This window comes from Falco cherrug, chromosome 18 (genome assembly GCF_023634085.1).
Source record: "Falco cherrug isolate bFalChe1 chromosome 18, bFalChe1.pri, whole genome shotgun sequence".
In the NCBI taxonomy this organism is placed as follows: Eukaryota; Metazoa; Chordata; class Aves; order Falconiformes; family Falconidae; genus Falco; species Falco cherrug.
This window is the reverse complement of record NC_073714.1, coordinates 3,483,008-3,731,656: the sequence shown is the minus strand read 5'-3', so window position 1 is coordinate 3,731,656 and position 248,649 is coordinate 3,483,008. Positions and strand designations below refer to the sequence as shown.

At 56.5% G+C, this 248,649-nt stretch overlaps 11 protein-coding genes across 45 annotated transcripts in view; 4 read left to right on the top strand and 7 right to left on the bottom strand.

Annotated features, from left to right (window-relative positions):
• Positions 1 to 6,819: 6,819 nt before the first annotated feature.
• LOC102053169 (tumor necrosis factor receptor superfamily member 10A) lies at positions 6,820 to 15,553 on the top strand. 2 transcript variants are annotated; one of them, XM_055696191.1, is made up of 10 exons: positions 6,820 to 7,151; positions 10,939 to 11,083; positions 11,367 to 11,495; positions 11,966 to 12,080; positions 12,166 to 12,257; positions 12,371 to 12,448; positions 12,597 to 12,637; positions 13,104 to 13,244; positions 13,692 to 13,773; positions 13,919 to 15,553. In XM_055696191.1, exons 1-10 carry the CDS (start codon positions 7,047 to 7,049, stop codon positions 14,197 to 14,199), a joined length of 1,209 nt encoding a protein of 402 aa, XP_055552166.1. In that variant the 5' UTR covers positions 6,820 to 7,046; the 3' UTR covers positions 14,200 to 15,553. The 2 variants fall into 2 exon arrangements, with proteins under 2 accessions (XP_055552166.1, XP_055552165.1); XM_055696190.1 differs by having other exon boundaries at positions 6,821 to 7,151; positions 10,936 to 11,083.
• Positions 15,554 to 16,977: 1,424 nt separating this feature from the next.
• On the bottom strand, positions 16,978 to 32,547 carry RHOBTB2 (Rho related BTB domain containing 2). 4 transcript variants are annotated; one of them, XM_055696186.1, is made up of 11 exons: positions 32,452 to 32,547; positions 29,036 to 29,113; positions 21,661 to 21,862; positions 21,356 to 21,459; positions 21,062 to 21,247; positions 19,939 to 20,963; positions 18,825 to 18,943; positions 18,597 to 18,747; positions 18,424 to 18,512; positions 18,103 to 18,208; positions 16,978 to 18,027 (listed from the first exon to the last, which is right to left on the bottom strand). In XM_055696186.1, exons 2-11 carry the CDS (start codon positions 29,092 to 29,094, stop codon positions 17,792 to 17,794), a joined length of 2,277 nt encoding a protein of 758 aa, XP_055552161.1. In that variant the 5' UTR covers positions 29,095 to 29,113; positions 32,452 to 32,547; the 3' UTR covers positions 16,978 to 17,791. The 4 variants fall into 4 exon arrangements, with proteins under 4 accessions (XP_055552161.1, XP_055552162.1, XP_055552160.1 ...); XM_055696187.1 differs by lacking the exons at positions 29,036 to 29,113; positions 32,452 to 32,547 and adding an exon at positions 26,529 to 26,811; XM_055696185.1 differs by lacking the exons at positions 29,036 to 29,113; positions 32,452 to 32,547 and adding an exon at positions 24,897 to 25,185.
• A 247-nt stretch (positions 32,548 to 32,794) lies between these two features.
• Positions 32,795 to 112,774, top strand: PEBP4 (phosphatidylethanolamine binding protein 4). Of its 13 annotated transcripts, none has more exons than XM_027803725.2 (8): positions 32,801 to 32,936; positions 41,406 to 41,481; positions 42,306 to 42,451; positions 43,919 to 44,051; positions 72,151 to 72,249; positions 103,993 to 104,038; positions 105,480 to 105,596; positions 112,332 to 112,774. In XM_027803725.2, exons 1-8 carry the CDS (start codon positions 32,842 to 32,844, stop codon positions 112,421 to 112,423), a joined length of 804 nt encoding a protein of 267 aa, XP_027659526.1. In that variant the 5' UTR covers positions 32,801 to 32,841; the 3' UTR covers positions 112,424 to 112,774. The 13 variants fall into 13 exon arrangements, with proteins under 13 accessions (XP_027659528.1, XP_027659526.1, XP_055552378.1 ...); XM_055696403.1 differs by lacking the exon at positions 32,801 to 32,936 and adding an exon at positions 33,003 to 33,113; XM_055696399.1 differs by lacking the exon at positions 32,801 to 32,936 and adding an exon at positions 33,026 to 33,097.
• A 12,582-nt stretch (positions 112,775 to 125,356) lies between these two features.
• Positions 125,357 to 129,127, top strand: EGR3 (early growth response 3). Of its 3 annotated transcripts, XM_055696114.1 has the most exons (3): positions 125,494 to 125,623; positions 125,821 to 125,857; positions 126,688 to 129,127. In XM_055696114.1, the coding sequence occupies exon 3, from the start codon at positions 126,696 to 126,698 to the stop codon at positions 127,731 to 127,733; it is 1,038 nt and encodes a 345-aa protein (XP_055552089.1). In that variant the 5' UTR covers positions 125,494 to 125,623; positions 125,821 to 125,857; positions 126,688 to 126,695; the 3' UTR covers positions 127,734 to 129,127. The 3 variants fall into 3 exon arrangements, with proteins under 3 accessions (XP_005438162.2, XP_055552089.1, XP_055552090.1); XM_005438105.3 differs by lacking the exon at positions 125,821 to 125,857 and having other exon boundaries at positions 125,357 to 125,623; XM_055696115.1 differs by lacking the exons at positions 125,494 to 125,623; positions 125,821 to 125,857 and adding an exon at positions 126,263 to 126,396.
• A 1,024-nt stretch (positions 129,128 to 130,151) lies between these two features.
• Positions 130,152 to 133,779, bottom strand: LOC129734164 (uncharacterized). The gene has a single exon (XM_055696117.1). It carries the CDS (start codon positions 131,378 to 131,380, stop codon positions 130,451 to 130,453), a length of 930 nt encoding a protein of 309 aa, XP_055552092.1. The 5' UTR covers positions 131,381 to 133,779; the 3' UTR covers positions 130,152 to 130,450.
• Positions 133,780 to 134,043: 264 nt separating this feature from the next.
• On the top strand, positions 134,044 to 177,726 carry BIN3 (bridging integrator 3). Of its 3 annotated transcripts, none has more exons than XM_055696119.1 (9): positions 134,044 to 134,137; positions 144,744 to 144,792; positions 151,782 to 151,822; positions 152,439 to 152,500; positions 156,336 to 156,472; positions 156,768 to 156,808; positions 166,429 to 166,570; positions 168,617 to 168,751; positions 174,226 to 177,726. In XM_055696119.1, the coding sequence occupies exons 1-9, from the start codon at positions 134,130 to 134,132 to the stop codon at positions 174,370 to 174,372; spliced, it is 762 nt and encodes a 253-aa protein (XP_055552094.1). In that variant the 5' UTR covers positions 134,044 to 134,129; the 3' UTR covers positions 174,373 to 177,726. The 3 variants fall into 3 exon arrangements, with proteins under 3 accessions (XP_055552094.1, XP_055552093.1, XP_055552095.1); XM_055696120.1 differs by lacking the exon at positions 134,044 to 134,137 and adding an exon at positions 142,815 to 142,908; XM_055696118.1 differs by lacking the exons at positions 151,782 to 151,822; positions 152,439 to 152,500 and adding an exon at positions 142,791 to 142,908 and having other exon boundaries at positions 134,068 to 134,137.
• Positions 177,727 to 180,280: 2,554 nt separating this feature from the next.
• C18H8orf58 (chromosome 18 C8orf58 homolog) lies at positions 180,281 to 184,564 on the bottom strand. Of its 2 annotated transcripts, XM_055696376.1 has the most exons (6): positions 184,481 to 184,564; positions 181,166 to 181,656; positions 180,960 to 181,094; positions 180,776 to 180,863; positions 180,591 to 180,694; positions 180,281 to 180,512 (listed from the first exon to the last, which is right to left on the bottom strand). In XM_055696376.1, the coding sequence occupies exons 1-6, from the start codon at positions 184,527 to 184,529 to the stop codon at positions 180,429 to 180,431; spliced, it is 951 nt and encodes a 316-aa protein (XP_055552351.1). In that variant the 5' UTR covers positions 184,530 to 184,564; the 3' UTR covers positions 180,281 to 180,428. The 2 variants fall into 2 exon arrangements, with proteins under 2 accessions (XP_055552351.1, XP_055552350.1); XM_055696375.1 differs by having other exon boundaries at positions 180,591 to 180,863.
• A 1,185-nt stretch (positions 184,565 to 185,749) lies between these two features.
• Positions 185,750 to 192,153, bottom strand: PDLIM2 (PDZ and LIM domain 2). Of its 2 annotated transcripts, XM_055696373.1 has the most exons (10): positions 192,025 to 192,153; positions 190,495 to 190,601; positions 189,776 to 189,927; positions 189,369 to 189,438; positions 189,196 to 189,287; positions 189,053 to 189,098; positions 187,334 to 187,488; positions 186,895 to 187,040; positions 186,710 to 186,815; positions 185,750 to 186,393 (listed from the first exon to the last, which is right to left on the bottom strand). In XM_055696373.1, exons 2-10 carry the CDS (start codon positions 190,585 to 190,587, stop codon positions 186,198 to 186,200), a joined length of 1,056 nt encoding a protein of 351 aa, XP_055552348.1. In that variant the 5' UTR covers positions 190,588 to 190,601; positions 192,025 to 192,153; the 3' UTR covers positions 185,750 to 186,197. The 2 variants fall into 2 exon arrangements, with proteins under 2 accessions (XP_055552348.1, XP_055552349.1); XM_055696374.1 differs by lacking the exon at positions 192,025 to 192,153 and having other exon boundaries at positions 190,449 to 190,565.
• Positions 192,154 to 193,498: 1,345 nt separating this feature from the next.
• SORBS3 (sorbin and SH3 domain containing 3) lies at positions 193,499 to 202,269 on the bottom strand. 3 transcript variants are annotated; one of them, XM_055696361.1, is made up of 19 exons: positions 202,194 to 202,269; positions 199,370 to 199,519; positions 199,149 to 199,254; positions 198,815 to 199,038; positions 198,671 to 198,734; positions 198,462 to 198,600; positions 198,283 to 198,376; positions 198,155 to 198,196; positions 197,943 to 198,029; positions 197,119 to 197,174; positions 196,035 to 196,159; positions 195,875 to 195,954; positions 195,742 to 195,788; positions 195,475 to 195,589; positions 195,272 to 195,397; positions 194,411 to 194,851; positions 194,226 to 194,305; positions 194,031 to 194,137; positions 193,499 to 193,944 (listed from the first exon to the last, which is right to left on the bottom strand). In XM_055696361.1, the coding sequence occupies exons 2-19, from the start codon at positions 199,475 to 199,477 to the stop codon at positions 193,883 to 193,885; spliced, it is 2,103 nt and encodes a 700-aa protein (XP_055552336.1). In that variant the 5' UTR covers positions 199,478 to 199,519; positions 202,194 to 202,269; the 3' UTR covers positions 193,499 to 193,882. The 3 variants fall into 3 exon arrangements, with proteins under 3 accessions (XP_055552336.1, XP_055552335.1, XP_055552337.1); XM_055696360.1 differs by lacking the exon at positions 202,194 to 202,269 and adding an exon at positions 201,473 to 201,571; XM_055696362.1 differs by lacking the exons at positions 198,155 to 198,196; positions 202,194 to 202,269 and adding an exon at positions 201,473 to 201,571.
• Positions 202,270 to 206,721: 4,452 nt separating this feature from the next.
• Positions 206,722 to 242,891, bottom strand: PPP3CC (protein phosphatase 3 catalytic subunit gamma). 6 transcript variants are annotated; one of them, XM_055696060.1, is made up of 15 exons: positions 242,668 to 242,890; positions 225,896 to 226,093; positions 225,475 to 225,599; positions 219,360 to 219,471; positions 217,049 to 217,194; positions 216,729 to 216,868; positions 216,074 to 216,151; positions 215,885 to 215,979; positions 215,044 to 215,169; positions 214,011 to 214,088; positions 213,016 to 213,042; positions 212,005 to 212,086; positions 211,383 to 211,480; positions 208,626 to 208,655; positions 206,722 to 207,222 (listed from the first exon to the last, which is right to left on the bottom strand). In XM_055696060.1, the coding sequence occupies exons 1-15, from the start codon at positions 242,717 to 242,719 to the stop codon at positions 207,044 to 207,046; spliced, it is 1,566 nt and encodes a 521-aa protein (XP_055552035.1). In that variant the 5' UTR covers positions 242,720 to 242,890; the 3' UTR covers positions 206,722 to 207,043. The 6 variants fall into 6 exon arrangements, with proteins under 6 accessions (XP_055552035.1, XP_055552038.1, XP_055552041.1 ...); XM_055696063.1 differs by lacking the exon at positions 242,668 to 242,890 and adding an exon at positions 226,694 to 226,812; XM_055696066.1 differs by lacking the exon at positions 242,668 to 242,890 and adding an exon at positions 226,180 to 226,310.
• Positions 242,892 to 244,745: 1,854 nt separating this feature from the next.
• The window catches only part of SLC39A14 (solute carrier family 39 member 14), a 12,669-nt gene continuing 8,765 nt past the window's right edge, over positions 244,746 to 248,649 (bottom strand). For all 6 annotated transcript variants that reach the window (XM_055696056.1, XM_055696054.1, XM_055696055.1 and 3 more), the window contains 2 exons: positions 248,425 to 248,609; positions 244,746 to 248,036 (listed from right to left, as the gene is read on the bottom strand). In XM_055696056.1, the coding sequence (XP_055552031.1) occupies positions 247,890 to 248,036; positions 248,425 to 248,609 (332 nt within the window). In that variant the 3' untranslated portion in view covers positions 244,746 to 247,889. The remainder of the gene's footprint in view (positions 248,037 to 248,424; positions 248,610 to 248,649) is intronic.

The window sequence follows — 248,649 nt, the reverse complement described above, 5'->3', positions numbered from 1 at the left end:
CACTAATGTCCACAGGCGATGGCTTTCCTGTCCTTTGCAGCTCTTTTCTTCTTTTCCTTCATGTGGCAGGATGTTTGCCATTTCCCCCCATTGCCCGAGAGGCATCACGTGAATCTTGGGATACAGGAGAAGAGCAAGAGAGAGGAGTTTCTTCATGTGGAGTCTGATGTTTTCAGAGTAAAACTCAATGCTACTAAAAAAAAGGGGGAGGCAAACGCTGTCGCTTAACAGAGCTACCAACTTCTACGTATTTCTGTATCACTGCATTTGCCATACGTGATGTTTCTTGCAGAGCAGGGGGGAATTGAACTGTGTCTGGAACCTGTGTGCCCTGCCCCTCGTGGGCACACTCACGGGTTAATCAGCCCTTGTGCTTGGACTTTCCAGGTTTCTCAGATATGTTTGGCTTCCCTGAGAGGCAGGGAGGGAAGGATTGCTTAGATCCATCTGCTGTGATTCCTCTGGCTGGCTCTGATGGTGTGCAGTCATCAGTTTAACCCTGTAACCACTGGGATGCAAAAGCCACCCTGTACCCGCAGGTGTCTCTGGAAATTGGGGAGAAGTCAGCAGGCCCTCAGGATCACAGGACCCCAAGCTTGTTCTACCCCGTGTTTTTATGAGGAAGGTTTTTGAAGGCTGCTGAGCCGTGCCAGAGCCTGTTTGGACCACAGTGCACTCATGCAAGGCTACTCACAACCACGTGTGGCTGCTGGTTTTGTTTTCATTGAGGTTATTTCACATTCATAGTGAGAGAGTCAGTCCTCCACACAGCCCCGCTGACTCGCAGTGTCTTGGTGAGCAAAGGGCACTGACATCGATAAAGCCAAGCCAGCGATGGTCCATTCAGAGGGTTTGGTAACACCGCCTTGGCTCTCTTCCCCTGGCCAGACCTAGATGGTGTGGGGAAGGCAGCAGGTCTCAGAGCAGCCTTTACACACACCCCGAGATCCATGTTTTAAGTCAGGAGATGACTCAGCAGAGGCAAGAGCCTATTTTTATCTTCTCCCAAGCTTTCTGTGTCAAGCTGAAATTTTATATTAATCCTTTCAGTGCTAGCCCCAAAATAACTTCGCCTTCTAACTGCAAAGCCATTCATACCCGAGGGCCTGCGATCTCCAGGAACCCTTCTGCCAAAAACCAGCCAGTTCTTTCCTGCTAAGCAGGGCACGTTTTGGCTGCAGTCAGCAAAGCGCTGTGTCCAGGAAGCTGAATGACGGCATCTAACCGTGAGTTTTGTTCAAAGGAACCGCACAGGGCTGTGTTTATACACCTGAGAAAACTGGCCTTGAACCTGCAGTGCCGGAGGCTGTTGGACCAGGGCGTCACGTGTTCGGTGATAAAAAGAGCCAAGTGAAGGTCTGATCCTGTTCCTGCTCCAGACCAGAAACTCCCTCCTGGAAATTCAGCTGTGGTAAAAACTGTGATACAAGATATAAATTAAAAGATATATTGGCTGAAGAATGAATGTATCCATGTATTTTGAGAAATTCGGGGAAAAGATTCAAGGCATCCTCAGTGTACAAACCCGAAAGCCAGTTTTAAATTTGCTGGCTGTTGTAGCTGTGCGAGGAGATAGAACAACAGCAGCTTGGTCCCTTCGTGATGTCTGCAGGCTCACGTGTGTGACGGGGACATTGGTGCCGCCGGGCAGCGGTTCAGCAGGAGGCGCCTCTGCTCTGCTGAGCCAGCAGGCCTTGCTGCCACCGGTGCGGCTGGACTGCAAGAGCAGGCAGCTGCCGGGCTCCTGCGGGCTTTTCTAGGAGTTTGTAACATTCTAGCTTCGCCCCCACGGAGATTTAAGCTCTCCAAGCTTGAGCAGAAAGCTGGATGTTATGCGATATCGACTATTTCAAACCTCCGACCTGCCGAACCAGGGCTTTCTGCTCCAGTTCTGCTCCAGTTTTGAAGCTGGCAGATGCCTTCATTCGGATATGGAGCCTGGGCTGCAGCTCCTGGGCTGCAACACCCTCACCCCTCTCCTTCATCCCAGAGCTCCTTGTAAGTCCTGGTTCAAGGTGAGGAAAGAGAAGAGGGAAGGGAAAGGGGTAGATCTTAGTTCAGACCCTACACTGGCAGTTTAAAGTTTCCACTTGCTTTTAGGAGCTCTCTGGGTTAGCAGGGGAAGGAGAGGCATGTAACTGTTTTCCCTTCCCAGTAGCTTCGTACTCAGAGGCAGGGAAGCTCATCAGGAAAGGTGAAGGGAGAAAGGATGAGGAAGTCTGCCCACTTGCCCTCAGCGTCTCCTGAATCCCAAAGATAAGGCAGGCAAAGGGAGTGAAGACAGAAGGCTGAGCATCCCTGTGCCACAGAGGGGAAACTGAAGCACCGAGGGACTGGGTGGCTTCCCCAGACTTGCCCAAGGAAGGGGCTGCAGTGCAATGGGGAATTGAGCTCCGTTCTTACAAAGTTCACAGCCTGGCCTGCCCGCAAGACCTTTGGCTCCCTCTTTAAAAGAGGAACCGGGCATTTATGAGACAAATAATTTGTTTATCCAGAGGGGGGAAGGTCAAAATTATCAGGTCAGCTTCAGATCCCTCCCAGGCACAAAAACGGACGAGAGGCAACAAAAAGCTGAAAGTAAAGCTGAATGCTGATGTTCAAAAATAATATATATAGGCACGTAGCCCTTCACCTCCCCAGGGTGTGCTGAAGATCACAGTTTAAAGCAAGATGCTCTGGAAGGGGAGATTAGAGCCTCCTTCACTCCCCAATCTCTTTTAAAGATGGACAATGAGCAAACGGCTGCCACGTTAGACAGGACACGAATATTTCAAGGGTCTGAACCGTTGAGTGCCGCAGGGGCAGGCAGCTCATATGAGGTTAACCACTAACCGTGGCATATAAAACTCAGCTTCCCCAGCCAGCCGTTTATTACAGCTGTCCTCCATGAGCAGTTTGGGCTCCAATCTCCCTTCTCTCCATGACGAGGGAGCGGGAGGTGAGCCACAGTCCTGCTGAAACCCTTACACTCGTTTTATTTTCCACTTGCAACAGAGCTGAGGAAGCAGAGAGGGAATTTGGTATCCCAAAACCATGGTGGGTCCCCTCTTCTTCTCAACGTGCTTAATTTCTGTTTCTGTTGTGGTGCAGCCTCCCCGGCTCCTGGGGAGCTCCTGGTTCACAAGGAGCTGCGGGGATGAGCAGGCTGCTGGTGACAAGGACTGCAGCCTTCCGGAAGGCCTGTCCCTGGGCAATAAACACCCTCCTCCCTCACCCATGACCAGAGCCTGCCCTGAAAATGAGCCTTAAATGGAAACAGCATGCCAGCACAGACGGGGTGGAAATTCTTGCTTGGTGGGTGAACGACATATCTTGCCGGCGTGTCCCACCCCTTGGGATGACTGGGGAGTGGGAGATGGCAAGCATCGCCGGCTTCCCTCAGTAGCTCAAATACCCACAGGCTGGACACAAAGTCATCTTTGTTTGGAGCTGTGTGAAAATATTATCTCTGTGGTTTGTCAGCACAGATAACTCTGTTAGTTCAGTTTTATAAATGGGGAGATTGAGACAGATGGAGAAGGCCCTGCGGCTTCGTAACAAGTGTTTGGCAGGAGGAAGATGAAGTCTCGGGGTTTGGATGCTGAGGGTTGGCCTCCTGCTGCTGAGATGTGTCTGAGGGCCCAGTGCAAACTATGGGGCAAACTGGGAAGCTCCACTTCTGTGTCCCTCCTTCCCCACATCCAGTTCCTCCCAACTGAGTTTATGCACAGCAGTTCTCTAAAAAGCATCAGGTTGATTTTTCAGAGAGAGGAGAGACTGGCGCTTCCCCATCCCACTGAAGAAGCACAGAATATGCAAATTAGCATTTACTCTGACCTAACTGAAAATTTAATTGCTCTCTAAGGACCCAAATGACTTCAGCTGAAGTCAGTGCTATCTACAGCACAGAACACATGGTTTTGGTTAAACAAAAGGCCCTGCATACTTTTGGGGCTTGTAATAGAAGTACCCACCCAGGAAACAAGCAGGAATTCTTCTCTCCTAAATCCCACTTCAGCTTAATTATTTTCAGCATAGACAGCCCTAACTCCTGCAAGGAGAAAACCAGGTTTCCATTGCGCAGCATGGCTGGGCACACAAGCGCTTGCTTTGCCTTGAGTGTGGTCACCAAAGAGAAGATGCTTCCCAAATACCCACATCTTGAGCGGGTTAGCGTTGGCTCTGCTGATCTGGTTGGACCTGAGGAGCCTCGCTGCTTTCCTCCAAGTCCTGGGGCTGCTGCTGGTGCTGGCGAGGTGGTCAGCAGCCCCACTAGCACCCACATTTTCAATGCATTGAGCCCTTTCCCTGTGAGTAGCTTTTTTTCCTGCTGAGCAGCTTTTTTTCCCTGCAGTCCCACCTGAGCGCTGCCACCTATTTTCAGGCTCACACCTGCTGTTGCTTCTGCCTTGGGCAGCGCTTAGAAAAGCATCAGTCACTCACGAGTTATTCATCCGCAGCCTCCGGTGAGTCACGGCATTTTCAAGGAAGGGAGGGAGCCTGCCTGAAGACTTGGCCCACTGAATCCCGCTAACACACACCACAATTAGTTAGCTCAGAGTTCAGGGCTAGGAAAAGATTAACAAGTCACCACGTTTCTGCCTCGGCTTTGTTTCACAGAATCATGGAACGGTTTGGGTTGGAAGGGACTTTAAAGATCATCCGGTTCCAACCCCGCTGCTGTGGGCAGGGACGTCTTCCACTGGACTGAGTTGCTCCCAGCCCTGTCCAGCCTGGCCTTGGACATTGCTAGGGATGGGGCATACACAGCTGCGCTGGGCAGCCTGGGCCAGCACCTCGCCCGCCACCCTCACAGCACAGAATTTCTTCCTAATATCTCATCTGAATCAGCCCTCTGTCAGTTTAAAGCCACCCCGCCTTGTCCTGTCGCTACACGGCCTTGTACAAAGTTCCCTCAGGACCTGCGGATGCGTCTCATCAGGCCCCATGGACTTGTGCACCTTCAGGTTCCTTAGATAGTCTCAAACCTGATGTCCTACAGTGGGCGGTTCTTCATCCTCCCAGTCCCTGCCTTCGCCTTCTGTGCCTGGGGCGGTGTGGCTGGGGCACTCACTGGTGAAAACTGAAGCAAAAAAAGCTGTTGAGCTCCTCAGCCTTCTCGATATTCCGGGTAACCAGGTCTCCCGTTCCCTTCTGGAGAGGGCCCACATTTTCCCTAGTCTTCCTTTTACCACCCACGTACCTACAGAAACTTTCCTTGCTGCCCTTGATGTCCCTGGCCAGATTTAATTCTGTCAGGGCTTTAGCTTTCCTCGCCTGATCCCTGGCTGCTTGGCCAATTTCTCTGTATTCCTCCCAGGTTACTCATCCTTGCTTCCACCCTCTGTAGGCTTCTTTTTTGTGTTTGAGTTTGTCCAGGAGTTCCTTGTTTATCCACGCAGGCCTCCTGGTGTTTTTGCCTGGAGGTTGCAAGAAGTGATCGTTGAATATTAACCAACTTTCCTGGGCTCCTCTTCCCTCCAGGGCTTTATCCCATGGTACTCTACCAAGCAGATCCCTAAGAAGCCAAAGTCTGCTCTCCTGGAGTCCGGGGTAGTGAGCTTGCTGTGCGCCCTCCTCACTGCCCTAAAGATCTTGAACTCCAGCATTTCATCATGGTCACTGCAGCCAAGGCTGCCCTTGAGCTTCACATTCCCCACCAGTCCCTCCTCGGTGAGCACAAGGCCCAGCATGGCACCTCTCCTTCCTGGCTCCTCCACCACATGGAGTAGGAAGTTATCAACGCATCCCAGGATTGTCCTGGATTGCCTATGCCCTGCTGTGTTGTCCCTCCAACAGATATTGGGGTGGTTGAAGTCCCCCATGACGACCAGGGCTTGTGAAGGTGACACTGCTGCTGTCTATAGAAGGCCTCATCCACTCCATCTCCCTGGTGAGCAACCTGTAACAGACCCTGCTATAATGTCACCTGTCCCTGCCGTCCTTTTGCTCCTGACTCAAGCTCTCCATCGGCTCCTCATCCACCCCCGGGCAGAGCTCCCTGCACTCGGGCTCTCACTGCCATAGGGGTGACCCCCCCCCCCCTCGCCCCCGCTGCCTGTCCTTCCTTTAAAGCCTGCATCCTTCCAGCCCAACACTCCCGCCGCAGGAGCCATCCCACATCTCCGTGATGCCAACACGGGCACAGTTTTGCCGGAGTACTGTTTTTACACACCATCCAGACAACCTGACTGCAGAAGAGCTGGTTGTGTAACGGCAGAAAGTTCAAAGGTTTAACTTTTTAATTTTTCCCCCCTTTCCGCTCAAGTTCCCCCTTCCCATAAAACAAACCAAGCCGAGGTGGAATTTCCCCGCTTTCCAACTCAGAGGCAAAAAGGTGACTGTTTTGTGAGGCAGGCGAGCGTTTCGGCAAGCCGTGCTGTGCCTCTGTGCCCCGTTCCGCTGCGCCCCCCCCGGGAATCCCACCAGGGCATGTTTGTGTAACCCCCTTTTCCATGGAAAACAAAAACCTGTGGCTTTGCTTGCTTGAGGCGGTTGCCGCATGATGGGCAAAAAATGCAAGCTGGAGAAGAACACCCTGGAAGAAACATCCCTGGTGGCTCCCATCGAGCTTTGAAACCCATTTGGGCATGGGAAAAGTAAAAAAAAAAAGAAAGAAAAAAAAAAAAAGAAAGGAAAGGAATAGAAGATGCGCTAAAAAATAAAAGTGCTGTGAAAGGTGATCGCATCTTCCCCGGCAAAGCAGGCTGTGACCAACCCCACGCTGAACCCTTCAGGTGTGGTTTCTGGGTGATGGCAGGAGCACGAGGAGGTGTGGCAGAGAAGTGCCCTGAGCCAGGCCAGCCCTCCTCGCCCTCCTCCTCCTCCTCCTCTTCCTCCTCCGCCCCTGCCGGCTGCATTACGAGCGCCCGCGCCTCCCGCTGCGCACATTGTCCAATTCACCGCGCCCGGAGCGGCTCGTCCCACCGTGGCAAAGCGGTGCCCGAGCCTGTAGCCAGCCGTGCCCGGTGCCGCGGTCACCCCCGAGCCGTGCCCGGTGCCGCGGTCACCCCCGAACCGTGCCCGGTGCCGTGCCCGGTGCCGCGCTCCGCTCCCCGCCGCTCAAGATGCGCTGGGCGCTGGACCCCGCGGCCCGACAGCTCTGCCTCCCGCTGCTGCTGCTGCTGCTGGCCACGGTGCGTGGGGTCGCGGCCCGATCGTGGAGAGCCCAGGTGAGTGCCGGGGGGTGGGAGGGGGGCCGGGGACCCCCGGCGGCGCTGCCCCGTGCTGCCGCGGCATGCCCGGGCTTGCGCGCCGTCCAGGGGCACGGTGCGCCGGGCTGGGGAAGGGTCCTGCAGGTGTGTGGGGGGGGGTAAGGTGGGGAGGGGGCAGCCAGGGTGTTTGGGGGCTGGCCTGGGCTGGGGGTGCGGGTTCAGCCAAGGGAGGGGGGCTGTGTGAATGGGGAGTGCCCCTGGGTGTAGGGAGCAGGGGGCTGGAGGCGCACGGGGGGGAGAGCAGGGGACTGGGGGGGCGTCCCCTTTACCAGGGGTTATAGGGGACGGGTTGGGGGTAGGGCCTTCTATGGGTTAGAGGCCATGTGGGGGAAGCTGGGGCTATAGTGGGACTCACCTGCTCCAGGGGCCATGGGGGGAGCAGGGATTATGGGGGGCTCACCTGACCTGGAGGCTATGGGGAGAGCAGGGGCTATGGGGGCTTACCTGGTGCAGGAGAGGGGGGGGGGGCGCTGAGGTTATAGGGTGCCTCACAATGCACAGGGGCTATAGGGAGAGCTGAGGCTATAGGGGGGGCTCACCTGGGCAGGTTTGCAGGGCATGGGGAGGGGGGGCGCGTCTGTGGGGCTGCGGCTTTGGGGCAGGTTGGAAGCAGCAGCGTGGAGGTGGACGGGAAGGGTGATCTCAGCCTGCCTGGGTGTGGGGCAGCGGGTAAGGCCCTGTGGCTGTGAGAGCCGTGGGGCTCAGAGGTGACGTGGGGCTCAGTGGGGCTCAGAGGTGACGTGGGGCTGGGGGATCCCCCTGTGGCACTGCCTGTGCTGGAGGGGATTCCCGCTCCCTTCACTTCCAAGCCTGGTTTGCCGTTCGGTGCCAGGATCTTGTGGCTACGCCATGTGCGGGATGTTTGAAAGCATCAGGGTCGGATGCGGGCAGCTCTGGGCTGCCTGGTGCAGGAATGCTGCCTTTCCAGCTTGCCCAAATGATGTTCAAACCCTTAGCGCCACTGGCTTTTAGGACAAAAAATTCCACCTATGCGTATCATATTTCCCCGTGGATTGGGTGTTGGTATATTCTTGGAAATACCTAAAGTTTCGCCTGAAGTCAGGAGGATCCTGCCCTGAGTTTTATCCCAGGGCTGGCCTGTAATCCCTCCGCTGCTGCCGAGCGGGAGTCCAGCGGAGCGGCAGCCCCGGAACACGTGGGTGCTGTACCCGCGTTGGAATTACTCTTGCTGAAATCAGCACTGCCCCTAACAGGTTTTAAAAGAGAGTCAGCTTCTCGTCCAGCTATTGTTTAGCAGAGTTTATTTAGAGTTGCCTGATAAACTCAAGCCTTACTAAACCCATCACCTAAGGGCACACTCTTAAGAGCCTCTGTCTTTTATTTTTTCCCCCCTCTTTTTAATAAAATAAAAGGGGAGGGGGAGCTGATCAGGGCTGGTGGTGCCCCACGTGATAATCATACGATATTGTGGCTGCGGTTCCTTCCTCTGCTCACCAATGCCTGTTGCATCATGCCTGGACCTGGGCCATAGGCTTCCAAGGAGGAATGCTGCTGAATCTCCGTGTTTGCGGGAGCTCAGGTTCTGTGTGTGGGAAGCTGGGGTGGAAAAACCCCCTGTGTTTGTCAGACCTGTGCCCTCGGAGCGGAGGCATGTCAGGTGTCTGCCCGGAATCTCTTTTTATCCCTGGTCCTTCAGCGCTGTTGGCTGAGGGTGTCTCTTGCTGCAATCGAGGGCTGCGTATTAGTGCTGCGTAGGTGTCCACTGATGGTCAGGGGCTCAGCGAGGGGTCTGTCCTCTGCCGTAGGGTCCAACTGCTTCCTCGGGGTTGCTTCAGGAGCAAAACAAATGGGGGATGGAAGAAGGGAAAGTTCGAAGCCTGATGCTTCCCAGAGCTTTTTCTCCAGACCCGATCATCCAGAAGGAAGAGGCGTTTAGCTGATGAGAGTATTGGGGATTCCTCTGCCTGGTAATTCCTCTGCCTTGAGGCAATGTTGCTTTCTTGGGATGTTTACTGTGGGTGAAAACTACTCTTGAATACCGTCGCCCACAGCTCCCAGCCTGGTTTCTCCCTGTGTTTTGCAAGACTGATAGGTTAGTCAGGGATGGCAGCCCTCGCCTGCCGAGGGCTCTGTGGTGGGCTGATAGACTTGAACTGCTCTTGCTGTGGAAGGTGGTGTGGGCTGTTAACCTCATCACGCACTTGTGCAAGCTCTGCTGAGTCACCCTTTCATGAAAAGCAATGAAATCCTGCACCTAAGGCGCCTTTGCAGACAGCAGGTAACACTGTGGTGTTGCTGTAATCACCTTTCACAGCCTGGTAGGCTTTGAATGGTGAAGAAAGACTTTTTTTTTTCCCTGCATGGGGACAAGTGAGGCAGTGGGACACGTTGCCCAAGTCTCAGTCCCTGAAGACATTCAAGACCAGAGTGGGTAAAGCCCTGAGAGCTACTTGTAGCTGGGAGGTAAAAGAAAGACTTCTAAGCTGGATAGAAAAGTACTTTACGAACTTGGAAACCCTCCCGGCTGGAGAAAGCAGCAGCGGGAGATGCGGAGCCAGAAGCCGTTGGAGGGATGTGGGTTTGATCCCCGGCGCTGGCCCCGTTCCCGGGCTGGCTGGGGCTCGGGGGTCTGCGCCGTGGCTGTGGTGGGGATTGCTCTCGCTGTGGCCTGGCCCATCTCAGCCGTGTTGTTTGTGGGTTTGCGTCACCCTCTGCAGCCCCATGACCATCGGACCTGCCGCGGCCAATTCCGGCGCTCACACCCTTCCTTGTACAAGTGTGGGAAGTGTCTGGGAAGAGGGGGGGCATCGGTGCTGTAGATGACCAGGCTGGCCCAGGACATCTCTGGTCTCTATTGTTTCAGCCTTTCAAGGCAGGTTCTGACTCACAGGAGAAATATTTGCCTTAAGGGGCAGGTTTTGTGCTCGGAAAGTGCCTCTGCCAGACTCGCTGCCTTGCAGCATGCAGCATGGCCGGGCATTGTCGCTCCCGACAGCCCAGAGTAGAGGGGCAGAGGCTGGATGTACGGGAAGGTTTATATCCATGGAGCAAGCTGTGCCCTGTGCTGGTTGATAGGCCAAGGGCGTTGTCCCCTCTGGGGATACTGGGGTACCCAAAAGCCCCCAAAACACTGATGGGGCAAGTGGCCATTACTGTCAAGTGTGGCCCCCCTGCAGCTGGAGTGACTCAGTCGGTACAGAAATTGCTGAGCCAGCACAAAGTGTGCAGGAGCTGGCAAACGGCAGTTGGCTTCCTGATCCGCAGCAAGATAACCAGGATAATGCAGAAGCGCCGGAGGCTGTGCTGTCCCCTGGGAGCCCGGAGCAGCTCAGATGTTGCTTGTGGGCGCAGGAGCCATATACCAAAGGGGCTGGTTTCCTCCCCACAAATGCCCTCCCTGTTCCTCTTTCCTACCCTTCCATTTTCTTCGGAGCTGTTGGTTCACGTGCTCGGAAACTGGGGAAGGAAAGGGGTCCTGATGTTATCCTAACGAAGCATTAGCGAACCTTTGCCTTGCTGGTAACCTGGCACAGGGAAATCCCTCTGCAAACCTCCTCCTTATGCTTTGCCAAGGAAATAACCACCTTGGTACGAGGGAAGTGCCCCTCACCTGCGTTCAGGGGAGGTTTGGCTGTTGGGTCCAGTGACTCCAGGTTGTCCCAGAGCTCCTCTCCTGCTTCGCCTGAGTGCACTGGGCAGAGCAGCTCTTGCCTTTCTCTTTCTCCCCTTTCCTCATGGACTTGGGGTGGTTTTTAACACAGGGGTTTCTGTATTTTTTCAGCAGGGGGCTGCTTTGGGACCTGCTGCAGCAGCACTGGATAAAAGGGAGACGTTTGAACCCTTGGACCCAAGCAGGGGAGGGGGAGAGTTTTACCAAGTCCAGGACAGCGATCTCTATTTTAAGCACTATTGTAGGAAGTGCCCCACAGGTAAGATGGTCTTCAACATCGATCACACCAGCCTCGCCGTGTTTCTGCCTGCAAAGCTGGCATGTCCTTGCTCCTTGCGAGGAGGCAGCAGGTGCTCCAGCTTTCCCCTGCCCCACTGTTGTGAGATCTAAGGACTCCTTATGGGAATATTTTCCTTTTGTTTGTTCCTAATTTGCCTCTTAACTTCAGTGGCAGTGGAATCAACTCCCTCCCTGCAAAGACATCTCCGTCCCGTGCTGTATTTTCACAGATACGCCCTTTCTTTCTCCATCCTTTCTTGCAGGCACCTACGTTGCACAGCACTGTAAAGAGCAAAATGGCTCCAGCAAGTGTTTGCCGTGTAAGGAAGGGGAATACACCGAATACCCAAACGACTTTCTCAGTTGCCTTGGCTGCCAGAGGTGCAGGGAAGGTATGAGCTGCTCTGTAAGAGGGTGATGCTGGCTGACAGCACAGGCTGGGTTCAGCTGACCAGAGACCTCTCTGCTTAAGAGCACGGTCACCTGCAGCGTCCCCAAAGAACAGCTCAGGCTGTGGGGAGCAGGCTGGGTCTGGAATTGGTGTAGCAGCTTGTGCCAGACCCACGTCTCTGTTCAATGCAGCATCCCTTTCGCAAAGCTCGGACACGAGGCCTCCAGCAAGGACCAGGAGGACTGGGCTCACGGCAGCGTTGCAGGCTGCTGGTGGAGCTTTGATGCGAGCATTGCTTTTCTCTTGGGTACGGTGAGGTGTGGGGCAGAAAGGGTAAGGCTGAAACTCAACAGCAGAGAGTGACATGGCTCGTGGGTCAGCTCAGGTCGTTAGCGGCGTTAACGAAGGGAGCGGGCGGAGGAGCATGGTGCGGAGGGGTTGGGGTGGAGCTGTTTCTCCTCTCGCCCGCAGATCAGGTGGAGCTGAGTCCCTGCCACGCAGTCAGGAACACGCAGTGCGCCTGCAAGAGCGGCACCTTCTGCTCCCCGTTCCAACCCTGTGAGCTGTGCCAGAAGTGCCGGTCCCGGTGAGCTGGGTGACATGGTGGGTGCTGCTGCGATCCGTGCGGGGAGCCACAGCAGCTGAGCCTGCCTTGTCTCCCCCTTTCCCAGGTGTCCCAAGGACGAAGTGGAGCAGGCTCCCTGCACACCGCACAGTGACCGCCAGTGCGGTCCTCCCACCGACACCTTGTCCAGCTCCTCTGGTAAGTGGGGGCCTGCTGGAGGAGGAGAGATGGGCTGAGGGGTGGAGGCTGTGAGCTGCTGCTGAGGACACCAGGAGCAGCTCCCCCCACATGCCCTGTTTTATCCGCTTCAGTCAACTTGATCGTGATATTCGTGGTGATAACTGTGGTCACGCTGGTCCTCTGTATGTGCTGCTGCTGCTGTCCCCAAGGTGAGCACTGGGGGCGAGGGACCCCTGGGGCGCTCGCCTTGGCTGGGGGCTCTGTGCCCTGGCTGGGGGCTCTGGGTGGGTGTGGGCTGGGTAGGAGGAGGGACCTGCCTAGGGAAAGAGGGATCACAGCACTGTTTGCATCTTCCAGGGCACGGGAGACAGCTGAGCAGGAAGTCCTGCAACATAGTGGTGAGTTGCTGGGATGGGGGGGGGGCGGGGGGGCAGCCCCATTTGTGGGGCTGGGGGGAGATCCCCCATGCTCTCTGCTCCCCACTTTGCCTGCAGCTCCTAGGAAGGCTGGAGGAGCAGGGAGATGAGTCTCTTCCCTGGAGGGACGTGGTAGAGCTGGGCCAAGCAGAGGAGGGTCTCTGGTAGTGCCCTGCTGTACGTGGGGTGCTTGCAGCCTCCTCTGCAGTGCTGTTAACCCTTCCCTGGCAGAGGTGCTGGCACCTCCAGGGTCCCCAGTGGGGACCCCGGGCTAAAGGGAGGCCTTTGCTGTACCGAGCCCCCTTCAAGCTCAACACGAGCAAGCGAGCTGTGCCCTTGAAACCATGGCAGGGTGGATGCCGCTGCCATAGATGGCATCCCTGCAGTGTGAGCTCTGCCCTCCCAGGACCACCCAACCCAGCTGGTTTGTGCTTCTCTCCTGCCGCAGGATTACCTGATGCGACAGCTAACAAGTTACCGGCGCAGGGGCCCAGGGACACACGACAACCACCACAACGAACAGGTCTTCCAGGATCAGCTGCTCTCCACGGTGTCGGTTTCGGCAGCTCCCAGTGCTGTGAGGCCAGAGGTACATGAGTGTGCCCCTCTGCTCCCTCATGCTCGGCCGAGGTCTGATGCTTTCCTCTGCCTTCACTGAGCTGATCGGCTCGGGGAGCTTCTAAGGCTGGGCCACGTTTCTGCACGGAGACAGCGAGGGGTCTTTTGTCCTTGTTCTGGGTACAGGACTGCAAAATCTGCTCGCAGTCGGCTGCCAGAGTCCTCTGCAGATTTAATGCTGAGCAGACACCCAGCTCTCCTCTCCCTGGCTGGGACTTATGAGGCAGCTCTCCCCTGCTCGTGGCCTGCCGTCACCCCGAAGCTAGGAAATGATGGGTGTCCCGGGCGGGTGTGGTGGTCTCTTGCCCCAACAGCTCCTGGCGAGAGGGAGAAGGTCTCCAGCCCCCTCCATTAAAGGTGCTTGGGGGTAGCGTTTGTGCCAAGGCTTGGTGGGTGCTATAGGACATTGTCCTTCCAGGTGATGGTGCCGAGGACCTCATGTCCCATTGTGAAATCCAGGAGAAATCTGGTTCCAGTGCAAGGAGAAGACCCTGTTAATCGTAAGTGTTGGGGCCCAAGGGACGTCTTGGGGGGGCAGGGAGGCAGCCTGTGGGATGAGCTTTCTGGGCAAACCCCTTTCTGTCTCGGCTATTCGTGCTCTACCCTGTTCTCTGAGCTTTGCTCTTACCCTCGCCCCACCTCTAGTTTTGCAAGGCGCTCTTGAAGTCTTTGCCGAAGACGTGCCCCCCAAACAGTGGAAGAAATTTTGCCGAGCCCTTGATCTGCCAGAGAACACCATTACCCTCATGGAGATGAACAAGGAGGAGTTCTTCCAGATGCTCAGAACCTGGCAGAACAGACAAGGGGTGAACGCCTCCGTGAACACGCTGCTGGAGGCCCTGCACAGGATCAGTCTCGGAGGGGTTGCAGAGGACATCTCTTCCAAGCTGGTCCAGCAGGGATCTTACCAATATGAAGTGAGCTGAGGAGCAGGGCAGGCCCTGCATTTCCCTACTTCAAACTGAGTCCATGCATACCTCTAAAAACACTTGAGTTTTATCTTTTTATAGCTCTCCTGTGCCTTTTCTCCTTTTGAAGCCATTGTACAGTTCAGCTGAGCCCAGAGGAGCTGATCCTCTTGTGAAGTACAAACCTCACGGTCCTCTCTGCTGAAGCTACGGACTTGTTGGTGCTTCCTTCTGAAATCCAAGCTGGTGCCTTGATTTCACTGGGTCAATTGCAAGCTGCCTCTGGGATCGTCTCACTTGGAAGGCTGGTACTATACAGACATCTTCAGGATCTGTGCAGAGAAGGGTGTCTGTAGGTTTTCAAGTGGTTGTAGGCATCCCTGTGTTTTTTAACTGGATCATCCCTTTCTTTGAGGGAGGGGGGGGCTCCTGGCATGCAATGGCTTCTACTTGTAAAACATCTCTAAGCTGGCCAGCAAGCTTAACGCTGTACGCTTGGTGGGCAAGTATCAACTGGATTCTTAGGTTAGTTTCTCAAAGCTGCCCACTGACTTGCATTTTAGCTAATAGTGGTTCTGCTTGTTGTTAGGAGCCAGTTTGAAACTGGACTTTGAGGGGAGGGTGGGAATGATTTACCTGCTCCGTGATCGCTGAGGTTGCCTAAGAAAATAGTCAGCGCAGGGAGCAAGCGAGCTCCTCCTCAGAGCCGGATGGGGAACGTGGGCAGCAAACTATGAGTGTGCCAGAAACTTCCTTCTCCGTGTGACCCTGCACAAGTTGGCTAGCTCACGTTCCCTCGGCCGTGGGGTGGCTTTGCTGTCCCTGTCTGTCTCCAGCCAGCATGGAAAGGCGAACGCATTGAGGTCCGTGTGTGACTGTCGGTACTCACCATCCGTCCTCCAGCTGGATGCGTTGCTCCTCAAACACTTTGCGCCTTGCTCTGGCTCTCACACAGCTCAGGGACAACTTGGCTGGCAGAACTGCGTTACTTGAACTAGCTCCATGTGCCGCAACCCCAGTACAGCCCAGCACACCAGGACCTTCCCCACCATGGTGGGAGAGCGCGAGGGGCATCACCAGCCCCTCTCTGCAGCCAGGGCTGCAGCACCCATCCTCCTACTGCTTCTCCCATGCTCCTCACCAACACTTAAAAAGAAAAATCCTCTCTACAAAACACAAGCAGAACATTTGTATTTATATATTTATTTAGTAATTGGAAACGTACATATATTAACTTAAAAGCTAGTATAAAAATAGTAGTTTTTTACTATGCATGATTGTGTGTTTTTATACAGAGCTCTGGCCCAGCCAGTTTACTATTTCCAGTTTTTACATGTCTCTGTATGAAGGAAGAATAAACTTTAAAAAAATCCTCCTGATTTCTCATCTTTTGGTTTTTCCGTGCCCCCCCCCCCCCCTTGCTCTGCCGTAACGCTGGCGGTGGGCTGTTCTAGGTTTCAGTGGGCACCAAAAGAGCTGGACCAGATGCTCAGCAGCTGCCTCGCATGGCACTGAGGACCCAGCCCGTGGCATCAGCGCTCTGCCACTCCGGCATCCTGCTGGGAACGGTCCCCACCAGCGATGCTTCTGCCAGGGAAAGTCCCCAGCAGCAAACCTGGGCTCTGCCTTTGCTCCTGCGCCATGAGTCCCGTGCTCTTCAGTTGCCTGCAAAAGTCGGAGGCTGAAATCTCAGTTTCTCGAGCGTGCAGGGGCTGGAACCCTGGGGCCAAATGATGCCGCTGGACCCCCCCCTGTGACGGAGCTGTCGCTGCCGGGGGGCTGCGGTGCTCCCTGCTCCGGCTACACCCAGCCAGGGCTCTGTGTGTTGCAATAGCTGTGTTGCAAATCCATGCAGTGCTTAGTGAGCAAAAGGGCTCTGCTCGCCCCAGAAATCCCCCCTGAGCTGCCCGCCAGCCTTCGCACTGCAGTTGGGTTTTATCGATAATGCAGGTCTGGCGCAAGTGCTAAAAGCAGGAGCTCTCGGTGACCTGCCAGGAGGCTTTGTGCCGAGCTCCCGTCCCGGGCAGGCTCAGCGTGCCTCCCAAGCATGCAAACCTGGGCAGGGAGCTCCTGCAGAGCCAGGCACATGCAGGATTTAGTGCCGGGACACAGGGGCTCGGGTCCTGGCCTGGGAAAGGCAAACAGGACTCAGAAGCAACGGCGAGCGCCCGGATTTGAAAGAGAAAGAAACTTGTCGTCCTACCTGCTCGCTGGTGCTGCAAAGTGTGAAAACACCGAGTGTAAGCTCGCTGGAGCTGCAACCTCGCTCCTGCATCTGTGGCTGAGGATGAGCATGCGAGAGGAGTGACTCCAAGGTGCTGTACTGAGGCCAGCCGGGAAGAGGAGCAATGCGGAGCGGGAGGGGATGCCAGCGGGAGCATCCCTGCTGGGAGCACCTCTGCGTGCTCGCTCCAGCGGCAGCCTCTGCCAGGGGTGGGCTCAAAGGAGCGTCCCCCTTCCCGGCTGGGGAGGGTGAGCAGAGGTTTGGGTCCCTCCTGCTCTCCTGCCCTGCCTGGCAGTCCTGCAAAGCCCTGGGGCCATGCTGCCTCCTCCTGCTGGGACCCGCTGGGTTTGTGCACCTACAAGGACACAGGTGGGACATGCAAAGTTAGTCTGACGGTAAAGCCACCCCGCCTCGTACAAGGTGTTTTGATGGCTGGATCCTGCAACGCTTCACTGTCCCTGTACGCCCCAGGAGCGCTGGAGGCGGGGGGGGGGTGCTGGCGTCACCCCAAGCAGGGCACAAGGATGCCCCATGTCCAGCCACTTCCTCCCAAACACACAGGGACCACGCCGGGCTTTTAAAATACCATTTATTACAATGGAGCCTTCCAGGCTAAAATCCCAAGCCAAGAGCCTGGGGTTGGTTTCTGGTGTGGCAAGTTGGGGTGGGCGGGTGGGTTTGGGATGATTGGGTGTTGGAGTTTTTTTTGCTTTAAGTTTTCTTCTTAAATAAAAGAGAAATTAAGAGGCAGGGAGGAGAGGGCTCCTGCCCCCTCCTGCTCCCCAAATTAGGACAGACCCCACTTGTGAGTAGAAGGAAGGATGCTGCAGTGCCTGGAGGCATCTGGGGACCGGGGTCCCCTGCACCATGCCTAACCCTGCTGCAAGTCGAAGGGGGTGGCAGGACCCCCACAGCGGCTCCGGCTGCCCAGGGTGACAACGTGCCATCAGACAAACCAACCACATCCCGCAGCTTCTGCTTACAAATTCAAGTGGAAGCTGGATGGGTTTCTTCTTCTTCCTCATGCTGCTGATGTCCAAACGAAAACAAAACCAAAAAACCAAAACGAAACCAAAATAAAACCACAACACAGCCCTCGTGCTCCTGTAAACATGAGTTTCTCCTGCTGCTCGGTCTCTGCCAGTCCTGCAGCGTGCTGGCAGCTGCGGCGCGGGGAGAGCAGGGCTCCAGGAGCGCCGGGGGCTGGCGCCCGGCCCCGAGCCCCTCCGCAGGGACAAGCCCCCGCTACCCCCGTCTCCTCTGGGGCTTTGGCCGGTGGCGTCCGCTCCACACTTGGCGCTGGGGCAGGTCACCCCACTCTTCCTCCTCCTCCTCCTCCTCCCCGTCTCCTCCCAGGGATGCTGGAGCCAGGGCAAGGACGGGCTTTCAAACCACAGCCGAGGAGGAGGAGGAGGAGGAAGAGGAGGCTGTGGCTGCCGACGATGAAGGAGAGGAGGAAGGGGAGGTGGAGGCGTTCCAGAAGAGCCACCGCCTCTTGGGCTGCCGTTTGAGGTGGAGGTAGTCTTCCTTCTCCCGCTCCTTCTTCGCCCGCTGGTAGTGATCCTCCTCCTTCAGGTACCACACCGGCGGCCAGCGGTGCTTCTCGAAGTACTCCTGGTTCTCTGCAGGGACACCAGGGGTGAGGGCAGTGCCAGGACCGCCAGGACACCCGTCATCCCGCCCCGGCCCCGGCTCACCTCCCGACATGGCCTTCATGTCCCGGGGGAACTTGCGGCAGACGTTGTTGTAGTTGGTGCAGATGTGATGGAGGCACCAGTCGGCGAGCTGGTAGGCGCAGTGGAACTGGAAGAGATGGAGCCCACGTCAGAGCCTCCACGGCACGGACCACTGGGGAAGCCAGAGGGATTCACCCCACGCCTCCACGGACATCCAAGAGCAGACCTGGTTGTCCTCTCTGCCAGGACAGCATCACCCCCCCGAGCTGCCAGACCCCCCTGCGTGGCACCACCCAGCACCTCGCGCACCGCCAGCCCCGCCGGCACGGCGTGCTGTCCCACCTGAGCCAGCTCCAGGAACACGAGCACATCCCCATCGATGTCCACCATCATCTGGGCCGCCTCCATCAGGCCGGTGACGGTGTACTGCTCTGTGGGGGACACAGGGGGTTACCGGGCAGCTGGGACAGGGTGACAGCGAGGGACACTGTCCTGCTGCAGCCACCTCGACTCACCGGTGAGGGCCACCAAGTGCGGCAGGCAGAGGCGGTTGGCGAGGATGATGAGCTTCATGTCGTCGAGGTCGGGGCTGGAGCTGAACTGCCCGGTGTAGAGGTACTCCAGCACCGCCCGCATGCAGCTCTTGCTGGTGTAAGGAAGTGCCACCTGCAAGACACACACTGGCTGTCACCCTGCGCCCGTGTCCCCAGCTGTCCCACCCTCCCGGGACAAACCCTCCTTACCTCGTTGGTGGAGCTCTCCACGAAGGGGCCGCCGAACATTGCGGCCATCCAGTCGCAGCTGGAGATGAGCAAGGGCTTGTGGGCACTGATAGCACCATCATCCAGCACGAAGGTGACATCTGGGGACAAGCAGAGGGATGCTACTGGGACCATCCCCAAGCACCCAGGGCTCAGCCACAAAGTGCCTGGCACTGGGGACAGCAGCGAAAAGGGGACAGAGCCTAGCACATCCTATATTTTTTCCTAAAGATTCCTTCTTTTTTTTTTTTTTTTCCTGCATCCCCCACCAGCTCAGAGGAGCTCAGGGAAGAGCCCTGGTGGGGCTCCGCTTCTTCCGGGGGATTTTCCCTGAGGCACATCACGACACACTTGAAAGCAAAGGGGAAAACTCAGGAACCAAACATCTCGCCCAAGTTTGAGTCATTGGGAGAGCTGAGAAGGATGCTGGGGGTCTCCTGCTGCCCCGCTCTGCTCTCCACCCTGGACCACAGCTTCTCCTGGTGGCGTGCCATGGGCCAGCACACATCTGTCCCCCGGCAGTGACAGCTTGACCACATCAAGGTCCGTCCTCATGAACCAAATCCAGCTGGAGGGAGTCTGGGACGTGCACACACACCCCCCCGGGATGTCACCCCGCAGCGCTGCAGCACAAGCTGGTGGCACGTGGTGCTGGGTGGAAAGCTGGGGAAGTCCTACCAAGGGCACATTGCTCCTCGTAAATCAGATGACCCAGGGGAAATCTGGGCCTGGGAGGGAAGGAAGTCGCCTTTGCTGCTCTCCCGTAAATAAACAGAGCTGTCAGGCGAGCTGGGGAGCAGGGAACCCAGGGGAAGGGCCATTACACTCACACTTTCTAGGGGGAAGAAAAAAAAAAAAAAAAAAAAGGCAGCTATAAAAATCCCAGAAACTCACAAAGTGTGACCAAAAAGCCCAAGGAAAGCGAGCGAGTGCCTGCTGATCCACAGCACAGCCGCCCTGCACATGCCTGGGGCAAAGCCAGGAGCTGCGAGCCCCGCATCCATCCATCGGAGCCCCCATCCATCCATCCATCCGAGCCCCCCAGAAAGGAGAGGGGGTGCTGCAGATGGTCCTCCCCCTCGGCCCGGAGTCGTACCCGAAAAAGTCCCCTTGGCCAGGCATTCCTTCACCCGGTTGGTCCTCCGGACGTGGAAGGCTTTGGTGATCTCCTGGTTCATGAACGCCTCGTTGTTGAGGATGTTGGCCACCATCATCCGGAGGTCGAACACCTCCAGCAGCTCAGCGATGTGAGCAATGTGCATGAGGTCCCGCTCGTTCTCATCCAGCTCCCCTGTGTACAGGTACTTCAGCACGGCCCGGAAAGGACCTGGCTGGATGGAAGCATCCATCTTCACCACCACCATGAGCTTGGACTTGTAGGTCAGCGGGTCTTCTGCCATCTCCTCCTGGATGCTGGTGAAAGCCCGGCTCCAAGAGGAGAGGTTCCTTCCCCGCCGCAGCCCGTGCTCCCCGTTCTCGTAGCGGTTGCCCCGCAGGATCCCATCACTGGTGGAGGCTCTAAGGCACGGTTTTCGCTGGCCAGACCCAGCCTCCTCGGTGCTCTCGCAGATATCGAAACTAGCAGCTCGCAGGAGGAAATCCCGCCCGTGGTGCCTCTCCTCTTGGTGCAGCATCCGCTCGGCGGCCGCGGTGACGGCCACCCCAAAGCCGTGCCCCGCGGTGCTCTGCTGGTCCTCCTCGCTCAGGTCCATGAGGAACAGGTCGTAAAATTTGGAGGAGGAGGTGGAGAGGTAGATCTTGTGTGCGTAGATTTTGATCTTCTCTTGCAGCACCAGGATGACGTCCGCGCACAGGGGGTCCTCCAAGAGGTGGGCTGGACGCTCCTCGTTGTTGGAAGGGGGGTCTGGGACGATGATGATGGGTGGAGGGGGCTTGGGGGGAAGGAAGGGGGCTTGGAGAAGAGGCCGCTGTACGTTGCGGAGGTGGGACTTCCAGAACTGTAGGTGACGGCGGGAGATGAGGGCGGCACGGATGGCATTGTCAAAGACGTCCTTGATGCCAAACTGGGCCACCACACTCGTCTCGTAGTAGGGGATGCCCAGCTCCTTGGCTACCTCCCTCCCCTTCTCCGGGGGAAGGATCTCGTTGGGTTTGATTGGCCTGAAAAAGAGGGGAGATAATGAAGAGACCTCTTCAGATGCACGATAAGGAGAAAGCGTTGGGCAGGCACGGACACCTCTAGGGCACAAGAGTCCCACCTGGCCAAGGGTCGCCGTGCCCGATTGACGGCCTCCAGGTCGGCATAGCGCAGGTCGAGCTGGCAGCCCACCAGGATGACAGGCGCGCGGGGACAGAAGTGCTTGATCTCTGGGTACCACATGGTCTTCACATGGTGCAGGGAGTTGGGGTTGGCGATGGAGAAGCACAAAACCACAACGTCGGACCTGCGAGGAAAGGAGGGTCAAGGTCCAGCGATGGAGCCAACCCCGCCGTGCTTTGGCACTGCCCTCCCTCCCTGCCCCGGGTAGCCTGAGGCTCTGCCCCTCCCCTACCTGCCATAGGCAAAGCGCCTGTCTTTGTGGTGGTCACCAAAGGTGTCCCAAAGCCGCAAGGACACACTAACGTCATCTACCACATCCCGGGAGCGCTCCAGCACCTGCGGGAAGAGAAACGCCATCCAGCTCACGAGTCCTTGGGACCTGCAAACGCAGGGCTGCCCCCACCCCACGCAGGGTACGGAGGGGCAATTCACAATCCCGCTGCGGGGAGGGCGCAGCTCCATCTCCCTGGGGTTCGCAGGGGGCATCCATGAGCCCAGCCCCCCCAGCATCCCTCTCTGCACCCCCCCAGCCCTCACCTCCTGGCAGACACGGTACTGGTCAATGGCCCACACCGTGGGCACGTGCGTGGCGAGGAGCTGGTACTGGGTCAGCGTGGCGTTGCAGGCGCGGGCACAGATGAGTCGGGTCTTGCCCACCGCGTTGTCCCCGACCACGACGCACTTGATAGTTTCTACGTTTGGCCTCTCATAATCCATGTCAGAATCCATTAATTGGGACCTGCAGGGGGAAGCGGGGTGGGGGGTGGGGGTCAGCAAAGAGAGAAAGAGAGCCAGGACAAGCCGGGGGGCTGTCTCCAGGTGGGACGGGACGCCAAGGGGGATGAAGCGACAAGATGATGCCGATACTCACGCTCGGAGCTGGCAGCCCCTCGCAGCACGGGGGAAGCTCTGCAGCCAGCGGCAGCCGGGAGCCCCAGCGAAGGCAGCGAGTGAAGGCAGCTGCCCACCCCGCGCTGGCTCCCGTTCCCCGCCAGTCCCCTTTAAAATTTAATATTCCCGTGGCAGCGTGCATTGCTCTGCCGCGCGTCAGACACATGCCCTGCGTTTGATTCGACCCTCCTCCCTCCCCGGCTCTCAGGCTCTGGCTCATGCTTGTTCATGTGAGATGAGGCTTGGCTTTTTTTTTTTTTTTTTTTTTTTTTTTCCCCTCCCCTCCTCCTTTCCCCTTTCTCCCTTTCCAGCGTTCGCAAGCGAAGCTTCCAGATCCGCCTGACCCAGTGCACACCCGGGCACTGCCAGCCTCTCTGGCTGCCTGGCTCCGGGGAGCGCCAGCTCTGTCCCTCGACCACTGACCTGCCCCCCTTTTCCCACCCTGTTCCCAGAGGGGATATTAGAGAAGCGAAGGAGAAGCTGGTTGCATTTCCAGGAGGCTCATCAGCCCTCGGGTTTGGAGGGCTCCCAGCATCACCAGTCTCCCAGGGCCAGGCGTGACCCCAGTGTTCCCAAGAGGAAGGTGGGTGCTGTGGGTGCTGCGAAGCCGATACGAAGCGCGTGCATCCTGCGAGCGGGCATGCCCGGGTGTACCACCCTCTGCCCCTTCAAAGCCCCAGACTCTAAATCAGCCAGAATTAACTCATCACAGCGTTAACGCAGGGATTTATGTGCTTTCCAGGGAGAAGAGCGAGGAGAAGATTGAAGGAAGGGGAAAAGGACAAAAAAAAAACCCCCACAAACCCACCACATCCCAATTGCTCTGAACTTCCCAAAGCTGCAGCTTTTTTCTCCCTTGTCACCCCCTCCTGGCACCCGAGCTGCTATAATAAACCACCAGCGCAAAGGCTCAGTGAGCTAAAATACCCGGTAACGATGGCAACCGAGCCCTGCACGCCATCCCTGCACGCGGGGACCACGGACACACTTCCCTAAACTAGCAGCCTGGCAAGGACTTTCCAATGTTAGCACCTCCCTCCCGTGCGCAAGCTCTCTGAGCACACCTGGCTCCTCCAGCCTGGAGAAGACGGCACGTGAGAGGGCTCAGCACCGTGCAGGATTGAGCCGTGAGCCTTGCGGGCAAGCAGAGGCAAAGGCAGGTGGCACAAATCCAGGGCACTTTTAGGTGCCAGTGCTTAGCCATCGGCGGGTCCCAAGGCAAAACTTCGCCTGAGTAGCTGTCACCAGATGCCACGTCCCCTCCATCCTTTGGGATACGGGGAGTGCTGTCTGCTGGGGGCATTGAAAACCAGGAATAGCAACCTCCTTGGGCTCTGCACAGCGAAAAGGAGTCGGGGCAGGTTGCCTCCTTCCCCACTAGACCCTGGAAATTTGTTTCCACCTTGGACATGCCCCTCCACCGCCATCCCTGGTCCCCTGCTCCTCCCGGGGATCCGCTTTGCTCTGTAGGACCAGGAGATCTCTGGGTGGGGGGGTTCTCAGTGCTCAGGGAGCTTCGCTGCGGTTATTTTTTGGGCCAGCCGCGCTCCCACGTTGGCCGAGCTCATTCAGGTGGTGGGGGGAAGGCACACGGAGATGACAACTGCGGTCGGCAGTTTGGATGCTTGCCCCGGGCGGGATGCTGGGCCTGCACCCAGCCGGCCGCGGGGGAGCTGGGAGCCTGCTTAGGAAGTCCAGTGCCTCCAGGGAATTAAGGGCTAAATCCTAATGGGATCAGTGCCTGCGGTGAGGAGAGGAAGAGGGGGATAGCAGCAAGCACAGAATGCAGGCGCCGAATACAGCAGAAGCGTGCTGGGGAGCTCTGGCAGCCCCGCAAGGGTGGCTCGTAGCCCCCCCACGCACAAGACATCACCCCAGGAGGGGGCCGAGAGCCTCTTTGCAGGGCCAATTTCAGCAGGACCATGCCACCACCCCCACAGCCCCCCTCCCCACCTTCCCCATCACTGCCTCCCTCCCAGGAGCACTCTGAAACCCACCAGAGAGCAAGAAATAACCCAAGACATCGGAGTTCCCCCCAGGAAAAGCCCTTTCCTGGGAAGCAGGGCTGCTCTGGCCAGCAGCCCCCCCAGCACGTCGCAGCCCCCCCACTCAAATCACACGTGCCCCCCCGCACCCCAAAATTGCTCCTTCCAGGCTGCCCAGCCTCTGGTTGCCAAGGCAACCGCACCATCACCCCGGGAGCCGTCGCTTAGCAACTCCCAGGCTAAAAATCCTCCATCCCGCACCTCGAGAGGGGAGGAGAACCCCCAAAGCGGGGGGGGGGGGGGGGGGGGGGGGGGCGGGAAGCGCCCCAAAAGGGCGGCAATGCCCCCAGATAAGGTGGCATCTGTCGTGATCCTGGCGGCAGCTGCGGGGTGGGGGCTGCGGCGGGAGAGGGGCTGCACCGCGGCCCCGGGGCACTGCAAGGGGGGGGGGGGGGGGCGGGGGTCCCCGCAGCGGGGTGCGGGGGCATTGCAATGGAGGCCGGGGAGCACCAGCACCGGGTGCGGGGCATCGCGAGGGGGGCCGGGGAGCACCCAGAGCCGGTGTGCAGCATTGCAAGGGGGGCGAGGGTGCTCGGAGCACGCAGGCCGGGGGTGCAGGACATGGCAAGGGGGCTGGGAAGGACCTAGGCCGGGTGCGGAGCATTGCAAGGCGGGGCCGGGGGTGCGGTCTGCACCGGGGCCGGGTGCGGGGCATTGCAAGGGGGGCCGGGGGTGCCGGGAGCACCCAGGCCGGGGGTGCGGGCCAGCGCAAGGCGGCAGCGGGTGCATCGCGGAGGGGCCGGGCCCCTGCTGGTCGCTGGGCCGCGGGGCAGGATGCGCGGAGGCGGAGCGGAGCTGGGAGGCGGAGGGGGGGGTGTCCCCCCCCCCGGTACTTACACCAACACAGACGAAGCGGCGGCTCCCAGGGGCCGGGGCCGGGCTCGCCCCTCCGGACATGGCCACGGCGCAGGTTGCGCGGCTCGGCACTGCGCGGCTCGGCGCCGCGCTGCGCGGCTCAGGGCCTGGGGCGCGGGGGCCCATGCCGGCACCTCGGCCGCTCCGCTCTCCGCATCCGCGGCCCGCTGCGCTGCGCTGCGCGGAGCCCTGCGCGGAGCCCTGCGCGGAGCGGCGCGCTGCAGTCGGGGCCGCCCCGCCTTCCATTCACAAAAAACAAGCGGCCCCGCCGAAGCCCCGCCCCCGCCCCCCCCGCCGCCGCCCATTGGCTGAGAGCGACGGGGGGGGGGGAGGGGGGGAACACACGCGGGGGGGCTGCGGGCGGGCAGCGGGGCCGGGGCGCCTGGTGGGGGACCCCATCCTGCCGCGCATGGGACCCCCCACGCTGCCCCCATCCCTCCCTTGCTGGGGTCCCCATCCTGCTCCACCCCCCCCGCCCCTCATGGGGGACCCCCATCCTGCTCTCTCAGTCCTGACCCCACGGGGGACCCCCCATCCTGCCCCCCCAGTCCTGCTCCCAGTCCTGCCCTGCATGGAGGACCCCCATCCCGCCCCCCCCAGTCCTGCTGCCATGAGGGGACCCCCATCCTGCCCCCCCAGTCCTGCTCCCAGTCCTGCCCTGCATGGAGGACCCCCCATCCCGCCCCCCCAGTCCTGCTGCCATGAGGGGACCCCCATCCTGCGCCCCCAGTCCTGCCCTGGCTGGATCTCTGTTCTGCCCCTAACCCCCCCCCCTGCCCTCCATCATGTGCTGCATCCAGCCCTCATCTTCCCCATGCATCTCCCCTCCATCTCCCCACTGCAGCCCACCCTCCCTGCTCCCCCCACACCGGGAAGGGGTGCACCCTCTGCCCCCCCTCCTCTGAGCACTTTTCCCCTCCCCTGCATGGGGGCTGCATAGGGCCGCCAGCCCCCAGGGTCCCAGCCAGGCCCTGTGCGGTGCTGGTGGTGCTGCCAGGCCAACAGCCCGGCTGAGGATGGGGCTGTGCCGGATGAGACCCCTCCTGCGGCCGCACACAAGGCGCAGCACCCCCCCAAGAACACCCCCAGCCCCTTGCAAAGCTGCTTCTCCGGGGGTGAGGGGGGGGGGCGCAGAGCTGACCCATCCATCCGTGCTCTCCAAACCTAGGCCACTCACTACAGCACTGCCTTTGAACCCTGCCACGCTTCTCGCAGCCCCCTCCTCACACCACAGCCCCCCCCCCCCCCCCCCAGCCCCCCCAAGCTCTGCCACCCCAGGGCATAAAAAACTCAGAGTCATCTTTGCAGCGGGGCTGCCGGGAAGGCATCCGGCACGCTGGCCCTGCTGCTCTGACCCCGTATATCCGTATATCCGCATCATGTGATGCTTCGCCATCCTTCCCCAAGGCTTTCGGCCGCTTGCCCCCCCCCCCCCCGCCGCATCGCCTCCACCGAGCCACGCTGAGCTCGGCCCCCCCCCCTCCCGCTCATCTCGCCTGGGCTCAGGCCCATGGCCGCCACTGATGCAACGCCGCGTCAAACGGCGCCAACCTCGCGCCTTCGCATCGCCGCCCAGCGCGGCCCCCAGCCCCCTGCCGTTGCCCCCCGCCTCACCTAACTCGCAGGACGGGGATCTCTCTCTCCATAGCAGAAGGAGATGGAGGCGCTTATTTGGGGAGGGGGGAGCCTTTTGGCTTTTGAGCCGGGCATAAGCAGCTCCCGCTGCTGCCTCCGTGCCCACGGCGGTGGCGAAGCTATCGGCTTCACGGCGAAGTTATTTATCCCCCTGCAACGGGAGCTGCGAGCAGCCGAGCTGCAGCTCTGAGCTTTCTTCTCCTCGGAGTAGATCACGGGGAAGGAACACGTAAAGCTTGTTTGCCAGCCGCATGATTTGGCTTATTTGCTCTCTTCTAGCAGGTGCTTAATTGTGGCAGAAAAAGTTCCTGGCAGCTCTTTGGGCATCCAAATTCCCGCCTGCCCCCCTCCCTGCCAGGCAAAACAAAAGCGCAATTGTCACTGGCAGCCCAAACACCCACCGCCTTTCCCGGCGGGAGAGAGCCGGTGGCGGGAGGCACCGGGAAGGGCACCGGGCAGGGAAAGGGGCTGGGGAGCATCTGCGGAGTATGTGGCCGTGACCCGCAGCCCCTCTCCTGTGGGAGGAGAAACACAAGTCTCAGCGGCTCTCGCTGCATCCCACAGCTCCCCAGCCAGCCCACACTGCGGCATGGCATGGCACGGCATGGCATGGCATGGAATGGCATGGCACAGCATGGCACGGCATGGCACAGCATGGTGTGGCATGGCACGGCATGGCATGGCACGGCATGGCATGGCATGGAATGGCATGGCACAGCACGGCACGGCATGGCACAGCACGGCATGGCATGGCACGGCATGGCACAGCACGGCACGGCATGGCATGGCACAGCATGGCACGGCATGGCACAGCATAGTGTGGCATGGCACGGCATGGCATGGCACGGCATGGCATGGCATGGAATGGCATGGCACAGCATGGCATGGAATGGCATGGCACAGCACGGCACGGCATGGCACAGCATGGCATGGCATGGCACGGCATGGCATGGCATGGCATGGCACAGCATGGCACAGCATGACATGGCACAGCATGGCACAGCATGGCACAGCATGACATGGCGCGGCATGGCACGGCATGGCATGGCACGGCATGGCATGGCACAGCACGGCATGGCACGGCACGGCACGGCACAGCACGGCACGGCATGGCACGGCACGGCATGGCATGGCACAGCACGGCACGGCATGGCACAGCACGGCATGGCATGGCATGGCACAGCATGACATGGCACGGCATGGCATGGCACAGCACGGCATGGCATGGCACGGCATAGCACGGCACGGCATGGCACGGCATGGCATGGCATGGCACGGCATGGCACAGCATGACACGGCACGGCATGGCACGGCATAGCACGGCACGGCATGGCATGGCACGGCACGGCACGGCATGGCACAGCACGGCACGGCATGGCATGGCACGGCATGGCATGGCACGGCATAGCACGGCACGGCATGGCACGGCATGGCATGGCATGGCACGGCATGGCACAGCATGACACGGCACGGCATGGCACGGCACGGCACGGCATGGCACGGCATGGCATAGCACGGCACGGACTGGCACGGCACGGCACAGCACGGCACAGCATGACATGGCACGGCATGGCACGGCATGGCATGGCACAGCATGGCATGGCATGGCATGACACGGCACGGCATGGCTGCAAGGCGACAGCTCCCCTCCCTCAGCACCGCTGCCCCGGCAGGGCTGTGGTTAATAGGCCGGCTGCTGCCCCCTCCCACAGCTCTCTCTGATTTAAGCCTCTTGAACCTGTCCCAGAGGGCTCCCATCTGCCCGGCTCCGTAATCACCCTCGCTCCCGGGCAAAGAGCTCCAAACCCGACGGCTTAACGCTGGGGGTCACACCGGGGAGCTCGCACCGCTGGCACCAAGCAGCCACTACCACCCCACAGCATCCTCCTCCCTCCATCTCCCCCTCCCCAGCAAGAAATGAAGAAACTCTCCGGGTATCGGAGACATGAATGGACATTGCTCCAGCCGTGCCCTCCTCGATAAAGTTTTTTGACTCTCCGAGATTTAATGCCAGGAGCATTTCCATCCTTTCCCTGCCCAGGGATTTGCCCCGATTTGCGGGGGGGGGGATGGATGTAGGGATGCAAACCCCTTTGCCTTTTGCTCCTTGGAGCAGCCAGCAAATAAAGCTGAGCTCAGCGTTATCCACCTTGCAGAAGGCTCAGGCGCTGCGACACACCAAGGCGATGCATCCCTCGCCGGCAGCACCCTTCCAAAAGTGGATTTGCAGTGGGGAGACACCCCGACACCCTCCGGTAGCCCCAACGCGCGTTCCCACAGCCCCCGCCATGGGGCACCTGCCTTTGCCTTGCTCTGCCCTAAGCCCTGCTGCGAGTTTTCCACCTGATGCGTGGGGGAACCGGAGGCGTCGCCGTGGCGCGTGTCGAAGGGGAGCAAAGAGCAAAGTCCCTGGAGAAAGTGGCTGGAGGAAAAGTGGCAGAGCTGGGAGGCTGGAGGAGCCGGTGCCACGGCCAGAGGGTACTTACAGGCTGTGAGCCATAGCGGTCATCTTCCCGGCGGGGCTGCCTTTCCCCTGGGTTTCCATCTCTTTCTCTTGGCAGACGCTGTAAGGAGAGGGCAGAAGGGCTCTGTGAAAACACCCCAAACAGGGACTCATGTCTTAGAAGCCCCCCCCGGGCTCCTGCACGATGTCACCCCGCTACCCTGGGGACAGAAAGCCTTTGGGATGGCAGGTCCTGCACGGCCACCTGGGCTGGCCCAGGAGTGTCCTGGCACAGGGAGATGGCTGTCCCTAGTCTACTGAGCAGCTCTGCCCGCCGTCCTACACCTCACTGCCAGGTCTGCTCACCCCACGCTACCACCTTCACTGGACGAAGCAGCCGAGGGGGAGATGCACAGCCCCGTCCCCTGCACTAAGTTTCACAGGGACAGCCCCCCCTCGGCCCCAAGGGCTGGCCAGCGGGGTCAAGGGGTCCCCCAGTACATAGCCCCTGCTCCACGCACCTTACCCTTGGGCTAAAAGCCTTTCCTGGGGGCATGTGCACCCTGGGCAGTGCCTGGTTCCTGAGGTGGCCAGCAGCCCACCGGTGTGTTTGCTTTGGCCAGCACTCCCCTCCTACGAGCTCTGGAGCAAGGCAGGGCAGCAGGGCTCTCCCCTCCTTCTCCCATCACTGGATCAATGGTGCACGCACACGTCAGGCTGGAGCAAAGTCCAACCTGAGCTCCTGCTGGGCAGTGGGAGTGGGTTTCAGAGACCCACCATGGTGCTGGGTCCTTCCCTGGATCCACCCAGGAAAAGCAGTTAGGGCCATCCATCCATTTTGCCGCTCTGAAAACCCCCAAAACCTGCAGCTTTTCTTCCTGGGTGATGTTACAAGGGGTCTCCTTGCTGAGGACAGCTGTCCCAGGTATCCAGGTGGGCTCCCCGGCCCCATCAGCGGGATCGGGAGAGCTGAGCCTTCCCTCGCCGGGCAGCCAGGGAGGGACGTGGCACCTCAGATAAATGGTTTTTAGGGCTCAGTATCCATTTGGACCCAGCAGGCAAGGAGAAGTCTCCAACCAGCACTTTGCAAAAATGGCAAAACCCAACCCGACCGCGACGGGGGAACAGGGGACAAAGGGACCTTGTGCCGCTGGAGACGGCACGATGGGATGTGCCACCGCACTGGTGGGGAGCAGACTGGGAAGGAGAGTCCAGGAAAGAGCTGATACTAGAGGGGAAGTTCTAAAACAAGGAGAAAGAGCATTTCTCCATCTTTCATCCCCTGTCCTGCCAGAGCAACAGGGTCTGTCTCCGAGCCGGGAGATCGGGGTGCTCTGGAAATTCACTCTATACACATACTATGACCCAGCTACACGCCTGGAGCCCACCTCCCAGCCCTGAAACACAGCCACCTGATATGCCACGGGTGATAACTCATCCTGCCATCGATACGGCTGCAGAATTTCAGGCATTCATCACTCAGTTTATAAATATTTAAACCCAGAAGGAGCCATGTGCTCCTGTAAAATGCAACGTATTATACAAGCAAAGCCTCCCTCCCTTTACCCCAGCGTGGAGTTAATGAACATCTGGGGCTCTCCAGACAGATCTTTTGCAGCTAGAAACCAGGTCAGGGCAAAATTCAAGGTCTTAGTCCGTGCATGCAGGATTTCTGCACCCTCCAGCTGGGATGCATTGGATTTACCACCCTGGTTGGTGCAGAAAACGCTGCCGATAGGAAATTGCAGCTAAGGCTGCTCCTCCAGCTGCTTTCTCCCACCACCCCAGCCAGGTTCTGGGCATGCATGGCCGGCCCCACGCTCCCGGCAGGGCTGCAGCTGCAGCCTGAAACATTTACAGGCTCCCCGCCGGCCGGCTGCTTCATGCAGTATTCACAGTTTCATACAGTATTAAGAGCTGCTGACGCCTCGTGAAAAAACTGTGAAAAGCTTCTATTTGGGGAAAGTTCCTCTTATAACTGTGCATCCTGTGGCTTCTCTGTTTCCCTTTTCTCCTGGCTCTCTTGCTGTGGAGAGCAGCATGAAAAATAGGCTGATAACATTGCCAACGAGCCTGGGCTTTTCATCAGAAGAGAAAAATAACCCCCCAAGCAACCCCCCCCCCCCCCCAAGGAATTAATTCTCACATTGCACCCAGGGAGCTGCTATGGGTGCGGGGTGGGTGTCTGCCTGGCTTGCTGCAGCTTGGGGACCGATGCTCAGCAAGAAGGGGGAAAGTGCGATCTTCCTGGCTCTTGGCCCTGGGTCTTGCTGCAGCCAGCACCCAGCGCAGGGAATGGGGCAGGGGCTGGGGGGGTTTGGTGGGGGCCTGCATAGCTCCATGTTAAAAAATTATTAAAAAAATAAAAAACTCAAAGAGCAAGGAGACTGTTTCTAAGCAACTGTCTCCAGTAGGGATGGAGAGCAGGGGAAGGGGGAGAAGGAACACTGGGCAGGGAGAAAACTTCTGGGGTCCCAGAGCCCCTGGCAGGGTGAGGGAGGGAGCAGAGGAGCTGCCTGGGTCTCTCGGCAGCGATGGCTGTTTGAAAGGCAGGAAAAGAGGGGACGGGGGGTGTCAGACCACCAGCAGCCAGCACTGATGGCAGACCAGGACCCCCTGGGGCTGAGGCTCGTGGGTGGCTGAACGGGAGCATCAGCTCCTTCCCCCACCGCAGAGCCCGGCCGTGCCTCGTGTCTTTGCTTGCCAAGCAGCACCCAAGCCCCCCAGCCCACCCCTCACCCTAACGGCTCCTGGCCCAAGGAAGGGGCACAGTGCTGCCTGTCGCTCCACCAGGTGGTCCGCAGGGCGAGCAGGGTGGGCAGGTGGGCAAGGAGACATGGCAGCGTGTGGTGGCTGCATGGACATCCCAGCTACTTGCCAGGTGACATCAACACCCCTTATTGAAGCAGCAGACAGCAGCCGTGGAGAGCCACCGGTTTTGTCAGCTCTGTTCTCGTGGGACAGCAGGGTGGCATCCATCCCATGCTGGAAGGTTCTTCGCCCCCATAACCTGGTGCCCTCTCGCACGTGGCTTTGCCCAGCGCCCTCCTCTTTGCCCACACCAGCCACTGGCCACTTGCTAAACCCCGCTTGCCACCACCAGAGCCCCGTCGGGGTCTGACAGCCCAATTCTCAACAGCTCAGAGGGGAGTGAAGGGGCGACGAGGGAACGGGGAGCTGAGACCACCTCCGGAGGGCCTGCATCAGCCCACAGGGCTGGAAACCGCCTGCAGCCGCATTTAAAGCCACCCCTGTGGCACGAGCATCCTCCAGTGCAGCCCACCAACCCATTTCCAAACCCTCAACCCTCACAGCCCTTTCCAGCCCCCCGCAGCTCACCAGCATGGGGAAAAAGCCTTCAGCCTTGCCATATCCCATTGCTGCTAGCAGGGCCAACCTTGGCAAAGGCCTGGGGAAAAAATAGGGGATAATTTTGCTCGGGGCAGCTGGCACAGTTACCTGTGTACGCGGGCTCTGCACCGTCCCGCCGCTCTCCCCTCTGGTCCAGCAAATCTCTTGGCTTTCCTGAAGTGCTAACTGGCCTGGGACAGGTAGGACCCATTTTTATATGCTCGCCCATGTGATCCAAACAAATGCCCTAGGGATGAGTTTTTGCACTGACACAAATAAAGGGGCTGGGACTAAAACCTGTTGAACCACAATCCGTACTCAACGGACAGGAATTTTCCACTCGCTGTGGGTGTGCCAGCGGCACGGCACGCGTCGAGCCCACATCTCCTTGCTCCCGACAATCCCACAACTCCAAAGCCTTTCAGACTCATTCCTAAATGTATTGCAGCTGGAGAAAATGAACTTGGGTGGAGGGATGGATGGGAAGTGTGAAGGAATATGTTTGAGCCAGTGATTACATCTAAATTCTGCAAATCACTCGCTATTTCTCCCACGGTCTGTGGAAGAAAAGAAAGCAGAAGATGCCAGCCAGGGTGAGGAGGGGGGTGGGGGGAACCCTTTGCGCCTGGAAAAGCAAACTGCCCCTGCAGCCTTGGGGCTTGGCAATGCCACTTCTTTGGAAGGTGCTTTTGGGAGCCACGAGCTGCCCAACCTGCAGGATGCTCCTCGCGGCCCATCACGGATGCTGCCGCTGGTGAGAAGGCAGGCAGGTACCAGGGCAGGGTGAATTAAAGGGATCAGAAGTGATCAGGATGGGAATGGAAAGGGGAGGGTGAGCTTTGGGTGAGCAGCGGTGAGTCAATGGGAACCGAAGGACCAGGGAAATGGCCACGGGCCACGGAAAGGAGAGGTGGTTCAAAGGCCTGATTCAGTGGGACCAGCTGGTGAGTCAATGGGAAAGGAGGGAGCTAATGAGCTGATGGGCAGCAGGTGTCCATCAGGCTTAAAAAGAGGCAGGGGGAGGCCCTGGGCTTCAACCAGCTTTGCTCAGGCTGCTTTTCTTGGAGGGACTGGAGCATGCTGTCTGCAGGTACCGATCTAGCTGATAACAGGCAGGAACGTGCCGCTCGGCACATGCACGGCGGTTTTGGCTGCTGCAGGTCTTGCCTCACCTTCTGATGGAGATGCTGTCGTGCCCCGGGTGCTGCTGCGTGTGGCTGGCACCCAGGGCTTACTCCCACGTGTGCTATGTGCTCACCAGAGCCATTTGCTCTAGCCCGAACTGAGCTAGAAAGGGGGAGCGAGGGGCATTTTCATGCCTAATTTTGTAGCAGGTACTGAAAGGGTTCCTGTTTTGCTGGGTCACGGAGCAGGGAAAACGTTCCCTGCCTGGAGCAATGCCTGATTTGCAGCTCAGAGCATCCTGCAAACGGCCCTGATCTCTGCAAACTGCAGCGTTTGCTGGCGTCCCAGCTGCCAGGGTCAGCCCTTACCTTTGCAAACTCCCCCCTGCTCAGCCCCTGAGCCAGCGCTGGGCTCAGCCCTGCCGAGGAGCCGGCTCTGGGGCTCTGCCAGACTTGGCTGGGCGCAGGCTGCCCTCAGCTGCTGGCTCCTCTGCTGCTGTGGGACTGGGGATACTGGTGGTGCAAAGAGGGGTAGGTGGAAAAGCAGTGGGGGGAGGGGAGGGTTCTGTTTTCCTGTGTGTTGATGGGGGGGCATCATGCATTTTCCTCGTTTTGCAGCTGTTTGGTTGTTGGGGTGTAAGGGCAAGGGCTCTGGTAGCTGCAGGAACAGTAAATAGGGGGTCACCTTGGGGTTCCCTGCAGAACCAGGGTGCTAAGGGTCTGGGAGTGAATGCTTGGGGAGGGGGAAGCTGGAAAAACCTTCTGGAAAAGGTAGCCATGCTCCAGGCGGGTACTTGTGGGAAGTACCCTCGCCTCCTTCCAGCATGGGGGAGGGGCTGGGGGCCACCCCCTGCATGGAGCTGTGACGGGGCTCAGGGCTTCCTGGGAAAGCACCATTACTGGGACTCAGCTGAGCTCATTAAACCTGGACGAGCCCCCTGCAGCAGACCAGTTAAACCCATTTAAGGAAGGGTTAAGCCAGTTTAGTGTGATTTGGTACTCTTGATGCGAAGGTTAATCTGGTATAAGTGCTTCAACATTGTGGATTTGGACCAATCTAACGAGTCTGTCTCCCTGTTTTTATCCACCTGACTTAACGAAGGGCCCAGCCTGGCTCCTCTTCATCTCGGGCTGCAGAGAGCCACTGACAGAGAGAAAATAAACTGGGGGCTGAAGGGAAGAGCCACATGCAGGCTGAATCTGAAACGATGCTATTTATAGGCATCCCTGCTCAGCCAGCCTAAATTCCATGTAGGTCCCTGTGCCTGGGGAGCAGCAGGGTGGGCAGCAGGCAAAGCCAGCCCATCACACCTTGATGGGGCAACTGGTGGGGCCAGGCTCAGCCTGACCTGAGTCAGAGCTGAGGACGCTTCTTCTTCATCCCCAGCTGCTCATTAACCTGCTGGCCCCAGGGCTTTCCCACGAGCATCACCCAGCCCAGCTGGTGAGATGGCAAGGACCAGGAATGGGTGTTTGTTTTCGCTTTGGGTTTTTTTGTTGTTGTTGTCGTCGTCTCTAACCCTAAAGGGCTGTAATCACTATTAGGCACCCACAAGGCATGGGGCAGAGATGGGCCTTCTTGCCAGGGTGCAGCCCTTGGGAGAAGGGGGGGGGGGGTGAAGAGGGAAGGAAGGTGAAAGTGCTTGGGTGACCCCTCTGTAACCCAGCCCCAGTGCTGTACCCGGCCCACGCAGCATCCCTGGGGAGCATGGGGGGGGTGTGTGTGTGTCTGTTTGAGCAAAAGCCACAGCTGAGGGTTTCTCAATGCTTTTCCTTCACGCTGCTGTTGTGTGTTGGTCTTTGCAGCAATGCTGCATGGTCTCCCCTGTCCCCAGGAGTGGGTGGGGGGGTGTATGTGTGTGTGTCCTTAATGCCGGAGCTCAAACTAGGAATTTAAAGTGATGCTGAGCAGCTCTGCAGTGGGTTGCAGCAACCTCTCAGCAAGTGTGTGAACGGAGGGATGCATGCGGGAGGTAATTGCATTAGGCAGTGCTCCGGTGAGCAACCGGCTGGGCGGTGTGTGCCAGCACCGCTGGGATCTGGGATCTGCCAGGCTGCGGAGCTGCTGGTGCTGGAGGAAAGGAGGCTCCCGCTCAGCTCTGTGCCTGCCTTGTGACTGCGAAATGTATGCGCTTAATATAGGCCAAATGAAAACATTCTTCCCGAAATAGAAGACCTTCCCCAGAAAGAGCTGCAGCTCCGGCAGGAGCAGTCACAAGGTGCCTGCTGTGGCAGGGTGGGCGCTGGCAGGTGTAGCTGTGCAAGGCAGCACATCCAGCGTGCTCCCAGCGGTGCCTGCCACCAAGGTCACCTCACCCAGGAATCTGCTCCTGGAGCTGCTGTATGTACTGCAGACCCCCAGGGACCCTCCCCACTATGTGCCAGCTGGCTCCGGGGGCCAGATCCTGCTTCAGGGGAGGGGTGTGTGGATGGGGCAAGCATCCATGGGGTGCAGAGGTGGGTGGCCCCATCCCTGAGCCATGCGACACCGCGGGTGAGGATTTTGCTTGGTCTCTGCACTGTGCAAGCGTGCTGGGGCGAGTGCTCAGGGTGGTGTCGGGTGCTGCAGCGGCTGAAGCATGTTCCTGCTCGCACGCTGATGGGGCTGGGCTGGCAGGAGAAGGGGCGATCACTGTGTGCTGCAGCGCACGGCAGCTCTGGGCTGCTGCCAGGCTTGGGGGGGGGCTGCACCTAGCTATGGGCAATAAGCCCAGCAAGGATTGAACATTCCTCCTCCAAGTGCTCCTGTGACGCCCAGCTGAGGGAGAGGGGCTGGTGCTTGGGGGGCTGTGGTGCCAAGGAAGGCTCTGGGGGCTCATGGCAGCCCGGGGCCTGCTCTGGTGCTTGGTTTGTGCTGCACTGCATCTTCTGTTGGGATGTGATGCGGGAGCCTGAGCAAAGGGCAAAAAAGCACCGTGCATCCCCTCCCTGACCCCATAAACTGCTGGGCAGGGGGTGCTGCAGTCCTGGACCTGACCCTCTTTGAGGGCTCTGACCCTTCCCCCTTGGTCGCTCAGGACCTTCTCCACTGCTGGTGGTGACAGCAGTGTTTAATCCATCTTAACTAGACACAGCTGCCTGCTAGGAAAATGGGGTGGATGGGGGTGAGAGTTCAGACCTGGGGCTTTGGCAGGTCAAAAGAGAAAAGCCAAAATATTTGGTGGTTAATCTCAGGCTGCACTGTGGATCTGCACCTGGCATTTTCCAAAAGGCAAATCTCTGACGTTTCAGTTTGTAGGCTCACAGGGGTCTGCTTGGGGGTGTGTGTGAATGCAACCACATCACCCTATATTTTGCCCCGGCACCTTATTAATGCTGTAGATGCAGAAACCCAGGCTCAGCTGTTGAACTCTTGCATGGCGAGCTGGTGCTGTCCTGTCTCCTCTGATGCTCAGATCCATCTTATCCCAGTAAGGATAAGGGCTGGTGCTGCTGCTGCCCAGTGAGCTGGGGGCAGCTTTTTCTGCACTGCCCGCCTGGGTCTCTAACTCCTGACCCTTCTGTGGCACGAGACAGATCCAGGAAAACTGGAGGCCACTTGAGCCAAGTAAAGCTGTTGCATCACCGAAAGCCACTTAAGTCTTCCCAGAACCTTAAAATTCTCCGAGACGGAAGGCTGGCCCTGCAAATCGGTGCAGATGCAAGTTTATGCTGTGCTCTCGGACAAATGCTTTTTTAAAAAAAATTCACAAAGCTCTTGCCCTGTGGGCTGGCTGGGCAAGGTGAAGATGACCTTGTGGTGATTCAGTTGAAGCCGGGAATGAAACTGTTAGCCGTGCAAAGAGGGAAGTGTGAGGACAGCCTGTGGAGAGGTGAGATAAGAGGCACAGCACGGCCAGGGCATGGCTGGAGGTGCAGCAGGTTATGAATGGCGATAGGATGTGGTTTTCTGTTTCCTTTGCTGATTGCTATGGAAAAAATAGCTGAAAAATAGGCTGCCTGCAAGACTGATTAGGGAATTCCCCTGGCCACTGAGGCTCTTGCCAAGTCCTTTCCTTCCTACAGTCTTGCTGGTGGGTATCAACAGGTAAAATCCTTTCTTTTGAGCTGTTTTTCAGACTGTAGGAATTGGTTTCTATTGGTTTCTTGGGTGCTTTGCTCACAGGACTTTTTCCCGATGGGGAAACTGGGGCAGAGAGGAGCCCAAATCAGAGGGAAAAGCTGGGCTGGACTAATGCTGGGAGGTGGGAGTACGTTTACTGCCCAGAACTGCCTCTGCTCATGCAAAGCAAAACAAACCCTTGTTCTCATGAGCACCGGAGCAAAGCAGCAGCCTTGGCTCGGTGGCAAGAAAAGGGGATGAAGTTTCTAATGGGCTGTAGTGGTGAGCTGCAACTTTAGTGCAGCCTAAAACAAATTGGGGGGGGGGGGGGAGGGGAGAAACCCTGGGTGCCAAGTTTCCTTTGTCATGGGACTGGGGAAACTCAAGCCCAGCGCTGCCTCCCTGCTCTGCCTCTGCAGGCAATTAACGTCTGGGGCGAGCAGAGGTCACTTAATGAAATGGGATGGATGTAAGCTTAGATTCCATGAAATAAAATCGCTTTTTATGGCGTGGGGACTTAGTGCTGGGTGAAGTCAGAAGAAACACTGGAGCGGATTATAAATGGCACTGGTTAATCTTAAACTAACATCAACAGGAAGCCAGTGGCTGGGGTGGGAAATTCCAAAGCTTGCAAACAATATGTTTTTGGCTTGCGTCAAAATAAAAAGCTGGTCTCTTCTGAACATTTATGGGGATATTCTGATCTGGAAACACTTGTTTTACATGAAAGCCCAGCTTTAAGTAAACAAACTGCAACAGGGCTGGAGGCTTTGCATGCACGTGGAAGCTTTGAGAGCTTGTCAGATCCAGCTGGTGTCCATGGGGTTCCTGGAAATAGTTTAATTTATTTTTTTTAGCTGTGTCCTAATGCTTTCAGTGTTCCCTGGCAAATATTTTGGGACCTTGGCAGTGGCTGATGGGGCTATGAGGGAGTGTCAAGAAGTGGGCTGCAAAGGGGTGATGTGCTGGGGAGCTGGGCAGCACTCGGATGGGCTGCTGCCTCCTCTGCAACAGGCCACCTTCTTCCCTCTGCAAGTACCAGTTTTGTGGCCCCAGGGACCAGCTGATGTGTGTAACTTTGCTCCCAATGCAGGTGCTTTGCATCTTGTATGTGCTTGGTTGCAGTAAGCCCCAGACTTCTCCCTTCTTCCCCTGCCTAATGGTAGTTTCCTCTCATTAAGAGCCTTTTAATCCCTAATATTAATAGGAACTTATTATTTCCTTGGCTTTGCCAACTGTGAAAGGATTTTTAGTAGCTTTTTGACCTGACCTGGTTTGCTGGATTTATAATTGTGTTTGTATCTTCTCCCAATGAACTGAAGTGATAGTGGGACTGCAGCATATGTAGGCAGCACTCGGCTTCCTTGGGCTTCACATCATTGCTTCTCATGTGATTAACCAAATAAGTCTGTGCAAAAGTGACTGGCTGGGCTTGGTACCTTTTAAAAGCTTTATTTTTTTTCTTCTTCCTGAATATCTATTCCTGCTGGATGTCAGAAACCTCCTGGCCCTGTGCCCCAGGGCTGTGCAAGGATGGGGAATGGCAGGGAGCAGAGCCTACGTGGCTCCATGCCAAGGTTGTTTCAAGCCATCCTCCAAACTAACAGCAAAAAAAAAAAAATTATTCCTTCCTCTCCTTCCTCTGGAGTTGGGAGGGAAGGGAGAGAGACCAGGGTGAGCAGCAAGGTGACATGTGGAGATGCAGTGCATAGCTGGAGAGTGGTTAAATCCCCAGGGCTGTGCTTGCTGCCCATGGTCTGTAGAGAAACGATAAAACTGAGGAGCAGGAGGGGGTTTACAGTAGTGTTTTCAATATCGGCTTTGCAAAAAAAGTGTGAAGTGTCTGTTTCGAAGCCGAGGGCAGTATCTCATTCTGGAGTGTGTGTGGGGAATCCTGGATGAACATATTTTCCCCAGCATAGCCGCAGCACCGTGCTGGAGGTTTCCCAGCAGCTGGAAAGATGAGATTCCTGCAGTCCTGGACTGCTTAGTCAGGAGAGGTGACACGCAAACACGCTGGAGCTGCTGGGAGAGGCAGCTGGCTCGTGCTCTGTACCTGGCTTGACACCACTTGATGTGTTTTCCCATGGGATGATCCCTCTCCGGAGGGGAGGCTGCTCCATGTGGGCTCTTGGGCTTGTGGTATATTGGTTCTTCCCAGCTCCAGGCACAGGCAGGCCGGAGGAGCTGGATGCCAGTGGAAATCAGCTGTCCCTTGCACAGATTTGCCAGGCTCGGAGTATTTGTGCAGGCAGCATTGTGCTGGCTGCAGCCTGGCAGCAAAGCCAGCAGCACCGCTGGCTCCTGAGTCACCCTGTTGTGTGCATGTGTCTAAAGCAAACAGTCTGGTGGCTTCGTGCCCCTTGGGAGCCAGTCTGACCTTGTGGGAGCGGTGCACAGGAGCTCTTGTCTGGCACTGGCAGCACTGCTCGCCCCTGCATTTTCTACCCTCGTGATGTGGGTTTGCTGCATGGGCTTCCTGCTGTCTTTCCAACTCTGCTTCCTGCTCCGGGGAAATGGCATTGTTGTAATTACTTTGCAAATAGCTTTTAGAGAGAAAGCCATAGTTCCTCTTACAGGATGCTGCAAGAGAAATTGTTGCTCCCATGGGTCTTTCTTCCAGAGCATCCCTGGGGGATCCCTCTGCACCTTGTCTGTCGGCAAACCCTTTTGCGCTGATCCCATTTCATGATGATCCTCTTGGGAGGTCTCCAGATAGAAGCAGCTGATGTTGCCTCTGTGTGACAGGCTTCTCACTGCCTCTAGGTTTAAAATAAAATAGCCCTGTTCAGAGTTCATCCTGTCTCTGGCTTTTGCTGTTATTTGGGTAACCTCTGCCAAGTGGTCACCCCAAGCCACTGCTGCAAAGTTACAGCAGGAACCAACTGGAGTGGGTTAATGCAAAGTAACGATGCTCCTCTGCTGCTGTGTGACAGACCTGGGGGGCTGAGCTGCTGGGGCCACAGCAATGCAAGCCCTGTCCCAGCTTCACTGCTCTTCAGGCTTAAACAGTGAAAATGGATGGTTTTATCGCAGGCAGGGTCCCTTGTCCATGTCTACAGCTCTCCTGGTGTCCACATCCCTGTGTCTGTCCTGGTCAAAGCCACTCTCCTGCCAAACTGTCAGCTTTCCAAGGGAAGTCTTGCTGTTCTCAGAAATCCTGAGGAGACTCCCTGGGCAGCTGTAACAATGACCAGCGGTCAGGCATCCCTTGCCTGGGGCTGTGACCCCTCTTCAGGCTCCCCCAGGACCCCAGGTTATCAGTCTCCTAGTGTGTGGGAGCGTGTGCGGATGCAAACCCCATCTTGGTGATCCTGACTCATGCAAACCAGTGCTCCTGACTCCGATGGGAAAAGCGTTACTCACGTGAGCCTGTTTGCAGGATCAGGGCTCTAATTACGGGCTTTGCCCATCTTGTAGCGTGGGAACCGGAGCCATTAGCCCCTAAACCTCCAGATCATTCCCAATACATTAATGTTTCTAATTAGTTAAGCCTGATGCCTTTTTCTCTAATGACAGTGGCGCTAGCACTTACTCGTGTTCGCTCTGCGTGCTGGTACTTCATTATATAATGATACAGTATGTGTTGTAATACCTATTCCCAACTGACAGTGGTTTTTTTTGCATATGCCTCATCCAGAACTGATTAGGCAACGGAGAAGATGGGCTAGTGCAAATAAATGTTTGGGTCACATCCTTTCTAATTAGCTGGGAAGATGCTAGTGTAAGGGGGAGGGGGGGGAATTAGAGTTACCTGGAGCTGGTGGGTTGGGTTGGTTGGATGCTGTTGTTGTGGGATGAAAACCCGTTGCCTGTTTTTAAGCTCCTGTAGGGGATGAGCTGCCCCTTCCCCAGGCTGTGTTTTCACTCCCAGTCCCTTCTTCCCTTCCTTCCAGGGAAACCATCTCCACGGCAACCTCAAGCCTCCAGGCTCTGCCTCCTGGCTGCTCACCCATCCCCAGGACCCAGCGGGTAAGTCTCTGGGTACCAGGTCCATCAGGTGGCCCGGTGAGGGCTGGCGGGGGGCTTGGCAGGGCTGTGGCTATATAGACCCCCTACCTTGGCTCACCTCCTCCTTGCGGCTTGGCTCCTGCTTTGTGCAGGCTCATGGGTGGCCATGGCTGTTCCCCTGAGAGAAAAGCTCTTCCCTGCTCCAGGGGGGGTGGCTGGGTTCAAGGTGAACCCTTGTGCTGTTCCCCTACAGATGCTCTGCCTGGGGTCAGGGATGCGCTGGTCACGCATCCGTCAGTGATGGTCCTGGTTAGACCATGACCAAGCCCCAAACCAATTTTTCCATCTTTTCCATCACACGAGAATCCCATGGAGAGCAGCAGGGCCAGCACCTGGAGGCAGAGACTCTGTCCCCTCTTGGTGTTCCATCTTGGAGTGTGGTGGCACAGGGGTCACTGCTGGTGACAGTAGCTGGGCTGCCCAGGCTATGATGTCATATGTGCACATCCCTGGTGCCGTGCAGGAGGGTGGCAATGCACCTTGCTTGTAGGTGGGCAGAAACGGGTGCTCAAAGATGCGGGATCTTGCTGCAAGCCCACTGGTGGCTCGGTGCAGCAGCAGGAAATGTGGTTCCTTTCTGGTATAATCGGGATTAATGATGTAAAAATGGTGGAAATGGGGGGTGGGGATGATGTCTAAGGGTGGGTGTGAGCTGGTGTCTGGGAGGAGCTGAACTGGAGCATGGTGGTGATGATGCTGTGGCTGCCAGGAGGTGCTGAGGGGGGCAGCGCGGGGTCACAGCTCTACCCATGGGACTGACCCTCTCTGTCCCTTGGTCCCCACAGGGCAGGATGAAGCTGCTGGCTGCTGTGTTGCTGGCTGCTGGCCTGCTCAGCACCGCTGCTGGGAAGGAACAGCCCCCCCGGCCAGATGAGCCCTCGAAGACCTGCTTCTTCCAGACGCTCAGCAGCGTGGACAGTGAGTTCTGCAGGTGAGGGGGTGACCCCCTGGCTCTTCCCTGAGCTGCCTCAGCTCTGGGATCCAGTCCCATGCGTGCCCAGGGTGTCACCTCCTGGGACACTTAATTCCTGGATCCCTTTTGCCAGAGCTATAAATACGGGCTGCTTTCTCCCTTTTGCCAGGAATCTGAGCCAGAGCGGTGCCCACCGCGCTGTGCTGCTCCGACCACAACCTGGGGTCTTCGTGTCCTGGGTCAGCCAGAGCTGTTCCCTGATCTGTCGTGCAGAGGCTCTTACAGAGACATAACAGCATCAGAGATGACGAGTGGTTTCTACAGAAAGTTTTAGAGGAAGGAGGCTGTTTTTTGGGGAAGAAGCGTGCTGGAATAGTTCACCCTGCAGACCTCAGAGCCCATGCTGCAGGAATGCTGATGCTTACGGCATGGGAAGAGGAAGAAATGGGGGGGGGGGGGGGGGAGGTCCCCTGGAGCTGCAAGCAGGCAGCTGGTTGCTGTATGGGCTGAGCAGCCACCAAATGCACCCCCTGATCAAATATCTGGATGCTGAAGGTCCTTGGCTAAAACTCTTGTGGCCTGTGGGCCGCTGGAGATGGGAGGCAGCAGCACACACGTGCCCCTTGCCGTGGGGGGGGGTGAGTGTCTTAATATCCCACATCGCTGGGAGCTTCTGCCTCAAACCCATCCTTTCTGCTGCTTCTCAGTTAACCAGAACGTTCTCTAAATAAGAACAACTTGATCTTCTAGATCCAGGCAAGCAGAGACTTCTCTTGTCCCCGGTTTCCTCCCACCAACTATGAGGAAAAGCCCCTTGCTCTGAGCCCGCAGCCCCCCCAGTGCCAGCCCGGTGCTGTGCGGGTGCTGGCTGCAGGATTTAAGGGCTCCTCCTGGGAGGGTCATGGCAGTGGCAGCTTATCAGTGGCCTTGAGATTCGCTAGCTACGTGCTGTGGTGACCTGGCAGCTTGCTCCAGTGGCCCCTTTCGCTGTTGGATAATGCAGAAGCTGGAGATAGAGGATTATTGCACTATCGGTACCCAAAACACGGAGGAGACTTGTCCCTGCTTTCAAATTGCAAGTGGGAGAAGGGGGCTCAGGGCTCAAACAGCCTCTCTGAGGCCAAGGGGGGTGGGGAGTGAGGGTGGCTTTGTTCTCCATCTTCAGCCCTTAGTTTAACCCACATGGGCCATGATTTTTAAAGACTATATTCCCAGTATTTTCCAGGCTAAGGTGTGCTGAGCCATAATGAATGTTTAAAGCTTTGTTGCTGCCTGGGAGAGGGAGCAGACCCCATGGTTATGTTAGTGTGGGAGGGTGCTTATCCTGGTGCGCAAGGTGCCCAGCATCTTTGATGGCTGCAAGTTGGATCCCACATCCCAGCACTGCAACCACAGCTCAAGCCTGGCTGGGAAGCAGCACCAATTCCCATCCCTGGTGTGGGAATCACACTCTTCTCTCTTTTTTCTTTTTTTTTTTTCCCCCAGAGGGGATTTAGAAATTATCTACCCGGAGCTGGGTGATGTTGGCTGCACATACATCCCCAAGTGCCACCAGTACCGCCGGCGGATCAGCAAGGAGTGGGGCAGCCCCCGTGTCCGGTACCCCCAGGCTGAGGAGGTGAGTCCTGAGTTGCATCACTTGCGAGCAGCTGCTCCATGCTTCTCCAGGTTAATTAAAGGTGTCGCTGGATCACAGGGGAGGAATCCACTGGGAAGGGATGGCGCGCGTGTGTGTACTTTGAGCCTGCCCGTGACACCCTGGCACTGGCAGCTGGGCTGGGACACCCAGTGCCTGTGCTTTGGGTGCTGGGGACACCCTGGAGCCATTCACCCTGTACTATGTGTGGCTCAGCACCACTGTCCTGTGGCCAAAGTGCAGTTACTTGGGTTGTGCTCGTAACACTTGCCTGATACCAGGGTGACTTTCTCAGCTTCCCCCCCCGCCGTCCTTCCCTGTTGCTTCAGAGTTTTGGTTCATGGCTGATTTGTGGGTAAACTGAAATGCTGAATTTTCGGGCTGTGGTAGCAAAAAAGTGCATACATGGATATCTTTTTTTTTTTTTGCAATTGCTTGCAAACTTTCAAAGCAAAGAGATGCTCTGGCTGGGTGTTTGCATCCCTGGGGCTTGCCTGGAGAAACCAGAGGAATTCACCTGCCGAAGTCCTGGGCGGCAAAGGGTTTGTAACGCGGCGTTGATGTGACCGTGATGGGTCACCGGATGGTGGATGGTCCTTGCCCGGAGCCCCCCGGGCTGCAGTGCCCCTCTGCTGCCGCCAGGTGGCAGCATTGAACTTCCCGAGCCCCAGCGCAGCCCGGCACCGGGAGCCGCGGGGTCCCCCCCGGGCGCTGCCCCCCTGCTGGGGGATGCCCTGGGGGGGCGGGGGGTGATGTGTGTGTGTGTGTGTAGGAGCGCGGCGCTGTGCAGGTGTTGGGTGTTGCGATGGCATCCCGCATCCCCGCTGCCAGCTGCCCAGCTTGGGGACCACTGTCTGTGGGAGGATGAGGTGGCATCTGCTTGCAGGGGGGTCCTTGTCCCCAAATCCCCAGCGTGATCCTTGTCCCAGCAACCGCCGTGTGCTGTTTCCCCATCATTAGCTCCAACCCTGGCAGCTGCAGATGCTTCAGCTGTAGTTAATAAGGGAGAAACTCGGCTCTTGGCTTTACCTTGAAGTGTTAAGAATCAGTTTTTCTGGCTGCTTCCTTGCCGTCTGGAAAGTCTCTTCCCCCTGTTGATCACATGGTTTGAAGTATAACTTTCCCTTAAAGATGTCTGATTCTTCCAAAAAAATAATTCTCCCTGGCAGAGGATGCTGGATGTAAAATCATCCATCACTTGTGCATTGCTTTCCAGTAGTCTGAAATTTCCCAGGGATGTAGGCAGTTGCTTTTCTTTTTATTTTTGTCCTGGAAAGCAAACCACGGCAGGGAGAAGGGAAGGGACTGGGTGGTGATGCTGGTGGGTGCAGCTCTGTCCTGTCAGCTATGCCGGGGTGGGGGTCTGGGGGAGAAGCAGAGGCAGAGCCTTGCCCAGCTGTGCTGGGGGGATGCAGGTTTGGCATCTGCAAACAGGAGCGGGCGAGTGAACCTGCCCAGTCTGGGCTTGGGAGCTGGCTCTGTGTGGCACTCCTGCAGGCTGATTTTTGGGATGGGATGCTGGCTGCGGGGGGTGGAGGGGCAGGGTCCCTGGGGAGCCCGTGGCAGGGGGCTGGCGGCTCCCACTGGCATCGGGGCTGGCTGATGCCTTGTCTCCGCTGGCAGATCTGTCACCGTCTCTTTCCAAGACAACTCGGCACATCTTGTGCTGAGGTGGCATCTGAGGACACGGGCCCTGCTGCTTCCTGTGGCTTGCATTTCTCCTCTCCTCTGGCCTTCACCAAGAACATCCCAGCTCCTGCAGCGTGCCGGCAGGGGTCTTCGGGCAAGGGGCTCCACGGCCTTGAATCAGTTGCAGAGAACTGGCTCTGAATACCCTCAGGCTTTTCCTATAGGGACATAATATTTCTTACTCCTAAACCTGTAAGGATGCTTTGGGATAATTTCTTCCCCCCAAAAAAAGATAATCCTTAAGTGGGAACAAAGTTGCCTCATCTTGTGCTGGGGCTGAGGCTTGCACAGGCAGCAGGGTTGCTTTTCATGGTTTATGATGGAATTCCTAAGGTCAGAAAGTTGGGGGTTTGTTTTTTGTGGTTATTTTTTTAATTCTCAAGTGAGAATGGGGAACCTCACTCTGCTGAAGTTATCTCCGTCTCTATGTGATGCTTCTCGGCACAGAGGGATGCTCCAGTCCTGCCAGGGCTTGGCCATCTCCTGGATGGAGTGGTGAGACACGGGCTGGCTACACGACTTCCAAATCGGTGACAGAAAAACTCGGGGTTTGAGTATGAAAACTTGTGTAGGAAGTGTCTGCTTTCTGTGGAACACTTTGTCTCTTCGAGAAAAACAACCACCAAAAAAGCCAAATGTGGAATGTTTGTTTCTATCTTTGGAAATATTTATCAGTTTGAGGGAGGGGGAATGGGGTATTTCCCATCCTTGTTCCAGATACTGGTACTGGGTCCGGTGGGGGCTCTGTTTTGCCTTGCCTGGGTCAAAGGTCTCTGCTCACAGCCTTGGAGGAGGCGACATCCATGTGTTTGTGGGTGAAGGATCTTCAAGTGGGGTGGCATCTTGCAAAGCTGAGCTCTGACAGGCATCTCCCACTGTTTGGTCCGGGGGACTTGAATACATCTTCTTGTGTGTTTGTAGGGATTTCAGTGTTTCTCCAGTTTAGACACTGGGCTGTTGCAGGCAGGCAGCCTTATCAAGCACCGCTTTTACTTCCCAAAAGACCCATCTTTGATTTCTTAGCAAGGAAGGCAGCTGTTACGTCTGGCTGCTGTCTCTGCGAGCAGCGTGCTCAGGCGAAGGAGTGAGATGCGTTGCCAGACGCAGGAGGCCAGTGGCTGGTTTGGGCACCCTGGAAACCCTGTAACTGCTGGGGACAGACACATCAACCTGCTCTATGTGGTGGGAAGCGTCTGTCCCCCAGCCCCGAGCTGGAGCTGGGCAGCCAGTTGGGCTGTCTGGGTGCCGGGGATGCTCGGTCCTTGCTTGCAGACCACTCTGAACGCTGGGGGACCCCTCTGTGGGCATCCCATTTGGGTAGCGCTGCAAGGATGTGACACGGAGCAAACGCCAAATGCAGCTGGGAAAATTTCTGTTGGCACCTTCCTGAAAACCCTGGCAGAGGAGCTGCTGCCAAGCCCTTTCCCAGGTGCAAGGAGGGAGCAGTGGAGAACATCTGGATAGATGGGAAATGCACCCTCCTTGTCCTGCCTCAATATTGCTTTGCTCAACCAAAAATAAATTGGAAAAGAAAATTGGACATTGCATCAATTTGGGGCAAGTTTATAAATTCTGCAGCTAAGCAATCCCAATAGAAAATGATAGATCGCCAGCGCGCACGCAGCCCCTGCCGTGATGTATAGTCACATTAGCCGAAACGCCGTGTTACATGATTCTGTTTTATTACCACTGTTGGTGGCAGACAGAAAAACAGATTACGCTTGAGATCAAATCGATAGGAACTTTATTTACTGGCCTTTTAAAAACATATTTCTGCACTTTATAAAAACATACAATAGGTGCTATTGATGCTATATAGAACTTGTCTGCTTGTTAAAAAGCAATTTACCCGCCACGAAGGTCTTGAGCTGTGCTTTGCGGCTCTACCTTTTTACCTGCTCCTCCAGATTTGTTTTCATCTGTGGGGTTTGACGACTTCCTTAAAGGTTTCCTTGGGCTGTGCCATTGCTTGTTTAGGACATGGGGAAGGGGTAGGACTTGTTGTCTGGACGAGGGGCCAGGCATCTCTGAAATAAAGTGATTTTTTTTTTTTTTTTTCCCAGGGCTCCTACCCCAAATTGAACTTAGTTCAACTTTGAATTGTTTCTGCAAGAATCCTCTCCTGTCCAAATCAGTATGAGGAAGCAACTTGTGCATCCATGAACTAGAACTTTTCTGCAGCTGTACAGATTTTTCTCTGCTCTTCCAAGAACTGTCCCTTTCATAGCATCTTACTTAAAACCGTTTCTGTGGCAGAATGAGCTGGAGCTGAAACGGCAGCTGGAAAAGCCCCCCTCAGCTGCACAAAGCATGGGGTGATGCCTTCATGGGTTGCATCAGACTTAATCCAGCAGCACCTCTGTGTGTTTGTTGTGCCTAAGCCTGTAACCTGCCCCCTGGGGTGATGCCCCTGCCCTGCCCAGGGTGAAGGGCAGGAGAACAAGCCTCTCCCAGGAGCTTGGATTGTTCTGGAGTCCATGGCAGGGTCGTTGCTGGTGATGTCCCAGCCTCAGCCCCAACTCTTCCCCCCTTTTGTGAACACTTAGTGGCTGGGTTGTGGACAGTCCTGATTTATAAAGGTTTCTGTGCTCTAGGGTCTGGTGCCCATTATTTGGAAAATTATTTGTATGGGGAAATTCATTAGCTTTTAACAAAAGGAGGAGAAGGTCTGCTTAATCCCCTAATTGGGATGTGCTCTAGTTGTGTCAGGCAGTGATTTGCAGCTGGCTGGAAGAGGGGGCTTTTGAGTGGCACTCAGGTTAAATTCAAGTCTCATTAAAGCTGGGTTTAAGCAGAAGATTCCTGACAGTTTGTGTATCCTCCTTGGCTCGTGGAACTGTCTGGGGTTAAGGAGCCACCAGCATGTTTTTCTCTCAATCCTGTCTGGGCTACTTTTAAAAAAAACAATGGCCCAACATTCCTTCCTGATGCTGTCAGCCAGATATTATGGGGATTAGCCCAAGCCCCTGGTGATGAACCCCTCCCTTTCGCCCTGTTGGAGCTGATGCTGGTTTGGGTTCCCATGCCCTGGGACCATGCCATGGCATACCAGCATCCCCAACTTCAGAGGGCTGCCAGCCCCACGGCTCCCTGGCGCCTGGGACCGTCCCGGCTTTGCAGCAACTTCTGAACGGTGGTGTTGGTGTGAGGCCTGCGAGCTACCAAAGTGCCTGTTTGAGGGCTTGTGTGGGGTGTTAAAGCAAAAAAAAAAAAAAAAAAAAAAAATCTGTGTGCCACAGGCTTTTCTGTGCTGCATCAGCCCTGTCCTCTGCTGACCCGCTCCCAGGCAGGACCATGCAGGACCTGGCGCGCTGCAGCCACCTCTGCTTTGGTGGAGGTTTGCACAGTGGAGCTGGGTCGGGATGCAATCCCCGTCCTGCAAAGCACTGCATGACTTTCTGTGCCTCTTGGAGCAGAGCATCCCTGATGGAAAGCTCTGGAGAAGCGTGGGGTGTTAGTCCCTGCTGGGTCCTTACCCCACCGGAGGGGACCAGTGGGACAGCTGGTGCCACATGCCATGAGAACCTCTTTCCGTGAGCAATCTTGGCAGAAATGTCACTTTGCATCAGTTTTATTACCTACACGTTTGCTGGACGTTTAACCATCCTGGACAAATAACCTTCTCCTTCAGGCAGAAGGGATGGGCTCTGGGGGTGACAAGAACCATGGTCATCAAGTCTGCTCTCCTCGTTGCTGATGTATTGGCATCCGCGCCGGTGCGGGACAGACACTTGTCCCTATTTCAACAGCAAAATGTTTGAAGCAGCTGATGCTTTTACTTTGATCCCTGTAAACACTATACAGTAATCAAAGTTTAAGCTGCTTTGGGTGAAATAATTGCTTAACAATCATATAAGACAAAGTGATTCAACAAATGACAATTAGGACTTGTGATATACAGAACAGATGCATTCAGTGTACCATATTATAATGTGCTAATACAAGATTGACAGCACAATAATAGGAGAGAACAGCCACTCAGCCTATAATTCGAAACCAAATGTGAGGCTGTCCACAGAGCTCAAATCCTAACAGGCTGTAAAATTAGAGGTAAGAAGGCACAAGTTTCACAAAGACTCATTAGCAGGTTGGCTGTGAATTTCCAAGGGAAGGGGGGAAATTTCCTGCTGGAGGATTACTTGTAGGTTGCAGTGCAAGGGATGGAAGGGGGGGGGACACACCTCAACCTCCGCCCATCTATATGTTGGGAAGCGAGTAACTTATATCTCCCTGGTCTCAAATGGGTGGTAGATGCTGCTTTCCCCTGTTAGCACCCAGGGTTTGGAGCAGAGGCTGCTCTGGTGCCGAGGCAGCATCAGCATCCCGATGCCGGGGCATCAGCTGCATCAGTGAGCGTTACTGTACGGCACGGATACATGAACCAGACAACGGTGTGAAGGACCAACTGAAATTCAGACTGATCTGAACACGGAGGTCTAACGGGCGTTCCCTGTGGGAGCTGGGTGCTTTCCAAGCCCTAAATGATACTGATGGGTGACGGGGGCACCCTTTAGCCCTGTCCGTGGCGATTAAGGCGGCTGGCTGGTGCTTGCTCTTCTCTTTGGGTAAATCAAGAGACGGGGACATGTGCAGGAGCGGAGGCTGTCAATCTCTAATGCCCTGCGTGAGCGGGGAGCACGCTGGCACGTGGAGAGGCAGGAGCGGGGGTCCATCCCCCCCAGCCCCCCTCCCCGGCCTGGATTCGCTCCACGATGTGCGGTGTGTGCTGCTCTCTCCTCCTAGAGCTGCTTTGGAGCCAAAGAGATCAAAGGAGCTAATATTTTCAGCGCTGGTGACAAAACAGACTTCAGCTCATCTTGTACTTTACACACACCATGCACTTATTTCACTAACGTATAATTTTATCATATTTTATTATTAAATAAACATGCCAGAAAAAATACTTTTTGCGCGTGGGGGAGGATGAAAAGGTTTGGTAATTAAAACTTCTATCCATCAATGCTTAACTCCAAGAGATAATTGTGTTGCTTCTGCAGACGTATATTTTGTATTGAATCACCCAGTTTTGTGTTAAAATCGGAGCCGGCGCTCGTGTGTGTGTGTGGAGCTGGGATGTGCTGTGGGCTGTGCGGGATCCCAGCAGGCACATCCCAGGATTGGGAATTTGGCTTTTTGTCTCCGTGATGCTGGTTTATTGCACGGGCAAGTCCCTGACACCACAGGGCACCTTTGTAACCGCTTCGAGTTTGTTAATACAAAAGCCGCAGCGATGCGCCCATCTGGCGGGCCTGTTGTAAAGATATAAAGAATTTTTCAATTTTTTTTTTTTTAACTGTAAAGCTGAAGCACATTGTAGAAGCAGATTAATCTATTCAAAATAACCTAATCTTTTGGGTTTGGTTTTTGGTTGGTTGTTTTTTGGGGGTTTTGGGTTTTTTTTTTTCTTCCTTCTTCTCCATTCTGTTTGGGATTTTCCCGGGATGCTCTGGGTGCCAGTGTGGGTGTCCAGCACTCTGGGTTTAAGAGCCTCAGCTGGGGTGACACTAGAGGAATGGCTGCGAAGCTCAGCCCTCCTTTTATTTATTCCTACCCATTTTATTTTGGAGAAGACCCTTAGGAAGCGCTGCCCCCACAAAATGCGTCAGGGGCTTCAAAGTCAGCCTCATCACCACAGTTGCTGGCGGACCAGGGAGCCCCGAGGTGAAGTGTCACTTGCTGGTCTCCTGCCCTCTCCAGGAGCTGCCTTGACTGTTTCAAAAGGAATTTGCGGCATTTTGGGTGGGCAGGAGGGTTCATAGCGGGAGGCAGGCTCCTCTAGCCACTCCTGGCACTTGTGCCTTGAAAATTGAATTTGTGGGGTCTGAAATCAGGTTTAATCGACTACCCGCACCCTCCTCATCTCCCCTGCGAGTTGCTGGCACTGACTCCATGCCGGATTGGTACCCAGAGGGAAAAGCATCCCTGCTGCTGCTGTAACAAGGAGTGAACACAGCTGGACAGGGACACTGTGCAAAGCCGGGCATGCTCCTGCCCCTGCTCTGCAGCTCTGGCCTCACACCTTGTTGGGGCTGGGAAAAGCTCTGGGACCAGACCTGGCACGGGGTCGGGTGTACTGGGGGGGTGTCTTTGCTCCGTCACCCTTCCCACTGCAGGCAGGTATTGCCCTCCCTGCCCTTTGCAGAGGGGCCTGGGTGCAGCCGGGCTCTCGTGGGTCTCACTGGGATGCGGTGAGAGGCTGAGCACGTGGGTGAAAAACCCACGAAGTGGTGGTGGTGGCTTTGGTCCAGGAGGAGGGGGAAGTGCTATACTATGGGGATGTTTGCCCATAAAACACACCCTGACCTTACTGTGCTCAGGAACCCTCCCATGGGACTATCCGAGCATCTCCCATCCTCTCTCCGGTGTCTGGGGAGGCTCCAGCCTGCTCCTGCCTCAGTTTTGGCAGCGGAGGTTATTGATGCCCTTCAGCAGATCGAGGCGCAGCCCTCGCCATGTCCCTTTTCCACAGGGAAACCCGCTGTGTCCTGCTTTCCTGGGCAGCCTCCCGGGGGGCTCAGCCTCGCCGCTGGGCTCTGAGCTGGAGAAACCATCCCTGGGAGCCTTCCTTCCCTGCAGCATCTTCCCCGGTGCCTCCCCGCCAGCACAGGAGCCTTTTCCATGGATGAGTAATTCTTCCCAATTTGGGGGCTCCTTCCTGCGCCGTAACAACCCTGAGCTCGCCTGCTTCGTTCCAGCTGCCAATCTGCGGCAGAAATTTCCCCCTTTTCCCGGCGGAGGGGAGGGGACGGGGGATCTCGGTTATACAAGCTGGGGTTGGGGCGACTATTTTGGATCCCTCCTTCCTGCCTCCAAATTGCAGCTTTGAATGTGACAAGTTACAAAACACTTGAGTCATTTCTCTCTTGCGCGCTGCCTTTTCCCCCACAAGGAGAAGATGGTTTGGGTTGTTTTATAGGGGGAAAAAAAATAATAAAAAAAAATAAATGGGGGGGGGGGGGGGGAGGAAGGCGGCTCCCCCCAGCCCGGGCGGCTGCGTGCAGCCCACACGCAGGGTAACTCTGAGTGCTGTTTATGTAAGCTGCTCATGTTCTGCTGAGCTGCAGCGAGAGCTGTTGTCAATTCAGAGGAAAGCCCACGTCTGCCCACGTAGGATCTCCCAAGCAGGGTTGTGTAACGGGGAACCAGGCAGCCGCGCTGTGCTGGGGGGCTGCCGTGCGATGCCAAGGCTGCTGGGGGGCTCGGGACATCCTGCTTAGGGGGGATGTCTTAGATATCTGGGGGTAAAGAAGTGGGAAGTGTCTGTAGTGCTGGGAAAAATTCTGCCTGCTTTGATGTGGTGAGAGGAGCTTGGTGCCTGCTGGTGGTCCCAGGGGGTTTGAGGATGCTCGGGGAGGTCCTGGCCCCACACTCGGCACGCGTGCCTCCATCCGAGCGTGCACGGTGCGTTTTAAACTCATCGAGTCATCAGGTGACTTCCAGCATCAATGTTTCTTGGGGTCCTGGAAGCAATGGGACTTTTCTGGCAGACAAAATTCAGCGTTGGACTCGAGGAAAATCTTTGCGTTATCCCCAGAGCCCCTTGACGGAGCTGGTGGCTGGTCCTGAGCGTACCCAGATCTCCCGAGACTCCGGCAAGCGAGCAAAGCCCCTGCTGGCCACTGTCGCCAGTGGGTCTGCACCCACGGCTTTAATATCTGGGGGGGTTACATCCACCGCTACAAACCCTTCGCATCCTCCTCCATATGGGGAGGGGGCCATGCATTATCATTTCAATAGCTCTTTACATAAATACGGAAGAATAAGAAAAGCTGGTGGCTTCTGTTGCTCCCAGCCTGTGAGAAACGCTATCTCGGTTATCGGATTTGAGTTCTTTTGCACTGTTACATTTTTATACATATTTATTCATGCAAAACTGAGGTGCCGAGCGAGTCGCCCTGCCACGGGGCTGCTGGGTGCGCTGCTATACATAAGAATGCACCTTCATTTACATCCTCACTACTTGCCCACAATTGAACTATGTGGGTTATTTTCATTCCTCATGTGTATTTTTTTTTTTTTTAAAGGTGGGGGAAGGGGAGGAGGAGGAAGAAAAAAAACCCCAACCCTCTAAATTCACTTTTTGGACTTCTGTTAAAATTTTCCCTCCAGTATTTTTGTAACCCATAGAAATGTGGCACATGAGTGAGCTCCACCAGAGGGGAGAGATGAGGCCTGGGGATGAGGGGGCGGAATGCGTTTTGGGGCAAAGAGTAAGTTTATAACTATTTTTCTCGTAAGCGGAGCAGTTAGCTGCACTGCAAGCCATTCATCTTCTGATTTAATAACTCATTCTCCTTGTGCAGACATGAGGTATTATATTCCTGGATATTGCTTTTCTTGGTATCGAGTATGAAAGACGAATCCACATTTTTCTATTAAAATATGTTTTCGTGTAATTGAAATAATAATTTTTTGCTCCTTTTCCCCTTTATTTTGGGTACTAGAGCTCTCCTGCCACCTGGTCCCTCCTCCTGGCCTGACATTTATTTATTTCCCTTCCCAAGTGACAGGTTCAGCACCGGCAATGCAAACTCCTTCCTTTTCCCCTGTCCTGGGGGGGCTCGTGTGATGGGAGAAGTGCCACCGTTTCCTTTGAGCTGCCTCTAATCAAATAATAAATCGATATTATATGATATATAGGCTATTTTGTATCCAGCGTGTCTCCCATACTATGGGAGCTGATGCGCAGTCAGGGTGCCAGGGGGTACCAGCTAGCTCAGGGGCTTTGTGTGACCACCTCACCCTTGGCTGACACTTTTTTAGCAGCAACTCATCCCCTGGAGTGGCTAATTCCTTCTCCCTCTGGGGTGCAATGAGTTTGCAGGACCTCGAGGAAGGGCCAGGGTGGGCAGATCCCGGCGCGGTGGGTGCGTTGGTGGCCGTGGTGGGTTTTCTGGGAGCAGAGGGAGCTCTCGGCTCATGGCTCCGTCGCTTCCCGCGCCGCCTCGCCGGGGTTAACATCCTTAAACAAAACTTCTCCCTTTCATGTTCTCCTCGCCTGACTGTCTCTTAACTAATCATTTGATCTCCTCGTTTCTGCGAGAAGGTTCAGAGCCTGATCAGAAATTAATGGGAAAGGAGGAATTAAGCAGTGGATCAAAGTGGCCGCGTCGCGTGCTGCAGTTCGGGGCTGGAAGCAGGGGTGGCTGGTGGGGCGACGCGTGTCGTGGTGTCTGTGGGGGGGGACACACTGGGACCACAGCAGCTCCTGGTGCTCTCAGTCCAGTCCAGCCCCAGTGCCGCAGCAGGGAAGCAGCGAGCTGCAACCCTCGTGCAAAGGGTCTTGGTATTGCTGCAAGTGCCCATCACCCTCACGCCAGGCCTGGTACCGAGGGGCTCATAGCTGTCTCCGGAGGTTTTCCCACGTCTGGGGATGCTGCAGGGCAGCTGCGCTCCCCACAGCGCCAGAGCCCACGTACACGCAACAGGAATTCCCTCATTAAACAAATATTTCGCAAGTGGGAGGAGGAAGGGAGGTGGCAGTGCTGCAGAGCCCCCCGCGATGCTGCAGCCCCTCGTGATGCTGCACCCCCTCGTGATGCTGCAGCCCCCCACGATGCTGCACCCAGGCACACCAAGGATGATGGCACAGCAAAACAAACCTGGGGCTGGGGACACAGCATTGCACCCACCAGGTGCAAAAAACCCTTGCAAAAGCAGAGGTGTTTTTTTTACTGAAAACTCTTGCAATTCCTGCTGCGCTGCATGCGCCCGGCTGCTTTTGGGGGGGGGGGGGCGATGTGCCAGGGTGGGAGCGGGGGCACGTGCCAGCCCCATGGTTCAGGGTTCGGTTGCTGCTCAGGGCTTTGCCCCTGTTTTTTTCTGCAGCTGCTGGGCTTTGTCCTGTCCATCCAGGAGCTGCTGCTCCCAGGAGATCTCCCTCTTCACAGAGGGGCAGGTCGCACGCAGTCAACGGATTTGCCAGATTTCTTCCAGCTGGAGGGAAAAGCCTGGGAATTTGGGTGGAAATCTGGCTGCAAGGGAAGAGCAGGGCTTTTGGCATTTGAGGACCAGATCCATTTGGCTGGTGGCGCTGGCTGGTCCTGGTCACCTCTGGGCTTGCTGGGCTGATGCTCTGAGCTCAGCCCCTCCTGGACCATCCGTGAGATGAGCCAGCCTGGGCTCAGCTGCTGGCAGTGGAGCACTGGGAGCTGCAGCTCTGCCAGCCTGGCACCTTTCCCCATTGAAAAGGGAAGGAAGGCTTGGAAAAGAGGAGTACTGCTTTTGCCACCTTTTGGTCTTCTTTTGCTGGAATGTCACCGCAGGTGCCACTGGCTGCTGTTTGGTGGCAGGGACCTGGCGGGTGGAAGGGGAGATGCTCCTGGAGCGCATCATGTGCAAAGCTGCTCCATCCCTTGCAATGACCGCAGCCTTCACATGGTTTTCCCAGCAAAGATCCTGTAATCGGGACAGGGATACCTGCAGGTGGATGAGCGTGGGGGATTCCTGTGGGACCCCTGCCCGAGCGATACAACCCACGTCCCCCCGGGCAGTGGCTGCACTCAATTTGAGCCCCAGTGGATGCTGCCTTTCCAGGAAAACACTTTATCAAACCTCAGTCTTGAGTCCTTTAATTATCTGCGTCCAGGGTATAAATTGCATGAGCACTTAAGGGCTGTTCTCAGCAAGGGCCTGAGGCCACGGGGCAGGGCTGTGGCCGAGGTGCTGGGTGACGCTTGTTCGTGCCCCTCTCTTTTGCACACCCAGCTTCATTCCAGCACACTCTGGTATGTCAGAAAAAAAAAATAAAAATCTCCTTCAGGAGGGAAATGTGCAATTAAAATACCACCACCACACAAACACACACACACAAAAAAAAACCAAAAACCTGTGGCAGTCTCCAAACAGTGAATTAAATAAGGATGAAAGGCAAATGCTAGCTCTGGCAAAACCCTAGGAAAGGAGCCATCAGCTATCCGCATCGTCCTGGGATTTCAAACCATGCCAATGAAATTTGGCCGCTTCATTTCATTCGCTGTCAATCAGCGTCGCTGCTACTGATGCTTCCTCCTCTTTTTATATCCCCCGTTTCTTTTGGCGATGCCCAGAGCTCAGTTGTATCCCAGCCAGGCAGCCCTCATCACCAAGCGATTAAATCATCGTAAAAAAAAAAAAAGAAGAAAAAAAAGAGAGACGTCGCTTCTCAGACATAATAGTAAAAAGGGGGCGGTGGGGGGGGACGACGGCTCCGGGTCTATTTCTGCTCTGATATGTCCTGGCGCTGCCGGCGTGCGTTCCCCAGCCACCGCGCGATGCTGAGCCGTGCTGAGCTGCGCCGGCAGGTCACCTGCTGCAGCTGGTAAAACGCGATGTGCAGAGAGGGCTCTTGCACCATGCAGGGTTTCTGCAGCATCCCAAAGCCCCCAGCCCCGGGTACTGGTCCTGCTTGGGTGCTGGACCGTGCCCTGCCACAGCCTCACGGGGCTGCTATGAACTTCATCCCGGCACAGAGCATTTGGGATGTCGGTGAACGTGGCTGGTTGCGCCTGGTCCCCAAGCGTCTCTGCTCTTGAGCATCCCGACCTCTGAACATCCTGACCCACAAGAATCCCTGCTCTTGAGCATTCCGGCCTCTGAGCATCCTGGCCTCTGAACATCCCTGCCTCTGAGCATCCTGACCCACAAGCATCCCTGCCTCCGAGCATCCCTGCCCCGTTCCTCTCACAAGGGCAGCTGCCTCCCAGCCTCTAAAATCTACTGCTTTAATAACAGAGCGCTCAGGCTGTAAAGGGACCGTGGAGAGAGGGGGGGAATAATTGTGCAATTGAGGGTTATCAGCTCGCAGAGCGTTTCCCATCCTGGATTTGGCCATTCCCAGTATAAAACTGAACAATGAGGAAAAGGCTGCCTTAATGAAAATGTGCCTAAAGGCCTGGCCTTGGGGACCACCCAGCAGTGGGCTGTGACCGTCCCAGCCCCGCTGCGGCCGAGGGTCCCTGAACACCCTTATTTGTGCAGATATTTGCGGCAGCGTGGCCCTGGTTTTGCTGCGCGCATGGCTCTCTGCTGGAGGTTTTGGCTCAGTCCTGGGCTGTTGGAAGTACCCAACAGGTTGCTTTGATTTATTTTAAGCATTTTGCATTTAAATGTGGCGCTCTAGGAAATCCTGCCCGGCTCGTGACATCCCCAGGGCTGCTCCTGCTGCCTGGGTGCAAGCGGCACAACACCCGGCTCTGCCCCTGGCAGCAGCCCAGGCGGCAAAATTGGGCTCAGATCCCAGTTTTTCCCACATGGAAAAAAAAAAACAAACCAACAAACAAACCACCCAAACTTCAGGGTGTAAATGCAAAATCTGTCATCCCAGGGGACCATCCCTGAGGGATTGCAGAGCCAGGGTAGGGGGTGATGGGGCTGGGGGGTTGTTTGGGTAATAACATTAAAAGTCAGTTGCGTAGCGCTGTGCGCGGCTGCTGAGCGGGGCAGCACAGGGCTGGGCCAGCCGCTGCTTTTTAATTTCAGAAATGTCACTGAGTCACGAATGACTCATAATTATAATGGGAGACATTTCCAACCCGGTGCATGACTCGGAGACATCTTCCAGTGATATTAGAGCTGTTTGTAAAAGCCAGGCCTTGCCCTGGTGTGCTCCCCCCCTCCCCGGCTGGGTTGTGTGTCCCCCCTTGCCAAGGTGACAGCCCATTGCGCCGCGGCAGCAGGGATGCGGTTGGGGCTGAGGATGCTGGTCTGTGTCGGACAGGAGCAGGGGCCTGCGTTAATGGTCCCCATCAGGTGGCAGGTGTCTATTAAAGTGACTCCCATCACCGCTGCGGCTGGCCTGCCCTTGGCTCGGGGCTGCTCCGGCAGACAGCTCCGTGTCGCGGTGTAACCTCAGCGCCGGGGCGGTCGCCACTGTCGGGGTATCGGCAGGCAGAGGGGCAGTGCATGCCCCCCAGGCTGTGCTCACTCCTGCTGCTTGGGAACAGGCGGTTCATCCCCTTCCCCATCGTTTTGGGTGCAAAAGTAGCTTGGCGGAGTTTTGACGGTTGCAGTTCAATGTCGCGACATCGCTGCCTGTGACGGGGGCAGCACAAGGGGGTGTTGCTGTATCTGAGCATCCTCTGGGTTATCCCTCGCTCTGCCACTTTCCTCCTCTTCCCAGCCAAGGCAATTGTCCTTCCCATTCCTGCTGTGATGGGAAGGGGGTGGGTCTGGCCAGGTCCCCAAGCAGCACATCCTTGAGTGCCGAGTGCTGTGGTGGGCACCTGGGGGGTGATGCTCCCCTTCGGAGATGCTTCAACACCTGGCTCTTCTCCTGGCTCACCTTAGCAGGCAGCCCGGTGCTATACCTCCAGACCCAATTCATTAAGCAGGATTGGTATGAATTAAATTAGGGAGGCGTTTGATCCAGCTGGACCAGTTCTGAGCTCCTAGGGTGACTGGTGTTGGTCCATGCCAGCATCGTCCCCAGTGTGATGCCCGGGAGCCGGGCTCGGGGAGCCGTGCAGTTCCCTTCTGACTGGAAATACTTTCTCACCAAATAGCATTAAATATTCCTGAGCTGTGAACATCTTGGACTGATTTTATTTTCCATAAATAAACTTGTTGGGAGATATTTGGAGATGGGCCTAAGCTGCAGAGCTTGGACTGGGTCCCAAATCTCGCTGCTGTTTGGGCTCGAGGGGTTGGTTCAGGATTGTTTCGAGCTTTATTTCGGTTCTCAGAGTCTGAGATTAAATAGCTGCCCTCAAACGCAACTCTCTCCGTGCTTCCACCAGCTCCCTGGCCCCCCCCAAGGGCTGCTGATGGGCGGAGAGGGGCTTGCAGGCATCCCCTTGCTATAGGCATGGGCCATAGGGTTATAGCTCTATAGGCTGCTATAGGGTTTTCCAAAGTGGTCGCTACCGCTGGCTGTTTCCAGCGTGGCCAGCTGGATGCTCTATGTGTCTTCAGGAGGTACCAAGCTGCCGTTGCCTGGTGGGACCGCGGATGCTCGATGCTTGAGGCAGCTGCTTGCACCAGCACCGTGCATTTGGAGGGTGCAGAACCCCTTTCCCCTCGCACGTGCGAGGTGCCGCTCGCCCAGGGCTCCCGTCTCGTCTTCTCGCTGCAAGTGGGTTGTTTTCCAGATTGGGGAAAGGGGGTGGGGGTGGGGAAGGAGGGGGAAGGGAAGAAAATCTATTCCGGTTGTTTATTTTTAAATGGGGAAATTAAGTAGAAGAGCCGTAAGGATGTGTTTGCAAACCTGCTCCCTACACGGTGCATCCCGGGGAGGCTGGATCGGTGGGGTGAGGTGGTGAGGGCTTAATTCCCTTCCCTTACCGGAGGGGCCAAGCACTTTCTGCTCGTCTAACATGTGCCTGATTAATTATGACAAGTACAGGATTGCTCTTTTGGTGAGCACACATGCTCCCCGAACCCCTCGCAGTCCCTCACCCTCGGCTTCCCTTCTTTTCACTCAATTTTCAAGTTTATGCCAAGCGCAGCCATTGGGAAGAGGAGTCTAATCTGACCCGTAAACTCTGTCACATCCTCATTAATTTGGCCATGTCTCCCCTGGTAGCCTAAGGGAACCGTCACATTTTTAATGAGGCTCCGAGGAGGCCGTCACAGCGACAGCTTCATTTTGACAGCTGCGATGGGAAAGGTGCAGTGTCAGGTTTTACGGCGGCTGCCGGGGCTCCCGGTGCTGGTGCCGCCTGGTCCGTGTGCAGGATTTGGCCCTTGCCGTGCAAGCTTTTGCAGATCCGTGCAAGGCATTTTGGTTTGGCTCCTTTTTGCCTGGGATGCGGCTGCTGCTCCCGAATTTGCTGGTGGTTTACAGCTGAGCTGGGCATGGACCCAGAGTGAAGGGATGCTGCTGGTCTTCCATCGATGCCTTGGGGTCAGTGCTGGCATCCTGAGCCCTTGGTACAGCTCCAGGATTTGGCACCATGGCTCAAGACAAGCTGCCCTGGCCAATTCTGGGAAATTCTGCTTTTTTCCCCCCATTATTCCTAAATTTAAGCATTTTGGAATGAAATCCCATGGCAGGGTCCATTTCCCAAGGAATTTTCCCCGCTGGGGGGATCAGAGGCCGCATCCATGAGTAGTTTTGTGTTCAGGGTGAGGATCCATTGCTGTTTTGTGCAAGGGCAGCGGCTGATCCTGAGGGATCTTGCTCCACCCTGGGAGCTCTTCTAGCCTATTCTAATGCAAATGCGCATTAGCTGATAATCTGAATGTTGAGTGGATTATTTCACCCCCAGATGAGCTGCTGTAAGGCAAATTTTTTTGCTTTTAGTATACTGAACCCAAACCCCCTCTACCACCACAAATTAACCTACCTTGGAATTATGTTTTATCGCCAGAAATCCGTGCAGAAAGCACACCTCTCTCTTTCCTTTTGCATGCCCTAAAATAAATGAAGAAATAGGACCTGATGACACCCTCTAACAGCTTTATCACATATGCATGATAATTGCATCAGCAAACGTTTGTATTGCAATTAAAATGAGGAGGCAATAAACCATGAGAAATCAATTAAAAGAAGATCCCGGCTGTAGGAGCAGCATCCCATCCTCCTGCCTGTCCTGTGAAGATGCACTAAGACCCTACCATCCTGCTTCATCCTTTCCCCCCCCAAAAAAAAACACAGCAGGGCTTGACCCTACCAAGGTGGGGCTGAGCAGGGTGTAGCTTTTTCTCTCTTCAAATTTCATGAACGTGGAGCATCACTGCTGGCTTCGCATCGTCGTGCTGGAGCATCGCTGCCCGGCACCGTCACAGCATCACTGCCCTGTTTTTGGCAGCTGAGGGCTTGGCCTTGGGTGCTGGCAGGGCAAGGAGCAGAGGCAGCACCCTTGCACCCACACAATGGTGGGATTTGGGGTTTTTTGGGGGGTCCGGAGCAGCAGCATGTTGGGTGGGTTGCTTAAAGCTGCTGGGCTGAGCTCCTGCCAGGGCAGAAATGGAAACGTGCAGGAAATGTGCGTTGTTTAAAGCAGGGTTCAGCTTTTTGGGTGTTGGCAAGCAAGTTGTGAGAATCCAGCCCCGTGCAAATGCTGGAGGCTTTGCTTAGCGCTGCTGTGGGCTCCGCTGGTCCTTCAGCATCTGCCCCCTGCACCTTCCCTAAGACCCTCTCTCACCCCAGCACCAGCTTTTTCCTCCATCCATCCATCCATCCCCCCAAAAAACGGGGATTCGGCTGCAAGATGCCAACCCCCCCAGCCCCGCTCCAGCCAGCACGCAAAGGGCACTTTCCCCCTGGAGATGCATTTCCCCGCTCCGTGCGCTGCACACTTGGAAAAAAAAAAAAAAAAAGAGAGAAGATAAACCCACCAAAACAAACCCTTCCCCTGCACGTGCAGCTCCTTCCCCCGGGAGAGACTGAAAGAGAGACTGAACCGCATGTGACAGATGTTAATCGCATCATTTAATGCACTCCTGGCAGGCACTTGGATACAGGGCTTGGTAGGAACCGGTACGGAGGAGAATAGACTATTGTCTCTTGTTTCCGCCAGCACCCACGAAGGAATGGATAACCCCGCGATACACAACTCACCCAGGGTTTTATACAAAGGTGCAAATCCCAGCCCTTAAATGGGGGAATTTTCTCATAATATACACGGTGCTTATGGCCATTTCTGTGCAAATACCTAAAAAAAAATCACCATAACCTCTGTCTTTGTTCAGTCTGCAGCTCCCCAGAGCGCTGTTCGATCTGCAGGGGGTAGGGGAGAGGGGAAAATAGTGATGGAGGGATCACGCCTGATTCACGCCCGAGCATCCCTGTAGTAACCCCCTTCTGCGTGGCCTGGGAAATAATGAAACCCCATCAAATATTCCTTGTAGGTTGGAGAAGGGCTATTTGCTGCTTGGGGCTGCTGGCAGCGGGGAATTGCGTTTCTGAGGCAGAAGCAGCATCCCACGGGCCAGCTCCCTGATTGAATTCCCCCTTGGTGACCCAGGAACGTAATTGCAGCAAAGGGGAGCCGGGAGCAGATCGCACCCGCCGTGGAAATCAGCATCTCCATCCATCACCCGACCTGGGAAGAAATTGAGGCAAGATGACTAAAGGTCCATAAAAGTAGCAAACTTATTGACTAATAGATTTCTTAGTCATGAAGTCCCCGTGCTCCATATGTACCGAAATCAAAGCAATTACGGATTTAAATGAAGCTGGAATCCGTGGTGCAGAAAATGCTTGTTTTAGCGTAAGATTGGCCAGAGGTGAACGACCTGTAAAACCCCTGGTAATGAAAGCTCTTCACAGCTTGCAGTGTTTCACTGGATGGTAATTGCTGCAGTCTGTGATACGGATCTGGCTGCGTTAATGATGCCCTGTTCCTTTTCATAGGACTCATTTAAGCTTCCCATTTTTTAGGGATTTCAGAGCAACAAGGTATTGTGGAAATTAACACATTAACGCGGATGTTTTCTCACTTGGAGTATTTAAAATATTATTTAAAGCTTTCCACCGGTATGGATTAACAAAGTGATGGGGGCCGGGAGCCTGGGGAAAGGGTGGCTGGTGTGTCTGCTGGAGACAAATGGAGTGCGACACGGGCGTTCTTTGCTCTTGGTTGGGCTGTGTCCATAGGATTTGTATTTTATTTAGCATGCCAAGATGGATCTATTAGAACAAAACATACATTAAGAAAAAAAAAATAAATTAAAAGAGAGATTTTGGATGGGAATAAAAACCCTATTAACTTCCAAATGAAAACCACATCCAAGGGAGACAGTTGGCTTCTCTTCTTAGTTTATTATTAAATATTTTACTAGGGAGGGAAGTTCTGAGCTGAGCATCTTTTCCCTCCTGTTCCTGGCAAGAGTGCTTTGCGTAGCAGGGAGGGTTATTTCTTGGTGGTTTTGCCAAAGCGGTTTCTGGGTGTAGATCAACAGGTGGTGATGGTGCACTGGGGTGGGGGAAAGGGCCCGGCTGCACCTTTGGATATTTGTGGCTTGGGAGCAGCAAGTCCAGATGCTGGGGGTGCATGGCAGCAGGTAAAGGGATGCGGTGGGTGGGCTGGCGCTTCACCCCTGGGGATGGAGACGGGCAGAGCAGCTCCCGCCGCTCCTGAAATGCTTTTATTTTCCCCCGAATGGGGAGAAAAGCTCTTTTTGCCTCCCAGCCCTTGCAATCTCCGTGGCCGAGGCACCATCCCGGCTCCCAATGGACTCCGGGATTAATTTATTTCGGTGACCCTGGGGGCCGCTGCAGCCTGACCCCGATGCCGGAGGGGAGGCGAGGTCGGAGCCAGGGAGCAGAGGGGACCGGCAGCAAATGATAAGAAGCTTGGGGCACTTAAGAGTTTGAACAATACGGAAATGGCATTTCCAGTTAACTTAATCACCACGCTGGCTCCGGCTGAATGTAAGCGCCAAGATTCAATTACCGTCCCCGCGAGCGCGGTCCCCAGGGAGCGACGTGTCACTGTCCCCCCGCAGCCGCCAGCTGCCAGCCCCGCCGTCCCACGCCGCTGCCCCCCCGAGACCCCCGTCCTCCCGCATGGCCTCGGAGGCGGCCGAGGGTCCCTGTGGGCATGCCTGCGGCCGGCGAGCCGGGTCCGAGGGGTCGAGGCGTATTCAGGAATGAGAAATAGAGAGGTTGCAGAGGACTGGGCGCTTGTAGGAATAGGAACTTCTGCCGTTCTTCCTGTGTCAGGCCAGTGATTTCCCTTTTGGAGCTGGGAAATGGTGGGATTTGGTGGCCGCAGAGGGTGTGTTGTACCTGCTCAGCATCATCTGGCATCTCCCTCTCTGCATAGGGATGAGCATCACCCAGAATGAAGCGAGAGCAGGGCACGGGCAGAGCCAGGTAGCTCCCCACACCCAGGGCCGTGACAACCCTGTCCACATCTGGATGGTTTTACGGCTGATCATGGTGGAGCAGGGGATGGGAGAGGTGGCGGTGAGGAGCTGGGGTGGCACCAGTCACCCCCACACCCCATGGGGTGTAGCAAGCCCCACTGCATCCTTGCAAAGACCATGGGGACATCCGCTGTGACAATGGCCACGTTGCTAAAAAGAGATAATTCTCAGGTCAGCTGGCTTCCCTACAGCCAAGGTCTGTCCTTGTCCTCAGATCCTCCCACCTCTCACCCCTTTCTCTGTGGCTGGTGTGGCGCTGGGATGCATGTGCGGGGTCTTTGGCATCACCGGCAGCACCGAGCTCTGCGGGGCAGGAAGGTGAGATTGTGACACTGGGATAATCCACTTTTGCTGAAGCTGCTGTTCTCATTTTTAGAGAGAAAAATCTAATCCAGAAAATAAGAAAACACTCATCATTTAATTTTCCCCAGTATTTTTTGCATGCTCATGGGATTTTAATAATATTAATTATTATTTAATTTGCGCTTTGACAATTCATTTGTGCTGAGCTATTATTTTATCGGAAAGACAGCAACGCTCAGTCCACTTGTGCATCACCATCCATCCTGCCGGCCTCCAGCTCTTCCTCCCATCCATCTCCCCATCCTGTCCCATCCAAAGCAACCTGACATCTCCTTGTTGTCCTCCTCCTTTATATTATTTTCTTTTTAATCTTTGGCTACTAAACCCTAAAGATCAATCTGTTGCATGTGTCACTGGGTGCTCTTTGCCTGCATGGGTGGGACCAGCCAAGCAAAGGGCTGCCAGGATCATCAGCTCTGAGTCACAAAGCCAAGGAACTGGTCCCTCATGGGTGTTCCTGGTGCAGGAGCATCTCTGCGCCCCATCCCCATGTGAGCATCCCCCCATCCCCACGGGAACATCCCCCCACCCCCATGCCAGCATCCCCCCATCCCCACTCCATCATCCCTCCACCCCCCTCCATCTCCGCCAGCTGCAGCCCCACTTCCCCAGATAATGAGAGCGAGTTTAAAAAACTTAAAGCCTCTTCCTGCACGCTGGTGACTGACACAAATGGAGTTCATATTTAATCATCTGTTAACTCGTTGTCTATTATAGCTCTTTAATAGCACCATAGATATTCTTAATGAAGCATGATTTAAGGTATTTACAGCTCTAGGACCGACAGACATCACTCACAGTGTGCAGGTAATGAGGCGTAAAACAGCTCTGGAAACCGTAAAAATGGGAGAGAGAGAGAGTGAGGAGGGAAAGAAAGCAGGCAAGGAGTTAGGAGCTGAATTGTTCCAGGGTTTGTTTTAAAATGTTTAGGCATTTAAAGTCATTTCAGCTTTCCCAAGGTGTCTGGTAGCACAGAGTTCAGCAATTCCCAGCACTGGTAACCCCTGCCTTGCTGGGGAGGGTCCGGCCCCACGACGCCCCTGAGTTGGGGCAGCTGCTGCAGTGGCTCCTGCCCTGGCATGGCTGGAGGGAGCGGTGAAAAGCCCTCTGAGGGTCCCCAAGGGCTCTGCGGGCACGGCAGTGGGGGCATGGCAATGCCCCAGAGCAAAGCCTGCCGGTTTTGGTGCGTTTGCCCCTGCCGGTGCCGTTTGCTTTGCTCACTCGCTGGCACGGCCACCACGACCCCCTTGTCTGTGGTGGGGAAACGATGACCCTTTCCTTTGCTCCTTTGCAAATGTCACCCTGTGCAATCCTTTTCCTTTTTCCCCCTAGCAAAAAAAATAATAAAAAAAAAGAAAAAAAAGACAAAAAGACAAACCCCCCCCCGAAAAACCCCACCCAAACCCAAGCCAAGATTCGCAAAATAATTTGTGACGGAGATGCCATTTTGCATCAAAATATTTTGTAGAAAATGTCAAATGTCACCAATCCATGTGTCCCCCTGTGTGATAGTAATTGGGCTGGAAGGCTGTGCTCTGCCACCGCAGCCGCTTGCCACCTTCTCCTCCTCCTCCTCCTGCTCCTCGCAGACCGCTTGGGAAATGTGTCGCTTCCCTCGAGTCCATCCCTGGCTCTTGCTGGCCAGCCCAGGGATGCTCCTCGTTAGCTCACCCCGGAGCCCTGCCGCCCAAATGGCACTAAACAGCTCCTGGGAAAGTGGGGGGACAGAGCAACAGCTCGGGGGGTCTGGGGGGGGGTGTTTTCCTTTTTGCTGGTGTTTTCTGGGTTGGGAGACGAGCAGCAGTGGGGCTGAAACGTGCCGCCCCATTCCCCTGATGTTCAGTGTCTGGCGGTTGGCTTGCGGGTGATGATGATGGAGATGGATCTTAATTCTGGGGAAGCTCAGAGTGGGATCTGCAATGGGGTCTCGGAGCCAGGAGGCACAGCCTGTTGCTCCTCTCCCTCCCTAAAAATGACCCAGGGGCACAGCCTCCTCTACAGCCACCTCATGCAAACCTGTTTTTACAGCATCATGGACCCCTTGGAAGATTTATCCCACTTTCTGCTTGGTTACGTTAAGCGTGTAACACACCCATTGCAGTTTTATTGCGAGGAGCCAGTTTATTCTGCTACAGGGGAAAACTAACCACGATAGCAAATAAACTATTCCTTAAAGCATCCCAAGACCTTAATCTGGGAAGAGACCTTTAACGCGCTCGCTTTAACAATCCCGGATTAATCAATTTTTATTAGAACATTAGGCTGCATAAATATTTGGCCGGCTTCGCCGCGGCGAGCCCCAGGGGAGAGCGAAGGGATGGGGAGAGCTGCAGAGTGTTAGAAAGTCAATGAAGTTCCCTTGGGCAGCGCGGGGCCGGCGGGGAGCACAGACCTGCGGCTGGGGGAGCTGGGTCAGGCGTTCACACGGTGCTGCTTGTCCCCTTGGGCAAGTCCTGCGGAGTAGGGTTAATATTGCTGACCTATTTTTGCAAAGGGAGAAGAGCGTGGAAGCGGCGAGGTGCTGATTGAAAATCCAAAGGTAAAATCCTGCCGTGCTCTGCAGCTTTCCCAGAGCCACAATAACAGACTCGGTTGCAAACAATTTTTTGCCTGCCTCACCCCCCGTGCTGTTAGCCACCGAAGAAGGAGCTAGAATTTCTCTTTGGCGAAGCATCAGCAGCAGAATTGCTAACTATGTGCCCGTTATAGAAACTTTTTAGTACTGGGGACAAGCCAAGAAAAAAGCCCAGATTGACTCTCAGCTCTCAGCTGGTGCTCGCAGCGCTTCCACCTCGCGGGAGGAGCAGCACCGCTTTGACTCTTGCACCAGCGGGATGCAGGCTGGAGCCCTCGAACCATCACCCGGGAGAGTTGGGATGATGTTCCCCAGGATGCTGGGCACCTCCCTGCCCATCCAGGAACTCCTGCCCCTCTCCAGCAGGTTGCTTTGGGTATATTTAGATTTTCTGGTTTGCAATTGCATAAACCGAGCTCTCTCCTGACTGTTGTGCTGGGGTGCAAGCTCCAGCCTAGGCGCTGCATGCTTGGGATGCATCACTGCATCCCACCGGCGGGACCGGCCAGCCTCGGTTTGCATCGTCTGGTGCCATCCATCACCCTGAAATCCATTCAAGGAGATAATACAGGCTATGGCAACGCCGAGCTTTAGCTCCTTGGGGAGGTGGAGGGCCTTTTGGCTCAGATACCGTCTTAATCCATCGGTGCCGTCGTTTGCTTCTGCAGAAGCTCCCTGCCTCGGTAAATTTGTTAGCGGCTGTAAAGGACATGGGTGGCAATAGGTCAGCTCGAAATCTCACCCGTTTCCTTGCAAGGGGCTGGGTGCTACCAGCAGCTTTTGCTGTGAGCAGCATAACGGCCCTTGCTCTGGGTGGGAACGAACGAGGAGCAGCTCCAAGGGATGGCCAAGCTGGGGAGAATCCATGTGGACTTTTCAAAATGAACCAAACCCGTTTATATACCCTGCGCTGGGAAGCAGGCGCAGGGCTGGGGGCTTGGCTGGGACTTTGCCCATCACTTAGTTTTGAGATTGAATTTCTAAGGCGAGTGGGGCCAGCGAAGCTGGGCACCATCCGGCTTCCCTTCGCAATCAGGAGAAAGTGTATTTCATGCCATTTTTCTCTGTGCCCTGGCAACAGGCACGCCGGCGGGATGGGGCTTTGCTCCGGCTCCATCCCCAGCCAAGCATGGGCATCCCCGGCAGGGCAGAGCCCCATGGCCACCCCGGCTCTGTCGAAAACGCCGGGGCACTGCATGTGTGCTGCTTCCATGTGCGCTGGTTTCCAAGGAAACCGCTCACTCTACATGTGTGTCGCTTAACACCCTATTTGCTTTCATTTGGATAAGTCTTTAATTCCTGTGCAGCCCCAGCTCCACGGGATCTATTGAGCTGTGTGTGTATCCTCAGCGCACAAATCCCTCTCCTGCCTGCCCGCCTCTTGAAAAAGTCCCTGCCTGCTCGGAGCAAGTTTCCTAAACCTGTGCCTAATTGGAGTAGCTGATGCTTTCCGCGGTAATAACTGGATATATTGCTGTTGCTTCCCTCTAGAAACAATTAGCAGGGAAAACACACCACGTTGTGCTGCTGTCATCTGCCACCAGCTCTGCTGCCTTGGCTCCGTGGCGAGGCAGGGCAGGACGCCTGCGCCCGGGGACGTGGGGTGCAAAGCTGGGAGGTAGCGCCAACCCCTCGGGGAAGGCAGAGGCTGGCTAAAATGGTTCGACGCTAATTGCAAAGCACCCCGAGGAGCAGCGGGGGGAGGGGAGAAAGGGTGGCCCTAGCACCAGCACAGCGGTGTCCCCATTGGAGTGACACTGGTGGGACCAGGTCCTGCGCACCAGCAGCTTCTCCATCACCTGGGCTGAACGGGGAAGCGTGACAGGGTGTTGCAGGGATGCTTCATCACCCCAAATTTTCAGCTGCAGTAACCCAAAGTGGTTTTTTCTTCCCTCTCCCCCTTCCTCCCTTCTTTCTGCAAAGCAAGGCGCCGCCCGTTCTCTCTGCACTGGAGGATGGAGGAATTTTTTGATCTAAACCCACTTGCCTCCTCTCCAAAAATCCCCGGGGCTGGTTCATGCTTGTAAAGCTGAGCAGCTCCCGTGTCACTCCGGGCTGGCTCCTGTCTGGAGCCCTGACAGCAGCTAATGCTGTTAGCCTGTGTCGAGGAGGGATTTCAGCATTACAAAAAAAAAAAAAAAAAAAAAATCCAACAAAAAAACCCCCAAACTAAAATCACCAACCACTCGGGATGCTCTGCTGCTAGCGAGCAGAGCTGGAGAAAAACCTGTCTGGGGTGCAGAGCATTGCTCAGGGACATGGCTGGGGGGGGTTGCCCAGCTTTTGGGGTGATTTGGGAGTGGGGGGGGGCACGGACAGTGCCCTGCTGCTGGCATGGGATGCGACGGCACCTAAGCACCAGGAGATTAACTCGGGTCGCGGAGGGCTTTGCTATCTTTAGGTGGAAGGTGAGGGATTGTGCCTCTTAGGGTGGCCTGCAGGTAATGAGAGAGCAAAATCCCTCGGTCCCAGCCCGGCTCGGGGCCGCTGACCCCAGCTCCCGTCCCCGCGGGGGTCTGGCCTCGCCGGCCCCCGGCCGCGTGCGCTGCCACCTTTCTAGGCCACAATCTGTACCGATTGCGAGCCTGCTGTTAACTTTGCTTGCACCCTATTCTCGTGTTTGCTGTTATTTTTCAACACTTTTTTTTTTTTTTTTTTTTTTTAATGCATAAAAGCACTATCCTCTCCCGAGAGCCTGCCTGTAGCGAAGGCATGGTCTGTACAACTGCAATTATTTCGAAGAACAGATGGAGTGAGGAGCAGAAAGTCTGTTAATAGTAATAGAAATGCTACATGTTAACCTGGACAGCACACGATGACAGTCCCATGACTACACGTTCTGTTCCCACCAGCTGGGCTCCCGAGCAGAGATGAGAGATTCAGAAACGCCGTGCTCGGCTCCGCACCCTCCCCAAAGTTAGAGCTCAAATTCCTTCACACTTCCAGCGTAGGGTTTTTGGGTTGTCGGGCTTCTTCTCCCCCCCACCCCCCCCCCACCCCCTCCTTTCCTTTAAATGCTGATATCAGCGCCGGTAAGGAATATTACTGATTTTTTTTCGTGGATGCTCACAGCGATGCAGCCGGCTGCAGCTGCGAGCACCGTGGGGAGGGAGGTGGCAGCTCTCCCGAGCTCCAGCCTCACACCCTGGTACCATCACAGCCCCTTTTCCATGCACACATCTGCGTGCTGGATGTAAACCCCCCCCCCCCCCCCGCGATGCCAGTGCCTTGAACCAGGCTGGGATTAATGCGCCAGGGCAGCAGCGCCTTGCTGGCCGTGCTCCCGGGTGGTTGCAGAAGTTTGGGATGTTCACTGCCAACTGTTGCCAGGGATTTGCTAAATGGGTTGAAATCCACGTTTTCAGGTTAAACCAGTTCTTGTTGTGGGGATGGGGTCTGCACGGGGGGCTGAGCGAGTCACGGCTGCTGCAAAGGGAAGAGGCTACAGTCGATCCCCGGCTCCGGCAACACCCCGGGGCTTGCTTGCCCCATTTGCCCCAACCAGGGCAAGATTTGCAAGACTTGCAAGATTTGCAATAGAGCAAAAAGGTTGGTTCAACCCCAACCATTGCGCTGTGAAAATCCCTGCCTGGTTTGACAAGCAACCGGGGGATTTAGCCACAGAGCTCCAGCTAATTTCGGTGGGAATTGCATGGCTAAATCCCCCAGCCGTTTATGAAACCTCGGCCCTCGGGCACGCTGGAGCGGTGCGTGGCACCGCTGGCGAGCTGACAGATGCACCTGGAGGTTTTATTAAGATATAGATCCCTTAATCTGGGTGCTTGCAGGATAATCTGGTGCCTGAGGTCCTGCCAAATCCCCTGAGATCAGCAGGTTTTCTATCCACAGCCTCCAGAGGTCACTTCAAACCCAGCTCCATCCTCGGGAGACCAAAATATCCATGTTGTCTTACAGTGTTGGTGGCACCCTTGGGTGCTGGGAACCCTTGGTTGGGACCTGGGGTGGGATGTAAGGGATGCCCAGGGGCTGAGCCAGTATCATCCATGAGTCCCGGCTCTCTTTGACCAGTTTCACCCAGGAGAGGTACCCGACCCCCCGGGTGCATGGCAGCAGCCTTGACTTCATGCAGCATCTTTTGTTAGGCTGGGGTTTGTTCGGTAGGGCTTAGCTCCTTGCAGCCACCCTCGTGGAGGCTGGGGCATCCAGCCTGTCCCCAGCAACCGCCCTGGGGCTGGAGCTACATTTAAATCCCCCAAAATATCCCATCCCCCTCTCCCAGGGATTGCAACCCTTGGCGGAAAGTCCCCTGTGCCATGGTGCATCGCTCTGCCCTGTGCCGCTGTAGGATGTAGTTAGAGGATGGCTGGCAGGGGAGGAAAATCTCTTTAGTGCCTTTTATTTGGAGGTAGCAGAAAACCCCTGTTCTTCCTCTCTTTGAAGAGATTTAGGTCACGAGGAGTAAATCGTCCTGAGCAGGTTTGTGGCCTTTGTGTTCCCCTGGTGCACGTTCATCGCTTGCCTTCTCTGTGCATTTTGCATGAATGCAACCGTCCAAGTGTGCATGCATGGGAAAATGTGGGAATAAAATGTATTTGAGGAGCTGATCAAACTCCTGGAGGGCTGTTCCTCACTGGCACACCATGGGTGCAAGCCCCCAGCCCTGCACACCATGCCCACAATGCTCTCCTCTCCTCTTTGCAGAGCAAGAAGTACGTGCTGGTGCTGGTGGACCCCGACGCTCCCAGCAGAGCCAACCCCAGGAACCGCTTCTGGAGGCACTGGCTGGTCACCGACATCCCAGTGAGTCCCCCCTGCAGGGTCCGTATTTTGGGGTCCCAGCAGCTCAGGGATTTCCCAAGAACCGGGGTGCATCGGGCGTTTCTGCCCCGGAGGGTTTGATTCCCATGGGATGCGCATCTGGGTAAGGCAGCAGCATCTTCTCAGTGAAATCCCGAAGGATGAGCGTTTGGGAGAGAAATGTAAATGGTGCTCGGCGTGTAGGTAGGGGAGTGCTTCCTCAGGCTATATAGAGCGAAGCTGGTCCAAAAATATTGCTGGTTGGGTGGTTTTTTTGGGTTTTTTTTTTTCCTTCTTCTTCTAAGGAAATGCTGAAAAAAACCTGCTTTGCAAACTCCCCACCACCAGTTCTCTCTGCAGACAACCGATCGTTTCAAACATCTCTTGCTGCCTTTTTTTTTGGTTAAAAAAGTGATTTTGGTGCAAATCTCGCTGGTGCCAAATTTTGCCTTTTTATTTATTTTTTGGGGGGAGAAAAGTGTTTCCAGCCTGGGGGGTAAATGGGTTTGAATGCCTGCTGCTTCCCAGCTCCGTGGCCATGGGACAGAGGGATGAGCCCTGCAGTGGGGCATCGCCCCCCAACTGTCCCTGAGGACCACTGGTTTGCTTCCAGAAAGGTTGTGGAAAACCGGTTTGTTTCTCTCCTGCTTGCTTTTATCTTTTAAAAGATTAGGTGTTTCAGCCCTGAATCAATCTAACTAATAATCTTAGTACTGAAGTCTAATTAAGATATCAATTAATTTGCAGCACGCATTTAACAAGAAATATCTCGTCATTCTCCTCTATTATTCTCTGAAATTACTGCTAAGGGCTTTTTGTACAGATACCTTAATTAGACTTTTTATTGTTAATGGGAATATTGAGCAAATTAAAATTGGATATTAATACTTTCCATGAATTTCATAATTGGCTGAAAAATATAAAGCTTCAGAATAACTGCAGAGATTTGTGTACAGGGCTTTTTTTTTTTTTAATCCTTCACAGAAACCCTTCTGCATTTCTAACAACAGGGTCCTGAAAGTCTCTCATTAATTTTAATATTTACTAAACGCAAAGAAGCCCAAGCTCTTGTTTTCCCTTCTGTACACAGATCCTTCTGAGGCATTCGCTATTGCTAATTATTGTGTTTTTCTTTTCTTTTTTTCTTTTTTTTGGGGGTCTAAGATCATTTAAGCAAAGAAGGGAAATGCAGGATTAAAACCAGTTCTCCAGCACAAATGGAAGGTGGTTGGTTTTTTTTTTTTTCCCCTGGCATTTGGGCGATTCAGTTTGCAGTATAAAAGATCAGAAAGCTCCTTGCTGGGCCAGGCAGGAGGGGGACAAAGGAGAATTTTGGGAAGAAGGGCTTTCCCGTCTCCAGGTGCCTGGTCTCTGCCAGGGATGGAGCTTACCCCAACCCCAATTATTCCTTCAGCTTTCTCGTCATGAGATAAATACATGTGTATGTATATGAGCAGGGAGCTGGCCTTGATGATCCTTATGGATCCCTTCCAACTTGAGATATTCTCTGATTCCATTAGATATTATATATAATATATGTACGCTGGAGTCGATGATCTTAAAGGTCTTTTCCAACCTAGACGATTCTATATTGACATGGTATATATAAATACGTATAATGATATGATATATATATCCCTCCCATATATATCTTGTGTGTGTGTGTGTGTATATATATCTCACGTATGCACAGACATATATGCCTATACATCTCCCGTGCGCTCTAAGACACCACCAAGGCCAGCAGCATCTTCGCAGGGCGCCAGGACAAACCCAGCTGGCCCAGCCCCGAGGTCGGTGCCCATGGCCGGGGGCGCAGGCTGGGGGGTGCCAGCATCCCCCTGGGGGCTGCAGCCGGAGCTTTCCCAAAGCCCCAGCCCCAAACGGCTCCTGCGAAGCCGGCGGCTCCCCGGGCTCAGCCACATGGTGTCTCGTTGAAATGCAGATCGTTGGGGGGTATATGGAAGTCTTGGCTCCGAGGAGCTTCAGCTGACAGGCTTATTTGCACACTGGCTCTAAAATAACCGTGTAGGCTTTACATGACACCTTCTGTTGCTTTGGTGCAGAGAGGGGCTTTCAAGTGCCTTTCTCCGGGAGGGATGGGGTGGCTGGCACAATGGCTGGGGGGCTGCGAGAGCCCCTGCGCCCCAGCATCGCCCCGGCATCATCACCCTGGCATCGCTGGCATCCCCGGTTTGGAGGGCAGTGGCTCTGGCAGCCCTCCGTGCCCCTTCTAGGTGCTGCAGTATCTTGGCATGCCACCAAGTTTGGTTTCGGCTCCGGCTTTGCTTTCCCAGATGGGTTTTGGGATGGAGCATCCCATCCCAGCGGTGCCGCTCACTGTTCCTTACCCGCCGCTGCTCCGCCGCTCCTCCGATTGTCAAACATGAGAGATGCTTTCACTCCCATTCAAAATAATTTAAATAAAAATGTTGCTACAAAGTGGAATAATATCTTTTGATGAATGTTTTTAAAGCCCTTTAGGTTTTCACGGTAATTTGCAGTGTAAAATTATTTAGAGATAAGAGCCAAATTAGCTCTTATAGGCGGAGGTCGATATGTCCCGTTATCCATGCAAGCAGTGTTTAAATATAATCAGCCTTTACTCTAATGCAGCATAATTGTTCATTTGAAATAGCTTTTTTTTTTTTTTTTTTTTTTTTACTCCATTCAATGAGTCATTAAAATATTCAAAGGATAATGCAGTGAATTGGAAATGAATTTATCACATTATCCTGTATATACTGTAGAGCATCAGGTAACTAGGCAGAGTCGGAACCAGTTTACAGAGAAATCCAGTAAACAAGGCTTTCCATTTTGTATTCAGTGGGGGAAAGAAAAAGGGAGAAAATACTGCCCTTCAAATGGAAAGCTTTCCGTCTTTATTCCCCCTCCTTGGGGAGGAGGAAGGGGGAGGGAGAGAGCAGCAAATTTGTACTCCACTAAAGCCTCGCTGCTTTAACTTTATTTTTATCAAAATATGTTTGTAACAGAAAGTCGTTATGGAAACCAGTTCTGCCAGCCAGGAAAAATCCTGCGCCAGGCTGGAGCGGAGCGGGACCCACCGGGTGCTATTGCCACCCGGCATGGCTTAGCTCGCCCCGCCAGCCCCTTCCCCGGGGAGGTGAGGTTGGGGAAACTGAGGCACGGAGCTGGTCGGAAGCGAGTCCGGAGTCAGGTCGGGGAAGCGTGTCAGCTGTGGGTGAAGGAGAGCCAGTCCCACCCCAGCACCCACCACATGAAATGGTTTTTCTCCCCACAGTGGGTGCGCTGGGGTGCAGCCCCCTGGGGTTGAGGTTGCTCCCATGGCTTTGCAGAGTGGGGTGGGGTACCCATGGGTGCAGGACCGGCAGGCTTGGGTGCTGGGGGGACCACAGCATCCCTGGCCGGTCCCAGAGATCCCAGCACCCAGCGCTCTTGGCCCACGGTGCCCACTCCTGCGGTTGCATTTGTCAGAGCGTTTCTCCTTGCCAGTTGATAAACAGGCTCTGGGTTGCAAGTGTCACCATAGAAACAGGTGCTATCTTAAGCAAACAAGGGCTTTATTAACCTTAAAAGTTATGGTATTTTTGCACAATTAGGGGCTGGGAAGGGACCTGCGGGGGGCCGGCTGCTCGCCCACGCGTGTGGCCCTGCACTCTGCCCCAGCGAGCGTCCCTGTCCCCATCCTGAAGGGACACTGATGCACGTGCTCCAAAGCAAACTTTTCCCCCCCGTAGCGTGTCTATACAGCACAGGGTGTGGGGGCCACGCTCATCCACAACGCTTGGATTTATCACTAATCATAAGGAGCAGCTTTAATTGCCGGCTGCTGTTATTTCTGCCCCTTGGCTGCTGGGCGAAGCGCCTGGGATATTTTTGCAGAGCGCTCATGAACCGGGTGCGCTCAGCTTCCCAGCAGGGCCAGCTGTGGCCAGCCGGGAAAAAAAATCTTGGAGGAGCAGGGAATGGTTTTTACTGGGTTAATTGATGCTAACAGGGGGGGGAAACTCAGCTTTTGCGTATCCCGTGGGTGGGAGGGATCCCTGTTTTGGGAAATGCTGGAGTGCTGGGGTGGGTTTCCCCACCTGCGTCGGGCCTGATCCTGTCACCATCCAGCATCCACGGTGCCTGTGTCCCTGAGCTGCTGGCTGACCCTGCAACACCGTGGGACCGCCGGTCCCCACCACTCCAGGGGCTCCACTGCCTTGCAGATGGATCCGTCGGTGCCGTGATATCATTCTCCCTCGTTCGGGCCCTCTTGACTCTACTTTTTGGGGATTAAACCAAAGGTTTGAAAGGGAAAGAACAGAGAGAAATGTTGTTTTAATTGATGACTGGACTCCTTGGAATAGTCAGTTCCCTGGTGTGAGTTTCTATAGCTGCTTGTTAATGAAACCTTTATTAGTAAAAGGAAAAAAAAACCCCAAACCCTAAGGAAACACAAAATAAGCACAAGAGGCTGCTGCTCGGGTGCAGTTTTCTTTGTGCTTCAAGCTGCTCTGGTCCTCCATCGGCACATGGCAAGGTCAGGTCCCCCCAAAACGCCAGCGCCCCAGCAGCGATGGGAACCTCGGCACTGCCGCATCCATCGGAGCCTGGTGCCAGCCCTTGGGCACGTGTTTCCCTGGTGAGGTTTTGTGTTGAACAGGTTTCCCACGCACGGTGTCCCAAGCCGAGTGTCGACGGCTGCGTTGCAAACAGATGGGGTTTAATTGCTGTTACCATCAGGCTCTCTGCAAGTATCGTCTGAAAAGGGTTTTCTCAGCCAATTGTTTTAAAACAAAAGTTCAGGAACGAAGTATAGAAATTATAGATCCAGTGTGTTTTGAAGAGCAAATTGTTGGTATTACCTTTAAACATGGTCTTTAGGCAACAGCATCAGGTTGAGTGAGTGAGCGTAGGGTGCGATGCCACCCTAGGGTCTCGGATGCTGGAGCAGGAGCTGGCTGCTGCAGGGAAGCCCCCACCAGCGCCGGATCAGTCCCAGCTGTGGGAGCACGGAGCAGCTCAGCTGGGGAATTGTTCAAGCAGCATCAAGGCAAAGTGCTTCTTTCCCAGGACTGCAGCTGCAGGAGGGAGAGGAGGGAGCTCAGGGAGAGCCAGAGCCCCCGGGGCTCCCGCTCACCCGGGGAGGGGGGCGGGGAAGGTCTTTACATAGGCGTGGCTGGTTGCACGAGCACATGTGTTTGCCCAAGTGTGGGTTTTTGCATAAGCACGTGTATTTGCACAAATGCATGTCTGCATTAGCGCATGCGTTTGCACAAGGCCATCGCAGGCATGGCCACAGTGCTGGCCGCAGCGCTTCACCTCCTTGCAGCCTGTGCTGACCCATGGCAGCCGCTCACGCCGCAGGGAAACCCCCTCCCCACATTTCTTTTTCCACTCGTGGTGCAATGGCACCACTCCGGCAAACCTTGGTGCCTGCTCTGCCACCGGCATTTGGGCTGGGAACAGCCCGTCCTTGGTCCTTGCGCTGCCCTTTGCTGCCGGGGTTCATCAGTCCTGGGGTGCTCCATCCTTTCCCAGGCTCTGCCCAGGGGACATTCGGTCTGCAGCCCCCCCGCGTGCCAGAGGGTTAAACCCACTGGTGCATCCCTGCAAAGCCTGGCATTCCCACCCCGCGTGAGCTGCTGCTGGGCTCTCCTGGAGCTGCTGCTCGGGTTTATGCTCGCCTGCCTTGTAATTAATGCTCACAGGTAATTACACTCCCAAACCTCCTGAAAAGCTGCTACTAAGCAATTCCCCCTGGAACGCAGCAAGCGCTGAAAGCACATGGGGGACGTGCAATGGCTCTGCTGTGTCTTGGGGACCCAGCACCCAATAGCCCAGCTGGGGCAGGGGGGATGGGGGCTCCGTCGCCGGGACCGAGCATGCCTGTGCTTGCTGCAACCCATATTGGGGCTGGGAGAAAAGGGGGAAAGCACTGAGTACCCCAACATAGCTTGTTCCCAGCCTGCCCCTGCCCACCCCACCAAGCCATCCTCCTCCTCGACCCCATGCTGGGCACCATGCTTGGGGGTGCAGCGCCAGCGCAGGGCACGCAGCCACGGCTTGGCCCCCAGCACCACGGCAGGGCTGCAGCCCCCGCTCCCACCGCAGCCCCCGGCGCTGCAGCACCTTTCTCTTCTGCACATGCGATGCCTAGCAAAGCACTCGGGGCTGCGCTCGGGATGACAGGCTCTGCACAGATGTGCATTATATGATTATTATCATTATATTGCCAAGGATCCATGATGAGCGAGATGATTGTGACGGCTACAAAGAGGCTCTTGTAAGCAGGGGCTGCCGGCAGCGAGATACTCACAGGTTTTTCCCCTCAGCCCAGCCCTGTCCCGTGGATGCTCTTGGCTTTGCTTGGGCCCTGCCATTGCATAGGGATGTTTTTAGGGTGCATGTGAGGTGCTAACCCATTCAGCATCCAGAAACCCCTCTGGTTTTGGGGTTATTCGGGATGTTTTCATGTGCAAGACACGTGGCGTGTTGCACTTGCCAGGAGCTGCCCCGTCAATCAGCCCCTCTGCCTTCATCTCTGCAGCAGGTATCCTTGTTATGCAGATGGGAATTAAGGTTTTTCCCTCGATGCTTCTATTTCATTTAACATGCAAAGGCTAATAATTTGTCACAGTTCAATAAAGTGGAGGTTACAAACACTCTCACTGCTGTTTATTTAAACGATGGTTTGTTAATTAGCTCCTCTTAACGAGGAGAGAATAAATCAGATAAAACGTACCAAAATGGTATGGAGATATTTTGCAGATTAATTTTATTTTCCAGCTGAGATGCTCCCAGCAGCCAGGTGCTTACCTTCTCCCGGCTCTATCCCAACCTGCTTCCCAAGCCGCGGTGCCGGTATTGGTGTGCGGAGGCACATCGTGGCACCGCTCAGCCTGGGCTGATGCTCTGCCCTGTTGCATGTCACCCACCACCAGTCCAAAAAGGACTTTTCTGGCTTTTTTCTGCCGTTGGGCTCTGTCTCTCCAGCCTGGCCGTGGTGGCGGCTGACCCTGCGGCACACTGGGTTTCCCTCCAGTTTAGCTCACCGCTTGTTTAATCTAAGGTGGTTGCAGGGGAAAAATAAAAATTAAATCAAGAATAAAGTTGCGCCGATGCAGTGGGGGGTTGGGGGTGGGTTTACCCATCACCGTCAGCCGGAGACAAGCTCCGATTTTGTGGCGTGGAGAACACTTAGATCCCATTGGCGTTGTGTCCCTGTCACCTCAGGAATATTTCATATATAGTTTATGAAATGTGTCCGGGAATGGGATTTCTTGCAAACTTTCATCCACGTCCCCCACGAGCATCCGGGGACCCCCTCGGTGATGGCCGGAGGAGAGCGACGGGGCTGTGCGCTCCCTGGGTCTACCTTGCGGAAGAGACGCTAATCAATGATTAATCGGGCATGTGTGGCTGTGTGGGAGCGATTTGTGTTGGAGGAGGGAACTCCTACAGCACCCCGGTCATGAATCATTTGAAAAGCAAATTTGTGCAGTTACCAAGGGAACGGAAGAAAGGAAGGGACTTCCCTTGCCGAAATGACTCGCGCTCTGATGCGGCTGAGAAAATCGCTCCAAAAAAAAAAAAAAAAAAGGGGGAAAAAAAAAAAAGAGTCGAAGCTGTGACTAAGCAGCAGAAGTTATGTAAAGTGCTCGCTGGGAAGTGCAGGGGAGGGACAGCACATCCTGCTGCTGCCCACGGTGGTGGCGGGGGGCGGCTGCCGGCCCCCTTCTCACCTCCCCGGGGAGCGGGGGCGAAGCCGCGCCGGCTGGCCTGCTCCCCTCCACTTGCCCTCGCTCATGCAGGTGTTTAAAAAGCCTGGGCACACCCTGCCTTGGTGCCCTTTCTGGAGTGGGGCATCATCCCTGTGCTGGGACCGAGCAACCGCATCCCCCACCTCTGCATCCCCCTCGGCCACGGTCCCTCAGGGACTTGGTGCTGCAGCCGGCGTTGCCCCAGGCAGATGTCCTTGCTGTGGCCAGGGTGGCAGTTTTGGGGTGCTCTGGGGGATGCTGTGCCCTGCGGTGTGCTGCCGCATGCCTGCCAGCCGGATGGGTGCCCACAGCCGGGCTGTTTCCATAGGGAAGGGGAGGATGCGGGAAATGGTGCTGCAGAGTGGGGCTCATGGTGATGCTCGTGGTGATGCTCGTGGTGGCAGCCGATCCGGCACATCTTGGCCAGGGCCAGGGCTGGGCTGGTGGCCGAGGGCAGGATGCTCTGCTCTGCTCCCTGTGGGAGTTCAGGCAAAGGCCACGTGCTCATTTTGGAGCTTGATAGCCACATTTAGTGATGCTCACTGAAATTTAGGGATGCTCATCCAAACGGCGTAAAAGCTTGTACACATCAGAGGCACCAACCTTTCCTCCAGAGCAAGGGGATGCGCAAGGCACAAATATGTACCTTAAAAACTCCGAAATCTGATTTCCCTCTGAAAACGTGACCCCAGGGCTGTGCAAAGAGGAGCAGCCAAGACCCCAGGGCCACAGCAACGAGATCCACAGCAGCATCTCGGTGGAGCCCCAGCCACTCCGAGAAGATGCTTGGGATCTTTCCAGCTTCCGCTTGGGAGCCCCCGAGCCCGGCGGGGAGCCGCAATATCTCCCGAAAAGGGAATGCAGAGGCAGCTGCACGGTGAAGGAAAACCCTCTCCCTGCCCTCCCCTGGTGCCACAGACAACCGGTGTCTGAGCGATTAGTCACCGCGATAGCGCCGAGGCTTCCCTCCTCCACAGCAGAGCCTGTCCCCCCACACAGGCAAGCCAGCTGAATGCTTAATTGGAGTTCCTCACACCTACCGGGGTGTAGCCTTAAACGAAGTGACAGCGCGATCAAAGCGCTGGAGTCAGACCCTGGGAGCTGCGGGTTGCTATGGAGTTTCTGGCTTCTGATTTTAAAAGAAAAGGAAGGGGGGGGGGGGGCGGAAATTAAAATATTAATATGTATATATGTAGCGATCCCAATGGCAAAACTGTGGATGCTGCCGGTAAAGCAGAGTGGTTGGGATGGGAAGGTTGAAGGGCTGGTCCTTGGAGGATCCTGCTCCTTGGTGGGGGTGCTGAGCCCCAAAAAAGGTGCTTTCTGCCCCGTAAAGCCGACAGCAGAGCTGGAAGGGATTTGGGTGTGATTGAGAAACCCCATAAGGGTCCTGTGTCCCGTGCACGGGGAGGGGGGAGGAAAGCTCAGCGTGGCAGGGAGCATCCCATGGGATCCAGCCGAGGCTTTTGCTCCCTGATTTACTTTTGGAACCGTCTCAGCTGCATCAGGAAAGTCACCAGTGAACATGTCCCTGTGGTGGGAGGGCTGGGTTAGCTGGCCTGGGGGTGGTAGGGCTGGAGTTTGACCAAAGGATTAATTTTTCTGCCTGAAATGTGCAGGGAGGATTTAAAGCAGATTAAACCCAGTTTCTCATCCCGGTGAGGCTACGAGCTGCATTCTGGTTTGATCAGCCAGGGGACGGTGCAGCATCGGGACCCCTGTAGATGGGGATGCTTGTGTGTGTGTCCCCAGTAGCACCCCATCACCCATCACCTACAGTCACCCCTTCCTCCAAAAGATGCTTGGGCTCAACTTTTAGATCTTTTAAAACTCTGTGAGTGTGTACCAGGACCCGAGTCCCTGACACTGCCCATCGCCTGGGGGAGCCAGGAGTTTTGCCTTCACTCGGGAGAGGGAAATTACAGCTTCATTCCCGTCAGGAACAACTTCTCTTCCCCAAAACAGAGGCGCTGTGCAGGAGGGAAACAGGATATCGTTTGTGGTTTCATGAAAAAGTCATCTTTTTTTATTTTTTTATTTTTTATTCTTGTCGCTTTGGGCTCTATTTAAAATTTGGATATTCTGAGATGGAAAGTTTTTTCAAAAGTACAAAAACACATCAGGTTCCAGAAAATGGTGAAATCAGCTCGATGGCAACTTTTTTTTTTTTTTTTTTTTTATTTCTTTCCTGAAATACAGTTCTTCCTCAAATCTCCCCCATGGCCAGTGCAGGATCTGGCCCCATCCCACCCTCACTCTTTGCATGGAGGAGCATCCCTGCTACCAAAATACCATTTTTTCACCCCAATCTTTCCTCCAGCTGGTGGCACACGTGCATGCCTGGGGGATTTGCAACCCGCTGCCATGCCAGGACCTCTCCACCGTCTTAAGCCCGACCCCAAATACCCACGCGTGGGCAGGGATGATCGTTGAAGCCCCATCGATCCCGTCTGCCGCTGCCCCAGCAAAAGGGCCCTTCATCGATGAAACATCAACTCTCGCGGGGCACTCCCGCTTTGAAAGATCGCCTCGAAGTGAGGGCTTTCGGTTGCCACCGATTAATTAGTGTATTGTAAATGACTCGGAAAGGAGGTGGCCGGTAAATGCGAGAGCAATTAAATCCGCAGCTCCCGCACCCCTCCGACCCGTCTCCCGATGCATCGATCCTGCTCAGCAGCCTCTGGGGTAGTGATGGGGTGGGCTGAGCTGGGATCACATCCCCTGGCATTGGGAAAAAAAACTTTTCCCAGGCTGGGATCTGCCTCTCCGGGCAGGCACAGCCAGCCGGCTCGCCTCTTCCCAGCAAAATGCAATGGTTTTATTCCCCGCTGTTTCTGAACGAGGGCCGGAACAAGGTAGGAGAGTGAGGAAAACCCTCCGCTGGCTTCCCTTGATGAACTGAGCTAATTTCTCTCTTAATGGTTAGCTACTGAGCTGAATGTGAGGCTTTCCTCCTGCACAGCAAACCCTCTCCCACACACAGACAAATAGGCTGAATATTTAATTGGAATTCCTCACACCTACAGGGTAAAGCCTTGTCAGTAGAAATATAGCCCATCGCCAGCTGGCATCCCCGCACGCCACCCACCTTATCTCTTAAAAAGAAATCCCTCCCCGTCCTCCCCTTCGCCACACACCCACGGGCCCCCCCAGCCACTGGAGGATGCTGCCCCCCGCTTCCCGAGGGGCCCTCTCAGGTGATGGGGATGCTCTGGGAAGGTGCCCAGGCCAGACATGATGCCCGTCGCCCATCACCTGCCACACCGCGGAGGCACGACCCTTGCTGGACCAGCCCCAGTGGAGCTGCTGGAGTGAGCCCCCCAGGGATGGTGGGGACCCCAGGGTGACCCCAGGCTGGTGGCAGGGGACCAAAAGCAGCAGAGGGCACTGCTGGTCTGTCCGCCCGCACCTTGCCCTGCCAGTGCCCAAGTGATGAAATGTCAGGCAAAGCATTGCCCAACGCTCCAAGGGCAGACAAGGGGTGCTGGCTGGGATGGGGGGGATGCAAGCCCCCCATCTGAGAGTCCTGGAGCCTTGCAGACAGGAAGGCCACTGTGTCCACTCCTGAAAATGACTCTCCCTCCCTTCCCCACGCTGTCCTGGCCAATGTGGGGTGTAACCCTGCGGCATCGAGTACTGCCGCAGACCTGATGGGGATGCAGAGCTGAAGCCCTGCCTGCAAGGTGTCCCCGTCCTGGTGGGCAGTGGATGGGCCCTGCGCTCCCCCTTGGCTGCAGGTGCTGAGAACCCAGCCCAGAGGAATTGCCTGATTCCCAATCCTGATTTTCCAGGGATGGCTGAAGCTGGCATCTGACACGGGATGAGGAGGGAAGCACCCCGGGGCAAAGGCAGAACATGGCACTGGCCCCGCAGTGGCACGACATGGTTGAAACCCTAACAAACCAGCCAGACCCTTGCCTTTTTTCCTGGAAAAATAAGGGATGGGGCTGTGCATTCCCAGCTGGAGCACATGTGTGTGCACACGCCGCAGAAAGTCGAGGGTTTGGGGAGCCTGCAGTCGCTGGGTGTGAGAAAGGGCAGAGATAAGCACTGGGCTGCTTGTGAGGGGGATGCTCGAACACGTTTCGGGGTGACCATCCTGACTCTGGACCACCAGGGGATCAGCAGGTTGGTGCTGGGGATGACAGCAGGTGTTGTTAATGCTTCTGCCCCTTCCTGGGGGTCTGAGAGAGCCCTTCATCCCAGGGTGCAGAGCCAGCTCCAGAGCATCCCTGGGCAGGGAGCTGGGGAGGGGGCAGCAGGGCTCAGCTCCCAGCAAAAGGGCTCTTCCCCAGGGATGTGGAGCTTGCAGTGCCCATAGAGGAGGAGGAGGAGGAGGAAGGCAGCGGGTCATGACCCCTGGGAGCAGGAGGAGACAACAGCACCATGCGCTGCCTTTTGTGCTGCTAAGGGCGATGCTCGTATGCTCCCTCATCCCCCCAATATCTCCTTCGGTTTCTGACAGCATTGCTCTTTTTTCATCCCTCGTATTTTCCTTCTTTGCTCTTTCTCCCTCACTCCTTTCCCTTGTACCTCTCTCATCCCAGGTTTCAAAGACCACCCCCTCCATCCCCTGCAGGGACCTGCCACCATCTGCAGTTTTCTTTCCCTTTCTTCTTGGATTTTTATTTTTTTTTTTAAAGTTTCCTCGTGTCTTTGTCTTAACGAGCCAGGTTAAATATTCTGTAATCAGTGTAATAATACACCTGGACTCGTTCGCGAGATATCTGCCTTTTGTACTGCGACAGGACATTAATAGTAATTATTCTGCTTTGTAATTGGAGCTTTAAATACTAATTCAAACAGCCAGAGGAAAACCAATTAGTGCTAATTTATCTCTATGTGTTTTGGAGAGCCTGTGTCTGTCATACTGTGAAGAAATAGGTTGGTAATTAGTACAGTTGGGTGGTAGATAGAAGTAATTATCAGATTCTTTCATGTTCTTTAAAGGAAAAAAAAAAATCTAAAGGCTGCACGACTCTTCCTTTCCGAGGAAGTTTGCACCATGAAGGAAGGCAGTGCATGGTCCCAGCCAGCTCCGGGCTCGCCTGCTCTTCCCGAGGCTCGGGGCCGGACCGCCTGGGCATCACGTGCTGGACAAGTGATGACAGACCCGGAGCCAGGATGCTTTGGGCACTGCTGGCGCATCCCAGGCCCCATGTGCTGGATTTAGCCCGGGCAGGGGCAGGGGGGTGGAGGGGGTGAGTGGGACTGACGCTGCGGGGATGGCAGGGGAGCGGCGGTGACGGCGGTGTCAGTGCGCAGCGTGCTTGGGCCATAATGCTGCCTGTCGGGGTGTACCGTGTGTGTCCATGGAAAGCCATGCATTCCAATCCTACCACATGCCTTTGAGCCAGACCCTATGCATTTGAGCCAGACCCTATGCGTTTGAGCCATATCCTATGTGTTTGAGCCATATCCTATGTGTTTGAGCCAGACCTTATGCCTTTGAGCCATACCCTAGACGTGTTCGAACCATACTCTATGCATTTGAGCCATACCCTGTGCTTTTCAGCTGCACCATATGCATTGTTTGAGCCAGACCCTATATGCATTTGAGCTGAACCCTATATGTATTTGAGCCAGGCCGTATGCTTTTGAGCTGTACCCTATATGCATTTGAGCCGTACACTATATGCATTTGAGCCAGACCCTATATGCGTTTGAGCTGTACCTTATATGCATTTGATCTATACCCTATATGCCTTTGAGCCAGACCCTATGCCTTTGAGCCATACCCTATATATGTTTGAACCATACCCTATGGTTTGAGCCTCACCCTATATGTGTTTGAACCAGACCTTATGCCTTTGAGCCATACCCTATATGTGTTTGAGCCATCCCCTATATATGTTTGAACCATACTCTTATGCATTTCAGCCATACCCTACGCTTTTCATCTGTACCATATGCGTTTGAGCTGTACCTTATATACGTTTGAGCCAGACCCTATATGCATTTGAGCTGTACCCTATATGCGTTTGATCTATACCCTATATGCATTTGAGCCAGGCCATATGCTTTTGAGCTGTACCCTATATGCATTTGAGCCAGACCCTATATGCATTTGAGCTGTACCCTATATGCGTTTGATCTATACCCTATATGCATTTGAGCCAGATCCTATGCTTTTGAGCCGTACCCTATGCTTTTGGGCTGTACCCTATGCATTTGAGCCAGATCCTATACATTTGAACCATAACCCTTGTTTATGAATCCTAGTCTGTGCGTTTGAGCTGTACCTTATGCATTGCACGCAGACCCTATGCATTTGAGCTGTAACCTATATGTCTGAGCCACACCTTGTGCATTTTAGCCATACCCTATGCATCTGAGCCAGACCCTATGCATTTGAGCTGTACCCTATGCATTTGAGCCAGACCCTGTGCTTTTGGGCTGTACCCTATATGCGTTTGAGCCAGACTCTATCTATGCTTTTGGGCTGTATGTACCCTGTATGCGTTTGAGCCAGACCCTATGCATTTGAGGCATACCATATATGCGTTTGAGCCAGACCCTATGCATTTGAGGCATACCATATATGCATTTGAGCCAGACCCTATGCATTTGAGCCGTAGGCCACGTGTTTGACCCATACTTTGTGTGTTTGAGCCAGACCCTATGTGTTTAAAACCTATGCATTCGAATCCTACCCTATGGATATGAGTGCTACCCTATGCATTTGAGCCATACTCCGTGTTTATGGAACCTGTGCTGTGCATTTGAGGCATACCCTACGCGTCTGACCCATACCTTGTGTATTTGAGCCAGACCCTATGCATTCAAGCCAGACCTTGTGTATTATATACCATACCCTATGCATTTAGGGGGACGTTGGCGGTGGCCAAACAGCCGCTGTCCCCATCGTCCCTGTCCCCGTCACCTCCTGGTGCTCTCACCTGGCTGCCCAGGAGGCACCAGCAGGTTCCTCGAGGATGCTGGACCCTGCCACATGCTGCTCTTTTATTTTTATTTTTTTTTTTCCCACTTCTTGGATAAGAGGATCTCGAGGTTTTCTATGCAAGGAGGATTTGGTTTGTGGTTACTTCGATCTGCCCCCCTTGTTGCGCTATTCAAAAAATAAATAATGCATGGAGTGGTTGTTCGCCCCATCAGGATGGCGGGCTGAGCCAGACCAGGAGTGCAGCAGGATCTGCAGGAATTCGTTAATGGCCCATTCTGTATTTCCTTTTCTCTCTAAAAACCCAATGGAGTTACCTTGGTAATAATAAAGTGCACTATTCCAGGAGGGAGGGAACAGATTCTTATTTTGATTAAATGGATTTCTCCTCCTCCCCTCCTTGCCCCTTTTATTCCTGCCAATTTAAAATTTTTGTTTAGGGGGGAAAAAAAATATAAGCAAATGCTAATGATGGAAAAAAGCACATTTTTTCAAGGGAGGGGAGAAAATGCCATTGGAAGTCTTCTATGTGAAGAGATGCCGGGGGGCACGATATATCAAAGAAAATATAATACACCCAGGTTAAAACTAATGATTGCCATATAATTAGATGTGAACCATTGTGCTATAAATGTGTATTCTTCAGCGTGCTGTGATTTTACTGTAAAAGAGAGAGAGAGTGAGCGCGAGAGAGAGCGCGCAAGAGAAAGAAAGACAGAAAAACACAGAACCCAGCAACATACTATAAAAAGCACTCTGTTGACTTTTCTGCTGTTTAGTATTCCTTGCCCGTACTCCCCCGGGAGTATGTAATTAGTGCTTTATGAAGAGTGCATTTAAAGCAGTTTAATATTCACCTCATTCAGTCTGAAACAATGTGATCACTGCTTAGACAAATCACTGCTCCTTACTGACATCCTCTGTCAGTACATTACCTCTGAAAAGACCTTTCAAGAGGCTTGGATGTTAATTAGTTGTCTATCATGTATAAACAGAGCAGTGAGCAGAAGGGCTGCACCAGGCCAAAGACACAGAGGGAAATACTGGAAATACTTTTTTTTTTTCTTTTTTTTTCTTCTTCCCCCTTTAATGAAAATTCCTGGCTTTCTCATCCCCCGCTCCCCAGTTTGCTGGCGCTTCACACGGTTTTGCATGGCCTGGAGTAGAGCCTGGGTTTCCCTGCCACTGGGTGCCCTCCCAGGGATGCTGAGCCAGCCTGGCTCCGTGGCTCTCTGCCACCCCAGCTCCGCAGGCAGGGTGCTGCTGGACCCCGGCCGGCCCACAGAGCATCCTCTGCTTTGACTGGGCACCTGCTGGGCTGCCCTGCTTCCCCCGCCCCCCCACAAAGCATAAGCATCCCAGCCTGCATCCCTGTGCTACATCCCAGCCCTGCATCCTAATCCTGCATCCCAGCCCTGCATCCCAACCCTGCATCCCTGTGCCACATCCCAGCCCTGCATCCCAACCCCGCATCCCAGTGCTACATCCCAGCCCTGCATCCCAACCCCACATCCCTGTGCCACATCCCAGCCCTGCATCTCAACCCCACATCGCAGTGCTAGATCCCAGCCTTGCATCCCAACCCCAAATCCCAGTGCTAGATCCCAACCCTGCATCCTAGTGCTAGATCCCAACCTTGCATCGCCATCCTGCATCCCAGCCCTGTATCCCAACCCCGAATGCCAGTGCTAGATCCCAACCCTATATCCTAACCCTGAATCCCAGTGCTAGATCCCAACCCTGCATCCCCATTCTGCATCCTTGCCCTGCATCCCCATCCTGCATCCCAACCCCGCATCCCAAACCCGTATCCCAGTGCTACATCCCAGTCCTGTATCCCGGTCCTGTATCCCATCCCACATCCCGCAGGTACCCTCCCAAGCAGCCAGGGATGTGCAGCTGAATTCCGCTCGGCTGCCGAGCCCTGCATTGCTGTCCCTTCGGAAGCGTGCCGCTGCCATGCCTTGTTGAACATGGATGCTCCCAGCATCACGAGCTGGCTGAGCCGCTCAGTGGGACCAGGTAGGGGACCCCCAATCTCACATGGCAGCACCTCGCCAGGGTTAGGGCTATTCCCACCGGCATGTGGGCATGGCTGGGGATGGGGCCAGGCACCTGCCAGCTCAGGAAGGTGCTTTAATCCCAGCACTGACACCGGTTTAGTGACTGAACACGCTGAACTAGCGCTTCTGCACCTATAAAATGTGGTTACTGACACCCACCCACTTTTCTAACATGCTTGGAAATGAATGGATGGGAAATACTATGGGAAAAGGAAGTATTGCTATTTAAAACGGAGTTTAGCTTAGCACGGTGGCTTTACCCAGGGCAAAGCCCGACTGGTTTGCTGTGGTGCTTGCTTTATTGATGCTGATAAGCGGCTCTGGCTGGAAGGGATGCGCTGACTGTCACAACCTTCCTCCACGGCACTAGCATGGGGGGGTGAGGGATGCAGGAGCGGGTGGGAAACCTGGCTTAGGCACGCTTATTGCACCCTGAAGTGGCTCCTTAGCCGTCCAAATGGACTTTTTTCCATTTTCCATCGCTGCACCATATTGGCCCCGGGTAAAATGTCTGGCAGATGACAGCAGCTGCCTCACCCTGCCTGCCCCTGGCTTTATCTTCTCAGGGAAATCCAGCAGATTGTGGGCAGCACCGGGCCCTGCTGTGCATCCCTCGTCCCCCACCCAGCCGCACACCTGCAGGATGCTGCCCACACTGCCCGTGGGCTGCCAGCGCCGAGCCCTCCTCCCCTGGGGCAGCTTGAACCCCTTGTGCATCCCTGCATCCCCTCGTGTCCCCAGTGTCCCCCCATGTCCCCTCACTGGGTGCAGCGGCTGCAAGGTGGATGCAAGTCGCCATCCTGGGAGCTGGTCCTGGCTCTGCTCGTGGCTCCTCAAGCCTGGCCTCTGTAGCAGGGCTGGAGGACCGGGAGCCTTGGGAATCCTATTACCAGCCTCCATCTGGCAGCCCCCCTTTGCTCACCCGGGTGCTCGTGAGCCAAATCCAGCAAATCCAACACTTCCCGGGGCTGAGGCAGCCGCTCGCTCCCCCACGGAGGTGTTTAAGGGGCAGGTGAGGTCCAACGCTGTCTTGTCCCTCTGACAAGCAGCAGACACAGCCTGTTGCTCACTCTGCTGCTGGGAGCAACTGCCAAGGCTTGAAACCACAGGTGTTTTGGGGGGAGAGCCCCCTGCACCCCATGGCAGGGCTCCCTGTGCCTGCATCCCCATGCACGGCCCTGCACCATGGTGGGGACCCACCGAGCATCCCCATGGGATGCCTTCCTGAGCCTCCCTTCCTTGCCTGACCACCGAGCAGCAGCTCCACACCCTCCGGCTTGGGGTTTTTCCCCCTTTCTCTCCCTTTTCCAGCAGTTTGTTTCTCTGGCTCTCTTAGTCACGAAGGTGAGGCACTGACAGAGACACAGACATCAAAAACAAGAGGTGATGAAACGCTGGGAATAATTAAGTTGCACTAAATCACTGGGCCCCGATGGCATGCTGCCAAAGCGCTGAGGAAACTGGAGCACGAAGGAGCTGAGTTATTATTAATAATCACCAGCGCCCTCGTGAACAACAACCTATTTTGCACCTCTCTGTACCAAAGGAGTAGGGGGGAGCAGCCGGCCATAGGGACCCGGATGGGGAGAGGACCATCAGTGTGGGGGACAGAGCAGGGGACCAGACCCCCAGGTCTCCTTCCCGCTGGCTCTGCCGGTGCATGGTGCTGCACATCCCACCGTGTGTGGGCATATGTGGGGCCAGATCCATCCCGGGGACATCGGCACCGGCCGGGCTGGGCTGGCCATGCTGCAGGCAGCCCAGGACCAGAGCAAGTCTGCTCCCGCCGCGCATCCTCCACACAACCCTGAGCCTTACGTAAGGGCAGCCTTATCCGCCTGCCATCAGGGCTCATCCTCGCACCGGGCTACAAGCAAGAGCTCAAGAGCTCCAGTTCCCAGTGTGTGGGTGAGCCTGCTAGCCCCAGGCTGGGCATTGCACACCTCCTGCACCTCTGCCTGGCCTTGCTTGCATGAGGCAAGCAACAGGCTGCGATTGCCTGCCGCGCAACACCTGATCGGCAGCTGATAGCGGGCCAGAGCGCAGCCGGCGTAGCCCTGGCTTTGCAGAGTGTTTGGGACATGTTTCCCCTGTGTCATTCCAGGTTTTCACCCTTCAAAGCTCTCAGGAAGGTGCTGCGGGGTGTGCAGGACTTGCTGCCTTCGCTGCTCTGCAGCCCCCTCCGGGTCTCACCTCAGCCACATGCTCTAAGGGCTGAGGGAAGCCCCCCAGCACCCATTGCTGGCAGAGGTGCTGCTGGAAGGGATGCTCCAGCTCCCACAAACCTTCCTGCGGCTTTTTGGGGGGACAAAAAGAGACTTTAGTGCAAAGACTCCTTCTTCCAGTGAACGCTGAATCAATGGCTTTACGCTGCGTGGCAGGGCAAGGCTTGTTTTAGGGTTTTATCACACTTGGCTCCATCTCCGCAGGAGCCGAGGCAGGCTCTCTGCAGGATTTGGGGTTGATTTCGGGTGCCACGTGGCTGTGGGCAAAGCCTGGGCCCCAGCTTCCACTGCCGTTCCCACCAGCACATGTTTCATCAGAGGAACTGTCCCGACCTGGTCAAAATCCTCCCTGGCGGGGTAAACCCAACGGTGTCGAAATTTCAGAGAGCTGTAAATCTAATGTGTTTGTAAAACCTTTAAAGCTCTGTCTGCAACGCGCAGGTAAACCTTTAATTCCCTGACAATACAGAGCTAACTCCCAGCAAAATCCTTAATTCTTGCACGCCGTGGTCCTGTGAATTCGGTTCCGCAGCCCGGGTCTCGCCTGCAGTCAACAGCATCACTGCAGCATCCGCGCCCTTCGGATGCGGTCTGCATGCTCCCAGTGGAGAAATCCCCTAAACCAGCAGTGCCCAAAGTCCTGGTGCTTTTAATTCAGTTGAGCAGAATCTTTGAAACACCTTTTACTTCTCTTTAAAACAGGGATAATGACACCTCCCGCATCCCGGCAGTGCCCTGCGCCTGCCCTGAGGTTGCAGAGTGCAGGGGGATGGGGAGGCAGGGATGGAGCCACCCAAACCCTGTGTCCCGGCTGTAGGCCAGCCCCCCCTTCCTCTAAAACAGCTGAAAACCTTTCCAGCCAATGCGACATGTCGGAATGAGCCCATTGCCTGCTCCGGCAGGTGCTGCGAGGCTCATGAAGCATCGCCAGCATCCGCTGAAAGACTTTCCCTTCGGATCCAGCCGGAGCCGATCCCCACGCGATAGGGAGAGGGTGCAGCTGCAGAAAGACCCAGGCGGTGGGGATGCTGAGTGAGCCCGACGGGTTTGGGAACTCATCAGCATAATGATGACAGCGCTGGTGATTGCTCCACGCGTTGTACAATGCGGGTCCCAGCCGCTGGGAGAATGTTTCCCAACCTGGAGAAACCTGTACAAACGACCACCCTTTCTTAAGCAATTTTCCTGACTCAAGATCCCACCCCGAGTCAGCGGGAGATGGCTCTCTGCTGCCTCTTACAAAACATCTCCATCCAAACAGGTTTCCCCATTAATCCCTCTTCCAGAGATTTTCCCCACCACCACCTCTTCATTTTTTGGGTGACCATGGGTGCTGTTGGCTCTTCGGGAGGGTGTTTGGTGTCGGGCCACGGTGCTGAGTTGACATGGCTTGGCTCTCCTCGGGTGGGGGGCTGAGGCCACCCATGGCATCAAGCACAAATGAGCCAGAATTGTGCCCTTTATAGGAAAGACTTTCTGGAGGCAAGAGGGAAGGGAATGTCTCCTCTGGGAACTGGGCAAATCCAGGTGAGACACAGGGAGAGATTGTCCAGCATTGCCAGGGGATGCTCAGCCCTTTTTTTTTTTTATTAGTGGCTCAAATATTGACCTGGAGCAAATCCGGAGGACAACACCGTGTTCACCTCCCCTGGATTTACGGCAGATTTCTAAGGAGTGAATACTTTTATAGATGAATGAAAAGCCGCTGATTTATTTCACTGCTCAGCAAATGGTCCTGATGGGCTGAATCCCACCCGTAACACACCCTGAACTGTCTACGGAAACACCCACAGTGCCTTCTAACCTGTTCAAGACGCTCATAATTTTTTTTTTCCCTCTTGGGGATGACCCGCCACCACTTTGCACGCATCCTGCTGGGCTCTGCCACCGGGTGCCAGCAGGCAAAGGGTTACGCAGCCCCATCTGCTCGGCTCCCCATTTCACAAGGGCGGGTTTGGAGTTTTACTACAAGTTTCAGACAATGAAGGTGTGTCTGCGCTCAGTGCCTGGTTTGCCCGTTGTGTAGGCGTCGGGTTCAGCGCCGTCTTGTCAACACTTGAATATGTTGAGCATCACTCACGGGGCATTCTGTAAGAAACCTATTAAGTTAATTACCGAGGCTCGGTGTGTGTGTGTGTGTATGAGAGCGAGCGTGAGCGCCTCTCCTGTAAAAATTTGGCTTTCTTCGTTGCAAGACACTTCTGATGCAAGCCCCAGCTTCTTGGTATGATGACATCTTGTCTGCTGCTGTAACTGATACAGGGCTCGCATCGTGCTGCTTGCAAGCCAGAGAGGCTGTGAGCCGGTTGTGGGGTCAGGTCCCCCCCGCCAAGCCTGCTGCAGGGACTCCCACCCCAACATAGGGACCTGCTTGTAGGCTGGGGAGGAGTTCGGATGTAGCTGGGTCCTAAACCTGTGGGGTTTGAACTGAAAGCAGGCTGTGCTGCCTGTGTGGGGCCAGCTCAAGCATCCCTGTAGGTAACAGCAGCTCCTGCAGTCGCCGTATATCCTTCCTGCTCCAGCCGAGTACTTGGGAAAATGCAGTTTTGGCCCCTTAGTTTGGGAAGAGGGCTGGGAAGGGACCTTTTGGTCTTTATATTTGCACCGCCACCCGCAAATAACCCAAAATAATCAGGGCTGGAGGTGAGGAGCGATTCTTGTTGGGGCTGGAGGGGGGAATGTCCCAGCCTCAGGTGGCAGGAAAGCATGGTTTGTGCAAGGAGATGGTGTGGAAAGAGCCCCGGGTAGCACCAATGGATATCCCTGGGGGAACATCCCCCCTGCTTCTCCTCTCTCCCGGCTTCTCCACCACCTCCACATCCCGCTGGACAAGGAGCCGTGGGTCTGAGCCCCAGCCCGGGTGCGAGCGGGGCTGTTTGAGCGATGCTGAAATGCAGCGAGCAGCAGCACGTGGCTGCGCTGCCCGGCCCCAGCCCTACCATCGCCTCTTGGCTTTCCCCATGTGCTCGCCCAGCTGGGCTGAAACGGGGCCACCGCACGCCGCGCCGCCCCCAAAATATGTCAGAAATGAGTTTTCCCTTTCTGGAGCCCAAGCCAGGGGAGGGAGCAGGGTGAGTGCTGGCTCCCAAGGTGGTTTTTTTGGGAGGTGCACGGGGCATTGCATAAACAGCCCCTGGCGCTTGCATGTGCCCCAGGTAGGGCAGCTCGGCCCCCTCCTTCCCGCTCCAAGAGCATCCCATGGGAGCCCGGATCCGGTGGACTTTTATGGAAGAAAGGGAAGTCCATGGCACCGCCGGAGCAGCCTTGGCAGCGAAGCACTGAGCACCCGCCAGCTGTGCAGTAAAGCAGCACCGCTGCCGTTAACCCCTCATCCTCGGGACAGGCAATGCCAGATCTCTGCCTGTACCACTCCGGCTCCCAGGCAGCTGCTGCCTGCTGGGGGGCATGTCTGCGGGGGGGTCAGCAACCCCAGTGTGGGTCTGCCTTGAGGCGGGGGCTATAGGATGCTCAGCAGCAAAAAGCGCTGGCGAGAAGGCGTGCCTGGCTCTTTCTCATCATCTAAATCAATGCAAAGGGCTCGTCAGCATCCCAAAGCGCTCATCCTGCAAGAACCGCCCCCCCTTCCCCCCAAAAAATAGCACGCAGGAGGGAGAACTTGCGCTGCTCCAGCAAAGGATGTTTCCTGTTGGAGTTTCTCCCGTCCCAGGGGCAGCTCTGGACTCTCCCTCCGAGTGCTGCCAAGTCCCACTGTCAGGAAGCAGCTTTGGGGGTGGGGAGGGGTGGGGGGGTGGACGGCGAGGCCGAGCCCACGGCAGCCCGGATGCGCTGGCGGGGGCCAGACAGCCAGTTCCCCTCCCAGCGAGTCCCAGCCGGGGGTGTCGTCATCAGATGCAAAGGGGATGCTATTTGGCCAACGGAAGGAGGAAAAACAACAACAACCAAAAATTAAAGAAAAAAAAAAATCAAAAAAATCAACCCCCAACCCCACGCTCCTTCCCCAGTGCTCCCATCAGATTAACAAAGCCGAAATAGCCAAGTTGGCCCAGAGCGGTAGCAGGGCTGGCACGCGCGGGCTTTGATCCACCCCCGCACCCAGGAAGGTGGCTGGGCCGGGGATCAGACACCCCAGGGAGGAGGAATTTGCAGGGGAGGTTTGCGGCGTGTGCGTGCACCCACGGCCGCTCTCCAGCCCCAAGGTGCTCCCCCCTGCTTGGCTGCCAGGGTGGGATGCAGCATCCCTGGAGCATCTGGGGGAGTGATGCACACAGCATCCTGCCTCCCAGCCCACCGGGGTGGTACTCATGGCTGGGTATCACCCCCCAAAATCTGGGCTCAACACCCCCCTCCCAGGTTTCATGCTCTGGGCTCTCAACCCCAGCTGTTGTTGGTGCATCCACATGGATCCGGCCTCTGCATCGTGTCAGCAGTACAAAAACCCACTCTGAAGTGCAGGACCACCCCGGAGAGGCGGGAGGGGATGCTTCTTTTGGGATTGCTGGAAACCATCAGGTTCTTCTGTGCTCCTAAAGCCTTGCAGCACCATCCGAGGTGCCAGGGCTATATTTTCATCCATAAAAGCCTCCTATCACGTCTAAGAGTAGCCATGGTGGGCCCTGTGCACCGAGCATCACTGCCTCCAGCACCCCCTGGGCTCCTGCCCTCCTCCCCTTGGACCAGACTGATGCTGAGAGCATTTCCACCAGCCTGGTTGTGCCTCGCAGAGGGACGTGCGGTTCACGCACGAGAGGTTCAAGCCCACGTGCCCCACAGATGTGTTTATTACTGTTTACTACTGCTTGGATGGTGGCAGTGCTGGCAACGTGCTGGCACTTTGCAGCCGCCGAAGCCAATATATTCCCACCCCCAAAGGCAAAGCAGCTGGCAGTCTCCCCATGGGCATATCCTCAGGGCTGTCCTGCGCCTGGCCCTACAGGAAGGTTTCAATGCAGGCTCCGCTCTCGTCCACACAGAATTGGGCTACAAGGCCTTTAAATGACTGAATTAGGCAAAATTTGGTGTTTCTCCAAGAATCTACCGGAAATCTGCTGCTGGAAAAGCAAGCTCATCTTAAAGCTACACGCACGCAGAGCAAACAAGTTTTCCACTCTGAAGAACTGTAGAGACTTGGGATGGAAAAGACCTTCTCAGTCCTACCCAGCCCTTTTTCTGGCCAGTTCAAGCTTGTTCCCTACGTTGAAATCTTGGGGGCTTTGCTCATGGCTTTGAAACCTCTCCTAGTGCACCTTTCTCTGGCGTTTTTGCAGTGTTTTGAGGATGCCCCAGCAGAGCTGGGAGCATTGGGGGCATCGAGGGGCACCTGCCCCCCAGCTCCATGGGCTGAGGTGGGGGCAGATCCCAGTGGACCTCCTGGAGAAGGACCAGGCTTGTGCCAAAGCCCAGCGCAGCTGCGCGGAGCGATGCAGGTGTGGTCCAGCGGCTGCTGGGAAAATCGGTGTTGCAAGCAGCGTGTTTTGAGCGGTGCCACCCTGCCACAGTGAGCAAAAACTCGGCGAGGTGCAAAAACCGCCCTTCCCCTTCTGCCCCCCGCACCTGAGCCATCCTCAGGCCTTCCTCCTCCTCCTCTTCCTCCTCCAAACCCAGCTCCACTTCCCGCCCCAGCAATGCAGCATCAGTCATTATCCCACCGGCACTGAGGAGGCAGGGGATACTGACGGGGGGTCTGGGTTGGATTGCCTGTGGGATGAAGGCCACCCCAGCCCTCCCCTCTGCGGAGCAGCACCGGGCCAGTGGGTCAGGGTGACTCATCCAGCAGCCAGCTCCTCCGTGAGCTCGCCCGCAATTGCAACACCGCGGGGATATTAAATCCAGCCAGCCGCAGAGCCCGGCATCCATGCAGCTTCCTAACACGCCCCTGGGGTTGCTATCAACATCCCTGTTGTTCTTAGCAATCGCATCCATCATTTATCATCCCGGTTTACAACAGAGGCCCAGGGGCTGGGAGACGGGGTGTAACCGTGCAGGACGCGATTGCAACGCTCTCCGAAAGGGTCTTTGGGGTGCGTCAGGTGGCAGCCCCCCCCCACCATGTGCCGCTGCCTGCCCGCTGCTGCTCTGCCTTTCAGCCACCGCGAACGAAAGCAAGGCAGAGACGGTGTAGACAGCAATCAGAGCATGTACAGCCTTTTCCATAACCTGCTTGAAATCGTCTTCTTATTCAGCTGGTGCAATTTGCTCACTTAAACAAACCCTGACGCTTCTCTGCCACGGACCCGGCAGAGAAGGGGTAGCAGGAAAACTCCTTCATGCATTTTTTTTTTGGCAAGGCAGCCAGCCTCGACACCCAGATCCATCACTTATACCCACGCTGTGAGTGTCCTGGCAAAGCCACATCTCACCTGCCCTCCTGCAGCCCCTTGGCTGCTCATCTGGGGCCAGAGCCCAGCATCCTGCATCCCATTCCCCCCCATCCCAGAGCTACTCTCTGCCTCTATAATACAACAGACATTTTAAAAAACAACACAAAACCTCCTTTTTCAACAGAGGCTGAAGTTTCAAAACCATCCCAGTGTCATCACGGCCTCCACCCCACTGGCTTGGACCCCTCACCTAGATCGTTAGGGAAAGGTGCAGATAGGCAAAGCGTGTGTGCCAGCAACGCCTAAACCAGGCAGGTATCTGTCGCTCGCTGGAAATCCACCCAGCAGAGCCTCCCTCTTTTGAAATGGGATGTTCTGGCACTGGAAACACCAGCCTTGAGATTCTAGGAGCGAGGCAGGAGCCCAGCGAAGGTCTCTGCAACGTGCGGATCCTGAACCGTTCAAGTTATTAAAGGCAGCATTTTGTCTCTGCTGCTTTCCTGCTCCTAGATTAAAAAACCTTGCAAAGAGCCAAACACCGAGGTGATTTATGTTTATTTTGCTTACTTAATAACCCTACAGCATGTCCTTCCCTGGGGCATAAGGGTGTATCAGACAAGCATTAATTTAAATTACAACCGTGCCCGATATTTATTTTTTAATATATTTTTATGGTAGCCTTCCCCTTTTATAGCGATCTAGAAGAAAAGCCAGGCCACGCCAAGAAGCTGTAATCGCTACCTAATAACCCTAAAAGCAATCGGGGTAAATCGTCAGCGATGCTGACCCCGGAGAGCTGGAGCAGAGGCTCTCAGAGCGGTGACATCCCAGCGTGGCCACCCCATCCTGCTCCAACCTGAGCAGAGCAGTGCCTCCCTCGGGGACCAAGGGTGGCAACGGGACCCCTCAAGCTGCTTCTTCTCCTTGGGGACCCCCGGGGACTCCGAGCGAGCTTTCCCAGGGGCTCGAATGAGCCCCAGTTTATTTTTGGGGGGTCAGGCTGGGTAGTGCGTTGGTGTATACTTGTGCAGCACCATCTCTTTGGCGGTGAGTGCCCACTGAGAAACAGCGTCCTGACGTGATGCCGGTATGAAACACCCGGCTTCGGTGCTTGTAGCTGTGTCAGTCCACAAACAGGCAGATCCACCGGCTGTGCGGTACCGATCCACCCGGATTTAGCTTTTCCACCCGCCGAGGTTCTGGATCTGCGTTAAGAAATGCACCTTTTCAACTCTTTCCATGCCCGCGTGTAGCTGAGATGTAGTTTATCAAACTTCCATGTGCAGACTGACAATGAACAAGGCAAATATCACCCGGAATGGTGCAACTCCAGGAGATTTAAAGGGAATTAAAATAATGGGCTTGGGTTCTGGGTGACGGGGGATTAGCAGCCAAAGCTGGGGTGATGGCATGTATCCGGCCCCGTGTAGCTCGGCAGGTCCCCAGGGACACGGTGCTGGACCGTGCGCTGCCGGAGCCTGCCGAGAGGAGCAGGAGGCTCTGGAGCAGCAGATTAATCTCCTGTCATTTGCACACATGGAAAGCAAAGCAGCTGGACAATTAAGAGCCAGGCAGAAAGTTAGGCTGGAGGCGTGGGGTACCCATCTTTCGGTGGTGGTGAGATGCTGGGGATCATTTCTGCCTCAGGTCCAGGGTCACCCGTGCCACATCTCCAGCTGCATCAAGGGAGTGAAACTGGCTCCAAGCAAAAGCCCAGGGCCCTGAGTCATCCCGAGGATCCGGGAACTGGGGCTACGGGGAAGCACCAGAGAGCAGGAGGCTGAGGATAACATCTGGGGTTGGGAAAGCTGGTCTGGTTCCAGCAGGAAGGAGAGGTTTCTCTGGATTTGGGGCACGATGGGATCCGGCTCTGGGTGCTCTGCTGGGCTCCGGTGTGGGTTTATCTGCGGCGTCGGGGATGCAGCCCCCAGCCTGCTCTCTGCAGCAAGGTGACCGTGGTTCTCCCAGCTTGGGGCTGAGCACATGGAGACGAAGCAGGAGAGTGCTCAGGCACCCCTGGGACATGCCAGGGAGCAGCAGGAGGGGTGCAGGGAACTGCATCACAAGGGCTGGGAAGTCAAAAGCACGTGTGGGGCGTCAGGGCATCCGTAATCCTCAATTTCCCGGCTTCCCTCCTGATTTTCCTGCTCAGCCGGTGTGGTGGGCAGGCTGGGCAGTGCGATACCAGCCAGAGTGTGCATGGCATACCATGCTGATACCAGCTGGCTCTGCTGCGATGCCAAAAATTGCAACCTTCTTACAGCCAAACCACTGCATTTCGAGTGCAGAAAGTGGGGAGGGGGCTCTGCTCTCCTCCGAAGTGTGCGGGTGCAGCGGGTGCAGAGGTGGGTTTGGGCATACGGGGCCATCCCAGGCTGGGGATGCTGGGGAGCATCCTTGCTCCCCACAAGCCCCCATTGCCCTGAGCCCATGGGGTCTCTTCCCACCGTCACCTGCTCTAAGTCATTCGCAGCCCTGGGAATCCACTGTTAAATCACTGTTCTTGTAATACAGTAGCTGGGAAAGACCCTTCCCCACCATGCCCTTCCCCTCCTGGCAGCACAGGCACCTCTCTGGCCAGTGGTGACATCCCCACCTCGGTGCGATCTTCTTCCACGAACTCCTTCCATGTCTTTCCCTGTATTTTCTATTTCTAATTCCTTTCCCGATGGAAAGAACACAACGATTCAGTGGCATAACAACACTGGCATAACGGGATGTGACATTTATCATAAAAACAGAATTTGCATGGTAGGAGCTGACAGTCTCCTTCGGGCATGAAACCACAGCTTGACAGTGTTCGGGAAAGCAAGGGTGGTCATGGAGCTGTGCCGGCAGGGAGAGGGTCGGCGTGGCGTGGGCGAGCCGGGGCGGATCGGGACCATCCCATGCCCCAGCGCAGGGATCGGCGTGGAAGTGAACTAAAATGCAAACGGGCAGCTGAGCTGGGAAATGCCAGAGTTTGGGAGTGCTGGGAGCTCGCCGGGCCCTGCCCTGCTCTCTCATGGCCTCCCTCCATGCCGAAATAATTGGAGGGAGAGTTTCTCTTGGACCGTTTTTTTTTCTCACATGCTTTTTGTTGGAAAGCAGGATGAGCCTGAATGTTTCTGGGGGCTGGGGTGGGAGCGATCCTCACCACTGGTCCTGGCTTTGGTGGAGAGGAGGAAAAACCGAAGTGTGCACCTTCCCTGCAAGGACACGGTTGAACAGATCCGTATCCAGCTGCAATTAGCATCTTGTTCCTTTATTTTATGTTCAAGCCTCCGCTCCTCTTGCAGGAGGCTGGATTGCCATCACGCCGGCTCTGCCCTTCCCGGGATGCTCCCCTGCGCTCCCGAGAGCCAATTCATAAATCCTGACCTCATTATAAAGATCACAGAAAGAGAGAATAACAAATCTGGGCTCCTGGCTGTGCCGGCTTTGAAGCCGCCTTCCCCCCGTCAAGCTAGCGTGCCGTAAGCGAGCAGCACAGGAGGAGCCCGGTTTGGGGATTAACTTCCCCACTTGGCTAATTGTTGGTTAATCGTATCAGCACGCTGCCAGGCCGGCACCTCGACCACTGCCCCATGGTACGTGCCCCCCAGCACCCGGATGGGTCCCATGGGGTCCCTAGGGTCCCCGGGGCCAGGCTGGGGCATGCTCCTGGCGAGGCGGCGGCAGCCCAGCCCCGCTCTGCTGCACAGCCCTGGGTCCCATCCGTCATCTGTTTGTCCTGGTCCCCTGCCAGCGATTGTGCCGATTCCCACACCCACTTTCCATAACCCTCCGTCCTCGCCCGGGCGAATCGCTGGCGCGCTTGCCACCTATCCCTTTCCCCTCCTCTCTGATGGGATCAGACACGTTCTGGAGAAGGGGAAGAAAGGAAAGGGGAAAAAAAAAAAAAAAAAAAGATCAAGAGGAAAACAAAATGTGACTCACTGCCTTCTTAATTTATTTGTATTTATTTATTCCCCGCCGCCCTACGCTGCGACGTGCAGCAGGCAACACTGGAGGGCTGGCCACAATCTGCCGGTGTGGCCCGTGTCTGGCTTGGCAAAGGGCTGTCAGGAATGGGGGGGGGAATAATTTTCTCCACTCTTTTGGCCAAGGAAAAGAGCACAGAGCGGAGCTCCTGGCACAGAAATTGTGTGGCACAGATTTTTAAAGCTGTCCAGGTCTCTGCGCAAACACCCCAGCAGCATCCCGTGCCCCACGAGCACTTGACACCACACAGCACAGACCGGAGGGTGGAAATATCGAATTCCACCTCCTACACTTGTGTCCTCGGTGGGGGAAAGAGAGAAAGAGAAGATAAAAGGCTGGGAAGCTCAAATGGTGTCATTAGGAACTATTAATGCTCTCATAAAAGGGCATTAATAAACACGGCAGCTCATCAGCCTCCATTAGCTCTGCTCGTGGCAGGGATCTTCAGGGGCCGCCGGCGTGTGATGCTCCCCTCGCCCTTGCTGGCATTTCAACAGAGGAGCAATGAGCTGGAGGGGGGGTTGATTCCTCTCTCCATTGCCCCCACACTAGCAAAAACCCATTCCCCAGCTGCAGGTCCCCTCATCCCCCGGGGAGGCAGCAGGACCTGCACGCCCAACCCTGCCATCCCCTCCCGCAGTTTGCTCCCTTGCTTCCAGAATAGCTGTTTACTATTAAAAAAAAAAAAAGAAAGAAAGAAAAAAAAGGCAGGGTTTACAGTGCTAGTCCCTACTTTCTCCCTCCCGCCCTCTTCCTGTTCTTGCCTCTTAAAAGGAGCTTTATCCTTTGACTCTCCCATCCCCCGGGCTAGCCAGAACCCACTGCATCTCAGGACGAGCAGGCAACCCACATCAGCAGGCAGGAAAACAGGGAGGAGGCCCAGCCTCTCCCGATAAGCCCATGGCAAAGCCAGGAATAGCAGCGAGGTCCCCGCACGGGAGCAGCCCTACCAGGAGCAGAAAAAAGCTTCGGTCCCTGCCTTTGAAGAGCGAGGGCTGGCAGCCAGCCCGGCCGCATGGCGAGCTTGGGGTTTGCTACAAGCTGCCTCTGCCAGTTTGGCCCCGCAGCCCAGAGCGGCACAGCTGGGGGAGCAGGCACAGCTGGAGGGGCTGGGCATGCACGGCTGGGTAGGGCAGATGTGCACATCTGGGTGGAGGAGGCACGGGGATCGTCTGGGCTGAGCGGGCATGCACGTGCAGGTGGGCTGGTGATGCGCAGCTGGATGGAGCGAGCATGGCGTGCACATCTGGGCGGGTTGTGCTCGCACATCTGGGCAGACTCGGCAGGGAGAGAGCAGCCAGTGCAACCCCACGGCCTCGCGTGCCCCCCTGGCACACCCCCGGGTGCTTCTCCCCCCGGCAGCCTGCGTGCTGCCTTCCCCTCCCGCCGTGAGCCAAGGCATTCAAACGTGCCAGTCGCTGCCCGAAATCTTAGTCATCACCTCTCTGTCATCGGGATATTTTCAGCTCTGGCTGCCAAGGTGGCGAGCCAACGTCGGGGAGCTGATAGCCAGGGACCGGAGCGGGCACTCTGCTTGTCAGTGACCTTTGCTGCGCCACAGGCAGCTCGCAGGAGGCTGTCACAGCCGTGACTCAGTGCAAAGCAGGTTGCTTTTTGGAGAAAGCAAAGCTTTGATCCCAAAGAGCCGGGGAACCGACCATGTTCCCTGCGTGCACTTTTGCTTGCAGTTATCTGATACATCTTTTTTTCGGGGTAATAACTCCCAGGGCAGGTTGGGACGGAGGAGCCCTGGCAGCGGCGCATGTGTGGGCAGGACTGGAATAACGGGTGCTGTAGGAGAGGATTTACAAGCGCTGGCGGCGGCATCGGTGGGAGGTGGGGGCCGGCCAGGAATAGCACAGCAGGTCAGGGGTGATGTGGCATGTGCGGGGCCAGGATGCGGCCGAAGCTCCCACCATTGTCCCTTTGCCATTAATCCAGTCCTGGCGGGATGCTCGGCGCTCTCGGCAAAGCCTCCCTCCTCCAGGGAAGCGTCCCAGGCCAGGGATGGAGAGCCAAGCCTGCCGGGTGGTGGGGCTTACTTGCCAGGCAGGAGTTTTGGTTGAGAGCAAATCCACCATGATGGAGCAAAGTTTTGCCGTGGGAACACTGGTGCAAATTGCCACCATCCTCCGCTGCTGGCCACTTCCCAGCCGGCACGGTTCACCCTTCCCAAATACCCATGTGCCAGGCAGCACCGAGGCTTGTAACGGGGATAGTGTGGCTTTCCCGGTGTGCAACAGCCTGGATCACTGGTCCAGATCACCAGATCACTGATGGTCCCCGTCTGTGGGTGACAGCGTGGTGCCAGCACCTCCTGTGCTCCAGGGCACCATGCCTGGAGCCTGTAAATCCCAAACAACTAAGCAAAGCCCCCAACATGCTCCTTCCCACTCCCCCAGGCCCAGCCATGTCCCCCGGAAAGGTTTGCTCCCTAAAGACCTTTGCAAGGAAAAAAACCCACCCAAAATGTTGGAAAACAAATCACTGGGGAGAAGCGGGTGCAGCTGGGGGGTGTCCATCCCCCCCATGTCTTTCTCCTGAGGGTCCTGGTAGCACCTCACCCCACTTTTCTTGTCCTTTCAGGGTGCAGATCTGCGGACTGGGGACATCCAAGGGCGCGTGCTGACGGGTGAGTGCAGCCCCCGCCGTGGGGAGGGGGTCTCCTGCAGCCCAGGCTGGGAGCTGTGAGGAGGCGGTGGCAGAGCTGGCAGTGCCTGGCAGGGACGAGCACAGCGGGACACGAGGGAGGGACACGAGGGGCTCCCGCAGGGTGCAGCTGGGCGCTGTCTGAAATAGGAGCCACTTTTTCTCTTATTTTTCTAGAGGCAAAAGTGGTTAAAAAACTCCCCAGCAGCTGGATGAGCTCCAAACCAGTGCAAAAAGGGGGCGGAGGGGGGGAAATAACAATCAAAAAGAAAAACACAAGATAAAAGCGGGTGAATCCCAACAACTTCTGTGATGTTGCACGAACAAAGACTTTCAGTTCAGAACAGGCCAGACACGGCTCATAGAGTTTACACCCCAAGGGAGCGGGGGAGAGGGGCCAGGGGCTCACCCAGCTGCAGGTGAACAAGTCCTGGAGGGGCTTGTCTTGTCCCTCAGCATCACATCCTCCCATCCCCCCCCAAGGGCGAGGACGGCTGCCAGCATCGTGTATTGGGGGTCTCGCCCCAGGGATGTCCTCTCCCAGGGACGACCAGCCAGTGCTGATGCCCCTGTGCCTCGCACCAGCTGCAGACCCCACATCTGGGCAGCTGTGCGCTGCTGGCTCCCACTTAGGCTGGGTTAAGGGCATGCATGCATGCATGCAGCACAGCGTGCACCCGGGGATGTGCCCACCTGCGCACTGAACATCTGCAGCAAGGTGAGGAAACAACCCCGGCCATCCAGCATCTGAGAACCCGCTGCTTCGACCGCAAGAGCACCCTCCTCCACCAAAGCTGGGTGCCGGAGGACCTCAATGCCCGGCAGCTGGAGCCCAGCCAGTGATGTGCCAGGCACCCCAGACCCCACGGGGCAGCTGGGAGGGTGAGAGGTGCCACGCACTGGTGGGGTGCTGGGGGTCTCAGGCTTGTCCCCCTCAGCATGGCCATACCCAAGGGAGGCTGCACCCAGCGGAGGGGGGTGGGGAGGGGGCACGGTGGGGATGGTGCAGGGGTGGGGAGGGTGATGGAGGAGAGGAGGAGGCCCTTGGCACGGAGGCAAGGAGCACCCCGGGGCTCTGAAGTTGAAAGAGGAGGAGGAGGAGAGGGCGGTGGCTGGTGCAGTGGGAGGTTGGGGGCAGGTTATTTCAGGAGAGGGAAAACAGGAGCTGGCCCCTGGGCAGAGGGGGGGGGATCCAGGCGGCAATAAGGGAGGGGGCAGGTTTGCTGGGGGCACAGCGGCTGCTCTCGCTGGTGAAACACTGGAGCGGCTGAGCGCTTTCTCCCTCCAGCCCCACGTGTGGTGAGGGGCCTCGGTGCACAGCGCTCCATGGGAGAGCCCATCCCCACCTGGAGCCAGGTGGTGCTTATGGTGGGAAGTGGGTACCACTGGCAGGATGCTCCGTTGTTATCTTTTTGCATCCCTAGCTTACGTCCGGCCCACGCCACCACCCCGCAGCGGGTACCACCGCTACCAGCTCCGCCTGTACGAGCAGCCAGCTCACGAGGCCATCGCCCTGAGCCCCGAGGAGCGGGTCTCGCTGGGTAAGCAGCTGCCATGCCGTCGCTCCTGGCCCCACGCCGTGTCCTGAGGGGCTTTCCTGGGGGTACGGATAATTCCATGTGTCTGGACATACCCAAAGTGCCAGGCTGGGGATGCTCGTTTGGTGCGGGGATGCTCATTTGGTGCAAGGATGCTCGTTTGGTGCAAAGGGACTTAAATCCTTACACGGGACATGGCTGGGGCGTTGAGTCATGGAATCATAGAATCGCTCCTTGCAAGGCAGCAGAAACCCTCGGCAAAATGGCTGGTAACGGCCTGGCTAGCGGGATCGGGAGCAGGGAGAGATCTCGTCGGCTGTGAAATTGGGCTGAGTCCTTGCTGGCACATCGCCCCCCCCTCCCCGTGCCACAGGAGTTGCCTCACCGCCACCTCAGAGCATGCAGATAAGGATCAGCCGTGGCGATGGTTTAGCAAAGGGTTGCTCAAACCGGGCTGACACAACTCCCAGCTCCCCTCCGCCCAGCGCCGTGCAGGGACAGGGCTGCTGCCTCCCGAAATGCTGCCCCGGCAAGGATGGAGACAAGCAGCCCAGACCCCCGAGACACGATGGGACCATCTCCGCTGCTTCACCCTGGGGGGAGGGGTAGCCCCGCCGTGGGCAAGGACTTATCCTGCAAAATGCAAAGCGTGGGTCCCTTCCCCGGATGGTGCGGGTGCAGCTGGAGCATGGGGCGCTGCAGCTCACATGGCCTCGACAAGGGAAATTTCAAAACTTTCCCAGCTGGGACCACATGAGCACAGCTCGATTGGCAGGTCAGGTCGGTGCATCTCGTCTGCGCCGGCCTGACTCACCCCTGAGCGGCGTTAACCAACGCTGCAGGTCCCAGGGGAAAGCGAGCAGCAGCAGGGTGGCTCCGGGGTGCTCGCTGTCCCCACACCCCCATGCAGGGAGAGACCCCAAAGCCACCTGGCACAGGGCTGTGATGCTCATCCCGTGGCCAGAGCGGGCTGCTGCTGCTACTTCGAGTCTCTCTGCGGGTTATTTCTGCCCTTCGGTTTGCTTTCTGGCTCATTAGCTCTGCTTCTTAATGACATGCATTGAAGCCACCCCCCTGCCAGTGGAGTGGGGCACTTCCCCAGCCCCTTGTCCCCAGAGTGGTCAGAGGAGGGGGGTCCACTGCTGTCACTCGGGGCCACACACCCACATCCCCATTGCAGCATCCCAGGGCTGGGAAGGGAAGCTGGGACACCCACCAAGGAGCTTTTTCTGGATAAATCCTTTTACTAGCAGGGTAAGCAGCTCAAGCCCCCAAATTTAATGGCCAAAAGGGTTCAGCCACCTTACCCACGTGTTCTGTGGAAGATGCCCCCATCCCCCCAGGTGGCTGGGTGCTCCCCACCCCATCTCCATTCCATCCTCAAGTTTCTCAACCCTTCCCAGGCTCCCTGGGAAAGACCCGTTGAAACAGCAGCGGATATCGATGCCTGAGCATCGCAGCTGCGGCTGTCTCGGTGGAGGCTGTTATTTAAGTCGTTGGTTGAAGGTTATTTTTAACCATTTCACTGCTGCATCACAGGCTTGGCCTGTCCAGTGAGCGCGGCCGAATTGAACCACCACCCACTGGCAGCCCATCTCTTTAATTCCCAGGGCAGCTGGCAAGCAGGGCATGAGGCCTGAAAGCAGCCAAAGGGTGAGATTTTGGTGTCTCAAGGGTTTTAAATAAATCCGTTCCCAGGGACCGCAGCGGGATGAACCGAACCACTGACACATCCAGCCTGCAGGGCTGAGCGCTGGGGTCTGGCCCCGTGGTGCAAAGGCAGCGCACGGGGGAGAGGAGCAAACACCTTGGGTGGCACGGGGAAACAAGGAGAGTCTGACCCTGACCCCGGCAGACCATGGGTGAGGAACTCAGCCAGCCCCGCTGCAGCTCTGGCTTGGTCCTCTCCTCCTGCGGTACAAGAGGTGCAGGTTCGCCCAGCGATGCCGCAGCCACAGCTTGCAGCCTTGCTCGAAGGTTTCCCATCTTGCTTGCCTTAAACCAGCCCCTTCTCGCTCCTTTTATTCTGTCCTACACCTGGTGGCAGCGATAGCTCCGTCTCACCGAAGATGGTGGCACCCGATGTCAGCAGGTGCTAACGCCAGAGAGGGAGAGACATCCTGACCTGAGCACCCAGCAGGTGCAGGGAACGGTGCTGGCCCATCCCAGACTCACTCCAGCCGCATCCAGCGCTACATCCCTGTGCTGCGCATCGCCAGCGTTGTGCCATGCATCCGTCCCTCTGGCAGCTTGTCCCCGGGCAGAGCCCGCTGCGGGGGACACAGAGCCCCAGCAGAGTGTTTCTCCCACCGCCCAGTTTGCAGGGAAGCTCCCTCCTGGCATGGGCTGCGCTTTGGGGGCAGGACCAGGAAAGCTCCTGGGCAAAGTGGGACCGATCCTGGGGAGGTGGTGTGTGCCAGGCGGGGTGGCAGGAGCCTGGTGGCGGAGCCAAAAGGCTGGAGCCTCCAGAAGAGGGCACTAAACCAGGACCTGCCCAGGCCACCGCGTCCCCGCTCCTTGGAGAGACCCACTCCTTGTGCAGATCCCTGGGAAATTAAAAAAGCGAGGGGCAGGGGCGAGTAATCAAAATAAAACTGTGCTGCATCTCCCCCCAGCACCACCTGTGAGGGAGCGAGGATGGCTCCACGCTGGCTGGTGGCTCCGATGTCCAACCTGTCCTGGCTGGGATGGCACCGATGGGCAGAGGGTCGGATGCTGTGCCCAAGGGCACCCAGGCTGGCAGTGGCAGAGCCAAGGGGGGCTGCAGCACCCCGCTCACATCCCCCCGCCACCGCTCCCCGCAGTGAGCCCAGCGCTGGTGACAATGGTGAATCAGTTGTTTACAGCAGAGGTGTTTCTCCAGGGTGGCTCTTGAGCAAAAAGATTTGTTTCATCAGGGGAAAAGAAAAAAAAACCACCACCCTGATCCTTCTCCGCGAGTGTTTCTCATCAATCCCTGCACCAGCCGGCTCTCTCGCCGTGCGACCTCAGGCAAATAACTCTCTGGGAGCCTCAGTTTCTCTGCTGGAGTCTGATTCACTCTGCTTTTTGGCTGTGCCACAGCTTTGCAACTGAATTGTCACAGGGCACTGGCTCTGTCCCTGCTTGTGACTGAAGCTGGAGGTTCTTGGGGTGTCCTCGAGGCTGCACGGGCTCTGTCAGGCAGCGCGAAGCCTGTCCTCCCCGCTCGCCCTGCTCCCCTCCCAAGCCAGCAGGGTTACAAGCCGTGTTTGTATTTTGGCGAGATGCAAGATAATAGTTTGTGGTCTGTAAAATGTCAAAGCCACCCGGCGCATCCCGAGGCGTTGGCACCCGCTGCGAGCTCGGGGTCGGGCTCTGCTGCAGCGAGCTGCAGGAAACCCCCTCGTCCGGGGAAATTCGGGTGTCCGGCGAACCCCAGCCATGGCGGGGTGGCACGGAGGTGCCGGGGACCTTTTTGCCCATCTGCAGCCTGAGGGAGGACGGAGACCGTTGGTTTTCCATCTCCTTTCTTTTCTTTGTGGGGGAACTTTAATTAGCACAAGATCTTGAGGCTTAATTGCACTTGCCGGGTGGTGCCGTACCTTCCTCTGTTTCCACCCTGCGTGCCCTGCTGCCGGGTGCCCATCAGCTCCAGTGAGCATGGGGACACGCTCCCCAGCATCCCCAAACCTCCTCCTGACCCCAAAAGCCATTTTACAACTGGGAATGGACTTGCGCATCCCAAAAATGTTGCCGCTGGGAAGCAGTGAGTCCTTTGGGGACCAGAGACCGGGGATGTGCCCAGCCAGCCACCCTCCCCGTGGCTCCATCCTCTGGCTTCGCATCGGGGCCACAGAGCGTTGACTCATGAGCCAACCTTGGGCGCCTCTGATCCACCCAGCTGGAAAATCGGGTTGGACTGGGCCCCAGCGGGGAGGGAAAGGCTGCGGCTCGGATGGGAGGTGGCAAAGGGCTGTGGGGAGCACATAGTCCCAGCCAAAGTCCCCGGGTGTCAGTTAATGGTGACCAAAGCAGCTGGCAGCCTCCCGCCTACCTCCACTGGGACATCATTAATCTTGGCAGAAAAGCATCAGGGCTCCTATCAAGGACAACGGCCCCGCTGATGAGTTTGATAAATTACAGCCAGCGACGTGCCCCCAGCGCTGAAGGGCTGGGGGGAGGCGGGGGTCATTTGTGGGGGGGGGGGGTGGTCAGGATGCAATGGCAGGGCTGTGAAACAGCCCCGCGCACCCATCACCGGGGGGCCGGAGGGTCCCCAAGCTGGGGGAGCTCAGCAGCTGCCTCGTGCCTCAGTTTCCCCACCTGGTGCTCAGAGATCAGGCGGCTGCTGCACGTGTGGGTGTCAGCGGGCGCTCCTCTTCCTCCGGCGGGTGCTCAGATAAGAGCCAAGCGCGATGATATAATCCTCTGGGAAATGAGCTTGAAAACGGACCAAGCCATGGATAAAACGTCGTATTGTTTTGGTGGGGAGAAGGGATGGCGGCACTCCGACCTCGGCTTCCCGGCCAGCCCCCCACTGCCCTCCCGGCTCCACGGCCCTGGTGACTCACAGTCCCCAAGCCCTGGAGCCGGCCGGTGTGGCGGCAGGATTCGGGATGGCTTGTAGAGGGATGTCACCCTGCGTCGGGGTGCACGGGCGGTGATGCTGGGATGGGGCACCTGCTTTGGGGATGCACTCAAGGGGTTGGATTTGGTGGGGGGGGCGCAGACCCCCAGAGCTGGGGCAGGGGGCATCACCCCCTTTGCCAAACCAGTGGCTGTGCCTGGGGCTTTCCCTGTAGCCAGTCCCCGCTCCCCCAGAGGGACAGGCACAGCCGGTGCGATGGCAGGTAGGAAACTAGGTCAGGAAAAACCCTGACCCACGCGTGGCGGCGGGAGCTGGGCTGGTGCCTGCAGCCCTGCAGCGGCTCTGCCTCTCCCAGCTCCTTTCATCCGCTCCTCTCCGGGGGCTTCACCAACATCAATGACAGCTCCCGGCACCCCTGGGAGTCGGGGGGGGGGGGGGGCGCCACGTCTCGCTCTCACCCCAGTCCCACGAGGCACCAGCCGCTCTCCCCTGGGTTTTTCCGAGTGCTTTGAAACCCACCGGATGAAAGGCACCCGCCGAAGGGCTGTGGGTGCAGTGGGAGCATCCTCCCCACGGGACCTCCTCCCCTGGCACCACATTCACTGGGACCCCCGGAGCTGGGGGGTGAGCGGCTGCCCCTCCTTGCCGGGATGTCATTAGGAGATGGATGTGTTCAGGCACATGGAGAGGACCGATACCCGCACAGGGGTGCGCCAGGGCTCGCAGCCATCGCCTGCAAACCCAAAGCCACCTCGAGCTCCTGCATGGGGGCATCTTCCCCCTTGGGCTTGGGCTGTGGTGGTGAACCAGAGCCACTGGAAGTGTGGCTGTGTGCCCCTGCTAGTGGTGACCCCGGTGCAGCACGGGGACTGCCCTTGCCTTCGGCTTGGTTTGGGTCCTCAGCAAGTGGCAGTGATGATGTGGGGACATTTGGGACCGCCTCAGCCACATGCAACAATGCATTTCAACATCCCCTCCCAGCCAGAGTGTCGGGATGCAGCATCCGGCCTGAGCATCCTGGGTACCTCCTTCCCAGGCACTGGAGCATCTCCCCAGCCACATCCCGGGAGGTCGCAGGGTGCAGTGCCAGCACCAGGAATATCTGCAGAGACCATCAGGGGCTTTTCAGCTGTGGGGTGACTCACAGCAGGGCCCGACTCGGTGCTGGGGGGCAGGTGGGGGGAGGTGGGCTCTGCCAGCACGCTGAGCCACGCTGAGCCACCACTGTCTGGCGCGGGTGATGCAGCAGCTCGGGTTTTGCTCAGCATTTTTGCAAGAGCAAAGGGGACTGTTTGCTCTGGCTGGGGCTGAGATGCGAAGGCAGATAAGGGCTGCCAGTCTGCAGCGTGACATTAAAGAGAAGTGCCGGGAAGGGGAGAGGAGGGGAGGATGGGTTTCAGATAAACAACGGGCCCCTTTCCCCCACCATGACACTGCGGTCGTGTCCCACCCGTCAGGCAGGGACAGAGGTGGCAGGGTGAGCTGCTCGGCTCCTGTCATTCCCAGGGAAAGGAGGAGGGTGCTCCACCAGCCATGGGCCAGACCCACACTGGACACTGAATCCTGGTGGGGCGCAGGGGGATTTCTGGCCCACAGGGCTGGGCGCAAGGGAATCCCTCCTGCCTGCCACCCTGGAGAGGGTGTCCCTGCCACCTTCAGCATTGGAAAAACCAAGGCTGGTTCCAGCCATGAGATGGTCCCGGACCTCTGGCATTCTCGGATCAGGGCAGACAATGGAGGAGGGGGGTCAGGGATGAAGACTCCCCCTTGGCTCCGACAGTTTGAGAAGCAGCAGCTCAGTGCATGCAAGCGAGGGAGCCGGGGGATCTCCTACCATCTCCCCACATGTTGCTGGGGGATTTCCAGGCACCCCGGGGTGGGCTCATAGGAAGCTGTGGGAAGGTCTGCTCCAAAGGTCAGCAGGGGCGGAGAGGGGCACGAGAGGAGCTGATGCCATTTACCCCCCTGGGGGATGCTCCCCTCGCTCCCTGCCCGCGGCCCCTGTGGGGCAGAGCCCGGTGCCTCCCCTCCTGCTGCTGTTCGCAGGATGTGGTCTGCGGCGCCTGGGGCAGAGCAACAGCCAGCGCATGGCGTGCAGCGTGCAGCCCCAGCCTGGATCGGGCCCTGGAGCATCCCTGCCTCCCGCAGCCTCCCAGCCCCGGTCAGCCCCTCTCTTCCTCTCTCCCCAGGTGCCTGGGCGATGGAGAACTTTGTGGAGCAGTTTCGGCTGGGCTCTCCGGTGGCCTCAACCCAGTTCCTCACCAAATACCACGAGGATTAGCACCGGCCATCCCCTGCGCAGCTGCCTCCCCTCCCCTGCACCACAGAGCCACCGGACCAGGAGGAAACCCTGGGACTCACCAAGGATGCACCCACCCTTCCACCAGCCCAGATTCAGCAGAAGCCCCAGCCCTTCCACTTCCAAACCTGGGAGGGGGTTTCTCCTTCCCTCCGAGGGTAACACCCCGAGCGGTGTCCCAGCTCGCCCTGGGTGTCCCGGGGAGGATGGCATCACCCTTTTCTCCTCTTTCCACCCCGTTTCTGGCCTGACCCCCAGCATGTCCCACCTGCACCTTGGGGATCTCGAGCTTTAGTACCTGCAGCTTTCAGAATAAAGCACGGATGGAGCACACGGGGCTGTGTGAGCTCCTTGCTGGCAGCGTGTGTGGGGTGATGCTGGGCCAGCACTGGGTGTATCTGGTTGCCCTGGGGTCCGCACCAGCTGCATGGGATAGAGCTGACCCCCTGAAGATGGGGTTGGGTTGCCAACATGACCCTCATGGGATGCCAGGCATGGCCCAACGTCCCCCAGGAGCTCTGGCGTGGGAGCAGGACCACAGTGACCAGCCTGGGGGGTCCCTCGGCGGCAGCAGCACGTAGGGTGGCAGCGTGGGAACCAGGCACTGCCCCGGCCTGACTCGATCCCTGCCCTACCTCTGCCCTCGCTCGCTGCCTCAGCCCGCTTCTCTTGGAAAGCAAAACTGAAATTAAAGCCATAAATCAGAAGAGCTCTGCCTACTGGCCACTTAGCTGGACCTCCCCTTTAATTAGCTCTTTAATTAGGCTTTCATCTAAGACTCGGTTTTCTTGGAGGCTTGGATTCACCCGCCTGCAAGTCCTCCTTGCAGCATGTCCATGGTGGCTCCACTGTGACAAAGCTGATTTTGCCCTGCCGATGGCCAGGGCTGCATCCCGGAACACTTACGGGGAGCAAGACCCCGGGGGGCATTTTGCAGGCAGGGGAAACCGAGGCACGAGGGAACAACTTGCTCATGGCCACGCGGGGAGGTCTAGCATCGTGCTGAGGGGATGGCGATGCTCCTCTTGCTGCATCTCACCCCTGCATCAGTCCCTGGGTCTGTCCCAGAGCAACCTGTTCCTGATGCAGGAGAGAAAACAGGTCTGTGCCATCCTCTTCTTGCTCCCAGCACACGGCTGGCTGCCTTCCCTGGCTTGCTGGCAGCGAGAGCAGCTTTCACTCCCGGCCGGTGGGAGTTACACGTGGCCGGGACTTTCCCTCCCGCAGAAAATGGCTGTTTACCTCGCAGGGGCTGAATCACGTTGGCTGCGTGTCGCGTGGGTCCTGCAAAGCTCTGCCAGCCTCCCCTCCCCATGGGAAGGTGCCGGGGGACAGGCTGCAAGGTGCTAAGGAGGATGCAGGAGCTGGGGGTCCCAGCTGGCCCCAGGCACATGCCGCTGGGTGCAGCTGCAGAACACGGTGGGGAAGGAGAGCAACAAAAAAAGGAAGCTGGGTAACATACCACACACAACCCAGGGAAAAAAATACAAAACACACTGCCTGGCTTGCCATCGGCGCTAAGATTAGCAGCAGAGGAAATGACACTTAGAGATGTCATGGAAGTCAGCTAAAGTTGGATTTCTCCTTCTCTTTTTCTATACTTACCCTCCACAGAGGGTGTAATTGGCCCGTTAGGTTAATGCGGAGGGACTGGTGTAAATGAAAGGTCATGCTTTGTTGACATCCTGCAGTCAAACTATAGTCATCCTTTCCTCCCTGCCTTTAATTCCTTGTGGCTGGTGTGTTTATTTTTGGTGGAACGGGAGAGAAAAGGCAATCGGATGTTTATCCTTCTAGGAAATTATCACCATCGTTCTTGGTTTTAATTTGAGCTGGAGATGAGAGGAGGTAGATGCACGCCGCGTCTCCCTGGTGCGAGCCAGGCTTGCCCTTGCTGGGTGCCGCGAGCCCAAACTGGTCCTCTCCGCATTGTGTCGCTGATGGGGATGGGGATGGAGGATGGAGATGGGGATGGGGATGGGGATGGAGATGGAGAATGGAGATGGGGATGGGGATGGAGGATGGAGATGGGGATGGGGATGGGGATGGAGATGGAGAATGGAGATGGGGATGAGGATGGAGATGGGGATGAGGATGGAGATGGGGATGGGGACGGAATGGGGATGGGGATGAGGATGGCGATGGAGATGGGGATGGGGATAGGGATGGAGAATGGACATGGTGATGGGGATGGTTCAGAGCAGGAATCTGCCCAGGTGACTGCAGCAGGCACTGTGGTGGGACGATCCTTTGCCGGGATGCAGGATGAGGCACCGCTGGTCTTGCACCAGGCGCCCAGGCACAGACAGGGCTGCAGACACCCAGCGTGGCAGGAGCACCAGCCAGCCCGGAGCCACAGACTCTTCACCTGGATGTACACAAGGCCTTCACAGCGTGGAAAATATTAATTGTGGTTTTTTGGTTCCACTTTTTGATAATTTAGAAAGAAAGAAAAAAAAAAAAAGGAGGAAGCCACATACAGTCACTTTGTGCTGGTCCCAACCCCTTTATCTCTCCTTCCATTTGCTCACCATCAGTGCAAGAGAGAAAAGAGAAGCTGAGTCTTTGGCTGCCTAAATGTAGAAAGTTTTGCTTCTAAATCAGTTTGTGATGGAAAGGAAATACGTCACATCCCTGGGGAAGTGGCTGGTTTTCAGCAGCCACAACCCCAGCGCCGAGTGCTGCAATGGAACAGCCCAGCACTGAAATAGCTCCACGCTCTGTTATTGTCACCGATACAATATTTTTTTTCTCTGTCTACGTGTGTCATTTTTAGCATCCAGAGGAAGTTTTATTTGTATTTGTTAGCTCGACTTTCCACTGTCGTGGCTTTTTTACTTTTTCATTTGAAGGTCCAGGAAGGGGGGGAGGAGAAAATAGAGCTGGGTGAGCTCAGGTGTGATGGCTCGATGGGGTGTAGTGTGGTACCCATGGCACTGCTGACCTCTCCACCTGCATCTGCTGGGCATCCCGGTGTCTGTCAGCCTTGCAGAGCCCAAGGGAACTGAAACACCACAAGTCCACGGGAGCACATGGTCCCGGTGATCTGGGGGGGCTGAGGCAGGGTGCTGTGCCCCAGGCGTGGCTGCAGGATGGGGCTAGCCCCGCTTTGCTCTCCCCGGGGATGGGGATGCGAGGTGGGTTTGGATGCTTTCAGCCCATTCCCAGAGCAAACCCAGCGACTTGATGGGATGCCTGAGGAAGAGGAAGACTTGGAATTTAAAAGAATAACAGGGAGTTTGTGAGAATCCAATGTTCTTGGTGAGCAGCAGCAGCTCCCAGCAGCGCATGGGGGGTGGTGTTCCTTTCCAAAACTGGGCTGGAGGCCAAAAGAAGCCTGGGCTAAACATGATCCCTAAGTCAACAGGGTAATAATTACCTATTTTTAATAATTATTGAAATAATTATTCTAATGAGAAAAAGTCTCAGCCCCTGGCTCAAGGGGAGGCAGCCCTGGGTCCCATCCCCTGATGCAGAGCAGGAGGCATCTCCCCTCTGGTGGGATCACCCCGGGAAAGTGCAGATTTAGGGGTAGGTGATATTAAGGAACAGGGACTGGGGGCCACCCCTTGCATCCCTCCGGCCTCGGTGGAACACGGGGACGAGACGAGGATGGCCCAGCTCACCAGGAGTGAAGCGATGCCAGGCAGCAGCTCCCCCTCGCACAGGCACTTGCACAAGAAGAGATTAGCAGGATCAGCTGATGATGATCTAAGCGCATAACTATATCAACCTGTGAATTAATTAATGATATCTCACACTTCATAATGGCTCTATCTGCAGATCTTATGCACTCCTCAAACATTCAGTGAATTAAGCCTTGCTGCATCCCCCAGGAAATAGGTCAGGATTGTTAATCCCCATGTGCTGGTGGGGACGCCGCGGCACGACGCGGGGATAAACAACGCTGCCCGTTTTGGGTGCCAGCGCGGCAGATTTTCCAGGTGAGCTGAGCATCAGCATCCCCGCAGCACTGCGAAGGGACCGGGCTCTGCCGGTGGGATGCTCCAAAGCCCGACGCTGAGCTCCCAGCCCTCAGCCTCGTGCTGTGGCCACACGAAGCCCCCAGCCAGCAGGTCCCCCATGTGCCAATGTTCATGCCTGGGGCTGGGGCTGGCAGTGGGCACACGCACCAGGAGCTGGCTGCTCGGCTTCGCAGGTGGCCACGAGGTGCCAGATGCAGTGGACATCTCCCTGCCGCTCCGTGAGCCGTGCCTCGGCAGCCGGGCGGGCCTGGGAGAGGCAGCCTGGGCTGTGGCAGGAATTTAGGGCTCCTGAAGTAATAGGGGAAGGCAGGCAAGGCAAGGATGGGGCCACGTCCCCACCTCTGTGTGCCGTGCCAGCACCCAGAAAGGGCCAGCAAACAGCAAGGGGCATACAGGCCAGTCCTGGCATGATGGTTTCATTAATTAGCGATAATAATTCATTCTTTTGGGGCCTTCAAAATGCTGCATATCATCAGAGGAGCTTGGCTTGGTGGGACTGTCTGGAAGAGCCCAGTCCCCCTCAATGCCCTCTCAGAGCTTGCTTGGTTTGGGGTCCCGGCCCCCCCATCCTGCTCACTGGGGCTGGCACCATTTGACTGGGCTCTTGCAGCACCCTGGGGTGCAAACGCCGGCTGTTGTTGAGGGCAAGCGGCTGTGCCTGCCTGGCTCTGCCCAGAGACGCTGCCAGACATCCCGGGACACCGCATTCAAGGGATGATGAACAGAGAGAAACCGTGCTGGGGTTTTGTTTCCTCTTTCAGCTCGCTCTCCAGGTCGGTTTGGGCTGGGTTTGTCGGCGTGGAGCTGCGGCAGTGGGAAGCTCACAGCCTCACCCGCTCCACCGGGAGCACGAGCACCTTCAGATGTGGTTTGCCCCAGATGCTCCTCGGTAGGGAAAAAAAAAAAAAAGAAGGGTTGTTGATAGGGTGGTCCTGGCCCACCAGCTTTGCTCCTGCCCAGAAGCAGCCGTCACCCTTGGTGCGTGCCTGGGTGCCCAGTGCTGCCCTGTTTACGCCCGGCTCTCTGCAGGGTGAGGCAGATGCCTCTCGGGGTTTGCATCCAGAGGTGTGGTGGAAGGTGCTGGATGGCTGTGCGGCTCTGCCAGCCTCCCCTGCCTGCACCACGGGGCAGAGGACGGTCTCACCCCACAGCCCCCGGCCGGCTTGTCCTCACTTGTCGGTAGCAACTCTCTTCCCATTCCCTCCTCGCAGCCCTGCAGGTCCTCGGCTAACCTCAGATTTCCTCATTGCTAGGAAATGGCTAATTCCCCCCGGGCTGGTTTCAATGGCTGTGCAGATCCCTCGCCTTTGGCCTCTCACCAGTTTCTCCTTCAGTGGTTAAAGCCCAGCGCCGCAGCCCTGGGGAGCAGCGCTTTCCCAGGCTGCACAGCCTTCGCATTTCGCTAGCCAGGAGGACATCCATCCCTCCCCTCGCACGGCATCCTGAGACGGATACCCCAATGCTGCCAGGCGCCGGATTTGCCCCCTGCTCCGGCTTCCCAGCCCCTGTGCTGCGGCCACGCAAGGTTGAGCCTCTTCTCTGGCATCGCCATGGGATGGGGCAGACTGGGAGAGGCTCTTCCAATGCTTCGGCGCTGGCTGTGCCACGAGCTTCTCTGCCATTAGGGAACCGCTCACGTCTCCAGAGTTGTGTGTCATGGCACAGTTCTCAGAGCTGAAACGCAAGCATCCATTTCCTCTTTTGTTTCTTGGTTTCAAGTTAAAAAAAGCCTTCGTAGTATCTCGCTGCAAACCCCTCACTGGGGCCACAAGCACTGCCCAGTCACTCCAGGGTTCCTGGCCGGGACCAGGCTGCCACGGTTCGTCCTTGTCCCATAACATCAGCCCTGGTGCTGCAGCCCCGTCCATGCCAGCTCTGTGTCCCCATCTCTGCGAGTGGTCCTCTGGCTGGAAAACCCGTTGTTCCCAGCGGTGCTGCTCCCTCGGGACAGCTTTTTTGCTCTGGACCTACTATTTTGTTTTCCTGCTAATCACACTGTCTCCTTATCTCTGGGTCACACTGCGCCAGCCGCCACTGCTATTGTTCCCCTGCTGCGGGCTGGATAATAACAGGAAAGACCTCCGGGCTCACAAACTGAAACCTGTCTCGGACTTAGATGACCCAGAGGTTCCCAGCTCCCCGGCACATACGGCAGCGTGCCCCTCGCCACCGCAAGCTGGAGCCACCCACCGACCCCAGGCCCCGAGAGCAGTGGAAAATTATGGGATGCTCTTCGGGGTGGCAGAGCGCAGCCAGCACATCCTTGCTGCCGCAGCACCGGGGTGATGTGGGGAAGGGGACAGCAGCGGTGGGGGGTCCAGGGGGTGCTGGCAGGGCCTCCCCCCACAGCAGCCTCGGCACCTGATGCTGCTGTGGGTGCTTCCCTGGCCTCCAGCCGGCTCCCAATGCTGCCACCCTCAGGGACCGTCCCCGACCACCCAGTGCCCATTTTTCTGCGCAGGGTGCCCAGGGCTGCCCCCCTGCCCCAGTTTCAGCAGGGTGGGTTTGCAGCCCCCCTCTGCTCCAAAGGGCTCTGCCCCCCACCCCAAGCTTTTCATACTACTGCTGCGCAGGGAGAGGCAGGGCTGGTGCCTCTCTTGCCACGGGGGAAACCGAGGCAGGAAAGGGCCTCCCACAGCCACCCGCAGTGCTCCCGCAGCACCCCACTGCCTGGCTCCCTCCCACAGCCACCCCACGGTCTGGCACATGGGGACCTGCCCCTTGGGACCCACGCAGCCAAGCCTGCAACAACACCCCAGGGCAGCAAGTTCTGCCGGCGGGTCCCTTCGTCCCCCCAAGGAGGAGAGAGAAGGGAGATGTCTGTCTCCTTTGCCATGCATATTTCGGTGCAAGTGTTTCTGAATATTTCCGGAGGAGGAGGGTGTGTAGTTTTCACAGGCAAATCAGGAAAACCAAGGTGAGGCGGGAGACGGTGTTGTGGAAGGACGCAGGCCGTGCCGGGAGGGTGTTGGTCCGGGATCAGGAAGGCTGCCCAGCAGTTTCTCCCTGCTGGAGTTCTCCCAGCCAGAGTTTGGCCAGAAATGAGGATTTCCCACGCCCAACAGCAGTGGACAAAGTCTCGCCTCCTCCAGAAATTACAGATTACCCTGAGTCCCATCCCTGCTGGTGCTGAGCATCTCTCATGTCCAGTCCAGAGAATAAATCACTGTCAATGCAGCATCTTCCACACCTGGGCAGCTGGTGTTTGCCAGAGGGAGCTGACACCCCCAGAACGCCACATCCCACCCGTGCAGCCTCACCGCTTGCAGACAAAACACGGTGGCTTCATCAGATACCTCTGCAACACCCACCCCGTGGCTCAGGCGGCTGAAAGATGCGGGGTTTATTTGTTCCCCCTTCTCCAAGCCACTCGAGAAGAACTTGTGTTGTCGACCATCCAAGCAGCCGCCCACACATATGGCCCTGGTACAGTCATGCCCCGGGGTAGGAGGTAGGTGACCTTTCTGGTCCCCACCAGCCACACTCTGTTTACGACTCTGTGACCTTACCAGCCCCAGATATACATCTACAGCAGATCCAAGGGGCTGGGGAGGAAAGCCTCCACGTTCTGGTAATGTAAGTGCCTCAAGCTTCATGTCTGAGCATCCTCTGCAAGCCGGGACCGGAGGCAGCACCACAGAGGGTCCCGAAAGCCTGAAGCCCACAGCCATGAGCCGTGTGGAGCCTCCCGGAGCTCCTGAGACACAGAACCACATGGTGGGATGGTGATGAGCACCTTGTCGTGTCCCTCGGCCTCCGAGGCTCAGCTCTGTCCAAGCTCAGCTCCCCAGTGAAGTTTAGACACGATTTCAACGGGAATGAGCATCCCATTTGCCTCACCATGAGGCATGAAAACTAGGCCCATCTCCTCCCTATAACTACATTTATGCTGTCATTAATTAGGTGAAAAAACCCTGAATAGTTCCCCTTTTAAAAGCCCCGGTGGTCCCTGGAGAGCTGGCGTGCAGCGTGGCCTCCCGTGGCACAGCCCGGTGCACCTGCAGGGCTCACGGCACATGAATCACCCGGTGAGCGGCAGGACCCGGTCACAAGACCGAGAGGAGTGGGGAGAAATCACCCGTCAGCTGACAGCACCCAAAGGGACGTGGGGTGCCATGGGGGTTTCAGCACACCGTGCATGGGGCTGGGTGCCCATCTCCAGCTCGCAGCATCGCACAGCCCCGAAGGCAGGAGCAGAACTGGGGGGCAGCGGGAGCTGGGGGCTCGCACCGGCAGCTGTGCTTGCTGAGGGGGAACTGCCAGAACTTTCCAAATGTGGGGACTCTGGGGGTTGAACCTGACTGGGACACTTAATGCCAGGGCTTGTCGCATCCTCTGCACAGGCAGGTGGGGAGCACCGAGGTGCAGAGGGATGGAGATGGGTGCCGGCCGGGGCAGACCTCGCCTGCGCTGCCTGGGCATCACAGCATCACTCCCCCCGTTATCTCAGGGGTTAATGAGGCAGCTGGCTCAGGGGCCAAGCTGGAGGCTGGGCAAGGAAAGTTTGAAATGCAGGGGCAATGGTCCTGTGGGATTTGACGAAGGGCCCACAGCCCATCCACACTGCAAAATCACTGATGCCAGCGATGATTATTTACACTACTGAAACACCCCGATCAGGACAGGGTTCGCATGGCCTAAGAGAAAGGCGTGTGGGATGATCAAAATAAGTGAAAGCTCTCAGCCGCAGACTATCCAGACTGAGCTGTAATTTAAAACCTTTCAGAGCATCCCAGGTGAGATTTTTTTTTTAATATTATTTTTTTCTCCCTTTGGGTAAACTACTCTGCTCAGGATGCTCGACCCATTAAACTGAGCTGTAACTAAGCCAGTCCAACCCCCACGCGGCCGTTTTCATGCCAGTCTAAGGCTGCCTGGGTTTATTTTGGCTTAAGGCCGTTCCCCATCAATTGGCATCAAACCATTGCTGGTAAGCGAGACGGTGGCGGTGCAGGATGAGGCCGTTCTCACAGGCTGGGTTTAGCGGTGTGGCTCCCCCCGGCCCAGCCGGGCCCTTATGACTCAGGAGCTTTGAACCAGGTTTAAACCCTCCCGCGAGGGCTGCGGTGCTATCACTGCGCCCAGTTTGGCCAGGGACACCCGCCTTCCTGGTGGGAAGCAGGTGCCACTCAGGTTATGGGGTACGGGTGCATGTTTGCCCACCCTTGGCACTATCATCCCGTGGACCTCGGTGCAAGGGGCAGGTACCCACACAGGTTGGCGTGAGCCAAGTGTGGGGCTGGGATGCACGGTGCTCGTGGGATGCACGGTGCTCGTGGGATGCATGGTGCTCGTGGGATGCATGGCACTCATGGGGATGTGTGGGGATGCCTCTGGTGCTTGTGGGATGCCCACCACTCATGGGGATGTGTGGAGATGCCCGGCATTTGTGGGGATGCTCACTACTTGGGATGTGTGGGGATGCCTCTGGTGCTTGTGGGGATGCACACCACTTGTGGGGATGTGTGGGGATGCCTGGCACTTGTGGAATGCCTGACACTCATGGGATGCCCACCACTCGTGGGCATGTGTGGGGATGCCCGGCATTTGTGGGGATGCTCACTACTTGGGATGTGTGGGGATGCCTCTGGTGCTCGTGGGGATGCTCGCCACTCGTGGGGATGTGTCAGGATGCCTCTGGTGCTCAGGGGGTGCCTGGCACTCGTGGGGATGTGTGGGGATGCCTGGTGCTCGTGGGATGCCTGGCATTTGTGGGATGCCCACCACTTGTGGGCATGAGTGGGGATGCCTCTGGTGCTCGTGGGGATGCCCACCACTTGTGGGCATGAGTGGGGATGCCTCTGGTGCTCGTGGGGATGCCCACCACTTGTGGGCATGTGTGGGGATGCCTCTGGTGCTCGTGGGGATGCCCACCACTTGTGGGCATGTGTGAGGATGCCTCTGGTGGCTCTGGGATGCCTGGCGCCTGTGGGATGCCCACCACTCGTGGGGATGTGTGGGGATGCCCGCCACTTGAGGGGATGCCCACCACTCGTGGGGATGTGTGGGGATGCCTGGCACTCGTGGGGATGCTCCGGCACAGGACAAGGAGCTGAGCCAGTGCCTGCTTGCTCCGGCACAGCGATTCCCAATATCAGCCTCACCCCGCCCCCCCCCCCAGTATAAAATCTCTGGAGAAACTGGGGAGGAGGGGTGATGCCACGCTTGGCAGCCGACGAAGTGCAGGTTTGGGGGGGGGGGGGGTGTCTGCCTGGGGCCGCCGGGGGACCCGTGCCCGTAGCCGTGGGGGGGCACCCGCAGCATCCCCAGCACCGCGGCCGCGCGAAGGCGGCGGAGGCTGGGGGGGGGGGGGGGGCTCGGCGGGACCCCCTCAGCCCACCCCGGCTCAGGGCGGTGCTGCCTGGGGGGTGGTGGCGGCCGGTGGGTCCCCCCCTCCGCGGCCGCCCCGCGCCTCCCCCGGCGCCGGGGGCACCGGAACCGGCGGCCAAAGAAGGCAGCGGGGGCGGGGCCGGATCCGGGCCTTGTATGGCGCTTCCCGTGGCCGCCCCCCGCCCCCCCGCCGCCGCGCTCCCCCGGGCCGCGCCGGGCCACGGGCGGGGGGGCAAACAGGGGGGGTGCAGGGGGAGGGGAGTGCCCTGCAGAGGAGGTGGGGGTGGGTGAGGGCGCAGGGGGGGTGCAAGGGATGGGGGGGCTGTGAAAGATGGGGGTGGGGGCTTCTGATGGAAGTGGGGTCGTGCGATGGACGGGTGTCGTTGCGGTGGGTGAGGGGGTGCGGGGGGTGGGGGGGGGATGTAGTGGGGGGTGGTGTCCTGAAGTGGATATGGGGGGGTCCTGAAGTGCATGGCGGGGTCCTGAAGTGGATGGGGGGGGTCCTGAAGTGAATAGAGCACACGGACCGTCCCCCCCCCCACCCCGCACTCACAAACAGGCCACCGGGGGGGCTTGCTGGCCCCCCCCCCCCGCAGCATCCCCCCCCCCCCCCCGCACCCCAATCCGAGAGGCTGCCGGCACCGCAGGGCCAAAGTCCCCTGGTCCCGCAGCAGCGGCCCCCCCACTCCCCAGCCCCCCCGCCCCCCTCCAGTCCCCCCGCCCCCCTCCCCAGCCGGCAGCCGGTGCCCGGGCCCCTCCAGCTGCAGCTCTCCCGTAGCACGGATTTCACTCCCATTGCAAAGCCGGCCCTGCAGGAATTGGGTAAGTGGAGCTATTGCAACACAGCATTTTTCCATACATTTGCTATATAACTCGGAGGGTTTTAAAGATAGCATCAGTTGGCACACTTAGCACGAAACCACCTAATTACTGACGCCTTGGAAGTGCCAAACTTTTAAGGGGGGGGGGGGAGGTGAGGTTAAAATCACAGGCGACCAACAAGTGTTACCTGTTTTCAAGTATTCAAAGCCCTGCACTGCACGGGACCCGGGCCATGGGGAGGGGGCGGCTGGCTGCAAAGCCACCACTGTCACCACTGGTTGGGAGGGGGGGGCGGAATTTGGGGCTCCTGGAGCTCCAGCGCCTTCCCCGCTGCCCCTCTCCTTCCTTCCCAACTCCTGGCGCGGTGGTTTCCCCCGCACATCTCCCAACCCGCTTCTCCTGGGCTGCGGGATGGGGGTTGTGGCCGGTGCCCCCCCCCCCCCGCCTCCCCCGCCGGCTCCTGCTCGCCGGGGAGCGGAGGGATTGGGGGGAAAACCTGCGGGGAAGAGCCTGGCTCCGAGCATCCCCGGGGGAGGGGCGCAGGGACCGGCAGGGCCGGCGCCGGCTGCCCCCGCTGCGTCCCGGCGGAGCGAGCCGGGCAGGGGGGGCTGCAGCGGCCGCCGGGGGCGGGCACCGGCGGGTGGGGTGTGAGTGCGCAGGGGGAGACCCCCGCCCGGGGGCCGGTGCCCGGTGGAGGGTGACCAGTGCCCGGTGCAAGGTGCGCGGTGCAGGACGCCCGGTGCCCGGTACGGGGTGCCCGCTGCAGATGCCCGGTGGAGGGTGACCACCGGTGCCCGCTGCAAGGTGCCCGGTACGGGGTGCCTGCTGCAGATGCCGAGTGCCCGGTAGAGGGTGACCAGTGCCCGGTGTCCGGTGCAGGACGCCCGGTGCCCTGTGCAGGCTACCCGGTGCAGATGCCCGGTACAGATGCCCGGTGCAGGGCTGAGTGGTGCAGATGCCCGGTACAGATGCCCGGTGCAGGGCTGGCTGGTGCAGATGCCCGGTGGAGATGACCGGTACAGACGCCCGGTGTGGGTGGCCGGTGCCCGGTGCGTTTTGCCCTGTACCCGGTGCAGATGCCCGGTGTAGGGTGCAGATGCCCAGTGCCCGGTGCAGGGTGCCCGGTGCAGATACCCGGTGTCCGGTGCCGGGTGCGGCGTGCCCGATGTTCGGCGCCCGGTGCAGGGTGCCCGGTGCAGATACCCGGTGTCCGGTGCAGATGCCTGGTGCCCGGTGCAGGGTGCAGATGCCGGTGCCCGGTGCCCGGTGCAGATGCCCGGTGCCCGGTACCTCGCTCCCCGGTGCCCGGCCCCGCGCGCGCCGGCCCCGCTTCCTGCTTTCTAATGTTCCATTGTGCGGAGCTTCCATTGTGACGTCTCGGCCTCGGCTCGGCTTTGTCTGTCCATATATGGGCAGCTACGTCACGGAGCGCTCCCGCCGCCCGGATAAATGGGCTGCGGAGTCCCCGGCGGAGCAGTCGGGCGGCAGCGAGGGAACCTGCGAGCGGAGCCGAGCGCGGGAGGGAGCGGGGACGGGGAGCGGGGACGGGGACGGGGACGGGGAGCGGGAGCGAGCGAGAGAGAGGAGGGGTTAAATCCTCCCACCCGCTTCTACAACCACATCTGCCAGCCAGATCGCCCCCTCCCCCTCGAGGAAACACCACCAGAGACCCACGGAGGACCGCACCCCCCCCCGCGCCCCCTCCTCCGCGGCCACCCCCGGCTCCCCCCCCCCCCTCCTCCTCCTCCTCCTCCTCCCCGGCCCCCCCCCCCGCCCCCGCCCCAACTTTTTCTCTTGCATGATTTCCCTCGCACGGATTTGCCACTCGGATGTTGTTTCCTCGGGAGCTGAGCTCGGAGCCACGTTGAACCAGCCTTTTCCTCCAGTGCTATGACAGGCAAACTACTGGAGAAGCTGCCGGGGACCATGAACACTTTGATGAACCAATTGCCTGACAATCTGTACCCAGAGGAGATCCCCAACTCTTTGAATATCTTCTCCAGCAGCAGCGACTCGGTGGCTCACTACAACCAGATGGCTGCAGGTAAGGGGGGGGGGGGAGAAGAAAATGGGGAGAAGGGGGGGGGGGGGTTGGTGGGAGCCGGTGGGGCGAGGAGGAGGACGCTGTGGGTAGGGTGTCATGGAGCCTCGGAGGGAAGGGAAGCGCTGGGGCTGGGGAGCGTCCCCCCCCCCGCACCCACCCACCCCTTTCCTCGCCGTGTCTCCGCGCGATCGCTGCAGGGCTCCGCCGAGCGTTGCTGCCGAGCCGCCGCCGCAGGTACGGGGACGGCGGCCGGGCTGCGTGGGGAGGGGGACACGGGTGGGGTGGGAGGATGTGTGTGTTTGGGGGGGGGGGGGGTTCGATAAGCGGCTGGGCCCCCCGTAGCGCGGAGGGGCCGCCCGCCCGCCCCGGGATCCGCGCGGTGCGGAGGCGCCGCGGACGCGCGTGGCCGTGGCCGCCCCCCCCCAGCCCGCAGCGGCGGCGGCAGCGTGGGCTCCCCGGGACGCGGCGGCGACTTCCCGGGAGCGCGGGGCTTGGGGAGGGGGGGACGACACGGCCGGCGACATGGGGGGCACAGGTGAGCGCCGAGGGCGGGGGGGGTGTCTCCCCGCGTGTCCCTGCTCCCACCCGGAGCCTCGCCAGGCTAAACCCGCCCCCCCCCCCCCCCCCCCCCCCCCGCCGCCGTGTTTCTCCTCGCCGGGGCTCGGCGCAGCGAAGCAGCGAGTCGGTAACGGCGTCGGCGGCCGCAGCCGGCTCCGCGGAGTGCCCAGCGCTGCCGGGGGCTGGACGGGGAGGAAGCCTACCTGTAGCCGCAGGTACCTCCTTCCTCCGGCCCCACCGGCGGGGCGGCGGCGCTGTGTGTCCCCGGCCCCCCCCCCCGGGGACAGCCGCGGGGGCGGCAGCCCGGCCCCGCACCGCCGGGACCCTCGGCAGCCAGCGCCGCAGTACGCGGAGAGCAGAGCGGGGCGGGGGGGGAGGACGCAGCGAGGGGTAGGAGGGAGCGGGGCGGGGGGCCCCGGAGCATCCCCGGTGCATCCCCGGGACCCCCGCCCGGGGCGGCGTAGCCCTCCCGGCTCACCCTGCCCTGCTTCTCTCGCACTTTGCAGATAATGTTATGGACATTGGCTTAGCGAACGAAAAGGCCGGCCAGGAACTGTCATCCTATTCGGGCACTTTTCAACCGGCCCCGGGCAACAAGACTGTCACCTACCTGGGGAAATTCGCTTTCGACTCGCCCTCCAACTGGTGCCAGGACAACATCATCAGCCTGATGAGCGCGGGCATCCTGGGGGTACCACCGTCCTCGGGTGCGCTCACCAGCACGCAGAGCTCAGCGGGCAGCATGGGCCCGCCGCAGGGCGAGGTGGACCAGATGTACCCCGCGCTGCCACCCTACTCCTCCTGCAGTGACCTCTACCCAGAGCCCGTCTCCTTCCACGACCCCCAGAGCAACCCCGGCCTCACCTACTCCCCCCAGGATTACCAGGCGGCCAAGCCCGCCTTGGACAGCAACCTCTTCCCCATGATCCCAGACTATAACCTCTACCACCATCCCAATGACATGGGCACCATCACGGAGCACAAACCTTTCCAGAGCTTGGACCCCATCCGCGTCAACCCGCCCCCCATCACCCCACTGGAGACCATCAAGGCCTTCAAGGACAAGCAGATCCACCCGGGTTTCGGGGGGCTGCCGCAGCCGCCGCTCACCCTCAAGCCCATCCGACCCCGCAAGTATCCCAACCGGCCCAGCAAGACGCCACTCCACGAGCGGCCCCACGCCTGCCCTGCCGAGGGTTGTGACCGCCGCTTCTCCCGCTCCGACGAGCTCACCCGCCATCTCCGCATCCACACAGGCCACAAGCCCTTCCAGTGCCGCATCTGCATGCGGAGCTTCAGCCGCAGCGACCACCTCACCACCCACATCCGCACCCACACCGGCGAGAAACCCTTTGCCTGCGAGTTCTGTGGCCGCAAGTTCGCCCGCTCCGACGAGCGCAAGCGGCACGCCAAGATCCACCTCAAGCAGAAGGAGAAGAAGGCCGAGAAGGGTTCGGCCGGGCAGCCCCCCACCGCACCCCCTGCCGCTGCTGCCGCCGCCGCCACCTCACCACCCGTTGCCCTCGCCCCTGCCGTCACCACGTGCGCTTGAGGGACCATGGGGAGCGGCGCAGTGGCACCCCTTCTCCCCTGCCCTCCGCACCGCTCTGGGGGGGGGTCCTGGGGTGGCCTTGCCCCCTGGGTTCAGGATGCCGGGGGTTGTGCTCCATGGGCTCCACTCTGCCCGCACCTGGATTGACCGGGTCCAGGCTGCCCGCACCTGGATCCTGCCTGCACTTGGATCGACAGGACCCGCACTGCCTGGACCCAGGCTGCCTGCACCCGCACTGCGCGCACCCGGATTGCCAGCATCCTGGCTGCCTGTACCTGCACCGCCCGGGTCCCGGCTGCCTGTACCTGCCCGGCTGCCCGCACCGCCCGGGTCCCTGCTGCCCGCACCCGCACTGCCCGGACCCGGCTCCCCACCGCCCGGATCCCTGCTGCCTGCACCCGGATTACGCGTACTGCCCGGATCCTGCCTGCCCGGATCCGGATTCCCCGGATCCGGCTCTCCCGGCTCCAGCACGGCCCGGATCCCAGCTGCCTGGACCCGGCTGCCCGCACCCCGCTGCCCGCGTCCCGCATCTCCCGGCTCCAGCCTGCCCGCACCCAGCTTGGCCTGGATCTGGGCTGCCCGGGTTCCAGATCGCGGGGATCCCGGCTGACCTGGATCGCCAGGCACTTGGATCCCACCTGCCCGGGCTCCCCAGTGGCTGGGCTGCCCAGGATCGGGCCGTCTTGGATCCCACCTGCCCGGGCTCCCCAGTGGCTGGGCTGCCCAGGATCGGGCCCTCCTGGATCCCACCCACCCGGGCTCCCCGGGGGCTTGGGGTCCCCAGGATCGGGCCCTCCTGGATCCCACCCGCTTGGGCTCCCCGGGGGCTTGGGGTCCCCAGGATCGGGCCCTCCTGGATCCCACCCGCTTGGGCTCCCCGGGGGCTTGGGGTCCCCAGGATCGGGCCCTCCTGGATCCCACCCTCCCGGCTCCCCGGGACTGGGCTCGCCTGGATCCGGTCCGTCCGGGTGGGGCTGGCTGGCTGGAGCCGACCCGCCTGGGCTTGGATCCAGCCCCCTTTGCCCCCCCCGCGCCCCCCCCCCCCCCCCCCCCCAGCACCGGCTCCCCGCGGCGGAGGTAAGCGGGGTCGGGCCCCCCGGCCGGGCTGGCGGGGCGGGGGGCGGCTCTGCGGGTCCTCCGCAACTTCGGGGGGCGGCGGGGAGCGATGTCCCGGCAGCAGCTTTCGGGTTTGTTGGTGGTTTTTTTGTTGTTTTTTTTTTTCTTTCCCCCTTTTTTTTTTTTCCCAGCAGAAGGGAAATTCTTTACAGAAATGCAGAAAAAAAAAAGCAGTATTTTGCTGAATACTTTTTATAATGTGAGATATTTTTATTTTATTTTATTTGGTCACTTTAAAACAACCAACCAGCTATGGAGGAGAAAAATCAATTAGTCCTCTATTTTATTTTATTTTTTTTTCTTTCTCCTTCTGGTATGTGCATGTCATTGCATGACTGCTCTGATTTTTTTCTTCTTTTGTTTTAATAAAACTGTGCTCAGACATTTAAGCTAAACTAAGCAAAAATAATAATGACTTAAAAAAAAAAATCTTTGTTGCCAAAAGGTCGTGCTATCCAGGTTTGATGTCTGCATGTGAAAAAAAAAAAAAAAACACATTAAAAACGTACAAAAAATAAAGAGAAGAGAAAGAATGCAGTCTAATTTATGTGAACCGAAAGGAACAAAAAAACCCACAATCAGGTTTAACCACACAAACCTAAGGGAATGATATTTTTTGAAAGACTTTTGTATAAAGTTGAGTACTTAGAGAAAAAAAAATCATACCAGATGTAATATATTTTGTGGATGTTTTTATTTCTTGGATTTATAGTACCTTATACTAAGGTTAAAAAAAAATAATTATGCTTGATATTGTGAAAAGGTGATAATTTTCACACACATTTCATTTGCTCATTTGTCATGTTGTAATGCAAATATGATAGTTAATGCATACAGCATTTTTAAGGGAAAAAATCAGAAATATTGAACTGATGTATTGTTGTACCATTTGCACTGTGAGCAAATGCTAATGCAGTAAATATATTGTGTTTGCTGACAATCAAAATCTGTAGTAAATATCTTTATTTTACCTTGCTTAAAAAGAAGATCTATATTGGTTTGGAAAAAAAAGAAAAAAAAGTCTCTAATATGTAAGGGGGATGTTAAAGTGGCTTGAAATGTGTAGGACGGTGGGTGCTGTGCCTCATTACGGGCGACTTTGAAACCTGTTTGTACATTTTTTTTCTAGTGTTGTATTTTTTGAAAAAAAAAATTTTTTTTTGTATGATTTTTTTTTTTTTAAATAACCCAACCTTTTCTCAGCCCCCCTCTCCTTCAGTTCTGTTCACAGGACGGCGTGGCGAGACCAGCTGGCCAGGACGCTTGGGTGACCCCGAAGGTGACCGGCTCCGTCCTTGCGTCCCCCCTCCCTTTTCCCGGCTGCACGGGGACAGGGTGCGTTCTGCAGCCCCCCAAAACAACCGCGTCCTTGGTTTGTCCTTGACCTTGCGTCTTATTTTTCCCCGCTCGTGCCACCGCCGCCACCTTGACCCCGTCACCATTTTGCCGGCGGCTTTCGCCGGGTTGCATCTGTCGGATAACAGTGGGCAAAAGAGGATCGCGCCGCTTCAGCCGGTAATGCCTCCGCGCCTTTCGCCGGCCAAATCGCCCCAGGTACAGAGCAGAGAGGGGATTTTTGCTGGGCTGGGTCGCTCGGGTTAAAAATAACCCACCGGGATTCGGAGCTGGTGCTCGTACAGGCACGAGGGGCGGGTGGGAGAAGGAGCAGGACGAAGCGCTCGGGTGTTGGGAGCTGGCGTGCGTCTGGTGGCCTGTGATGGTTCAATCCTTCCCCAGCGATGGGCTCTCCTGGAGCTGGCGGTGGGCTGGAGTGTGCTGAGGGTCTGGGGTCCCATGGTCCACGTGGCGTTGGAGCTTCCCCTTTCCCCAGGGCTCGCCAGCAGTGCTGGCAGCCGGCGTTGGCACCGCGGTCTTCCCTGGCATTCCCGGGGCGTGGAGGCACTGGCACCCGCCGTCAAATTTCCTGCTTTTTGATTTGCATCCGCAGCTGGGCCCCGGAGGAGCTGCTGGTCCTGCCAGGCCAGGCCAGCTCTGCCCATCCCTGGGGTTTTGCCGAGCTCTCTGGCTCGGAGAGGCTTTAATTTGAGGGAGAAGCCGGGGGCCGGGGGGGCCGCCCCGTGACTGAGGGCCAGGCAGCAATGGCATGGCCTGGCATTGGGGGAATCACTTTGGAGCCCACGGGGGACGCGCAGGGTGGGCTCCCACCGGGATTCCCACCTGGTTGAGCTTTTGGTGACCATTAAGATGAGGCTGGATCGGCTGCTGGATCCAGTGTGGGGCCAGAGGGGCAGTGGGGGCTGCCCACCCCTCAGCGCTCCAGGCATCTCTGAGGTCCCGCAGTGGCCAGGGGCTGGATGCCAGTTCTGGAGCCGCCAGTCCCCGCAGTGTCCCCTGGCGTGGCTTGGACAAGCTGAGGTGGATGGATGGGAGCCGGAGTCGCCATGCACCCAGCCGACGGCACGGGGAGAGCCACCGTGACCCCTGGCATCACCTGAGGGTGCTGCGGTGGAGCTTGCATCCACCTCCACCGGCGCCTTGTGCTGGAAGATGTTGGAGATGCCGGGCATGGGCAGGCGGTGGTGTGGCAAAGGCTGCCAGGAGATGCCACACCACCATCACCACACCACGGCCAGGAGCCACCCAAGGTTTCTCCAACACTTTGGGCTCCTTCGCTGTGGGCGAGGAGGAGGAGGAGGGATGGCACCCACCGAGCCTCGACGGGGTGTTGTGGCTCCAGCACTGGGCTGGGGACCCGCTCTGCCATTGGGGTGCAGGCGTCCTGCTGGGCAGGACCCCCCTCTGCATGGAGCAGGAAGGTGAGGAGCACCCTTGGGTGGCAAAACGCGTGGAGTGCGTGCAGCACCTTGCACAAAAATGTTGGTTGCTACGGAAACACGGCACTTGCCATCCCCATTCTGGGCGATCTGTGTTCTGGGGAGGAGGGAAGGGCTTGCCAGTCACGTACCAGCTCAACACAACTTGCTGCCTTTCCCTTCTCGACGGCAGCTCTGGGTTCCGGAGGAGGCCACCAACACCTCGCTGCTCTCCGCTGAGGGTCTTCGGGGCTTGGCAAGCTGTTGTTGAAAGCCAAGAGCTCACCACGGGATGGGATTTGCTTCCGAGGAGGAGCACCAAGAGCTGAGACCCCATCACTGGGGTCGGGAGCGACGAGGACCTGCAGCCAGCAGCTCCTGGTTTGCAGCTGGTGGATCTCCATGCCACAGGTGTTGGTGGGATCCCTCCCCGATCTTCACAGCCTCGCCCGCTGCCCCAGTGAGAAACTTCTGCAGAAGGTCTGGATGGTTTCTGGATCACCCGATCCCTCATCTCCTGCTCTGTGCTGGTGCCGTGCGGATCCACCCTGCCTTCCTCCCTGTTCCTGGCCAGGGTGGCAGCTCCAGCTTCTGCTCCTGGCAGAGCGTTTTGGAGGAAGGACTCAAAATTCATGACAGCACGTGGGGCAGAGCCTCCAGGGAAGATGCTTCCCGAGCCCCGTGGCCATCAAGATGCCCAGGTGCCAGGACCTGCTCATCCCAGCTCTGCCTCCCACCCTTCCCGGCCGTGTCCCCTCCACCCCGAGGTGCTGGTGGGGGGACGGTGGCTGGGAGCAGCAGCATGTCCCAGCAAGGAGTGGCAACCACCGGCAAACCACGGGCACCAGCCTTGCTCCGTCCTTCTTCTTCCTCCCCACGCCTCTGCTGGGGACGTGGCGGGGTCCCCCATGCTGCCCCCCCTCAGGGTTTGCTCTGACACCCCAAAACTGATGCCACTGTGCCACCTCGCAACCCCCTGGCTGCCTCTCTGCATCCCGGCACAAAACCGGTGCGTGGGGGCTGTACCCCCCTGCCCCCCGCCCATGGTTTGCCCCCCCCACTTTGCTCCTTTTCGGTTAATCCCCTGTCCTCACTGGTGTCGGTAACACCTTCCCAGTTTAGCATCATCCTCCCTGGCTGTAATTACCGCGCTGTTTACCTCCACCTGCTAATTGATAAAGCCACCCTTGGCGCCGGTCCTGGGCCTCCTCCCCTTGGCCCCGTGCGGTGGCACGTGCTGTCACCAGCCTGGTGACACCGGGACCAAGCCGACTCCCCCTCGGTGGCAATGGGGGTCCGAAGGAACCCAGTGCTCAGGGAGGGGGGCGTTTGCTTCATCCCACCACCCCCAGGGTCACCGCAGGGCTGGTGGTGGCTGCTGGGGACAGTGCTGAGGATGGGGGGGTGGTGGGGGTGGTGGTTTGTCACCAAAACGGCTTTGCTGCCCTACCTGCCCAGCCTCCCGGAGTCAAGTTTGCGGGGGTCTCCCCAAATCTGGGTGCTCCTGCCCTTCCAAATGTGCTGCATGTCCCTGCTGCCCTCCCCCTGGATCTCATGGCTGGGGCACCCCCAACCCTCGTCCACCCCAGGGTGCTCCCAGGTACCCCACCCTCATGCCTTTGCCCACCCCAGGGATGCTCCCAGGCATCTCCTCCCTGCACCCCTCGCCCATCCCAGGGGGGTCCTGGGCATGCCTCACCCACCCCAGGGTGCCCCTGGACATCCCCTCCCTGCACCCTTGCCCACCCCAGGGGGCTCCTGGGCATGCCTCACCCACGCCAGGGTGCCCCTGGACATCCCCTCCCTGCACCCTTGCCCACCCCAGGGGGCTCCTGGGCATGCCTCACCCACGCCAGGGTGCCCCTGGACATCCCCTCCCTGCACCCTTGCCCACCCCAGGGGGCTCCTGGGCATGCCTCACCCACCCCAGGGTGCCCCTGGACATCCCCTCCCTGCACCCTTGCCCACCCCAGGGGGCTCCTGGGCATGCCTCACCCACGCCAGGGTGCCCCTGGACATCCCCTCCCTGCACCCTTGCCCAACCTAGGGTGCTGCTGTTCCCCTCGCCCACCCAGGGTGCTCCCAGGCCCCCCACGCTCAAGCCCTTGCCCACCCCCGGGACCCCCTGCCCCCCCCCCCCCCCCCCAGGGATGCTTCTAGGCATCCCCTCCCTGCATCCTCACCCACCCCAAGCACACCCGGCCCCTGCCCACCCCCCACCCACCCCGGTTTTGGGGGGCCGCGGTGGTTTTGCTCCAACGCCCGCCCCGTTTGCAGCGTTTGCACCCCGAGCGGGGGATTTGAAGGGGGTCCCTCCCCGCTCTCCCCGCCGCACAGAGCTGCGCGCCCCCTGCCCTGCCCCGTGACGTCACGCCCCTCCCCGACGTCACCCCGGCGCGGCACGCGGCGGGCTAACGCTCCTCCCGCCCGGCGGCGGCGCTGCCGGAAGGGGCGGGGCGGAGGCGGCGGCACTTCCGGGAGCGGCGCGGGGCGGCGGGGGACCATGAGCTGGTGAGTGCGGGACCCCGGGGCCCGGCCGCGCCGTGCCCCGCTCCGCCCTGCCCCGCCGCCACGGGGCCCCCGGCCACGGCTGGGGCTCGCCGCCACCCCGCGGCCGACACGGTGAGGCCTGCTGCGGTGCTCGGCCCGCCAGGCCTCGGCTCCTCATCGCGGCCGCCGCCGGGGCTGGCGGCCTGGGGGGGCCTCTGGTGCTGGCTCGGAGGGGTCCCCCGGGGCTGGCGGCTTGGGGAGCCCTCCCGGGGCAGGCCCTGAGGGGATCCCCGGTCATGCTGGCCCTGAGGGGGGTCCTCCAGTGCTGGTCCGGCAGAGGTCCCCCGGTTCTGGTTCTGAGGGGATCTACGGAGCTGGTGGCCTGGGCGGTCCCCCCCCCCCCCCCCCCGCCGCGCTGGCCCTGAGGGGTGTCGTGTGTCGTCCCCCCCCCCCAGCGCTGGCCCTGAGGGGTGTCGTGTGTCGTCGTCGTCCCCAGCGCTGGCCCTGAGGGGTGTCGTGTGTCGTCCCCCCCCAGCGCTGGCTCTGAGGGGTGTCTCCCCTGGGCTGCTGGCCTGGGGAGCCCTCCCGGGGCAAGCCCTGAGTGGTCCCCGGAGCTGGCAGCCTGGGGTCTCCCCAGTGCTGGCCCTGAGGGGGTCCCCCTTGGGCTGGCGGCCTGGGGGGTCTCTCCAGGGCTGGCCCAGCAGGGGTCTGTGGTGCTGGTTCTGAGGGGGTCTATGAGGGTAGTGGCCTGGAGTGTCCCCCCTGGGGCTGGCCCTGAGAAGGTCCCTGGGGCTAGAGGCCTGGGGCTGGGGGCCTGGGGGCGTCTCCCCCAGAACTGGCCCTGAGAGGGGTCCCTGGCGCTGGCCCAGTGGGGTCCTCGGTGTAGCTGCCTCGAAACTGTGTCTGTGGGCATGCATATGGTATACGGATTCTGATGGATGTGCCCCTGGAAAGCCCCTTGTCTGTGCCCCCCAGCAGCAGCTGCCTGTCCCTCCCGAGGCCACAGCGGGCCTGGCCCCCTTCCTGGGTAAGGGGGAGCACAGGCCGAGCCCCTTGGCCCCCCCAACCCTCCCACCTCCCCACAGCAGGGCTCGCCACCCCATGCCCAGGCACTGCTGTGGGGAGACAGGGGGGTCCCCAAAAATCCCCAGCAGCTCTGTGAGTCTGAAACGCTGTAAACTCACCTTCAACTCCATTAAAAAAAGCTTTTGCCATTAAAAAAAAAATAAAAAATCCCACGTGTGTTTGAATCAGACATGTGAAGGGCTCAGTTCGGCTACCACGGTGCGTTTGGCATGCTGCTTCTGCGCATCTCCCCGCCACTTCTTTAAACTAATTATAGCAGAATTTAATCTTGGCTGCTGCGTGTGATTTCTCATCCTGGGTAGCGATTTAGAGCCAGTGCCATCATGAGAGGTGAAGGATGGGATGGTTAAAGGAGAAAAAGGCCCTTGCCTGGCGCTCTCAGGTTGAGTTTGTCAGGGCAGGCACATGGTGAAAATTGAAGATTTTTTTGTTTGGGCTGGGAGTGGGGGAAGTCGTGGTCTGGAAACATACTTTGAGAATATAATGATGCACACGCAGGTACCTATTAAAATGGGGCCTTTTGGTTAAAAATACACACTTATTCACTGGGTTCATTTTTGTTCCGCTTTACTCATCTTGGAGCAGCCATGATTATAGGCGGCGTCAGTTAACAAGGGTCTCGCAGCCGCCTTTTGCCCAGGCTGCCCTCCTGAGCTCTGTGGGTAGCATGGCCTGGGGGCTGCGTTTAGCAAGCTCTGGCTGGTGGAAGACACCTGCTCCCCTTTCCTGGTCTGGGAGGAGCTCCAGAGTTGAAAACATAAGAGAGGAATATTCCCTTCACATGATGGATGTGGAATAATTGGGGTGCAGAGCGGCACCGCTTCCCCTCTGTGCTTTCCAGTGTCCAGCCAGCCGTGCTGTTCCCCAGGGACCTCGCCTGGGGACTGTAGCTTATGGCGCCTGGTGGCTTCCCTACAATACACGTGGCTTTTGCTGAGAGATCGGGTGTTTTCGCCTTTTGCTGGGGAGGAATAAAAGGTCATTGCTGAAAGGAGGGGGACACTCGGGACTCCACTGCAATCTGAGTCTCCTCTTTCTTCTCCAGCAGCGTCAGTCCTTTGGTGTGTCGTGGCTCTGCTTACGCGCGAACGCGAGGGGCTCGGACCCCGCCAGGCTTCAGCAGCGTGTCAGAGGCACAATCGCTCTCAGTTCGGCCTCGCTGGCCGGCCGGCCCTGCCAACCCTCCTGGCAGATAATTCCCGCAGCCACCCGCCCTGGATGAATCGCCCCATTCATGGGGGGGGCCTGGAGTTCAGCGCCCGGCTGGCAGGGCCGGGCTTGGCGTGACGTCCACTTCGCCGACGCAGCGAGGGGTTACGCTCCCGCCGGCAGCGGTAACAAATGCCGGCGTGCGTGCTGGGGAGGGGGAACCGATTGTGCTGGGGTCATGCCCTGCTCCTCAAATGTCAGAGGAAAACATGTCCGGCCACAATGCCGCAGCTCTGCCAGCCCCAATGCCGCTGCTCTGCTGGCCCCACAGAGGGAGCGAGCTTTGTCCCAGCCCAGCGAGGCGGGAGGCTGCTTTGTGCGGCACAGTGTGTTTGCTTAGTTTGCACGTGCATCCCTCTCCGGCAACGGGCACCGTTAGACCCAGAGCAGCATTGATTAAAACCTCTGTTTTTGCAGGGGTCGGCTGTTGCAGCTGATCAAGCGGATGGAGCTTCATCCTCAGCTCTGTCCTGCAGGTCACGCTGAGGAAGCAGCACGTAACTCTGCCTCCAGTTTTGCTTCTGCACGTTTGTTACCTTAATTTTTTTCCAAAGGCCTGTGAGAGATCCCAGCAGCTGGAAGGGCAAAGAAGCTGTTTGCAAGCGGGATGGTTGATGCCTTGTTGAATTGCGTGTGGTTAATCCTTTGCTTTCCCTCGCTCTTTGCGAGTGCTTGGTGGCTTGGGGGTTTCTGCGCTGCATCGGGACTGGGAACAGCAGTGCCCGATGTACTAACACAGGAAAACTTTGCTCCAGAGAGTACAGAGTAACCTGCTGGTGACAGAGGCTGGGTTAAACCCCCAAATTCCTGACTCCTGCACCTAGGCAACTAGGCAGTGCTGTCTTTCTAGGCTAAGCTTTATTTAGAGCAGGAGTAGGCTTGTTTTGGGAAACAGCCTTGCATGGACAGATGAGATGTTTTCTAAATCTTGGCAGAGCTTGGTGGCTTCCTTTAGGCTTTTGCACTGTGGATTGGGGTCTGTTGAACGCATTCATAGTCCCCTCTTCCTCACCGCTCACCTGCGGCCTTGTGTTTTGGAGAAGGGAGGGGAAAATACGCCAGCAACTACCTTGGCGGTCACTCGCTTTAGAAAATAAAAAGAGAAACAGAGCTTTTCTTGTATCATCACCCTCAATTGCCACAAGCGTCTCATTTGTGGCCACCTAAAGGATTTTATTAAGGTTCGTGGAACCCTGTAAAGCCAAATTTTGTTGCAGCTCATAACCAGACTCCCAAATACCTCCTCTTTTGGTTTCCCAGCTCCTACAGGTGATTTTGCAAACGGGAAGGGGGTTTTAGTAGCGTGACAGCTCAATATCTGAATGCTGCCTCTCGGCACCGCTGCAACAGCTGGTATTTACTGGGAGAAAAAATATGTTAAGCAAATGTTGACAGTGAGGCAGTGCGAAGCACGTGTTTTCATGTTGCAGTGCAGCGTATTATTGGTCTGCAAGGGGGTTGCCGTTGCCGGACTGCTAAACCATATGCCTCTTGGCAGGGAGCTCTTGCTAAGTGGACTAAGGAGCTGGCATTGATTTGAAGTCGGGAGTGGAAATGTGTGGTTATGCGATATTTAACTCCCCAGATCTTTACCAGACGCAATCTAGAGTTAAGGTGAATGTGTTCTCTGAAATATTTGGGGATGGAGGTGAGGAAGAGGAGCTGTCTGCCTGGGAAAGGGTGGTTGAATGGGTGGATTTATGCCTGCTAGCAAGGGGAGAGGAGAGCGCGGGGAGGTGGCAGGCATAGCCGGGTTGTAGCGTAAGAGTGTTGGTTATTCATTTTGGTTTCCATGTTTTGGAGCTGCGCTGTGGCCACGTTGGGCAGGTGCGATGCAAACACAGACCAAGGCGCTGTTTTCTTTCCAGTGAATCAATATTGATGTTTTTCGGCACTCAAATCGCAGTCCTGTTGTGGTCAATGGCAACGCTCCCCCTTCTCTCCGGGTTTCAACGATACCGGGATTTGGAGATTGAGCACGGGATAAAATTAGATTGGATGAAGCAACTGGATACCAAAGCGGTGAGCGAGGTCCGCGCAGCTCCCAAACACCTCCCTGCACGGCGCTGCCGTGTGTAGCGCCTGTGCAAGGCGGTTTGCGCATCCCAGAGGTGGTATCGCGGTGAAACCGACACGCTGGCATGCCCTCGGCAAAGCGGGCAGCGCCGGCACATCAGCTCACCGCGGCATCTTGCGGGGTGGAGCAGCTGGCAAGAGTCACGCGCCGCGTCCTCCACCGTGGTGGGAGATCGCAGCGCCTGGTGTGGTCCTTGGAGCGCCATTAGCGCGTGGCTATTTCTTAATTACTATTTTTTCCACCTTCTTTGTACAGGTAGCTAAAAAACAGTGTTATAGTTGAGCCACAACCGTGTTTCACAACCATGCTTAAAATGGATATTTTTGTAGCATAGTCAGGGCCTAAAACAGCCTTGCAAAATTCTGCTCGCCCACGCGCCTGGCGTGAGTAATTTTCTTTTGATGGGTGAGTAAAATATCATTATTTTTTTCATGCTCATCTTGGAATGGGTGGGAGAGTAGATTCTGACATTATTTTTGATTTGCTTAACATTGACACCGTGCTTGGCTCTGTGCAAGATGCAGAGGTACAAGCAGCCCCTGCTCCGAAGAGCTCGCCGTCGGCAGGCGCACCTCTCCGCTGCCAAAGTTGAGGAAGGCGCCTCGTTTTGCTGGGCTGACCCAAACCAACGTGAAATGGATGCTGACATCTTTTTTTCCTTCTCCCCTGCTGCAAGGGCTGACCCTGACATCCGTTTGTGGCTTAATGCCTATGAGTTTGTAGGGACGGGGTTGAAATGCAGGTGGGAGCGCACGCCTGCGGGGATGGATGTGTGTATTTCCGAGGGACCGTATCCCCACGTCGCTCCTCTCCCTGCCTCTCACCACCCCGTGACCTCCCCTCTCGTCTCCACCAAAGAGAAAACCCAAACCAGATTTTGGCGCAGAGTCTCCCTCGACATAAGCTGTTTGTGATCCGTTTGAATAATTTTTTCCTTTTTTTGCCTTCGCGCTGTGTTTGGAGCGGTTGCTATGAGTTCCTGCGAGGCGGGGGGAGTGGGGTGGGACGGTGCATGCAGTTTCCATGGACACGATGTAGTACATTGAGGCATCCGGAGCGATGCTTGAGATTAATGTCTAACCCGTGTCTGCCTTCGTGCCTTTCTCACGTGGGCAGGGCTGGGATCCCCACTGCGCCGAGGGCTCGCTCTGGGGCAGCCCGCATGGCCACGGATTTGCAGTTTTTGGTGTTTTTTGTAGGAAGCCCAAAGTTGTGAGACCCGTGGTGTGAGTGCCCCGGGTTGGTTTTCTTGGCGTGCATGTGCACAGCACCACGTGCCCTGCCAGCCTTCGCCGCTTTTCCTCTCCTCGCGCCCTGTGCAGGCTGCGTTCAGCACTTGTTGGGACTTAAGAACACTAATGAGATAATTACTCCTGCTTCAGCAGCTACTGATGATGGTCGCAGCTGCCCCTGAACTTGCAGGGTTCTCTGACTTTCCCACATCACAGAAAGTTCCTTCCCTAAAACCGATGTCTTGTAGTGATGCTTACCTTAGTGCAGAAGGCATGGGGAGGAGAAGTGGCCAGCACGGAGATCCTTGCTCAAACTCACTTGATAATGGCAATGAGAAAGTGAAAGTTGTTATCTCCACATTCGCATCCTTCCTCGGATGTTTCCGACCTTCCTCTTGATGTTTGCAGGAGCGCTTTGATCTCTCCTGGATAGCAGTTAGTCCCATGAACGGGCAGGTCTCCTGGCTGCAATTACACCTCAACCCGGAGTCCTCTTCCAGAGCAGGAGCTCAGAAAACCCCAGATGAGGGGAAGGGCCTCTGGCTGTCACAGGGGGAGTTTCTGGGGTAGCTCAGGGCCAGTTTTTGGCTTCACGGAGGATCAAGTGTAAATGGGTGGTTTAGCAGAAGCCCTCGGCATGCCGCATGCCAAAATCTTTGGGACGACTGGCCTTGGTGGGTTGGGGTCACCCCTCGCTGCGCAGGAGGCTGGGTATCGTCCTCCTGGCTGCATGCAGAGAGAGGTTTCTTTCCGGTCAAAGAATTGGGATTTTTGGTGGAAATTCAAAAAGTGAAAAGCTCTGGCAGAAATCCAGGCTGCACTGGCTTGCTGGCGCTTGGGGTTTCGATGAGAGGGAGAGAGAGAAGAAAAAAGAAAAAAAAGCCCTGAAACTTTCCACGGGAAGTGGGCACTTTTCACAAAACATGAGTTTAGTTGACAGTCTGACGGTGGTGGTACCGATAAAAACTGGTTGTTACCACTGGTTCATACCACAGCAAGACCTGCGGGTCCCTGGCAAAAGCCGTGGCAGAAATACTGATTTTGGTGGTGCGCGGTTGCCAGAGACTTGGCGTCATTTTTCCTAAGTGTCTGGGTAATTAACCTCCAAAACACGATGCGAGCGCGCACATCGCCCCGGCGTTGGTTCTCCCTGCCCCTTCCCTCACCTGCTGCTTGTCCACCCTCTGTCCACCCTTCCTTCTCTCCCCAGCCCCTGGTTTTGGGGGGGCTTATCAGCTGTGGGTGAAAATGCTGCGTGTTTATCCCTTGCTTATCTGCAGGGGGTCTTCTGGGGCCTGATTAGGGGTTGCAAAGCGATGTTCGGATGAAAGGTGCCACGGGGGAAAGGGTCACATCCACCACCCCTTATTTATCTGATCGCCAGCTGGGCTCCCCAGCCTCCCCGCCGCCTGCTCCGGGCCAGGGCTGGTGCCAAGGTTTGATGTCCTGCTCGGTCCAATGCAGCAAAAGGACCATCGCCTCCCTAAATTAGCAATGATTTAGTCTGATTCACGCTGGCAATTCCTGCGTGCCTTCGTTTCAGGGGACTGGCGGAGAGTGGGAGGGGGAGCTACATGTTTTAAACTCCAGCTCCCTGCAGACCTCATTGAGCTGTATTCCCCCCCTGCCTGCGAGGTTTGTTTGCAACTCTCCTGTGCATCCAGAGGAGAATTAGCTGCTTTGGTGTGTGGCCCTGGGTTTGCACATGGAAAAGCCAAGTAAATATGTGACATTGCTGGGGAAACTTCAGAGAAAATTAGCCACAGCTTCTCCCACCTTCCCCTCCCTGGGGTTCCTGAGCATCCCCGAGTAGAAGCTTGCAGGATTCTCTCCACCCACACTTTTTTTCCTACTTTAAGCTCTTCCCACCCCCTCCCTGCAGTGCTTCGCCCTCCTCCCTCCCAGCTGAACCCCACTGCTTTCCCAAAGTCCTGGTGACCTCCCTGGGGGGGTTGCTGGCCTGGGCCAGGGGCCAGGATGCTCCCCAGCCCTGTGGCGCAGGGGGGGACCGGGGTGGGAAGGCTCTGGCTGTGACTCAGCTCGCTCGCGCTCTTCAGGAACAGGATTTCAAGGGATTTCACACCCCAAACACAACCCCAGCTTTCTCTCGCTCAGCAGAAATGAGATATCAGAAAAATGTACCGATTCTGGTTTTCCTTTGGTCTACATAGACCCGTGCTCAGCTCTTGACGTAACGGTGATAACCATGCCAGGCTGGTAATCCGTGGCAGTAAAACTGACCCATCTCTTTCCCGTTTCTTTGCGTGACGCCTGTCGTACATTTCCTAAACAGAATAAAACACCCAGCGGCTCTTAATTTTTAAGCATATGGTTGTAACGCGCTGTGTTGTCTCCCTGTTTTGCAGGCTGGGATGGCGACTCACGGAGAGGCAAAAAGTCTCAGTGCCAGCAGCAGCTTGCTGTTGTGTTTTGAGACATGGGGTGGATCTGTTTGTTTTAAAAGCTAAGATATGGATCTTTTTTTTCTTTCCTACAGCTTTTGTTCCTTCTTATGCATCCCATATTAAAAGGCAAAGATTCAGCAACCAGGAGGAAGATTATCTCAAATTGTAAAACAGAAAAAAGAAGAAAAAAAAAAAAAAGTAATTGGTGAATAGACATTACTTGTGTGGGGTTATTTTTAAGAGGTTTTACCGAGACAGACATAATTAGCCAACTGGCATCACGATGCTAATAGAGATATTTACTGCTTCAAAGTGTATTTGCAGTGTTGTGAAGCGCTCCAGTGACTTTCTTTTGTTCTGGAAGAAAGTAGCTGGGGTTTGGTTTGGTTTTTTTCCCTTCCCCTCTGGGGTGCAGGGAGCCCCTGTCCTCCCTGCTGCCTTTCCCTCAGCTGTTGCCAGCGCTGCCAGCTCAGTGGTACCCAACCGATGCCGATTCACTACTACTGGTTCCCCACTACCAGAATTGCCTCGCTGTAACCCAGCTTGCCAGCAGACAGGGATTGGGATTGCTTCTCTAAATAACCCGTATTGGCCAGGCAAGGGAGAAGGGAAGGTTGTATGCAGGTAATGCTTTAATCACCCTTTTAATTGTGCTTTCCCGCTAGGAACCAGCCCAGCTCCAACTTGAACCCTGCACTTGCTGCCGTGCTCCTGGAGATTGCCCAGCAGCCGCCAGGGCTCGTCGGGCAAACTGGTTTTTCTTGGGATAACTGGCTCCCCTGGGTAAAGACCACATCTTTTTTTCCTCCTTCCACCGAGATAGGCTGATGCCATCACTTCCAAAAACATCGAGTGATGGCACCTGGCTGCAGATGGGACAGCTTGTGCCTGCGAGAGTAAGGGAGGCGCCTCATTTTAGTTTATATTTGACCCATGTAGGAAAACACAAAGAAAAAAAAATCCTTATTTTTTTGCTTTCTTCCTGTAAGGCACCACACACCCAGTTATTGACAGGGTAATTATACACCAGACGAGTGTTTGTTTATAAAAGAAGTGTGATTCACGGCTGCCGGGCCTGCTGCAGGAGCTGGAAAGGGTTAACAACCTAAAATTATACTGGTCCCACTGGAGAACCATAAACAGGAAGTTCTCCAGAAAAACTTAAATTTAAACCTGGTGACTCAGGTTGGCTTGTGCTCCCTGAGCCACTCGGGAGGTACACAGGGGTTGTAACCCCTGTTTATTACCGGTGGCTAATTACACTGTTGGTTTGAAAACAGCGGCAAAGATGGGCAGAAGCGATGACGGGAGGGATCAGGTTGTCGGATAATCTTGGTTTTGGTTTGTCCGCATGGATGACGTGTCACTTCGTCGTGAGCGCTTTCCCCTGTCGTGTGGCATTGCTCATAGCTGGGTTTTACAGCATGTTATGCTAATAAAAATATTTTCTGGGGTTCCAGTTGTCTGGTCGAGCAGTGTTGTAGCAGCACTGGTGGGGAGGAACTTCTAAGTAAAGCTGGTGAGAAGCTAACGGAGAACCAGGCATGTGTGTGCTGCCCGGCGGTGAGAAAAGCCAGCCTGGGGGGCAGCGTGACCAGTGGCCAAGCCAGAGTCCTAAACCACGTCTTACTAGCTTAGACTTTTGGTAGCAGCATGAGAATTTGGACTGGTCCAGGAGGGGACTCGGGCACCTTCCCAAGAAGCGCCTGGGGTGGATTTGGGATGGGATGCTGATGCTGCCAAGCCTCAGGCATGCTCTAGTTGAGGCATCTCTGTGAAGATACTTGCGTTTCACGATGAGACCAATTTTTGCTTTTTAGTTAAAACAGCATGATGCAGAAAACGTTGAGAGATTTTGGATGAGACGCTTTAACCAAGCAGCACCTCTTTAACTTAATCAAATACATTGAAAACAGCAATTGAATTCCTGGATTTTCATTATACTGATAGGTGAAAGAAATTCAATTATTTTCAGGAGGGCTGCGTGGCTGTAACCATCTGACCCAGCCATCTTTACATGTGTTGTGTAATTTATTTTGAGTACTCTTCACCTTTGAGCTAGCTCGCGTGGGGAAAAATCATTCAGGTAACCCAGATTTGACTAGCAACCATATTAAAGATTTTAAGAATGAAGGCTGTTCTGCTGGCAGGTGAGCTGCTCCTACAGCTGTTGTATCAGAGAAATCCTTTGAAGCAGCTCACAGCTCCAGACACTTGGGTTGTTACTTTTTTTAATATCCTCTTTCTAAATATTTACAGGGTTTGGGTTTTTTTATTTTTTTTTCTTCCCTCCCCTTCAGAATTGGTTTTAAACATAGCAATGCTCTTCAGCAGTTCATTTTGCCCAGGAATGCCTGGAGCATCCCTTGCATTTATTTGCCTTCCCGGGATGGCGGGAGGGTGGGGAAAGGGATGTGCTGCAGCCGGCGATGGAGGTGCTGACCTCGCAGGAGACACTGGCTCTCGGAGGGGGAGCATGCTGCACGGAAAGGGGTGCTGTGGCCCCAGGAAGAAGCCCTGCTCACCCCAAACCCCATCATCGAGGACGAGACGCGCGGGGCCGGGCTGCTTGAGGCCAGCATCGCTTGCTTACACCTTCCCTCTTCTCTCTTTTCCAGGATACCGTTCAAGATCGGGCAGCCCAAGAAACAGATTGTACCCAAGACAGTGAGTAAACCAGTTCCCCCTTTTTAGATCCAGCCTTTGATCATGTGGCTGATGAGTCAAGCCGGCACTTTGACTCGTCCCATTTTGCGAGCGTGTGCGTGTGCGCGCGCGTGGGAGGGAGATGTGAGCGAGCAGAACCTGTTGCCGCGTGTGACCAGCGCTTGGTTCCTCGTGCGAGGAGTGAGGGGGAGCCCCAACCAGGGAGAGTATTTTGGTTTGGGATCTGTTTCTTTTTTTTTTTTTTTTTTCTTTTTTTTTTTGGGGGGGGGTGAGTGGGGTGAGGGGAAGAGCTCTTTTGGTCTGGCACAGTTTTCCTCGGAGATGGCTGAACGGGCTTCCTTCCTTCCTTCCTTCTTTCAGCAATGGCTTGTTTGTTCATCCTTTCTGAGCAGATGGAGGAGGAGGAGTGGTTCAGATCGCTGAATATAACTGTTTCCAAAGAAAGGCTTATAAGCTGAGATGCTTAGTGCTCGGGCGTGAATTAATTTGTGCTGCACAGCATTTGCTTTAAAAGCAAATTAAAAAAGCATTTTGTATTCTCATGTATTTGAGACTCCTATCCCAAGTGCTGTTGCTTGCAGCTGGCTGTGGTATTTTCCTTTCTTAAGCAGATTGTCTTTGCATTTGTCCTGTGCAAAAAAAGCTGTGGGACCTCACAGTAGCTGTCCCTGAAAACTAACCTGCATACCTGCTCTAAAATAAGAGCCCCGACAGCGAGCGCGGTGGAGACCTTGTCTTTATAACGGCATTGGTGACCTAATCCCTTGAACAGACTAACATCTCTGATCCTTCCTCTCTGGGACACTCATCACGGCTAATTCCTCAGGATGCGTGGGCATTTGTGTTTACGGGGCAGTTTCTCCTTGGGACATGACATTTTCCCCTGGAGGCAGAGGGCTAATTCTGCCACTCCCTTGATGGCTTGATTGTCATATTTTATTTTAAAGGGTTTGGTAGTTGTCTGCTGTCATAGAGCAGCAATTTTCTGTAACAGCTCCAAACTGTCAGTATAAAATTTAAGCCAGGCAGGCGATGAAGGCAAGGGCTGATAAAATTCCTCAATGGTTTTTGCATCTCTTCAGCTGCCCTTTTTCCAGGGGCTGATGACCTGCTGCCATCTGCGGTCCCCCGGGGGAGGCAGCCCCCCAGCCTCAGGTCTTCACACCTCTTCCAGTTCATTTCAGGAGCCCCCACGTTGCCTCTCTTCATGGGATTTTGCCTCCCGTCCACTTTCCTGGTGTTTCCAACACCGATGTCCTTCCAGGCTGTCACAAGAACCAACTGCTCTGCAGCTTTGGGTGTCTTGGCCGGCTTTCTTGGTCGTCTCCATCCCACCCATTCTCACATCTGAGCTGACTATATTTTTTTTCTCTTGCCAGCGCTTGCTGGTTTCCCTCTGCTTCTGCTGTGTTTGCTGTTGCAAGGGGTTTGTCGGAGAGACCTTGTTCCCCTGTGCCGTGCTCCATTGCTGCTGAAATCAGCCGTCCCTGAGCTGCAGCAGGAGCTCGGGCTCCATGCAGATGAACGGTTGCACCTCTGAGAGCTTGCCTTCCCCTGAGCTGCTGGTATGTGCTGTTCTGAGGCAGTTGGCAGGCATTGCTTATATATATATATATATATGTGTGTGTGTGTGTGTGTATTAAATAGAACAGCTCAGAATATCCGGCAGGCAGAGGTTCATTCAGCAGCATGAGTGTTTCCAGGCCTTTTCCCTTTCCTTCCTTCCTTCCTTCCCTATCTTCCTCAGCTCCCCCAAGAAGAACAACAAGTTTTTGTGTCAACGACTCGGTAGCTCAGAGTTGGATGCTGCTTTTTAAATGGCTTCCACTTGCCTTGTGTTAACGATGGCGATACTCTCCAGGCAGGCAGCAGATACGTGGAAAGCAGAAAACAGGAAGCCCAAAGCTTTGCAACCTCACAGTAAGTGTAAAGTGCAGCTCTTCAAAGAAGAACAAACGACAGGAAACCACGGATCTCCCCTGGGAGCGAGGCGTTCAGCGTCGTGGTGTGGAAGTGATGGGACTGCTTTGTAGCTTTAGCGAGCTCGAGGCCCCTAACTTTACCTCCCAGTTGCAGGCTGAGGCGCTCCATCTGTGCGGGCTTTTGGGAACAGCCGTAGCAGCCAAGGTCTGTGATATTCCAGATGTTGGGCTCTGGAGCCCGCTGCAGGAAGTGGGAAGGTGTGGCATCTCCAGGGCTGCATCCCAAGCCGATCAGAAGGGAAGTGGTTGTGGGTAGAGGATCTCCCACTCACAGAGATTGGACCACAAAAGAGGAGGGGGGGGAGAGAAAAAAAAAGCGCATTTGTTCGGATCTAACTTTGGCTCTCCGTGAGGCATGTAACTGGAGCGCAGGAGAGGGGAGAATCCCGTAGCTCGCCAGCGAGCCTTTTTTCTTTTCTTGATGAAACGAGGCTGGGGCTGGTGTCAAATCTGGGGCGGCAGCAGTACTGAAGAGCAATTTGTCCAGGCTGCAGTGGGAATTAGTCATGACTCCCTATGCCCACTCGCTGCTGAGCCTTTGAAGCAGGGCAGTGTCAGCCGCAGTTTAGCTCTTCAGGTAGAAGGAAACCCCCGTAGAAAATATTGGCTGGTGAACTGAAGTGATCTCCCACCCCCCAGACATGCCTCTGCTTTGTTTCCACCTTAACCTGGGCAAATCCAATTCCAGACAGCATAATCTCTCCCCTGAAAAGAGCAGCTGTCACCGGGCTTGCCGAGAGGCCAGGAGCCGGGTGGGAGGATCTAATGCTCAGAGAGGACCTGCTGTCAGCGGAGCCACAGAGGACACAGTAATACAGCCCAATTAAACTAATGCCCAGTGATAGGAGTTAAACCTGTTAGAATTATATCTCTCTGCAGAATGTTTATTGCTCAAATCTGATGCAGTGATGAAGCCTCTTCTGGCGGAGATGTTCTTCTCCCCCCCAGGACAACTTCGGTGCGAGCAGAGGTTATGCTGGAACCAGAGCTATAGCTGTCTTCCAAGCTCTCTTGCAGCTCCAGCTTGCTGAAGTTCATCTGCGTCACCCCGAGGTTGTACCCTGCTCTTCACCGGGGCTTGGGTTATCTGAGCCGGCAGGTAGCGGGGAAGAAGAGCCAGCCGTGCATCCCCATGGAGCATGGAGCCAAGTCAACAGCTGGGGGAGTCAGCCAGCCCTTGGGATGGGGCAACCCAGTGCACAACCCCTTCTCATCACCCAGGTTTTACCCCTTCCCTCCCTCCCCCAGCTGCACGCTGGCCTGGGCTGACTCAGATGGCTCTCGCCTTCCTCCTCCTTGCTGGCTAACCTTGGGTGAGTCAGCTTGGCAGGGAGCGCAGACCTGAGCTGTGGGCCCGCACGCCTGCCAAGCCTCCCTTCCTTGACTCATCCCAGCAGCTCTGCCTTCCCCAGGGATGTCGGATGGAGGAGCTCCATGAGCAGGAGGATTCCACTGCAGCTGCCGGCCGTCAGCACCTTTCCATTAGGCTCCACCAGTGAGCTGGAAATCCCAGAATAATGGAGTAAATGTCACAGAAGTGGTGGGGTGAACTCAAGTGACACCAGCTAAATAATTTTTTACTCATTTGCGTGCTCTTCCTTCCATCTTTAGCAGGATGTAACTGGTCTCTGCGGCTCGGAGGTGCATCCTTTTTTCATTTTCAGCATGCCACCCAAGCAGCCTTTCTCGGAAGCTTTCTCGCGAGGTGGGGATTTGGAGAGCTTGCTGGGTGGTGAAGGCCCAGATACACCTGCACTCCGTGGCGCAGGAGCTCTGCTGTCAGACGCAGAGCGAATATTCACCCACATTGCTTGCCTCCAATTCTCCTCTTGCTTGATGGGATGGCAAAAGCTCAGCAGAAGTTCCAGGTTATAGCACAATTTCTGGCCTAATTGTATGGGTTTCTTTTTTTTTTTTTTTTTTTTTTTTTTGAGAGGAGGGAGGAGGAAGCATAAGCTTTCCTCTTTTTCCCAAGACCCACGAAGAAGCTGAGACCACTGGAACATGTAGAAATCAGCTAGTCCTCCTCCTCCAGGAAAAGAAATTAACCTCAGGGGAATAAGAAGGTTCATCACAGTTCCTTATTTCCATCTCTTTGTAGTATTGGCTTTGGTCTTGCTTTGTTGCCTCGTAACCATGGTGTCGATTATGATACTGCCCTTAAAGCAGGAGGGATGTTATCGCAGGTGGAAGGCCCGGTGTTTGCAAACAAAAATAACTGGGTGAAAAAGAAGAACGTCGTTTTATTTCAATGCTTTTAAGAACTCATCGTTCTTTATGTAGATTTAAATAAAAACCCAGAGATGAGCGATCTTGCATTAACTAGCCTGTATGCCTAGAAGAAAAAGCGTTCAGTACAGAAACTCGTTTTGATTTGGGGTTTTTTCAGAAAGAGGCTGCAGAGAAGTGGGATTATTTTAATATTACGGAAACTTCCCTTTAGGATATTGTAATTTTCTTGCCTGTACTTCTTGTTCTCGTTACTCTTAACGTGATAATCCAATCCATAGCCTTTTGCCGTAAGTGTCGGGTATGTGTGGCCATTGATGATAGCTACCGGGAGCGGGAATTACTGTGTACTCTGCAAAATGTACTTGGCTTGCTGTCAGCTTGTCCTCCTTGCATGCCTCGGATCCGCCGATCGCTTGCTGCCTGCGAATCTGCACGGTGGGAGCACGTGAGAGCAGGTCTCGCCTGCCTCGTGCGTGGGGAGCCCTGCTCCTTGCTGCCTGCGTGGTACCGCTGGGCTCCTGCGATGCAAAGGAGAGCAGCGATGACTGGGAGGGCTACATCAGCCTGCAGACTGTGATGACTGGTAGCCAGTTGCTACTGTGGGCGTGAAAAATAAGAGCAATCCTTGGGCAGCTGTCTCTGCATAGATGGCACTGGAGATGTGAGTCAGGCCGGGCAGCTGAAGTGCCGCCTTGTAGATTCACCTCGATCGTTTGTAGAAAGCGCACAGGCAAACTGGGTTGGGTGTTTTCAGGGAAGCTTGGAAGCCCTGGGAAATTTTTTGGGGGGGTCACATCACCTGGAGGGTTGCAGGGGAGGAAGTTTTGCCTGCCTTCGTATCCGTCAGGCAGCGACGCCTTTTGCTCACCCCCGCTCATTGCACAGTAACGGGGGAATCTAACAGCAAAACGCAAGGGGCCGATACTGTTAATTTTTGCAGGTGGTTTCATTTTGTGGCCAAAACCTTTGGTTCTTGGAGGAACTGATTGCTGAGCAGACACGAGGAAGAGCCTCCAAAACAGGGAGAGACTTCCCAACAGTCTCCTGCGGACAGGGCTGGAGCTCCGTGCCAGGGGAAGGATACCACCAGCCTTCAAAGGACATATTTTTGAGTCGTGCCTGACCCTCTCTGGTTTGCAACCAAAACAATTCACACATAAGGCATATAAATAGAGCGCAATACTCCCTGGTTATTTTAGCAGCCGGAACAGCCATAGAAACTGAGGGTGATTTTTACTACGTGCTGGTTACCTGACCTCCAGGCACCAGCTGCTGCGGATTTCTGCAGAACTGTGAACCAGGCAGAAGTCGTGTGAGCTGCCCCCACACTGCTCCATGCCTGTTCTTCAGCGACCATTTTTAGCAGCACAAAAGGGAGCTGGAGCTGGGTGGAGGTTTTTCATCAGCAGGGAGAGCCAGCATGCATCCCCCGGATGGTGGGAGCTGATGGTGTGGACAGCTGTCCGTTGGGGATGGGGCACACTTGCTGCGCCGGGCACCGGCTGCCTTCAGATCGGGCTGGTCGTGTCACTGTGTAGTTCAAGTCTATCTGAAAGCAGAGACCAGAAAGATATTTAAAAAAAGAGGTTTCAAGAAAACTGGGATTACTGGGCTCCGTCTTAAAATACTGGTCTTTTAATAGCAGTTTTGATTGAAAAGCAAGTGTCTTTATTAAGTGTTCTGGTTTCACATAACACTGTTACATCAAGCCTGGGTTTGAAATCCCGAGGACAGCATGAAGATTTGGAACAAACCTTTGGATCCTTCTAGTCCTGGCTGCTTGCAACACTTAGCATTTCCTTAATAGCGGAGTAGCTTGACAACAGAAATGAACCCAGTTTTGATCCCATGACAACAAAAGCGCATGTATTTACTCTTGGCTGGTCAATTGAAATCCATTTGCTTATTTGGTCGACGAGGTGTGGAATGAATGTTTAAGCGTGTGTTAAAACAGTCAGCATGGAAAGAAAGTTCCTTAAAATATCTTGTATCGCTGGAGATTTGCTGCCAGATAGCAAGTAGGAGGAAGCAGTCATTGATGTAGCACCAAGAGAAGGTTGTTCTTGAGCTCTGCGCTCTTCGCCAGCACAGGTTTCTCCTCCCTTGGCGAGGTGTCGCAGTCCACTCGGACCGCTGCTCCAGCTGAAGGATTTCATCGGAGGGAACTGTTGCAGGGAGAAGGAGCCTATGGAGGGGGCAAATAATACGGAGACGGGAGGGCTCAGCAATGGCTTGAGGGGGCTGCGGGGAGGAGACCCATCCTGCTGAGGGATGGGGAAGGAGAGAGCGGCTGGGTGGGGGTCTGGCAGCCAGCCACGGGCAGAGCCACCGCAGGGCACCTCTGCGGCGTGCTGCTGGAGGAGAAGCGGCTCCTCTCAGCTCCTGGGACGATCATGCCTCGGGAAGGGAAAGCGGGCTCGTCCCCTGCCAGCACCGAGCTGACTGTGGGCGCCTGTGTCGGTGCGTGCTAAGTTGCGATCTCTCTGCTTTTAAGGCATTCCCATTTACTCCGTCAGCTTCCAATTCATGTGCTGGAGCACATCCTTGGAATGAGCTGACGCAGTTGGTGGCACTGTCTTTTGCTCTAAGAGAGTCTGGAGGAAAAAAAACCCCAAAACCAACCAAGATTTCATTTACTTTTGAAGTGTAACTCCCATTATGCTTCCCAGGGTTCACGTAGGCATTTCCCGAGGACAGGTTTCCCTGCCCAGGTCGTTGCCACTCCAGGCTCTGCTGCGGTACCTTTGAGCTGATTTCCATCTCGTCTTTCCGCAGGTGGAGAGGGACTTTGAAAGGGAATATGGAAAGCTTCAGCAGTAAGTATCAACCACACCGGTAAAACAGGAACAGTAGCATACTTCTCTGTTGTGCCCTCTCATTGCATCTTCCCAGGAAATTTTAGCCAGTTATGCTCTTCCCAGCAAATCACTCACTGCCCTGTAATTTCTAATTCTTCAGAGTTTCCCTGGTGGCTGGGTGTTCAAAGGTGGCCTAAGAAGTATTTGCAGTGGGGTTGAGGTTTGCAGATTACGGCAACTCTGAAGTAAAAAGTGTAAAATTGCTAGAAAACTGGGGTCGCCGAACAGCTCAACACCTCTGAGGACAAATACTGGTTTTACCATACTGACTGTGTCACATAAGCTCACACTTATCATCTGGAAGCATTTGGCTTTACCATTTGTGGCAAGTGTGAGGACTTAAGGAAATATGTGACTTTGAATAAGAGATCACCAACTTGAAAAAGTTGAAAACCATCTGAAAACAACCAGAAAAGGTTGAGCAGCACTGAACTTCATAGAGCCTTGCCTGGATATTTTTAACTCACAACAGAAGCCAGCATATTCAGCCCGTAAATGATTTGTTGCACGTATGATACACTTCAGTTTGTTTCTTTCCAAGATTCAGACTTTGCCTTGTTCTCCCATCTTTCAGATTGGAAGATCAGACCAAAAAACTTCAGAAGGATATGAAGAAAAGCACAGATGCAGACTTGGGTATGTGACTGTAGGATACATAGACTGTGAACTTGGCCACAAAGAGATGAAGTGACTTTCTCAAGATCACATGAGTAATCTGTGACAAGTCTGGAAAACAAATCTAGATCTCAGTCCCACTCAGTTTGCTTAGTTACAAGGCCATCTGCATGAGGGCTGCCGAGCAGTATCTCAACCAAGGGAACAGAAAGTATGTTACGGGCTTGGTCCCTGTCTCTTGAGTGGCGGCTTGCTGTGTGGCCTTGGACAAGTCACTTGGTTTTCTTTGCCTCGGTTTCTGCAGCTGAAAAATAGGAGCAATTATGCCAGTTCTCACGTTAGACAGGCAGGAGCAGTCTCCAGCTGAGCCTATTGTGTCGAGCATAGTCACCTACTTCAGTCAAAGGCATCTTACGCTGGCTGAAGCCAAAGGAAGGTGGGACGAGGCTTTGGGGGGTCTGCAGAGCACCACGTAGGCATCGCTGCGTGTGTTTTGCGTCCGAACTGCTGACCTAGCAGCTCTCATTCAGGAATAACCCTGCTTGTTCCCTCGGTGGCTGCTTGCTTTGGCTTGACCTCGTGGCAGTGGGCGATGTAGGAAGCAATAAACAAGTCATCTCTGCGTGTACCGCCGCAGCTGCCCGCTGCTGCCTGCACGGCAGGCTTTTAAACCCAAGATGGGAGAGAGGAGATGGAGCAGTCTGGTGGAGGGCAGCTGGGAGAAGTGGATTCGGTGGATGCCGGTTATTAAACCGAGCAGGGCAGCCTGCAGAAACATGCAGCAAAGAGCTGTTTTAAACACAGATGGCTTTTCTCAGCATGTGGTTTGGAGTAGTCCCTATTTGTACCGGGCCCCCACAGCTCCGGAGCCAAGGCAGATGCACCAGCGCAAACAGGTGTGGGCTGGACTGGTCCAACACTCATCTCGTGGGAGCTGGGTTCGCAGAGGGGCAGGGGAGTGGGATGGAGCCCCACTGGCTGCTTTGCCAGCGAGGGGCTGGCAAACGCTGGGCTTCCCATGATACAGACCTTCACCTGGGTGTATGTGTGTGTGCGCGCTCGGATATTGCCAGACGTAAACATGGATCCCAGCTCCTGCCCGCGCGCTCCCACCCTTCCCAGCACAGTGCTGGCACGTACGTGTGCTTGCACAGGGCGAGTGGTGGGAAAGGCACCAGTAACCAGCGCTGCCAGGACTCCTTTCCAGGGTGAAAAATGCCCTTTCTGGGGACTCTGGTCATTGTCAGGGATCCTTGGTAAGTTTTTCCTTGTTAAGGATTCCCCTCCCCTCCCTTGCAGTGGGCGTTGTTTATATGGAGCATTTCAAGTCCCAGAGGAGCTGTGGGAGGACTTTCTTTTTCCGTTCTGCTACATGGCAGAGTCACAAATGAGCCTTGGCCAGATCCAGTAAGATCTGATTTCTCATTTAAAGGCATGAAATCATGAGTGTAAGGGAAGATTTTGAATGTGGCGTGGTGAGGGATGGGTGAAGGCAAAGGAGGTAGATCTGATCGAGTGCTGAGGACTGCTTTCCTCACCTGGCAGTGCCCTTTGCCACGAGGAGATGGCCGTCCTCGCTCAGCCAACACCCGGCCCCCGTATCCGATGAGGATGGCAGCGCAGCAGCCTCGTTGTGTCCTCCTGAGCGTCTTTATTTCTTCCAGTGTACCTCTGTGCTGAGGGGGCTGCTTACTCGCTGCCTGCAAACACTCCCTAGCAAACTGGACCTGGTGGCTTGAGTCTCCACCTTCTGCCAAAAAAGACTCAGAACGAGACCGATTCCTCCGTCTGGATGAAAATGTTCCTGTGAGGCTCGGCCGCTGCTCTGCCAGCTGCAGCAGCGTGGCTGGGAACAGGGTATGGGTTATTAGCAGCACTCTCTGTACTGTGGCTGAAGGTCGTTAACCTCCTTCCCCACCCTCTTTCCAAACAAAATAGGATCTTGAGAAGCAGGAGGATGTTCTTTAATCGGAGAGAAAAGCTTTTCTTTTGAAATGAGGCGCAGGTAACCCACTGGATCACCGTGGCTCTAGAGAGCCAAACTGTTCTCCACTACTTGTGTATCGCGATTCAAACAAGCAGTGCCTCTCTAAAAGTGCCTCCTTTAATTGCAGTCGCGTCTCACGTGCTTCATGAGCAAAGCACCTTAACAGACCCTCCCGAAGCCCACCCCGAGGGGCAGGCGATGCTCTCCTCTCCCATCCCATGTCAGCAATGTGCCTGTTGAGTTTGGATTGAAGAGGTGGCACCCGGAGATGCCCTCCAGGGGTCCCGGCTCCCCGCACAGCAGTGGGGACACCCAGCCCCCCACGGCTGCTTTTTCGGAGCCGTACAGGTGAGGTCAGTGGTGCAGGGGAACTGTCTGGCCCAAAATCTGGCCCAATGTGCCTGACCCCCCCGCCCCCGCCGGGTTCTGGCCTCCCGGTGTGACCCCGGTGCTCACAGCAGCTCCCCTCGCTACAGTACGCTTACAGTTCTCTCCCGATGAAGGGAAACTAATTTTTCTTCCAGCTGAAGGAGTTCTGCCATTCTTAACTCCGTCCCGTTTTGGCACAAATCCTTCCTCAGATGTGGTCACACATATGATATGGATTATATCCCATCTGTTTAAAGGTTTAAATGCCTAAACCCTTAATGTTTGGATAATAGATGGATACGGTAGCTTTGTTATTCTGTAGTTCTGCATTGAGCTTCCCAGCTATTTAGCTTCTGAGCTCTCTGTATAATTGTGTGTAACCTTTAAATCAGAATGTTTAACCCCTTGATTTATGATCTTAAGCCCCATTATTCAGATGACTTTAACTTTTACTATCTGAATGAGTACAGTAGGAGTCTTTCCAAAGCTCATCTGTAGCACGGCTCAAGCATCTGGCTTTCTGATCTTAAACTGGAATAACTTCCAGCAACAGTGCTGACGAAAAAGAACATTTTTTTTTTTTTTAAGTACCCGTGACTTTTTTTTTCTCCTTTATTCCCATTTATATTGATGCTTGCCTTTTTATAAATCTTTTTTTCCATTCTGTACCTTAGCTATTTTCTTGCTCTTTTTTAGCAGTCCTGTCATAGGGATTTAATTTTCCCTTTGAAGACAAAGTGTTTGGATAGGAAGAGAGATGTCTGATGGAAAACAAGCAGAAGTGCTCAGCGAGGGAGGAACTGAAGCCCGTGAGAGTGTGACGTGGTGTTTCTGGACTTCTTGTGGCAGTCTCAGGGTCTGAAGAGACTTCAGCCTTTACATTTTCCCCTGGCTTCTGGGGTTCATCTCCACGGGCAGAAAAAGTGCTTAGCCAGCTTGTGTCTCTGCTTCTTGTGTAGTGCCTATTTTGAGATTGAAAGAGAAACCTCGTCTTCTAGTCCTGTCAGTCTGGTCCTTTTCCACCAGCACTAAATCCACTTCAAATATATATTTTTGTGAAGCCATTTGAAAGACTTAATGGACTGTGATTTTTTTTCCTCATTGTGGAAGAGCTGTAGTGGGACTGAGAGTGACACTTAATAGTCTGTCAAGAAAAGACGTATAAAAATCCCATCTACATTTTTTTTAAGAGAACAGTGCTTTTGTTAGTCTGGTATTATTTCTGGCAACATCACAAGCCATACATCAGAGTGGTTCAGACTTAACAGATAAAAACAGTTCTCTGTGAATGAATTGATGGCTCTTCCTTTCTTTTCACTCAACTACCAGTGAATATCTTCCTGGAAAGTTGTGCTAAACCCCCTGCCTTGGTGGCTGAAGTCCCTGATTTTTGCCCTTTGTAGATGCAGGTGCCCACCCGGGGTTGTGTGGCTGTCCCACCAGGCAGCCGCTGAGATGTGACCCTCTCTGCTTTCCTTTGCATGCTCCTGTTTCCCACAGCCATGTCCAAGTCGGCCGTCAAAATCTCTTCCGACCTGCTGTCTAACCCCCTGTGTGAGCAGGAGCCCGGCTTTCTGGAGATGGTCATGGCCTTCGACACAGCGATGAAGAGGATGGACTCTTTCAACCAGGAGAAGGTGAGTGTGGGTTTGGCTGAAGAAGGGGAGACCAGGGTGTCCTTCTCTTTTTGTCATCGTCTCCAAGATGCTTCCCACGTGAGTTTCTCTATAACCTTACTCTTCTTCTGACTCTGGTTGTACTGGGGATTTCAGCTCACCTCGAGCACATGGGATGAATTTTCTATTTTTTGGTTAAAGGGTGTTGTGGTTGAAGCTCCTGCCATCCTATGGTAGGCACTGTACAAATGTATCATTGTGCAAACGGGCTTTTTCAACAAGCCTGACATATAATCATTCCTTTTGCTTTCGACAGGTGAATCAGATCCAAAAGACAGTTATAGAGCCTTTGAAAAAGTAAGTACCAACATTGTCTTATGAGCCATATCGAGTGTTTGTCATAATTGTGTACTGCAGGGCTGTGTATCATGGAAAGAGTGGTTGTGGGGTTAGAAACCAACCCTTCTAAAGAGGTGATAGTTCACATCCCTGTGACAAAATCACATCCTCCTTGCTTTACAGCTGGGGCATGGAAAGGTGGGATGGTCTGGCTGAGTCCATACTCCCATTCTGTGACAAGGGTGAAGCCCTTTTGTGTCTCACCCTGCCAGATGCCTTCCTCTGGACTTTCAAGAACACCAGAGATAAGTAATGTGGAATGCATTAAAACCTTCAACTTCCCTCCACTCATGTGTTGGTTACTACCAACACATTGCTACAGCTGGAGAAAAATCAGCTGGGGAGCTGGGGAGCTCTGCAGCAGGCACGGACAGTGCCATCCAGCCCAGGGCGGTGAGCGTTCGCTTGTTTGAACAAAAGCTTGCTTTCAGTGAAAGTTCTTTCATGTTTATAAATCATACATCTGTGCAGGAAAGAAAGAGACGTTGCAGAGCTGTCTTAGCTGGGCAGTGAGCAGGTGCAAAGTACGGGCAGAAAAAGACCCGTAACTGATAACTGACCCAGGATGGGATGTCTCAGGTTCTGGGGAAAGGCTTGCAAACCTCTGCAGGAAAAGCTTCAGACCACGCGTGGCCTGAAGGGCCAGCCTGGGGTGCACGTGGAGGGGAGCCCGCTGCCGAGTCACACCGAGAGCCACCCTGTCACCAGGAGGGGAGGTTTGGAGCCGGACCTGGCTCTGAACTGTGCCCGTCCACAGATTGCACAGCTTGGAATGAAATCCTTATCAGAGAGCGAGAGCTGGAGCTGTTGACAGTGCTGTTCTGGTAGCAGATTTCTGGTTCCCCCCCCCCCCCCCCCTCCCCGTTCCTTGCTAACTGGTGCCGTACGGTGCATCAGTACCAGTCATGCCTCGGCACCGCGGCAATTTTGTCCCCTGGGTCTCACCTGGTGCAAGTCCCCTCCGTCTGCACCCTTCCCACCAGCATTAGCAGCCGTAACCAGTGTCGCAGGCTGTACCCCCGAAACATTTAAGGAGTGCTTCAGTTGCGATACCAAATGTCTTCTGAAATCCTGAGATTTGCTGTTTTCTTACAAGAACAGAGCAAGCGAGCGAAAATAAAATAAAATTACTTTAATATGACAGTAAGTGTTGCAAATTGCTGAATAACAATTTTAGTTTAGGTTTGACACAGGGTGGTTTGGGTTTTTTTAAGTTGTTGTTTTCTGCCCAAATCTGAAAGTAAAATCTCATATACCGCTTAGCACATGAGGTTACAGTGTGTTTCTATTCGGGGGATGTTTGGTGACTCAAGTTTCACCTTGGTCATCTATCTACAACCAGAAATTCTTGATTATTTAGGGGAAAAAAAAAAAAGAGAGAGAAAGAAAAAGAAAGAAAGAAAGAAAGAAAAAAATCCCAGGCTTGTTCTGTGGAATTGTGTTGCTTATTATCTAGATTGTCCTCATGAAAGATACATTAACTTTTTCTTCCAGCATTCTGTTAAAATTGGAAGAAGGGCTTGTGTCTCTGAAATCTTCGTGGTGGTTTTTTTCCTCCCCAACTTGTGCTAGTTGATGAAGGATAATACCTTTCCCGGCAAACCCTGCTTCGTGTTTTAAACCCCGGGCAGTGTATGGGGCTGTTAATTTGAGATCATAAAACCATTTCCACTTTGCTGATGCTTTATTCTGCATTCGTGCAGCGTTTGGCTCAGGGTGCTCTAGATGCTGCCGTAGCACGAATGGTGCAGAAGGGGAAAGTCCCCTTTCCTCTTGCTTCAGGTTGGAGGCAGCTGGGCGAGATCCCGTTGTATTATTCCTGCCGTAGGGAAATATTGGGGGAATAGTGGAGTCTTACAGGACACAGGGGCCGTTGGTTTGTTCCTCCCTGGTGCAGGTGCGGTGCCCGGGAGCACTTTCGCCAAGAGGTTTCAGCTCACAAGGTGTAACGCTGAACTCGCCGGTTATCTGTCTGGTCCTTAGCTAAATGTAAGGGTGTTTACTTCAGCATCCTGGCTGCTTTCCAGTCTTGGCAATTCTCTCCAACTTCCTAAATTTCCATTGGACTTGAATATGGTATTTTTTTTTTTCCCCTTCCTGCCCTTTGGCACCTGCAAACAGTTGCTGCGTGCTCTTAAACAGCTTATGTTTCATGCTCGGAGAGGCTGCATCTCCATGCTGAGCGAAAAAATGTTCCTTTCGTTCTCTCCGACTCTCCGCGAACGTAGGTACGTGCATGGCCGAGTCGTGCAGCCAGGAACATTTCTAAGGAGCCCAAGGGTCCATTTTGAAGCTGATGAGATGCAGGAGAGAAATGCAGAGCTTGCACCTCCCCTTGTCCTGCTGGCAGATAAACCCCAGCAACATTTCTAGGATAAAAGTTTCAGATTAATGAAAGCTGCCTTGAGGAGCTCTTCTTATTTCCAGTTAGGTATTGCTTCCCCTCGCAGAGACAGTCCTCCCTAGCCTCTCCCAAACTTGCTTTGACCTAGAAAAAGGCTTTTGCTACAACAGCTGCACTTTATTACATCTTCACTGGTGGTCTTTTATGGTTTATTAGCCAAAGAAACAGATAAGTATAATCCAGGCAATTATCATTAGTGGTAATATATTGTAATCAGAGGCACATGTGCAGTAAAATCTCCATTCAGTTGTCCAGGGATAGTAGGTTTCCGACAAATACTGTAGAATTTGTTGAACCATGGAGAAGAAAGCAGTAGTAGATTTAGAGGGGGGTGGAGGCTCGTATTGTTTAAATCCTTCTGCTTCTGGGGATGTAGGGTTATTCAGAGTTTTGCTTTTTGAGCCCCAAGAAGCCCTTGGCTGGGAATCACTCATTTAACTTCAGGGAAGGAGCAAAGCTCTGGTGAGAATATTGCATATTTCAGCGTTTGGGTTGGGCAGGGAACTGGGGTGGCTGGGAAAGGTCGGGAGGGATCTGCTCTCCTCTTTGGGAGATGCCTGCATAAATTCACACCACATCAGTGAATTTGGGGCAAGGGGGAAGTAAAACAGCTGGTTTTTACTTCACTCTTCCAGTTCTTCACTCTGGCTTGGGTGAGCAGCGAGGTGTATTGGCTGGATTGGGGATCGGTGATAGACTCTGTACTGTCATCTTAGTATTAACGTATTGCGTGTCAGTATTTAAGGAAGGAAGCAGCTTAAATTAGCCAGGTGGTTTGGAGATTCACGGGCTTTAATGCTTTTTACGTTTGGAACCGATTTTCAGTGCCGCAGGGTCTCAGTTTAACAAACTCCAGCTGTCTGAACCTCCCTGGGCATCGGGCTGTCGTGCTCACCCCGGTACGGTACCATCCCCTTGGCTTGGAGCACGGTCCTGCTCCTGTAGCCGAAGCCGAGGAGCTGCTGCGGGATGGGGAGAGGCTGTGGCAGGGGGGACGCAGTGGGCATTGCCACCTGGGTGCCATCAACCCAGGCTGGGTGCCATCAGCCCGGGCTGGGTGTCAGCGCAACGGGAGGTCCCAGAGGTACAATCCCAAGAGCCGTTCGCAGCAGATTGATGTAGAAATTCAATTATAGCTGGATGTCTGCAAATATCTGCCAGCGATAGCAACCGGTGCTTGGCATCCACCGAGCATGGGAGGGGGGGTCGTCGTCGTCTTCTTCCCACACCCCTGCCATTAACATGAACCCTGGAGCTGCATTTCCTCGCTGGCAGCCGAAGCAGATAACCGGCCACCAGCAGCCCCAGGGGTACCCGGGACCGGAAGCAGGAAAAGCCGCTTTCATGTCCTTAACGAGCCCCTAATGAGGATTTCGTGCACAAAGCTAGCCACATGGCTGCCTGGCCCCCTCCCGCCGCGCGGGGCTCTCAGCCTAATCCCCAGCTCGCTGCTTTTTTGTACCGTCATCTTCATTTCTGTTCCTTTTCGCTCTGGTCGGAAGGGCTGGTTTTAATTTCCCCCTTCCTGGTGGGTGGACGGGCCCACGACGGACGTGTGGGCACGGGCTGAGGAATGGCAGGCATCCCCCAACATAGCCCAGATGCTTTGGCCTCGTGCTGAGCCATCCTCGGGCCTCTCCAAACTTCCTCCTCATCTCATCCACCGTCACTTTCTTTTGCGTCTGATGCTCCCCAGCTCTGTTCTTCCTTTTTCCCCTGTCCGGTGCCAGCTGTAGATCCTGTCCTCTTCCTTTTGCTTTCGTTATCCAACCGCTTGTCCTTAAAATACCATAGGGAAGAGCGCATGTGCATGCCAGCCTAGTCCAGCTCACGGGGCTGCCAATGAGAGCGGTCAAGACACTGGCAAACAGGGAGAAATAAAGGTTTTACTATTATTTTTCCCTGAGCTGAAGCCCTAGCACCTCTTTCACGTTGCTGACGCTAAAAATGGGGACTGGAGGAAGCCGCAGGGTGAGCACTGGGGATACATCGGGGATGGAGAGGGAGAGGAAGAGGTGGGATGCTCGGGGACCTTGCTGCAGGCAGGGAAGTGATGGGATGGTCCCACTCTTTGTGCATCCCTGCCACAAGCTGCTCACCGGGTTTGCCGGCAGCCTCCCACTGGAGAGGGAGAGAAGTTTTCAATCTTCAAGGCACCAGACTTGTCAGCTGGGCTGACTAGCGAATGAATCCGGCGGCGGCGGGAATCCTGGTGGCACTTTTATCCTCCGTGGCAGTGTCTCTCCAGCTCTGTCCTTTAATTACGGGAAGCTGAAGGGAGGCTGGAGCGGAGACGAGGTGGCAACATGATTTATAATTCAGAGAATCCAGCGATTTATGGGTTTTTTCCAAGGCTAAACTGTCATCCTAAGAGGAGTTCACCAGTACATTCCCCCTCTCCCCCGCCCAGCAGCGGGGAGATAGTAATTTGTATTTTCTTTTAGTTATCCCTGTGTATCTCCCCTCACCTGCTCCTCTTAAGCCGCCTGTACTGTAATCCCCGCTCAGCAGCCTTGCCTAAAAAGTGACAGGGAACAACAGCAGCTTATTCTGCAAGCTGCTTTTGTGGCGGGGGCTCTAATGCCCTGTGCTGCTGTTTTACCTTCGCTCCCACTCTGTGTTTTTAGCACCGTACCCACCACGTTTTCTTTTAAGTCTGCTTCAGTTTTCTTTGCTTTGTATTAAAAAAAAAAAAAAAGTAAGTCTCGAGTAACAGAGGGCGGTCCTGGGGATTTGTGAGCGGTTACGGCTGTCAGACCCTCTCATCCCCTAGAAAATCAGGGTCTGGGTGGAGCGTATGAGGAAGGATGGTGCTGGCCTTATCAACAAATACCCGCACCAGCTACAGGGCTTTTCACCCGCACTTCTTGCAGCACTTTGTAGCAGGAGAGATCGTTGTCCCCGTTCCACCATGGGTAAAATGACCCAGGTTTGCTTGTGGGGCTTCCCTGGTCTTTCTAAAGTGCTGTCGTTCTGGGTTTCGTTGTTCAGACATCCAGAGTGCCTGATGTTCTTTGGATGTTGCTCGCCACCCGTGGCACTGATGATGGTCCTTGTCCCTTGTCTGCTGGCGCCGCGGCTGCCAGGAGGGTTTGCGATGCTTAGCCAAAGGCTTTGGAAAAGACTTGAGATCCTTGTGGGGTTGTTCTGGCAGGGCTTGGGAAGCTGAGGGATGTGTTTGTGGATGGCAGCAGCTTCTGGAGCCTCTGTAGACGGCCTTTCTGCCAGGCTTTCCATGAGGAGCATTTGTAAATAACATGCATGAGATATTTGCAAAGACACTGGGGTGACATGTGAAATGCAGCAATTTATTAAGTCATCAGAATAACTTGGCAGTGGCGGGAGCCCGTATCTCTCTATCACCCTTCATGAGTGTTTACCACCCCTGGCACTTGACTTGAGATCGTGTTTCCGTGTATACAGGGGAGAAAAAGCCGGGCAGGACTGCAGCATGGGCGAGAAACCCGCTTCTGAACTCCCGGGGAGTTTCAGAGCTGCTGGGTTAACAGGGAATTCAGGCGGAGTAATTCCTTCAGGTGCCAGAGGCAGCTTCGCCTCAATCCAGATCAGTCCAAGAAGGAAGGAGCATCCTTCCCTGCTTGAGCTGAGCTAATCCTGCATGAAAATTAAACCAGGTGACTCACGAGGAGAGCTCAGTCTGCATGGGGAGAGCTTGGTTGGCACTGGGAGAGCTGGGTTGGGCACGCTGGTGGCGTCTGGAGGAGCCACAGCTGGCCAAGTCTTTCCTGGTGGTGCCAGCGGTGAAGGACCACGGCACCAAAGCAACCTCAGCTGCCACGCGGGGTTTAGACTTAGAAATCCCCACGCCACCTCGCTACTCAGCTGTGGCTGCTCAGGAGAAACTCCAGCACTCAAGCAGGTTTCAACTTTGCTGCTCACAGCCCTTAAAACCCCCTCAAGCATTTCAGGAGGGTGGTTTGAGCCCCCTGGGCACATCCCTCAGCAACCCATCACTTAATGCTGATGTTCCTTTCCAGTTCCCCAGGCCAGCCCGGCTTTGGATCCAGGAGCGGGAGTGATGCGTTGTGTTAATGGCAGCTTGTGGAGCTGAGCCACCCCCCTTCCCCCTCTGAAATGCAGCGTATAATCTATGCATTAAAAGTCCTTGTGAGACAGTAGTTGCTGTGCCTACACAGTAACAGCCTCTTCAGATCCAGCGCTGTAGATATTTTTTTAAAGCACTGCTGGAGTACAGTGTCCTTCCATTATGGGCTGCGAAATTGCACTGAGTTGGTACTGGGAACAAAAAAAAAGGGGGGGGGGGGATAAAAATCCAGCCTTTTTTCCTTTTTAAAACCAGCTTTAACTTCAAAGTAAATGGAAACTGTCTCGCTGATCGTCTTCTGCATTCGCTCTTGCTATATTTCTGAGCTAAAGGGTTCGCTTTTCCCCTGCGGTAGCGAGTTTGTAAGATGTAAATGGCTGCGTGCTAATTCTCTGGTGTCTCGTGGCTCTTTTAATGTACGAGCACCGTGGAAGTGCCGAGCGTGAGGGAGTGTGTAAGAGAAAGGACTCGAAAGCCGGACCATCAGAAAAGCACCGTTTCAAAGCTGGTGTTGGGTACCGACACAAGGCTCGGCTTTTTTGAGGCATCTTCTTGATAAGCCTTTTCCAAGAGCTGATGGATGCGCGGGCAGTGCTGGCCACATCCAGGCCACGCTGGTGGCTTGGCAGCCCCGGAGGGATGGCCGCAGCTCAGCGTTTGGTGCACAGCCTCCCTGCAGACCAGGGGAAGGAGGATTTCCCAGCCCCAGGCCACCTCCTTGCATGTTTCCCAGGCTCGGAGGCAGGTTGTGGAGGAGCAGCGTGTTCGCCCCCATCAGCCCGAGTGAGCTGCAGCTCGCTTCTTGGATGCGATGCACAGAGGTATGAGGTTGTGTGCCATTGCCAAACCTCCCCCTGTCGGGGATATAGGACAAAGATAAAGCCGAGAGCCTCTGGCCTGGTGGGATCCATCCTTTCCATTGCCAACTCGTTAATAATTGGGAGAAATTTCTGCAGAAGCTGCAACCTCAAGCTGCTGCCGTTAAGCGTGCTCTGTTGCCAAAGAACGCTTGTGTTGTTACACCGAGGAGACCTCTCCACCCGGGTACCCCTTCCCCTCCTCCGTGCAGTCCTTACTGCCCATCCCTATTTCCCTAGCCCTCTCACAGCATATTTTTGGCCCTTATGGAGAGGGAGGAGATATTTTAGCAGCCAGCCATAGCCCAGGAGATGGTGAGTCCCTGCTTGGAGCCCAACGCGGCCAGGACGTGTAAGCCACCGCGGCATTTCAATATAACGGGGAGCCGTGTGTGAAGGTTACCATAAAAAGCAATGTCAGGGCAGCAGCATCTGATCCGCGCGCGGGCAGCTGGGCGGCAGGGTGACGCTGGGTGAGCTCCCTGATGACTTTTGCAGGTCGCTCCTCGTGCCACGGCCCCAGCTGCGACAGTCTCTCGCGATAGTCTGGGTCAGAGGGAGAATAGCATCGGGTGAGCCCATGAGAGCTTTGCTGGCCGCGCGCGGGCTGGCCCTGGTTATCCTCAGCCGGCGGCGTTGCAGGAACGCGTCACTGGTTCGGTGGGGGATGCTTGAACACAAACGCCTGAACATAAATTCGTACTAAAACAAACCCTTCTCCCTCGCTTCTGGCGTTTGCCCTTTGCAAACTGGTTGAAAAAAAGGCTCAGGGACAAAAGCTTTGCCTCTGCACCCGCCGGTCTGGCACATTAGCACCCTCCGGGGTGAGCGCAGCAGCGGAAAATGAGATTCTAATAGGGGATGGAGTGGCTGTGCAGGGCTGCAAACGCCCGTGGTTTTGTTTGAACCCCAATGGCTCTGCGTTAGCCCTGCATCTGATTACATCCAAAGCAAATTAGAGTCGTAAAGTGAGATTTCTGGTTTTCTTTTTGCTAATGTGCCCCCCAGCCTGGATTATAGGGTTAGGGTTGGGTTTTTTCTCTTCAATTTAAAGAGATCAGAAAGCTCTTCGCTTGCCTCTCAGAAGTAAAAATCATCACCAGGCTGTTTAGATACATCTTTTTCACGACTGGTTCCTGGCCTTGGCCCCCCAGAATGACCCTGTAATGTGTGGAGATTAAATTAATATATCCAGAGGTAGCATGACCCATTTCATATGAACCCACAGCCCAGCACCAGCGCAGTCCCTGCCAGTATAATTTGATTTACTGAAATTTGGGAGACGAGCAATGCTCCAGTTTCTGGCTCTCCCTCTTCTGTCATGTTCAAAAATATTCTCTCTTGTCTTCACCGTCAGATGTTCATGTTTCCTCAATTTGTAACACATTTTAATAATATGAATCTTCCCGTAGCCTGGCTAATTGTTGGCTGCTGTTAATCCTTCTGTGTGGGGTACAGAGCTCCTCTTCAGCTGGGCAAGCCTTGCTGTACAGCAGGCTGAGGTTTGTGACCCTAGGAATCGTTTGGAAAAGCAAAAGTCGCTGCAGTTAATATTTATTTTGCACTTCATATATATTTTTCCTGGACTTTTTGATTCAACTCCTGCCGGCTCATTCCGTTTCCAGACACGGTGTTGGGGAAATACCACATTAGCTGACTATATATGGGGGGAAATTGTTTATTTTTCTCTCTTTGCTTTGCACGGTGGAGTTAACAGCTTTGTTTTCTGCAGCAGCTTCCGTCCCCATCCCAGATAAGGCAGCTCTCCGTGTTCTTGAACACAGCAGCTGGAAGAGAGGGGGAAAACTGTTAAAAATAAAGAACTAATGGTAAAAGCATAAGGGCTGGAAGGAGAAGTCAGAAGCAGGTTGGGACCTTCAAAGTACTTTTAGCAGGCTTTGCAAAATTGGCTCATTTTTTATTACTATTATTATTATTTAAAAACACACCCTTCGACACATGAATTGACCTTCACAAAAAAACCCAACAAGCATGTGCTTCTCGCTGTCCTCTCAAACACTGTACCCTGGCAAGGCTTTGCAAATCTTTATATATAAACTTAATCATTTCTTCCAGTCTCCTGGAAGATTGCAGCAAAAGCTTTTCTCTTTGGAACGGGCTTTGTTTAAACCCCTGGGTGTTTTTGGTCTGAATCCTGAATTATCTGGGAACTTTTTGGCTGGGAAGTTGCCTTGGATGCTGCATCCGACCAAGATATCCCAATCTAATGTCCTTCCCATCCTTTCACCAGGTTCAGCAGTGTGTTCCCCAGCCTGAACATGGCAGTAAAGAGACGGGAGCAAACGCTGCAGGACTACAAGCGCCTGCAGTCCAAGGTGGAGAAATACGAGGAGAAGGAGAGGACTGGACCCGTCCTTGCCAAGCTGCACCAGGTACTGAGATGCTCGTGGCCCCAGAACTCAAGTAGGGTCACCAGGAAAACTTGGGAAGAGCTTTTCTCTTGGTGCTTGACATCCATGCCAAGCCCCCGTGGAATATAACATTTTGGGAGCATGACTTTTATTGATGCAAAATTGCCGCGTAGGGTGCTTGCTAACAGAAATGTGAGTTAGAGCACTCAGTGAAGGGAGAGAGCCAGTTTTCCAAAATAAAATGGAATAAAAGCCATGGGAGCTGGGGATGCTCGGAGGAGCGGCCAGCGCTGAAGTCGATGCGTAGGGGATTTCCCCCTGACCTCCGTGTCCGAGCAAGCAGCTGGGTGGGAAGAGGGGGAAGATCAGAGCGTTTTGAGGCTTTGTGTTTGCCACCTGTTACAAAAATTAGTCTTGGAAAATTGCAGTAATTGGTTAACAGGAAGCTTTGCCAGATTCTTTTCTCTCTCCCGAATTTTAGCAAAATCATGATTATTATTATTTTTTTTCTTACATTAAATCTTCACCAGCATTTCTCCCCCAAATCTGTCACTCCTGCAGAATGTTGCTTGATCCTCGAAGGAACAGTTGACTTTTTCGGCGTCAAAGAACATGTATTTTTCTGATGACTTTCCCCACAAAAATTAAGTTTTGTGTTAAAGAATAGCCCTATCAGCCTTAACAAAAGAGACCTCCGATTTAATAGTAAGCAGCTTACATTGCTTAGCCTCAGTAACTAAAGCTGTGGCTGGAAAAATGTGAATGCTTTTGTCGTGGTGATTAAGCCGGTTTTAGTTATTTAATTTTTCTTCCCTTAATGAACTTCTGTGTGATCTAAGTCCTCCCCCCCAAAAAAAAAAAGATCTTAACTAACTGAGCTTAAAACCTGCAGGAGCCTTAAGCAGTCCTGAACCTGGGGCGTCCGAGAGGTCCGCAGATTTGATGGGAAATAATAGCATAATCTCATCCAGGTATTTTTATTGAGCTGCAAATTTGCATCTTCCCTTCAGAGCTGTTTGCTCAAAGTATTCTGCTGTTTGGTGCCCCATGTGAGCTCCACCCCAGGAGTTTAAACGCTCCTTGTTTCGTGGCAGATGATGAATTTGCTCATTTGCCTCTCAGACCTACTTAAGCCTGATATGATTTAAGGCTCTGCCAGCCCGGAGCTTTGTCCATGCCATCCCTCCGGCGTGCTGTCCCAGGGAGCAGGACCGGCGCCGCGGCTGGGCTCGGCTCGACGGCTTTCTCCCGCACCCCCCTCCCATCGGAATGGCACCGGGATTAAGTGGCAGACTTGAACCGGTCTAATATTTCACAGCCCACCCCCTCCTGCCCTTTTCCACACCATCTCAGAGACATTTCCCTTTCTCCCCACGCTTCTGTTTAAAGAAGCCAGTTGGACACGCTGAGCTGAAGGTCACGGGCGACAACGACGGTGGGGGCAGGATCCTCTGGCGATGCTCTTGGGAATCGCAGGGCGAGGGGACATGGATGTGGCTGGGGATGTTCTCCAGCCTGACTGAGCTTTGGGGCTGATTTTTGTCCATGTTCTTCTGAAGGGGAGAAGAGTGGCTGGCTCATGATCTCTGCAGCAGCCTCTCTAGGTGCCCCATGGCTTACCAGGGTCAGAGCTTTGGTCCCACCAGGCTCCATTGGATGGTCACTTGGGTCCCACCAGGCTCTGTTAGTGGTCACTTGGGTCCCACCAGGCTCCGTTAGGTGGTCACTTGGGTCCCACCAGGCTCCATTGGATGATCACATGGGTCCCACCAGGTTCTATTAGTGGTCACTTGGGTCCCACCAGGCTCCGTTAGGTGGTCACTTGGGTCCCACCAGGCTCCGTTGGATGATCACATGGGTCCCACCAGGTTCTATTAGTGGTCACTTGGGTCCCACCAGGCTCCGTTAGGTGGTCACTTGGGTCCCACCAGGCTCTGTTAGCAGGTTGCTGGTTGTCCTTGGGTCAAAGCAGAGCAGCCTGCTGGCCTGGGGGGCCTCTCTGCAGGTCTGCCCAAAGGAAGGACATTTTCCCAGATGTCTGACTCCCCATCCTCTCTGTTTTCCCAGGCCCGTGAAGAGCTGAGGCCAGTGAAGGAGGACTTTGAAGCCAAAAACAAGCAGCTCCTGGAGGAAATGCCGAAGTTTTATAGCAGCCGCATCGATTACTTCAAACCCAGCTTTGAGTCGCTAGTCCGGGCGCAGGTGAGGTGCTGTCCCCTGTCAGCCAGGTGTCCCTTTGGTGGGACAGAAGGGCAGAAGGGAGCTTCTGGGGTCCCACCTGGGTATGGATTGCTCTTAGGGCAAGGTACCTCTCGAGCCAAGTGACAACACGCAGGTAACACACAGCAATCCTCCACCCAAATGCCATACCTCCAGCAGTTTTGTTACAGAGCGGTGAGAGGGCATGGGGAGCAGTGTGGGGGCGGGTGGGACGCTGGGCAGGACCTTGTCCTGGCAGAAGAGCAGGTTGGCACGTACTGGTACCTTCGGTGATGTGGTGCTGGCTGGCAGATAGAAAGGGCAACTGGCCGTGAGTTTTTGCTGGTTTATATGGGTCCGCCTCATATCAGGGACACTGCTGGTACATGTGTGATGTCCTGTCCCACAAGGTTGTGTGTGTAATGCAGCGCAAGCCCTGCTTATACCTTCGCCACTGGTATTTGATGGCTTTATTCCTCTGGGTACGTGGTCTCTTTGCGTCCTGAGCTCAGGGTTGGCTCTCGTTTGAGATGGTGAGATGCTCACGGCTCCTCTGAAGGGGCTTTTCTGGCTCTTGGTAACCAGAACCCGTGTGCTCTGGCAGAGATAGAGGAGGCTGCTGTGTGATCTCCACACCAAGGATTTGCAGGAAGGGGTGGCCTAAATAAACCACAGCCTGCTTTAATTTCCATCCTCCAGCTTCCTTCCGTGGCTTGCTGCCGCTCCTCCTCCATCTTCCTTCTCTCGCCCTTTTCTTTAGGCTGGAGAAGAGCGTTATTGGGATCTAATCTAGCTTTGAACTTCTGGCATCTCAGGCATACTTCGTGCCCTGGATCACGGGGTGGTCCAGTGCCAGGAGGTGGGCGAAACCACGTGCTGCTCCTGGTGTGGGCGTTTTCCTATGGTGTTTTTTGGAAGGGAGCTGCTGCAGTGACACAGGTGCGGCAGGGTGGCTGCAAGGAGGTGCAAAGAGCACGTGTTTCATCTCACCTCCGACTTGGGGTGGTGTTCGGGGGGGGGGTGGGGGGGGTTCTCCGCAGAGCTGCCAGCAAGTTGTCTGCAGGCTGATTCACCTACCAGATGGTGCTGATGCACCCTGCCGCCGGCTGGGTGGGTGCTGGGGATGCTGTTCTTGCTGTTCCCTTAGCAATCGGGCGCGCGGGGCTCCCTGTTCCAGCCGAAATAAGCAGACTCTCTGGAGCCACCACAAAAATCTCGCTTGCCCTTCCCCCTGCAAACCCTCTCCGGCCGCTCGCTGTGGGTGGGTGGGTTGTTTGGATGAGACCTTGAAACCCAAATGCCGCCTGCCCTGTCTGGGCGTTTGTGATCCGCTGGCAGTTTCCTTAGAGAGTGGCTTTGCCCCTCTGTCCTTGGCCACGATGTCCCTCGCCTCGCTCGTGCTGGCTCCCGGCTGCCAGCTGGCTCCCGAGCTCGGGGGGAGCGATGTGCTCGGGAGATGCGAGCAGGGAGCGGCAGGGCGCTGTTGCTGGGCCTGTTTGCAAGGCTCCCCGTTTGTACCCTCTTCTTCCTTGGGGAATCCTCTATTTTGTTCCTTGGCCGTCTGCCCTTCAGGTGAGGTGAGGATTTTTGTTAGGAAAAGCGAGCAAAATCTCGTGTTTAATACCCAAGAGGCAGCGTCATAACAAAGCTGATGCATCTCTCGTAGGCTAGACTAAAGCTGGTCCCAGATGGATGCTAAAGCATGTCACATCCCGCCCTCCCCGCCAACCTTAGATGGGAGCCGCATCCCTCTTTCCCAGCACTGGCTGCATCCTTCCACCCCCGGGGAGGGATGCACCGGTACAGCAGCATCTCCGCTGCTGGGAGGAGAGCTCGGCACTCCCCTAACGACTCATTTGTGCCAAGGCTGGGCTCAGGCCATGTTCCCCCCTTTCAGGAGCTCTCGTCTGGGGGCTGTGCAGTGTTTCCCCCATCGCAGGTGGCTGAAATAAAAAAGGGAAGGGAAGCGACTTGCCCAAGGTAACTTAATGAGTCAGTGGCAAGCCAGGAATAGCACCCAGGAGCCCTGACTCACCACCGCAGCGGCTGCTCACCTGCAGGGACCTGGGCAAGGGCGGGGGGGCAGCCGGGGGGCTGCTGCGGTGATGCCGGGAGCATCCCCATCCCCACATCCCAGGTCTGAGCCGGAGATGGGAGGCATGTGAACAGTGACGGGCTCTGCTGACGCCCCCAGCCAGCCCCATTCATCCCGACGCTGCTTCCCGGGTTATCTCTCCCTCCGTGCCTCATTGAGCTTATTTAACATCTCAGGGGTTTCGTGTTACTCAATGGAATTTCTATTTTCAGCCCCTTCTGCGGGTACCTCTAGGAGCGATGGTTGGCTGATGGGGCTCCAGCCTGCATCCCTCAAGGCAAGAGGCAGACTGGGAGGCTGGGGTTGGCTCTGTCCTTGCCAGCAGCTGGCACCATGGCTGGGGCTTTGACTCTGCTGTTGCTTGTCTCCGGGTCGAACCTGCCATTTGAAGGTGGCCCTGGGTGCAAAACTATATAGTTTTCCCTTTTGGGGGGCCTGGAGAAAGCAGGGGGTTTAAAAGTGAGACAAGTGTGTGACAAGTGGCACCAGCCAGCATGAGAAGCTGTGAATGGACCGTCCGCCTCTCTGGGAACAAGCCGTGCCATGGCAAAGGAAGGACCCTGCTTCAAACCAGCTCTGGAGCAGCAGGTTTATGGCTTTGACCCAACGAGACCCTCCAAGACCTTCTCGCCGGGTGGCTGGGTTCCCATGGCACAGCTTGGCCGCGGGCCCTGGTGCCGGGTGTCTCCTGACAGCATGACATGCCCCGAGCTCGCAGGGGCTGTAACATTCAACACCAAATACTTCTGTCCACCCACGTGCCTGGGCCAAGCCAACGGAGGCAAATATTTCCCTGGCTGGGGACTTTGAAGTGGTCACATGAAGATGAAAGGGGGAGATTTGGAGCTCTGTTGCCGGTGCGAGCACGTGAACAACACTTCCTTCCCGCCTTGCGCTTTATTTTGCAGCTAGAAAACATGATACTTTTGTGGTTTGTTTGTTTGGTTTTTTTTTAATGAAATGGGCAAAAAGATGGGGCTTGCCAGGTGGGACTGCGTGGGGCAGCACTGTGGGCTGGGGTGAGGCTCTGCAGTCTGGCCCTGGCAGCGACCCCGGGCTTTTGTTTTGTGTAGGGCTGACACAAACACAAACTGCCGCTGCCCGGCTGTGGCATTGTAAACGCGACCTATAGAAAATCAGGAGAACACGGTGTCCCGAAACAAAATTAGTTCAAGACAGGTGGACCCGGGGCCCTTGGCTCGATCTCAAAGGCAAGTTGGAGATGGGATTTGATGGGATGGGGATGGAGCATATGGTATCCATAGCTGGAAAAGTACTGAGCTGCAGGCAGGCACAGGGCTGCCGGCAGCAGGTACCGCGGTGGCAGCCTCAGGGCGAGCTGCCTGCTGTGTGGCAGGGTCCCCCGCTGCTGGAGCTGTCAATGCCCAGAGGTTTGGGGTGCCTCCCCTCCCCAGAGACCCCCTCCTCTCTCCATAGAGGCGGTGATGGTTTTCACCCGTATTTCAACGGGAGAAAAACATCAGGGGATCAGTGCCTGTGGGATCACATTGATCAAGCACAGGAGGCTCGGATGGCGACGCATGCTGACGGCCGGGATGACTGCCTACTGGTTAGGCACTGGGTCCTACTGGGGGAGAAGAGCATCCCCAAGGAGACCTGCTGGGCCCCAGGGACCTGGTGTCTCCCGCAGGAAGGGCTCACTGGCTGTGGCACGTGGGCGGTAGCGGGGAGGGGGGGGGCAGCGACCAAAACGTTTGCTATGCTTTGCCTGTTCAATACGAGGTGGATGCTGGCGTGGCCAGGGCTTGGGGGGCAATCTCCGGGGGGGGCAGCAGCTCTCCCGGCTGCATGCAGCTGCCTCCGGCCCTGCCACCCCGGGGAGATTCGTTTCAACGTGCCGGCGCCTTTTCTGTGCCGGAATTGGCAATGCTGCATGGCCATATGTGACTGAACCGAGCCCATCTGATGCTGGGCTGGGGATGAGGGACACGGAGGGCTGTTCCAGAGCTGCGGCGCCCAGCTTTGCAGCCCTCCGGCCGGGATCCATGCTCACCCAAGGCATTGCCGAGGGACTACGGTGGCGGCGGGTGTTTTCAGCTCGGGGCAGCATCTCTTGCTTGCGTGGGACTGGGGGCTGCAACCGGTGGGGGTGGATGCTTTGGGGTGACCTGGCTGCAGGGCTGTGATTTGTTGAGGCGGGGGCTGCAGCAGGGCCGGGGTGGGGGCTCTTGCCCGCATATCTGCCTGCTCGGCCCCGCCGCCATGGAGTGAGTTTTGTTAGTCACTGTGTAAATGAGCACTGATGCTGAATCACCCAGCGCCCACTGCGTGGGGAGACCCGGCTGTGGAGCAGCCCCCGCCGCACCCTGGTACAGATGGACCCAGGGAAGGGTGGCAGGGTGGGGGGGATGCAGGCAGCTGACAAAGGCATGTGGGTCCCCAGCATCTCCCCTCAGCCCTGCCCAAAATAAGCATCATTTTGAGCAGGATTAGGGGAGCCGGTCTCCATGGAGACTGTGCATATCTCTGCACTGGCGCTGCTGGAGATGCTGGGGCCGGCCCCGGGTGCCCACCGGGCCTCGCCTGTGCCCCTCTGCGAAATGGGGGCAGCGCTGGCACCGGCAGCCAGCGCTTCCCCATCCCTCCCCCCCAGAGCTGGGGGCTGCCCAGGCCAGGCATCCCCGTCGGGCTACTCCTGCAGGGCCCAGCAGCCCTTCGATGTGGGGGTCTGCCTCTGCCACCCTGCCGGCAGCGCCGGGGGGCTCCCGCAGGCAGGGGCTCGCTGCCAGTGCCCACCGGGCACCGCGGCTTTCCTTCGGCAAGGGCCTGTGCCCGAGCAGGCAGCTCGGTGCCATCTGCCTGCGCTGACCCACTGGCTCCCGCTCCGGGGGAAGCGCTGCTCGCTGCGGAGTTAATTGGCGGTGCTAATTAGCACATTATTAAAACACCCCTCCCCCTGCTTCATGCAGGGTATGGTGCTGCCAGGCGTGATGCCCGCCATGCTCGCCCTGCCCCTGCCCGGCGAGCAGGGACCTGTTGCAGAGCCAGGCAGCGTGGGCAGGCGGCTCGTCCCGGTGCCGCTGGGACGGGTGACAGGCAGGGGACAGCCCGGCTGTGGCACAGGGCTGGCGGCTGCACGGCGGTGCTGGGTGCTGGTGGCAGCCCCGTGTGTGCAGCTCCCCAGATGGGAAGCGAGCAGAGAAGGGCAGCATGTTATTAAAATGTGTTGAGTTGTAATAATCCAAGGGGGTGGTATTAACACATGGGAGGAAGCTATTTTAGAAACAGAAATGCTAAGGCAAGGGGCTGGCTCGGGCAGTGCCGCACCTCTTGGCTCCCACAGCGGAATGGGGAGGAGACCCCCTCCCCCAGCCCCTGCCCCACTTGCCCCCCTATCTTTCTTCACCCCACCCCCCAACAGGTTGTCTACTACACGGAGATGCACAAGATCTTCGGGGACCTGACGGCGCAGATCGACCGGCCCGGCTTGAGTGATGAGCAGCGGGAGAGGGAGAACGATGCCAAGCTGAGCGAGCTGCGGGCTTTGTCCATCGTGGCCGATGACTGAGCAGATGCTGGTGATGGGGAAGGGACTGGGAAATTCCACCACCACCCCCCCGCCCCCAGCTCGGCTGCTCCCCACCTCCTCCCTCCCAGGGATGGACTTGGGGGAAGGGCAGGGGGGGGGGCTTTAACTGCTGGCTGCTCCCTTTGCCCCCGTGGCTTTGCCCTGCTGCTGGGACAAGGTGTTGCCTGGGGCCAGGGGGAGGGAGCCCTCCTGTGCCCCCCCCCCTGCAGCCAGGTATTGCCTTAAATAGGGGCTTGCAGCAGAGCCGGGAAGGGAGCCGTCCCGCTCGGCTGGAATGGGGAGTGGGCTGGATGCTGCTGGCCCTTCCCAGGCCCCAGCTCGATGCCACACCATCAGAGGTGTGTTGGCTCAGCACTCCCCCTCCCCACCTCAGCTCCGGATCAGGCCCTGGCTCCTTACCTTTCCAGCAGGAGGATGGGGCCGCTCCTGCTGGGCTGTTCATTTTGTGCCTTAGGAGCCAGTAGCCCCCCGGGGGGAGGGTAAAAGCATTCGAATTCCATTTTTTGAGGCATGTGGAGAGGATGATGAAAGGGCTGCGCTTGCCGTGCTGAGCATTGAGTGATGCCGTGCTCTGGATCCACTCCATTTTAAGCAGGAACAGTGCAAAGTCCCCCTAACCCTAACCCCAGGGGGATGCGAAAGGGAAATGCAACCCAGGCTGGAGCAAACCCAGGGAAAAGCGGGGTCTGGGGGCTGTACTATGCCTTTGCCGGGAGGGGGTGGGGCAGGGGGCTCCACTGTTCTTCTGTAATAAAAGTTTTTGGCAGAGCAGGGCCGGGGGTGCGTGTCCCGGGGTCCGCGGTGCCAGCACCGAGCTGCTGCCGCCCTCTGCCGCCGCCTGCCAGCCACTGCCACCGGGGGGGGGGGGGGGGGGGGGGAGCGACCCGGGGCTGCCCCCCCCGTGGGCTGCCTGGCCTCCCGCTGCAGCGGAACCGGGGTGGTTTTAAGAAAGGTATTACAGGGCTGGAGAGGGTGGGAAAGAGAAGAAAAAAAAAAAAAAAAAAAAAAAAAAAAGAGGGATTGAACAGCCCCCGAGGAGAGGCAGAAAGGAAGCGGCTGCAGCAAAGCACAAGAAGTAACAGTTTTACAGTCAAAGACAGGGAATTTGATCCCGAGCTGGTGGCTTTCGGTACATGGTGAGGCTGCAGGAGCTCACGCTGCTGCCCTCCGTGTCCTGGGATGAGTCGCTGCTGCGTGGGATAAAGGGCTGGAGAGCGGTTACAGGGCTGGCACAGCCTGGAGCCAGTAACTGCGGCAAAGGGACCTGCTACAGGCGTGGCAGCATCCAGGGACCACTCTGAGCCGCTGGGCAGCCTGTGGCACAGCGAGCCCCCCCGTTTGGGACCCTCCATCCTAAACAAGACTATCTGTCCCTTGCCTGTGTGTCCAGCTCCGAGCAGCGAGGTGGCCCGTGCCCTGTCACCGACATGCACGAGACTCGCTACGTAAGAGCTTTGCGTCGAACACAGGCAACCGATCGATCAGAGCAAACCCTGCGCATCCCTACGGCTGCCGTGGCTCTGCCTGTCCACCTCCACAAGGAGAGGGCTGGGACAGAAGAGGCTTGAGGGGACCCTGCCACCATCTACCACCCCACTTTGTGACATCCAGGCAGGCGAAGGCTTTACTGTCTCCTGCTGGAGGCCTGTTCCTCATCTAAGAGTCATTAGCCTAGAAGAGAGGAGAGGGGGTCAGCAGCAGATTGCAAAGATGGCACCCTGCATCCCTGCACATCCCACCCCGGCTTACCCAGCTTCACCTCCAGCATGTGGATTTTGCTCTCCAGATACGAGTTGGCTGCTCTGCTTTCTCCAGCAGCTTCCCCAGGTTCAGCACCGTGACAGTGCGGGAGATGTGGGCCAGGGCAGGAAGCAACAGAGAGGTTTCCTGGAACAAGAACGATTTGTCACCCACCGCAGGATCTCCAGCGGCACAAGCTTCACCCTGAGGGCATCATCCCCACGCTTACCAAAGAGCTCCTCTTCCCTTTGGTGCAAGCAGCCACAGAAATTTAAAATCGAAGTACATGAAGGCCAGGAGAGCATCCAGGGGCAGGACAGCGCTTGGGTCCGGAGCCTTGGCTGCTGAAACACGGACGTGCGCATTAGGGATAGGAGAAGCCAACCTCCCCAAGGCACCAGCACCGTGGAGCAGGATGCAGGCTATGCTTAAGAGTTCCCAGGACGAGCGGGATCGCACCAGGGACATTGGGTTCCCCCCAGCTACGTACCTACATCTGCTCAGCCTTTTCTTTCACCATCCTGGCAGCCCTTTCTTGGCTCCAGGTTCCTGATCTCCAGCAGCTCTTCTCCAGAAAGACCAGGAGCCCCTTGTAGTGCTTGCAGCATCTCCTGGAAGAACTCGGCCACCATCACAGCCACATCGGGGAGGGAGAGGGGCACCAGGGACCTGCCTGCCCGTGCTGTGCCAAGCCTACCTCAGAGGAGAGCTGCTCCACCGCCTCCTGCACTCCAGCAGGGTAAAGGGGGAGATGTTGGAGCAGACAGCCTGCCTGGCTCCATGGAGATGGGCCGCAGGGGCTTCAGGCTCCGGCAGTAGCTTGGTGGTGCCTGGGGCAGCTCTGTGCTGCTCCGGGGCCTCCACCACCTGCTAAAAACTGCCTGGTTTACGTGGGAGCAGGAAGAGAAAGTGCTGGGAGCGGTCACCCAGAGCAGGACCTCACCTTCTCCAAAACACAGCCCTGTCCAAGCACCTGCAGAAATGAAAGGCACCTTTTGGGATATCCGAGCTGGACGGCACCCGGCATCGCCACGCTCAGCACCACAGCAAGGCCTCACCATCATGGGCATTGCTGCTGGTGATGGAGGCAACGAGGGTCCCTCCTCTGCCTTGGGCTGGCACAAGGCTTCCCACTCCTCCAGGGAAGGGCACGCAGCCCCAGGTGCCTGGCAGGAAAACCACCACCACCTCCCACTGGTGCCTGAACTGGCAAATTGGACCCCCAGCACGGAACAGTCAGGCATGCCCCAGGTTGTCCAGCAGAAAGCAAGGAGCTGGACCCCCATAACACCTTCCTGCTGCTGGCTGCGAAGACAGGAGTGAAGGGAGCAGGACCAGAGCCCCGACAGGTCCTGGAAAGGCTGGTGACTGTCCTCAGTGGGACCATTTGCAGGGACACAGTGTGAGACCCCAGCCTGAGAGCATCCCCTGCCCAGCCCACACCCAGATCCCATGCAGTCACTGCTGGGACCGAGCCAAGCCTTCTCCCCCAGCACCCGGCATGGAGAACTTCATCTCCCCTCAGCTGTTCCTTCCCAACCGCATCACATGCCGGGCCAGGTTTAAGCAAAATAAAATCAGTTGCCACGGTTACCCAGAGCAGGGATGCTATATATAACTGCCATGCAAGGAGCCCGAGCGAGGGCCACGCTCTTCCATGGGCGACGTGTGGGGAGCTGAGCCCTGGCAGACCCTGCGCCGGCTCCTGAGTGGGCAGAGGTCCTTGGCAGCCTCGCAGGGGTGGTCTGCAGTGCCCTGGGGGGGGCAGTTGGCTGGATTAAACCCCACCTCAGCTCTCCAAAATCCACCTGGCTTCCCTCGTGGCCTCATCTGCATCGCTGTGTCACCCTGCGCAGGGCTGCCAGCCCTCCCCTGCCACCTCATCCCCAACAACCTGCCTCCTGCATCCAGTGCATCCTTACGCCCTGCAGCCCCAGAGCTGCTCAAAGCCTGGCTCCTGCTCTGTGCCATCAGCTCCTCCTGCTGTCCCTGCACTCAAGAGCTGGGTTTTACCGATGGAAACTTAACCTGAGCGTTCCTGGTGGTGCAAACTCTGCTGTCATCCAGAAACCTGCTCCTGAACAAGCAGCCCTTTGCCAGGGCTGGGTCTGCACGCCGGCAGGGACGCACGCTGCGTGCTCTCCGCACCGGGCTGGGGAGGAGGACTCCATCTTACATAGCAGAAGTGGATAATTACTGGTTGCTCGCACCACCCACAAGGTCCCAACGTTAATAGGGAGAGCTCGCAGAAAGGCAAAATTAACTCTACAATGTGGCGTGCTCTCAGCCTGGATTTCTGAAACGGTACCGAGGGAAGTGCATCAGCGCTCAGAGCTCCAAGAAGCAGAGGGGAGGGATGCCACCGCTCAGAGGTGCCCCAGCTGGTGGCACTTGCCTCCTGGTGCGGCTCAGCCTGTGCCACATGAGTGGCCTTGCACGCCAGGACCGTGGGGTCAGCGTCGGGGTGTCACAGGCTGTCCCGTGATGGGGACCATGCCCCACTGAGAAGCACAGCTTCATCCTCTTCCACCCCCAGGAGGGACCAGGCGGAGGCAGGCGGTCAGCCCGGTCGCAGCATCCCGGCTGTCCCCTTTCCTCCCTAAAGTCCCTTTTGCCTTTGGGGACAAGAAACAGCCAGGTGTGGCAGATGCCATCCCACACCAGTCCAGCAGTAAGCGCAGATAACAGCATACTGCCAAACGGAAGGGCTTTCCCCCAAAATGGGGTGAATTAACCCTTGCTGGGAATGCCAAGACCAGCACACACCTGGGTCCGCACCTCTGTTTCCTTTGGCGGGTGCTCGGGAGCCTTCCCTTGCGCCAGGTGATCTGGGGGCGCTGAGAGCAGACCTCCCTCCTCCTCACCTCGGCCCCAAAAGCAGAATCGGCATCATCCAGAGCGGCCTCAGCATCCTCTTCGGGGCCAGCCACCAGGAAGCGGTTGAGGTGCCACCGGTGAAGGGGACAGCAGCCAGCCAGCCCAGGCAGAGGTGGGAGAAGCTGCGGGGCAGCCAGATGCTGCTGTACCATCTTCCTGGTGTTGCCGAAGGGGCTGAAGGCAGGGAACTGCACCGAGAGCACTGGGGCTCACCCAAAAGCAGTCCCCACACATGTGGTGTGGGAGCACCGCGCTGGCTGCCCCCAGACTTCCAGAAACCAGGGGGATCCTGTCCAACCATAAATATCCCCCTCCCCCCCCCCCAAAAAAAAAAAAAAATCACTGTGTGGCCAGAGCACCTGCAAAAGGCACAGGTGGTACAGGGCAGCAGGGGAGGGGGCTGCCCAGATGCCCACATCATCTGAGGGACACATCCCCGTCATTGCCATCCACCCGAGTCACTGGGTCCTCGCCCCGGGTGGCTCAGGTGAGTGGCCAGGGGTGGTGGGGAGAGGTTCCATCCTTCCCTGGGGTCACCGCCAGAGACCCCCTGCCACCCCTCCAGCCCCGCATTATGGATGAGCACTCGCGTCCCCCGGGAAGGAGCAGTGGGATGCAGGAGGGTGGCGCAGCCGGGCTCCAAGGATGCTGACAGGGATGGCCCGGGCTGGGGAGGGAAAAATCCAACAAGTCACGGTAGGAAATGACCAGGAAAAAGGGGGGGGACAGAGGGGATAATGGGGTACCTGGTGGGAGGGCACCTGGCAGCTTTCACCAGCATCTTCCCCACCTGCGGTACATGGGCCTTCGCCGCACAGACCCGACGGCACGATGAGGGGCTCCACCAGCACCACAGCACACCATCCCCCGGCCTGGCCCCCTCCTCACCAGAGCTGGAAGACCACCCCCGAGCTCCGTGTCGTGTGTGTCCCGTCCCCCCCCCCCCCCCAACACCCTCACCAGCTGCTGCCCACCCCAAGGAGCACTCCGCTGCTCCTTCCCCACCTGCCATGCAACTGGGAGCATCCCCCAGCTCCGGTGGGGATCCCTGGTGCCCCCTCCCCACCCACCCGCGGTGGCAGCTCTGTGGGGAGCAGGGGGGTCTGGACAAGCCTTATCACCCCCCACCCCACTCCCTGAAGCAGTAGGATCCCCCTGGAGCCCGTCCCACCCCCCCCCCCGGAGGGCCAACATCACTGTGCAACGGCACATCACCTCGCACAGAGCCACCTCTTTGGCAGTGAAAAGGTTTTATTTGAGGGGGGGGAAATTAAAAATAAAGAAGAGTGGGGGGGTGCCGGGCCGGGGACCGGCCCCGGGTGGGCGTGACGTCATACAGTGGGGTGTGATGCAGTAGGTGTGATGCAGCTCCTCCATCCAGGGGCGGCCGGAGCAGAACCCCCCCTCCCCCGCCAGCCCTACCTGCATCGACCGCCCCGCAGCGAGCGGCGGGTCAGGCGGGTGAGCAGCACCTTCACCCGGCCCCAGTGCGAGCGGCCGTCCTGCTGGGGAGACAGTCAGTGAGGGGGGGGTGTCCGTGGGTGGCCCCCCACCTCACCCCACCGCCCCCCAGCCCATACCTTGTCAGGTGCCGGGGCGCACGCCCTGCTCTCGGGGGGGTCCAGCAGGCTGGGGGAGCTGGCAGAGTGCCCCCACGTCCTCCGGCACAGCCCGGCGTCGGGTGCTGTGTGGGGAGGGGGACACAAAGGCAGTGTGGGGGTCTGGCTGGGCACAGCCCCCTCCCCCCACCTCCCACCCCACTCACCTGGCGCTTGGCTGTCCGAGCAGGAGCGCGGCCGGAACCCCTCACCCCTCCACGCAGCCGCATCCCGCCCTGGCAGCTCCTGGGTGGGCTGTGGGTGAGGAGAGGCACGGTTTGAGCTGGGACCCCCACCACCACCTTCCCCGTGTCCGTATCCCGCCCCCCCCCCCATCCTCCCGGCCCTCACCGTGGTGTCAGGGCGGGCGTGCCGGCCATCGGTCGCCTGCTGCCGGAGGAGCCGGTTGTCCTGCTGCAGCCGGGCCAGGCGCTCCAGCATCTGGCAGACGTGCTCCAGGTACCGCAGCCCCTGCCCCGGCACGGCCTGCGGGCAAACGGCTGTTTGAAGGCTACCAGCCAACGAGCCCCCCCAGCCGCTCGCTCCCCGCCACGCACCGCTCCCTCAGGGTCTTCCATGGTGGGTTTCTCTGGCTCCCGGGGGTCCCGCGCCGGTTCTATCCCTAGGTCCATCCCACGCCGGCCGAGCTGGCGTGGGCAGCGGCCGGGTGCCCGCTGCCTCCTGCTGCGCTGCACCGCCTGCACCAGCTTCTTGCTGGCCGAGCGGCTGCGGGGGGGGCGGGGGGGCTCGGTGCCCCGCTCCTCTCCAAGGGGGGTCTTCTCCCGGGGGAAGCCGTCAAGGGAGAAGCTGCTCTCAGAGCCCAGGGGAGTGGAGGGCGAGTGGTCATTGCTGGCCATCTCCACGCCGGAGTCCTCCGACTCCAGGAGACGCCCGCCCGCCGGGGGTCTGCCGGGGGACTGGGGGGGCGGCACGGGAGGTCCCCAGGCGCTCATCCCCACCGGGGGCTGCCGGGGGCTCTCCTGCAGCCGGCGGTACACGCTGGCGGAGGTGCGCACCACGCAGCTCTCCGCTGTCTCCCAGGGACCATCTGTGGGGCAAAGGAGAGCCGGGGGGGTGTCGGGTGGGGGTCCCCAGGCAAAGGCAGGACGGGGTGCTCACCACCCCTGCATGCCCAGGACCACCACCCCTCCCAGCCTCTCCAGCCCCCCAAAAGGCTGCCCTCCCTGCTGCCATGAGGGGTTACAGCGCCCCTTGCCCAGGACCCCTCTCCGGAGGGTCCCCGCAGCAGGGGATGCTCGTAGGACAGCAGCGTGTGTCACTGCGCCCCAGAAGCACGCCCCGCCCCCAGCCCCCCCCCCCCGCTCCCAGGTGGCCCAGGGGGAGCAACAACGACCCTCACCCCAACCTGGGGCTCACTAGCGCTGCCCTCCCCTCGCCACACTCCGGCTGGGTGCCAGCCCACCCAGGACACGGCAGCGTGTCACCCGTCCTCCCCCCGCCATGGGATGGCTGCAGGATGGGACCACCAGCTCCTCACGCTCATCCCTGCAGCCAGGGGAGCGTCACCACCAGGATGGGACCACCATCACCCTGCAGCTCCTGGTGGGATCGCAGCCCATGGGCGGGGGTCTTGGCCCTCCTTGTGCAGACCACTCGCCCCCGCTTCCCAGCCAGGGCTCAGCGAGGCGCGAAGCTTCGGCACCTCCGGGACACCCAGCTCAGGGTGCAGAGCTGCCCACCCGCCCCCAGCGAGCCCCTACTTGGGGGTCCCCCCTGCCACATGCACTCACAGCAGCTGAACCTCCTTTTCCAGACGGCTCGGGAGCCACCCCACATCGCCGAAAGCTGGAGCCGACTGCCGGGCGCGCGTCCCAGCGCTCCCTTTTATAGCCACCCCAGCCGGCGACGGGCCCCGTATCCAGAGGCACCTCATTACCGGACTGGTTCCCAACTGGTTCCTTTCAGGATTTGGGATCGGCGATACTGGCTGGACCGGTGGTTAAGGGCTCCCTTCCCGCCCCAACTGGGAAGGCGAGAGGGTTATTTGGGTGCCAGCAGGCAACCAGGTGCTGGATGAATCCCACCGCTTTCGGGAAAGCCCGCTCAGGGGTGGGATTCACCAGCCAAGGGTCCCCGGTGGTCCCACATTCCTACCCCTGCGCATCCGCACATCCTGCAGCCGCTCGCCGCGCATCCCTCGTGGGCTGGTGACACCGGTGCCCACGCGGCACAGCGGCCAGCACCAGGAGGTCGTGGCCAGCTGGCGGACAATCCAGCCGTTCAGCGGCCACATGAATGCCAGCAATGCCGTGGGGCAGCCCCTCCGCCCCAGCACGGCCGGCTGCCGCAGCCCGCAGCCCACGCGCCCCATGGCCACGGGAGCCCACGTGCCCCACGGCCACCGGCTGCACTGGGTGGCCCCACGTGCCGTGCTGAGGGGCTGCTTGCCCCCGGGCCACCACGCTTGCCTCGCCACCGCAGGGATTTCACCAAGGCTCAGAGCCCCACTGGGTGACAAAGGGCAGGGCAGGGGGGTCCCCATCACCGTGAGAACTCAAACCGCCTCCGTGGGAGTCCCCCCCTGAGCCTGCAGCTCCAGCTCAGGCCCCCCAGCACCCCCCACACCCCCCAGCTTTGCTGCTGGAGGGGGCTCCCAGCACAGCCTGGGCGGGGGGCACATAGCACTGGGGAATGGGTTCCTGGGACCCCCGCACAGCACACGGGTCCCAGGGGGCTCAGCCCTGCTGCAGGCTCAGCCCCACCAGCCCAAACACTAGAAGGCAAAACCTAGTTTGAATTCCCAGCACAGCCAGCACCCTGGGCCCCTCCCAGCAAGAGGGGCAAAAACTATGGGCACCAGGGACCCCCAGGGTCCCCCTCCAGCACAGACAGCATGAAGTGGAGGATACCAGGAACTCCCAGGGCTCCCCTCCAGCACATACAGCGTGAATTCGGGGGTGCCAGGGACCCCCCCTGCAGCACAGACACCACCAACAGGGGTAGCAGGGTCCCCCTCCAGCACAGACAACACAAACTGGGGGGTGCCAGGGCTCCCCCTCCAGCACAGACGCCACAAACTGGGGTACCAGGGACCCCCAGGGTCCCCCTCCAGCACAGACAGCATGAAGTGGAGGATACCAGGAACTCCCAGGGCTCCCCTCCAGCACATACAGCGTGAATTCGGGGGTGCCAGGGACCCCCCCTGCAGCACAGACACCACCAACAGGGGTAGCAGGGTCCCCCTCCAGCACAGACAACACAAACTGGGGGGTGCCAGGGCTCCCCCTCCAGCACAGACGCCACAAACTGGGGTACCAGGGACCCCCAGGGTCCCCCTCCAGCACAGACAACACAAACTGGGGGGTGCCAGGGCTCCCCCTCCAGCACAGACGCCACAAACTGGGGTACCAGGGACCCCCAGGGTCCCCCTCCAGCACAGACAACACAAACTGGGGGGTGCCAGGGCTCCCCCTCCAGCACAGACAACACAAACTGGGGTACCAGGGACCCCCAGGGTCCCCCTCCAGCACAGACAACACAAATTGGGGGGTGCCAGGGCTCCCCCTCCAGCACAGACACCACCAACAGGGGTAGCAGGGTCCCCCTCCAGCACAGACACCACCAACAGGGGTAGCAGGGTCCCCCTCCAGCACAGACACCACCAACAGGGGTACCAGGGACCCCCAGGGTCCCCCTCCAGCACATACAACACAAACTGGGGGGTGCCAGGGCTCCCCCTCCAGCACAGACAACACAAATCAGGGAATCCCTGAGGATCTCCTCCAGCACGAGCATCACAGGCTGGGGGCACCAGAGGACCCCAAATCCAGCCCAGACCCCAGGGACAACGCCCCCCCCCCCCCAGCTACATGGTGGGGGGTCCCCCATAGCCCCGGGGACCACCGACTCACCGCGGCCGCAGAGCGGCTCCACGCTGAAGACTCCCCGGCGGCGCAGCATCCCCGGGCAGGACGCCCCGGGGGCGGGCAGGGCTGCACCGGGGGGGAGCTGAACGGGGGGTGGCTGACCCGGGGAGGGAGGCAGGGCTGCACCAGGGGCAGGGCAGGGCGACGGCAGCGGCCCCGCTGCTCCTCCGCCGCTTTATAGGGCAGCTCCGAGGGGCGGCTCAGCCCCGGGGCGGGGCGGGGGGGGGGGCCGCCCCCTACCCAGGCAACACCTTTGCCCCCAAGCCCAGCCCGGGGCTGTGTTAGCCCAGGGTGGTGGCTCCCGCCCCCCATTCTCGAGGGAGAAGCATTTATTATTCTTTTTTTTTTTTTTTTTTTTTTCCCCTGCGGGCACGCTGCCAGGCTGGACCACCTCCATCCCTCCTGCCCTGGGGATGCTTCAGTCCAGCCACCGTGTGCCGACAGCGCGGAGGGATTGCAGGCCGGGGGCTCTCGGCCTGCCTGACCCCTACCTGATAGGGGCTGGGGGCTGAGGGACCCCCTGGTGGGTGCCTGGGCCGGGGGCTGAGCCCTCCCGGGGGATTCGGTGCCTGGATGGTGAGAGCTCAGGGTACACGGGGGCTGCGGCGCACCCCGAGCACCCATGGGGCAGCAGAGCAGGGATGCCACCGTGCCCAGTGTGGACAGCGAGGGGAGCAGGGATGCTGCCTGACCCTGCTGCCGGGGGGACGTGGGAAGGGGCTGGTTCTCCCCCAGACTCGGCGAGGAGTTGCCGATAACTGCAAAGCCCAGATAACCGCAAAGCCCTTCTCCGTGCAGGCAGGCACGCAGGGTGGGGAGCGGTGATAAGAGCCCACCTGGGCCTCAGCAGGACAAAGGCCCTGGCCAACAACCTGCAATAAATCCCTGACACCTCCCAGGGACACCCGGAGCAGGGAGGGGACATTCCAGCCCCACGGGGAACCTCGGGAGCAGCTGGCACCCATCCCTGTGCATCACCAGGGCACCGGACCCCTGCGTGGGGTCCTTTGCACCCTGCCCTTTTGCACCTTTTGCAGCCCCTTTGCACCCTGCCAAGCCCTGGAGCCTCCCCCCGGGCTGGGGGGGTTGCTTCCAGCTCCCCACTGCTGCTAGGGGCGCATGCAGGAGGGCTGGGGGGTCCTGCACCCTGGGGCTGGGGGGGAAGCCCACTTGCCCCCAGCCCCCAGGGAGGGCACGGGCTGCCTGCCCTCCCCCAGCCCCGCACAGACCAGACATGGGAGCGGAGCAAATATATATTATATTTATATAGAGATCTGGTTTAATATCTCAGAGAAGCTCTTTGCAGTCAGTGTACAAAGCGGTGCCAGCCCCCTCTCCGGTACCTAAGTGCGATGGCGTCCCTGTGCCCCCCCCCCCACCCGCCCCGTGTCCCTGCTGTGTCCCCAGGCATGTGCAACCGCTGCAGCGCAGGCTGAGAACCAACCCAGCTCATCACACACACTGACACAGCAAGGGCAAAGGTGGGCGGCTGCAGTGTGTGTGTCCCCCCCCCCATCCATCCACAGCCTGGTGATGCCCACAGCCCCAGCCCAATGCCTCCCCTCCCACAGACCCCCACGCTACCAAAGCAGCGGGGCTGGGGGGGCATTCTGGGGAGGGGGACGGGGTGCATGCTGCCCCCCTGGGACATGGGGGGATGCGGGCGGCGAGGTCCCCATTGCAATGTGCCAGTGCCTGGGGTTCAGGAGTGGGGGGATACAGGGGGGGTGGCGGGCCCCCCCAGAGTGCCCTGGTAGCGCAGGCGGGCGTGCTTCTCGCAGTACAGCTCATCGCCCACCCAGAAGTGACCCCGCATCTTCAAGTTGAGACCACAGTCGGCACAGGCGTAGCAGGATGGGTGCCGGTAGCGGCCGTCCTGGATCCGCACTGCCTGCGTCCTGGGCAAGACAGGGAGGGGGGCATCAGCGGGGCACCCCGTGTCCCCCCCAGGGTCCACAGGGATGGGGGCATCAGCGGGGCACCCCGTGTCCCCCTCAAGATCCACAGGGAGGGGGGCATCAGCGGGGCACCCTGTGTCCCATCCAGGATCCACAGGGTGGGGGGCACCCCGTGTCCCCCCCTGAGATCCACAGGGAGGGGGACATCAGCGGGGCACCCTGTGTCCCCCCAGGATCAGGCCCGTTTACTCCCTGCTGGGCGTGATGGCAGGGACCAATCCTGCCCAGGCCCCCCCCAGCCCCCAGCCCCACTCACGCGATGGTGCTGCCGCACTTCTCGCAGACGTGCAGCTTCTGGACACCGGCCACGGGCTTGCGGGTGCTGGGTGAGAGCCGGCTGGGAAAAGGGGCTGTAAGTCCAGCTGCGGGGAGACGAGGCCATCAGGATCCCGCCACCCCCCTGGCCAGACCCCCCCCCATGTCCCCCAGTACCCCCCTCACCTCCGCCCTCGTCCTCCAGGGCCTCCTGCAGCATGAGGAAGGTGCTGGACTGCCGTGGGGCCGCCCGCAGCTCCCGGTTCTCCTGCAGCATCTTGTAGACCTCGGAATCCTCCTCCAAGCGCCGCATGGCCGGCTCCGAACCCAGGCTGGGGGACAGCACCCCGGGGTGGGGGGATGCAAGGGAGGGGGGGGGGATCCCAGCCCCCAGACGCTTGGGTTCGTGGGGCTGCACCCCACCACCTGCTCTCTCCACCCTGGGGAGCTGCCCCAGCCTGCCCGGCCCTCCCACGCCTCGCGGGTGGGTTAACCCTTTGCACGGCAAAACAGCACCCAGCGTGCACCCTTGGGTGCGGGGCTGCCACACCAGGATGGGTGCACGGGGCTGGGGGCTTCCCTGCTTCTGTGTCCCCCCACCCCGAGCCCTGAGCCCGCTCCATACCTGTTGCAGGGGCTGGGAGAGGGCCCAGAGCGGTGCTGCTCCCTGCATGTCTCCCAGGGGGTCGGGGGGACCCCAAGCCCCGGTGAGAGTGGGCAGGGGGGTACAGGCAGGACCGACCCCGGGGGGCTGTTCTGGTGGCTCAGGCTTCCTCGCTTCTGGCAAGGGGAGAGAGATGCTGGAGGGGTGCGGGGGGCTGGGGCTGGGTGGGGGGATGCCACAGCAGCCCCCCAGCACGTCCCAAGGCCGGGGGGCAAGCATGGCGGCTCGAAGGGAAGGGTGCCTGCAGACCCTCCCGCTCCTCCCCGGCACCCTGGGGACACCCGGACCTGGCGTGGGGGCTTTTTTCAAGAGGGGTGGGCCCCCCACCTTGCTCCCAGGAGGGATGCAGGGATGCTCCACGGCTCGGCACGGGGGCCGCTGCTTCTCCTCCCAAGCTGGGACCAGCGGGACCCCGCGGAGGGGCAGGGGCAGCACCCCCACTGCTCCCCACCCCAGTAACCCTGCGCCTGCGCCCGTCCCCTCTCCAGCATCTGCTCCTGCTTAGCAGCCCTGGCGAGGCAGGAAGGGCGAAACCCGGCTAAGTGGAAGCCGATGTTCCCGGGAGCAGCAGCCACGCAGATGCAAACCGGGGACGGGGACGAGGACCCCCCTGCCCAGACCCCGCGGAGAGGGAGCAAGTACAGCAGCGGGGTCCTGCGGGGCCACGAGCAGGCGAGGGACGAGCTAAAATTAGGCACGGGTGGAGCCAGGCGCCTTGGCCTTGGCCTTGGCCCCGCCGGCACCCAGCGCCAGCCCGCCTGGGGTGGGATGGAAAGCGCCGGTCAAGGGCAGCCCACCCCCCCGCCGCCCCCTGGGGCAGGGGGCTTTGGGCACGGCATCCCGCACAGCCCCAGCCCCGCGGCGGAGGTCTTTGGGGCAGGGAGGGACCCCCCCTGGGGCTGGCACCGAAGCAAAGAATTGGGCTGGGGAGGAAGGAGGGAGCGGGCGGCCGGAGGAGCCAAGGGGTGGCCGGGGCCGCGGCCAAAGGCAGCTGGGAAGGGCCTTGCTCCCACCGCGCTTCCCAATTTGGGCTTGAAAAACACGAAAAAAGAAAAAAGAAAGCGGGGAGGGAGGAGAGGAGGGAGACATCAACCCCGGAGCCAGCGGCTGCCCTGCGGGGGGGGGCAGCAGCCGCCCAAAACCGCAGCGGGGAGGGATGGGGTGGCCATAGGCATCCCAGGACCCCTCCGGGTGGTGGGGGAGACATCCCACCTCCCAAGCATCCCGGTCCCGCTCCTCGGGCATCTCAGCGCGGTGGGTGCTGCTGGGGGTGCACCGAGCCGTGGGTCCCAGCCCTGCCAACACCCCAGTGCCGCGGGCTCGCGGGCGCAGGGCCTTGCCTCCCCAAACTGGTTTGGCCTCCCCAGGCTGGCGCCGTTGCCAAAAGGCGCCGGGTAGGAGCGAGCAAAACCATCCCCGGCCAGGTGTGCCGGTGCCCGCGGGGTGCAGGGGTGCCTGCCAGCGCGGCGGGGGGGTCCCGGCGGCACCGGCACTGACGCGGTCCCCCAGGCAGAGTGGGGCTGGGTGATGATGTGGCAATGGGGCTGCAAAGGGTGACGGTTTGGGTTGCAAAGGGTGACTCTGGGGGGTGCAAAGGTGACGGTTTGGGTTGCAGAGGGTGACAGTGCACCCCCCAGCATCTCTGCCTGACCCCACACAGCCCCCCAGCTCCCTGCTCACCTGGCAGAGGCTGGGACAGGCGAACTCCTCCTCCAGGGGCTGTGAGCTGGAGGGAGAGGATGGAGCCCATCAGCAGAGTCCCTGGCCATGCCCAGACCCCTGCCCACCCCCTCAGCCCCACACGCAGCTGGGTCCGGCCTTACCTGCTGCGTCTGAGCGGGCGGCTGAGGGATGCTGGGCTGGAGTAGGAGGCTCTCAGGGTGCCCTGGCTCTCCTCCTGCATCCGCAGCCCATCCTGGGGAGGGAGGGAGATGCCAGCGGCTGAAACCAGCCCTGGGTGGGGGTCCAGGGTGTGCGGGGGCTGCCCGGGGCTCACCTGAAAGCGTGCGGCCAGCCTCTCCGGTGAGGTGTCCCCGTTCGTGTGGCTGGGAGGTGGCATCGGGGACCTGGGAACCAAGGGAGGTTGGGGGTCCTGCGTCAGCCCCAGGAACACGCAGCCCCCGTGCACCCAGGCGTGACCGTTCCCTGCAGCCCCCCGGGGAGGCGGCAAGAGGCAGCAGCTCCAGGCCCCCAACTGGGACCAGTCAGCCAGGTAACGGCTGCCAGGGCTGCCTGGCCTCGTTACCGCCTGACTCTCTAATTACAGAGCCAAGACATGCTCCTGGGGGGATGGCACAACCCCAAGAGTTGCTGGAAGGGAAAAACAACCGGCACAGGCCTGGCTGGGGACCCCAGCCCGCATGGGGACAGTGGGGCTGCCACCCCGGCCGTCACAGCACCCACCTCTCCACCTGCAGCTGGAGCTGCCCAGGGCTCTGCTTGATCTTATTCTGCGCCTCCACGTTGAGCATCTCGGCTGCGCTCTCCCCGTTGATGCTGACGATGATGTCCCCCAGCCGGAGGCCACCCGCAGCCGCCTTCCCGTGCTCCGTCACCTCCACAGAGAAGGGGACATGGGGACAGCCCCGGTGTTATTTGGGAGGTACTGGAGCAGTGAGCCCCCTCCCCAGCCACCCCTCCACCCCGTGCACACCAGAGGGAAGCGGTGCAGCATCCCCTCATGCAGCCCTCGTGCATCACCATGGCCAAGGTCCCGGCACACGGTTGGGCGCAGCCAGCTCCATGCCAGTCCCCAGATCCCACCCCACGGGATGCTCCCACCCACCGGGGTCCTCACGGCCCTGCCAAAACAATGCCAGACCCTCTGTTGGGGCGTGCACCAGCAAGGGGGGGACCATGGCCACGGTAACAACAGTCGGAAACCCAGCCCAGCCCTGCCCAGCCCAGGGGCAGCGTGAGCCCCCGCGCAGGCACCGTCGCCTGCCGTGGGGCCGTTCCCACGGAGCAGGATCCCTCAAGGACAGTAAACAGGATTGGCTCCCTGAAGCAGGCTACGGCGCCCGCCTGGCATCCCGCAGCCCTCCCTGGGGCCAGGGGGCATGTGGGGGGCTCTTACCTTGGAGAGGGTGATGGGCTTCCCAAAGTGCGTGGGGGGCTCTTACCTTGGAGACGGCGATGGGCTTCCCAAAGTCTCTTCCCCCGGTGATGCGGAAGCCCCAAGGGGCCGGGCCGGCCAAGGTCACCGTCACTGGCATGGCAGCGGGTGGCTCTGGGCGGGCAGGCAGCCGTGGTGTCAGCAAACCTCAGGGGGACGAGGGGACGAGGCGGAGGAGAGCCCTCTCCTTCCTCCACCCACCGGCGGCCTCCCCCCGTCCCCACTGCACCCCCCCAGCCCCCAGCCCTGCACCCCGAGGGTCCCCAGCACGGGACTGATGGAGACCGGCAGCGCCTTCCTTCCGGGGAGGGGACCCGCGTCCTCGTGCCGTCGCAGGGTGCTGGCAGCCACCGCCGCTTCCTCTTGCTGCCCCTGGTGCCCCCGGCGAAGGCTGGTGGCTTCCTCCCCTGCTGCCCCCCCACCAGGGATGAGGTGGTCCCGGCTGCGGCGGGATGGGGCAGACGAGGTCACCCCGCTGCCCCCCGGCCTTGTGCAAGGCAGGAAAGCGGCTCAGCCCTGGCAGCGAGGCCGGCACCGCGGCGCGGCGTGGCAAGGCCAAGCCAGTGGGGTTTGGAGAGGCCGCGGCTGTGGGGGCAGCCAGTGGCCGGCGAGGGACGGATCCTGCTGCTCACCGCGGCGGGGGTCCGGGCACGCGGCACGGCTGCAAGAGCCCCCACCCCAAGCCCCTTGTCCTGCGGCAAAGCCATGCGGGTGAAGGATGCTGAGGGTCCCCGGGGTAGCACGGGGTCCCCGTGGCACCCCGGTGAGCGCGGCAGCCCTTGGCTTCGATGGGATCTATAGGAAGGGGCAGCCCCCTCCCCTAAATGTCACGTCTTGCATCCCTGCCCCCTGCCCAGCTGCTCTGCACCACTCCAGCCCCATCCAGTCCCGCCGCAGCCGGGCCAGATGCTGCCGGCTCAGCCCCAGGGTGGCTGCAGGAGCTCAGCACCCTGCCCGCAACCGCCGGGGAAGGCATTTTAAAAATCCCAAGCGCACAAAGAGGGGCTTGAGAGGCTGCCTGGAAGAATTTCCTGGGCTGGGCTTCACCGCACCCGGCGCAAACCCCAAACCCCCTCCCCACCGCCAGCCCGCTCAGCATCCCTGGGCAGCGAGCTCTGCCATGCTGAGGACCCCGACAGCCGGCTGAACACGACCCCCAGAGCCCCCCCAACAGCCCTCCCCCTCCTGCAGCCCCTGCCCCCCGCCTCGCTCCCTGCACCCCACCTCGGTCCCTGCTCCGCCTGGCACGCAGCGATGCTGTTGTGGCAGTGGCGGCTGGCAGTGCCGCCTGGCACCCCACGAGGCGTGACGGCGGGTGACAGGCGATGCCAGGGGACACGGGGCCATGGGGGGCCATGGGGACACACTCGCGGGACACGCTGCCCGCTCCCTCCCGTTCCCCTGCCCGGTGGAGCAGTACTGGGACCCCCGGGGTTGCATCCCCGAGGGATGCCCCCCCCGCACCGGCGGCATCCCGGGTCAGCCCCCCCCCCCCGGCCCGCTCCGTGCCCCCCGCACCCCCCCCGGGCGCACTCACCGGCGGGCGGCCGAGCCGGGCGGCCCCGTGGGGCGGCGGAGCCGAGCGTGGCCCCGGCCCCGGCGCCTCCCCCTCGGAAGGGGCCGGCGGAGCCCGACGGGGCCGGGCCGGGCCGGGCGGCAGCTCCGCAGCGCCGTCTGCGGGCACGGCCGCCCCGACGGGGCGCACGGAGCGGGGCAGGCTCGGCACGGCACGGCCCGGGGCGGCGGGAGGGCCGGGAAACGGGGCCGGGCCGGGGGGATGCCCCACGGCACCACGTAGCCCCCCCGGGACATCACACCCCGCACAGCATCGCTGCCCCGCACAGTATCAGACCCCGCACAGCATCACACCCCGCACAGCATCGCTGCCCCGCACAGTATCAGACCCCGCACAGCATCACACCCCGCACAGCATCACTGCCCCGCACAGTATCAGACCCCGCACAGTATCACTGCCCCGCACAGCATCACACCCCGCACAGCATCACTGCCCCGCACAGCATCACTGCCCCGCACAGTATCAGACCCCGCACAGTATCACTGCCCCGCACAGCATCGCTGCCCCGCACAGCATCACTGCCCCACACAGCATCACTGCCCTGCACAGCATCACACCCCGCACAGCATCACACCCTGCACAGCATCACTGCCCTGCACAGCATCACACCCCGCACAGCATCACACCCTGCACAGCATCACTGCCCCACACAGCATCACTGCCCCACACAGCATCACTGCCCCGCACAGCATCACTGCCCCGCACAGCATCACTGCCCTGCACAGCATCACACCCCGCACAGCATCACTGCCCCGCACAGCATCACTGCCCTGCACAGCATCACTGCCCTGCACAGCATCACACCCCGCACAGCATCACACCCCGCACAGCATCACGCCCTGCACAGCATTGCTGTGTGTGCAGCTTTGGCCCCATGCGCCCTGGTAGCCCTGTGCAGTCCTGCATGCCCCCTTGCAACCTCCCATGGGCACTGCTGTGGCCCCACATGTCCCATTACAACCTCACCTGCAGCACTGCAAACCCCTACATGCCCCGCTGCAGCCCCACATGCCCCCTTGCACCCCTTGCAGCCCCCCACAGGCACCGCTGCAGCCCCACACCCCACTTTGCACCCACCCCCCCCATTGGCACTGTTGCAGCCCCACATGCTCCCTTGCAGCCCCACGTGTCCCTTTGCAACCTCACATGCACCACTGCAAATCCCCACATGTCCCCATGCAGCCCCCCGGCACCATTGCTGCCCCACATGTCCCCATGCAGCCCCCCACCCCTGCAGCCCCCCGCAGCGCTGTAACCCTGCACGGCACTGCAGCCCCACAGTGTCACCACCACGCAGCATCCCAACACCAGCAGGGCCACCCCAGCCCCACTGTGCCGCCCCACGCCATGTCCTGTGCCCCCCACCCCATATCTCCCCATGGGCACCGTCCCACCAGCTGCCCCCCACCCCGGCACTACCAGGCTGGGCTTTGGCTCGGGCTGAGCTGAACTTTAATGATGGACAAGAAGCAAACGTGGGTCCTGCACCAGCATCTCGGGACACGGCACCGGCCAGGACCCCCCCAGCACCACCTGGAGACCATGGCAGAGGGGTGGCCACCAGCGTGGTGGGTGACAAGGCACCGGGCAGCCGTGAGGAGGGGTCGGGTTAAGGCACTGGGTTGGGGGAGACCCCCACGCAGGGGGGATTGGTCCCTGTTAGAGGCAGCCCCATAGGGGCGGGAGGGAGCTGGAGGCACTTTGTCCCCATAGGGGGACGTGGAGGGGACACGGCAGGGATGCAGGGTGGCCGAGGTGGGACAGGGGGCAGCCCCCCGCCCCACACCTCCCTCCGGGCTCCTCTTCTCAGCGCCGTGGGTCACACTGGTGCCACGTAATTGCCAGGGAAAGTGCCAAATTTTTGCGTCCTCCTGGACACACCTGGGGGGATAAAGGCAAGGAGAGGTGGTGAGGGGCCATGGTGGCAACCTGTCCCCATTCTTGTCCCCAGCCTGGTGGCCACGTACCTACGAACCAGCCATCGTCGCACTGCTGCATGACATCCACCCGGTCCCCCTCCAGCAGCTCCAGCTCGTCAGCGTTTTGGGGCCGGTACTGGTAGAGCGCCCGGTACCTGCAGGACACAGCGTGGGCAGAGCCCATGTCACCATGGGTCCCGCGTGGGGACACCGTGCCACGGTGCCGCTCCTGGCCATACTTACGGGGTCCACTGGATTTCAGAGCCGTTGTAGGACGGGGCGGGCTCAGGGCGGATGCTGGTGGGTGCCCTCGGGGCTGCGCACTGCAGGGGGGAGAGGATGGGTGCAGCGTTATAGGGCAGCACCCACATCCCCAGAGGTGCTGGGACACGGTGCTGAGGCTGGGGGCTGTGGGGGGGGTCACTCACCTGCTCGGGGGACCAGGCTGAGCACCAGGGCTCCTGGGGATGGGTGGCCGCAGGGTGCAGGGGACCGGTGGGGGCCGGTGAGGGGCTCAGGGTGCCGGTGCGGGGCAGCTTTGGGGAAGGGGGGAAGGCAAAGCCAAGGTAGCGGGGTGAGGACGGGCACCCACCAGCCTCACCGGGACCCCGTTCTGCTGCCCGGGGGGAGCCGGTGGAAAGTGGGGGGCCCCGGGGACCGGGCGAGCGCTGCAGGGATGGGGAGCCAGCCGGGGGCCGGGGGCTGGGGGAGGCAGACGAGGGTGGGAAGTCCTCGGTGGTGGCTTTCACCCGTGGCTCCTTCAGCACCTGCACGTAGGTGGCGGGGAAGATGCCCTGACGGCTGGTGCCGGAGATACGCCCCTCGTACCAGTTCTCATCCACCCGCCGCACCAGGCAGATCCGCTCGGCCTGCCGATGGGATGAGAGGATGTGTTAGCACGGCACGGCTCGGCACGGCACGGCATGGCACGGCACGGCACGGCACAGCACGGCATGGCATGGCACGGCATGGCACGGCATGGCACGGCACGGCACGGCATGGCATGGCACGGCACGGCACGGCACGGCACGGCACGGCACGGCACAGCACGGCATGGCAGGGCACAGCATGGCATGGCACGGCATGGCACGGCACGGCACGGCACAGCACGGCACGGCACAGCACGGCATGGCATGGCACGGCATGGCATGGCACGGCACGGCACGGCTCGGCACGGCACGGCACAGCACGGCATGGCATGGCACGGCATGGCATGGCATGGCACGGCACGGCTCGGCACGGCACGGCACAGCACGGCATGGCATGGCATGGCACGGCACGGTGGTTACCTTGCGGAATGAGAGCTCGACGGGCAGCTCCCCTCGGAAGTTGTAGAGCGCCAGGGCCTCGCCGTACTCCAACACCTGGATGGTGGGTGCCTTGATGGGCTTGGGCACCTCCGTGGGGGGCAGGATCTGGTGGGGGGATATGGGTGAGGGTCAGCACCAGGCTCTCCGAGCCCGGCTGCCCCTTCTCCATCCCTCAGGCTCACCTCCACGTAGTTGGAGGGGAAGATGCCCACGCGGCCGTGGTGCTCGCCCTCCAGCCAGTTCCTGTCCACCTCCTTATGGATGTACACGATGTCCCCCTTCTGCAGCGTCAGCTCCCTGCAAGCACTGGTGCTCAGGGACACTGCTCGCACCGGTCCTGGGGGGCACCGACCCCCCCCCCCCCCAGCCTGGCTGCCATGGCCACCCCACATCCCAGGGCTCCTGGGACCGGTGGCATGGCAGGGACCCCCAGAAGTCCCACCACTTACTTGGGTGACTCAGCCTGGAAGTTGAACTTGAGGCGAGCGGCTTTCATCTGGGGAGGGAGAGGAGGGTCACAGGGGGGCTCCCCCAGCCCAGCCATCCCCCAGCCCATATGGGATGGCACCGTCCCAGCCTCACCTTCTTCTCCTCCCTCCTGACAGCTTCGGGGGGGTCCCCCATGTCGGACAGGCTGGGGAGGGTCCCTGGCCTCAGGGTGTCTGCAAAGAGGGGGGTGTCACCGGCCGGCGGGTGCACGGGGTGCCCCATGGCACGGCACGGCTCGGGTGTGGGGGCTCACCTCTGCCGGGGGCGGCACGGCTCCGGTCACTGGCCAGCCCCAGGCCACCCCGCTCCATGCCGGGGCTGGCGGGCAGGCAGTGGGTGCCGGGGGGGCTCTGCAGCCGGTGGGGTGACAGGGGGCTCCTGCGGGGTGACGGTGGCTCAGGGCAGGGCTGAGCCCCACATCCAGCCCCGCTGCCATGCACCCTCCATGCTCCCGACCCCGCTGCCCTTGGGGGGCAGGACCCCGGGGTCCCCCAGGAGCAGGGTGTGGGGGTCCCCCAGGAGCAGGATGTGGGGGGCCCCCGCGGTGCCTCTCTAGCGTCTCGTCTCAGAGGCAGCCAGGCAAGACGGGTCCAAAGTTTGCCAGCGGCACGTCCCGGCTGCTGCGGAGCAGGAAGCGAGGAGCAGGCGAGCACCGAGGAGGGCCGCCTGGCTAATGGATAACTCCGCTCCTGGGGGCACTTAAAGAGCCCAAATTCCGCCCCCCCAGCCCGGAGAGGGGGGCAGGCAGGGGGGCAGCCAGCCCTCCATCCCCCATGTGCACCCCTGGGGGGTTACGGTAGGTCCTACAAGAAGCGGAGCCCTTGTTTGTTTGGTTTCCACCCGCTGCCGGGGCAGGACACGGGGCCGTGGGGATGTCCTGGGGTGCCCACCCCATCCTGGGGTCACCCGCCGGCACAGGTATCCCCTCCCTGTGCCGGTGACAGCGGGGACATAGGGACACAGCGCTGAGAATCCAAGTGCCGTCACCTCCCCTGGGACCGAGCCAAACCCTGGGACACGGTGTCCCGGCACGGGCTGGACGGGGGAAAGGGTCAGTCCCAGTTTGTCCCCGTCCCACCCACTGGGCAGCCAGCCCGGCGCCAGGGTCCCCCACCCGTGGCAGGACGTGGAGGGGGCCAGCAGTGCCACGGGGGCCTCCGTGGGGGACGCGTGGGGACCCCCACCCCGCCATGGGAGCCGGGACGCTGGAGGGACGATCCCTCCCACCATCCCCCTGCCGTGGGGCTCCGTCTCGCCGCTGTCCCTCGCCTCGAGTGGGGTGCCGGGGCAGTGGGATTTGGGGGGCTGGGGTGCAGGGAGCAGCCGGCTCTACTCACCGAGCCGCCGGGGAGGCCGGAGCAGGGGAGCGAGCGGTGGGAGCAGCCGCCGAGCTCTGCCGGAGAGGAGCGGGAGGGGGTGGGAGAGAAAAATTAATCATCCAAGAGGCTGAGCCTCGGCGGGAAGCGAGGGAGTCCAGCTCCCGGCTGTGCAGGCCAATAACCGCTGGATGGACGGCGAGGCCAGACAGGGTCCTAGCGTCCCACGGCCACGGTCACGGTCATGGCCACGCCACGGCCACGGCCACACGCCACCGGCCAGCTGGGCACGCATCCAGCCCTGCGTGCATCCAGATGTGCAGCATCCAGCCAGCCGTGCACATATCCAGCCGTGGATGCACCCAGATGTGCAGCATCCAGCCAGCCGTGCACGCATCCAGATGTGCAGCATCCAGCCAGCCATGCACACATCCAGCCATGCACACATCCAGCTGTGCGTGCATCCAGCCGTGCACTCATCCAGCCGTGCATGCATCCAGATGTGCAGCATCCAGCCAGCCGTGCACACATCCAGCCGTGCATGAATCCAGCCCTGCCTGCAACCAGCCCTGCGTGCATCCAGATGTGCACCCATCCAGCTATGCATGCATCCAGCCACCAATGCACACATCCAGCCGTGCACGCATCCAGCCCTGCATGCGTCCTGCCCCGCGCACGTTCAAGCCGTGCCCAAAGGCCGCGCCCGCAGCTGGATGTGTGCCCAGCTGGATGTGTGCACAGCTGGATGCACACACCGTCAGCCCTGTAGGTCCCTTCAGGGTCACCCAGCCCAGGGAGGCATGAGGGGTGCAGGCTGGCGGGGGCGGGCAGGGGCCGCGGGGTACCTGGCGGGGGTGCCGGCGTGTCTCCATGGCCTTCATGTCCTTCTCCAGCTCCTCGCTGAGCTGCTCCAGCTCCCGCTCCAGCAGCACCTGCGCGGGCAGGACGCGGCTGTGGCAGCAAGGCTGGCACTGCCCACCCCCCCCATCCCAGCGGCGCGGGCACAGGGACCCCCGCTGCCACCCCCCTTGCCCCCCACCCGCCGCGGGCAGCTTACCTCGATGGACTGAGCCCGCGCCGGTGGCACCGCTGCCGGGGGCTGGGAAGGGCAAGGGGCTGGTTAGGGGCGCACACACCGCGGTGCCCCCCAGCCCCCTCCGCGCCGGGGCTGCTGGGGGTGCCTACCTGCCACGGCTGCTCCAGCACTGAGGATTTCCCCGGTTCGTAGTCAAAAATGCTGCCGGGCTCTGCGATGGCACCGGTGTCACCCCAGCTGGTCCTGTGGGGAGCAGGAGGAGCTCAGCCCCCTGCAGCCCCCCACCCCACGGGCACCCCACTGGGCACCACTGAAGTGCTGCACTCACCAGTCCACCCCGTTGGGCATGCTGGGGGGCTCAACTGGTGACGGCCCTTTCCTCCGCAGCTCTGGGAGGGATGGAGGCACCCTGGTGGGGGAGGGACTGAGCCTACCTGTGGGGCAGCGATGGGTGTCCCAGTCCAGCTCTGTGGGGATGGAGGAGGAGGTGAGTGGGTGCCGTGCCACGCCGTGCCGTGTCGTGGCAGCGGGACTCACCTGGCAGCTTGCGGTGGATCTGCCGGAACATGCTGCGGTACCAGTCGCGGGGTCGGTCAACGCTCTGCAGGGACACGGTGGGGTGGTGAGGGGGTGACACGGTGGGGAGGGGGGGGGACACCCAGCCCTGTGCCCTCGACTCACAGAGCGCGAGGCGATGGGCATCCCTGTCTCATCCACCGGCCCGATGCCGTCATACTTCACCCAGCGCCTCTCCCGCCGCTTGCTGTCCTTGGTCCAGGTGGCCGACCAGCCTGGTGGCCGGGCACAGGCAGGGGCAGCTCCAGGGCCGGGCGTGGGGCTGGTGGGCACGGAGGTGCTGGGTGCCTTCGCCTCCTTGGCCGGCCAGGTCTGGTACCAGTCGCTCGCTGGGGGTGAGGCGGGCGAGGGTGAGCCCTTGCCCTCTGCCCAGCGCCGTGGGGATGCCCCCCGGGGATGCCCCCTGGGGATGTCCCCAGGGGATGCTCGGGGCAGGTACCTGAGCTCCTGGGGGCTGGCTGCCCACGCTCGGCCGTGCCACGGGTCTCCGGGTCGTGGAAGTCGAAATTCAGTGTGTTGGAGCCACGGTGGCGGATGACGGGCACCTGCGGCACAAGGAGGGGGCTGGCGCGGGGACGATGTGGCGGCGGCCAAGGGATGGAGGTGGAGCAGCTCCCCAGACCCCCCCGGCACACGGCAGCAGCCCCTGGGCCCACTCACCCGTGTTGCCGTCGGCTGTGGGGGCACCTGCAGTGGTGGGTGGAAGGGGGGCACGTCCTCCGTGCCCAGAGCCTGGCCAGCATCGGGGGGCAGGAGCTGGCCCGCCATGGCCGTGGGTTGCCCGGACGGTGCTCAGGGGCTGCCCGTGCCCTGCGGGGAAAGGGGCTGCGCTCACGGTGGGTCCCATCCCCATCTGCGGGATGCACCTTCATCTCACCGGGCTTCGCCAGAGAGCTGGGGGGCTCCGGGGCACCCCCATCCCCACCGCCAGGGACTGTCCTCTGTTACTTAGAGGCGCAGGGGACACTGTGGCAGGGTGACAGCCACCGTGGCACCGTCCCCAGCTGTAGGATCCTGGTGGGGCAGGGGGGATATGGCTGTTCCTGGCCAGAAACAGCCCTGGCACGGCTTCTCCACGCAGCCTCAACCCCGCCACGGCCTAATCCGGACCACCCGGCCCCTTTCCCCATTCCAGGTGGATCCAGCCCCCCTGGGTGGGACAGGGCGATGGCTGAGCCATCTGCCCATCGTCCCAGCATCCCGGCCCGGCATGGTGGGATGCAGCCGGTGCCCTCCTGCCCGGGCACATGGCAGCGCTGGGCAGTGCCACACCGGGAGAGCCGCCAGGGCCGAGCTCCCCGGGGCTGAGCAACACGAAGAGGCAGAAGTATTTCCCCACCCTGCAGCGCAAACAGGGAGGGAGAGGGAAGGAGGGAAGAGGGAATGTGCGGCCGAGCCCAGCACCACCCCGCCGGCAGCGTGATGAGCCATGACTCACCACTGCACCCCATGCCAGGGCTGCAGCTGGGGGCAGGGGGCAGCTGGGGGGCACGGGACCCCCGTAACGGCCCCCGACACCGTTGCGGGGAGATGGGGGGGCTGCATCAGTGGGGGAGGAGCAGCCCTGGGAACCTTTGGGGGACACCGGTGTCCGTGCTTATCCCCCAGCATCTCCAGCCCCGCCGGGCATTGCCCATGGGACTTGCACGACTTGCTGCCAGAGCCCAGCACGGCGCAGACCCCTCCTCAAATTGGGCCAACAGTGCTGCTGGGGGGCTGCTAGCCCGGCACGGTGCTCTGCGTGCCACATGCATGGGGCAGATGGGGCTGGGGACCCCTCAGCTCCTTGGTCCTGACAGTGCCAGGCTGTAATTAACGGTTATCACCACCCTGAGGAAACTGAGGCCCTGGGAACAGCTTGCCCCAGGGCACAGAAAGGGGGGTGCAGGCTTCCCACCCCCCCCCGGGCACCCCAACCACAGCCGCTCCATTCCCAGCACACCGCCGTCCCGCGGCCCCCCAGGGCTCAGCCCCATCCTGCTCCCACGGACTGTCCCCCAAAGCCTGCCCCCCCGGGAGCAGGTCCCCATCGGTCACCCCCCTCCTCGCTGGCCCCCCGAGCCAGCTCTTACCTCCTGGGTGCTGCCAGCCGGGGGGGGGGGCGGGGGAGCCCCTCGGCGAGCAGGACGGAGCTGTGGTAGCAGCAGGGAGGAGAAATGCACGGCGCAAACTTTGCCGGGGGAAGGAGAAGGGGGGGGGGGGGGGGGGCTCAGCGCATTATGGGCGGCCGGTGGCCAGAACCCCCCAAGAGCATCCCCCAGTTGGGTCAGCAGCCGCCACCCACCCGGCAGTGGGTCCCCACGTGCCCCAGCCCCCCTGGGGTGCGCTCGCCCCCCCCAGTGCTCCCCGCTCTGGAGCGGGGCCGGCCCATTCAGAGTTTCCAGTGACATTTCCAGGGCTGGGATCCAGGGAGGGAAGCCAAGAGGCTGAACTCATCCCACGCCCCGCGCACGCGTTCCCGCACACCCGGCCCCCGCTTACGGAATGGGGCGAGCCCCACGCCAGCCCCCCGCCGGGATGGAGCCGGGGGCTTGGAGGGGGGTTTTGGGGGAGGATGGGAAGCACCCGGTGGAGATGAGGAGCGGGGGTCTGTGCTCCCGCAGCCCCCCCGAGTCCCAGCGGGGGGGACACGGTGAAAGCGGAGTCCCCATCCCCGCTGCCACCCGCTTTCCCAGGGGTGACCCTCCGACCCCCAGAGATCTGGGCATTGGGGACCCCCATCTGACAGCGCCATGCCCCGCTCTGCGGGTGCCCGTAGCCCACCTTATCCCCTCCGGCAGCGCCCGCGTTTCAGCCTCCACCAGCAGCTTCCTACTTGCTGCTCCCCAAAACTGCTGACAGCCCCGGAACCGGGCAGCCCCGGCCCTTCCTCTGTCCCACACGCTCCCACGTGAGCTCAGGCCTCTGTCCCCACGGGAGCTCACGTGGGAGGATGCTGACTTTGCCACCAGCCACCCCTTGGTCCCCATCGAGCCACCCAGTCCCCTGCCAGAAGCCGCTGCTGGGATTGAAGGGGCCGGTGGCACCAAGCCCTGGCTGCCCGAATGCTGTGCCCAGGGGACAAAGGGGACAAGGGCAGGGGTGCTGCCCGCTGCCACGGCCCCCGAGGACGCGGCTCCCATCACTGAGAGCCGTGGGGATGCGGCCGCTCCTCCCGTCACTGGTGCAAGCCGGGGATACCGCAGGGAGGAAGCAACTTGGGGACCGGAGCTGGTTCCACCGGGGTGACAAGGGCAAAGAGGGCAGCGGGGGCACAGCCACGGGCACCCAGGGAAAGGGTTAAACCCTGCGAGGGGAGCCCAGACCCCATCCCTGCCCTCCAAGGGGGTGACAGTCCCCTCCAGCCCACCACACCCCCAGTGACAGCTCTGAAGGTCATGGCACCCACTGGCAAGGAACCCTGCGGGCTGGGAGCCCCAGCCACCCCACACCGCTGCAGCCCACCCTGGGGGGCCAGGTCCCCCCCGGCAGTGACCCCACTCACCGTCCCCTCGGTGGGTGAGCGGCCTCGGGCGCCGTCGCTGCCTCCCCCCGCCCAGCTCCCAGCACCAGCCTCCTCCGCTCAATGATAAATATTTAACGCGCAGCTCGGGCCGGGATTAACAAAGGGCGAGTGTTTCCTGTTTGCTCAGCGCGGCGATGCCAGCCGGGAGCGCGCAGCCGGGCCCAGCGATGCTCCCGGGATCAGCGGGCACAGCCCCTCGCTCACGCCAAGGGTCCCGGAGCCTAGGGCTGGGCAGCGACGCTGGGTGCCAGGCTGGTGGCTCCCCACCGTTTGGGGGGAACACTCAGGGAAGGGATGGGAGAGCCGGAGCATCCCTTCACCGTCACACCCTGGGCTGCTTTCTGCCAGCTGGGAGCGGAGATGGCCACCACACCAGGCCTGCGGGGCAGCGGCGAGGGCAGGAGATGGCAAAGGTGTCGCACATGGTGAGCTGAACTCGACGGCAGAGGTGCCACAAGGGAGAAGGTAGACATGGCAGCCACAGCTGGGAGCCGGGTCACCACAGCTCCGCGGCCGGGCAGGGAGCGGTGCCGGAGCCATCTCCTGCCCTGGCACCCGGGGAGGCAGGGGGAGGAGGGTTATTTACTCAGGCAGCGGCTGGAAGGATGGAGAGGCGAAGAGAGGGAGCCGAGAGCTCTCCAACAAAAGTGCCTGGGAGCGACTTCACAAGTGCCAACGTGCCGGGGAGGCTGGGAGACGCCGTCCCGGCGCTGCCCTGGCCCTGGCGAGGGGCCCCGAGCGAGGCGGTGGCTGTAAACCAGACCCTGAAACCCTAAAACCAAGCAGCAGACATGGGGGGCACCTTGCCCTGCCCTTCGCCCCGGGAGCCAGGCACCCCTGTGCGCCCCAAAATAAACCACAGCAGAGCCGAGTGACTGTGTCAATTTTTAACTTTTTTTTTGTTTTTTTTCCGCCTTAAAGATGACTTCCAATTTACATTAAGACAGTTCTAACAAATTCATTCCTTGTTCACAAAAAAAAAGAAATTATATTAAATAATTTCTGCCAATAAATAACATTTTCACCATTTTTTTTCTCCTTTAAACATAACTAAAAAAAAAAGCAAGGAAAAAAAAAAAAAAAAAAAAAAGGAGGCAGTCTCCAGGCAACGGGCGTATGATCCTTCAGCATCGAGAACCCTAAAATCACCATCACTGCACCCAGCACGTGTCCCGTGGGGCTTCAGGTCCTCCCTGGCAGAGGCCGGTGGGCCTCCACGCATCCCTGCCCCCGCACCTAGCTAGGTGGGATCCGCACCCGAGTGCCGCCACCGGCTCCCGGGCTGGCACGGGCAGCAAGAGGTTCTCCCAACGCCAAAAAAAAAAAAAAAAAATAAAAATATTAAAAATAAAGCTCGAACTCAACCCACCACCCGACCCATTGCTGACTCCCCTCCTTGTTACATGCACCTTGCTATAACATGCAAAAAAACCCAGGCTGCGAGGCCAGCCTGCGGGCTTTCCCCGGGGCCGGCCGTGCTCCTTGGCTTGTGATCCCGGAGTCCCGTTTGCCAAGCTCCAGGGAGCAGCCGGGGAGAGGGAAAGGGACGGGTGGGAGCTCTGAGATGAGGGGTCTTGAGACATGCATAGCTCCGAGGCGCTGGCTTTGCAAGGGGAGAGGGGGGAAGGAGGAGGAAGAGGGGGGGGGGGAAAAAAAATCTGTGTATTTCTGGCATTTTTTGTTTTGCCGCGGTGGGGATCGGGGTAGGGCGCTCGGCCGGGATGAGTGAGGGACCTCGGCAGCGGCTGGTGGCCTCTGCTCCAAACTCGTCATCACTCTCTTCCCCAAAAGCTGGGGAAAAGGGGATGGGGTCTCTCGGCTCAGCGCCGGGGAAAGCTCTGCCTTCCCCACAGCTCCTGCGCCAGCCGGGGGGCTGCGCTTGGCAGGGCTGCCAGCGCGGAGGGGGTTTGCACGGATGCGCGTTAGTTAATCGAGGGGGTAATTAGCACCCACGAGCCCCATCGCTGCCCCTCACCCCCTCGGGAACTCGTGTATCAAGGGAAGGGGGGGACCAGCACCTGCGTTGCTACAGCAAGGGGAGCCTGCGCCTCGGATCCCCGGCAGCACGGATCCCCGGCAGCACGGAATCCATACGTGCCGGCTGCCACACGCCTCCTGGGCAAGGCTCCCCGCCGGGGGACACCAACATCCAGCCATGAACCGCCCTCCCCGACGGGCACCAGCCCCTCCTGGGCCAGGATGCTGCAAAGCTGCGGTCCCACCACCCACGGGGACATTTTCGGCAACACCCAGCTCCAGGGATGGGTGGGAAGGGGGGGTGGGTGTCCCGGCTCCTCACCCCATCAGCCCCCCCGTGCTCTGCGAGGGTGGCAAACCACAAAGCACAAGGGCCAGACGGGTTTGGAGCGCAAGAGGGTTGGGGGACAAACCGCAAGCAAAGCAAAACCCCCTCGGCAAAGGGACGGTCCCTGCTGAATCCCCCCCACCCCTGGCTGCCAGGCTCGGGGTACGAGCATCCCCCCACGGCACCCGTCCCAAAGCTCCCGACTAAAACTGCTGCTCGGGTGAGATTCCCAGCCTGGGTCAGAACAATATGCCCAAACATGCACGGGCAGCACCTTTGCACGGTTTGCGCTCTCAGAGGAAGATACCACACATCGGCTCACTGTGTTTCAGAAAGGATGCCGTTAAAAAACAGAAGAAATACTCACAGACAAAGGCAATTGGCCCCACGCCTCATATGGGGTTAGAGAAGCTTGCTCAAAACATCTCGCACTTTTTGCAAAGCAGTGGGCGTGTAAAAAAGGGAAAAAAAAAAAAAAAGGGGGAAAAAAAAAAGTGGAGGCATGTGACTCAAAAGTCTCTTGTGAAAACCCAGTGGTCTGCTCACAGATACGGTTTCCTAAATAGCTGGCATGGAATTAAGTGACGTATGATTATAAGACAATTTGAAAGCTTCCTGCAAAGTTGCTGTTTTCCTCTGTCGCTGGAATCGCAGCTTCGGGCCGGAGCACAAAGGGAAGACAGCAAGATCCAGAGAAGGGGTTGGCAAATATCCCTTATTAGAGGCTAAGCCCGCTCACCTGCTGCCCTTGCTCAGAAAAAGCACAATAGTTAGTTGGAAAAGCAGCAAAAACTGGCAAGGGATCTGCTTCTGAAAGCTGCTGCTTCTACTCTGTGCAGTCGCTGGCAGAAGAGGACACGGCTCAAGCGACACGTGGGGAAGGGAAGCGACCAAACAGGAATCTCACAAAATCCTTTTTCAACGCTCGCTTCAGGTCAAAGTTTAAGCAAAAGAACGTGCCCCTGCTAAACAGATCCAAGCCTCAAACCCCTCGACTCCGCGAAAAGGGTGTCCTCTGGCAACCCTCCTGTCACCCGGGACATCCCCCATCCTCTCCAGCACTGCGCACCCTTCCAAAATTACTGCCAGATCCGCTCGGTTCTTCTACCTGCCAACCTACGGGGAAACCATGCTCCCTCCCCTGCCGTCGAGGGAGGGACGCGCTTCCAAAACCTGGGGCTTTTTAGCAAAGCCGCCTCGCCACCGGCCACATCTCTACAAAAACAAGCAGCACCGTCACCCCATCCTTCCCCAAATCCTTTATCACAAGCTGGCAAACCCCCTCCAGCTGCCGGGAAAGGCTGACGTGCCCACGGCTCCTCTGGAGTCGGAGGAATAGCCACCGCTGTAACAAGGTAACCAGCAGCGGGATAAGCCCAAGTTGTCTGCAGTAGGTGGAAGACCCCCCCGAAAGACGCATGCTGGATGACCGAGGGGCGATGCTGGCTTAGGGGAGACCACCTTGCACGCCCACCACTCAAATACTGATCAGCAAGGGCCGAATCCAGAGCCGGGCGCAGGGGAACGTGCCACGGGCTCTGCAGTATGCGATGGCGGTGGCGAAGGGGGGGGTGGTGGTGTGCGTGCCTTTCTGCCCGCTCGTTTTATGTCACCCCCCCCTTTTCCTTTAAAATTCAGGCCCTGCAAATTTCCCAAAGACCTGCTAATCGCTAGGGACCGGAGAGAATTCCTCTGCTCTGAATCCGAGGGACTCCCAGAGGGATTTCTGCTGCACGGGCAGCCCCGGCGTCCAGCTGGCTGCAGCAAGTCTGAACGGCCGAAGCTTCGGGAAGAGCCACGACAAGGGGCAGCGCTTCCCCACCCCCCTTTCCCGTCCTTATTAAAGGGCTATTTTTTTTGCTCGGGGCTCCGCTGGAATAAAAACTACAGAAGGAAAAGGTGCCGTGATTGGTATAACACACTGGAGTCCTTTCGAGCTCATTGCGAATATCTGGATGTCACCTTGGAAGAGGGACGGATCCCGGCCAGCTGCACCACGCAACGTGCCTTCCACGGAATCGGTTGCTAAAGCAGCAGATGCGGGGAGGCAAGAAGACGAAGAAAAACCAACAGCAAACTCTGGGAAGAAGACAGTCGTGAAAAGAAAAACCAACCCAACCCCATCTTCAACGAAAGGACCTGCTTTTGAAAGCACAGGCTAACTTAGAATTGTACCAAAGTCAACGACCCAAGTTGCCTGGAACTGGTTTTGTTTCTTTTAATCCCCCCGCAGAGGTTTGGCTCTCGCGGAGGAGAGGTCAGCTGTACAGCACAACACTTCATATATGCGCTAGCAGTTAGATTGGTTTCTAAATTAAAAAAAGATGGACTTTTTTATATATTGAACATAAATAAAAAAATTACAAAATGGTCACCTTTCTTACAGAATGGATGCAAACTGGATTATGAACGTGCCTCCAGGTGAAGTTGGTTTCTCCCCTGCCCCCACCCCACCCCAATAATAAATAAATAAAATTCATTAAGTTTTGGATCCTTTAGTGGTGCAGATTGGGCGCTCGGACCGTTACTGGGCTTTCTTCCCCGTGCCGTTCTTGTCTGCAGAGTTTGTTGAGGTTACCAAGTTCACCGGCCCGTCTGAGTGCATTGAATCCTTGCGCGGCGGCATGCGTTCGTTAATGCGATCCAGCCCTCGGGCTTCCTCGAAGCTGCGGATCTTGTGCTGCGGCGAAAATCCACGAATGGCTGCAGAGAGAAGGGCCGAGAAAGAAAAGAGTCAGGCCGAGCCGCGGACCCCCGGGCAGGAGCCCCTTAGCACACACCAGACACGTACAGGACAGAGTCGGGGCGACAGAAAGCACGTGTCTGGCTACGGGAAGCCCGAGCTGGGTCTGCGGGGGAGGGGGTTCGGCATCGCCAGCTCATGTGGGTACCACAGTGTAGCTGGGGAGTTGAACTGCGCCAGGTCCTGGTGGCAAAGTCTAGGATCCCGACCGCAGCGACCTGCTCTGCTCCCTAACGGTTCCCCTTTGAACACGGTTTAGCAGCAGGAACGCGCAGACCAGACAAGTGCTCAGTGTCGTGTTCCCCCACCCCCCCAACAGGGAAATCTCAGGAAACTTTCAAAGCTGAAAAACACGAAACTAAAAATAAAATAAAAATAGTAATAATAATTAAAAAAAAAAAAAAAAAGAAGGCAAAACCAAACCAACACGACAAAGACACCACCACAAGGCTTTTAACTCCAACACAAACCACAGACTGCAACGCCAGGAGAGGGAAACGGCTAGTCCTCGGATCACAAACGCAACGGCTTCTTGCATGACCAGGAGACACACAGGCAGTCTCAGGAGTGATGAAATCCCACCAAGGACAGTGTTTCATCACTACGAGGCCGAGTACATCATCCTTGCGGTGATGATACGGAGCGAATGTTTAACTTTTTTGTATTACAGATAATTTAAGGGGAAAAAAAAAAAAAGACAAGGAAAAAAAAAAAGGGGGGGGTGTTTGTGCCAAATCTTTTTACCAGGACTTGGCTGGTTTACAAACAAACTTCCCTTGGTAATCAAAACGTTCTCTACACAAACGTACAGCCCCATTCATCAGGAGTTGAATGGAGCCATCGAGGAGAAAAGCTTCCCAGCCAGTAACCTCAGAAATCTGTCATTTCTACACAAACTACGGGGAGAAAATTGCTTCTCTGCACCAGGACCACCTCGGCCCACCTGTGGGGAAGGCAAGGATTACATCAGAGCCACGCAATCCGCGACTTCCTAGATGATTTTGACCAAGCGTGCTGGCAGCCTTCACTGGACTGAGTCACCCAGGGGATGAACTCGGCCACGTGGCATCCCAGATCAGATCGCAAGACCCCAACACCAAGGTCTTGAGACACCAGAGCACAAACCGCCCCGGAGACGGGGCGCTCTCAGAATGAAGGTCTTGCACTCAGCCATAGCCTCGTTAAGGCTAAAATAAGACTTGAACCAGCCCACTGTATTTTTTTGGTTCCCAGCAGGGGCCCATCCTCCCCCACTTCTGGTGATGCAAGAGTAAAAAGCTTCCATAAGGCCGATAAAGCTCTTTAAAATTAGCGCACGAACACACAGAGATGATTTGAGTCTCTCGCCGGATTCTAGCCATACCTTCCCGTGCCTCTACCGCTTCTACTGTGGCTGCAATACAGAAGAACAGTGGCATGCAAAAATGAAGACAGAAAAAAAAAAAGAAAAAAAAAAGAGTGACAGTGAGTGATCTAACATCATCGCTGCGAACGCAGAGCCCACAGCCTCCCAGCCCCAGTGGAGACAACCGTAATCAATCAAAACAGCGGGCAAGAAGGGGAGGGGGGGGGGAGGGAAAGGTGACAGGAGCTTGAGAGGAAGGCTGAAAGGGGACTCCCTCGGGCTTCGCGTCTGCTGAGCGCTGACACGGGGAAGTCTCCTTTCCTCATGTTTCGCTGGACTCATCACACAGATCGATCCGATGGAAAGAAAGAGAGAAGCAGAGACGGCTTTCTGCTGCATGCACCGGAGGGCTCGGGCACGCAGGCACCCCACGGCAAGGACGGTGACAGTCTCAGACCGAGCCATGGGTCTCCACCCGCACGTACGGCCCCTTTGGCTCCCAGTTCGGGGGTTCTAGGGTACCCTGGCCACCTCCAGAAGGTAAATTGTGTGGAATTCACCCCAGGCAAAGCCTCAACCACCAGAGTCAAGCAAGGGAAGTGACCCTGAGGGGTGTGATGACATTTTGGAGCAGGGGGGAACGGAGGGGCAGGCAGTTTGCTCTCTGGGCGAGGGCAGGTAGCAGCAGATACTAGGCTGCTCCACTCCCAATGCCTTGAATTCTAAGAAATAAAAATAAAAATATATAGGCTGAGGCTTCAAATCCAGTTTGGTTTCAGCTCCACCTCCTAAAAGCGTTACCAAGCAACAAGGCACCATAAAGCTGAGCAGCGTCCCCCTTCCTAAATCTGCTGCAGCAGCTGGCCAAGTTTTGGTAGTCCCTGCCTCAACATCTGGGAGGAGGCCCTTCCCTAGAACAGATCCCCTGCTTTCAGCCTCAAAATGCCTTCCCCCCCCCCCCCCCCCCCCCCCCCCCGGCTTTGGACACAATACAAAGGCCACGGAGAAGGAATGGAGTTGTGGCTGAACATCTTTGCTCCAGATTCGGTGACTTTCTTCAGCTGATTTTGCCAAGCCATGCTGCCAAAGGTTGGCAGGAGGCTCAGGGAGGGAAGAGGCCCCGCCACCCGGCTACCTGCGGCCCTCTGTCTCCTCTTTCAGGGTGCAGGGGACCCCAAAAGGGGGGCAGCCCCTCTTCTCCCCGCCGAGCAGAGCGGCTCCCAGCACGGCTGCTGAGGGAGAGCCTGTATGTTCGCCAGGAGGCTGCTGTGAGCAGACGGCGTGGTGCGACGGGACGTGCAAAACGGGAAGGGGTGAGAGAAGGGGGCACGACAGGGAAAGGAGCGTGAGAAGGGCACGAAAAGCGGGGTGCGGCCGAGGGGAGCACGGGGTGCCAGGGGCAGGGGGGTGGGAAGCCTGCGGTCACGGGAGGAGGCGGCAGCAAAGGTCCGGCTTGTTTGTCCTGTCTCAGGGAGCCAAACAAATCTCGGCTTCTTTACTGGGGGGAGCTGGCTGGTAGCCCCTCGGGGGAAGCCCCTGGAGAGGGGAAGGTGCAGCACAGCCCGCTCCCACGCCGTCAGCTAGAGGGGCAGAGCTGCGGCACCGTGAGCGAGCCGGCTGCTCGAGCCGAGCTGTACCAGCCACCTTCCCACTCAGGCTCTGTTCCCATGCCTGCAGCAGAACTGGGGTGACAGAAACCATTATGGTTGCTATAAAAAAAAAAAGGAAATAAATAAATAAAAAAAGTATTCCTACTCCTCTACGTGCAGAGAAACCCATGGGTTCGGGAGCGACACTGCACACGCTCCCCCCTGCAAGGAGCGGGCAGCAATATTTACACGTTTCTCACTTGTGAACTATTTAATCAAGGCAAGGCAACCCCAGAACATGCCCTCTTCTGAGCCTGCAGGAAATTACCCAGCGCTGATAGGAAGGGGAAAGCAGGCTGGTGAGATGCCAGCATTCAAAGGCTGGCGTCAGGAAAGGATTAAAACACTAGATTACAGGATTCCCTCTGGGGACACATGTTACTATGATAACTCATTCCCTGACCATCAGCCAATCTCCCTGCCCTGCGAGTTTCAAGCACACAGATCGCTAGCTCAGCCCTGCTCTCAGCACACTAATAAGACGGACCAGTTGGCTGCTGAGGGAGGGAGCAAAGTATCTGCCAGCAAGCACAGAAAAGAAACCTCCAAACCCAGATCAAAACCAGGGGGCCGAGAGAAGTCTTAATATGAAACATACAGGCCTGGAAGAATGTCCCTCCTTCACCCAAACCTGCGTGTCCCTCCTTCACCCAAACCTAAGCTTCCTGTTTGGGATTCACAGGGTCAGAATTGGAAGGGTTTTGTTTAACGAAGAACAAGCAAGCAGGCGTGTTTACCGTTATGCTAGCACACAGCAGCAGGTAGGTGAAGCAGAGGATGCTCATCATGCAGAGTTACAGGGAAATAAACGATAAAAAGCATTGCAGAAACATACAATAAAGCAATACACATGCTTTAGGCAAGGGTGCTGTTTGTTGTCCTTTTTTTTTTTTTTTCCTCGTGTTCCCCTCCTCGAGGCTATACGGGGACATCTTGGAAGGCTCTCCACATCCCCACCTACATTTCTGCTTTCTCCTATTTCTGAATCCTTCCTCCCTGCGAGCCTGAACCATCTCTCGGGTCCCCCTGGCACCCTGAAGTACGCCTGTGGGGACCGACTGAATGGTTTTCGGGGGAGCTGAGGACCAGGTATAGAAGAGCAGAGGACAGGACCATCCATACTCACCGGTCTGTAAGGTCTGCCTCCCCCCTGAGAGCACCCCCAGGGGCAGTGTACCTGTGGGAGTCAGGCCCTTGAGAGTCAGCACGCTCTCGCTCTCCTCCCTGCAAAGAAGAGGCAACACAATTAGTTACCGAGAGATTAACGCAATGGTCATTTAGGTCCACGCCGGACTGTTAGCGGCATGAACACCGGCCGCCTGCCCTGTGCTGACCGCAGGCAGCACGCAGCCGACCTGCCGGGCGCCGAGCACAGCCCTGCCTCCTAAACACAGGAGCTCTGCTTACTCAGCCACGACGCATCAGAGCCGCGGCACCAGCAAATGCATCCCGAAAGGGCTCAATATACCTCAGCAGCAGCACTTCTGCTGGCAAAGGGGCCAGGGCTCGAGATGAAGGTTTCTGAAGACGGCCAAGCACACAGAAAGCACCACCTCGAGCCTCTGGAGCAAGTTTTGTAAGACTCCTGCTCCCCAGCGGGACTCTGCCTGCCTGGTGCACCCTGGCCACCGCCTCTTTACCTAGCGAGGACGTATCAAGCTGTAGCCCTATATACAGCACCAAATTTACCTTCATCAGCCAGACCCCAAATGAAACTCAAGACCCCAAACCGTACGCTGCTTCCTTACCGAAGAACGGAGAAGACACGTGCCATCTTCCCAATGGCTCTAATCTTATTCCTGATGATCTCTTTACGGACTGTTGTCCCACCTTAGGGAGAGAAAAAAAACCACAAACGCCAGCATGTTTAAGGTTTCCTGCTTTCCAGGCACAAGTAATGTCAATATGAAGCACCTGCCTGACTCCAGGAAAAGAAATCATGATTTACAGATTCACAGCTACACTCTTGAGAGAAACAGTGCTGAGAGGATGGCGGTCAGGATGGCAGTGAGAAGGGCAACACCAACGAGATGACACATGGGCTTAAAGGTCTAAAGAGAGTAGAACCACCAAAAGAAACGGATCGGGTAGGTCTTGTTCGAAGCTCACCAGGTTTGATCACACTACACAGGATGTAACACAAATGACTCAGCCATGTAGACACAGTTTTGCAAGGCAGAACACTGACGAATCTGACTGCTGATGAACACTGCAGAACACCGGGCTGTGCTCGCCGCGGGGAGGAGTGTCACGCAAGCATCAGCTTTGGCATCCAACACGCACAGTGAACGGCTGGCCGGAGCCTTGCAACTCTGCTTTGACCCCACACAAACACAAAGTGAGATACGTGAACTCCCCTTCCGCTATACAGACCGAACGTGAGAGAAAAAAGCATGGAGGGTAACTGAAAACAAACAAAAATCAAAATCAAAGAGGTAACAAATACATCTCCTCTCAGCTGAGATTCCTCACATGGCCCAACTACACATTAGGACAGTACAAGCCAAACCGGAGGTCTAACATGCACCGATGGCTCAGCCATGCACTAAGTGGCTGCATTCAAAAGTCAGATAGAAACGTGACCCCGTTTCTCAAGTTCCTGGAGGAACGCAGAAGGGTTAAAAAACACATGGCGCTTATGTTAAAACTGAAAGGGGATGAAGAGACTGCCCAACTAGTCAGCTATTCAAATCCACTCCAAGGAAATCTGGTGGCACAGGCAGTGAAAATTAAGCTTGTAGCAAATTCTAGCTGGGTACCTTTCTGATAGCTTGAAATGTAGTGATCTTCAGGGAGAGGAGACACCAAGAAACAAGTAGATGAAGACAGAGATAGAAGAAACAAATTTAATTTTCATGGGAGGGAGAAAGAAAAAAAAAAAAAAAAAAAAAAACCAACCAAAAACGAAATGCAATGGGAGAAGCGGGTTAAAGTCTCAACCTGTTGACCGAAGCAGCGGCACCTTGTTGTGCCGCAACGGTGACTGACTGTCCTCCACCCTACGCTGATCTGCGCAGGCAGGCAGCCCCCCCGGACCCCCCCACGCATGCTCAGAGCCCCACTTCTCGCTGCATGCCCCACGGCTGCCCCCGAGCTGCCTCTAGGTCACACCGGCTCGCTCTCAGGCGATTCCCCCCCCCCCCCCCCCCCCGTATAGAAACTGCAGATCAGCTCAGCAATTCTTTCGTCCCTTTTGTGCATAGCTTAAAACCAGGGCCAAAAAAACGCATTCTGCTTTTTCTTTTTTTTTTTTTTTTTTTTTTTTTTGGGGGGGGGGGAGATGTGTGACATGAGAAGCCACCTTACAGAGGAGTTCACTGCAACAGATGAGAAGAACTGGGTAGGCATTTTGGTGCAGAAAAATTCTGAACTGGGGGGGGGGGGGGGGGGGCGGAAAATAACCATTTGGGAAGCAGTCTCTGTAAGGAGCAGGAAACCATTCTCCAGAGTAGCTGGCAAGAAGCGTCTGTCGCAGTGAATGTAATTTAATTTCTCTGTGACTGAATAGCAAAGGGGGAGAAAAAAAAAAAAGAAAAAAAAAAAAAGGAAAAGAAAACCCAAAAAAGCAACCATGTTTCCTACCCACAACTGCACAAGGGTTGGCCAAAAAGGAACTGGAGACCCCGGGCTGGGCATCCAGCTATAAATCAAGTGCTGATCACTCTGGAGCTAGCATCACACACCTTCCCCACCTTCACCACCACCCCCCTCCCCCCCAACTGTTACCAGCTCGGTCGTAACAGCTTTTTTTTACCTTCCAATGTCTCATCACCATCTGAAATCAACTCATCATCGGAGCATATGTTGAGGATGTTAACGAGCATTTCTGTGACTGTAAGAAGTACAGACAGGAAGATTAGAGAGGCCTGGTGCACACACTTGGCAGGCAGAGGTATTTGGAGGACGAGCTGGACAAGCAAACGATTTCAAGGTCATTTATACTCTGGAAGTGGAAGCCCAAAGACAATTTTAGCTGCATACTGCTGGTACCTCACAGCAGTACCCAGAGCAGACGACATATTTTACACCTTCTGCCAAGGAGGTGGATGCAGTCCAAGCACATCACAGATGAAACAGACGTGGGGAGTGGGGTGCCAACATTCAGGCAGAACAGCCTGAGCTTGCTGAAGGTCCCACCTCCCCACCCTGACCCACACCAGAGGCCACCTGGCTCCGAGAACGTCAAATCCGGGGAGAAATTCAACCTTTGGTTCCTCAAAGTCAAAAAACCCCTTTGGCACTTCAGACCTTGATGCCACACTCCGAACATACAACACTGGGGTGAAATTTCAACTCACCAGGAGATGTAAAAAACCTTTTGCTGAAAAGTTGTGTCAAAGCCTTGGCCATATTTTAAGCTGCCTCGCCTCCTTCAGAAGGAAGTAAGACTTTAAACTGAAGTGAATGCTTCCCTTTTGGGTGGGCCACAAGCCAACAGGAGAATTTAATTCCTCTGTCGCAAACCCAGAGCAAGAGAAATGTCTCCAGATTCTGAGGTGGGGCTACACCACCCATGATCAGCTCCATCAGCAATGCAGAAGCAGCAAGAAAGGATCGTTTTATGGGTAACAGCTTTCTAAAAGAAGTATCCACAATTGTTTTCAAAAAAACTTTACCCAGTAATACGAATACGCAGATCTCCTTGAACCTGAACTGCTTTTACCTGGTGTTAATGAGTTACAACACTCTCCCAACACATTTAATAGCCTGTGGGACAGGTTTCTAACACACAGGGTACTGTGACCAGCCACTGGGCAACCCGTAACAGAAATCCAAATATCTCTTACCCTTCTCCCCTACAAAAGGCAAAGACCATGTGAAGACATCCATGAAGTTTGGAAGCCAGTACGGATGAGGGGAACAGTTGAACTGCCTGATGTTCATGACATTGTTTTCATATTTCAGTACAGCAGCTAGGAAAGAAAAAGAGAAGATGACACGTCCATAGGTGCTATCAATTTCTGGGAGTTGTACCCGCGCTAATGAGGCCTCGTCACCAACAAGGGGTTGCACTCATGCAGAATCAAACTATGAGCTCTCCAAAAATCAGAAGGCTTAAGCAGTATTTTTTCAGTTTACCCATTACGTTGTTTCACTAAAGCTTGTTAACAGTGAAGGTCAATTGAACAAAGCCGTTAAAATTTATCCAAATCAGAAGCGATGAACACAGAGCCGAGACCCAAAGTGAGGGGTAAAAAAAAAAAAAAAAAAAAAAAAATATCCCCCACAGCCGAGGAAAGTTCCCCATCATACTCCTATGGTTTTAGGGGCACGGGGAAATTAAAAGCTTGCCTATACTTGCAGCTTTTTTTTTTTTTTAACAGCAGCATTCATCAATAGTGCTCAGCTGTCACGTGGCTGGAAATGAAGGCATTATTCTAGGCTTTATAACTTGACAGCTAATTGCCAGAGTAATACATTAAGTCTCCCAAGTCAGAGAACCCAGCCTCTCCCAGCTCCCCAGCTGCCATCAGTTTAGCACACAAAGCTCTTTTTCATTTCATGCGTGAGAATGCAGCTCGAGGAGAGGGCAGAGTGGGCAAGGGAAGATGGAGAGGGATTTCCTAAGCACGTGAAGACAGCGCTGACATCCAAACAGCAGCAGAGCCCTGGCCTTGCCAGCCTTACCCTTGTTGTTATAGACATCTAGGTAATTTGGTGCAGAGAAGATCGTGATTAATGAAGGAAAGCCTGTTGTCTGGCTCTTCCTGTACATTCGGTACCTGAAAAACAGGTCAAGTGTTCAACACACCCGTCTTGCTAAGGAGAGCAGGAACACAGACGGAGCCTGCTCAGCTGCCAGGCTGCAGCACTTACCCAGCGTCCTGGGCTTCGTGAGCTCGGATTACAGATAACAAACTATTGTTCTGCAAAAATTCACAAACTGCAGGATAACTGGAAAATAAAAAGCAAGCGTACATCAGGACAGAGCAAAGGAGAACAGACAGCACGCACGGTCTTGGTTTCAGGAACCAGCCACTTGCAGCACCCATTTGGTTTGTGTCCAGCATCCCCAAACAAGGCCAGTATATATTACATCATTCCAAAATTAATTGCAAAGCATTCTGTTAAACAGACCTCTGGTGCCAAATCTTCCCTACCAGCCGGGCTACAAGTGGTCTGTTAGCACAAATGCTTCTCTTTGAGACAGGAAAAGATTATTTCCTAGAGCTTCTGGTACTGTCCAATGCCTGAAAACCACTCAAAAGGCACCCTGCCAGCTAAAAGAAGCATCTCTGCTGTCTGATACCACAATTTCATAAAGCAACGTATCCAAAGAGAGCTCAACATTACAGGACAAGAAAAAACAAACAAGCTTTTGTGCATTAGAGCCAAGTGAAGACTTGTTTTTCAGAGCCAGGGACACTGTAAAGTCCCACAGAGCGCAACGTGAAGAATCTCCCCCCACACCTTAGCGCAAGGGGAGACAAGAAGCTCTGCTCCATCACAGCCCCCTGAAACACCACTATACCTGTAGAAATAGGAGCAGCCTCGAACAGTGTTGTGGGCGAAATGCTCCAGTGTTTTTTCATTGCCGTAATCCTCTGATGGATCGGACCAGAGCAGGTCACACATTGGACCAAAGGCTGGAGGTTCCTTAAACCTGTCTAACTGAAAAAGGTACAGAAAATCAGGACAACGCTGGTGAAAGCTGCAGCAGCGTACGCACACCTACGGTGTGGACACGCGGAGCACAGGAGCCTCACCCTGGAACCCCGTGCAGGCATCAAGCAAGCCATTAACGACATGATTAATTGTAAGCTACGTGAAAAGACCACGGAGATTACTTACTTTCCTAATGTCGTCTAGACACGTGATTTCTGGAGACAGTCCTCCATGAACACACAGGAATTGCTGGTTTAAGAGGGCAGCAAGAGGAAGACAGTCAAATGTATCCATGCACGCATCATACACTCGCTCCGAATACTTGATTCGACCTGGAAAGATGGGGGCAGGGGGAGGAAAAGAGGGAAGAACTGAATTAATTTACTCATTTACACAACAAAGACTGCTCAGGATGTTAAGAGGAGCTTTTTTAGTATTATTCTTTTTTTTTTTTTTTTTTTTTTTTTTAAACGGGGAGTCATGCATCCAAACCTACTTGGTGTAAGAAGCATTAAGCAAAGCTTTGATCAGCCAGAGTGCTGATAGGGAAGTTCAAGGCACCCAGCTCCTAAGCTGTTATGGAAACTCTACATCCATGGCCCACCAATTTCAACTTTGCACCATTACGACTGGAAATGCTGACTTAAGACGATGCTTGTGGGACGGGAAGACAAAAAGGCTTCACAGTAATCTGGACATGGCCAAGAATATTAATCTCCCTTCAAGCTATTTTCTAGAACACCTGCAGTAAGATTAACATAGCAAAGAGGCTAGGTGCTTGCCACTGCAATAGAGAACCTGCAATAGGAATAAAGCCAGCCCATCACTCTCCTGCGTTCATACCGCACCTCTGGACTCCAGAGAGTCTTACCAGCCTCAGCTGCTAGGCACATTATACACTAGGAAATGCAGCAGCTGTTTAATTTGGCACAGCAATATTGCACAATCATTTAAGATAGGAACTGCCTTTTCAGCTGGACGCTGAGTGCTTTGACTCAGAATTTGACCGAGATGCCTGCAGCGAAATGAATCTTCACACAGGACCTTCTCAGGGCTACCAGTGATCGCAATCTCCGCTGGATGCCCCATCTTAACAGAGGCGAGGAGGATGTTTCAATACGTTAAACAGAGATACCGTGGCCTTTCCAAAAGCAGCTTAGCTTTTACAGCAAGCCTCCAAGTATGCTCAGAAATATTCCTCAACGCTTCCCGTTAGAACAGAGAGCAGGAGCAGAGACCACCGCATGCCAAGCACGTCTGCTTGCATCCGCAGCCCCTTCGCAGGGCAGCGATATGTTAATGTAGCCATTAATGTAACGTATGTAATGTAACGCAGCCTTCCAGAAAGCTGCATTACTGCTATAAAACCTGCCTCTGCCTAAAGCAAAAAAAAAAAAAAAAAAAAAAAAAGCACATGGATGGAAAGTTTACCTTTCCTCCAACTTTGTTTCAGAGATACTAACAGGTTTTTTTCAGCTGCAGGCTACGATACGGGAAGTGGAAAGGCAGTATCTTCTGTTTTCCAGAGGGGAAAAAACCCATCACCTCTGGCTCTCAGGTTCAGACTGAGCCCAGCTCAACAGGAGCTCTTCTACCACCACCTGATGACTACAGTATCCAGCAGAGCACTGGCTGGTGTTTTCCAACTCAATTCTGAGTAAACAGATGTCATTATGCCAGGTACCTATCAGCCTTACCCCGGTCCAACAGCATCCAGAGCTGAAGGACTACAGGTTGGACTTGTGTCTTGCCTGTAACTATTTCTTGAGGTCGGGTCCCTGAGCAACTATCCCCTAACAGAGCGCTGCATGCTGCTGATGGATACCTTTTTTATTGCTCCGAGGAGTGACCGTCACCCTCTGGGGAGAGCGGTCATTCCCCGACCTTTCACCATCCTTGGTTTAAAAATATGGAAACGCTGCACAAAAACATCTTTAACTCAACAAAAAAAAAAAAAAAAAAAAAAAAAAAGAAATTATCTTAAAGGTAATGATTCTCCCTAGTGCAAACGCTGAGGAACAAATCCTTTATTTGTTTCCAATTGTAATCACTGATCCCAGCTGCACAATCTGGAGCTGAAAGTCATTTGGCAGTAATTATATGTTGCTGGGTCTGAAAGTCAGGGAGGGGTGGGTGCGTGCAACGGGCTCATCAGCGAGACAGGGAAGATGCGTTTGCGTTTCTTCCATCCATGCTCACCCTTCCTAACCAGAGGGCCACATCTACATGCGCTCAGTACTTCACAGGACTTATATATCTGGGGTTTTTTGGTGGTATTTTTTGGTTTTGTGGTTTTTGGGGTGTTTTTCTTTTTTTTTTTTTTAGCAGGAGCTGAAATAGATGAGCTACATACAAAGGAAAAAAAAAAAAAAAGACAGTAGGTTTTTACAGCTCCGGAGCTAACCAGTATCACTCCTAGCAGGCACAAAAATTAAGACCCACACCTGGCCACAACACGTTAATATCTTTAAATCCTTCTTATGCTGCTGATACTTACATTCCTGCTTAAAGGTGAAGTATTCTGTGAGGTGCCTGCACTCATGGTTCCCTCGAAGGAGGAACAATGTTTTGGGATGATTTATCTTTAAACTCCATAAATACAGCACGCACTGCAAGAAAGGGAAGGAGGAGATGGCATGTAATAAAAACCTTTTATAGGGCACTAATCATCTGTAGACTTCACTAAGTGTTTCTGGGAAGACACCCAACAAGCTGAATTCAAAGTGGAACCCTGATAGAAACCCAGCTCCATAATCGGCAGTAGATCTTATCTTGGCCAAGTGGGGGAAAGCCACACCGAGCATTTCTCTATATTAGGCCTGAGTTGGAGAAGTGACAAATGAGATCGCATTCAACTGAAACCGGCTCTGGGCTGGGTGGGGGCAGCTTTTCCTTCCAGCAGAAACCGAAGCAAAAAAGCACCCATTTTCAGAGCAGCAAAGCAAAACCAGCTGCGCGGCGAGATGTGCGCTCCAGATGTCCCGCTGCAATCAAAACCAGAGACCGGCAAGTACAACAGACAACCATCTTGCTAGCCATTTTATCAAGTACATTAAACATCAGAAAAAATTAAACTTGATCTTCCCCACTGACTTCCCCCGCCCCGTTTTTCTGCTTACGCTACAGTCATGTGAAGTTCAAGTTCAAAACAGGAAAAGCCCAGCCAAAAAAATAAGCTTAGTAAAGCCTTCTGGCTTTGAAGAGGGCTTTCCACATCCCCTATCTGAGCAGCAACACCTGTAAGAAGATCATCTTTGAGGAGGCGCAGAGCAAAGTCAAACTGAAACAATCATTTCTGCCCAAGTCCCAGAAATATTTCACGGTGTCTTTCCAAAAAAACCCTACGTGAAGAAGGGAAGGGCTGGAAAGCAAGCGTGCTTACCCTTCTGCGCTATAGGTTGTCAAGCTGACAGCTAAATCGGCTGGTATCTAGTTTGGGGAAATGTTATCACATTTCCCCTGTTGATTTTGAGTGCTGGAAGGACAACCCATAATGACAGCAAGCTCGAAGATCTGGATTAAAGTCTCTAATAAGAGCTTACCCTTTAGGCTGACATGCTACAGAAACAGCACACCCTTTAAGAACGTGAGCCATGAAGTCTGTCAGCAGTTTTGCACTTAAAACTTTGCTGATCTGGTGCACAGATTTCTGGGAACCAGCTGCTGTGGCATGGAAACAACTTCCAGAACCAAAATAAACCAGTTTCAAGTTAGTTTCCAGTACAGACACCTTAGATACCACAGTATTTAAGCACTGAACCTGCAAGGTAAGCTCTGCATTAGTCATTCCAGCTGCATGCAGGGAGATCCCTAAAACCCCAAGGAGCTGTAAAGCACCCGTCTGCATCTAATTAAGAACCTGACCCCACAGAGAAAAGACTCGATTGCAAATTCCGAGTTCTAAAACTGAACAGAATCAGGGCCAGTGGTAGGTAATTCAAGGTTAGGGCTAGCAAAAAGATCGTTTTATTGCCTCTGTTAACAGGATGAATGCTCCCAACCAAACGATTTATAATTTATTCTGTGATTTAAAGCTTTAACCTCCTGTGTTCACAAACTAAATGTCACTCTTCTGGGCTAGCGTGAGAACTGAAAAGTGAAAGCCACTCTAAATGAACCGAATGACTTGCTAAGGACTGGAGAAAGCAACCAGCCCTGGCAAAGCAAGGAAGCAGAGATGCACACCAGTAACGAGGAGGATCTTGGATGTGTAGAAGGCCAGCGACTTGCAAGAAGAGATATTTAAAAACACATTCAAAGTCTTTGAAAAGTGAAAGGCAAGTGAACGGAGTTCATTCCACACCACAATTCTTCCTGGGCACGCGGCCTCTGGAATCGCTGCAGTTCCCTGTGGCTTGCGGCTATTTCACAAGGGCAGGGGGGCTGCCAGGTACGAGTGGGGTAACGGCGAGTAACGGGCGTTCAGCAGCCCTCGCCAGCTCCGGAGGGGCTGGAACGAGGAGCAAGGGAGGTTTCTACACTCGCATGCCTCAGATGCTTCCTGGCGTTCTGTGCAGATCCCTTTCCCAGACTTCCAAGGCACTGTGCCCAGGAATTGATTACCGCGTGTTTACAATAGCCTAGCAGCAACTTCAAGACCATTACGGCTTACTAGGCTTAAATAATCTACTTCTCTCCTTATTCTGCCTATCAGCGTGAAGCCCAAAGCCAAGCACTGAGGCCTGCGCCCCCATTTGATCCCCCCCCTTTCACTCACAAGGGGAAAGCTCAGCAGTCACAGCAGAACTGCAAGAGGAATCGCTAACTGCAACCCCAACGCAAGCGCAGGAGGGGCTGCTGCCGAACCCGCCGCACCGTAACCTCTCGGACCTTTGACAAAACGCAGCATTTACGAGAAAAAGTTTTAACACCGAGCCCGCCAGCTCTTCCTGGAGCGGGCACGGAAGGGGCAGCGCAACAGAATTCCTGCATCCCGGTGCTGCCTTTGGCCCGTGAACCTACACCTCGCAACACCGACTGGGTCTCTTTAACAGCATTCTGGATAAAAGAGTGCATTCAACCCTGGCGAGCTTACCGTACATACAAATCTGTAATGAGGCAGCAATCGCGTCCCATTTTAATTGGATTTGAAAAACTAGCCTGGAAAAGGTGCATGCCATCACCACACCATTTTTACTGATAAATCTAGTCTTTCCATAGATCCTGTTTTCGGTCGTAATAACTGTTTCACTTTATCATTTAACCAAACAATTCTATTCGTGTTCTGGCTTCACGGACCAGGATGGCCTCTCGTTGACTAACACAGGCAGACCTCTCTTGCGCAAGGGCTTGGAGATGTTAACTCAGAAGCTTAAAGCACTTTGAAGGAAGCATCTTTCCCCGTGCAGACTGACAAGAAAACCCTTCACCAGGATGCCACCTCACCAGCAGCCCCAGACGGAGGTGTTCAGCCTGATTTCCGTGCTGCCTGTCAGCCCTTTCACTGCCACGTCCCAGCCCGTGGCCAGTTCGTCTTGCTGTCGCAGCGGGCTTTGTGGCACGGACTGAAAGCAAAGGCGTCGCAGCATCCTCTTCCACTCGACATCAGCCCTCTCAGCTTTCACACGGTTGCTTCCCTCCCTTCTCCCCCCCCCCCCCCCCCAACTCTTTTCTTTAAAAAAACCAAAACCAAAAGCCAACACAAAACCAACCAAACCACGCTTCATGGCCTCATTATACTTACTGGGAACGAATGTTTTTAAATGAGAATTTCCCTAAGCCAGAGGCCCAGAAATAATTTGTTGAAGACATCCAGCTGAGCTGATGAACAAGAGGCTTTTGGGGTTTTTTTTAAAGGTTTTGTCTGAGCCACAAACTGCTCCTTTTACCTTGACAACCAAATAGAGCAATGGGGAAAGCTCACAAGGGTTATCTGGGCTGCTAACAAGCAGCAGGGTTTGTCTTAACACCTCCTTGGCCCCCAGTTTTGCATCTTGTTTCCTGATTGCCTGCATCAGGATGCAATTATACAATTACCTCCTATTTCATTCAGTTAAAAGGTCATGATTATCAGCTGCTCTGGGCAGGCACTCGATAATATCCCCACCCAGCACATGGATGCACAAGTTTGTGCAGTGATTCATGAAAGTCTGATGATGCTGGTGCTCCTCACCTTCCCAGTGGTGAAAGCACAGGGAAACCTGCGTGCCTCTCCATCACCTGAGCCTCTGGGATAAAGCAAATCAAAACTCCAAACCCCAAATGTTCACAGATCAGCCACCTCTGCACTTCAGAGGCCAGCTGCTACAGCTTTGCATTTTACAGTAGTCTGCAAAAATAAAGAAATAATGCAAAGACAACCATTCAGCGCCATGAACTCTTTGCTTGTAGCGATCCTCCACGCCAGCAGCAAACCTCCTGTTTCACTATAGAAACCCGTTTCTGCACACCCAGGTGGGAATTTCTTAAAACACATTGGCTGCACTTTGCAGTAGGTGGAAAGAAGAGGCACACATCAATAGGAACAAGAGAATCAAGCCTTTGAGATTCTGCTTTATCAGTGACATTTGGATCAGCCCCCGCACGTACTAATCAAAGCCCACCCTGCTTCGTGAAAGATCAATGCTAGCTCTGTGGGGTAACGGAGCGCGCCGTGGCTTTCCCTCTGCAGATGTGGGGGGCAAGGGGAAGGAGGAGAGTTGAGAGCAGCATGGAATAAAAGCTTCTTGCTCAGAGCTGGCGGAGACCGAGTGCCCCAGGCTCTCGAGCCTGAAAACACCGGGCTGCCTGGCACAGGCCCTGGCTCAGAGTATTGGGTCACAACAGAGACCTGATGAAGTTTACCTGTAATTTTCAGGCCTTTCGCCTCAAAAAACAAAACCAAAAAAACCAACAATGCCTCTTCCCACTACCTCCGTTCTCCAAAGTGGACTCATCATCCATCCATGCCCCTGGAATTCTCCCATACTATCACAGCACAGAGAGACGAGGGCACTGATGCCCAACACAGGCACGCACTTCTGCAGATCTGGGAGTAAAATCTCCGTGTTGGATCAATCGCAGGGTAAAAGTAGAGAGCAGGAGAAGCACTTTGCCACCCAGGATCCGTAAAATTTGTGCGTAGGCTCAGGGTACCAAAACTCTCCTTTGAAGGTTTCTTGGTTAACGCTAAAACAAATCCACATCTAGTCTCAGAAAGAACTGCTGTGCTAGAATATAATCTCTTTTCCAGGTAAATCCACAACTGCAAACCCAATTTGTGCAAGCCAAGCCATCAGAACAAGCGGTCAGATGTCTGTCCTTCCCCTTCCTCCCCAGGGGGTTATACAGGACTCCTCCTGCCAGCACCACCAGAAATCCCAACAGCTGCAACCCCACCTTTCCAGCATCCGTCCCCGCTACCCCCGGAAACTGCTCATCGTCACACCTTGGCTCGCTGTCAGTATTTAGGAACACACGAAGCGCAAGGCTGGAAGTAAGCCAGAACGCTGCTAAAGCACAAGCTGTCAGCGGTACTCTCCCCTAAATCCTCTGCAGAATCCTTCAAAGAAACGCTTGCATTAACCGCCGCCTTCGCTGTCCAGGAGAGTTCCTCCCCAAAATTTAACCAAGAAAGACTCCTCTGCAGACCCAACAGCTCAGCTATTCCTGTGCTGTGGTATCCACGCTCCCTCTTTGAAGGGAAAGCACTTACTCTGTTTTTCCAGGGTAGTTTTGCCACTTTTTGTGCCTCCGTTTCCCCAAATGCCTCCCTCTCCATCCCCGCATCCATTCCATTTATCTCCAACCGGAACAAACACCCCTTTTCCACTCTGCTCTGCCTCTGTGAAACCAGAAAGCTGCAATCCCTTGGGGTCTGCAGCATTTGCTGACAGCTCTCTCATCCTGCCGGCTCTGTCGCTCACAGGTCTTCAGCGAAGCAGCAGCGGCCACAGGGACCCATCGATTACTTCGCCCTTTAAGACCAACACCTCGCAGTGTTACCCACTCCTTGGTCGGTGACATCCCACAGAGCTGCAAAATCCTAACACAGCGCCAGATGTTCGGCTGATGTCTGTAAGGCGACAGCGTTATCGTGACAAGGCAGGTTGTCACACGGGCACAGCATGGCTAGATAAACAATTAAATGCCCTGGCACTAAGCCGGTGGGTCACAGCAAGATGTACAACAGCCCCGGTGATTTATTGCTCCTTTTTCCTGACCCTGACTCTGGAATTGCGAGGTTGATGCTTTCAGGGGGACGGTAGGGAAGCAGTGACTCAGTAGCGTTGCGCCTTCTTTTCCCTGCAAAGCCGAATCCTGTAAGTTTTTAAACATTTGCTTCCCACTGCCTGGTAGGATCCTGTTGCCCGCAACATACAATCAACTCTCCCTCTTGTTTCCCTGACTGACAGCTACAAGTGATATTCAAACTTGAGTTCAGAAGCCAGAATTTAGTCATTAACCCCACCACTGCTGTTTCGCTGTCACTGGGCGAGGATCCAATTCCCAACCATGACATTGGGACATGGCTGTTCTGCCAAAATCATACTGTGAGTTACCTACAACACGATTTTCATTCCATGCAAAACAAGAGTGTAAAATCCAGCATAAGAGATCTGTATCTGCTAGCTTAGTTCAACACTTTCGGTTAGTTTACTACCAGCACCCCCAGGCTCAACTTTATTTGTCACCTCTATACTGAAGTAGCCTCTGTCCACGTAGTCTCCCAGGAAGAGGTAGCGGGTGTTATTGGGTGATCCTCCAACTTCAAACAACTTCATCAGGTCAAAAAACTGCCCATGAATGTCACCGCACACTAGGGGAGGAAGAACAGCACGGAAGAGGGACAGAATTACATGCTAAGAAAAGAAAGGTCATGACATCAACAAGGAGCATCGCATGGCTGTGCTCTGACCCAAGCCACCCCTGCTTTACACTGAGCTTCTGCAAAGATGTACTCAACCTACACCAGCAAAATCCTCTCTTCTGAGAGCTCAGGCAATTTAAAAAACCTTGCTGATGGAAGGAACACGGCAGCAAACCTGCTCCTTTGAGTGGTTCGTGTTTCCTAGATGGACTATTTAGGACTCCAGCTGCAGAAAGCTCTCTGACCTGTGATTGGAGCCTCCACTTCAATCATTGTCTTCTCGTGTCTAAGGATGGCAGCCCCATCATTGATGATCTTCAGCGCCGCATCCTCTTCCAGGCGCCCTTCCTTTACCAAGTGGCTCTTCAAGACGTCAAGCCTAGGCTTCCCATCCTCAAACACCTCCTTCAGAGTGAGCCGCTGCGTGGGAGGAAATGGGACAGCTGGAAATGGAAGTGAAGAAGTTAGCAACACGTCTCTTTTTTCGGGGGAGAGGGGAAGGGGGGGGGGGGGGGGGGGAAAGAATTACAGTCTTTTCAGCAGGAGGCTTTCGTTCCAAGCCTCAAGACGAGCATACACTCAGGAACATACTTCCACCGAAATTATGCTCTCAAATAGCGAAAGAAGAAAAGCTGTGCTGCCAGAGCAGTTGAATACACCCCTCAGCATGTTTAAAAAGCTACCGTATGCAGACTAAATGCCATATGCATCCGCAGAAAACACAGGCACCAAAGCTGTCTCCTAATTTGGTGGGGATAGTTGTCACTGTAACGTTGCATTAAAACAGGACTGCATGCAAATATCAGCAAAAGCAGGAGAAAAACACACCAGTTCCCAGGAACTGGCAATTAAGGTAGGAGGACCCATATGTAAAGTCCTCAGTTATCAGGAAACCGCACACACACCCGCAAAACAGAAGCTGCTTTCACCAAGCAACAGCCTCGCACCTCTCCGTACGGGCCTCTTCAAAAAGCTTAACCCCAAGCTTCGTAATTGGTAAATCCTGACAGAATCCAACATTTAAGGCAAAGTTAAGGCCTCACCTATCTGCAACATATTCCCTGGGTTTTAACTCTAGGTAGAAAAACACCCCATCAAAGGCTGCCGTTATTATGTTCATGCAAGGCAACTGTATTATTTGTGAGAAGGTGACCTCTAGCAGAAAGAAAGCATATGAAATTAAAAATAAGTTACGAGTCAAAACCATCTAACTTCCTCATCTGCCGTCTCCTGGGCCTGGCTAGTTTTAAAAAAAAAAAAAAGATGGAGCACACATCACCCCTACATAATATTTAAAGGCTGCATAGTGTCTTGTTTTAAAATAAATTCCAGGAGGCCTGGATGTTTGGGAAAAAGAGAAAAAACTGGAAGTCAAATGCTGTTAAACAGCCCCAAACGTGTGGCCCAGCTGCTGGCGGCTCCCGCGCACCACAGAGCAATTTGCATCTTATCACAGTGATGCAGCACAGAGATCATCTCAGGTCCCGGAGTCCATTTCCTTCTCAAAACATCTCAACCAACCAGCATCTCCCCAGCCCTCCGGGTTCAGCCTTTTCAACACTCCCAGGTCACAGCAGGACCAAAACGCTTACAACCAAGCCCTGCCAAGGGAGGGATGCTGCAAGTCTGGATGAGGAGGAGATGCTGGGATGGGTTTTGGTGCTCCCTGGGGTGCTGCACGCCGACGTGGCATGCACAGCCCCAGGAAAAGCTTCTTACCCCAGCATGGGTACCACAGGGAGCTGCTGCTCACCCTCCCAGCCTTAGGGACACAGGTCCCGGAGGCAGGGCTGTCCGTCAGAGCGCAGGCAGCCGGACAGACTGCCGGCTCTCCTGTGCAAACAGCCCGGGAGAGCTGAGGGTGTTCAGCCCGGAGAAGGCTCCGGGGAGAGCTTACAGCAGCCCCCCAGTACCTAAAGGGGGCTGCAAGAGAGGCAGAGATGGACTCGTTACAAGGGCATGCAGCAACAGGACAAGGGGTAATTGTTTTAGGCTGAAAGAGGAGAGATTTAAATTAGATATTAGGAAGAAATTCTTTGCTTGAGGGCGGCGAGGCGCTGGCACGGGCTGCCCAGAGCAGCTGTGGGTGCCCCATCCCTGGCAGTGCCCAGGGCCCGGCTGCCGGGAGGTGTCCCTGCCCGTGGCGGGGGGTGGCACTGGTTGATCTTTACGGTCCCTTCCAACCCAAACCATTTTAAGATCTTTGCTGGGCATCCCCCAGCCTACCCTGAAGTCGGGACAGCAAACGAGCCTTTTACAGCCGTTGTAATGATCACGGTGCCAGCCTGCTTCTGAGTAAGCGGTACCTCCAACACACCCCACGTGTAACGAAACCCACTCACTAGATAATGTACCACTGCTTCCACATCTCCCGCTTCTGATGCGATCATGTCATGTGGTGAAAGACAGATTTGCACTTCACTGTAATCCAGCTAGAGAAGAAAAATATCTGATATGCTAATGAAGTTGACGTCCTTACCCACCACCCGGTAAAGACATCCCATATGCCAAAGTGTGTTGAATCTAACAGGCGAAGCAATAGCGCTGGTCAAACAGTACAGTGTCTAGCAGAGATGCAACCCATCTCTTTTAAATGCAAATAGAGCAGCTATTTAGCTTAGAAACGCAGGGGGCAGACGGAAAAAGCAAAGAGATTCTTTGCAGCTGAACATCAATTTTCAAATAATGCGAACTGCAGGACAGAGGAGAACAAGAGCGGGTATAATGAAAGGGGAGCCGGTGCCTGCAATAAGGTGGCCCTCTTTCATCAGTCGCTTTGGAAATTTTGCTCCGCTGCTTGTGTATTTGCCAAGTGCCCCACGTGCCTCGAACGGTCCAGAGCACACGCAGTGCTTTCCCCACGGAGCCACCAATTAAAGAGGTTTAAGCAAGACCCCTGCTTATACCAACACAGGTCAGACAACATTTTTTTACTGCATATACAGCTCATCTCTACAGCCAAAAGGGGAAGAAGAAGAAAAAAAAAAAAAAAAAAAAAGAGACCCCTCTGGTTACCAATGAAAAACCTGACATTTTGCAGAACTTCATATATCCTGCCACCACCGCCACCCCGGATCTGTGCAGGGATGGCAGCGCTGGAGGAGGACACAAAAGTTCAGCTGGAAGAAGGGAGGCCAAAAGGAGCAGGGTGGACACGTAGGCATGGGACTCAGAGCGAGGGGCAAGGGAGGCTCTGGCACTCGCTGCCATTAAGCGACTGGAAAATTATTCGTAAGTACTTCTACAAACTGGGCAGTTGTCCTAGCATCTGCCATCTGACTCCAAAGGAAGCGAGCAAGCACTTGGAGGTCAAATGATTTATAAGGAAGAAAACAGAGAAATAGGAACCACTCGGCTCCATATTCCCCATCGCTCCAGGCCTTCAAATGCAGCCACGGACTCCGGAGCCACCCTAACAAAGTAAAAAGCCCACAGAAGTGGGGACAGAGAGCTTAATGGAGACGGCATGTGACCACAAGAGCAGTACTGCCCATCACACAATTCAGAAGAGATCCATGAAAAGCTCCTGGCATGGTCTGCTTTTGCCTTTTCTTGGTAGCCCTAGTGAGAGGAGTTATGCAAGATAAAATACGAGGCTCTGCCAATGCGAGCAGCCAAGAACTTTTATGTAGGTTCCCTCGCTGGCTTTGCATGGCTCCACTCCCACAAGGAGCTGGGCACGATAAGGAACCGGCTTCTCCTCGGCTGTGCCTGTCTGCCAGCCAAGCTGCAGGGAGAAAAACTTGCTCCAGAAATGCCAAAGAGACCAGCCCCGTCCTGGGGGTGCAGACACACAGCAAAGACCTCATGTAGGCAAGGGATTACTCCACATCGCCTGTCTTCTGCTTGCTATGCCTCCTGCTAACCCACCCCCCCCAAAAAAAAAAAAAAAAAATTAAAAAAAAAAAATACTTCTCAATTCCCCGAGCCAGTCGTGCTGTGCTGGAGCAGGCACCCGTGCCACGGTGCACCCAGAGCTGTCGAGCACTTCAAAAGCTTCGTGGGGGCTGCATGAAAAAATCCTCCACGCACCAGAGAGTCACGAGAAGCATGCACTGGAGCCCGAGCGCTGGGAAAACCGAAACCCAGCGATGCCGCTTTCCCCCATGCGGCAGGGGATGAGGACGAGTACTTAAGTAATTAGTGTTGTCAAAGTAAGTAATCCTGTTAGCCAGCATCACCTGTCTAAGGGCTGTAGTCAGTTTGGTGCAAGCGGTTATGTGATGCACAAATATCCACTTTTTTTTTTTTTTTTTTTTTGAAAGATCTGAATTCTATCCTTATTAACGCCCAATTCTGCTGGAGTGACCGGCACGGCGGGAGGGTGCGGAGGAAGGGGGCTCCTCCAGCAGCCAGCCTGGCAAAAGCTGCCCTGAAATCTCACACCCCCAGGGCAGCGAGAAGGCTGGAGGAGTCTCGCCCACTTTCTGCACCTATTTGCAAAACAGGGAAATAACTCCTTACCTCACCAAAAAAATGCCGTGGCTAGTCGCAGAGCACCCAGGCAGCCCGATGACCCAGGGTGCTAAGCTCCTCCTCGGAGCCAGCTCCTTCCATACGCTGCCTACAGACCATAATTCATGAAAACGACGGATAAAACATCCGCAACACTGAGCAGCCGACGCTGTGATCTTCGTGCCATCTTCCCTTTGTATACAAAACCATGTGTTGCACCCAGTCTAGTTCCAATTGTGAAATCTTTAGGTCTGGGACTTAAAATTTCACAAGGGCATCAAAACACACTCTGTAGGCTACTCCTGAGAGGAGACTACAGCTCCCACTCTACTAACAGGCCACATGCCAAAAAAAAAAAAAAAAAAAAAGGACACAAATGCAAGTAAACTTTTGAGGTGTAAAATGGATTAAAAGGTCAGCTGTGCTCAGGGGACTTAAGTAAAATTAAGAGGATAGGGATATTTTTGCTAGACTGCCACGCAAGGCTCCATTGGCTGCAGAGTTAACACAGATTTTATTCGCTGGTCCAGGAGCAAGGGGGTACTCGCAGCACTCTGAGAGGGCATGGATAGTTAAGGATGGGGAGAATTTGACAAAAAGCTGCTTCTCTACCACCAGCTCTACAAAATTGGAGCATCACAGCCCATTTATTCACCCCTCAGTGCAAAACGACTCTACTCCTCCAGGAGAAAAGCATGCGTTGCATTTCCACATCCACACTTAAGCTGTGCCCCAATTAAGCTTCATCACGGCTCTTCCAGCACGGACTGGGTCGGACCACGTAACCTATCACCCATCTTTGTAAGAGAGCGCTTGAAACAAAGCAAAGATCCTCTCCTCCCCGGACTGGAGGCAGCAGCAGCAGACAGAGCAGGGCTGACCCATCCACGTCTCCAGAAAGAGCCAGTACCACGGAAGAGAAAATAAAGTGATCCTCAAGTTATTGTTTATATTATCTGAGAGTCCCTTGGATGACTGTACAAAGCAGCACAGCGAGATTCATTACTGAAAAAGGAGCAAGTGCTATTTGCCTGAAGTGGCAGCTACAGCAAAACTCCGTCTGTTCCCCGAGTGGTTGGGGCTCAGATGAAAAGGCGTCAACCCCTCACACTGGGGCGTGTGGGGCTTCAAGTCCAAAAAATCCCCCAGGAATATTAAACATCCTCATTAACAAACTTGAGAGATTTCTCTGCAACTCCTGACACCCATCTGGAAGTGAATGTGAAGGGCACTGAATGCAACAGCCCCTTTCCCTGCTTGCTCCTCATCAAAGGAATGATATTACAGATAAATAGTTGAACAGATGGTTACAGATGCACTTTGGGGAGGGAAAGAAAAAAAAAAAAAGTACATTTTGGGCATTCTGAAGCAGCCAGTACAGCTCAGACAAAACTAAGCACAAGAAAGCCATCTTTTCTTAGACACAAGGTACTAACAGCTTCCAATTACTGCACCCTCTTCCACCCAGTGCTTGGAAGGCATCTGAAATATTTGACTGACGTTCAGCTAAGAGTTTGACGACTGGGGATGACAGATGTCCATCTGCCACAACGGAGATCTGACCGCTGAGGAAGCCGGACCTGGCTGTCAAAGGTAGAAATGTTCACAGGGAAAAGTCTGCAAGGGAGCCGTCCGTACCTTGCTTTGAAAGGCGGAGAGAAAGCTGCCTCCTGTGTTGAGCTGTGCATAGCATGAGCAGCAGGTCAGGGGGTTGGTGTGGTTTTTTTGGTTGTTTTTTTTTTTTTTCCCCCCAATTTCCAAATAGCCCAATGTTATTTTTATCAGACGTTTCTATTCCCATTCACACCTAACCTACATTCGTCTATTCAGAGTTGAGTCCAGGGCTCAAAGGGAGCCAGCTAAAGGTAATAATCTGGAGAAGTTCAGCAACGAAAGGCAACAGCCGTGCCATTTTGTGCTTGCAAAAAGCTTAAGTTTCAGGATCGTGCAGAGCTTTCACAGTCATTAATGGGGAACAAAACCCTGGAGGCAAGTGATGGATGTCACTGTTACCTACAGCAACGCTCCAGCCACCTTGCTCCAGTGCTTCTCTATCAGGGGGTCCAGACCAAAAAGCAAGGATGGGTTGAACCCCAGCAGCTTGTGTAAGCTTGGCAAATTTAAACTTGCTGTTAGTCCTAATATTTATTAGCAATTACCCAATTTCCCATGGAATAATCTTTATTTTCTCAAAATTATGAACCATACAAATTCCTGGTCGCAAAATGCCGAGATGTCTTTGCTTTAAGAATCCCTTTGCCGGTTTGCATGACATTTTCTCTCCCCTGGGGTGCCTCAGGGCAAGTTTACATGAGAGTCTGCAAAAACAGATGTATGCTCAATACCAATTTTTCAAAGCCTAGACCATGCCCTGACAAATAATCTGTGTCATTTTTCAGTCCGAAGCAGTGCTGGCACAGGCACCCTGACCCTGCTATGTCAGAGAACTGCTGCTCTCTCCAGCTACAAGAAGCTACGTGGAAACAAAGTGATCTCGAAGTGGAGCAATACCTCCTACCACCTGAGAAAATAAGTAACTTCTCCACTTTCCACTGGACTGTGCTAACATAACACTAGTATCTCAATAGGGTCACCAAGTAAAGCAAACACCTTCCTTGCATAAATGCAGCAAGAGCCAGAAATAATTACTATTGCCATTTCTCGTCTGCCCTCCTCCAAATTTCTGCATGTCCTTTTTACCCTTCCGAGGGCAGCAATTTTCCTTTCTTGCTACGAGTAAGAAATCCCAGATTTCAGAAGCTCCAAAGACGCGCAAATGGAGCAACAAAACCCCCAAACAAACAACAACAAAGTTTTGTTTCTCAGCCCTCGAAGAACTGCAGAAGGACCCAGCCTTATGCCCAGCTCCTGCACTGAGCATCGACCAAAACCACCACACATCCCATCCCCGTTAGCAGAGATTATCTGGCACACGAGACTTTGGGTATCTTTCTCATCCATTTTGCAAGTCTGAACTCCTACTGAATGGCAGCTCCTTCAAATATACAGGAGCATTAAATGCAGTTCTTAACGCCCCAGTTTTATCCAAAACTAGCCAGAGCTGTGCTGCCGGAGTTGAAGCCGGCCTCCCAGTGTGCAACTGGTTCAGAGAGCTCGGTCTGACCCTTACCTTGAGCCAGATTCCTTTTTGTAGGACAGTCAGACTATCTCCTCACAATAACCCTAAAAATACTTGTATTGTACATTGAATTCTATCAAGCTGAATGATTTCTTCGAAGGGGGAGAGACACCGTCATCGCAATACTAGGCTCGAGCAAAACTGAGAAAGACGAATCAACTGAACCGTTCCCCTCAGCAAATCTGCCTTTACCTGATTAACTACTTTTCAGTCATTCAAGGAGTAACACCCAAATTTTTCAGGCCACGCTGACTTTTGGTTACTAGAATCTGGCACACGCAGCCTTTGCAGAAGCCAGGTGCATTTAATTCCAAAAAAAGCAAGCGACAGCCTTCTGCATCAAAATGCAAGTACAAATATCACGTGTGCCAAACGAGCGTAACCCGGGCCACGCTTAAAGCTCCCCCAGACCAGCAGAAATATTTAGCGCAAAGCCAAGAGGCTAGAAAACCATAAAACTACCTAAATCAAAATCCCTCTGTGCATTTTGGAAGCCATAAAGCTTCCGAAACCTTACAGCTACCTGAACTATGCTGCTCACAGACTCCTAAAAACTTCACTTGCAACTGAATTGAAATCCTTAAAGTGTTCTGCTGGCAAAACATCTAGCATGGCCAGTAAATAGTGTTATCAGGCTAGGAAAAAAGAAAAGGTGCCTTTGTCAAAGTAAACCACGGCTACTCAAGGAGGGTTCACCAACAGAGCTGCGTGCCAAGTTGGCCACGGTGGGCAAGCCCAGAGGCAGATATGGTGGCCCCTTGCCGAGCTGCTGTCTCCTAAGGTGGAGCCGGCACCCTGCTCCCTCTCCGCGCTCCTCAAGGAGCCGGGCGAGATTAAAACAGTGAGTATTTAATTAGAACAGAGGCGACTTAAGACTGTCACCGCACATCAGCTGCCCAGCTCAGCCAGGAGAGCTGCTGCAAAGCTTTCGCAGCACCATTCAGCTCTTCACACCGGGGTTTCTGCCCCCCACCAAAACCGAAGCCAAACCTCAGCTGCAGCCGAGACCCAGATCCATGCTGCAGTGTTGGTCTTGCTCCTGTCAAAGCACTCTGCAGCTCAGAGATGGTCTCAAAATGCACTTGGTGGGCAATGAACTTCCTCAACCTCTTCGGGAGGGATGCAGATGTTAAAATCAGACTTGCTTGCAAGGTCTGCTGAGCTTCCAGCACCTGCATTGCTATGTGTAGGTTTGTCTCTTAATGACCAGCACTGATGCGGATTTGCCTGGGATTGTCATTGAGACAATCTGCCCAGAGCCAAGTCTTCTGCTGGGAACACGGGTTCCTTACATCACCGAGTGCCGGCTCACCAGCCACTGTCAAGGAGAGCACATAAGCCCTCAATACCAGCCTGGGAAAAAAAAAAATTTAAAAAAAAAATCTCTTTTGAGACCCTCACGCTCTATAGGCTTTGCAGCAGTTAAAAATCTATGTATTCCTACAAAAGAATCGCTCAACAGCACACCGACCCACAGCAAACCTGGCACCTTCCTCTCCTCAGGTCCCTCAGTGGGATGGTCTCTTGGCCAACTCGAGGGAGTCACTGCTAAGCTTGAGCGAAAAAAAAGAAAAGGAAAAGAAAAAGGCCGAGGTCTACAGCAAACAGCTGCAGCTACTTAAAAAAAAGTGAGCTCACCAAAGGAGACGGGAGGGGATTCCTAGATGTCAGCACGCAGGGAAATTCACCACCTGTTTCACAAGGTTAGCAAGCTGCCAGCGGGTCCACTAATAGATCATTAATACAAGAACAGCGGGGTCTTTGTGTCAAAGGCAAATCCCCCACCTGCTGGTAAATGTAAACCTGACCCCACGGCCGGCAGCGCAGGCGAGGGGGTGCTGGCTCCAGTTTTAAAGCCACTTTACGCAGACACAATTTTGCACATTGCGTACTTTCAAGATCTTGCTTGGGATGACGTTGCAGGCAGCAATCGGCAGCTCCACGTGGGAAACCTTAACAAAACAGGGTTGATTTAGATGAAATATAAGGAAGAAATTCTGTGCTCTGAGGGTGGCACGATGCTGGCCCGGGCTGCCCAGAGCAGCTGTGGGTGCCCCATCCCTGGCAGTGCCCAGGGCCCTGCTGGACGGGGCTGGGGGATGCTGGGAGGGGTCCCTGCCTGTGGCAGGGGGTTGGAACCGATGGTCTTTAAGGTCCCTTCTGACCCAAACCATTATGATTCTATGAAATAACACCCAGAAGCACTCACACTGGAGCCCAAGCACACTATGGTGGAAGCACACTGAGCCCAGCCTGCAGGGCCCTTGGAGAAGCGACTGTTTCATCGTGTGCAGCACAAGGCGGTCACACCATCGACAAACGAGAATTTGAGCGCTTCGAACCACCACGGCGGCAAAGCCCCCCGACCAATTCACACACAACCGGGGGTCTCAGCCTCTCTTCTCTTCCCATCTCGTGCCCCAACCTGAGGCTTCATTCACACCAAGGCTTTGTGCTTCAACCCGAGCTGCATTTGCACCGGATCAAAACAGCACTGGTTAAAACATTTCTTGCAACGCACTGACTCCAGCGTTTGACATTTATACCCACACATCACCTTCTAACCACGCAGAGGTGCAGACAGTCTGAAGGGAGCTGCAAACTAATTAAAATCTTCCCAGTGGCCACACTGGAGATGAGCCAGAGCAGTTTTCTTGCAAACCAAAGAGTAAGGAGCCTGATAAATGGGCTAAATAAGTTCCAGCCATGCAGACCTTCACGTGCCAGCGATGGAGCTCGATGGCAGGAGCCCCCAGTTATCGCTCAACCAGCAAAACTAGTCCTCTGTGCTTCTGTTCAGGGTCTTTCCCCAGGGAAACCTTTGAGATATCTATCTAAAACATCACCATTGGGATAATATTCTTACTACTGCTTGAGAAGCCATTTTACCGTGTCTGCTATACCTCAGCAGCTGGCAAAAGGGAGTATTTTCGAGAGCAGGCTAGGAAACCAAAGACTCTCAGTTGACACCACTTCTCCCTGTCCTCCTGAAATTCACCCCAAACCACTTGTCTTACAGAGGGGAGGTCCTTGCACGCTCTCTCATCAGATCCGGCTTGGAGCAGGGAAAGTGCTTTACACTCACATACAGCCACGACCACTGCAAAGGTATTTATTCACTGGAGCAGGTGGAAGCACTCAGAAGCCAGGAGATTGATGTAGACTTCTGGAGAGATAAAGCCCACAAGCCCTCTCACGGTGGCATACCCAGGCTCCCAGCTGGAGGAGGTCACATTACTCAACACGCTCACATCCACCTCTGCTCCTAATGGAAATGCAGCGAGATCCTATTAAGGCTTCATAGCTGGAGATGCTGCAGCTAGAGACAGCAGCGAGGTTTTGCTTTGGAGGTCTGAAGTCAGAGCGCAGCCCAGAGAGCCTGACGCTCCTCCTCCCTGCCAGTGAAATCCTTAAAAGTTGCACTGAGATTTCTTTTCCCTACTGCTTTTGAGCACCCTCTGCACACAGGAGCACCCACCCTTCATCCTCCATCTCACCTCTGCTCCGTGCCACCCTAACCAGAGATGGCCTGGGTGCAGAGCTGCTCCTCATCCCTCCCTCTTCCCTTCCACCAAGCTCCCTGTCCTGAAGGGTTTTCCCAGTACACTTGACCCGGCTCTCAAGTGTCATCGGTATATGCCTCTTCGGCACCGCAAGCCTGCCAGACCGGCCTCCAAGAGCCATTCAGAGCCAAGCCTTGCATTATAGGATAATGCTGATACCTTTACGTAGCCTGTTTCCTTGCTCCTGCTTCTTAATGATGTCTAATTCCATTACCATCCAAGACATGAACGCACCGTGCATCTAGTAAAAACACCTGCCAGCCCAACGCAATCTGCAGAGGAGCGCAAGGGATCAAACAGGGAACACCTGGAAAACCAGCCAAGCCAGGAAGGATCCCGGACAAATATAGGTCTCCAAGGAGTATCTTTAGATTAGCAGGCCGCTCTGCCCCCACCGAGACCCCAGGATTTACCTAAATAGCTCCCTTCATCACAAGCAGCCCAGGGTTCATCGCTATTTTAAGCCAGCACCCTGCCCTACTTCCTAAGGAACAGCCTGCCTTCTCCTGCCCATGCAACCGAACGAGCACCAAACACGTTACAGCTAGAGGAGACAGATTCTTCTCAACTCTTCCCTCTTTTATGAAATGAAAAATAGCGTTTCGGCACGGTACCTAGCTAACCCAGGCTTAACTGCTATAGAACGGGCTTTCCAAGCAGCCGGCACGACCTCAAACAGGGAAACTGGGATTAACCTTTCAGAGGCTGACGGCTGGATAGCAGGGAAACAGAAAAAACCCCACCACATTTAAAACAGGGGGCTCCAGAGGGGCACGACCTTCCCTCCCCTCCGCCCCACCTCCAGCACCGACCCGAAGCCCCTGGTGTGATTCCTAGAGAGAAATAAATAAATAAACAAATAAAAAAGACAGCCCACTGTGCTCTCCCTGGTGCCTTAATGCAGTTTTCTAACCAGGTTTTAGTAGCCAAGGCTAGCACTGGGGTCTAGGTTTTGCCACCAGCAGTGGCATTTCTGTGAATCAGCCTGGCAGCAGAGCATCGCCGTTACAGGCTGCAGAGAGAGCTAGCTCCGGGAAGTTTCACGCACAAAACCAGGGGGCCGCCGGCCCTGTCTGTGGCAGACAAGGGCTACATGAAGCCTATTAGAGCTGAACAGCTTGCACCACCCTAAGATGTTTGCAGAAGTGCCGCTTCGCACTGCATTTGACTTCTGATTCATTTTTGGATGAAGTGCCGCATGATCTGGCAAAATCAGCACCGATTCCGTAACACCCGGTCTCAGCGCAGCCAGAAACCTGCCCCTTTTGCTAGCACACCCCACTTACAAATAACAAAGCATCTTTTCTGCAAGAAAGACCCCCAAAATACCAGGTTCCCACGTAATTCGGAGAGATCTTAAGGGGCTCATGCCTTAAGGGCTGTCTACACTCAGGACCTTCTTGAGCTCTGTCCAGACAAGTGGCTGTATTATGACACAACTTGCTTTTTAGAGATCCCACCACCACATCTTGACTCTGGTGGTATTTGCACTTTTCCTCTGGCACGCCTGAGGTCTGAGAGCATGCACCTTGGCCTTTACCTCCATTTGTAGCCATTTTCACAGCTCCTTCCTCCCTCCATCCCTCCCCCCACCCCTCCAAGTACTCTTTATTAGCTACAAAATCGCAACACTAAACAAACCCAACCAACTAAAACATTACCAAAGACAAGCATGAAACAGGCGGCAACCACAGCGATGGTACTACGCATTTCTTTTCAACAGCCACCATTTCCCTTGTATTGCAGATTTGCCCAAGCCTTCCTTTGCTTTGCAGGCCATCATAAAGCTATTTTGACTTTTATATCAGTGCATGCTCTGTTATAAAAATTCTCTGCAGCTCCCAACCTGCCATGACTGGAGGAAGCCCAATGCTCTAACCACCCAACTGCATTTCAAGAGCAGGAGTTTTCTATTAAAAACAAGGTAGGAAGAAAGCCACCACGCACTTCTCATACACCGAAAGCATCTTCAGCCAGTGAGACGAACTAGCACACCCTCTGAACCCTATCCACCCGGCAGCAGCGCAGGGGAAGCTCTCCAAAGCCTCTGAAGATGGCATTTATTGATCTGATGCTGGTTTTTTGGCTCCCCAGAGGCACGGCTTCTGTTGAAGGCACCGGGAGCCTCGCTGAACAAATCCCATGGGATTGGGCTCCATGCGTCTAGCAGCAACTCTGCCACGCTACAAAGGCAGGGGTTGACCACGTGGAGAGAAGGGGAGCAGCTCACTGGGCATTTTCTGCTCCAGCATGACTTCACCCAAGCTGAACAGGCAGGTGGTGTGAGGCACTGCTGCGGTAAGCGTGCTCAGATTGCCCTGCCACTCCGTCATTCCCAAAACCCTCGGTTCAAGTATTGAACAGACGATCTACAACGTATCTGGGAGGTTCACGCCACTAATCAGCCAGCCAAGATGTAAGAGAGCATCACGTCAGGGGTCCCACATCCCCCCATACACACCTTAAACGTCTTCCAGCTGGAAAAATACAAACAAGAAATGCAGAAAGGTGCCTGAAGAAGCCAAAGGGCTTATGAGAGGGCAGCAAAGCACAAACTTGATAAACCCACTTGCTTACAGGACACCTTTAGCTACACCGTCTCAGCACTGGTTCCAGCTTTACCACCACTGCACAATTCCCCAGTATCAACACACTGATGGTGGCTCAGTCTGCCTAACTGGAGAAAAGCAGAAACCTAACGGTCCTTCATAAAACACAGCACAGGCACTATTGAACAGCACGTGAATTAGGCACGTCACCGGCTAGCAACAGACACACAACGGCTGCCAAAAAAAAAAAGAGGGCACCAGATCCTAGCTGCTCCTTGTTCACCAGCTTTCTCACACTGCAACGCTTTAATAACACACACGTATAGAAAAATCGCTCTCGGTTGGCTGCTCAGGCTCAGCCAGATGTTGAAATACCGATACCCTGGGGTTTTTTTAAAAGAATTTTTCACCAATGCCAACTGCAAACACGGTGAGCTGGGTTGCCTTCCACCATTCAGCCATCCTCACGTGTCTTTGGAAAGGATCCTCACAGCACGCAGCCGCGCTCACCGCTGCCGTCGCGTCCCCGAGGATGTCACACCTTGCGGGCGTGACTCGCTGGAGGCGGAATGAAGCAGGATCACTTCTGTGCAGCAAAAAGCTCTGCAGGTTTGTGTGCACGGGGTCCGGGAGGGGGAAAGCACCCACCACGCCTGGGTCCTGAGCTCCAACACCCAACCTACATGCATCAGGGGGACTGCAGCAGCCCAAGGCGTCGCACACACCTGCCTGCATCATGTGTGTTTCCACCAGTTTCCATCAGGATCCACCAGTTAATTCCAGCCTGTCCTTCGGGCTAACGCAGGTAACCGGACCCAGCTAACCACTCAGATTTCCAGCATAACCACCCCAAGCGCTCTCAGGAGAGCGCCAAGTTTGAACGTTAATGATCTCGGTTAGCATCAGTTTGCTGCTACAACTGGGCTACTAAAAAGCAATTCTTGACGTACCCCAGAATTAGAGATTTTAATAATGAAGCTACCCGAGCACAAGCTTAAGCACAAAACCGAGGCAAATGGAAACACTGTACTTCTCCTGACTAAACATAATTATAGTTAACATTTCTGCAGGGCTCTAGAGATGTAAATATATAGGTTAAACATAGTTAAAATTCTCCATCCTACTTAATTGTAGGCACTATTGAACAAAATTAGCTTTTATCTTCAGGTTTAAATTATTAATAACCACGAACAATGTCACCACCTTTAAACAATAACCACAGCCACAGAATCAAATACTCCTCCCCAGACTTCCAGAGGCACTCAAATGAGCATCCCCAGCGTACCTGGGGGAAATCAAATGCTCTCCGTGACAAGTTCCCCTGGCTCTCGGAGCACGAGAGCGCGCGGAGCGAGCAGGCTGCAGCCAACGCCACCAGCCTCCACCCCACCTGGCTACGGACTAATTACCAAAATTAACGGCGGCCACCCGGATACGGCAGGGTTGTCAAGCCCCCGAGCGGCGTTGGTAAGGTTGGCAGGATTGCTGGTAGGGTTTTCCCAGGATCTGGAAGCCCCAGCAGCAGGGACAGCGCGTCGGTACGGACGGCTCAGCTGAATCATAATGGCTGCATTGACATTACCTTCCCCGAACAAGGCCAACCTAAACACACGCAGCTGCCTGGGATTTAGCAGGAGATTTACGGTTTGCACCGGCCACGCGGGCTGCCTGCAGACCTATAAATCACCAAGCCACACGCGCCCGCTCTGGGGAAGACCCCGGGTCCCCCAAATCCATGAGCTTTCCAGCCTTACGCCGAAAGCAACCCATAAAAAGCACCCGCGGGCAGCACAGAGCTAACCAAGCCCGGGGGGCCTCAAAGTCCAGGCTGCCACCCTAGTCCACTTTCCCTTCATTTGAGGCCACGGTTATTAACATCGAAACATGTGACCGGCCACATGACAGGCTAAAAAAAAAAAAATAAAAATAAAAAAATAAATAAATCATCACTTGGATCCATCCAGAGGAGACGGTAGAGATGGCAGCATGCATCTATCTGGTGGGGGCACCTCTGTATCCGTATTTTGTAATCGTTCCTGGGAAACCGCTGCTTTCATCAGCCGGCTCGGGGCAGCGCGACTGCCTGCAAGGCTCCAAGCCATCCGGGCAAGAAGCTTTAATAACCGGGCGATTGTATAACTTTGACAGCCGGGTGCCCCTCGGCTACAGCGGTGGGTGCCGAGCAAAAGTTTAAGCAAGCGAAGGCGCGCAGTGGATGTCCCCCGCTGCGTGGGGATGATAATGGCACTAGATCAATTAGGGCAGCGAAATGTACATCACACGAGCCTCCTCCTAATCCAGGAGTTTCTCAGCTAACGTATTTCTCTCCTCGTTAGCTGCTTGGGTGTCTTCTGCTCTTTCAAAAATAGTACCTACTATAACGGGTCCTGAAGAGGGGGCCAGCTGGCACCCGCCTCGGGGCATCGAAAGAGCGAACAGGGCTTTGGGGGAGGCAAGACACAGGCAGGGAGCTGCTGGGAGAAGGGCAGGGTGGGCTCCCCCCCCGCCCCAAAATAAACCCTCACGGATACATGCAAAGCAAAGCCAGGCTCCCCCCCCGCCCCCCGACTCCTTCCACCCAAAGCACCCCAGGCTGGGGGGTGAGGACCTCATGGGTGTGAGGGAGCAGCATCCCTGCCTCTGTCGCCCCCCTCTCCCCCCCAAGCCCACCGCCCCCGCCCTCCTGCAGGTGCTGGGCTCTCCGCAGGATGGGTTCCCCCCCCCCCCCCCCATGGCGGGGATGCCCCCCCCCCCCAGCCCCGCCATCACCTGCAGGCTGCAGCCTCCTGCTCCCTGCGTGTCCGCAGCCCCGTGGGGCCGGGGGTGGGGGGCTGGGGTGGGGGGCTGGGGTGGAGGGGGTCCCCCAGCGCATCACCCCCCTCTCAGCAGGATTCCCCCTCCCCTCCCTGCACCCCCCCCACCCTTGCTCTGCACCTGCCTGAGGACCTGCAGCACAGAAAGGAGGAGGCTGGCAGGATTGCTCAGCCTCACAAAGCAGGGGTGCACCCCCCCCCCCCCAAAAACCCTGCCCCCCCCACCTGCCCTCACAGCAGGTGCCACCCCCGGCTCCCCTTAAAACACAGCCATGCCCCCCAAGGCAAAAGATGCCCCCCAACCCCTCCTACCACACAAGGGGCGCCCCCCCCCAAGGCTCCCCCCAAGGCGCGGCGCCCCCTCAGCACAGCCCCCCCCCGCCGGTCCAGCCCCCCCCCAAGGGCTCCCTCAGCCCGGGGAACCCCCCCGCGGGGTGTGTCCCCCCAGCGCGCCCCCCGCGCAGACAGGGGGCGCCCTCGCCGCCCCCGGCCCCTCACCCTTGACGATGCGCTCGGTGGTCGGCAGCTTGTTGTGGCCGCGCCCGGACATGGTGCCGGCCGCCGCAGCCGGGCCCGGCTCCCGGCCTCCCCCTCAAGGCGAGGGGGCGCAGCGGGGTGCTCCCGGCGTACGGAGCGGGCCCCGCTGGACGGGCTGGGTGATCCGCTGGCTGCCCCGGTGGCGGCGGCGGCTCCGCTGCCGCACCCCCCCCCCCCCCGGCCCGCCGCCACCACCACCACCACCACCACCGCCACCACCACACCGCCCTCCTCCCTCTCTGTGTGTGTCCGTCCGTCTGTGTGTGTGTGTGTGTGTCTGTGCGTGTGCGTCCCCCGCGCGCGCGGCCACCGCGCACGCGCCGCCCCGCCCCGCCCCGCCGCGCACGCGCCTCAGCCCGCCGGGGGAGCGGGGCGGCGTCACGTGGGCGCCCGGCGTCACGTGGGCGCTCCCAGCCCCTTCCTGCCGCCATCTTGGCAGGGGCAGAGGTTGTTGCTAGGAGACGCGGGGGGGGGGGGCGGGGGCAACATGGCGGGAGGCCTGTGTGGAGAAGGGTGCTATGCGCATCACCCTCTGCCTTCCCGGTCTGGTTCAGGGCCAGAAGAGGAAGCGGGGGAAGCCATACCACATAGCAATAAACCTCCGCTGCGCCCTTCTGCTAGAATGTGGTTGGGAAAAGCGTGCGCCCGGCATGCAGCTCGCGGTGCGTTGGGGTGTGGAGGCGTGCGTTAACGCTCCCACTGCAAAGAGCACTGATACGGAGAAATAGTGCAAAACAGGGACAATAAACATCGATTGTGGTGGTATACGTCCGCTCAAGGAGTGTAGGTATGGTGATTGGTCACACAACCATACAGTTTTAAGGAAATACCTACTCTTCTTCCTCTAACAAAGGGGCTATTTATAAAAAGGATGAGAAACATTCCAATGTTGTCTAGAGATCTCCTCGCTAAAGAAAACCAGATGATCGACAGGGACATGAATTAGCCGCAAACTAGAGTAGATGGGTTTAGGTAACAAATATGTATAGGCGTTAATTGAATATTCATTTGTTTTATTGTATAAATATGAGATGGTTCGTCACTTCAGGCACGCACGCTTGTGGTGGAGCGATCCCCCGTGAATCTGCGTGCAATAAACATACCTACTTTGTAACTTTCGAGTTACAGAGTTTAATTCCATACGTCAGCACGAAGGGCTTGAGCTTGCCTGAGGGTGACCCCAGCCAGCACGGCCTGCTGGGTTTAGCCTTTTCACTGAGGTGGGTAACAAACTTTGCAGGTATTCACCAAAACATGCAGATGTTGCAGCAAAATCAAGAGGCCACCCGAAGCCAAGATGCACAGGCCGGTAGCACTGCTGCCTGACAGCCGGCCTGGAAGCGCCGAGGAGAGAAAGCATGTCAGATGCATGCTGCGACCTTTCTTCCTTAATAGAGCATTTATTTTTAAAAAATGCCGCAGACTTTCAAGATTTGTTTTCTCGAGCCACAACAGGGTTTCTAAAAATTGTGCTTGCTGCTTGGAGCTGGAAGCTTGACGGTAATCGTATATAAAAAGGCAAAGAAAGCAAAGCAGAAAAGCAAAGTATGCTTTTCCTTTTTTTTTTTTTTTTTTTTTTGGCATGCAGGGTGGAGATGCAAGGACACAAATAACGCTGCTCTGAGTGAGGCTCCCTCGTGTGATCTGGAGAGGAATACAGCATCCCACAGCCTCGGTCTAAAACCTCAGCTTCCCTCCAGCCAAACGTCAATGCTTGGAAATACATTTTAAAAAAAAAAAAAAAAAATTAACAAGGGTTTTTCGACTCTTAAAGGCGACTCCTGGAGCTCTGTGCAAGGCGGGCAGGCGGGGGAGGGAGGGGGGGGCTGTCAGTACCGTCTTCTGTCAGGCGCGCCGCACTGCACAGCCCTGGAAATTGGGGCTGGAAAAACGGGATTGCATCACCCAGCCCTTCCAGCCTGGCTCAAACCCTTCCCCTTGGAAAAATCCTGAAGCAGCAGAGCTCCCACCCCTTCACACCCCAACCAGCTCTGGCCACGGGGAGGTTTCTGCTGCTGGAGCACGCCTGCGACCCTCCGTCATTACAGAATATATTTTATTTATGGAATTTTACAAATAACTTTACAATTCACATGACATAAGTTATGTTCTTTGTTTCAACGCGTATCTCTTACAACACCTGAGTTACTGAAATACTGAGATGGAACTTGAGCTTTGAACTGGACACAGGAGGGGAAACATGGATGAAAATCCGTAACAAGCTCAATTTGGGTTGCTTTCCCTCCTCGTCCTCCTGCCTGCCCCATCCCTTCCCCGAAGGCGGGTACCAGCCTGCCCGAGCCAGGGACAGCAGCTCTCTCCCACTGCTCCTTCAGCAGAGGGAGGGTCCCTCTCTGCGAGGAGCCTTGTTTCTCCGAGGGGCTTCACCCCCAAATTTCTGGGTTGCAGATTTCTCAAAGTCAACTCAGTTAGCAAGAAACAGGGTTAAACTCGAAACGAGAAGACAACGGACTCATGATACCCACCATGTGCTGGGGGGGCCTGTACCGGCTCCCAGGAAGCCAAGAGTTGGTCCTTGCCACACTTCCAGCTCTTGGGGACGCAGAGGACCTCCCAGGCACAGCCTGCAAATGCCTCACGGTCCCCAGGGGACAAATGACATGATTTCCCCTGCCCTTCACCTCCAACGCAGAGGCTTTTCCATCCGCCTGCACCGCTGAACTGCTCCTGCCAGCCCCGACTTGGCCCTGGCAGCGCTACGGCTGCCCTCTGCCCCGTGGACAGCCGCCAGCGACACGGTGTTTTCCAAATGCTTCCTTGAGAGAGAAGAGAGAGGGCACATATGCCATTCAAAGGACTCAATTTTTCCACATCAAGTCGGACGGGGCTGGCTGCAGCTCTCTCAAGCGGGGGAAGAGCGTTTCTGATACCACTCTCCTCCCAACTACTGAGAAATTAGCAGCAACCTAAAGCACGGGTAATGACTGCGAGGTGCTGCAGAGGTGGCTGGGTGCCCGAGCCAGGACAGACCATGCTGCTCCGAGGCGGCTCTGTCCCAGGGAGCAGCCGCAGAAGGAAAAGTGATTTACAACGACTGTCCGCACGAACAAGAGACGCTGCACGGGAAAAAGCAGAGCCCCGCTCTCCTTGAAGGCATCACCAACGGCAGCAAGCGGCCCGAAGACCATGTGGTACCTCTGGGTTGGAGAGTGCTCCCAAGAAGGCTCCCTGCTCCTCGACATGCTGAGATTTAACTTTCTGGGTGCAGGACAAAGCCAACAGCCTCCTGGGTGCCAAGGGGACAATGCCTGCCCTAGCCAAAGCCACCGAGAGCAGAAGTGCCAATCCAGGAGGATACCGGCAGTGCCACATCTCAACAGGCAGAGACCGAGGGACCCAGTGACAACTGTCAGGAGCCTAAGAGGAACATCATCCAGCTGGTACCTAAGGCAAATTAGGAACTACAGTGAGGTACTAGCAGCCAGCAATCAAACCAGGGTACAACGCTGCCGGATGGTGCTGAGCCTGCCCCAGGCTGTGCCGAGGACTGAGGTCCCTCGTTTCTCTTGCGATGGGCAGGAAGAACACCCAGCACACCCTCTGCTTTGCTTTCCAACAAGGGTGGAAGGCGTGGGGAGCCTCAGCTTCAGCCCCCAGTGGCGAGCAGCACCGAGCCGAGGTGGCAGGATGGCTGTCACCCCGTCACACACCGTCACGGCCACCTGCACAGGCAGGGAGTGAAGGAAAACACCCAGCGACAAGCCATCCCTGGCACGCACGCCAAAGCACTTCCCAAAGCCACCGGCACCCACTGCTTCATCCCAATCCAGCGCCAGCGCCACCAGGGTAAGCTGCCTGAATTGGCTCCCGTTTACCAGCATGGCCACAAACCCCCCCACCGCCAGGTGCAGGATAAGGCTTGGGGGGAGAAGAGGTGCAAGGGAACCTCAAGCAACACAGGTGGGGCGGGCAACATTATCAATATGATAATAAGTCAATTCACCTAGTGAATCTGGGGAAAGCCAGCCCAGAAGCAGAGCCGTGAAGTGCCTGTAACACCCTTCTCTGACTACTCCCTAAGGCTGGAAACACACAACCTAAAGAGGTTCACAGTCTATTATTTTTTTTTCTTTAAAAAAAACCAAAAAACAACCCACACCCCACCACCACCCTACCCTAAACCTCAGCAACTCAGCAGCATCAGTGTTTAAAAACCGGCGTCCCTTCTCAGGTGCCCAGGGTGAGCTTGGTCACAGCCTAAGGGCCGATCCCCTGGGCTGGGGAGCCTGTGGGTGGGCAGGGGCTCACCGTCCGGCTCTGCCCTTGCCCCACGTTGCCCTCATGCCCTTCTCGCCAGCGTTGCCATGTGGCTGCCCTCACAGGAGAAGGTTGGGGGCTTTTCCCCCCACCATACAGCAGCAGGGACCTAAGGGAGGTAAGGGCATCCTGCTAGCCTTCTCCCAGCCACTGCCCCACGCCAGCCTGTGTGTCAGTCCGACCCGCATGAGGCGTGGTTTGGTGTCCTCTGCTCCAAGCGCTGACACCCAGAATGTGCTTTTTAGAAAAAAAATAAACCAAAACCCTCTTCACCCTGCTGCTTCTCCCAGGGCATCGTTCAGGCTGACAAGGCAGAACAGGAGCAAAACCAGACGTGGCTCCAGAGACACGCTTCTGAAGTCAGCAGGGGTGATGCTCAAATCGTGAGTTGTGCTCCCCGAGCCTCCTCTTCCTCAGCAGCCCTCCATGCTTGGAGAGCACAGCTCTGAGGACTGGCTGGTAGGTAACTCTCCGAGAAGGGTCTGTCCCAGTCTGTCCCCATCACGCACCCCCTGCAAAGGGGTCAGGAGAGCGTCACATCCCATCGCACCGCTCCGAGCGCAAGGAGGGGAGCAACACGGCTAGAGGAGCTCCTGTCTCCTAACTCCATCCTTCCCAGGAGATGTGAGGAGGGAAGGGATATGACACTGGAAAAAGATCCTCTGGTCAGTTCGGTCCTACGGGAAAGGGGATTAAGTTCCCCTCAGCCTTAAACCAAAATAAAATTAAGTCTGTGGAATAGCTTTAAAAGCAATGCCTCTTCTGTAGTGTGATGTCAGTGCCCGCGAAGGTACCGTCATATGCTTGCAGCAGAAAAAGAAAAGAAAAAAGAAAAAAAAAAATGCCCCTTCCCCCCAAAAAAAAAGAATGGAAAAACGGGAACATGGCTGCGAGCTGGGCTGGTCCTACCCTATCTGGATCTGGCCAGAGTACATGGTGAGCAGCACCATGATGGTGAACCCTGTCAGCAGCCCTGCGTTCTGGATGGCGAAGGTGATCAGCGTGCTGCCGTTCTGCTCGTCCTCCTGGCTGACCTCATTCATTTCGGGGAACTGCGGGGGAAGAGAAAGCGATGGCAGGGCTCAGCAACAGGAGCGGCTCTGTCCTTCCCCGCTACTTCCCACCTTGTGCCACTATCCCGGCAAATATTCACCACCCATCCCAGGGCTCTCAGCCAGGTCACCGCGCCACCAGCCCAGGAGGCAAAGCAAAGCGGAGATGAACACCGGCCACTACAGACAGCACTCGCATCTGCCAGGGGGACAGAGCAAACGTCCCCCTGCGCTCTCCATGCCTGCCTTGCCTCCAAGCTGAGGGCAAGCCAGAGCTCTTCCTAGCCAGGCCAAAAAAAAAAAAAAAAAAAAAAAAAAAAACCAACAAAACAAAAACCTGGCAAGGTCCTGACCGCACACCCGGCAGCCCCCTGGGCTCAGCACTTACCATGTCAGCCAGCGCTATGTACAGAAACATCCCTCCAGCCAGAGCGAAGATCCAGTTGGCAGAGAAGTGGCTGCCAGCCACGATGCCAAAGGCCAAGCCCACGTAGCAGCAGCAGGCGGAGATGAAGTTGAAGAAGAGCGCTTGGCGGATGGTCATCCCGGCGTTCAGCAGGATAACGAAGTCCCCTGGGGGAGAAGAGGATGGGGAGGATGAGGAGGGAGGGGG

Coding starts and splice junctions, on each gene's coding strand:
- PEBP4 (XM_027803725.2), top strand. CDS start 32,842: ATGTTTGAGCCAGTGATTACATCTAAATTCTGCAAATCACTCGCTATT. Junction 44,052..72,150: donor GGTACCCCCAGGCTGAGGAG/GTGAGTCCTGAG, acceptor TCCTCTTTGCAG/AGCAAGAAGTACGTGCTGGT. Junction 72,250..103,992: donor GGCTGGTCACCGACATCCCA/GTGAGTCCCCCC, acceptor TTGTCCTTTCAG/GGTGCAGATCTGCGGACTGG.
- PPP3CC (XM_055696060.1), bottom strand. CDS start 242,719: ATGTCCGGGCGCGGCCACAACAAGCTGCCGACCACCGAGCGCATCGTC. Junction 226,094..242,667: donor CACCGAGCGCATCGTCAAGG/GTGAGGGGCCGG, acceptor TTCCATTTCCAG/CTGTCCCATTTCCTCCCACG. Junction 219,472..225,474: donor GAGGCTACTTCAGTATAGAG/GTGACAAATAAA, acceptor CCTTTCTTGCAG/TGCGTGCTGTATTTATGGAG.
- LOC129734164 (XM_055696117.1), bottom strand. CDS start 131,380: ATGCCCGGCATCTCCAACATCTTCCAGCACAAGGCGCCGGTGGAGGTG.
- SORBS3 (XM_055696361.1), bottom strand. CDS start 199,477: ATGGCGGGCCAGCTCCTGCCCCCCGATGCTGGCCAGGCTCTGGGCACG. Junction 198,735..198,814: donor TGCCCATCGCCTCGCGCTCT/GTGAGTCGAGGG, acceptor GTGTCCCTGCAG/AGCGTTGACCGACCCCGCGA. Junction 195,789..195,874: donor TCAGGAGGGAGGAGAAGAAG/GTGAGGCTGGGA, acceptor CTCCCTCCCCAG/ATGAAAGCCGCTCGCCTCAA.
- RHOBTB2 (XM_055696186.1), bottom strand. CDS start 29,094: ATGGAAACCCAGGGGAAAGGCAGCCCCGCCGGGAAGATGACCGCTATG. Junction 20,964..21,061: donor GCACGGCGACCCTTGGCCAG/GTGGGACTCTTG, acceptor CCTCTTTTTCAG/GCCAATCAAACCCAACGAGA. Junction 18,028..18,102: donor CATGAAGGCCATGTCGGGAG/GTGAGCCGGGGC, acceptor GTGTCCCTGCAG/AGAACCAGGAGTACTTCGAG.
- LOC102053169 (XM_055696190.1), top strand. CDS start 7,047: ATGCGCTGGGCGCTGGACCCCGCGGCCCGACAGCTCTGCCTCCCGCTG. Junction 12,449..12,596: donor CTGCTGCTGCTGTCCCCAAG/GTGAGCACTGGG, acceptor TGCATCTTCCAG/GGCACGGGAGACAGCTGAGC. Junction 12,638..13,103: donor GGAAGTCCTGCAACATAGTG/GTGAGTTGCTGG, acceptor CTCCTGCCGCAG/GATTACCTGATGCGACAGCT.
- C18H8orf58 (XM_055696375.1), bottom strand. CDS start 184,529: ATGCTGCGCCGCCGGGGAGTCTTCAGCGTGGAGCCGCTCTGCGGCCGC. Junction 181,095..181,165: donor TGGAAGACCCTGAGGGAGCG/GTGCGTGGCGGG, acceptor GTTTGCCCGCAG/GCCGTGCCGGGGCAGGGGCT. Junction 180,864..180,959: donor ACGCCCGCCCTGACACCACG/GTGAGGGCCGGG, acceptor CCTCACCCACAG/CCCACCCAGGAGCTGCCAGG.
- PDLIM2 (XM_055696373.1), bottom strand. CDS start 190,587: ATGCCAGTGACGGTGACCTTGGCCGGCCCGGCCCCTTGGGGCTTCCGC. Junction 189,288..189,368: donor GGCTGGCCGCACGCTTTCAG/GTGAGCCCCGGG, acceptor CTCCCTCCCCAG/GATGGGCTGCGGATGCAGGA. Junction 189,099..189,195: donor CGCCCGCTCAGACGCAGCAG/GTAAGGCCGGAC, acceptor CTCTCCCTCCAG/CTCACAGCCCCTGGAGGAGG.
- EGR3 (XM_005438105.3), top strand. CDS start 125,470: ATGACAGGCAAACTACTGGAGAAGCTGCCGGGGACCATGAACACTTTG. Junction 125,624..126,687: donor CTACAACCAGATGGCTGCAG/GTAAGGGGGGGG, acceptor CGCACTTTGCAG/ATAATGTTATGGACATTGGC.
- BIN3 (XM_055696118.1), top strand. Junction 156,809..166,428: donor GTTATAGAGCCTTTGAAAAA/GTAAGTACCAAC, acceptor TCCTTTCACCAG/GTTCAGCAGTGTGTTCCCCA. Junction 168,752..174,225: donor AGTCGCTAGTCCGGGCGCAG/GTGAGGTGCTGT, acceptor ACCCCCCAACAG/GTTGTCTACTACACGGAGAT.